General features: G+C 38.6%; 2 protein-coding genes across 3 annotated transcripts; both read left to right on the forward strand.

Moving 5' to 3' along the window:
- Nucleotides 1–123,124: 123,124 nt before the first annotated feature.
- On the forward strand, nt 123,125–242,802 carry foxp4 (forkhead box P4). The gene is made up of 18 exons (XM_043252382.1): nt 123,125–123,645; nt 161,899–162,076; nt 181,502–181,591; nt 195,290–195,412; nt 201,442–201,528; nt 207,410–207,563; nt 212,081–212,285; nt 212,839–212,934; nt 214,611–214,715; nt 219,968–220,055; nt 223,860–223,943; nt 226,501–226,702; nt 226,786–226,862; nt 227,124–227,225; nt 231,705–231,826; nt 233,202–233,268; nt 236,275–236,447; nt 237,188–242,802. The coding sequence occupies exons 2-18, from the start codon at nt 161,909–161,911 to the stop codon at nt 237,333–237,335; spliced, it is 2,091 nt and encodes a 696-aa protein (XP_043108317.1). The 5' UTR covers nt 123,125–123,645; nt 161,899–161,908; the 3' UTR covers nt 237,336–242,802.
- Nucleotides 242,803–246,948: 4,146 nt separating this feature from the next.
- On the forward strand, nt 246,949–269,929 carry mdfi (MyoD family inhibitor). Of its 2 annotated transcripts, none has more exons than XM_043251249.1 (5): nt 246,949–247,460; nt 248,074–248,214; nt 257,572–257,712; nt 267,991–268,257; nt 268,377–269,929. In XM_043251249.1, exons 2-5 carry the CDS (start codon nt 248,112–248,114, stop codon nt 268,628–268,630), a joined length of 765 nt encoding a protein of 254 aa, XP_043107184.1. In that variant the 5' UTR covers nt 246,949–247,460; nt 248,074–248,111; the 3' UTR covers nt 268,631–269,929. The 2 variants fall into 2 exon arrangements, with proteins under 2 accessions (XP_043107184.1, XP_043107185.1); XM_043251250.1 differs by having other exon boundaries at nt 257,575–257,712.
- Nucleotides 269,930–283,649: the final 13,720 nt, after the last annotated feature.

Consider the following 283,649-nt stretch of genomic DNA (forward strand, 5'->3'; position numbering starts at 1 on the left):
TAAAAATGTCCTGATTCTACAGTGACTTCGGAGATTTAATTTAAAAATGAATGGCCTTTTGTACTTAAACATATTTATTTAAATTAAAACAGGAGGCTTATTAAACTTGATAGATCTTTGTGAGAGAAATCTGACTTGTCCGCTTAATGGTTCAAAAGTAAAAGTTTACTTTTGTGTATAAAAACACATTAGCAAATTAAAATAATGAGTAAAAAGGCAATTTATTTATAACATAATCAAATGTGGTCATCTGTGTTTTCTTTTATAAAGATTTACTCTGGTAACCATGGCGTCTGCCAAAACACCATAGACACTAATGTGATTGTTACTATTAATACAACTGTGATAACTAGCTGTTAGGCACCACCGTCTTAAAAAAATGTTTGTATGATATGTAATATATGTTTGAAAAAGAATTAAACATTTGATTTCATTGTAAATCATAGATATTGATCATTTTAACTGTTAATGGACATCGCAACCATTTGTTTTCCAAACGTTCCCGGTTTTTTAGTATTTAGGTGATCTGATCTGTCCGGTGAGCTCTCTTAAACTTACATTGAAAAATAAATATGCTGCTTTTAGAGTCAGATGTGTTTAAAATGACAGTCATATGGGTCATTCTTGTGTCTGAAAACGGCTGTATGTGGCTCAAAAATATGCAAATGTAATATTTAAAAGAGTGGAACTACAGTATGTTTAATTTCAGGCTGATCATTTTATGAAGTCTAAATAATTACATGCACATTTAGTGTTGAAGGTTTCCTATAAAAGTCCTTTAGAGGTGAATCTTCTCAGAGCTGTTACTTTTCACCATCAGCGTGATGTTGAAGCCCTAAAGACCTGTCGCTAGCCGGTATCACTGTCACTGACACATTTAAAGGCAGTTTATGTAAAACTGAGAGGTAAACTGGCCTTTCTAGGGGTTGTTGGGCAGATCTTCTTCTGTGTGTGTGGCTTTGATTAGACACACACGGTGAGGCCCCTAATCTGCCATTCATCTGCGCAGGAATTTCTCAGTTTCGGAGGGGCCTCTGAGAAAACTCTCAACGCAAACAAACAAAATATCAGCTTACCCTGCCTCGCAATATCCCCTCTCCAATCTGGGGACGCTGAAGCAACACACTGTTTATTGTTTCAAAGTAAACTCCGCTGTTGCATTGCTGCCTTCCTAATTAGATTTTACCTGCCTTGTTTTTCTTTTTCCCCACCCTGGCTTTTTATTCTTTCCTCTTAAAAAGGTGATGTTTTTGTGGACCACTGTAAACCACAGGGTGTTTGGAGGAACGAGGTTTCTGAGACGAGAACTCTGATGGGAATGCGACAGGCATCTGAGAGTTGACTCTTTTATTGTTCTGGAGAAGATTTTTCAAATATGTTTACGATATTAAAAACTAAAGTGAGATAAAAGCCTCCGACGCTGGAGTTAGGGTAATGTCTGCCATGCTTCCTTGGGTTTCTCCTCCATACTTTTTCAAACATACTCCGCAGTACCTCCAGGGATAACCGGAGTGTTTCTTTGTGGTTTGATTTGCCCCAGTGTGGCCATGAGAATGCAGGCACTCCACAGTAAACCCCCAGGGTTGCCACCAGGCAGATCTGCGTCTTCTCACTCACCTGAGGGGCCTGTCACCCTTTCCTCAGGGTTGCGATGCACCTCTCTTCATAGACACTAGGGTGAGGTATATTATCAGGGGGAGCCTGTCTACTCCCTGAACGTAGGGCTCGCGCCTCGCTTGTGTGCGCAGAGCTCGCTTTGGAGTCTTTCGGCAATGACCGTCTGATGTCGATCGCCTTGGGAAATTTTAGTGTTGTCAGTCACTATGTATCCTTTCATCGACTTTCCCGAGCCCCGTTCTGTCATTTTTTTTTTTTTTTTACTCGCACCCGAATGTCGCGGAGTGCCACGAAAGTGTCATAAAAAGTAGATAAAATTAAAACTTTTACAAATTGAAACATAAACACGCATCTTCTAAAACTTTAAGAGGCCTTGAAGTGCCTTGGGATGAATTCTCCCAGGTACCTTGAACTCGTGAAGAGGTTTTTAAGTGCACATTTATACGCTTGTCTCCTTTGTTTACTATGTTTGCGCTTCTTTTAATTTTCTCTGTTTTGGAAAAAGTAGACGGCTTGTCACTAGGCTCACTGACCTCACCCCATCACCCGTGAAGTCCTCTTATGGTATTGTATATGCAAGCAATGGCACTTTGTTTTCTTTCATAGACTTCATGCCTTACATGGAGGCACACAGTGGCTCCAGCCAGCGTTGTGTATCACGGAGGCACTTTTGCATTGTGTATCGACTAGAATAAACTGTAGGAGGCACACCGGGGTCAGAGCTTCGCTATCAAATCCTTGGATATTTTGGATAGGATGTCAGCGCTCTTTCAAACACGACATGTCAGTGTTTAGAAATGAAAAGTACACCACAACAAAAGGGGGAAACCTAATACGCCATGCCTTGATGCACATTTATCGGCTCACTTCAAAGTGCACTTGTCATTCACTGTCTAAAACAGGGCAATTTCTCTCTCCATCTTTGTCAGACAGTTGTGCCCCCTTGAGCAAAAAAGTACAGACAATATATTGGAAAAAAAGAGGGCATAGAAAATAGAGGATTTTCTTTTACTCCCCCTCCTCCTTTAACTCCCCCCACTCTTGCCCCCTGATCTCTTCACGCACTCATGGGGAATGTTTGGAGGCCCTGTTCATATTTTGTTTGCACAATGCATTCCTGCAGGCTCTTTATTTATGTCAATCTCCCCTTTGATCAGGGTCCGCTTACCCACTCGGTTCCTGTGAGTGAAAGAACCCACCTGTGAGGCAGCAGCCAGGGCTCTGGATTCTTGGGAAAGTTTACCGTCAATTAATAATATGGCTAAATTATTTCTTCACATGGCAAACTACTTATGTAAGGTGATCCTGGCTGGTGGCTGATTCCCTGACATCTGGGTTGGATATTCTGCACAGATGGTTCTACCTGCTCCGGGAGTCTCTTTTCATTCTGTTTTCCCTCCGTCCTTTCTTTTTTTGCTTGCTTTCTTTTTTTTCTTTTTTTTCCGCGGGTGAAAGGTAGGCCACGGTTGAATGCTTGGGCAGAGTAATACAACCAGTAGGGAAGTAAATGGGGCTGTTTTTCTATTTTTTTATTGTTTAGTTTTAGCTTACACACAGATGAGACTGTAGTGCAGGGGCTTTCAAAGATTTTAATGCTTAAGATATGACTCATTTTGTTAAAAAAAATCTAAAAGTTCTTCCCGATTAATTCTTGATTAATTATATTTCTAAAGGATATATTGCTATTATTATTATTTTGCAGATACAGTTATTTGGAAACATTTACTTGAAGTATTAAGTTACTTTTATGTAATATTTATTTGGTTCACTGACGGTCCAAAAATGAATTTTTTGTTTTTTCAAATTTCCCCGGAAAGGCTCCAAAATTAAAGCCCCGGTGCATGTATTTGCAAAAGTCGCCAGGAAAGGACACAAAAGTTTAAATTTAATTCTGCTTTCGTTGTATTTTTATCTGGTTTTGACCTGTGTGTCAAGATCACTGTATTGAGTTCTGAAATTATAGGTAGGCCTACATTTAATGAATTACAAATCAAGCTGTCTTCCCCCCAGCACCAAGGCCGAGAGACCAATTTGATTGTCTTTTGTTTTTTAAATAACTTCAATATCTTAAGACTTTCTCATCCCAAGTTTTTTTTTCTTCAACTTGATTAACCTCTCTAATCAAGTAGTGTTTTTTTGGTCTATTGCTGGTTTAGCATGTAATTATCAGGGTTTTTAATATTTTTAACACACTTTCAATAGATCTGCTTGGCGTTAGACACTGCTGAGGGTCTGTCCTCCTATCAGTGTCTGCAGTGAGACAGGAGCTCCGGACACGTTCTCATACAGAAGCCCTTCCCTCGCATCCAGCCCTCAGCTATCCCAGAACCCCCTCAGGAGCGGTGGACTCACAAGTACCCCATATCCAAATAATTAATCCAAAGCAATTACTCACTGCCTTCATCCGTCTCTTAGCCTGCTAACAAAACATTTCTACGTATGTCCTCATCAGTTAACTTTAATTACGCCGACTACAATTTATCAGCCTCACATTAATGAAACATGCTGCACCAAGATACTCACAAAAATGTCCTATTTTCCCTCTTTTTTTCTGTAATGGAGGAAAAAATAATAATTAAGAAACCCAACAGTGAGGAGCCTCATGAGAGAGCCAGCAGGAATTGTGAGATATCACTTTTTTTCTCCTTTATTTTGTTCTAATCAGGGAACATAGTTAACGTCACCGACGTGTCTCCTTTATTCAGCACAAGTGAAAACAAGCACATGAGACTTTTTTTTTTTTTTTTTGCTAAATTTTGCAAAGATGTAAAGGACCTGTTTTGTAATGCAGTTTTTTTTTTTTACCTGGACGTTGAAGATAATGTAACATATGAATTTCTTTCATTTCTACAACAATATGAGTTTTGTTGCAAGTTTGCAAGTTTTGTTGCTGAATGCACTTGGAGAACTTGAAAAAGCAATGGTCTGTTAGGATATAAAATGAGATCTTTGATTCTTAAGGCAGCTGTAATGTGTAGAATATATAAAAGGTTTGAAGGTTATTTAGATATGAATTACAGAGAAAGGGATGGAGAGATTTGTGATATGTAAAAAAAAAAAAAATTACAGTATGCACTTATTTGCAAATCTAAAGACTAATCGGTACACAAGTATAACAATGAAGCCACTGCTTTTGATAAAATGCTTGAGTCAATATGAAATTCTTAGATTTAAATGTCCACTGCAGAATTCTGTAATATCTATATCTAAACTAAAAGTTATTTGCACTGTAAAAAAAATCTGTAAAATTGACAGTAAAAAAACAGCAGCTGTTTTACAGTTAAATAGCTTAATTTCAGTATGCCAACCTATTAAAGTATTGAAATCTATTTTGTACCTTTGAAATTCACTGATAACCACCAAATGCAAGTGGTGATGAGAAAGTCACGTGATGAAACAAAGCCCATCATGAGCAGGTTTTAAATATGAACTTATATAGAAGGTGCTCAGTGTCATTCACACAAAGGCTTAACACCATAATAGTGAGGCTCATTAAACTGCAATATGCAATAAACATTAATTTAACAACATTGCATCTAACATACAAGAAAAAAAACTAAGAAGAAACATGTCAGTTTATGGTTTACCCTTGTAAATTTGACAGGAATTTACCATTTAACAGGTTTTTACCATAGAATTTTCACAGTTTTTTTACAGTTAAAATCACAGCATTTTTTTACATTGTAGAACATTTTCTACAAGCCAAACTAAGATCACTGATAAAGATTTCATAGGATGCTTTAATCTGAAAAGTAGCATATCTGCTGCATCATTTTCTTTTTAAATATACTGGTTAAATAATGTTCGTAATGAAAAATGGTGCAATAGTACAAATAGAACAATTTATTTATTTAACATTTTTGGAAACGTAAAAACCATTTTAACCTCAAAAATGCAAATAGAAATAGGATGCCTATAACAAAATGAAAATTGAATGGAGTGTGCGTCCACAAGCTGTCGGGGCGATTGAAAAATAAACTGTAGATCTGATTTATACCATTATAGCACTTCTTATTATAAAATCCCAGCATCTCTAAGCCTTATTCAGATGCATCTCCTCCATTTTTCAGCCAGAGAGGAGCAGAACATGATCACAGAGTGGTAAGATTCCTGTACTGGGATGTTGCAGCCAACCGTTCTCGTTTAGAGGGTGGGGGGGGCTAGTGTTTGGAGGGGGCTCATCCTTGCTTCCTCGGCCAAGGGCAGCCTGGGAGCAATTTGGCAGTGTAAATTGTTGCCACACATGGGGCCGGTTGCTGGCAGGGTCAGAAGCCCTTGATGTCACACCCTGTCATTTCAAATTAAGTTATGCAAAGCGAGGCAGCCGCTTAATTTTCTTGTAAGTTGGACCATGGGGCCCCTTGGGCATAATGAGCAGGAAGTTATAATTGGACCGAGCTGTTGATTGCGATAATTGCTACTGTCTGCACGAGGTAGCCTGGCCTGCTCTGATCAGCTTGTTACCAAGGCATGACAGCATGCTGCAATTCTGCCTTGACCAAACGAAGAACACAGGAGGTGGGGAGGGGGAACAAGGAGTGAGAGGTCTGAGGGGGTAGAAGTACTGCTTTTGGAAGCATCTGTATTGTGTGAGTTTGGATGGGTGCACTGGCCAGATCTTTTTTTTCTGCAACAATGTTCTCCATCCTTCCCCTGCTGACCCTTTGACATCTGCCCACTTGTTGACCTTAATTCTGTGGTCTGTGAGAGTGAAACGCAATGAGGTCATTGGTCTTTGTTCTCTGCTGAAAGGTAGGAAAGGGCCATTAGTGTCCACAAATCCCCTGACTCACAGATCCTAAAAAACAGGAGGATTTTTGGACTGACGCGTTCTGAATGAGGTTCTTGTTTTAAGGGATACAGTACAGTAGCTCAAGTGTTATGTTTGTATTTATCTGTTTGTTTGTTTCCAAAGATGTTATAGTAAACACCCTGACAGTTCGTGTTGTTTACTGAAAAGTCTTAGCTAAGAATTTCTCATATTTGCTTCACTTCTCACAATCGGCGAAGAAGCAGTGATATTTACATATATGGTAAAGTTGTAGGATATAGTTTTTCGAAAGAAAGAAACAATTTAATCTAGCAATTATGCATTAAATAGATTTTCTATTTTAAGTAAATAACTGTATTTTTAACATTGTCCATAAACATATTAAGTAGACCAGTTGTTTTCAACATTAATAATAATGATAATAATACATGTTTCTTGATCACAAAATCAGCATATTAGAATGCTTTCTAAAGGGTCATGAGACACTGAAGACTGAAAATGTAACCTTTGCCATCAATAAATCACAATTGAGAAACAATAGGAATAGTTTTTGGTTGTAATAATATTATACAGTATTTTACAATATTTCACTACGTTCATCAATACTGTGATACTAGTTATCATAAAAAATTAAAAAAAATAAAGTAAAATAAATCAAATATTTTTGTGTATATCACTGAGCTATTAAGCAGCTAAGCTAATCTTCATAGGATATTCAATGGAGGAAGAACAACATAAGGTTCACTTCATGAATAAAAATGTTCATATTTAGGTGAACTACTTCTTTAATGCTTGCCTTGTCATGACAGGGAATATAACATCCTTCAGTCTCTCCTTCAGCATGGGTCTCACGGCTTGCACTACAACACCTCAGTGAATCAAACTCTCATTACTTTCCTTGGGTACTAAACAGCATTAGCCATTCTAGGTCATTAGACTTCAAAGGCAAGGGGTGGATTATTTACTAAACTTCTGAAATCACATGGCATGGCTGCCTTGTCGTTCCAGATGAGCCTCTAATGAGATAAACACTAATTCAATCTGAACAAAATAGCAGAATCTTAAATATTTACTGTTCCTGTCTGTGAACCATGATTAATCCTGAGAACAATATTAGAAGGCATGTATCTGAGTCAACGGCAAAAAGGATTTGCTTTCATTATTGTTTCGAATTATCACTCAGGTAAATTTTAACGGTTTCTTTGAAGCTTTAAACACAGAAATCTTAAGTGCGTTAAATTTGGATATTTTTCATTGTCGTTCTACTTCATGAGCAAGTTTATGTTTCATGACACGTATGCATTTATATACATTGTCTGGCATGATGTACACCACCGTAACATATAGTTCCTTATTTCTTTTCATCGGTTCACTGCGACCTGCCAAAACCCAATTTCAGAGGTCGCTGCGGGGCAGGATTTTAGGACACTGTCCCCCGTTCAGGAGGATGTTCATGTTTTCAGGTGTTTATTTTTTCGCTCGCTCGTCCCCTCTTTCACGCGTCAGGAATAAACACGTACCCGATGACCCATAGCAATTAGGCCTATTCAGTCTCATCTTCACAATCTCGAGTGGTGCCGTTCTTAAGAGGGAAGCTTCGGGGGCAAGGGCTTCCTCTGAAAGCCAAATGTTGCTTTTCATGGAAAGGGAATGATGATGAAGTAAAAAAAGAAAACAAGATGATTACCGCATATAGACATGTGCACTCTTGTCTTTTTGTTTAACTTTCCTCTGTAATGTGTTTAAGACTGTTCCACTCGTGGATCTGAACAAGCACATACTCTGAGTTCTAATTGCCAGCATTCGTCAGGTTTTCCCCTTCGAGATGCGACTGCGGAGCGGCTAACGATGCACAGCTACAAAGGGAGAGCAGCGGCGGGGTTAACATGTCTCAGTGCTCTCCCTGGAAGCTGGATTTTTGGGGTTTAGACACCCACTGAGAGAGAATAATGAGTATATGTTTCTAATCTGGGCCCCTAGGAGATTGCAGCTCCCTTGTCTTTTCACACTGGTGGAAATCGGCAGGCTTCTCTTCTGTTTTTTTTTCTTCACAGGCTAATTTAGAGCTGTCTTTGATGCTTTCTCTCCGGAGCTTCTGTTTCAAATATCCAAATGCAAGGATTAGTGAGCTTTTGTGCCGTAAACCCCAATTTATCCTGTTTTCTTTCCCATTTTTTGTGTTTTTTGCAGTCTTCCGACCCTAGAAACTGCAAACAATGACAGACCTCTGACGCGTTTATGATTCTGTGTATTTATTTATTTATTTGCAACGTTTGTCTGCATGTATATTCTAGCCATTTTCTGTGCTCACTCACACGGGACACACACGGTACAACTAGAGCAATTTAGGCGCCATATCTTGTTTTAAGATTCATTACCAGGAATAATGTGAAATAATAAGGACTGAAGCGTATTCTCTCGGTGATATTACAAATCCCTTTGTCAAGCAAAGCACTGTCACTTCTAAGTCTGGGTCTGATGAAAGAGAGGAATAAGGAGAAGACACATGCAGCATGCACCCGTCGTCTGCTAACTGAGCCGCCTTTGACGACTTTCAGGATCCTGCCACAGATCCTCGGATGAAGCCTTCAGTGGAGCTGGCAGCTTTTATGGCACTTTGCCCGTGCTTGCATCCCTCTGACGACTTGTTGCATTGTCACATATTATGTATTTAAATCCGCTTGTGTCGTTCTGTCACAACACAGCCTCGTTCTCAGTGTCTCTGAGGTGATTTTAATGCAACAGGTGATGAGACGCTCTCCATGACTTCAAGAGGACCAACTCAGATTAATATTAGCAATTATTTAGACATCATTTTTGCTAGAAACATGAAGGGTCAGGCGAGAAGAATAAAATCAAAGCAGTTTACTTAAATTTTTTAAATTATATTATATTTTTATTGGTATTATATTATGTTATATTATTTTATTGTATTTTAAATTGTGTTTTAATGCCATGATTTAAAGTCCTACCTTAATTCAAATTAATTATTTTTCATGTGCTTTGCTATCGTACTCTCTCTTATTGAAGACGACCTTTGACATTGGTTTGTTGTGTTCAGTTCCTTTAATGTTTGGGGCTTGAGGCAACCTTGCAACGCTGAATGGCTTTATTTGTTGTGATTCTCTTTGTAATGCTCCGATTGAAAAGTTGTGTGAGAAGTGTGTTTGGAGATGAAGGCTATCGTGCAAACAATGTCACAATTCTCCCCCTGATAACCTCTGCATCATGCAGCAACAGTAATGTAACTGGCAACTGTACAAAATAGACCGCCGTATATATGGCAAAATATCAAAAATTAACAGTTAGTCTCTCAAGAGTGCTGTTATTTAAACCTATTACTGTTGTATCACCTCAAATTATAATAGTGCTTATGATAGTTGATTTTGCCCGGAGCTCAGAGCTGTTTCTTTTTTTTTTTTTTTTTTGGTAAAGTGTAATTTGTCTGAAATGTGTATTACATGATTTTAACTGATATTTAGCACTAGGGATGTCAGTAGGCTGACAAACCACATTATGGCTAACAAAAAAAAAATTATGTTCTATTTTATCTAAATAACTGTTAAATAAAACGACATAAAAAAAAGACATTTATGTTTCAGAATATTCCTATTTCCTGCAAAAACAATAAGCTGCACAGCAGTTTCAGTCATTGAAGTTGTTTGTTAGTATTATTGAGAATATATATATATATATATATATATATATATATATATATATATATATATATATATATATATATATATATATATATATATATATAGAGCACCAAATCATAATATTCAAATGATTACCCAAGGATCATACGACAATGATTCTTAAAAATATTACAGATGCCAAAATAATGAATGGCTGCGAATTAAAAAATGGCTACAGTATAAAGAATAGATATTAACTATTTGCTAAGGATTGCACTCAGCAGTGTTAGTAAATAATTTGTCTTCTTTAAAATGAAAACCTTTATTTTACTTTTCTCCAACTGCACTCTTTACTGTTTGATATAAGTAAAACTTCTCCACAAGTTACACTTCATGTGTCATATACATGTACTTTCTGGATGACGTTCTCACTTTGGCTTTAGAATGTCATTGGTTGACAGTGCTCTGCTCTTCAGCCTGACTGATCAAGGCCATCTCTCTCTACGGCCTATGAGGAGATCTCCTGCACCTGGCAGACCATGTCACATGAGTACTATATGCTGACAGGTAAGGGAGATCAGGGCCGTTTTCTCTGTTCTTAGGCTGGCAGGTATAAGGAGCAGGTGACAGGTTACATGAAGAAAGGGGGACTTGTAGATCCATCATGACCTTACTGCTAACCAAGCCAACATAGGCCTCTTAGAGCGGGTGAAAAACATCCTACTCGCTCGCACTCCCTCCCCTGCTTACTCTTTTAACCAACAACTGTGTGCTTGTGTTTGCTGTTGCCTTGCTACCCGGATTAATTTTAGAGGCAGAAGGAAGGGGCAGGAGAAAAAAAAAATAACTGTCATGCAAGTCGACAGGCAGTGATTAAGGTTTTAACTGATCATCCTCTCCCTGACAGCTAACCAGCTATTATCTTAAAAGAATCAAACGAATGTTCAAAGCCCTCGCCGGGCATGGAACATGAAAGGAGACGTCAGCCTCTGGCAGCTGACAAGCCAGGAGGAGAGCCAAGGAGTGCACGAGGAAGAGTGAGAAACCAAGAGAGAGAAGGAAAGACAAAGGAGGGAAGAGAGATCTTTATTTTCATTCTACTACAGGGAGTTTTGATAAACTGATCCCTGAGCCCGAACAACACAACACAATGGCGTGTTTATATTGTGGGAAATGGCACAGATGAAAGCAGAGAGGGATGTGCGAAACTGCATATTTTTTAAAAAGCCAACTTCAGATCACGAGTCGACTAGTTGTTTTTAAGGAAGCTGTGAATAATTAGCTTGGTTTTAGTCAGAGGACCTTCAGTGGGCCACAAATAAAATAAGTGGAAAGAAGTGACGATAGTGCTAATACTAAAATAACGTATTCTAATCATTCTACCAAATTCGAAAGTTATTACTCTTTCATTCTGTTTTAAGAATGAGATTAATAAAAAATTATTGATTGTGAGCCGTATTGTGACATACCTCAGAGAGAAACAATATGTTGAATGAGGAACGTAGAGGGTGTGGCTTGTTTTTTCTACTGCAAATTGATTGGATGTAGTAAAGTAGAAACGAACACTGACAGTTGGAGGGGTGTGGCTAATGATGTCACACTCATGCCCAAGCCATTAAACTGATCATCATCAGAAAAGGCCTGTCATTTTAGAGGAGAGAGGAAGGCAAACACATTTTGTTTCGTGGATTGACTTGTACAGATTAACGTAACATTGACATTTGGTTCATTTGGTAAATATTTTTTTTGGTAAAGAATCAACCTCAAACAAGCGCAGTATGCGTTTTTTGACAACTTTGGATTTTTTTGTTATAATTAAACACATTAATATCCAGCTATTTAATGTGATATTACAAAACTGGCATACAAATGTGTGGACGAAAAACCAAAAAGTGTCACACTTAGTAGAGCTGAAACCTTTTTAAATTATTGTAACTATTTTTTCATGTGTGTTGTTAATATAGTTTAATATAGAGATTGTCTTGCTTCCTTAAAAGTAAAATATATTTTAATTGAATCCATTTATTAGTAGATTACTATTATTAATACTATTGCTTATGCTGCTTGTAACACTGGCTATGTAATTATTTCGATCGTTAACTGTTTTACTAATTCTGTATACCACCAACGCTCTTTCTCTGAGTCGCTATGCTCGACCCAAATGTTTATACTATAATTGAGATTAAAATTGGCTCCACTTTCCCAAACTTTTTTTTTTTTTTTTTTTTTGATGTGCTGCAATGACAATCATGCCACCAAACCTGGGGGAAATGAGCCCGGAGGGTATCCAGCGGTCCACTGATGCGTTTGAAGTGTTGAGAGGGGATTTAGAAAGAGACCAAGTCGCTATTTGTAGGAGCGAACAATCTAGAGAACATAAATATGGAAAATAGTTCATTATAAGTTGGTGAAAGGAGCCGTAGATTACGCCATGTCCTCGCTTTAAGTTTGTGTTCTTAGACCCACTTTTCTCCAACTTTTCTGAGAAAACTTTCTTGAAAGTGAAATAACGCAAACATGAGAAGAAAAAGAGGTATTATTGTTCACTGCTTTGATTTCGCAATAAGGCTCTTTGAATTTGGGAGCGAAGATGCTCACAAGGTTAGAACGTCAACTGAACTAACAAAGAAATCACCTGTGAAAGAACACACTCTCCGAAAGCCAGCTCCTTTTACAGTTCCTGTTCATCTGCTTGTATCTATCACAATGACCGCAGATTGAGCCAAATGTGGGTGTGTAAGGGTGAGTCATCATAACGGTCCTGTTCATGCTGATGGAGAGCAGTTCTGTCAGATTAGCACCAGGTTCAGCTCTTGTAGCCTGCGGGTGCGAAAGGATCAGCCTCAGCTGTGGCATTTACTGTTGTTCTCCGTTAACCACTATTGTGTAATGAGAGACTCTCAACTTGCTCTAATGACATTTTAGCCGACATATCCGGAGCTTAATGTCCTTCACTTTCCATGCGTCAACTTTGTTACCGTGCCAGGCACCAGATTGACACTTTGATATTTGCTCTGATGGAATCATTAGTAAATGGTCCGCTTGGGCCCATGAGCGCGTGTGTGCTTCAGCGTGGAATTTTTACGAATGCGAGAATCTAATTAGCTCAGAATTAGAAAAAAGCTGACAAACCTTTTTTCTTTTTTAATTTGAGATCAGATCAGATTATGTCAGATAAAAGTCGTGTCCTCATTGCTGGCTATTCAGAACTCCCAACTTAGAAAGGACGAGACCACCTGACAGATACGTAATGTGACCAACCACGGTTCATTTTGTGCCGTTTAGCAACAGAATTATATGAAAATATTTATACAAGGGGCTTTTTCATTCCATGGTCTCACAAATGTGACGATCGGCTCATCAGAGAAAACATGACGGTAGCTATATTTTTCATATATACAACGTGAAAATATATGAAGCATGATCTAATACAACATGATGTTCTCTAGGTTATTTGAAGAATGTCAACTGTGTTAAAGTACATTTTTTTAGTTATTTGAATTTAGATCCAGTCTATAAAAATGTGCACAAAAATCTTCTAAGTGTTAAATATTGATTACTTCAGCAATGTTTAGAAAATGTGCATATAATGTGCATATTTTACAAGATTAATTTAATTAACATGACTTTCTTGTTTCAGACAAATCCAATCTGATTTGTTTTCAATGTTTCTCGATGGGTGTATTTTGTTCAACAGTCCAAAAACAGTCAAATAAGGCTTGATTATCAGTAAATAAAGGCCTCATGTAGCTTTTTTAAAGAAAAATAACTTTATTTCGTTGTATATAATTAAGTTATAAATACTTTTTTCTCACATCCACACGGAAGACAGGCTTGGACTCAGAAACAATATTTTATACATTAACAAGTGGATAAGAAAATTGCCATTACTCTCAGACGTTACGCAAAAAGTCAGCCAGTCAGGTTATAAATGTTTTTTCTTAATGATTTGTGTGTGCGGCTGTGGATAGACTGTGGATGTGATGTCACAGATAACCTAAAGGTTTTGCATTATTAGTGTAAAAATGAATAGCCCGAAGGACTGCGGATATCTAGCCTATATATAGCCTTAAGAAATCATTTTCACCTCAACTTGCTCCTTCTATAGATGTTTTTGGCCATTACACTACTCGGACTGAGAAACATTAACACAGGGATGTTGGCATTTAATCCAGCACACATCCGTAAATCAGTGTGGGGACAGGAGCCGTGCTTTCTAATTGTCCTGTTAAGTGCTCCAGAGTGTGACATGTTAAACACCCGGTGTCCTTTACAACTGAGGATAACCTTGCAAGAGCTCGCTGTAGTAGCCGCAATTTTCATTGTCCAGTACCTGCACAGAAATTTTGCCTTTGTCCTATTTGTTCTTATAAGTATTAGATTGTGTCTCGCGTGTGTGCGTGTGTACCCTATTTTCCACTTTCTAATCTCATCGGAGCATGTTGTCCCTTGGTGTGCAGTTTTTAACACTTCTTGGGCGTCTAAAGAACTGTGGTTGTCCCCAGGTTAATGCTGACAGAACTGAGGGCTAATAATGGAGGCTAGTTCATCAGGCGCCTCTGAGCCTCTGAGCCGGAAAGCCAGTGACCCACTTACTCAACACACAGACCAGGTATTTTCAGCCTTATTTAGCCACAATTTGTACAATGTCAGTGTAATGCAATGTGATAAATAATAATAGTCGTTGCAACACATTTATCTCGTTTTTAAGACATCTGAGATAAACTTGAAATAAATAAAAATATACTGTATTGGCTGAAATAGTGAAAAAGGCAGTAGGTCGGGTTGGCTTGTAGGTCTGACTATAAAATCTATCATCTTCTACATTTGCATTTTAATTGCTCCACTGTTTGGACCAATTTTGATTTTGACATGTCTCAATGTAACTCGTGCATTTGAACAAACAGTGGCGTCTGATGTGTCGCACGTTGTCATTAATGGTAAACCCTTACAGCAACTCGGGAGATGTTGATTGTGTGATAATATTAATTGATGAAGCCTTTGTATTTGATCATCTGGTTTTACTAGCGGTAGCGCGTTTGATAGAAACCCAACAATAAACTTTTTTCTGTTCCGGTTCCGTTAAAAGTGCGTTCGGTGTGAATATATGTTCCATTACATTTTTGCCAGACACATACATTGCATTAAGGTAAACACTTTCTCAGGTTATGCATTTCGTGGAAATCAAAAGCATGTATTTGATGTTACAAGCTTTTTGAGATTGACACTTATTAACCTGTATTGTTGTGTGCATAATACATGCAGAAACAGGAAGATAGTATAATGTGCATTATATTATATTACAGTAACATCAGCGAACATATGTACTCACAGCTATAGAAATTTAATGTTTAATTATAGTTGTGATTATACACGTGCAGTCATACAAAATGCAGTGTGATCTGCAATTATTGCTATTGATCTTCGATCACTTCAAAATCACTTTTACTCATAGCACTGTCTAAAAATCTTTTAGCGCTTGCTGTCCAGACTTTTTAAAATGGGGCTTGAATTATTTTCAGTGCCTTGTGAACATCTCATGTGTGTTGAATTGAATAGAATAACTATGGAACGAATGTTAACTGATCGGATCAATTATTTAGCCTAATTTTAACACACAAACACATGTCGAGTAGTGTCTGTCACCCGATCTAAAGCAGATTTATGAAGCAGTTAAGCTTGTGCTTCTGTGCTTTGTCCTTGGCAGTGGAAACAATTGAGGCATGAAACATTAGTTATTCTCCGTGTATTTTAATCAGGGTGGTTTCAGATCCTGTGTCAAAGAGGGGCTGTGTAGCTCCAAGGCAGTTTGCCTCATCTCATGATGTGGTTTCGGTTGCTGTATGGTTCATGTGGCTATTTTTTAATTTATTTAGTTTCATTTGTCATGTCATACATGACGATTAATTAGTCAAATCCTATTTAAAAATAAACAAATCAATCTAAACACAACATATATCAAAATAGTAAGACAAACAAACAGCATAAATAAACAAACTGTAAACTGAATTACAGTAAAAATATTTAACTAGAACTATTCAGAAATATTCACAACATAGGTACCATTTCAGTCACAATAAATTGTACTCATATATATATATATATATATATATATATATATATATATATATATATATGTAAATATCATTTATTGTTGACATTCCCCCTCCAAAAAAAAAGCAACAACAAAAAATATCTTCATTAGGATAACACTGATTATGACAAACATTTATTTATTCTTTCATCCATGGCAATGCTTACAGTGATAGACCCAAAAGGGCAGCCCTCCCATGATGATTAGCTCAAAACCATTGCCACTAAGCCACCTACACAACTTCTATTATTACACAACATGTCAATGCATAACTCCAACCTGCACTAATCAGACAGCATTTGCAAATAAATGTACCCCCCCTTTACTTTCCTCGATGTAATCCCTCAATACCCCCAAAAAGAATAACACAACCTCATTTATCATTATTTGTTTCCCCCCATCGCTTCCCACAATTGATTGACAAGGGCACCGTCGGGGTAAGGGGTATGAATTACCTCACATTCAAGTTATGGATAGTAAATTATGGGTGGCTAATCCCCCATAGGGAAACTCAACCCTTCTATTCAACCCTATTATTCTGTAATGGATGTCTGATTTGAGAATAAGACACTCTGCCTGTCGGGCAAGAGTTGATATAGCGCCGGGCCTGCGGACAGGAAGGGGTCTCCGGCTATAACTCACTCGCAACTTGATCAACGGCATATAAATCTGCCGCTGGCTTCCTGCAAGATGCACTCGGGCCCCCTCCTCTTGCCGAGTTCTCCCTGAGGCTATGGAGAAAGGGTATACCGTGTCCCCCCGGACCCCCGGTTTCCTGACACTATCTGATGTATGGATACTGTATGGCCACTGTCACTCATTGGAATCCTGTAATCTTACATGGACTGCCTTAGGGCGGAGGGCTTTGTTGTCAAAAGACAGCAAGCTCCTTGGTCTTACCTTGGTTATTTTGAATATCTGTTGGACATGCTCATTTTGTAGATCGCTGTAAATGTTTGAATCTATATTTATCTATGGAGAGAGATTACCTGGTGCCATTTTTAACTATCCTCTTATTTTACGTTTTTTTTTTTTTTCCTGTTGCAGAAAGTGGAAGATTATTTTCGAGGAAGTAGGGCACAATGCCATGTTCAAGTTGAGATCACACATCATTATTTAATTAGCTAAAATTCTCGATCTTATGCACCTTAGCTCAAGCACACTACTTTACAGTTGGACATTGCAAGAGCACAAACCATTTAGATGAAGTGAACCTCTAGAAGATGATAGGTCGTTCTCTTCATTCGAAGGATAATTGGATACTTGCTTAGCTCAGGTTTGCCTGAGAGATCACTCTTAAAATGCTCAAGTGTAATAAATAAAGCTTCCTTTAAGGAGCAACTTTATTCTAGTCAGTGATGCTTACTTGAAAATCCAGTGCTGTGTATTGATGAAGGCCGTTTTAAAGATTATCCTCTTGACAAATGCTCTTTTGAATTTCTTAGCAACACAAGAACAGGCACACACATATAAGCCATATGACTAAGTCACAGAGGAATCATCTGGGAATATAACAGTAATATATCTGTAGCAAAGTTTTTGTTTGTTTTTTAATTTGTTAATATATTCAGTTGTTGGATTTTATTTTGGTTTTCCAATTTAAAGTTAATGTTTAAGGACACTAATTTAACCTTGTTATATATAATCTTTAGCAAATCTCACAAGGAATGTCCAGGCTTCATGCTGTACGTATGTATGTTGTGATGCCTAAATTTTCTTTTCTTTTTTTTAAATTGCGTCTTTTATTAATTATTTTAAATCATTTTAGGTAACACTTTATTTTAGGGTTTCTTTTTTTTTTTTACTATTGCTACAATATTATTGTACATGACCTTATTCTACATCCCTAATCCTACCCTATAACTAAACCTAACAACTATCTTACTAACTATTAATGAGCAGAAAATTAGGAATGTTTTAATTCATTACTAATTAGTTAGTCATAGTGAATAGCTAGCAAATATAATGTAGCGCTTCAATATTTAAACTGTTATTAATAAAAGTTGTGGGGGCAGCTTCAACAAATTTCTTTGTACCTGAATGTGAGAGCTGTGCGATCTCCAATGTGTGTGTGTATGTGTGTGTGTGTGTCTTGTCAGTAAGCAGCGCATTAATAGAAAAAGTGATATTGAAAGGTAAGGCTCTAATGTATACCAGCAGGTGTGTGTATCGTAGAAGTTAGACGATTTATGATGACGTTATGGTAGTGGTGTCCCAATTCTTAGGGAAATATTGTCACCCCTACCCCTTGATACTCTGTTTCAAGGTACGGGAGGAAGGGGTAGGCAGAGGGGAAAGGGGTATAAAATAGAACTGTGAGTCTGCTTTAATATTAGCTGAATTGTAGTATTCCTAGAGTTCTTTCTTTGTATTCCTAATAAATCGTATATTTACCGCCAGTCTCAGTTTTGTGTCTTCGGAAAAAGCATCGTGACCTAACTTGCCAATCTAAGTATGTTTACTCTATTTATAAACTCACTGATATATTAGCACTTCCCTCTGTACACTGATATATCACTGGAAGTTCTGGTGAATGGAATCAGGACGCCTTGGTGGGTAATTGACAGGCTGATTCACAGCACCAGTGTTCTGTCAGTTTCAAAGCCCTGGTCTTACCTGTGGATTAAGTCAGATCAAGCAATGATTGACATGGACTCAGATGGGGGTAAGAGAGGGGTGGGGATGTTCATGCACTGTATTTGGGGTTGCCGGTGAACTGCTGCCGTGAAACCATGGCTACGGTGCGCTGAGTGAACAGGCAGAGGCGAAGATAAAAGATTCGGCCTGTCTGTCTCTGTCATGTTTTACAAGGCAGCTCTTCCTATACTGTTATAAAGTATTGATTCGGATTTTTGCCAAAATTACTACATTTTGATAAAATGTCAAACCACCGTTGGCTCTAGTTAGGGACGCACCGTATTAAAATAGCAGAAATTGATAACTGATGAAAACTGATAAGCCCAATTATTTAAAGTAACACCTGTATGTTTTACAGCAAGTTGTGCAAGTGATTTTAGGCATCAGAGTAATGTATAGTATGAAATGTGTATCTTGTTCGGTTTAAGATTCGCTAAGGATTTCATTTAAAATTAACATTAAATCATTAGTGCTGTTAAAAATTGGTAATGAAAATCTAAAATCATAGACGTGCTTGCATAATTAATATCTAATATTTCCCTGAAGTGGGTTAGTATATTATTTAGACATGCTTTTCAGTTCTCACATCTTTGACCTGTCCGCGAAGTGCATTTCTAAACTAACTGAGACCGGTCTATGTAGGCTGATCTGAGATTAGTACTTGATGCCAATGCGCTTCCCCACAATGCTCTGCAAATGAAGGGTGTGCCTGGGTACTGATCATCTCCATTCATAATCAGCTCATGTGTTTCCCTAATGATGCATGCAGCAGCAATCTCTACAGTCTCTCAGTTCTTTAGTCAGCTCAATGCTACCTTGAGTCTGACATTTAAAGTCATGTGTGACTCAAGTTTCCAATTGGTTTCCTTCTGTTCCGCCCAGTAGGCCAGAGGACGTGCTTGCCTCCAAACACTGAAATTAATTGCTTTTCAGCAATGGGCATATCTCTTTTACCCGGCATTCAACACTGTAATCAATCAGCATTCAAAGTTAAACTGTGGTTAAACTTTTTTTCCCCCCTTTCTCTTTATTTTAAAGAGAAAGGTAAGGTTTTTAAGGTAAGTTTTTTTTATGTACCTTACTTAACGTTTTAAAGATAATTGTCCACTGGGTGGTGCTAAAACATAAGTTCAATATGTGAACCCCTGGCACAAGTTTATTACGTGTATTGCTGTGTTTTAATTCTGCTGTAGGTAAGCATTGTGAAGGTACGCTAAAAGTTGCTCTATCGTGTTGGAAAAATTCTCTACAATAAATCCTAAACCTATCTAGGAGTGTTAACAAATGCAAAGCTGTTATAAAAGTAATTTGTAGATGCAATTGTGCATCATAGTAAATTATAGTTACACAGGTATATGTATATGTATATGTATATGTATATCATATATATCCAGCTTCACATACATATATATATATGTGATATATATATATATATATATATATATATATATATATATATATATATATATATATATATATATATATATATATATATGAAGCTAGATATGTGCAATGCTAGCATTCAAAAGGATTACTTTTTAATTTTGAAGTCATAAAATTATATTCAATCAAGTATTTGTGCAAAATTACACTTCATTAATCAAAACTTTATACATTTGTGAGAAAAGAAATAAATTGTATCAGAGTGTTAATTTATTTTGAAAACTTATGCCATTTATTACCATTAGACCAGGTAGTATTTTTGCCAGATTTTATATATTATATATGTTAAAGTATTTTTAAATACGCTTTATTAATACCCGGTAGGTCACATAATATGTCATATGGTTTTAGTTTGTATCCATATTGTATCCGTCTATACTGTGTTACAGTATTTAATGTTGCTGCTTTTGGGTTAGAAAAGACAGCAGTTGCGATGGAGATGCAAATCTGAAAGAATTAGCTTTGTTTCATTTGAAAACTTCTAAAACCACAAGCTCCCATAATGCCTTTCACTTCTAGAACATTCCCTCAACATGTGTTCTCTATCCTGAGTCAGAGTAAAACATTTTCAGCCATATTAGCTTAAAATCACAGAGCAGTCGAGGTGTGCACTTGCAAACACAGAGATGTTTATTTTCTTAAATTAAAACGGGAATAGACGCTTAACCCAAATAGTTCCCAATCTTTCTGTCCTTGTCCTGTTGTATTGTTATTATTATTGTGGCCTTAATAGGGGCCAGATGGCTAATATTAGATGTAATCTGTTGAAATAGTTTTGTTTATGTAAATCTATTTTTCTAGGCAGTTGCTTCCAATTAGGATGTTTGAAAGTTTTAATTGAATTAAATTGCAGATTTCTATATGTAATGGAATGGTATAGAAAAACAGTGCAGGACTGGCCATGTGTGTGGTGATGTAGTTTGGTGTGTAATCTGACTCTGCTGCCTATGCTTTATTAGAGCATATACAGTCTGTCTGGCAGGTCAGCACAGATGTATTAATCTTGTATTGTATAGATAGCTGACAGATTCCCTGTTATTATAAGATACTGTACTTAGTGTACATAAAAGATAGAAAGAATTTGTTTTTAAGAAATATATTTAGCAGCTAAATAATTAGTAAAGTATGTTCAATAAATACACATAATTATAATTCATGAATAAAATAAAATGTGTGTGTGCGTGTGCGTGTGTGTGTGTTATATAAGTACTCACACACACACACACTCATATATATATATATACACATGTATAATATATATATAATCGGGAGGTACAGTCTTTACTGTATCTGAATGTTTAGTGTCTACTTGTAAATGAATAAATTATATGCAGTCACCTGCGTACAAATTATTATTATTTATACCTAGATTATATATATTATAATAATACTGTTTAGTGTCTACTAGCCCTCTTTCATATGGATTACATAAGCAGATAATATTCATTTTCAATTTGAATTCGTTCCATTTAAAAGTTTTGATTTCAATTTGTTGATCTAAAAGCAGACACTTAGCTTTGCTTTCATATGGATTACGTAAAGATAGCTAATATTAGTTTCCGATTTGAATTCATTTAAATTCGTTCATTAAAAGGTGGACACTTGATTCAATAATTAAAAGTAGAAATTAAGCTTTCAGATACAAGAAAGACTACCTCGCTTTCATATAGATTACACAATCACATAATATTTTTCGATTTTAATTTGTTCATTCAAAAGTATCTTTCAGAAACTGTAGGCTCCCTTGCTTTTATATAGATTGCAAAATCAAATAATCATTTTAAATTTTAATCAGTTCATTCAAAATGAGAGACTTTAATACTTTTATATACAGGAAAAGTACACTTGCTTTCATACGGATTACATAATCAGATATTGTTTATATATATATATATATATATGTTTTACATAAATATTGTAAAATATAATTTCATAGCCAATTAAGATGTAATCATTCTTTCGGTAAAAAAAAAAATCATATCAAAACAACAGAAGTTCAGTACAGTTTTCTTTCTTTTTTTATTGTGTACTTTTTTTCTGAGCAAAAAATAATAACTGTATTTTTTTTTACATGATTTACAAAAGAAACCCACTAAAATGTCAATTAGTGCGAGAACAGTTAATATAACAATATAGTTAACATTTAAATAGTAGTTTAAAAAGTCAGAAAAAGTTAATATATCTGTTACACTGAACAATGATGGAATGGACATGGAAGATGGACATTGCTTCACTCATATTTTGACATTTTATTTTCACTAAAGTTATCGGAAACATTTAAAGTAGATACTACTATACTAGTGTAATATGTAGTAGTGTTTACCACACTGTCCCCCAGAGGCACGCAATGACAGGTGCAACAGACCACCAGTCAAAGATCTGCTTGATCCAGGCTCTAACAACTTAAAGTTGCATGAGCATCAGCTTTCTATTTTAATCTAACGTTGCATAGATCAGTTTAGTTCAGAGTTAAAGAATTAAGTACATAAAACAACTCCACTGCTACTATCTACCATCTTCTTTCTCCTTTTTTTTTCACTAAACAGTCTGCACATTCTTTTCAGGGCAGCTCATACTGGGGTTGGCTTCTGGTCGTTTGCACAATAAAAGAATTGACAGTACACAGAGGGAAAACCAGGGGCCTTTGGCCTGAGGAGGGAAGAGGAGGAGCCTGTGGGTTGCTTTGACAGCAGCCAAGCGAATATTGAAAAGGAACTTTGTTGTTGGTAATGTTCATCCCTGTTTGTTTTGGACTTCACACGGAAAGCAAGAAATTCGCAGTGAGTTGCCAGGTTGCTGTCAAAGGGGAACGTGGTATCAGGTACTGGTTATAGCTCAGTGAGATTGTTTACAAAGGCAGCGACCTGTCAGATGTCCTGGAGAAATCGAGAGCACAGCATTCCATATGAAAAGAAAAACAATATAGGAAGGAATAACAAGTATCCCCATTGTGGGCATGGAAATGACTCGCATTGCATAAACACATGTGGAGATCTTTGTGAGAAGCTAAATGCTGTGCAGTAATTTGTTTTCTCACTCTGGTAACTTTAATATGGATGATTTAACGCTTAAATGCAATCAGTGTTAAAACGTTCCCAAAAATCCTCATGCAGTCATAACAAGTTTGGGGGCTGTTTATAGAGAGAGGCACAATGCGGAAGACAGATGTGGAAAACTTGCGCCCACCAGACAAGGGCCTCCTTCAGTTCTCTGCTGTGCTCTTTTTCAAGATGGAGGGCTTAAGTTACAGAACTAACTTCCTGGATTACATCAAACAGAGTCCTTCCCCTCCTCCCTGTGCCTAACCCTCCACTTCACTTCTCTTCTCTTCTCTCTTCTCTTCTCTTCTCTTCTCTTCTCTTCTCTTCTCTTCTCTTCTCTTCTTGTGTTGTCTTGTTTGTTCTCAGCTCATCTCTTTCCTTCACATTGGTTGTTTTCTATCCTCATCTATTCTCATCTCACCTATTCTACTGCATTCTTTTTTCTTCAGTTGTTTTTGTTTCTTCACTTCTCTACTTTGTCTCTATTGTCTTTGTTTTCTCTTGTTATCTCTTCTCATCACTTCTCTTCTTTGTTTATCTCGTCTTCTTTCTTCTCATCTTCTTTTATCTGTTAACTCTTCTTTGTGAGCATGTAAGAAATTCAGCTGCTGCACATTTAACTTCAATAACCCCCACAGCATACATGATCACCCCTATAGCAGATCTATACAGGTGGAGCTGTAGAAGGTGGAGGTTGTGCAACGAGCTCATTGGCTACAGATACAGAAGAGAACCAATTAGCTGTGATGTGATAATGATGTCATTATATCACATGGACTGCACCATCTAGGGTTTCATGCCAGAACCTTGTATTTATAATTAGACTGTTGACCCATGCTTTACACCTTAACCCACACGTAAACCTACCCAGACCACCAAACCTGTCCCTAATCTTACTCATATTGTACTTTTTCACACTTTTTATGTCATCTTGTTGCATCTGTACTTCTCATCTTGTCTGTTTTGTTCTCCTATTTTCAGTTTTCCCCTTGTTTCCTTCTCTTTTATTCAGCTCAACTCATCTCCTATTCTTTCCCGTCATCTCATCTATTATATAGTGATATTTCTCATATTGTCTCTTAGTCAACTTGTCACCTTTCGCTTCTCTCCCTTTCTCTCCGTTTCTCTGCGTTTCTGTGCCCCGCATGTGATTAGGGTTCACGGCAGCAGGCTGCATAGAACACCATGACCCCGGGAGAGTTCTGCGCGTGGAGGAGGGGCGAGAGGGTCACGGGATGAGACTGTGAAAGTCAAAGCTTCGCTATGATCCTCTCAAGCATGAAGAGAGCTGATCCCGGTCTTAGGGGAGAGAAGTGTATGCGATGGGTCGAGGGGCAACAAGGGGTCTTGCTCAGGAAGGGATGTGGCGCGTTATCGGACCAAAAATATGCAGCTGTATTTACCACCTCTGTTTGTTGTTCCTGTAGAAAGCTCCAGGATGGGAATTTTCTGTGTCACTGCCTCAAAGGATTTTGGCTGAGGCTTTGTTGATCCTGTGTTGTTGTAGAAAAGGGGAATAAGATTTAAGCATTAGCCATGTCAGGCAGGATTTAACACTCTGGTCCCCAGACCTCTCACCATTTAGGCAACTCTTCCCTAAGCGCTTAGCCCTCTCCGGCCTGCCCAGCGGCCCACCGGGTGGAGAGAGACATGGTTGGTTCTCTCTCTCTCTTGTGTTTCCGCTTTTCCGGCATCCATCCAATGGAAAAATAAGGTTCGAGCCACTTGATTTTGTGTCATGCTTCCTGGAGCATGCCAACTTTCAATTACAGCACCTCCAGTCCACCTTGCACTTTGGCCATGGCTATCTGACAGCTCCCCTGCTGTTGTTTGTGGCTGGTGTCCAACTGATTCCCAGCGCATTATGTTTCTCCGACCAACTGAGAGATAGTTGGTTGTTTTCCATTAGGCTATAAGTTATCACTATCTGATGGGGCACTTTAACCTTGACAGACTCCGGGCTGAATCGCTGTACGAGGGCTGAATTTGCCATCACCTCGACATGGGACTTCTTTGTCACAAGAGATTATTGGTGCTCCGTTTTACAGTAGCGTATTACTAATATAAATAGAGTAAACATTATTATATGTGTATTTTGTAAGAAGGTGCCTGAAAAAATCCAAAATTGGGGCTTAGTCTATATTAGTTCTTATATTAGTCTTGCAGAGAAGGTTAGGCTTTTATAGTCTCTCTCTTGAGGTTTTTCTTCTTTTTAAATTGAAAATGCAATGGATTTTTTTTACAATACGTATTGTTAAAACTGTTATATAAATGTTACATAGGAAGATGAAATTTGTATGTATAAAATATTGTCACATGAAGTAAAAACATACAATAGTAAAAACATACAAAATCCATGTTTTTGGATTTAATATTTGTATCGTGATATATTTTTTATAAAAGCAATAAGTATTCTGAAAAAGCCAAGGCTGAAGGGGTTGCTGGCACTCTTTTTTTAAACAATATGCATTGTGAAAAGTGCTCATTTTCTGTAACTGCCAGGAGCTTTTTTGAGGAAGGATAGCATTTAAATAATTGACTTAAAAGTACTACATCAATACATACATATTTTGTTTTAATATTTGTATTGTGTGGTATCAGTTTTATAAAAGCAAGGTATACATGAAAAAAAATGTGAAAAAAGTCAAAGCTGAAAGGGCTGCAGACACTATGCTTCGTGTTGTGCCCTTCACCTCGACTTATTCACAATACAGTCTCTTATACTTTCAGCTGCTTACATAGGTAACACATATGGCAGTATCACTCTTAATAAAGAGCAGTGTGTGTGTGTGTGTGTTTGTACAGAATAAAACAAACTCACCTCAAACCTTCATTTAAAACTCTTCATTCTACTTTGAGCTCCATTGTACAGTTTGCTTGTATTCTCTTAAAGCTTTTCAACATTGCAGTCCACCTGCAATCAACCAACTGTTAAAGATCCTTCTAGTCCAAGGTTATCAGCCATTTCTGATTGAAATTTCCCTTCAGTCACTCGGATAAAAAAATAAAAATACAAAACACACACACACACATGTTGTGTTTCCATGTTTTATGGGGACTTCTCATAAGCGTACAATACTGTACAAACTGTATGTGTTATTGTCCTACACCAACCCTACACCTAAACGTACCCCTTACAGGGAACTACAGCCATTTTTAGATTTTCACATAATTAAATTCTGTATGTTTTATAAGCTTGTTTCCTCATGGGGACCCAAATATTTTCTGGTATTCCTATCCTTGTGGGGGCATTTGGTCCCCATAACGTGATAAATACCAGGTGGACGCACACACACACACACATTGATTATTGTCCATGGTTTACAAAAGAGAACATGCTGCAGAACTTCCATACTTGAAATGTACGGAAGCATCCTTTTGTTTGTATTTAATAAAATGATGAAGAATCGAGTTTGTGGCATGTTCTGAAGTAGTTAAGTTGGGGGGTGGTGGTGTTTGAGGATGCAGTGGGGCGTTTCTGTGCTGTTCACTCCCTTGTTCTGCCTGGAATGCTCTGCACGGGCCCTTGCCTGGGTCACCTGCAAAGGATTAGGCTGGGGCTGGTGGACAGTTGTTGTTTGAGGAGCGTCTGGGCACATCAGGGGTACAGGAAAGGGGAGGAACGGAACGGAGGAGTGGCCCGGTGAGTTGCCTCGCCTCCAAATGCCCAGACCTTACCCCTGCAGGGTGCAGCACCTCGGGGGAGAGCAAACACATCAATCTCCACCAACTTCTGCTCCTAAATTCATGGGATTTTCTTTTTCTCCATGCAATGACATACAGTTGTTGACAGTGACCAAGTATGTCAAGCTCCAAAAAATAAATGAATGAATAACGAATATTTATGTATTTTTTTTATTCCTTTATTTCCTTTTTGAGCACCAAATCAGCATGTTAGAATAATTTCATTAAAGAGACGTGCCTAAGACCGTCATGGAAGAAACGGTTATTTATTTAAAGTTATTTTTGTTTTATTTGCACACAAACATTATAGCTTCATAAAATTACGGTTGAAGCAATGATGTCGCATGGAATATTTTAACAATGTTCTTTTAACTACATTTAAGGGTAAGAGGGTAAGAAAGCTCTCGGATTTCATCAAAATTTGTGTTCTGAAGATGGTGAGTAATTAATGAACTATCCCTTTAAATATACTGCGTAGGTAGATAAACAGGGCTGTTTTTGACAGACTTTGTTTTTTCGGGTGAAGTATTTCTAAAGGAAATTGTAAGGAATGTTGTCCTGGGACTGAGTGTTTAACTCATTAATCCAGATTAGAAAAAGAGAATAAAAGCGAGAGAAACAGAAGAAACAAAGAGCGCATCCCTGAGCACGATTGTCAGAAAGCTCTGGAGGTTATGTAGTATTGAATATGCTGCGGCTTCTGTACTCCATGCCAGTGAGAACAAGTCGAGGTGCACACAAAATGAGCGGAGAGCCGCATCACTACACCCGCCTCCGTCAATAATGACAAGACAGCATTCATTGATATTCTCATGGAAAAATAATGTGTTAATAAGGACCCTCTCAGAAGATTACCCAACCTCGCCCCTCTAATCAGCCTCTTTGTAAAGGTCCATAAATCACCAAACTAATAGCGCGGCGGATATTAATAACTCAAATTATGATTTATATCTTTGTTGTCGTCTATGAAAGGATCCCTCACCTCCTTACATTTTCAATCAATATCATCAAAATGCTAACGAGGGAATGGCTGTAATTACCTTCATGGGGGACAACACTAATTTAGTCCTCGCTCTTTTTTCTGAAATGCTATGGAGCAGACATGGATACTGCATACCTGTTGCACAAACAAAGCAGGCAACACGTTAGTCCACGAAAAAGACATTAGCCTTGATATTAGCTGTCAAATCAGGATCGTCCTACTTTTTGCTTCTGAGCACCATTGATGCAAATGAGATATCCGTCAGAAACGAACAGCCGCACTGTAAGTATAGCAGGAATCACAACAGATTACAATAGAAGGTGAATATTTAATTAACATTCTTCTGTTTCACTTTACAATATAATGTTTCATTTGTTAACAGTAGTTATTACACTGCTTTGTGGAGTACTCGATTCTGATTGGTCAGGCGATACATTTCAAGGTCTGTTATTCCCAGATAACAACCGGCAAAACTAATAACACAGGCTCATCCGGCTGTTCACTCGCCGGGAACATTTTTTCTTCGTGGAAAGCGTTTGGTTGGTTAATAAATTATTAAAACTCAATTCAGTATTACGAGTGCAATTATTTAATTAATTATGTCATCCTGGTAGCGCGGGCTCCCTCTCTCATTTCATACAAACGCAGCTCCTGCAACGATTGTTTTGTAGACTGTTATGGATTATATGATAACTAACAAACTGGTGAGATTTTGAAACCTCTTTGTCTTAAATCAAGAGGTTTTATCGGCATAATTCTTTTCTGAGGTGAAATGTATAAACGTGCTATGACTGCACCGTCTCCTTTAAATGTCCGTCTAGTTTGAACTTGTCGCTTCCTAGCAACGGCTTCTTCACTGAAGCTTTGCTTTCAAATATTTCAACTCAGATCAAGGTTTTGTCTAAGTATTTACTTTTGTGGCAAGAAGCCACAAATAAGCGCGATAATGTACATCCAACTAATGTACAAATAAAAACGTACATCATCCCTTACCTAATGCATTAGGTTAACAGCGAACAACAAATGCCTTTTTGTGACTGATTTTAGCATTGCATACAGTAGGTTAACTTTAACTTTTGCTTTGTAACCTGCATACATGTACAGTATCCAATTAAATATTCATATCACTATAGAGAGTGCCATGACACATAAACAATCCACAGTGGTTTTTGGTTCAGTTGTTTCTTTAAGAGATTATGAGCCTAGTCACATGCAGGTGGGAGTAATGCTTGCTTGTCTTTAAGGCATCGGTAAAACGGTTGATTTTTTTGATTGGTCACAATGTGAGACCGAGGTTTAGAGGCGATTCAGATCTCAGGCCAGAACTTTTTTTCTTTGGTCAACATGATGTCAGCCTCAAGCTTTTGTCAAAGTCTGATAAGTCCACTAACACAATGGGATCTTCTTTAAGGCTGCTTGAATGATAACCCATAGCAAAAAAAGGAAAGGAGAATAAAGGGAGTATGGCAGTTTAATGAAAACTTTCCCCGTGTTGGGATTTCAAGGCTTTTTCTGAGGTGACTGAGGTTATCAGTCTTGTTTTTAGCCGCATGAGCTGCCCAGCAAAGCAATCACACAAACAAATTAATTAGTCTCCCAACAATAGGGCCTTGATAAATTGAGCCACTTGCATCTCATAGACTGTCGTTCCATGTTCCCTTTTTTAATCTCAGTCTTTTCAACACAGACATGAGAGCGCTGTTTACATTTAGTCTTTGTAACGAGACATTGCACATCGGTTTGCAATAAACAGCTAATTATCATATCTCTAGCTACAGCTTAATTATATTTGCATAAAACTTCTTTGTCTTGCTGTCTCAACAGAGACTGCGTTACCTTGTCTTTTCATTGCTCAGTTATTATTTACATGCCCGAAATATGCTCAGATTTACACATCTTATTTTTTTCCCCCTCGTCGTCTTGCCCTTAGGTTACCCCTTAAAGAAAATGTGAAGGTCGGGGACTGTTTTTCTCTTATTTAAATTTTTCAGCCAACTACGCTGGTTTAAAGATTTGTGCAAAGTTGCTGTTTTCACTCATGCATGTTCGGTGATTCATTTTAATTATTCTTTTTTTTTTTTTTTTTCCTATTCAACAAGAAGTCACATAATTATCAGTGTCTTCGTTTTTTTAAACATCAGTGCTTTGCATGAGCACACGGCATAGGAAATTAGTAAAAGAAGGCATTAAAAATGACCAAAAATTAAAAAAATAAAAAGCATTCAGCTTCGGAAATGTATTTACAAATTATTTTCTCAGTGCTTTGGCTCAGGGCAAAAGGAGACTGTGTCTTCATTCAATTATCAACTTTATGCGGAGTGCAGTCATTAAAGCAAGCTCATTACAGGTACAACCCACACGATTTAACCCCGACTGACTGACTGTTCACATATGCTCAAAACAAAGAGCATGGAGAAGACGAGAGTTGGATTTAAAGTATCAGTGATGATTAATCTAAAATGCTTAATTTTGCTTAACTTAGCTTTTTCATGTGATTACCGTGTATTTAGAAAAGGGCCCATGAGTTAAGGAAGTAAATTAAATAAAAAAAATTATATTTACCCATTTCTTGGATGTTCTGATAATATCATAATCAGCAACAAAATAAGTATCTGTAATGGAATTGTCCATTAGTAAATATTTTTGAAAAATGAATCAGTTATGGTTTGCACCTTATGAATTTGATTTATTTTTTCTTTAGAAAGTCATACCATATTCCTGTAGTTGAATGTGAAATATTATTAGGTGTATTATCGAATTTCTCTTTGACTAAAAATAAAAATGTGGAAAATCTATTCTTTATTTTTTTTGTAAAGGAAAAAAATGGATGTTGCAAACTGGATTTTAACACATGCGTGTGACAATGCAAGATGCAAGAAGTATGTCCTTCACTTGGACGCACGTAACAACACAAAAACAATCTCGTTTTACCCATTGTCAGATGTCAGCGTTTCAGCTGGTTCTGGCTTTTTTCTTTCGTCTTCCGAATGCTCTGAATAAGGTTAAAAGAAGGTGGCTCAAGACTTCATATCAACCTTTCTTTTTTTGAAGGTACTTGTCAGCGCATTAAAGTAGATGGGTGCTAAAAGCAAAGGTGGAGAAATGTATTTATGAACGTAATTTCTCTGAGTTGCATGCTGTGTGAGAGTAATTACTGTAGCCTCTATAGGCAGAGTTAAGGGGATTGACTGTAATCACTGGTATAATGAGACTCGTGGCAGAACTCTCTCACACAATATAAGGTCAAACATGTCGTCGTAGGCAGCCTTTCATTTTCTTTTGGAACTGTCAATGCTTTAATAGTTCCCTGACTGACATTAACAGAAAAATGAGGGCCTTATTGCTCAAATCTATGATAACTTGAGAAGAATGTGTGAAAGTGAAGCACTGTTCGGGTGAGTGATTGGTGCGAGAAAGTCACACAGGCCTTCTGTCCACACGTGAAACTGGTCTTAGATCACAATGAAAAGACAAGCTTTCCTACTGGATTGCATTCAGCCACCATATTGAGATATTCATTCATTTTACTCAGATTTGCATACCGAAATTCCTCAAAGACATCATGTTACGATGATAAAATGTTTCCTTCGTGTAGAGTTTCTCTGCAGATTATGAAAAAGCTGAGACTTTGTTCTTGTTTTCCGAGAGAAGTCTGCAGGCTATAGAGAGAGCATTTGAAAGACGTGCTCTATATTTTAATGTATTTACAACCCTCATGATACCAGGTTTCAATAACCTTGCTGTAATGTCAGCTTAGATTGTTTGCTTCAAAGCAGCGACCTGCCGAGCAGAGGCAAACACAATAAACAGGCTTCTGTGCGTTATTCTAAGCACTCAGCAAGACCTGTTTCAGATTGGAAAACGTGGCTTAATAAAAGTTTCATGTGATTTGGCTCCTCGAGCCACGTAGCATGCTAAATCGCTTATCTTGGATAAGTTCAGCCCGGTCTGTTTTGATGGAATGTGAGCCGTTCAGAATTGCAATAAGAATGCTTTTTTAATTTCTTAATTTGAATTGAGGTGGCGAGCAAGATGCTATATTGCAATTAGATGTAATTACAATTAGTTATGTCAAATTGATTAATCCTGACATATATAGGTGATTTTCTGCTTGTTAATAGTTAGTAAGGTAGTTGTTAAGTTTAGTTTTTGGGTAGGATTATGAATGTAGAATAGGGTCATGTAGAATAAGGCATTAATATTTGCTTAATTAGCACTAACAAATAGCTAATATTCTAGTAATATGCTTAAAAGCAATTAATAGCAGTAGCAACCTTAAAATAAAGTGTTACCATATATAAACTACATACGCATTTCTATCAATTGTGAATTTTGCACAGTCCTGAACACAGGAAGCAAGATTTAGTCAAACTAAAGGTTTTAAGACATATTATTTAATGTAGTTTAACACAGTAGTTCTCTTCTCTAATAGTGCTCTAAACAATAAATGCTTCAAATGAGTGCTGTTTTTTGTGAAATGTGCCAAAATACACTGCTTTGTGTAAAACGTGACCTACGAACTTTGAATGATGATTAGATTTAATTTTGGCTCACAGCACTCCATCAGAGCTCTTCTCTTGTTTCCGAAAGCTTTTCTGTATCTGTTACAGCTCTGTTTCAACAAACAGTCTAACGTAGCACAACGGTAAACACACTTCTGGAGGTTGCTGAATCACTGTGCTGTGGCTTAAAATAAAATGAAGAGTAGCAAACAAAGGCCAAAGCTGTCACGAGACATAACATGTTTTGTGAGATCTACCAATCTGCGACTGGATTTGATGTTCTGCCAATGCTAATACAGAAGCGTTTTGCCTTAGCTGGGAAACAATGATGCTAAACTAAAAGAAGGTTTATCTTAGCCAGATTAAACTCTTTTTGACTGCTTAAAACCAGTTTTTCTTCAGTGTAACCAAACATGTTAACTTTATCCCCATTGTGGCTCGTGATGTTTAGAGTATAGAAACCAAAAACTGGAAAACTTAACAAAAGCATGTGATGAAGGAAACGACGAGCAAAAAAAAGAAAGACAGAATAGAAAAGCAGCCCAGATGGTTCAATTAATTTTATTCATCATTTCTGTCCATCCAAAAAAATCACAGAGGAGCAAATCCATTTGTCTTTACCACACAGAAACATGAAATTGGTCCCAGTGACCTATTTTTTGAGGTTTTCCTCATTCTCTCTGGTATGAAGCCTTTGGCTTCCACAATGTGCCTCTATTGTCTTTATGCAATGGACCTTTTTCGCTGCTCACCAGGTGAATGAAAACCAATCGACGGCTTCGTCGTTCCCTCACCGAAGTCATTGGGAAAAAAATATTACCTCATTCCGAGCGTCGAAGAATCCTCTTTTATGGAGACATAATGACTTAAAGTTTAATCTCTTCCGTGTTCACCTTTATGAAAAGAGCACAATGATCCATTTGAAGTAAGTTAAATTACACATTTAAATGGAGACGTGTAATATACTTAGTTAAAGTGGGTTTGACCACTGCACCAGTTAATCAGGGGCCGCCCCATTAAAATTGGACCGAAGCCCAGGTGTGACCATATTTTAGCGGTTGGAGGAATTTTCTGTTCTTAGTGTGTGTGTGTGTGTGTGTGTGTGTGAGAGAGAGAGAGAAAGAAAGTCCAATTTCCCTGTTTGTCCACACCCTTCTCTTTGAGCTGTGCATCGTAGAGTTTTGAGTGGAAAGAACATCAAAGCCGTTCAGGACTGGCACTTTCTTTTCCCTGCCTTTCAGAAGTCTTAAATCCTGCTAAAGCTCAAAGCCCGCTCTGTCCGGTCTCTGCGTGCTCGGAGCAGACAGGTTTCAGGTCTGACTTCAGGACAGGGGAGACAGAGCGCCTCGGGGCCTCTCCTCTTCATCGCTCCTTGCAAACATCTCAAAATGGCACCTAGTCAGGCATCAGAGGCCCGTGACATCCAGGATCTGGGTGACATGCAGCTCTGAAGGGCCACGTTGCTCTTTGATTCAGTGAGACACCGTTCACGATTCATCTCCAAGTGCCTCACCTCCCCCTCTGTCTTTTGTCTTATTGGAGAAAAAATATTAATTTGATACATTCTTCTCCACACAATTAGAGGATCATTGTGGAGTCTGACACTTCTGTGCAGTAATCCGGTTTTTAATTTAGGAGGGTTTTGGTTGCGTTACATTAGACAGACTCTGGTGAAGTTAGTTAATTATTGTTACTGCTGTAAGATGGAAATGAAATGTGCCGTATTGTCTCTAAAAGATGAGTAGCTTCATTGCATTCAATTACTTAAAATAAGGTTCAGTTTGCTAATGTTCAGTTAATGTAAGTACGATGTTGCTTATGAAATAATTATATAGGATGTAATTACTTTTTATATTACATACTGGGTTCAATCAAAGAGACATTTGTAGCCACATATATTGTTCTAATTACATGTTTAATTCTACTGCAGTAACTCATAAATATAGTTTTTTACCTAGTAATTTTGTCGCTGAAAGATAGATCAGAGGTCACTAAGCTTTGTTGTCACTAAGCATTTTTTTCTCTCAACTTTACTGAATAGGCTATGCATGGAATCTGCCGCACTTTTGCAGGTAGTCTGAATTCTGATTAAATCCAATTTGTGTTTATGCTTTTTTTGGCATATATTTTTCCCTGTTTAGCTTTATGTGAAATGCGTGGTTTGAAATCAGATTTAGAAATGGAGTTTTGGAATTCAGCCCCGAAATTGAATTTCAATCCGAATAAGTCTGATTTAAGGTTTAGGATTTTGTAGGTTGTTTCTTGAATCCAAGAATGCAAAAACAGAAGGAGGCTGATATTGACTAGCTACCATGAAAGCATGAGCAAGTGCTTGGCGCTCAACTGACCATTACAGCACATTATAAGTAGAGAAATACAACATAGCTTTATATAAATATTTAATTATTATTTTCAGGATTGCATAATTAATTCCATCATTATTTTCTTTTTCACTTTTTATATCATGTGTATTTGTGAAAATATTTAATAAATAAAAAAAAACATTTGTAAGATTTTTTTTTAAACATGCATGTCTCACTTTAAAACAAAATGATAAATATGTAGTATTAATTTAAGAACACAAGATTTAAGAACATTTAAGAACAAAAGATTGCATAAAAATCATATTAAGAAATAATGCATTGCACATTATAGCTTCTATGTATTCACCGGTTTCCTGGACTTCTGACACTGGAGAGCAAACTTTTTAGTGAGTGTTTTGCTTTCATCTGTCACCTCCTCTGCTCTGACATGATTTTGATTGGCAGTAGCAGCTGCGTCATCTTTTTTGATGGGCGTTTGAGTATCAACCAGGTGGTATTATATGCAATATTAGTACAAATTCACTCGTTTTTGGCCCATACATTCTCTATTTCTTAAAACATGTACTGTAGCATTGAGTGAATAAGCGAGTGGTTTTGGAGAAACAACACATACGCTGTCACCTCGTGAGTTCAGAACTAGAAGCAGAGGCAAACTTTTTTTGTTTTCCACGTTGTCCTTTCACAATGACTTTTATATCTCTAGGCATTACTATGGAAACAAATGTAGACGTATAGACTATTTCCTACACCGTCTGAACAAATGCATGCGATTCTTTTCATCTTACACAGTAAGTCTTTCATTGCCAGCCCCATTTTGCTACCTCTCTTCCATGAATTGAAAACTTACAGTAACCTCGTAACGTATAAAACAGTCTTGCAGTGCAGTGAATTTGACCATATCACCTTTTAGATACAGTGTCCATGAAGGAATGAACAGGTGTGGGACCCTGGAGGACAATAAAAACACTCAAGAGAGCAAAAACATGCTCAAGAGAGCAATCCGTCTAACGGAGCCCGGCTATAACTCACAAGCGCAAATGCTTTTTATCTGTTTTGCCCTCTCTCTGTCCTACGTCTCAGTCATTCTTAAGGATTAGACGCCGTGTCTCCTGCAGTCAGTCCCACCTTTGGTGAATAGCACTTAAGCACAGGGTTTTTTAAAGTCAAGGAGCATTTTATCATTTTTAACCTTACTTGAGCAGTGTCACAATCAAAGATGAGTAGCACAAATTTGGTGAATAGGAATGCTTACAAAATGTTCATTCAGATCACACAGTCGGTCAATCAAAAGAAGTAATAAAGGGGCCCATGGGGCCCCCCTGAATATATACATCACATCTGCACCTGCGGAGCAAGTCATGACCCTCTCTCTGAAAAGCTACACTGTAATGATCACATGCAGATAGCATGTAATATCCAGCATTGCGTTGTAAAAATGACCCTGAGGTCATAAATGTCATCAACTCCTTTCAATACTGTCATGATTGTGATGCCTTTTACAAAGAACCATACAAAGCGTCATTATAAGCAATTAACCTTTAGTTTGCTTTTTTGTAGATTGGGAGGCATAGTGAATACATCTATTTATGGGTCAATGGCGTCTGAATCTTTTAATCTATTGAAAAATGCATTGATATATTAACTCATCTATACTATGATGCAAGTCAAGCAATACAAAACAGGATATTGTATAGAGGATCTCTGAAAATAACTATGAATTTGTTTCAAGATCGGTCTAAAATATCAAATATGTTGAGTAGTAGTTTGAGTAGTAAGTAGTATGTATGCTGTGACTCTTCAAAATATTATAAAATAATATTTATGATTATAACTAATCAATAATTAATGATATTTGTAAAAAAATATTTCAACAAATATAAATCCTAATTAATTAGTATTAAAATATAAATATATATGAATTAATGAAAAACATTAAAAAGGCATTTCAATTATTATGATGCTATAGGTATTAGGAGACGTGTGAAGTTTTACATTTTAATTGTGAAAATTTGAAAGATCCAATTATTTTTCATTGATCCTCATACTTTTGTTTGAATGCCTGTGTAACACGTGAGACGTATTGAGACAAACTGCAGCAGAAGATCTATGAGCCCCTTGATAATGATGTCACCTCGAGCCACAGGCCGGCCTGAACGCATGAATGGGCTTCAAGCAGATTGAGTGTCTAATAGCTCTCGTGTCCGGATTATTACATATTTCCTCTTATTGGCAATCTGAAAGTCTTGATAATCTCGAGAGCATTTGAAAGCGAGGAAGTGTCGACGGCTGGGTTATTGCGTCAGGCCTTGAGCTCTGATGAAACGAACATTTTCGCATCTGGTTCATAATTTAATTTGCGCACAAGCTAAATAACAGAACAGTCGTAATCCGAATATGCAGGTTTTCTTGTTTAATTCAATATATGACTTCCGTATGCTGCGGCACATAGTCGTGCGTCATCTGCGCGTGCTTTGGCTCTGTATGTGCGCGCAAAACCATAGGTGTTTGTTTTGCTTCGTATGTGCTTGCGTGCGTGCGTGTGTGTACTACGCCGGGCCCCCGTCCCTTTGGGAGCGTCCCGGCGGCACAGAGCTCCTGACATCGCAGAGAGGCTTTCAATAGCCGCCTTTCAATCCTGATGCAATAATGATGCCGGGTTGCATTTCAGCAAAGTGGAAATTAGGGGACTCAAAGAGGAAAGGCAGCCACCAGTGAGGAGATCCTCACTCTCGCTCCCCCTCCTCCCCCCGGCGCAGGGGGGACGTGTGGGCCCTGAACGCAGCCTCTGTGAGTGGCAGGCCTGCTATCACCACCATCACACGCTGCTGCCTGTGTTAATGGAGAATGCCCCGGACTGCCAGTGTCTTTGTTTGCCGGGCCACAGCAATAAATATGCATGAGTTTGAGTGGTGTACGTGTGTGTTTAATGTGTGCGTGTGTGTGTATGTGTTGTGGGGGGTTCACTAATTACTAGATTCCTATCATGAATATGTATGGCCGCATCTTTTATTATGGGATTGGCTTAAACATATCACAGGCCGGAGAGAGGGCCTGCACAGCATGCGTAATTTAGGCCTTTTGGAGTGTTTGACTTTGATGGCAGTAAGATGCTTGACAGAAAGAGAAAGAGAGAGAGAGAGAGGGAGAGAGAGAGAGAGAGCTTAAAGGGATAGCTCATCCAAAAACGAAAATTCTGTCATCGTTTAAGCATCTTGTGTCATTCCAAACCTGTAGACTGTCTTTTCCCTGTGGAGCACAAAAGGGGATATTTTGAACAATGTGCAAGTGGCTTTTTTTAACCCTATAAAGCCTACCGTATCATCTTTTATACACTTTGTACAGAATGACTTCTGCCATCTGACCGATACGTTATGTTGTTTGTTAGCAAGTAAAATGCCTTTTAATATAACTCAAAAATGTCCCACTTCAGGTCACAATTAATATCTTTTTTTTAAAAGATGAAATCAATGGAAAATAAGGTAAAAAAACGACCACAAAAACTTTTATGTATGTGTGTGTGTGTGTGTGTGTGACCCTGGATCACAAAATCAGTCAAAAGGCAATAAATAAGCTTTCCATTGGTTTATGTTTTGTTAGGACAGGAGAATAATCGGCAGAGATACAACTTTTTGAATACCTGGAATCTGAAAAAAATCTAAATGTACTTTTAAAGTTGTCCAAATAAAGTTCTTAGCAATGTATATTACCCAGAAATTAAGTTTTGATATATTTACAGTAGGAAATTTACAAATAATGTTCATGGAATGTGATCTTTGCTTAATATCCTAATGATATTTGGCAAAGAAGAAAAATCAATCATTTTGACCCATACAATATATTTTTGGCTATTGCAATAAATATACCCCAGGGTCATATATATATATATATATATATATATATATATATATATATATATATATATATATATATATATCAATGAATCCAATTCATTTAGATTTGTTATAAAATTGTTCTTTTGCTTATTTTCAACTTATTTTAACCTTAAAAGTTGTTGCATTTGGAATTTTCCCTTCAAAAACAACGCATTCCTTCTTTTTTTTAACTACGTGAGTTTGAGTATATTGTGTTACCTATGTTTTTAACATGACAGATGCAGTTCACCTCTCGCTTTTGCGTTTGCCCCCAGAAAAATAAGAATACACCTGCGCAGCATGGACCTGAATCAAGGTCCAGCATTTTCTCAACAAATATCTGTGACAGATAGAAAGAAGGTCATCAATTCCTAACTACGCTCTCATCCATCTAGGTGTCGACGGATTCCAGATCTCTCATTTCCCCAGGAATAAAGCCCCCCGACCCCTCCCTCTGCCACTCGGCTCTCGCTCCAGTATGACGCTGCTCTGTCCGAGACTTTATCCATTAGATAGATAAATCTCTTTTTTTTTTCTGTCGTGCCAATGTCCATTTGCCGTGTCCCACACTCGAAAGTTATTACTAACCTCAGAACAAGAGCACCGTGCAATCTACCAAAAAGCTAGGGAGCTCCTTATCTGTCTGGTTTATGGCCACAGTGTAATAGATCAATCGAAGAAGTTAACTGGAAAGAAAGGAGCTGCTTTTGGCCTCGCGTAACCCCTATAATGCCAACAATGTCTCTGTCCGCAAAAGTCCATAAGACATCATGCTGCGATAAAGGTATGTGCGAGGGAGAGAGAGAGAGAGAGAGAGAGAGAGAGAGAGAGAGACTCTCACATTGTCATCTAATTTGAGGACCGTGAGGTATTGGAGAAATCAAATCTAAATTGAAAACCATGTTTCCAGCTGTCAAGCTGATGTAATTTTATACTCATCTGGTCATTTGCCTAGTCTTTTAAGAACAAAGTTACCTGTCTAATATTTGAATGAATTAATAAACTGTTTATATTTAAGAATGAATAAAAATTTATGCAAAAAAATAGTAATTATTATTTTTTTTTTTGTAAATTATTTGTTCAACCAGACATTAATATTTTCTCATTGTTGACCCTCATGTCAATCAAAAACCTATATTTTCTTTTTCTGCAAAACACACACACACACACACACACAAAGGTATTTTAAAGAATAATGGCACCCAAAACTTCAAGCGCCAAAAAGGATGAAGTTAATTTAGTGACATTATTTAGTGAACCTCAAAATTAGTTTTGAGATTTGTGTCACTGATTGTTGTGATTGTTATGAGTTAGTCAGTATCTTTATTAGACTTGACTAAAGAAAGGTGTAAATTTACATATTTTCATCATAACAAGTGAATGTGTGCTTAGACCTTTTTTTTTAAAGCAGTAAGCAGTAAACCATTCCTTATCTGCGGTGACTTATTGCTTTAATAAAATTCATATTTGAGTGCTTGAAATCATACAGTAACAACAGCTAAAAAACAAGGTCCCATCATAGTTCAGTCATAGTGTTCACATGTCTCTAGACCAGACAGAATGATTTTATCAACTGTTTTATCACTTATCAGAGCGCTGGGGATATGAGGTGTGGACCGTTAGCTGTTTAGCAGTTATTGTACCCTCTGTGAGTCAATTCTGTCCAGAATCTATTGAGTTTATCAAGACTATGACAGCTGGCTTACAGCTCAATTGTATCCTGTGTGAGTTTGTAAAGACCAAGCAGGCGGTGTCATTTCAGAATTACAAACGCAACTCAATAACACATATTGCTTCAGATGTACGGCAGCTTTTTTGGCTATTTCCAGCACATCTGTAATCACAGCTGTAGAAAGAGGATAGGACCCCGCTGGCATTAAGACCCAACGGCATTATCTGATATTTCAGTACTCAGGCTTTCATTATTGCTGTTATTACCGCTACTCTTATTGCAGTGATTTGCGGCACTTATCAGGAAAGAAACTAATTAGAACTTTAGCATTTCTATTGCGCTGGGCCATCGAGACAATTGTTGCATTTAAGTCGTAGCTGACTCAAATATGATATTATTCATATTTGAAATGTCACGGTTTTTAGTAAAGCCAGCTCTGCTAAATCCAAAGAACAGACACATAAACACTCGGCAGCATAACTTTACCATATTCAGAAGCATTAGCACAACTTTGTGCAAGACATAGACGGAAAAAAAAAAAACTTGGGGAAAATGAGCAGGCAATTATTTGCATAATATCATGTGTATCTAATGTTGGTTGTTGATACAGAATCGCCATTAAGATTAGTCCATTTTTCTAAAGGTTATTTTATTAGTGTTATTTTATATTTGTGTGAAAAACGATTTATTCACTGAACTTCTGCTGCTTGCTCAAATATCATCTTCCATTTCTCATATTTAATCTTTTACATTGAGCTAGAACTGCTAGAACTATTGCATAACTTGAAATTTCGGCTTTACAAAAAAATGAATGAGAAACATAACTAACTATGCAACCGTTTTTTCCTATTGATGTTAAAATCACTTTGTCTTCGTCCAAAGTGTCATAAGTTGATATAAGGGCATTTGTGTCTCCCAAAATCCACTGTAAAAAAAATATAAAAATGTGTCAGCCTAAAATAATTTGCCACCCCGCTGACTTACAATTTGTTTAGTGAACTAATATTCGTGTTGTCACTTAAATTAACATTAAGTAACTTATAATTTCAAGTTGACTATGCTAAAAAGTTAGCTTGATAACAAATATTTTTAATTTGGAAACAAAGCTTTGCCTGTAGAACCGATGCTTTCAATCAAACTGTTTGTTATGTGATCTGAGAAAATGTAAAAAAAAATAAAAATAAAAATTACAGTACAATTGTCTGGAGGTCAGTAATTATCAAAAGAAGGTTGAAATGTACCCTTTGGGAAGCTAATGGGGACGTTAAAAAAGGTATTGTGGTGTAGAAATAAGGTTGTGTAGAATAAGGCTTATGCTTATATGTGCTTAATTAGCACTAATAAATGGCTAATATTGTAGTAGTATGCATGCTAATAAGCAACTAACAGTTGTAACCGTAAAATAAAGTGTTACCAATAGTTTTTTTTTTAAAGAAAATGCTAGCAAATTTTACAAATAATTACAAAGAAACGAGTAACACATTAAATAAATGTGAATTTTAAGTAGAAAGACTGAATAATAAGCCATGTAAAATCTTGTTTTATTTACATCTTTGCAAAATAGCTCCTTTACAGTACTACCACATTCACTGTGCATTTGATTGTACTGAAAAAGTTGCACTGTTTTTAAATAATCTCTCTATAAATAATTTCAAAGAGCTCAGATTTTACATACAAGACGACTTACTATACAGTCAGCTATATGCGTTTGCTTTTCTGCCTAGAATACAGTAGACGTGAGCTGCAGCGAGATTAATGTCTGTATGAATCCCTCTTCCGTCTCTTGCACACAATGCAGAAATGGCCCCAATTTAACTTAACACTCATGTGATCTGACATGTATACAAAATACCCGGCATTAAGTATTTTTCTTGTATGTATTGTTTTTCCACATGGACAAATTCGATTACAACTGCAGCACTTCCAGCCATGGAAATGTTTTGCATGTGCACGGTAAAAAAAAAAAAAAATACCAGCCAAGGAATGAGGAGTGATTTGCTCTAAAAGGAGAGAACAAACATAAGAGAGACCTCCATCCTCAAAGACAGACACAGCAGGTGATAGAGTCCCATGTCGACTCTGACCTTGATAAAGAGGAAATAAACGCTGACGGCTGAGAAACAAACAGCAAAACCCTGCAAAGAAGACAACAGTGATGCGTAGCCACGATAGGGGCCGTCATTGTCAACACAATAGCACAGTGCCACCACGCATCTGTCAGTAGCTCTACCTGCTTTGCTTTTGCCCTGAATTCAGAGATAGGACTTACAACAAGAACCCGCTTGCCACGTCACTCCCATCCCTCCTCCTTCCTGTTCCCCTGACAGTTGTGCCTCCTGATCTGAAGGGAGGGAGAAAGGTATGGGATGGATTGTAAAAAGAAGGAGAATGTCAACTGTCAGTCTTCCTCTGATGTCAGAATCTGTTGAAACCATCAAATGAGAGTGAGAAAGAAGGAACACAGATAGAGACAAAACAATGAAAGAAAAGTCTCCATTCTGTCCGACAGAATGTCAGCTATTCAGGAAAAAGTCCCTGCAGCCTGTGCGTCAGTCCCTTAAAATGCAGCCTCGGTAGTCAGATCAGTTTGGTCTGTGAAGTCTCCATGCAGGCCATTTTCCTGAAATCTGTCGGGAGAAATAATTACTTTAATTCTAAACAATGTATCTTGTTGACCGTGCCTTAGGAAAACTTGTGGTCACGCACATAAAAAACGGAGAGGAACTTAATGAATCGTGTTAAAGGGATCGTTCACCAAAACATGATCATTTTTCATTATTTATTCACCCTTACGTCGTTCCAAACGCCTATGGCTTTCTTTCTTCTGCAGAACCCAAAAGGAGATATTGTGAAGAGCGTTTCATTGTTTTTTCTTCACGTTGCTGGGGTTCTCAGAAGCAGACGTCATCATAGTTTTATTTACAAATGTAGATTTTGCTAATTAGCTAGTTTTATGAAGCTACTAACTGTGAAAACACATCTGAAGTCGATCCATTATTTAATTCAGTAGGAACCGAAACTTTCAAGCTTCAAAAAGGAAATGAAGGTAGAGTAAAGATGTCTAGTGACACAATGATTACACAAACCTTAAGATGTTAAAAAGTGGAACATATCATGAGACTTTATTAAGTGATGTATGAGAACCAATGGTTTAATTCATGTTTAAGGTTTCTGCATTGATTTGATAGTCAGTAAACCTGTTAGACTGACTTAAAATTTACAAGTTGAGCTGTATGGATTAATTTTAACACTACCATTATGTCCTTATTAACAGCAATTTCTGAATGATCTTTTCCCTTGAAGTGTATATTACAGTAGCTGATGTGAGGAAACAGCTCCCTCTACCCTTTCTGCATGAGTCTATGTTCCCAAGACCAATTGAATGGAGCTAATAGGAAGGCCTCAAAGCTTTTCTGGGTCTTGATTCACATATATTTCTCATCGCTAAGCCTCACACAGAGATACTTGACTTGAACTCGTGTGGCTGCCTGGGTCAGGGCCGTTTTGTACCCTGCCAGCAGGTGGCCTCTTGCCTTAGGCGGTGTGACTGACCTTGGCACAGCAGGTTATTGAGCTTCCTGTCCCACCAGCTGAGTCATCCACCCTGGAGGGGTATCTATGATCTTATGGAGAGCACATCTTGTCACTTCTGACCTGCTCTGTGCCCTTACTGCATGTCTGACCTCTTGCACACTTTGCTTACATGTATGCTTTTGAAAGATATATGATCTGCTCTGGCTGCGCATGAATAGGAAATAAATCTTGAAGCACACTTGAGAAATATTCAATTACTGTTTCAGTACTTAATGAAGTGGCTTTTCATTTATATATAAAGCTCAGTTTCGTGGCCTTATTAAATATATTAACTAGAAAAATGGAACACCGTGAGGACTTTAAAGCAACCATTCACCCAAAATTAACATTTGGTTATGTTGTTAAAAAACGCTATTGTTTGATCCATACAACACAAAAGTAGACTAAATGTTTGCATCAGAATTAAATTTGGCATGCTGGCACCCAGACTGTTGGAACTTTGATATAAATCAGTGTTGTTGATTTGTTCACATCCATAAGTATTTTTTAAAATCTGAACATGACCAGTTTGGAAGTCAACATGTCTTCTTATAATTTGGACAATGAACAAATTTTGTGTCAAAAACAAATCTAGTTTTTGACACAAAATTTGTTCATTGTCCAAATTATAAGAAGACATGTTGACTTCCAAACTGGTCATGTTCAGATTTTAAAAAATACTTTGAAAGCCATATTTGTAGCAAACAGACAGGCCCTTTTTTTGGACTGATCTGTCACATAGCTTTAGATTTTTAAAATGATAAATATGACTTCTTTTTTTATGATGCTTTTATGGTGTTTTATTGTTTCTGGAGCTGGCCGCTGTGTACTGCCATGGGAAAGAGCTTCTTACAGCTTTGGAACAACAGTAAATTTTGAGTGAACTATTGCAGTTACCTGCATTAGGAGAATGATGGCATGTTCAGAAATATTAACAGTAAGACAAATTTACAAGAGATCAAGATGCTCAAAATGCTCTGACCCTGACATGGGTCCACACACTATCAGAAATAAAGGTACAAAAGATAGCACTGAGGCGGTACCTTTTCAAAAAGATACGCTTTTGTACCTTTTTTTGTTCCTAGTCATATCAGCCTAGAAAACCGCAACTTTTCCTTTTCCATCTGGCTTAGTACATGATGTAAGAGTGAAGTTTTAAATTGGAAAAATATAGAAAAATATGGTTTTAAGTGATATGCTTCTGGTCTAATCGGATGATTTAACTCTGGGGGAGTTGGAGAATGAGACTTTTTCCAAAAAAGTGGAGTGTTCCTTTAAGCTACCAAAATGGACGCTTTAGGTAAAGGTACTGGGGTACCTTTATTTCTGAGAGTGCAGGATGAGTGAGACTTCCTGCTAGTTTCCCTTCCACATTCTCTGATGCTTCTTCCTCAGACCTTCAGGTCTGACACTACACACTACACACTCCTTCCTCTGGAAAGGTCCCCGTTTCACTCCGGGAAGGGCTGAAGCACTAGTGTATAATAGCCACTCTGTTATTATTATCTGGAATATATCAACTTAATCACAGCTCCATTTTACTAGGCTTCCTCCCTCCACTCCGAAAAGTAAAGAGTCGGAAAGAAAATGAAAGGGGAAAAAGTAGTATATATCACAAGGCCGGGGGTTGTCCGAGTTAAAAGATAAACCTGTTAATTTTTCATGGACATCCACCCTAATCTGTGTCCGTAGTGCCTTTAGTGTCAGGAAGAGAGAATGATAGAAATTAATTAAAAAAGACTTGGAAGATTTCCCCACGTTGTTAAAAAAGTGGAAGTGTTAAATATTGCGCCTCAATATTAGGTCGTAATATCACTTCAAATTGTAGGCTGGACATAAGTGTTCATTTGACTTTGATTATCAATTTTCATATAGAAGATATACATTTTAATTTAATGGTTAAAATTGACTACTTACAGTGAATTTAAAGTTTTGCAATATGCAAAGAGAGTTAAAAGGTTTTTTTTTTTTACTTACATATACATAACATTAGAACTTAAAAAGTATCTATGCACGGCGACCTATATATCCTAAATTATGGAAACTGCGGATTAAAATATTATTTTAGCTCATTTTCAGTGTTTTTTTTTATTACTCTCATTTTTGTTTCTGTGTTTTAGGAGAAATCCTAAGTCAAAGTTAATACTTACTGAGAACACCATTACGTCTCCTTAGTTATGAAAGAGCAAATAAATCCCCTTTAGACCAAATCCTCTCTACACTTGTTTCCTAAAGATGCTAGTTACATAAAACGGTCTGTATAGTGCTGGCGCTGTCACATCTGAACCGTTATAGCCTTTCCCAGAGTGTTGTTTACACTCGGCCTTTAATCTTAAAGGTGAAGCACTAACATTTAACCGAGTGGAACCGAAAGTCGTTCGCCGCAGCCCCGCTACGGACACACACGTCTGTCAGAATAGGTTAATAATGAGGGTAATTGTGCGAATCTATTTACCCCATACATAACGCACCAACATGCTGTGCGCCGCATGCCCATGTAAGGTGAAAACATGGACCTTGTTTACACAGAATTTCTGAATCGCTGAGCCACCGAGGAGAGAAAGCAGATATGTGTTTTTTCTGACAGAGCTTGAGAATCGAGTTTAAGCAGTTCAGAGGCACAAAGCTTTAATTTAGAGCGATGTTAGGTGATATAATGTCGGGAAGGGGAGCAATTCTGGCTGCAATCCTATGGGCTATTTCCTGCTCGCTTTATATGCTTGTCATATTCGTTCTTATGTTAAATGTGTGATATAAAGTCCCAAAAAAATTGAGTTCTGTTCCTAAGGCACTCGTGCCTTGTGTGAATCCGAGTTTGTCGGCCTGAATAATAGTGACACTTGTTCATTAAAAGCACTTGCCTTTGCTTATTTGGGTTTGGTGTAAGTTACCATGGAAAAAATGTGAGACAGAAAACAATGTTTGGTCTGCAAACAACCTATAAACAGCTGCTCTCCCTTTTTAGGGATTGTTTAGTGGGACGAGACGAGAAAATAAACATTCTCAAGCAGCCCTTGGCTTTTTTCTCCCCCCCTCTTCCAAATAGACTGCAAGCTGCTACGTACTATCAGCGGAGATGTTGTAAATCGCTCTCGATCCTCACATGAAAGATCCTTTTTGGGACACTCTCGCGGAGCTCTTTCACCCCGAATGTCCTACCCTCTACCCCTTCCCTCCAAAAACACGAGATAACGTAGAGTTGACTTAATCCAAATATGTTGACAACAGGCACGCGCACGCGCGCACGGCAGCAGAATCTATCGCGAAGGAAATGTATCGCGTACACAAATATGATTTAGAGCAGGGGGGATGACAAATCGCAAGGGTCTCTGTCTGTTTATTTGAACCGGGAGCCATTACTTGAATCTATCAGCTTTATTTATACTGGTGGCAGGAAAGCGGCGGCCAAATTATTACAGCTGTACAAGAGGGCCATTGGCTGGAAGATGTGCATAAATATGCTTCGCATGGATAACAAACAGCGATTATTTTGTATTTGTTTTTGTTTCAGCTTTCTTCCCTGATGCTAGTGTTCTCGTAATGTGGGCCAGATGGAAAGCCAAGCTGTCACTACGCAAGCAGTGGGGAGCTCGTGCGCTCTATAAGAGTCCCTGGATGCCAGCAGGCTTCGGTGTCATTACTGAAGGGTTACCACTGCTTGTAAAAGGCTTGTTAACACAAAGCCCTGTTCAGATGTTAATTGGCTAATTGACTAATTAATTTTTCTATAAAGGCATGTGGAGGAAAAAAAGTGTGCACTAATTGAAACCGACTATTGGTTTAATTACGATGGGAATGAGGTGGGGCTCCGTGATATGGCAGAATGACAGCTAAGGTTGGACTCAAGCACATGATATAAAGCTATTCAGCTTTTAAACTGTGTTATATACATCACATTCCATTCATTCGTTTGGCTAGCACTTCTATCCAAAGTGAAGTGCAGTCGACTTTGCGGGGGCCTTGGCATTGTTTACAAATGCTTTTTTTTCATTTATATACAATAAGAACAAATTGATAATAATTGATTGTGTACTGTATTAGAAATTACTCTAGATTTTTTTACTAATTTTTTCAAATGTATTTAGTTTATGTATTTAGTGAGTAAACTTTCCCCTTGTTTAATGGTTATTTGCTGTCAGTTCTCAATCTACTGATCAATCATATTAAAAAAGACCAAATACTGCAATTGTTCATTTAATTTGATTGCGTTAAGCTATTTTTTTGTATATAATTTCCAGTATTTTTAACGCAATTGCTATTTACATATAGCTAGGGTACAATAATTCAGAAATATGCAGAATACTGCGCTATATTATACAATTATTATGACCTGCTTGCAACAAATATAACATCTGATATAACACAATACCTCAGTATAATACCTCTAAAATTAAAATGGTTAAATACGAAGCTTATCTTTTTTTTTAATTATTAAACGTTTAGAGCGTATATCGTTCCTGATACACCATGATATATATATATATATAAGTACCGTTTCAAAACCAATATGTCATTCTATTTTAGACGTAATGTAAACTACATCCCAAACGGCAACTTCCAGTCTGGCCAGAACAGAATTGATTTGTCATAAACGCACCTTTACTATACAATAGTGAATAAAACACTCTGTATGTGCACCGCCTTTGTGTTTACGAGTGTGAGAAGGCACGAGAGACCGACTGAAGGGTCTCTATTTAATTACCTATCTTTAACTCTGTTTGTAATCTCAGTTGATTTATTGAGCGGCTCAAAAAAATGAATTGAGGAGAGGTTGACAACACAGACGTCGATGTGTGGAGAGGTGTCTGCAAATTCAATTTGGTTCGCCAGCTCTCTAAAAGACAACCACAAATTAAATCCTCCATCTAGGAAGAGACTAATGAACGGAATTAACAATGATGCAACACTTTATATTGAGGCATATGGATTCACGGCATGTTTTCCGCGTGTCTATGTTCCTTGTGCCTGCGAGCGAAGAGAAGGGGGAAAAAGGCCATTTTTAATCAAGAAATCCATTCCACTTTTCTGCAAGCCCACCCTCCTCCCCTCCACCGGAGCCTTGGCTGTCTCCGTAAAAAGCCGGATGGGGGGAGAATCACCCAGAAGCAGTCAAACAAAAACATCTTGTTCTGCTCTAAATGGCATTGTATGCATTTTAATTGCAGTGAAATCTCCGCAGTACGTTCTCATCCGTAGACAATACAGGGCACGACTGGAGGCCGATTACTGTGGCTACGAGTGTAGGAGGATTCCAAGGTTATCTGTTATTGTTAGTTAATTGTAAAACTGATAATATCACTATAGGCTTGTCAGACGTAAGTGGGCATTTCACACAAATTAGCCCCATAATCGCAGATATTGGTGCTTCGCGTTACACAAGCGCCAAATCTTAAGCCACAAAGTTTAAGAGTTAATTATTGAATTGTGGTTTGGAACTTTGCGGAATTCAATTATTTGTTTTTAATTACTGAAATGCTATCCACCTAACGAATGCAAAGTGGACGCTTTTTAATTACGATAGTAGTAAACCTAGACCTCCGTCAAGCTGAAACAAGCTTTGCAAAAAATCGTTTTATGGTATTTTTATGATTCTCGCGTAAACTTGTGTTCCGTGTTGTTTCATTATCATGATTATTTGGGATGCGTAATATATTAGCTGTTATCTAATATTATTATTTTATATATTATACATTTATTGTTGTTAAATTAATATTTATTGCATATTTCAGTTTAATTATTCTGTCCATGATGGGCTTTAGTGTTTGTGTGAATGACACTGAGCACCTTCTATACAGGATCAAATTTAAAAGCAGCTTGTGATGAGCTTTGGTTCGTCAGTGAAGATTTCAGTACTTTAATAGGTTGATATGTTAATATATCAGTTAATGACATTTTGGTATTTAACTGTAAATCTTGCTTAAACCGTAAAACCTAAAAAGTTATTTTTATTTTATGCAACTACAGCTGCTTTTTTTTACCGTAAATTTGACAGATTTTTTGTTTTTACAGTGCAGTATACATCATGATGCTGTGATGTCTCAATTCACTTGTAGCATGTTGTATTTTTAGTTTTTTTATATTTTATTTTTCATTTTGCCAAATTATGAAGTATTTTAATAACGGCCATTTGTCAGTTAAGTCCTGTTCACACTAAGGATAATAACAATAATGAAAAAGACAAAGATGTGGCTAAATTTAGAAGAAAAGCAACATAACAATAATGATAAAAACATCACAGCCAATCAGAATCCAGTACAGTTATAATTACAGTACAGTTTAATTTATCTTTTCTTATTTAGTCTTTTATTGTTATTAAATAAAAGTTTAGAAAAAAAACTTTAGTTTTAAGATTCATACGTGGCATTTAGTTCCCATTTTCCAGCTCTGTAATCCTTCTACATGCTGAAATGTGCATTGTTATGCGTCTGTTATTTATCTGTACCGCTCAAGGAGAGGGATTGCTTATTTACGCTGAAGTTCTTTATCACCGTGTCTCCCCGGGGGAGCCTTGTGCCTCACTAACAGACAAAATGGGAGGCAAATTAAAACGCTGGCCCTATCTGATCTGACGCACTCATTTCCCTTAATAATCACATTAAAGATGGCCACTCGTCTCGCTGGGCGAAATTACACGCTAAATAGCGACATCACTCATCCAGAGTAAGGCTGAGGTGTCTTTAAAGAGGTAAATCCTCGTTTTTTTTCAGCTTCCACCCACCCTTGCCTATGCATGCCTCTTCAATTAGAGATATTTATGGTTGTGGTCAGGAATATAGGCTTCCTGCTGAATGCCTGTGTGTCTGTGATGAAACCGGGGGAACACTTGCGCTTTGTTGGCACAGTGACGCATGACAACAGCGTGGATTTACAGTTCTCCCTAAGGCTGTTTTAAGAGGTCATGATTCCTGTGTCCTTTCTCAACAAGGTCACCCCTTTTTTTTTTTACCATGCCCAGTTCCACTCTAAAATGTTCCCAAATATATAGTTGTAGTCCGCCAAGTGAGCTAGGGCCGACACCTCTGTGAGACACACACAGATATGGATTCTGCCTAATAATACCAACTAAAAGATAATGGCGACGTTATATTTTGAAATAGCGACTTCATTGTCTTGTAATTGCACCTTGTTATTTTACAGCATCTTTGCATGTCACAATTGCAGCTTTTTCCAACTTGACATTACGTTCTAAAATGCAATTTGCATCTCATAATTGCACTTCTGTTTTTTTAATTTTGACCATATCCCTTTTAAAAATGTTACTTTATTTCTCTGTTTTCTTGTTACAATGTGATTTGCAAAGTAAAGTTATATCTTGGAATTGCAGCTTTGTATGTGAAAAATTGACTTATTTCATAAAGTAAATGTCTTTATATCTCAGAATTGAGCATTTTAATTAATTAATTAATTTATTGACTATTTTCTTGCGACATTTAGCAACACAGATTTATACCTCAGCATTGCAATTTTATTTTATTGTGACTTTGTATGTCACAATTTGACTTCACATTTCACAACATTTGCAATATATCTCAGAATTGCAACAGTTATGTAATTATTATTATTTAATTATTTACTTAATTTATTATCTTTTTTTTCACAACATGTGACCACAGCACATCTCTCAATGGGGTCTCACAATTACAAATTTATTTTCTCATTATTGTGAATTTAAACCACACAAAAACTTTATTTTTTCTTAATAGTGGCTGCATTTCTTTCTCTGAACAGAAACGGGCGACCATGCTTAGCGCTCGCATAAAATATCAAAAGTTTTAGCTGGAATTTGCCTGCCCTATCATGACCTTAAGTGGGTACAACACGGTTTTGGGTTTCAGTGTGTGAAGTGGCCGTGCCCTCGGTTCGTGATGGCACACAGTGATGAGGTCATTGTCTTTGGACCCTGACCAGCTCTCTCGCTCTCTCTTTCTTGCTTTCGTTTCCTCTCCCAGAGAACAGGTCCTCTCAGTGGCTGCTCTGGGATTCCCCGTCCGCCTCCCACCCGTCTCCTTCTCAGACAGGGAGGGATTCAAAAAGTCACACTCTCAATGCTTTTCCACAAGCCAGAAACTCAAGGGTCGTGCTTCCTTTGGCCCATGTTTCTTTCCAGTTGTTTTAGTGCCCTCCCTCCCTCTTTTCTCTCCCTCTCTTCCCGGTAGGTCTTTCCTCATATGTTCCCTGAGCCAGCCTTTTTCTTTGGCCGCCATGACTCTTAAACTCTGGCGGCACGACCGAGAAGACATCCGAGAGGATGTGGCTTTGCGTGCAGAGAGGTGGCAGAACACACAGAACTCTCTCGGTGCGCTCCTAAACACAACCAATGTATGTGCCTGTGTGTGTTTGTCGCATTTGAAAATTATTCACAAAATAGATGACGCACTCCGTGCCATTTCAATTTCCCCTGTGAATATGGCCTGTAATTGCCGTTACCGCATATCAAAAACAATGAAGCGCTGAGAATCCACTGGCGAGAAAATCGGAGGACGCAGACACTATATTTTTCTGTTTAGCGTGAAAGCATGTCTCATTGCCGCTCTATTTTCAATCTCTGTGAAATTGATATCTTTAAAGGGTTTTCGAGAAAATAGTGCTAAGCGGAACATTAAAGCCTTGAGACACTCAGCCCATAAAGAATCGTAGGCTCAACAACAGAAAACAGAACAAATTGTGCTGAACTACAGGGAGATAATGTAATCCAATAATTATGTGTGACCCTACAAGTAACTTAACACATCAATTCACCTTCACAAACATTTCATAACTGCATTCAAATGTCACATAATGGCAAAAATACATGTGCAAATGGATGCTTTATTTATTATATATATATATATATATATATATATATATATATATATATATATATATATATATATATATATATATAATTACATTACTCTTTTCAACTTAGTTTAATATTTTTTATTTTAAGTAGTTTTAATTATTAGCATATGATTATTACAAATAATTATTTATTACAATTAATTATATTATTAAGTCATAATGGTATGAATATATAAATTAACATATTTATCATTTTTTTTACAGTGTAGATTATAGTTAAAGGTGGACCTTTATGTGTCCCTTTGCTAATAAATTATGTATTACCCATATTATATATTTGTTGTATTGTAATTAAATGTATTGATTATTCTTTAATATTCTTATACAAACTATTTAGGAGTTTTCAATAAAGGATTTGTTCATGAAATGTACTGCAGTGGTCGTGGTGTTTCTGCATGCAGAACGACGTTTCTTAGAAAACCTTGTTTGATGTTTGAAACATATCATGCATCGCTACTTCACATTTATCTCCACTTCAAAATCAAATCAACCTCAATCAGCATCTGTAAATCGTATTATGTATACATAATATCATCTTATGAATGCATGTAAATACACGTATGCATCAGTAAACATGCTTGCGCTTTTTAATACAGGCAGTGGTGCACGCCGTGGACCGAGGGTTCAGCAGCACCACGGGGTGAAAACCAATCAAGGGGTCTATTCCTGAAGGAACATTAATTCCTGCCCATATTTCCATCTTATTAGTGTCCAGTTATACCCAGGACTAATTGAACATTAAATATAAAGAAAGTTAATGAAAATGTCCTTTATCCCTGTTAAACTGTGCCTGAGACTGCATTTATTAAAGGGAATTAATCGGCACATACCCTCTGTGCAGAGAGAGGGAGACGTGTGCGTACAACGCTCTCCATAGCACTGAAAATTAGGATTTTTTTTGCGTCCGGGTAAATAACAAAGACCTCGTTGTTCCTTCATTCCCAGAATCCCTGCATTCCATACCAAATTTCTCATTTTCCTGTCTCTCTCCCTTTTGCACTCAGCTCGGTGGTTGAAGACGTCTTAGAGTAGACCTCAGCCATCACGGTTTCTCTAGTGAAATGTTCGGCACTGATCTCAAGGTCTATTATCAGAAGTGTGCAATTAACATTAGCACTTCGCTCAGATAGATACTATTGTTAGAAGCTCTATAGTGCAGGTGCCATTTCCAGCCATTGTTCTCCGCTCTCTAGGTGACATTTGATCATATTTATGTCAAAACACACTCCTGAATAGCGAATTACGAGCTGATGAAGAGCTGAACGTCCCGATCAGGAATATCTGACTTGAGTCGAGCACAAAGGTCGTTCCCAGACATTCCTGGTTCTCTTGCCCTTCTAAGGCCCCTGCTCGTGTCAAACCCCAGGGTTCTGATAACCGCAAAAAGGCCAGCGGCTGAACAATGGAGGGCCAATTTCATTTAGATGAAAGGGGGGAAAAAAAGCAGAGAATAAAACGATAATGTAACATTCTCAATCCCAGACCTCCAAAAGCGTCCCCTCTTCAGATTCTCTCATTAGCACTTCCCCATTGAATCGGCGTGAGCGGGGTTAAAAAGCCATTTAAGAGGCACCGAAAGAAACAAAGCCAGCCAAAAAAGACAATAAATAAGATTTCGTGTGCATATTTGTAATTTAACATCAAAAGACCCTCCAATATAGACCTCTGTAGCTGCTGTTCTTTAATGAACAGACCCCTCCCCCCCTTAATCACATTCAAATTGGTTAGTGTTCAGAAAATAGAAATATGTATTAGATAGCAATAAATTTTCATCATTGGCTAAGCCTGCTGCTTAATTGTCCTGTCCCAGGGCTTTGAAATTTCATTGTTCGTTAGGTGCTTAAGTCCCCCATCTCATTTTGTCTCTGTGACATTAGTGCTGAGGGCTCTAATACTCGAATAATTTGAATGGGGATTTGCATGATAGAGCGGGGGAGCATTAAAATATAGGGGGGAAAAATGAAAACGGGGGAAACGGCTCCTTTCACTTCAAAAGTCACTTTGTTCAAAGTCAAATCACAATATTTAAAGATGCGTTATCGTTTTTTTTCTCTCTCTCTCTCTCTTTTTCCCAGGGTTTGGACGTCAGAACTCATTAGTTGTCATGTTAGCGGTCACATCTTTGTTGTGTCGCCCTGGTATTATATCAGTTTCTCCAGTTCACTTCAAGGAGAAAGTGATTTGGAATTAGCAAGTTTGCGGCAATAGGAGTCTTGGGCTTGGGTTTTTTAGGGTGAGTCTGTTTGTGGGCGCTTTCTGAGCTTTGAGAGATGCTTTACAAAGTCTTTTGGTGTTTCTGCTATGTAAAAAATGCAGAGTGGGCTTTTGTACTGTACTGTTCTACTAACAACACTGCAAACACGTGCTGTGTTTATACTTTTTTTTGAGGTTATGGTAAACTTTAAATGATGTCAAATAATCTAATACAGTGGTTTTACTGTGAGTAAGGCCTGCAAGAAGGTGGTCTTCAGGAATATATTTATTATTATTGTTGCTTTTTTCATTCAGGTTTCAGGTTTAGATTAATAACAATAATTTTACTAACAGTCATACGATAATTATAACAGTCCAACCAATCCGAATTTTGTGATTTTGCTTTTCTTCACATCTGTCACTGTTATCTTGCTCACTGCAGTTTTAGGGCAAATTCTTTACATAAGCACTTATTATACAATGTTTATGCTTACTATTTAAGCATTATTCAATATAAATCGTAATTGAATCAAAAACCAGTTCTCTTTAGGTGTGCATTTACTGTAGCAGTGTTCTAATAGTGGGGAAAAAGGCACCAAGCCAACATTACAGTAAATAAAGTACCTAATACAAACCATCAGATCGGGTAGAAATTGTTCCTAAAAAAAAAAAAGAACAGCACTTTAAATGTGCATTTACATTTATTACTGTGTAGAGAGGTTTTTGAAAAGTGTTAGAGGCCATTTAGCATGAAAAATACAAGTAATTGTTTTCTCTTTTTTTTTTTTAAATAGGCCTTTGGTCCCCTAGCATTTTAATGAAAAGAGAGAGTCAACTGGAGCAGAAACAACAACAACAACAAAACATTGCTTTTTCCACTCCACTACACTGCTCTGCTTGAATTTGTTAGCTGACTGAGACACAGTGGCAGGCTGGTTGCTAAAGCCAACCATGGAAACGCTGTTAAAATCTTGCACTGGACACTGGAATCATAGACCATGCTGGTCCCGCGTAATATGGTTTCACCCTCATTTCCAGTGTCCGTAATTAGACACTTTGAAATCAGCGTTAATAAACAGACAGTGTAAAAAAAAAAAAAAAAAATATTAATACAATACCTTGAAGCCCCAGAAAGGGATCATTTGCATAATAACTAGGTTAAAAACTAATAATTAAGTCCAAAAAAAAAAAAAAAAAGGAATAGGAGGAGAATGTGCCTCACCTAAGACTAGGCACTCGCTCTCTCTCAAACCAGCCAAGCAGAGATGGCCGGGCTTTTGTTGCTGAGATTTACTAAATGAATTTATTATCTTAATGCCCTTCAACTGCAAATTAAACAGACGTCCTGGCCATTGTTTGAATGAGAAGTCATTCCTTGAGGCACTTTTCAGCCTGTCATTCAGCGGTAATGGAGGGGGAGAGAGGCTGAGAGCAGAGAGGTGGTTGTAGAGAGGTTGCTTTCCTGATCGTTTGACGCAGAGATGAAGATAAGCATTGCACAAACAAATATCTGCCTGAAAGAATATCTCGCGTATTCATTTCACTGAGAATCTGAACTATTTCAGCTGTCGCTTTTTAAAGACTTTTTCTTGAAGGAAGATGAAAACCGTTTCGTCTTACAACTGCTTGGACTTATAACTTAAGACACATTTTTTAAAACATCCTGCCACTTTTGTGAATGAAGACTAGCAATCTTTTGCTCCAAAATGACAAAAAGCACCACGAAACCGGTCCATATGACTTGTCCCATCTTCTGAAATGCCTCTACATCATTCTGTTCTACTGGATCTCTATTAATGAATCAGTTCGAGCTCTGAATGATCAGTTCACACATTGGTCTGATCAAATTCTTCGACGCAATGATATCTTAACAGTGAAATTTGCACAAAACAGATGGAAATAAAGAAACGAAATCAGCGCAACACAATAAAATTAGTCCTATGCTTTGTGATGTGGCGATTGAATTGTGTTGTGCACCAATGGGCCACCGTAGTTTCTTAAGTTCAACTGATTTAGTTACAGGATTTAATGACCTACCGAGGGTAAGGATAAGAATAACACTCATTTTACTGACTCTATACAGTACAGAGAATGGAGAAAGACAGAATTTCCCTTGTCTTTCTTTACACACCAAAAAAAAAGAAGCATTTATAACTGTTAAAAATAAGTTTTTATGTCTTGTCTGTGTTGATGTTGGTTTCCTCTGGATTTCTCCCACAATTCAAAGACATACAGGGCAGGTGAACTGGAGACTGTGAGTGAGTGTGAATATGAATATGTGTGTTTGTCATCTCTGCGATGGACCGCCCATCTGTCCAGGATACTTTCCTGCCTATGAACCAGGAAATTCTCCAGCCTCATCATGACCCTACATACGAAAAGCGCTTTGCAAAATAGATGGATGTACGCTACTTTGAGGGTTCCTACCTCTCTGCCACTATTTTTTCTTCACCAATGTGCCTTGTTTCATCCATGTGTCCAAACAAAATCATTCTAAATCTTGAGCTGAAAATATTTCAGCGGAAATGTATCTTCTATTATTCTGTTATTCAGTTTCATAGTAAATACTTTTTAATTTCAATATAATTCCTGCAGAAATGAATTGAATGCATTTTGCCTGAAAGCAATGAAAAATGATTCACAGTTTGTTTAGCATAGACTTCTGTTTCACTGAATGTCAGGTTTACAACTGAAAAAAACTTGGTATTGGTATCTTTGCGTAATTATATCCCATGCGTGTTCGCGGATGAATCTAATGTTTTGAGGTAGCTCTTAGTCACCGCACTGGTGGGAATCCTGTACTAGAATCACAGATTCTAAACTATGTCTTTAAAAAAAATATGACCCAAAAAATTATATTCAGTGGATTTTGTCATCTGATCAAGTTAGTAATAGGTCTGCCACGTTTTGATCTGACCAACTAAGGAAAAAAGCATTACAATAAATCACACTACTAATGCTGATTAAATCGAACTATTGGTTAGGTCATATCACATCAAAACCTGTTTATTATTAAGTAAATATGAATGAAATTACTTTTTTTTTTATTATTATTATTACTGTTAAAAACATTGGTATTGTGTGACTATGAGTGTAGAGTTTATTAGCGTTTAGAATAAAATTTCTGTACTTTTTAACCCAAAAAGTAAACTATGCTCCCTGATTTTTATATATATATAAATATTAAATATAGTTTATTTCATTCACATGTGTTTCATATAATTACAATCTGCCATCAAAACAATTTTTGGACATTCGATTATTCCAGGTGTTGTGAGAGTAGGCCTCCTGCAGCATCCTCAGATGAATGAGTCTATAGTCTGTACTTGTCGGGACAGCTTCTTTATGTTTACAGACATGAGGCAGTGCCATGCTTAAGTTGCTCAAAACCCAAAAAAAGTTACTGCAGCTTTAAATGTCGTTCAAGTTTAGTTCAATTGTCATACAAAGTGTGAGAGCTAGTAGAAAGCGGATCTCTTTATTATTAAAGTCCTCTTCAACAAAAACTTCCTTCTTTTCACTTTATCCTTCACAATCGCTGCCTTTTTTATATCTTTGCCAAATCACTTTGTCCTAAATGAAATGACTCATTTGTGTGAACGTGTTTGTCTCGTTTTGCCCTCTGCAGTTGTTGCGTGTCTCTACAGAACCGCCAGACAGCTCCTGAGTCTCTCTCCTTTTCCAAGAGCTGGCGTTTTTTTTTTTTTTTTTTTTGTCTTATTGGTTATTTTCAGGGCTATTATTTGCAGGCAGACTCCCTTATTAGTTAATTTCTTCATGGAATCCAAATGTCATATTCTGGCAAACATAACCAAGGCTCTTTTCCCTTTGAGTTCACTGTAGCTTTATTACTGGGGTCTGAGATAATGAGCCTGAACTGGGCGACCCTAGAGTGGACACTTCCTTATTTTCATCGTTTTTTTTTGTGTTTTTTTTAAAGAACGGGGGCATGCGGGGGCAGGGCAGGGCGATGCAAAACAACAATAACAACAACAACAACAGCAAGCGGTCATGTTCAGCTCAGCGTGCTCACTGAAGCTTCATGTGGTAGCTTTATTGGATAAACTGCACTCTATTAGACACCGTGAATAAGCTCCTAATTAAAAACAGTTTGGGAGACGGCAGTAATTGCATCTTGTTAAATCTGGCTTTTATTTCAAGCGCAAAGGAGGTGGGAAATATGGCGACATGATTTGAATGTGCACAAAGACGTGCAACTAAAGAACAACACTAATATCTGACCCAGGATAGGGCCTTGTATTCTTCCGCGGACTTTTTCTGTATATAATCCCAGGCTTTTTTTCTCCTTTAAATAAAACCGCTTAAGTAAGCTATCATACCTGGACTCATCTAAAGACGTCTTTTAAATAAATGTCCCTGTATGACAGAAGTTTGTCTTTTGTTTGAATAATAATGTGTTCTCATAATCTGTCTTTTTCAAGTCCGTACCTCCTCCTACTTATCTCACTTTATTCCAATTCATATTGAGATGCGTCATTCCACCCCCAATATCCGCCTTTTATTCCTTCTCATTATTTTGTCCATGGCTTCTCATTAATATGCATCAGGAATAATGTATCTAAATAATGCTGGAACATGGTGAAAGAATGGAACTGTAAAATGTCCAGAAATTTCTGGTAGATGGGAATTGTGATCTTGTCATTAAGAGTTAAACGAATGTCCAATCACAATTACCTCTCTAAATGTACGTACACTTTGAATGGAGATGGGATGGACAGGGTTAGGGCAATCTTTTTTTATGCATAAAAAAACATTTCAGTCTTCTTTTTTATAGTCATTGCTTAGCTTTTTTCTTTGTTCCTTTTTTCTTTTCTTTTCTTTTTCACTCTGGTTTGTGCTGAAGCTGAGTTTTTACCGAATTCAAGCAACCAAAAATAAATAATTAAAGAACGGCTTTCTCACTTGTTAAGTGAACGTAATAGTTAACCGCAGTGTACAAATAGGTCTATCTTCCTTTCCCCAAGCTGTCTGTTTAGATTAATGGGCTTCTTCAGTGCCGTGCCACACAGGGATTCCCATTTCCTTATTAGATTTGGGAAAATCAGGTATTAAAATTAATTTTTCCTATTTCATTTTCATTAAAAAACCCTGTTCCTTAATGTTTATGTAATTTAGGCGTAAACAAATCCTATAAAAGTGCGTATTGTCATACTGGATATTAAATGAGACTTAATGAGCAAACTGGGAACAGACATTTATCCCAGACTCCTCTTGAATATTCAATGGGATACATATATATGTATATGCTAATGGATGAGTTTAGACATATGTAGTGTGCTCTTAGCATACTAATAGGTCATGGAAGACATAGGGCATGAATCGTATCAAGTCAATCACAGATTTAAGGAGAAAGGGAAGAGGTCAAACACAGAGATATATGTGCATAGGTAATGATAGCGCTTTCATTTGTGATTTCATGCCGCTGTTTTATAGAAAATGGTTTGTTTTGGTGTTCTGCTGAAGCTTTGAAGATAATATGTGTAGATATTATGACATAATATCATTTACCTTATATTTTAACCAATTTGGCTGTTGCTTGTGTATATAATGTGTCAAATTGTGGTCCAGGAAATGTTTAATAGTAAATGGTAAGATTTAGACCAGCTAGCACAAATACATAAAATACATTTTGTACTTGTTTTTTAAATGATTATTTATTTATTTATTGTTGAAAAGTTACTATACGGTCTATAGTTTTAATATATACAAAGGTCGGCTTTTATCTGGTAGTAAAAAATATGGTAGCAACTTATTTTAAAAAGAAAATGCATCAAGATAATAATTTTGTCTCCAAAATGAGGGGTGTTCGGTTTAACAAATTTACTCGAACATAACGAATATGTATATATTTAATATGTATATTCATTATGTTGCAGACATTATGGCAAGATACGCTTTTGAATTAAGTCGTTTCACTTATTTTCTTACTATAAAAATGCCTTGAGTCCAAAAATCACTAAATCTACATATCTCCCTTTATCTCCTCCTTAAATGGCCAGACTTTTTACAGTGGCTCTGGATCAGTACTTTAAAAAAGTTTTTTTTTTTTTTTTTTTTTTTTTTTTTTTACATTTTTAATTGTGCTAACCCCTGTCATCAAAGCCGGACAAAGTTAATCCCTTTTAAGGCGAAAGAGAGCAAATGTTTTGAATTTTGAGCACCTTTGCAGTGGCTGTTTGATAGCACAGTGCTATGTTACGGTCAGTGTGTGTCCACATTTGGAGAGATTAATGGAGAATACTGTTCCTGTGACCTTTCCTCATAGAGATGGAGGTGAGGCGAGTCATTAATGCTTCTTATGTGGTAATTAACGAGCCCCCATCCCCCATCGCCCCCTATCCGGCTGTAGCACCCACCCCCACGTCAGAAAAGAGCGAGCAAAAGAAGAAAAAAAAAAATGACCGCGGAATGGAGGTGATCATTTAATTAGGCTTATGTGCATATCTGGTGATAGCCAAAGAGAGGTGTCAGATTTTAACTGCTGCACTAAATTACAAGCCCTACCACCTAGAGCTCACAACAATCGGACAAGATATGACATCAACATGTTAGTTACTCCACAAATAGTCCAAGCATGCTTTCTGTATGGAGATTAAGTGGCATCAGGAAATCTGGAGAAGGTCAAGGGTGTCCACAGCTTTGAAGGGATGCTAATCTCCAGGTATTTTCCCAAGCAGGTGATAAGCAATTATTTTCAACAATAAAAGGCTTGTTTTGGACATGCAGTTAGTGGTGAAGCAAGATAGATGTCAACTGCTGTTGTTTAACCTTAATAGTTCAGCCAGAAATGCCATTGTTCGCTCACACTTATGTCAGTCCAAAAAAGAGACATTTTTAATGACTATTTAACAAAGTGATTTTGTGAATAAAGATATGATTTTTAGGTCCATCCCTAAAATTTGTCATAAAGGTGTGAGCTGAAAAACGTAGTGTGATTGTACAAATTCATACAAATTAGCCACAAATTCACCAAAATGTAAACGAGTTATGATTGCGAGTCTTTTCCTTTGTTAGACCAAACATATGTCAACTGAAGCAAAACGTCTAATTTTTGCCTGAAATATGATTGAATGAATTCAATTTGTCAGGTTTGAGCCACTTCACAAAACCGGACTGAAAGATTCATGCACAGAATCGGACTGATCTCATTCTTGAACCCGCTGACCCGTTTCTGACCCTTGAGCTGAAAATCCTCTCGTCGCCATCATTTGCTCACCTTTCATTCTTCTGTTGAACACAAAAGAAGATATTTTGAAGAATGTTGCAAATGAAAAAGTACGGAAGCCAGACCGAAAAACCTCGAACCGCTCGTGCTGGAGTCAGTGGCGGGTCATGACCTCTGAAAGAGACACTTCAGCACAGTATTCAGTCCAAACAGAACAAGATGTTAGCTTGGTTGGCTTGTCCTTCCCGCATAGCTACCTCCGCTCTGATTACCCCTACGGCTCTGCCTCGTCTCCTTTCTTACGTGTTGATGATTGATGTGGCTCGTGCTTCGACCCAGCTTCATTAGTGCAAATGTCATCCCTGCCACCGCAACTAACACTTCTGCCTCTGCCATATTTTACCATTCCTCTTCTAATTGAGTTTAGAGTTAAAAATGTATGAGTGTATTAATTGTTTTGTGACATTGGAGGGGAGTTTGGGTGACAAAGAGGACCTTCCATGCAGAGTAGAGGCTCGACGATTCCAGTCCGTTCCAGTCACTCTGTAAGCCTGTTCCCCGGGGGAATAAAACAAGAGGGACATTTAAATGCCAATTTGGGTCTGACGGATGCTAAAATTTACATGCTCAGCTCTTTTAAAAATGCTTTGCAAAGTGGAAGAATTGCACCAGCTACATTTTAAATGTAATCAGTTGGTGGTTTTTCACTGTTAATTCATTTGAAATGAATGCACAGTGATTTTATATAGTGTTTCTGTTTTTCATGTATGTGATTATTAGCAGTGCCCGTTAAGGCAAAAATCAATACCGGCTGTATTTTTCACACTTAAGGTTGTTATTTAACATTTTAAAGAAGCATTACACTTTCGGATGTACTTTTTATTAATTTTTTTGATTGTAATTTTTTTTGTTGATAGGTTATATCATATGATTTTATCTAAAATTCTAAAAGGTATACAAAATCTATTTATTCTATAGGAATTTAACCCACGACCCACTGATGTAAATACTAAAACTGCATAATTATTTTTGCAGGTTAAATGAAATTTGTATTTATAATGTAATTTTATTATATTTTGGGTCATGTGTTTTGCCTTGATGGTGTTGAGTCAGTCTCTTTGATTGATTGCATTATTCTTTATAATTATTCACATTAAAATAATGTATACTCAGTTTAAACTAGACAGCAGGATAGCATATGTGTTACGTGTGTACAGCATGTGAGTGTTCTCTAATCTTGCGCTGATCTTTTTCTCTCTCTTCATGTTCCATCTCACTCCTCTTTTCCTCCATTCAATCCCCTTTCTTTTTCCTCCTCTCTTTTCCAGTCAATTTGAGCCAGCTGTGAAAACTATCCCGGTGGTGCAGGCGCTGTCTGGCAGGTTTGGTTGTGCAGTAGGTGATGGGCCGGCAGAACGGCGCAGACTTCTGAGACAGTGTGCCTAATGCTCTCCACATGTTATTGTCTGGAAAACGGCCCTTCGGTTAGTCATCCACGTGGAAAACGCCCCGTTAGCAAACAGCTGGGTCAAACTGGGCAGCCACACACCTCTCGAAATCATCATTCTACAGCCGTTGGAATATCCACTACAACAGCGTTTTTGTTTTTTGTTATTTACGTTGAATAGATTTACTTTTCCACGAGTCGTTGTTTTGTGAGGACTTACCTCGCAGAGGTCACAAGGTCAAGGTGTTCCCTTGACCCCAATATGGCTGCCATGCCAGGCTCATGCAGCCCTACTGTATACCAGGCCGTCCTTCTGAAGTGCAAGGGAAGCTGTTCTATTCCTGTCCTCCTCCTTCCAGAGACACAATGAACTGTTGAAAATGTAATTGCCTCCCTGATCTATCCACCACATGCCGTTCAAAAGCCCCTCACTCACTCCAATGGGCAGCCGCTCAGATGATCTCACCCCAGTGTACGCGGACAAAAGAGTGTTCTTATTAAAGAATGGCGCTGCGGAGAGATGACAAAGAGCGCGGAACATGGACAAGAGAATTTTTCTGACATACTCCAAGAATTTCGTACACTGTCACTGTCAGAGCCGGATAATAATTACTGAGCTCCAAAGGCATGGCTGCTATGAATCGAGGCGCTGGTAGACTGAGTGTTACGCAGAGAGACGAATGAATAAGAGAATAGCTGGTGGTCAAGCTGCTCCAGGGGATGAGGCTGACACAACAAGGGCCGGCGTTATTAGTGTTAATGAAACTCAAACATACTTCGAATTGGAATAAATCGCGTTTTCATGGCTGCAAAAGCAAATGAAAAATTGCCACAATATAGAAATAAAAACCTGGAAAAAATGCTTTTAATTATATTTAATTGACATTGGGTAATATATTTGCTAAATGCTGATATGTTAGCATGTGTCATTTTTAAAAACGATATATTTTGTGTATATTGTGATATTTAAATATTGTATATTGTATTTAACTATCGCAATTGTGAAATAAGTTTGCATTGATTGTATTTGATTTTATTTATTTGATTCAGTTACATCCAAGGCCAAATCAAGATCCTAAACAATATTTACCGGTCAATAAATCAATTAATAAGAGAGATGCTTTTATCCAAAGCAACTTACAATACAGAGTCCATTAATTTCCTTGGTAATTCAAACTCATGGCCTTGGCAGTTTACACTACTGAAATAGATGCGTTGCCTAAATGGATTGGTGTGTGTGATCATTTTTTTGTTTTTATTGTAAAAGAGGTTGTCTTGTAACTAGACAAAAAAAATAAAACTAGAAAACTTTGAAAAACTAAAATTGTAAAAATTAAAGAAAATTTAAATGTTAAATCAAGAACAAAACAGCTGAATTAAAAAAAAACCCTATGACAACCCTGACTTCTGAGGGCCTCCCAAGAGTTCTGTTTATTTGAACATTTTGTGAATTGTTTATGGCTAGTGCTTGTAATTTAGTTTGTAGGATGACACAGCTCATGCGGAAGCTTTGGCTGAAAAATCCGACAAGTTCCAATAAATATTCTCCCACGCGCATTTCTGGAACTGTGTGCGTAACTGCATTTACATAAATAGTTTATGCAACCTTCTTGGATAAACACATACTGAGTCATTTTGAGATTTGCGCGAATGTTCGGGGGGGTGTGGTGGTGGGGTTCTGTCTGAAACACAACTGAAAGGAAGAAAAAAAAAACTGGATGGCAGGAGATGAAATGAAAGTAGAAAATCGAGAAAATGAAAAGCGCACAAGAGAAAAAAAAAATGGACGAAAACAGTAATAAATGTCTTGTCTTCTGTAAGTGCAGCCGTGGTATTGCTATTTCTTTCCAGGCTGACTGGTGATGTCTGTGTTAAGACTTGGCAACAAGTGAATTAGCCTCCGGAAGGAATCAAACAAAAGCGAGGAAAATCAATACGGACAAAGTAGAAGTTTTTCATTACGTTCCACGGCTATTGAATCAATGCTGGGCTGTTATCACTTTATCGGTTTGGGGTCGTTGTACCGCAGTCATTAACATCCTCTAGCCATGCTAGACTCATCCGCAACCGCTAGCGACGTCTCATCTTTGCCTTGTGCTGCTTGTAAAGTGATGAAATATTGACCAGTTGCTCCAGGATCCAACTCTATTGATCTCAACTTATCCAGCTGTTTATATCTGAACTTAAGGTTTAACTTGCATTGATTTTTTCACCACCTTTGAGTTCTCAAGGTGCTGGCCTAGTGCTACCCGCTAATTGGCTTAAACAAGAGAGGATTGTAGTCTGCATCCAAGGCGGGAATACGCATGTCCTCTCAAGGTTTGAATAGTTGAAAAAATGGAGATGCAAAAAAATTTTTTTTACTTTTATCCAGGACTGATTATTTTACTCATCAGGGTAACACTTTATTTTAAGGTGTCATAAGAGTAATTTAAGGCGTAGAGAGTAATTACCTAATATTACCTAAATAGTATGTACTTATCATGTAACTAAGCTATGGAACAGTCTGTAATTACAGATTGTAATTATGTAGATGTAACAGGTAGCTATTGTTACACATATGTAACAGACCGAGTCTGCTATACAGTTGTTTATACTTAAGTACAATCTTGAGACACTTTATTTTAAGTAGCTTATGCTTGTGTGATATTCTGTCATTTTAATGTAATTAGAAAGGTATTACATGTATTTAAGCTGTACAATATTGGGATAAACTAAGGTGTACGGGTGTACAGTATAGATACACACAAAGCACACTTAAGTACACACTTTATTTTAAGTATCTTATGTCTTGAATTTATAATTATGTTGCATAAAGTCTGCAACGCATATGTGACAATATTTTTGTTAGATAAGTAGCTGTGCAACCGACTCGGTCTGTTGCAAACGTGTGACAGTATCAGGCTTTTACATCTACATAATTACAAACTGTTCCATAACTTAGTTACATGGTAAGTACATTTTGTTTTACGTAAGTACAACGGCTACTACTAAGTACTTACTAGGTAATTACTCTATATTATGGACACCTTAATCAGCTTCATCAGTTATTAGAACGCAACAACCTTTTTTCACCGACGCAGTGATTCGTGGATGGCAAGTGCTTTCGCGTTTCTTTCAGTCTTACGTTATACAGAGGTCAGAATGCACAAAACTTATTAGTAAATGCACATTTTGAAGATCCCTGACCTTTTTGTTTGCTTTCAAAACTGCTTTTCAAAAAAATCGCTTTTCATGCATTGAGATATTTTTGAATATTTGCCTTAATGGTGGTCTTCCCTTCATACTGTAATCTGACCCTGTCATCGCCTCAGTATGTTAGCGAGGTTTTGAAAAGATTACGGCAAGTGAGCGAACCCTTACACCGACGGTATTGACCGGCGTGAGTAAACTCAATGCGGTATCCGAGGAGATAAAATGCCAGTGCCTTTATTTGTTTTCTGTCAGGTGACAAGGTTAAAATGCAAGCGTAATACAGACGTGAAATCAATTCTGTAGTCTCTTTATCTGTCCGTCTGAGGCCATTAGGCACCGAGTGCACCTTGTCTCTGTGAAAGAATTACAATCACATAATTTATTTAATTTTACACCTTATTTTGCTTCGTTTTATTTATTTGTTACTCATTTATTTATTTTTACCAGTCAACCTTGGATGCCAATAAGTGCTTAACTGCAAAATGAATGTAGTTATGTGCTCCTTCCATGCATGTGCATTCAGTTCTTTATAACACGCTTCATTTCATAACTGTTTACTGCTGGTTATTGTACCAATTAAAAGCCGAGAGGCCTTGCCATATTTCCATTCGAAAATACAGTTTATACAGGTGATTAATTTTACAAAAAACTTCAGTATAAATATGCATTGACGTTTTTATGTATTATTGAAGTGTATAGACATTCAGATGTACATTGCATCAGGCCTCCGGTGGAGATGGAAAGGCCTTTTGTGCTCTCTGAGGACTAATTCAGACATCTTTTGGTTGGAAGAGCCATCCTGCCGTATTTCAGTTCTCCATGGGAAAGGTCTTGACTGACTGACTGCCCCCTTATGAATATGAATGTTAAAAAAACAGAGAGGGTTCTCATTTGATTTGAATGCAGACAAGGCACCACTTGCTACCCTTTGGCCTCTATTTAGAGTCACTATGCTTGTGTCAAGCCCTTAATATTCAATGACGGCACTCTAAGATCTAGTCATTGATGGTATAAAAAGCATATTGACATCAGTAATGTTTGACTAAAAACTTGCAGTCATGCAGTTTGTTTATGGATTGACCTGAGATATTTACATCAAGCTTTTTTAACTTTCTTTTGGGCTGTTTGTGATTCTCTTTGAGAGACTTGACAAACATCAACAGACACCAGATATATCATATCAGTCATTTCTCCTGTAAAGATTTGAATGGGTATCAGATCTGACTTTGGCTTGAGATATAGACCCTAGTAATCTCCCAAATATCCTCGAGAGCATCAGAAGAGATCTCAACTCTTATGTCAACTGTTCGGTTTTACTGACAAGTAAAATTTAAAGGTGCTGTGTGTAGGTTTTTGACTCTGTTAAAGCAGAAAAATACCGTAATGTTTGCAGATATTTAAGAAGCATGCAACGTTAACATATTTGAACGCCATAGTTAGGCATTCTCCTTCGAAAATATGCATTCCGGGCCAGAATGTTGGTTTCTGTTTTGGTTTATGAAATCCGTCTACTGCCAGATTACCCAGTTGGATTTCAGTATCCCGGGTTGCCAGTTGACGGAAAACACGGTGTATTTCATTTCTTTCATTGTCATGTAAGCTCATTGTTGCTGGTCTCGTCAATCTGGCAACCTGCGTGCGTCAGTTTTGAGGAGGAGGGGCAAGGGTGAACATGAAACACTCTCAAATATTTTTGAATTTGGACCGCAATGCCTAGTTCAATTACCACTAAAAGAACAAGATTTACAATAGCAAATAATGCATTTAACAAATTGAAAATTCTTTAATTTACCCACCCATGTGCTTTCGAGGGAATGTCTGATTTCTTCTTTTATTTTTTTATTATTTTTTTTTACACAGTTGTAAAACAGTTCCACCACACCAACTCTTAAATGTCAGAATGACCTCATTGCTGATCCAATAATATTGTTTTATTTATTTATTTAATAAATGTTTAATCAGAATGTCATAACTGATAGACTTCAGTTTTTTTTTTTTTCTACAGACATCTCCATCCATTCAGTCTGCATAAAGCCACCCATTTCTCACAATCAATTGCAAACTCGCATTCAGATCTGTTCTCATCCAATCAACAACCGATGAATAGAACAAAACTCTTCTTTTTTTCTCTTTCACTCAGATTGTAAAATATCATTCTACCGGGTTTAAAATAACAACTTTCAATATCATTTTGAAAAAAGTTGAAGGGAAAAAAAAGAAAGCGATTTCTTTATTTGAAAACTTCATTAAGCAAACTCTGAGTAACAAAAAACTCCTCTGAGAGCAACTTTAGCTCTAGCTGTAAAATGAGTGTGTGTTTTGCTAACAACTCTTATCAGTGTCTTTATTAAACATGTAGCCGTAGAAGTGACATGGAAGTGCCTCAGACAGCATAAACTCGCTGTGCCCCCAGAGAGCAGAGTTCAACCACACACTCAGAAACATTCCTCAACAACTGTGTGTGTGTGCGTGTGTGTATGTGTTTGTGTGTCAGGGAGGAGGTCTGTCTTTTCTCCCCGGCCTGTTTCCTCTGTCGGCCCTGTTGTGTCTGCTGATAAGGTTCTGGTCTCTCCGTGCCCACTCCTCACACAGATTGTATTTGTTCGCCGGAGTGTGTGTGTGCGTGCGTATTTGTGTGTGTGATCAGACAGGAGATTGAGAGAGAGTGAGTGAGTGAGGGCCAACACGCCAAAAATAAACACTCTGCAAATTGACTCCTCCCACTGTGTCACATTGGGAACGAAATCTTTCTTTCATTTCATACACACACACACACACACACACCCAAAAGCAATTATTCCCAAAAGAATAGAACACAGCAAAGGATTCTGGGTGAAGGGGGGGTTTAAAAAGTGTGTGTGTGTGTGTGTGTGTGTGTGTGTGTGTGTTTTCAAGATCATCATTCTGTCTAACTCTTCAGCCTCACTAATCTCTTTAAAGGCAGAAGCAGGTTTAATTGCCAATAGCTGTTGCATATTTAAAAGATTTAATTTAGGCTGTTTGCGAGGGAGCGGCGGGCAGCAGTGCAGGCCTTTGTTTTGCGACTTGAGTGTGTGTGTGTGTGTGTGTGTATTTGTCTGTGACATGTGGCAGCCCTACAGACGGCAGGTGAGGCCAGGCGTGCTTGAATGGTATAAGATAAGACCAGCTCCTTTTCTGCTCAGATGGTTGGTCATTATCACGCCACACCACCCATTAACAAACACGCATTTGCATCTCTACCATTCATTATTCCTCTCATCTTGCTTTCCGTGGCCAGATCCTGTCCGTCGCTTTCACCATGGACTCTTCTGGCCCTGCCTGTCACCTCTTTTCATTTCCCCTCGATTTCATACATCTCTCTCCTTTTCTCGCTTTCTTTCTAGGACCGTGAGGTTAAAGGCATACTAATGTACTAATAAGGCTAAAATAACATTCAAATCCGTACACACAGTTTTTGGAGCAAATTTTGTATTGTGACGTTTGAAAATATTATTGTTATTCCAAAAAAATGACAAAGCTTAATTATCAATAGGCGCTACACCAGTTTTCAATGATTCTTCAGAAATTATTTTAATATGCTGATTTGGTGCTTAAAAACATTTCTTCTTACTATCAATATTAAAAACAGTTGTGCTGCTTAATATTTATATAAAAAAAAACATGATGCAATTTCCCCAGGATACATTAATGAATATACATTTCAAAAGTGCAGCACTATAATTGAATGCATCCTTGTTGAATCAAAGTATACAGTGAAAAAATAAATGAATAAAATAAAATAAATTAGTGCTGTCAAATAATTAATCGTTAAACGTTTTTGTTTTCACATTCTATATGTATGTGTAATGTGTTTAGTTATTATTTCAATATAAATACACACACATAGAGTATATATATATATATATATATATATATATATATATATATATATATATATATATATATATATATATATATATATATATATATCTTTTATATTATATGTATTTACATATATTTATATTATTATATTTTATTTTATATAGAAATATATTTAATACATAAACACTGCATTTGTTTTGTTTGCATTTGTGTTTGTATTTATATATACATAATAAATGTACTCAGCACACACACATATATTAAATAAAAACCTTTATTTTGGATGCTATTAATCACGACGAATCATTTGACAGCACTAAAATCAATTCTAACATTTAATAATAACTACCCACTATGAATCATTAGTGAAGCATTAGTAAATACTCCATTCATCCTTTATTTAAATGTGCATTATTAAATATCATTATTTAGACACACGATGATAGTTGCTCAGTGTGTTAATAAATGCTTTATTAACACATCTTCCGGCTGTAATTCACGATTAAGTCAAGTAGTTATAAAACATTTAATAGATGCCAGCCGCCGTTTTTTCTGAGCTCATCTAAAGTGAGGACTGTTTATACTTTGTAAAGCATTTACAAAGGAGATGTAAAGACTCATTTATCTTTGTAATAGATGTGCTTATTATAAATCAAGAACAAGGCATTTATTATAAACTGCTTACTAATGACTATTAATGTCGGTACAATGGTTTATGAGCTGACTATTTAGTAATGCTTAACTAACAATTCATAGTGTGTTGTTATTTTAAAATGTTACTAAATAAATAAATAAAAAACGTGTCCAAACTTTTAAGTTCATTTCAATTGCATAAAAGTCTATATAGATCTATATAGATGTATTCATTTATTTGGTACTTCTATGTTGTTCTTTTATAGCTTGAGATTGACAATGACAGCAGGTAAAGGTGAGTAAATTATGAAGGACGTTTCATTTTAGGTGACCCTGTTTCCTTTTAATCTTCTCTATTGAGCGCTTTCTAAGGTTGTAGAACCCAGAACCTCACAAAAAGCGAAACAGGAAAAGAAAAAGCACGCTGCTGCATCTCTCCATCCCTCGCTTTTTCTGTTCCCCCGTGCTAAAGATTTATAAAGCCATCCATTCAAATCTGTCACTTTTATTATTTCAGCTCAGAGGAACGTCATCTCAAACATGCTCTTTAATGAGTCAAGGGGGAAAAGGTGATATGAATTATTAATCCTCAATCACCATACCTAAAATGAATTAAAAATGACCAAGTTTCTAAATAATTCCCTCATCGCAGAAATTCTGCTGTTTAATAGTCATACACAAAAATGAAATCTTAATTTGTTTTCCGTAATAAGAAGCCGGCTCTTGTTTAGATTCTCACGTCATGTTGAACACTAAGCTACTTGATTTCTTTCCGTCCACACTAAATGTCTGCACACTTTGAATGCTTCACATTTCACCGATTTTAGTCTTTTTTGATTGAAAGATGAATGAATGTGGTATAATTCCAGTCGGATCGACAGGTTTTAGACCGCTGCTAAAATAAAATAATTAATGAAAAAAGATAAACGTAAAATGCTTATATTATTTTCTTATATCGAAAGTTATCTGAATGATGATGTTTTCTTTCTTTTTTTTTTTTTGAAAGCACTTGGCTCAAAAATGAACTGGCATGACAGCTCTGAACATGATTAACCTCAGACAGCAAATCAATCAACTGAAGCATTGTGACCATTTGTGTTCAATGACCAGCTGACCTACGCTATGTGTGTCTGTTCATTTACAGCACAATACAGTTGACTGTGCCCAAACACGCACAAAGAGCATTTTTGTTCACGCGTGTGAGGTAAGCAGCGAGGAAGACATCCTTCATCTCAAACTCCTCCCAACACGCTCATATTTACTGCTTCAGAAGAGACTCAGTGTTCTGCACCCATATTTTTCGCAGCTCTTCATTCCAGGGTAAATTATTACACATATCGCAGGCCCTGCTAATGAATAAAACACACTTAAAAGATTTTTACTGCTTGTGACATCAATGCTGTGCAGCTCAGATGCAGTGTAACATTAATGTTAGAGAAAGTGCGTTGCGTAATGTTTTTCTTGGAAATGTACTAAGTGACACATCTTATGCAAGCGGAATTATTTAGGTTAAAGGCGCCATATTCCAAACATTTGTAGCATTTCTTTCCCCACGAAGTCTACTTATTATGTTAGTCAAGGTTTCCTGATCCAAAAGCAGTCGTAATTTATCTTTTTTTGGTTCTGTACCTTTAAGACTTGCATGATCTCTGTTTTGATTAGCCTCTGCATACCAGTGTAGTCTTTCTTTCTTTCTTTCTTTCTTTCTTTCTTTCTTTCCATATTCCAAACATATGTAGCATTGTTCCCTGAAGTCCATTCTAACGTTTTTCTTGGTCCAAAAACAGACACGATTTCTCATTTTTTGATTTTGGTGCTGTAACTTTAAGACTTCTGTATGCAAATGGTCTCTGTTTTGATTGGCTTCTGCACGTCCGTGAGGTTTTCCTTTCTTTCTTTTCACTTTATTATCCCACTCTCCGTCCGAGCATTTGATGTTTCTAAGCAGTGACATCAGCGGCTTATAAAAGATGGAAAAAACTGGATACGAAAACAAAAAAGACGAAAAGATGTTTACATGGAAAACAAACGAGGAGTCTATAAATAGGCGACACCGCGAGCGCATGGGCTGCATCGATCCGTCGAGGAAACGAGGAGAGAACAAGGGGTGCGATGACCTCACAAACAGAAGCACGTCTCCAACTCCCAAAAACAAATAAATTTGTACGAACAAACAATCTGCTCTCAGACGCATGGCTTTTACAGAGGGAGTTTTACCCGTGCAGATGAGAGGCCGGTTTGTTAGGAGAGCAGGTTTCATGTGGTGTTTCAGTTCGATTAGACAATGGAAAAGCGTGAAATCCGTTGAAACCCAAGTCCCACGTCTCGTTTGCGGTTTCAGATTTTGTCATAGAGTGGTCAGACTGGGGTTTATGGCTTATTGTAATATAGTCTTTTACAGAAGTTTCTGCCATAAACTTAGGCTAAATAGGAGTTTTAATAACAATGCAGGCTTGAAACACATTTTCCTATTCTCATTAAAGCTTCGTGTTTGTTTGTGGTGTTTACTGGTGCATTTTACGGGCTGTATTACTGTGTTCCTCTGTTAGACGTTTCTATCAGCCCCTGCCCTGTGAGCCTGTGGCGTGTAGGATGTTCAAGCAGTGCGTGTGAAGTTAGCTCAGATAGGATGCACTGTGCGCCATGCAGTTGAGCATTTATACTCAGCCATGCAGTGTATGGTTTCTAAAAGGTTATTTTGTCAGTAATAATCAGAGTGTGATAGCCCCATAATTAAAGCTGAGGCGGTTGAGTGCATGAAGCTTTCAACATTCTACAATCTGTTTTTCCGGTTATTTAAGTGCATCATCCTGGTATTTTTTAAATTTTCAGCGCAAATGCACTAGTTGCACTTTTTGATACTACAAAACGTCATAGAATAGTGGATAAGTATAATAAGGGATGCTTCCATAGAATGCCCAAGACGTGTCACTCATATAGTTTTGAATAGGGAAAGATGCAACACTTAATATGGACGCACTATTAAAGGATGCCATGCCTTCTGAACAAAAGAGCCCGTCGTTTATTGGTTAAATTCGTGTCAGTGCAGCTGCCGTTATAAGTGCCGGTTGCTATAAAAATAGCCTGCATTCTATATGCATGCAGTTTGTTATTCACTGCATTAAATGCTATTAAATGTGACCCTGGAGCACAAATCTTAAGTCGCTGGGGTATATTTATAGCGATAGCCAAAAATAATTGTATTGGTCAAAAGTATTGATTTTTCTTTTATGCCAAAAATCATTGGGATATTAGGTCAAGATCATATTCGATGACTATATTTTGTCAATTTTCATGCCATAAATAACTCATTTTTGACTAGTAATATGCATTACTGAGACCTTCATTTGAACAGCTTTAAGGAGATTTTGAATATTTCGATTTTTGTGCACCCTCAAATTCCAGATTTTCAAATAGTTGTATCTCCAGTCCTAACAATACATGCCGTGTATCAATGGAAAGCCTATTTATTCAGCTTTCAGATTGTGTATTATCATCTCTATCATCTGGTTTTGTAGTCCAGGGTAACAAATAGGATACTTTCAAAACGAAGTCGAAATTACGCCGACGGATGCCTCAACGGAAGTATATAACATCAAATAATAGAATTTTGACTTCCGGAGTCCAGCAGTTGCATTCTGTTGAAATCCCAATTTTTATTAAATTAATTTTCACATTCTTTAATGTAACAGTAATAAATTGTTTCTTGCATGCTTGTTTGTTTTAAATTGCAAAACACCATTCCTAGTTTTCCAATGCCTGGAAACAACAAGAGAGACAGCGAAAGAGTGGTTCAGGAGGAGGTTGGCTGGATGTTTCAGAGATTATTAGTTAGAATATCAGCATGTCAGATGTCAGCCGCTGTGATGTGGAGGGGTTTGCGTGTGTGTGCGTGTGTGTGTGTGTAAGCATCCTCACTGGGCTGTATTGATATTCAGATGCTTATCATGAGGGACTCCTACAGGGGTCTTTAATGTGGCGTTCTGATAAGTTGCGCAGTGAAGGCCACGAAGCATGTAAACGGCTGTCAGCGGATTCGCATCTCTGATCCGCCCTGTCAGAGCAGAATTGAGTTAGCACATAACGCAGGAGCTCATCCAGGTTATCTGATACAAGAAGATGTGTACACAAATGATGCTACGCTCACCGGGGCTCAGACACGCACGTCTCCACGCGCTGTGGATTTAAAGACGTGATTAAAGAGCGATTGTGAATCGGCCCATGAAAAGGATTGGAACGGAACTTCCCAAGAGGACATTTTCTAGAAGCTAGGTAAGCTTGTGTAGTGTCTTCCCACAGGTCTGCTGATCTTGACAGCGTGTGCATGGGTGATAAATGCTTATCAGTTCGTCTTTGTCCAGTATCTGTGCTAAATTTAATATAGATCATACCGATGCATATGAGCAGGGGTTCAATTGGGATTTTGCAAGTGGTGGAACCCAAGAGTCTATTCAGGGATTTTGAAACAGTGCTCAAGGGGTCGAAGTGGGGCACTAGGGGATGCATCGATTTCTTTCTTTTTCATTTTAAAATTGTTATATTTGATAAAATGCTGGGGGTTTTATTGACAATTATTAAAAGAATCCTAATTATAATGTTTAATACATTAATACGGTTATTTGTGTAATAACGTTTTAGTAACTGCTCAATATGAATCAAGCATTAGTAAACGGTAACATTAGTATCGATCCTTTATAAAGCATTGTCCCATTAATAGTCAATAGTAAGCAGTTTATAAATACAGCTGTAAATGCTTCGTTCTTGATTTATAGGCATATCTATTACAAAGGAGATTTAAAGAACAGAAACAACAGAAGAAATACAGAACTCAGAGATATTTATTTCAAGATGCAAAAAATTTTACTGTGCCCTTCATTTTTTATCAAGTGGACAGTCGTACAGTTGAATTTTTCGCATCGTGAAAAAATATCTGTGTTCTGTATCTCTGCGTTGTGTTTAACTTTTCTGTTTGGAAGATAAATGAGCCTTACGTTATTCTTTGTAAACGCTTTACAAAGTATAAACAGTCCTCACTTTAGATGAGTTTAGAAAAACAGATGGCTGGCATCTACTAAATGTTTTATAACTACTTGACTTAATTATGAATTACAACAGGAAGATGTGTTAATAAAGCATTTACTAACACACTGAGCATCATCATGTGTCTAAATATTGTGGCTAAATATTAAGGTTTATAAATGTACATTTAAATAGTTTATTAATAATTAGCTTATACTATATAAGTAATCTTATAAACCACTGACAACTCCTAAATAATTGTGTTGGAAATAACATAATTTATAAATGATAAATTCCTTGTTAATAAAGTATCAAAATAAAACGTTTAAACGCTACAAATATGATCAACAACAAAACATTTATAACGTCATTTATAAACTGCTTACTAATGATATAATGCTTTATAAAGCATGAATTGACTATTTACTAATGTGTAACTAACGATTAATAGTGTGCAGTTATTATTATTATAACAATACAAAGTTTGGGACCAGTAAGATTATTATTATTTTTTTTAATACTTTTTGACAGTGAAGACGTTTACAGAGGACGTTAATCTATTTCTGATCAACTTTATATTAATCAAAGAATCCTTAACAATTATCACAGTTTCTATAAAATCACCAAGCAGCACAACCGTTTTCAACATTCAACGTAATAATAAGAAATGTTAATTGAAAATATAGGCACATTTGAATGATTGTTATTTACGGCAATTATTTAATCTTGGAAACAATATCTTGAAGTTCTCATGCTATATAATTTGCTGCTACAGTACATCTGGATCTTTGTACATGAAAATGTTTAGTTGACTTTCCTATGGAGTCGTTGGCATCAAAAATGCATCATAAAAATCCCCCAGACTAGATATGAAATGTTTAAACAGTTTATACGTCCAATGGTAACACACACACACATACACATGCATCCACTCTCCTTTTCACATGGCTCTTCGAGTACAAAACAACCTCCAGGTAATACGTCCTTCTGTTGTAGGATACTTTGGCATAGTTCGTCTTCTCAGCAGTTAAATTGTTGCCTCCCTCCTTTGCCTAAATGCTTCATTCAAAAAGGGGCATGCCAGATATGTTGTTAATTCGGAGTAGACCTCAATCTATAAGTCTAAACGACTGTTTCTAAAAGGCAGTATCAACAGCTAAAATGTGCCAATCCAACTTTGCCGTTTGAGCTGTAAGACGCTCATGAAAACTCTATAAAGAGCTACCCAGAGTCTCAGCGGTTCGCTCCGAGGTGCCAAACCACACTGTTACGGACACCTTGCACATACCGTTCACTCTTGTAATCACTGACTGTCTGAGTCCTCTCGGCCAGTTCATTAAGGGAGTAAATATTTCCGTTTGGAATGGGGCAAGGAGCTGGAGAGCGTCCAGAGAGCTCTCAAAGCAAGACATGAACCCGCAACTAAAACAACTATTACAGGCCACTGCGCTGCCAAAGTCTACCCATTTATTTAGCCAACAGAAACCCTAAAAGTAGATATTGAACCATCAGCACACCAGGTATGCGGTGAAGCGAAGCTGTGGAAACACAAAGTCTTCAATGTGTGCATCAGACAATGGATAATTATAATAAAAATGAGCATTTTGTCAGATACGCAGGAAACGTGGCTGAAAACCGAGCCCGGATCAGAAGTAGCAGGCCCCCGTGAGGACAAACGAGTGCGAAAAAAAAGAGAAATAAAGAGCCTAAATGGAAGAATACGTTATTCAGTGGTGATTAAATAGTAGTTTTGTTCAGGCCCTGTCCAGATGTTGAGTCTATGTATTTTATTTTTACATTCTTGGCCTCTGGCCCGTATATATTTTGGATACGGCCCGGGAGTATATAATATCAGTGGAAAATGATGTGGTCTGGTACCTTTTAAATAACATTTCCGCCTTTTTGTGCTGCTTTCTTGTTTTTCTTTCCATGTTTTCTTTTATTTTGGAATCAGGTCGAAGAGGTGCTGTTTAGAAATGTGCTGAAAAGGGAGAGAGTTTGGAGCGCTAGGGGATTGGACCACATTCCCGCTCTCTCCGGACGCACCGGCCCCCCTTTTTATCCCTCTTCAGAAAATATATGAGATAAAGAAGAGGAAGTTAGGGGTCCTGGATGGAGGAGGTCAAACCGGTCAGGCTCAAACCCAACTGTAGAGCGCAGACTTTTACACCTCAGAGTCTAATTGACTAGTCTTGGCAAAGAGGGGATAACAGAGGAGGAAATTTGTGCCCCACTTCTTGTTTTTCCAATTTTCCTTTTTTTTGCTGATTTATTTCAGGACAAATTTGTGGGGAAGCCGGGTAAAATCAGCGCAAGAAAAGTTAATTGAGTCGTAACAGTGTGGTACACTCTTGGGACAAGGTATAAAACTCAAAGCCTGAGGTCTGGCCACAAACTCACACACATACACACGGCCCTTTGAGCCAAGGTGAAAGAACGAAGAGGTGAGGGAAGTGTGAGGTGGCCTGGTTTTAGGGTTTTCTTTACTGTGTTTGACCGTGACTGTACCATGCCCTCCGCAGCTCAACAAGCCTTGATGAATTTAGTGGCTGGTGAATGCCGTGCATGGGTTGAGGTGATGGGGAAGGAGTCGCATAATCGTCTCTAGAGAGTTGGATTTGGCCTTTAAAGGTGATCAAAATAAAAATAGAATATTGTAGAAACCATTCTATTAAAAAAAAAAAAAAAAAAAAAAATATATATATATATATATATATATATATATATATATATATATATATATATATATATATATATATATATATATATATATATATATATATGTTATTATTATCAGAAAAGTAATCATTATCATATTAATATTTTTATATTCATACTTCAATTACTTCAGGTATAATAATTTCAACATGCCAACATGTTTACTTTCTATTTCATAATTGCAGTTTTATTTATGTCATAAATGTAATTTACCAAAACATATTTTTTATGAAGCAGAAATAGGATTCTATAGTTTGTAGAAGAATGTATTTCTGTTTTCTAATATATTTTAAAATGTAATTTATTCTTGTGATTAAAAAGCTAAATCTTTAGCATCATGATTCTAGTCACACCTGAGTAGTTTTTTTTTTTTTTCTTTCTTTGTTGAATATAAAATAAACAAAAATAATGTTAAATAGTAAAATATTTCAAAATTTTACTCTTTTGGCTGTGTTTTGGAGCAAATAAATGCATGCTTTTGACTGGTAGTCTAAATATATTCTTCTACGAACTATATAAATATATCATACTTAATAAAATATATCATGTTATATATATATATATATATATATATATATATATATATATATATATATATATATATATATATATATATATATAGTAATTAATTCATTTTATTTTTATTCTTTTTTTTTTACAATTGTAAATTGACAAATTATAAATTGTCAACTTTAGTTGTTTTTTTTCATTTTACTTTTATTTCTTCAATTATATATTTGTATAAAAATGAAATGTTTTGTATTTTATAGTAGCAATCCCGTATTGACCAATTAGCAATCCATGCACCAAATGATCTGTTTTAAAATACACTTCATGTTAATTAATCTGTGAATGTCTCCTCTTGAGCCCCTTTAACCTTTTAATGTCACCTGCGTGCATTTATTTATATTGCACCTCTACAGATATATGTGTGCTCAATACCTGCTAATCATAAAGACCAAATGCCTCAAAAGTCCATATGCCTCAAAAAAAAAACTTTTTTATGTTTCACATCAGAGCAGAGTGAACAGGAAGAAAACAGATGTGCTAAAGGTCGAGAAACTTCGAGCAAACTATATGCAGTCGAAAGCTAGAGGGGAGAGGAGTTAGCAGCTGCCTGAAGCTGAGTTAGCGATAAACACCTGAAAAACAGCTCTCAACTTTCTTTTATTTGGAGCGCTAATGGAAGACTACTGCCAGGAGTGGGAGCTCCCCGGTGCATTGCGTCTGTTGAGAGAGTATCTGTGCCTGCCACTCCAATTAAAGCAATCTACAGCGCAAGAGAGGGGGGGAGCCAGAGGAGTAGCATCTGGATCCAAAGCTCTTTCCCAGCCAAGTCACAATTGTTTAGTCTGAAAGAGAAGAGTGTCGGGGGAAACGGCTGGGTGTGTGTGTGTGTGTTGGGGGTAAACGAGAGCGAAAAGAGAGAGACAGAGATAGAGAGAGGAAGACTGTATATGCACACGGGCACGGATGACTGCCGGTGGACACGTTTATAAAATCTGATGTCTCATTTCAGTGCCGCTGCGAGATGCGAATGTTTTTGGGTACGTAAATGCACGTGCTCTTAATGTCTCGCCAAATGTAACATCTGCTGGAAGGGCGGTGACGTACCCACTCTCTCGAGTCGCACACCAACAGACACATGCGATATATTACACTTGATTTAATCAGCACATGCAGCTAACAGCTACATCATGTCCACTCAACAAACAGCAAATGGTGTCTTCCAGACGAAGCACACAACTGAGCCGCTCAGCCAGTAACAAACAATAACCGTAAAATGTGTGATTTTGTCAGGAAATGTAATTATTTGCAATTGGTTTATAATGTCCATTTGACTACTGTTCAGATCTCTCATGCTCAGAAAGACCGCGTTCATTTTCAACAATACAGTAAAATCGATAATGTTGTGAAATATTGTTACAAGTTAGTATAAAATGCATTTCTTCAATTTAATTTGAACTTTCATAACTGATTTGCTCCTCAAGAAACACTCTTTATTGCTGTCATGCAGTTGCGCTGAAACCATGATCGTTATTTTAAGAATTATTTTCAGCATTTGTTTGAAATAGGAACTTTTGTAACAAAGTATCAATTTAACGCTAAATAAAAATGCGTGCTGTCAAACGATTAATCGCATCCAAAATAATGTTTTTTTCTTTACATAACATATGTTTGTGTAATGTGTAGATTTATTTATTATATATAAATACAAACACACGCATGTACATATGTAATAGAAATATGTTTACATATCAAATTTATTTTATATATTTATTTAAAATATCAAATATGGAATATATAAATGTATATACGTGTATACATGTTCAAGATATATATGTATGTTGGTGTCTTTATATATCCATAATACACAGCACACACACATATATTATGTATATAGCTTTTCTCATATTTTCTTATATAATTACAATTCTTATAATAATTATTTTACTGTGACCAAACTTGCACGTTTAGGGTTTAGCCAAAATATTTTCAAAGAGTTTTCTAAAGTGTCCTAATGGCTATTTAGCGTATTGCTACGAGATTGTTAAGCGGTTTAATTTTTAATTTGCGTGTTGCTATTATGCGGTTTTAGCATGCTTACTAACTTACAGATAACTCTACAGCTCTCTTCTGTCCCGTGGTTGTGTAATTCCTATCATAAAAGAAATTGGAGCGATGCGTTTTAATAAAAAAAAACCTGTCGGCTGCTTTTAGCCAGCCACGAATAATGATTTACTGCGTGTGATTGTTTTTTTGGCAGCTGTTAGGAGTACACTAGCATTACGATACCTAAGATAATTTCACTCTCAGGAGCGTCAAACATCTGTGTGGCCTTTTATTGATGGTGGGCGTCTGGGCCTGAGAGACTGAGAGTGTTTGTATGTGTCTGTCTGTATGTGTGTTTGGCCTTCAGGCTGCAGCAGGCGAGGCTTGTGGAACGCAGGGGTCAAGAGGACCCGACCTGCCCTTGAGGCCTGGAGTCTAGGTCAGAGAACAGCGCTACTTCCGTCCCAAACAGTCTGCTCATAAACACCTCGTTCTCTGACACAGGGCAAGCGTGTGACATGTTCACTGTCTTTGCCAGAGATTCTTTGTGAGAGTGAATGCGCGGGTCTGTGTGAGATTATTAGTGTGTGTTTTTGCAGTAGCGGGAGAGGGGGTCAAGATGGCCCGTATGTGTGTGTGCGAGAGAGTGTTAATTGCTGCGAGCCTTCCCATGGCCCTGCATTCAGCGGAGATAAATGCACGCTTTGTGGATGCACTGTGCAATCTCTGTGTGCGTGAAGGGGGTAAAAAATGAAAAGTAGAAGTTAGCAGGTATGAAAGATATAGTGGCACATGAAATGACCGCATGAGGAATTATGTGACCGCATTATACATTCAAGTGGTATGTGACTGCATTACTTCTACGGAAATACATGTTTGTGCAGAAAAACTGGGCTCGGAGAGACAAATCTGGCCCACTTTAAAAGATCGGCCGTCTGTTTTAACCTCACAATTCTGCTAAAAAATTCTGAGGAAAAAAAATTCTAAAAGCTCTTGATTTTTCCACATTTTTTTCATCAGAGCAATTTCATATTTACATACATACATATACATATATACAGTACCATGTAAAAGTCACGTAAAAGGTCAGTAGCATTTTCACCAACAAAAATGGTTGCTTTTGCTGTAGCGTGTCAGTAGAAAATATTAGTTTACATTTCTAAACATTCCTTTTGCTGTTACTGTAATATTAACCCTTAAAATCTTTAAAAACGTTTTGTAAAAATACCAATGGCCTAAAACTTTGGCAAAGTACTGTGTACGCGCTTTACTGTGTAAAGTCACATTTAAATTCCACGATCAAATTAAAACGAAAAGAAAGAATTTAAATTAATTACACTTCATTAATCAACAGCATAATTAACAACAAAACATATTTCAAAATTAATTAGCGTGAACGTTTAATAGAACATTTTAATTAAACGCTGCAGTTTTAAACAACGCAATTTGTTACATGTCAAAACAGCTATTTATTTTGGCATTAATTCAACTAATTTTGTTTTTGAAAAGTTTAAATAATGTCCATTTATTTATTGAATTAATTAATTTGACGTTTGCGCAAGGAACATTTTTGTTGAATCACTTCCTGTTGCAAGGGAGTGTCCTTCCTTAAGTCTTCCCGGTGTCATAATGGTTTCATCATAATAATTATCATCATCACAGTCGTGCTTTGTCATATATATTTCCTGCAGCCTCCACAGTGCGACCATCACAACTTGCAGTGTGTTCAGAAACCAGACAATTAAACTGAGTCCTTGGGATTAGACTTAATGGCTGTAGGTAGTGCTTCCTGTGTAAAGTGGATTATCCTGAAGGCAATAAATGAAAACCCCATTACAGAAATGGCACCCATGGCTGACACTGTGCTCGGCTGTCATCCAACTCTATGCCAGCCTAAATACACACCGGCCACTGTCCCAGGCCCTTATTAGACAGCGGAGAAAATGTTATATAATTCTCTGGTACTTCTCCCAAGTTCTTCAGACTGTAATTCAGATTCAGATTTCTCCATGGGTTCCGTAGGGGGTGAATTACTTTACTAGAGTGGTTCTCTTTGTTAAGCATTGACAATCCAGGCACAATATTAGTTTTATCCGGTTGGCAAGTGCCTGATACAACATTTCTAAAGAAAGCCTACTAAGAAATATAAACCGAGAGGAGAGGCGTCTGATTGGATAAAAGGTATTGCATGTTTATTGTACCCGAAAATGAAGATTCTGTCATCTACCCTCATTTTCTCCTTTGTGTTTCACGTAAGAAATTCAGACATGCATGAGGAGCACGCTAACACACGGACGCAAAACTCTCCTAATTTTTGATGCCTTTTTACATGCGTTAATACCAGTTGAAATACCTTCTACGTGTGAAAGAATTAGGTCGTCTCCGAGCAAGGTAGTCAAACGCTAAAAAAAGCGAACGCGAACATCTTTGTTAGTGTTAAAGGCTCCAGCATTTTCTATTCGGCCAAATTGGAGCTAGCCACAGGAGGTTAACATTATACAGTTAACCTTCTCACACTCAAAATGTATATGGTTAAACATGCATGCGTCTGCCCAGCGGCACAAAAAGAAGGAAAAAGATAGCAGGGTAACCGAAGCCTAAAAGGTAAAGAGACAGAGGTAATGGCTCCCTGATGAAATCTGATAAAAAGCAATTGAGCTGAAGCATGCGTGCTGCCTCGAGCCACACCTGAACTGTACGTGTGCACGTGTGTGAGTGCATGCATGTGTCGGAGGGGCTAATCAGCGCGCCACTGAACACCCTTAGAGACAGGTGGAGGGATGTGTGTGTGTGTGTGTGTGTGTACGCGGTGGCAGGCCGGCCCAATGGGGGGGCTTCCAGAGGTCTAGCTAACTAATGAAGCGCAGAAAATTAAACTGGCCTCTCCTCTCCTCCTCTGGGCGGCTGCGGAGACAAAGCACTCGACTAGAGTTTCACATTTGCTAGGGTCTCATCAAAGCTCACACTAAGGTATTTCCACCCCAGAGGGACGGTGCTCTAAATAAGAAATAATTACTCCTTTTCTTTTTTTTTTTTTCCAAAGCAGCCTTAGATTTAGAGCTATCTATAAAATTGTCAAGATTACGATTACAGCATCTTTAAATACCTTTTAAGAAGTGTTGTTTACCTAATTCCATTTAAGTCTAAAGCTCTGCATTAAAATAAAATTCCACTTAGGTGATTTTTTTTGGCATTTATACATTATAACCAATCATATCAGAATCATTGGAGCTAGAAAAAAATGATTTTTTTTTAAATGCTTTTGAATTGGCCAAAATGCTCAACGATACCTTTCCTGTGAAACATGGAGGCTTGATGTTTGTTCTTTAAATATTCAAATGTATAAAATGCAATATTTTAGTCACCATTCGGGGGTTCAGTTATTAATGCCATTAAAACTCATAAATTGTCTGAATCAGTCCAAAGTTTACTGGGTTTTTCATCTTTGAAACATCAATTAAACGTGAACAAAATAAACCGAAGCAATAATCTTGATTAAATGCTGAAGTAAATAATGCAGTTTGAGTGTTGAGGAAAGGTGGCGGGTAAGTTTGAGTGTGAGTTTGGCCGCGTATTTCATTTGAAAGTGCAGTGGATGAAAAGCGTTTCCTCTTCTTTTCCTCTCTGCTGTAGTTAGGAGGTCTGTTTTTGCTCAGTGGCTACACAAATAACAGAGCTGTCATTGGGAGTATCTCCCAGGTACACTTTATCATCCCCAGCTCTTGAGAAAGAGGTTTGACCTCTATTTGCAAAGGTAACTGAGAGTGTGTTTATTGCAGCTGTGTTTTTTCCAGGCGCAGGAAGCAAATACGGAGAGGTGATATGGTATGTGTGGTGAAATCAGCTGCACATAACATCCACATTATGTCAGGTATTTTATAAAGTCACACAGAACGGTCCTTTATTAGCAGAATGTCCTCCAAAGCCTTTGATTTACGAGCATTTTTTAAGTGAAAGCCAGGTATTTGCGAAAAAGTGTGAAAAATAGCAATTTTTTCTTAATAATGACAGTGTATTAGCCGGCCAAACGCTGTCAAACCTCAAGCCATTGTCGCCATTATGAGATCAGCAGCAACCACATTTAGCATCTATTGACCAACAACTGGGAATCTTTTTTTGTGCCCCTACATTGTGGCTTCACAATATATGTTGTCTTCATCACCTCTCTCCTTATTTTCTTCTTTTGTGCAGTTTGCGCGCATTAAGGTAGACATTGTCAGCCGCTACCGCTTTTTATAATTGCAGTCTGAGACCTATTGGGCTGAATAGATTGATTTTTTTTCCGTTTGTTGAACCGAGAAGCCTTGTGTATTTGCCGTGATTCAGCCCCTCCCTTCTTGCTTCTTACAAGCTAACTTTGTCGCCATCAAAGCAAAATACTGTAAAATGTAAAAGAAAAGAAGCAGGGGGAAGGGGGTGAAAAAGAACGTTGCCATTCTTCGGCATCTCTTTATGTTCTGCTTTAGCATAATGGTTTGTGTGTGATCTAAAAAAAGAAAGCAACACAAAGTGTAACATATTTGATTGGATGTGCAGCATTTATCCAGCATTAGCTCTTGTCCTTGGTCAGTGAATTGTGAATGTAAAGTTTATGGATGTTATTTGGAGTAAATCAAAGGATGCACGTCCTGCCTTTTTTAAGAGTTTTGTGCAATGCATTTCTGTGTAAATGCTTGTTTGGATAGTAGTCCTTTAGATATGTTTTTTTTTTTTTTTTTTTTTGTCGTTTTATATTTTGAAGGCAAACTCCATAATTGACTTAGACAGTAGATCCCTGGTTGTAAGGAATAATACAAACCTGTGAGCATCGCATTTCAGCCAGCAGAGTTCTCCTCTAAGAGTCGCCCACTTATGAGACTCTGCGCCATTCAGTATATCAATAATACTTTACAATCCGAACACCTGGAGGTATCTTGCCTTCTCTGAACCATAAAAGAAAAGACTGAAAGATGAAGACTTTGGCTTGGAAACCTGAGAAGAATCAAAGTAGTGGACCTGCTATGAAATTGGATAAAAAGTAATTGAATGGAAGCGTGCAACAAGAACAAAGAGACAACAACAGATCAGAGCAGAGGCATTGCTGCACAGGGTCGAGGTGGCTGGCGGCAAATCTGCAATTAAAACTATCTGCTATTGAACTTAAATGCTCTTCACAGTTACCTGTGGTTCTATACATTGGCATGAATGAGCAACTGCTTTCTCTTCAACCGCTGCTCAAGGGCAAGGCTTCCAAGCAAGGGGTCAAGGTATGACTAGTGAACATGGCCCAGGTTTGTCCATGCGAGTAAAATGATAATGGAAAGCTTTAAACAGGTATTAAGCCTTGTTTCTGATGAATGTGGTTTTGAGAGAGGTGGCACACTCCTCAAGAGATGCTGTATATGTTCATTTTTAGTCCTACTTTTTTTCTATTGACAAAAACGTCCTTTTAAAGTGAACTGTAAGCTTATTTAAAGGTTCCCGTTTTTGTTTTGGAGGTCTCCTACACCAGGTTTACATTCATCCAAGGTCAAAAAACACTAATTTTCTCATAATATACACAGCAGCATTACATCTTTTTTCACAGGTTCTGAAACGATTTTTTCAAGGTCTCTCAAAACCCCTCTTTTCCGAGAGCTTTCTCCACTCTTATTGGTCAGATGGTCCAGTCTGTTGTGATTACTCCACTGCTTAAAGCACATATTGGAAACAAAACGCTCATTACCATATCTAAATTTTAACTACTGAAGCTTCCTCATTAATTGAATACACTCTGATTCGAAAAGTAACAATGGTGCCTGCTGTACCTTATAAATTTGAGCCTGAGTCTAATATATATATATATATATATATATATATATATATATATATTGCAGACTGGGCCCCTTCTGTGAAGCCACAGTAACAGGCGGGAACAGCATCTTTTATGAACAAACTCTTCAAGGCCTCCGCTATGACTATAGTGTTTGAGGACAAGTCAGATTTTTTCATGGTCAGCCAATGAAGACCATAGGGTGGGCATTATGCACGTTTGTTGCACTTTATTGTAGGTTTGTGTAGGAAGTAAGGCTGAAATAACATGTTTCAGGCAGTTTACAATTATTTCTCTCTTTCGGAGACAGTTACTTGACATGTACTACATAGGTAATATAAAAAAGCATAATACAGGCATTTTGAATTCATTTAATTGTCATCTGATTTTAATTTACCAACATTATATATATATATATATATATATATATATATATATATATATCTCCACTCATCCCCTCTTTCTCTATTTTCTCAGTCTCAGGGCTGTGCACATTAGAGTACTTTTTAAAACCCATATAGTGTCAGCATGTGTGTCTCATGCACACCTCCACCCACGCCATGAATCCTGCTCCCTTTGTACCGGATCTGTATTGACACCTCGTTAATGATCTGATGGTGTGTAGATGGAGACGTTTTTAGATGTAGATGGTTTTTGGAGAACTGTTTTTGGCTTCTGCATGATAATGAACATCTCCTCCAAAGTTTGACAGAAACGAGTGCTTCTGGACCTTCTCATAACCTCGACAATAGTCTCTTGTGCGCTAGAGTGTTAAAGCAAAATCAATATACAGTACGTGTTTTCACTTGTGTCCTGGCATTTCCTGCCTGATTAATCCAATGTTGAATACTTCAAGGTGCAATATTATGTTGTGAATATTATATTTTAGAAAATAATACAATGTCTTTTTTAATGATTAAATTAAAAACTATTAAATTTCTCTGTATTCTCTTCTTGACGTCACAGCTTACAATGATTTAAATAAGTAAATGTATTATATCATATTATATTATGTAGTCTGATTTTATATTATATGATCTGATGCTCTGTAAGCGTATGTTTATTTATTCATTTGTAATTTCTGCTGGTTTTAGTCATTTTTAATAAGCGATTTCCTCAAAAAGTTTTGCGCTCCCACGAGCTAAGAAAACGAAAGTCATTTTAGAGGTGAAGTCTTTGCATTTTAATGAAAGATTGCCGAGACAAACCTTTTTCTTTTGGAATGACTACATGATAAATTGCTCGCAATGAAACCAGGAATGTGTGTTTACAAAGTAAACAGGGTCCATTAAGATGCGCTGACCTTAAGCGTACTAAGGCGGTGATAACAGGTCTCGTCCACGCCGGCCGGATTACACCTCGGCTGCGTTTCTTTCATCCAGGCCCTTCTGAGCACTGGTGTGACTTTCGCTAAGCTCTCGCCCCAACTTGCGATTGACAGAGAGACGGAGCGGTAGATTAGAGAAAGGTTCTGCTCCCGTCTGACAGATTTAAGACACAAAGGTACGTTGGGCCTGTGATTCCGGCTTTCCCTGCAGGAACTCTCTCCACACTCCATCAAACTCAAAGCTAGCTGCGTGCAGGTAACACGAGTTTGTGTGAGAGTTTGCAACAGCGTAAACCAAACAAAACATGAAACGCCGCTCCAGCTCCGTTTCATCTGTACAAGACTCCCGGGCTGTTTGGGAAGAAGAAAGGAAGTTATTTTTCTCCGCTTTTTTCGCGTGAAAGACTTTCCTTTGGCAGATTGGGTAGGAAAATGAAGAGATGATTGTTTTAGAGGAATGTTGTTGGTTCAATAGCAACATTAGTGTAGCCTGTTCAAACCGTGCGCTTGCAGATAAACGCACACTCCCTTTTAAAAGTTTGCACAACTTGGGCCTGATAAGCAAACATCCTTTTCAGTGTGTTCATTGGTGTGCCTCAATGAAAAGTATTTCCGCGTTGCAGCATTGTAAAACCTGGGAAAAAGTTAGAGCTGTTTGAGCACAAAAAAACGCAGGCCTGTTTCTCTCCCTGTACGAGCTTTCATCATTTGCTGCAGTTTTTCGGTAAATAAGACGAAGTCTTTGTAACCCCTCTTCCCCATTTATGATAAGACTTAAACAGAAGTGCGTTCCTACATTCGTACACACACACGTGTGCTCACACACTCAGATACTATTGTTACCGTGGCTATAATTGCTAAAAGACAATTGCAGCTGTCTGCAGGGCTTTGTTGTCAGTTGGGTGCCATGCCAACCGCAGCAGGAGTACTGTCTTCATGTTATCTGCCTTGATATAGGAATTAGCAAATTATACAGAGAATTCATTTCAATACATTTGGCCAAATGAACAGCTTACGTGAGCAGGCCCATAGTCTGCAGACTATTTTCTGTGCTGAGAATGGATTTAAATCTGGTAGAATGTTTCATGTTAATAGTACCACATTGTTATTGACAATTGAATCATCAGCATAATCAAGTTATATAAAATATTTATCCTAAACGGTTAGTTACCGCTTTTGGTTGGTCAGTATTCTAGCACTTCATTGTAACTCTGCAATATACTATCTATCAGTCACAGTATGATGTGAAACATTTCTCAATATGTTCTAGCCCCTGGAATCGCTTGGCGGTCTCCTATCCAAGTACTTACAAAAAACCAAACTTTGCTTAGCTTCTGAGACCTTATGAGATTTGGGATGTCACTGGTCACAAAAACCATCTTTCCGCAAGGATTCTGTTTCACTTGCCTTGCAAAATATTTACCATTTCATATATATATATATATATATATATATATATATATATATATATATATATATATATATATATATATATATATATATATATATATATATATATACATATATATATATGTGTATGAAAAAACATTTGGACATTCGTGACATTTACTCCAACTAAAATTGAGGCAAAATACTGACACATATGATCCTATGATGCTGAGTTTTGCCAGTTCATTAAGTCCTGCAGCTGCTTCAACAGTCACTGAACTAAGGAAATAGAGTGAAGGCTGATGAGCCGGTGATAAAGGCATACAAAATGAATTACTTTTTTTTATTGTTTATGTGAAAAGGTAAGCTGGTGTATACTCATTTATTCACTTCATGTTATTAAGACATCACTTTTGGGTGCTTTAATAATTGGAACTGTCCAAAAGAACCAGAATCTGACTTCCCTGTCAAAATGTTTAGTTATAGGTATAACGTTTAGCAAAAGTCTGAAAAGACTATTAAACCATGATAGACTACACAAAAAATGCAGCGTGTGTATTGTGTGTATTGCATGTTGTTTGGTTGATCTGAGGTGTGAAGATCAGACTTCTCCTGTTTTTACCCTGGGCTTTGTGTAGTGTTACTCATAGGGTGTCCATTTCTGGCCAGTGGCTATGAGAGCTGAGCTGTGGGTGTTGAGGTAATGTCAGCGTTGAGAAGAATTATCAATTTTTTTTTTTCATGCTGTTAGATGCCACACTATCTTCTTTTGTGAGGACAGTCGCCCAAGGCTTGTTTGTTGGGTCGCCATTTGAAATTCATACTTCGCTTCAGATGTGAGGGATCTTTAGGGCCTTGAGCGATGTTTTATCTCTGAGTGCGTGGAGAGTCTTCCGTCTTGTTCTCTTAGATGTGACTGAGCGTCCGCCCACTTGGTCTTATTTTTGTTTAAATTGTCAGTCAGCAATGTGTCATTTATCAGTGTTTGTGGAGAATGAAATCATCTGTGAAAGAGTGAAAGCCAGCATTTTGCCTTAATGATGCTCGTAGTTTATATCCATATGGTGCGTTTGTTGTTAACAGATTAGCATACTTTCTCTCAGTCATATATCACACATGCAGAGCGTTTATGGTTTACCACAGTTATTGATTTTACTCTGTTAAGGGTCTCATTTTTCTTCCTTCACATGAGGTTCGCATGTGTATCTCCAAGAGGTTTCATGTGGCTTTATTTTTGTTCTGTAAAAGTAATTTGCGTTGAATGTAAAATGATTTGAATATGCAGATGTGCCATTTTGACAAGCAAGCACTTTGATAAGGTTTGATTAATAATAATTAACATATTAACCTTACAGTAATTGTCTGCCACACTGAGAGACATTATTCACGTTTGAGTGTATATGGCATTTTAGCCTTGTTCATGCTGCTAGAAACTTTTTTCTTTACTGGTTTTTTCGTTATTTGGCACATTAGTTATGGTTGCCAAAGTAAAGGTTATACAGCATGTGTCCCTGGACAGCTATATGTTATACAGTATATGTCCCTGCACACAACTAGTCACAAATTTGCTGCATGCTCATATAATCAGAAGTAGTGTGATCTCTTTATTTCAAACAGTCTGTTTAAAAAAAAAAAAACTTTCAATAATTATTTTATGGCATATATATACAAGCTTTCAAATATTCCAAAATAGGTCGTTGCTGCAGCCATGATTCAGTTAATATCAAAAAATGTGCATGAACAAGAACAAATTTTTCCATGTTTTAACAAAATGTTCATCACAACTAAATGTGTTTATTAAATCTAATTAAACAATTAATTAAATCTAACTATAAGCTCCTCCTCTTTGGCTCAGTTCTTGGTTCACTGTAAATAGAATATCCATAAAAGAAATGATTCAGTCCGACGAATCGTTTGTCCATATTAGTTTCATACTATGTAACGCATACTTTTTTAACAGTTGAGAAATTATTTCTTATTCACAAGATGCAGCCTTTCTGAAAAATGCAAATCAATTTATTGAAAATAATGATTCATAACAATTTATTCACAAACCAGTCGTTAGTAAGGCCCTTAAAATTGAAGTCCCTTCAGCTCTGGCTTAACTGTTGTTTATGTATGTGTGTATAAAAGTGCGAATAACACAGGTACAAGATAAACATTTGTGCATGTGGGTTTGGAATTTATTTTGTATTTGCAGTCAAAAGAAGATTCCAGAATATTCACATTATGTGTATAGCATGTTATCACTCGTTTCTTTGAGTGACAGCTCTTGTATCTCTAAATGCATCTCACACACTACACGCCCTTCGTTATACACTTCCTCACTTTACACACATCGTCTTCACATCATTTCCTAAGAATATAACAGGCGGAATGCACTTATAAGGCATAATAATGAAACTGGCAGATCTAAACAGACCCAGTATATGTCTCTGTGCCCAGCAAAATAGAGACATCAACTCTGTCTAAAAATATGAGCACTCATATTAGTACCAATTAACTTGTGCACTGTGGTTTATGGTTCATAAATTCAGTAAACAGGGCTTTCAAAACATCTTTATTACACCACGATGCCAAAAACTAGCTCAGGCTGTCTCTGATGGAGATTAATTATTATATTTACGACGTCTACATGACAGTTTTACATCACAATCATCCACTGATGATGTCATCACACAGCAGATCATAGTGCAGCAGTCGGGTTCCGGAAGTAAAAACTCTGTTTATATTCTCCATAGGGATATTGATTTTTAACAAAGCTTATAAAGACCTACTGTGAGTGCTAAGGTTGTTAATCAATGGTATTGATGGCTTTTGTTGAAGCTTTCCATTTGCGCTGTATCAGATTATTTTTTAAATAATCATGCTTAACAACTGAATTGGTGAAACTATACTACATTAAGGTTCTGTATTGGCATCCGTGAAAACATCCATTGAATCTTTCCATTCCACAATAGGTTCTTTATAGCGAAGAAAAAATACTAAGAAATAACTGATCTCTAGGGGTTCTTTGGGGAAGCAATAAATGGTTCCTCTATATGGCATTGCTGAAAAAGCCCTGTTTTGAAACTTTATTTTTTTATCACAGAAGATTCCACCAATCAGTCACAGCGAGCCCATGGTGCCAGAAATCTTGCAGAAAACGCAGATTCCCATGAATCGCCCAAATTACGCAATCCAGTTGGTTTTACTATGCTGTCAGAATACTTTCATATTTTGCAATAAACTTTAAATGTGTAGTTTCTTTAGTTAAAATTAACACATTTTAATTAATAGTTTTATATGTCTCCGTTTAAAAAAAATGTTTTTCTTAATTCTTTACGAGATGGTAGTTCTTTCCCCGTTCGATTTTCAAATACTAGTTTTAAAAATATACCTGAGGTGGTCCCACAACTAAAAGCAGGTAAACAAAGATCAGTCAGTCACGTTTGAAAATTCAAAATGAAGTTTTCATTTCATGATTTGGTGGTAAAATGTGTGGAGGATGGGGTTCGGGACCCCCAAGAGCCCTGGCACAATTTGAGCACTCGCTGTTATTAATGGTGAAAATGTTTCACACTCATTATATCTCTGTTTTTTCTCTTTCCGTCTGTGATTGGTAAGGTGAAACGCAGGTCAGTGTGTTACTCATCAGACTGCAGGAAATGACCCACTTCCTCTGACTCCGGATCAGCAGGGTCTAGTACAGCTGAGTCAGATCACTCACCAGCTTCAGACCGGCCCGTTTTGTGCTGCTACTGTAGATCCTGACAGAAATATCAAATATAAAGTGAAATATGTAGTGATTTGGTAAACGTTTGTAGTCCCCACATTCACTGACAAGTAAACATCTCTCCTGTGTGCGGTTTTCTCCACCTCGGCAGCTCCGGAGGTCTAAAGGCCGGGCCGGAACATCTGTTTTACAAATACAGCTTCCCGAAAAAATGTAACATGCCTATTTGCAGATAAACAAATAACGCTGTCAGAGCGTCTGGAGGTTTCCTCCAAATGTGAAATGACCGTTTCCTAGATTCATCTGTCAGAACAGGAGCGTGTAACATGCTGAAGTGTGTACAGATACACAAAGGGTCGAGGCTGTGGCTGTCAGCTAGCCGTCAGCCCCGAGTGACGATTCCCCCTTCCATGTCAAGAGGAGGCCCTGGAGGGTGTGTTGCGCTCTCCGTGTACAAAATCATACGGCGACCCCCTTTCTCCCTCCCGCCGCATGAGACAGCTCGCCATGCCTGGCAGGCCTTCAAGGAGCCCCCTTTAAAGACTCCCAGAGGGAAAGGCCATCAAAACAATTTGGAGGAACCGCAAGCGCACTGTCATCCGCGAGACCCTCAGACAGAATATCTCAATGGAGTACTCACGGTCTTGAATAGAAAAGGGTGGGGTATTAATATTAAACAGGGGTCTCTAATAGAATCCTGACCAACAGCAGGACGGGGATGGGGGATTTGGGCCAAATATGCAAAACTAGGATGAATAGAGTATTTGCATACACATGTAAATGGTAAGAGGCAATGGAGCCACTTAACATGTGCTTGTTAGCTGTGTGTGTGCATGCAAGTAAGAGTGTGAGCGGCAGCCGGTTCGGGGCTGTCTTCGAACACCACAAATTAAGATGGTTATGAAACAGATTGGCTGCATTCTGGTTTGAAGCCATAAACTGTTGATAAACCAAGTTGTTCCTAAGATGACTGTCGCTTGTAAATTCGAATGAAACAATGATTTTTTTTATGCACCTACGTAAATGTCATTTCAAATTTAAAAATGTACCGAACTTTTTAGCGGCGGTGTATGTGTATGTATGTGAGACTGGAAAATGTTTTGTGCGTGTGCTTATTTCTTTATAAAGGAGGTGGGGGCAGAAAGTGAGAAAGACATGGAAGAATCAGTTTTCTATTGATGTCGAGTTACCAGGTGTGTATACGTGAAACCAACATCCACCGCCGACGCACAAAAGGCAACATTTTAATAGCTGGAGAATCAGAGTCGGCACATAAAATCAAGTTGATATTTAAACCACACAAAAGAGAAAGTCAACAGATGCCAAGTAGTGCATATTGTGTCTATACAGGTGTATTTACAGTCAGGTCACACACTTGTTTTGAGAGCAAAAGGGCTTGTGTTGAAAAAATAATATTAAAGTGAATAGCTCATTAAATCCTGTGTTACTTCATCCGAATCTGTATTTCTAAAGATATTTATTTACAGTAGATGCTATTATTTTATTGATACTGTTTGTTGCTTTTATCTTTTTTTAAGATTTATTTCTTTTCCCATTCTTTTTCTTAACGTGCCCCTAAAACGCTGCTGTAACCTAACGAGTTACTTTTCGCAAATATCTTTAAAAAAAAGTTTCTTTGGCAACGATCGTCTCATTTTGCAAGTTTTAGGTATTAACTTCTTATTATGCTTGAAGTAGTTCAGCTGAAACACGCATATTCAGACACGAACACACACTCAAATGCGAAGGCTTCTAAACACTACCAAGTATAATAACTCAGTTTGCCTTAAAGCAAAAGTTCCTTTTGTCTGTCTAAGCTCTTAGCATCTACCTGCCCACTTAGCTACAGATAGTCATATCATAAAGCCTTAAGCACAATCTCAGAGGACAGACCCTATTAATGCAATCCCACTTCTCTAGCCACAGGAAGTCTTATCCTGTATGTAGATAGGGGGATTTAAGCTCTCATTGCAGTGTTCTACATAATGCCGTTGCTCACTTGGGAAGTTGTGTTTTGCTCGATTTGACTTTAAGTAGTCCTCGCTCGTAGATAAGGAAACAGAGTGTGTTCTTAGACCAGACAACTTTTTTCAGTCAGTTGTGACGAGTTGTTGTCACCTTGCGTCTCTTTGGTGGGCAACCATAATATCACCAAAGATTTCCTCGAAATGAAAACATTTATTATTCTTTTGAAACACTGATAAATGTATATTTTTTTATATGAGAACAAATGAAAAATTCCCAAATGTTAAAACGTCTATCAACGGCGACATAGCACTTTCGATAGGTCGAGTGTTTCGCAATATGGTGTAGTTGTTATATCCGCTCTCGGCCCATTCGTATTCTCTCCCTAATTGATTCTGTGCCTCCTCAACCCCTCGATTACAAAGGGTTAACAGCAGTGCTTTTGTAATAGGTTGTGTTTGTGTATAATCTTGTTTTGTCACGGGTGTAAATAGGCAGTTTATTTAACAAGTCAAATGGGAGGAACAGCAGCGAGTGTTTTTTTCCTCTTTTTTTTTATTCCCCTTTGTCCCATTCTTCTCTCTAGTCAAACGTTTAAAGCAGAAAATAATAACGGCAATAATAAACAGGACTGGAGATAACGCTGGCGCAATCGTCTGAGACTTCCCAGCACTAGCGCGTGGCTTTGTAGTGCTTAGCCATGCGGCGAGAGAGGAGGAGAGAGGTGGGCGGCAGTTATTTTACATGATATTAAACACTTGAAAGCGCCTAGCCATCGAGAAGCACGGAAGTCGCCAAAGTTAAAGGAGCGCTGGAGAGAAAGAGAGAACACAGGGAGGACTAAAATTGTAAATATGCTAGGGTAAAGGGATGCTAAAGTTATCTGGCTAAGCGCTGTCAGGCCGCCCATTGTTCGGTGAGGTGATAAAAGGCAATTTCCCGCTTTTTCCTCGCCACCGCATGCGCGCCGCTTAATTTGAGGGCCATTTTCTGTGACAGTGTTGACAGTTTAAACATATCTCCCCCTTTTTTCTCCCGGGCTTTGTTGTCTTTTCCCCGCAAAGCTGCTTGTTGTATTCACGCTGCTGTTTATTAGTCTATAACCCTCTTGTATCGCATGTTCCTCTCAAGGCTGTAACAATGCTTGCCATGGGGCCTTTAATACCTGTCAGCTCCTGCCAATGGGAGCCCATTTTGTTTCATATTCAAATTCCCTGTTGGGAAGATTTGTTTTTCTCTTCTGCTTCCTTAATCTTCTTCCCCGCAACAGAGCTGCGCCTCAATTTGAGGTGACACAGAAAATATGGCTTATCATCGCACTGTGAAAGCGATCCCATTAGGTTGCTACAGCTTTCAAGTGAGCATGTAAATAGTGAGCGGGGATCAGGGGAGAGTAATTGACATAGATGCTCTCATTCAGAGCAGGGCTTCCCCTTGTAATGCCTTTTCGCTGGAGCAAATAAACTCCGCTCCCGCTGCTGTCAGTCGTGGCATGCGCTTTTCAATGGACTGGAGCTTTATGGCACGATTTTCATCCGGAGTGTCTCAAACGTGCATTTGCTGCTTCTAGTTACGACCGCCGTTGTTGTCCTGAGAGCAATGCTGTCAGTTAATTAGACAGCCGTGTTAATTTCTAATGATTAATTCCCACTTTATTTTCTACCAACCAGATAATGCTTGAACTGTGCCGTTGCTGAACCCACATTACAACAGCGAAGCGGTTTTATATTTTAGCTGAGGTTTTTCCTTTTTCTTTTGGACAGTCGTAATATTAGGCAGTTTGCCTGATAATATTTTCCGGAAATTTGTCTATGTGTGTTTATCTGTGTGTGTATATACATATATATACACAGATATACATATACACACACACACACACACGCAGAGTCCTATAGTCCTAAATTTTGTATACAGTACAGTTCAGCTGGTTTTAGTTCTGGTTATGAAAGTGTTTTGAAACGCTGCATTTATTTGATCAAAAATACAAGGCAAGGCGTGTATATTTATAGCACATTTCATACACCATGGTAATTCCAAGCGCTTTACATAAAAGTAAATTAAAAAATAAATATAATCTCAACAATTAGGAATAGAAAATAGAGTAAAAAGGGTGTTATTACAATTTAAAATAGCTTTTTAAAATAGCTTTTTTTTTAACAGATTTTAATCAAAAACTGGTCAGCATCTCATAAATAAAAGTTTTAGGCACACAACTTTCCTGATAATTGGGTGCATAGCACCATTTTGTGCTTATTTATCTAAAAACCTCAGCATTTTCAAATCCATCTCTCTCTAAATACCTAAACCTGTCCTCTTTCATACAGTCTTTTGACGTAATGTCCTCTCTACTGAAAAATACAACAAACCGCACCACAAAGAAGAGATGCCGGCACGCAGTGTGTTTGAAAGGTGTCCGGTTTCATTTCTTTGGTTAAGCCTCAAAGCAGATGAGCTGAGTGGCCTCATTTGAGTCCAACTAACTTATTATTATAATCTATTGGTGCTACTAAAAGAGAACAGAGACACCTGGATATATATCCTTCTTTCTATTATCTGCTCTAGCTCACTGCTTTATTTTGTTCTGAGGATTTTCGTCCTTTTTTTTAAAGATATATTTATTCGTCTTTTGTCAGTGATCTCCGGTAGAAAGCAGGTGTATTGTTCCTATAGCTCTTGAAATTGAGTTCATAATAAGTGAAGTTATAATAATAAGCTTTTTAAAGTACGATAGCATCTATCAGAACTGCGAGAGACAAAAAGCAGGCTTATGACGGCATACGTGCATAAAACTTCCCAGGAGTCAAATGAGATGTAACACGTCGGCTCAGAGGCAGCCATAAGAGATCAGTATTAACTGTTATACAACACTTTCTATCTCTCTCTCACTAATTATCTCTCTCAGGAGTGTTTGTTGTTGCACTCCAGGTGTCACATCTATTTTTGCTTTTTTCTTCTAACGAATGTTTACACAAGTAAATTAGCCAGTTGTTATTGCTAACTTAATAACGCTATACAAGTTCATCAGCGCGCCGCTGCAAACATCTCCGAATCTGGTGGGAATATTTAATCATCACCATGCAAAACTGCTACGGTACATTTAGGTGTAATTTTCATTCACGCGAAGGTAATTTGTTTCTATATTATAAATTAATTAACACTAACAATGATGGAGAACGCTTGTGAATGTGTAATTGAGAGCTCAATCCAGACACAGATTGATTATACTCGTCCCTCCTCCTGTTTGTGCGTTTGCCAGCATCTTTTCAACAGACAATCGCAAAAGACTGGAATCATTAAAAATGGTGTTTTTGATCCATTTGTCCTTTCTGAATACAACCACCGGCTCTCTGAGGGAATCATTAGCATTTCAGTCACCGTGCCATCCATTATCATTATGGGTTTTTAAAGGTGAAGTGTGTAAGTTCGTCGTCACTATATCCTCACCAATGAAACTGCACAAATATTGCTTGTTTTCAAACCAAAAACAATAGCAAAACCATCTGCCATTGGTTCAACAAACTGATAGCCCCATCTCAAACACTTGACCAACTAGTAAAACGTATGTTATGTTATATAATTTTACATTTAACCTGATCACATAAAAATGCCTTGGTCTACTTTTTGTGTTTTTAAGTACCGTACTGCACTTTTTCGCTGTGGTTTCAAAGAGAAATGTCCGCTGAGTTGCGCTAAAACACACTTTCAATACATGAACCCTGGCACATTTTATTAGGTTGATATAGATACGTATTGCAAAGGTTCAGAGTTCAAATATCCGGGGACTGTTGCTAAAAGTTAATGCTCCATCGTGTTGGAAATATGTCCTACACCAATCCAACTCTAAACCTACCTCACAGAGTTCAGAAATGCAAAACTGATATTGAACGTCATTTGTTGGTGCAGCCGTGCCATTTCAGCTACCTTTTATGCAAATTTGAATTGTTTTGTCAAACCTGTAGCAAGGAAGCGGAGGCTGAATCCCTATGCGGTAGTTTATTAAGGGCTGGCTAGGCGTTACAGAATCGTAGTTACACATGATTCGACCAGGAGCTTCTCGCCTCTCAAGTACGTCTCCGTACTCCGTGAGCTACTGAGCAAACGGCTATGAAAACCCATAGATAATGAAGCTATCTATATGTAATGCTAATATGTAATTTCAAAAGCATCAGTTTTCAAATATCCCAGCATATTAATATTGTCATAACATGATATTTTAGTTGCTTTGTTAATCGAAATTCTGTGTGAGAAGGAAAAGAGTCTCTAGTGTTCATTTCTTTTGGAAACTGCAGTGATATGGACTTATTTGCAAGCATTTCCTGTTTCGCTGAAAAGTGCACCCAGGTACGTTTATGCCATGAGACCAGGTAGATTATATATTATTGCAGAATTATTTTAATTGTCGAAAAACGTATTTTGAGTAACAAAACTGTTACACTCTTCCACTTTAACCGTGACTGAAAGCTCAGCGTGAACTTGTTCCTCTGCTGTACCTTTCACTTTAAAGTAGCCTTTAATGAATATCAATTGCTTTGCATTGTTCCAGCTGTTCAAGATGACAATCTCCTACAGTTTCATCACACTTGATCAGATTGATGACTTTAGCTTAATGCTTTGTGCCGTGTTTATATCTGTTTGTCGGTCTCTATGTGCATGCACGGGGTGTGATGTAATTCTTTGGCGAAATCAGTTTCCCTTAATGGTTGTGATAAAACAGAGCTAAAAAAGCCACTTGCACTTCTTAAATGCAAGAAAGGATCATTTCATCTAAACATCTATACAGAGAGAATTACATCGCATGCCATGATGCATTGAGAAAGTCTTTGGAATTGCTTATACATGTCTGAGTCAGTACAGGATATGCAGCGTGTGTGTGTGTGTGTGTGTGTGTGTGTGTGTGTGTGTGTGTGTGTGTGAGAGAGAATGAGAGTGTGTTCTCCCATAGAGATGCCGAATGTGTTCAGATGCTCACTGTGCTCATCGCTCGTGAATCATAAGCATTAAAGTGGTACGGATGAAATCTCCACCAGTCATCACATTACTGTTTACTGCAAATCACAGGAGACTCATAGGAATGTTTTGGTCGCTTCACCAGAGGAGAGCTGATTTGTTACACACATGTAAAAACTCTTCCACTTGTGCTTTAGCAAGTGAACTGCAAGGAAACAAGACAATGCATTGTTACAGGTAAAATCATAGCTCACCCAAAGATTTGTAAATGAGTTATTGAGGACAAATTTTTTTATAAACCAACGATTCAGATCGATCGATTCAATACAAAGATTTTGTTTATAAGAATGCAACATTCACAAACTAGGCATTGTGGTTTTTCTGCGCAGTCGCCTGCACAAAACTTCTCGGCATTTTTTGGTGTATGCACAAAAGAATGTACAAAGCTATGTAAATTAGCACGTCATAAAAACGAATGACATTTCATATTTAAGGAATGTTTAGTAGAAAAGGACCAGTTCCCATGTTTTTCCATCTCATTATTTTTTAGCCCACTTCACCTGTTGTTTTGTTTTATTAAATTTCGTTTTATTACTTTTGTTTTGTTTCTTTTTGTTTTGGTTTACTTTGTGCATTTTTTTGATTTTGTTTGTTTCATTTTGTTTAGATTTAGTTTTTTTTTGTGGTTTGTTCAGTTTGCTTTCTCTCTTGTTTTGTTTTGTCGGCGTGTTCTGATTAATAGCTGCTATCTCTTACTGAGCAGTGCTGCATTTTAACTCCGAGCGAAGCAGCAATAGCCTTCTGGCAGGAGTGTTAAGGCAAGCTCACACCAGTCAGTGGTGCTCCAGCAGCTGTTCAGATGAAACACAGATGTTGTGACATGTTTGCTGGTCCAGAATGATTTGTGTACGTGTACTGGTTCTCAGTGATTTTATCATATAGATTTTTTTTTGTACACTTCTATCATATATTATTATTATTAGTTTGTTTGTAGCTCTATCAGAAGCATCTTTGGCACGATTTGGATTGTGACATTGACATTTTCAATGTCCTTCAGTTTGTAATAACAAGCAAAAAATGCCTTTGCGGTAATACGTTTACAACTGATGTCTAAGGGGTGCGTCGTTTCGATCCCAGAATATTTTTCGTTTTTTCATTCATCCACGTTGGTATGTTTTTCTACGCCCTCCCGAACGGATGTAAAGGTGGTTTGAGCAAACACCCAAATTGTCTCAAATGAGCTATATATAAATAGCTGTAAGCTCCCAGCCCCCCAAGCCAACGTTAAATGAGGAAATTGGGATTAAACGGGCATCATTACCTTTGACACGCTGCAGGGTGGAGCCGAAGGAAACTCTCGCAGACCCTCGACAGAGCTTTGTAGTAAAAACTGCAAAACTGTTTTCAGATAAGGAGACAGAGGCTGGCGTGGCGTTGAATTCCCAGAGGTACATTCCCTCACGTCTGCACGGGTGTGAACTGAACCAGCCCCAACCCGAGCGGCCCTGCACGCCTGTCACTCACACCGGGCTCTGCTGCCCCATGTCCCGAGGGCAAAAAAAGATGCCTGATGCTTTTTCTTGCACAACTCTCCTGCGTCATGTCAAGGGCCTCCTCTGCACAGAAAGGCGCCGATGCACACATACGCACTCGTAAATCACGGTGAGACAAAGCCACGCAGACTTGCACCTCTCACGCAGAGGTGAGCGCTCTCGCGCGTCATGCAAAGCGGATCCGTTCTTGTGCTTCCCTGCGAAGCGGGCCTTAAAACAACACAGAACGGCACCGCAACCATTTTTGTGAAGGCAATTTGCACTTCCTTACAAACGGGTCGTCGTAATTGCCCAAAGCATTTGTTAGGATTTGTTGCAGTTGGTATTTACATGTATTTAGCTTATATCTGGCTTATATCTAATAACACGCAAAAATCTGCTTCACACGTTCAAGGTTTGATAATTCATCTGTGACTTGCAGAGATCTAAATAAGAGCTTTTATCTTAATAAGGCCGTTTAATGCAAGGCTGCACAAACAGGTTTAATAGTTTGCACTCGTTGCTTTGTATATGTGGATGTGCACGTACATGTATGAATGTGTTTACAAGTAAATGTGTGGGTGTGTGTGTTTCTATGTGTGCAGCGGAGGGCCTGTGTGTTGCAGCTTTCAGATAAATCACAGCTTTAGAGCAAACATTGTTCGGTGACAGGTCAAGGGAGTGGAGGCGAAAGGAATGTTTTCTGAACTAACCAACAAGGAAAACAACTTGTCCTCTTGTTAAACCTCTGACTAAGAGCACAAGTAGCTTTGCTAAAGGTGTTAAATGTTTACCCAGCTCTGTTCACTGTGGATGTGAGGTAGATGATGGCAGATAAACTCAGATAAAGACAGTCGCTCTGCTTTTTTGTTCGTAGGTGTGAACGACTTAGACAAGGCTTTCAGAGAGAAAATGCTTTTGGCAAGTTGCTATGTCGTTTCTTATCTACACAGTCAGACACGCAGTGTGAACCAATCAGCTGTTTGATCTTGCACATATATAGATGTTTCTTCAACTATAGGGGCTGAAGAAACCCTTTGGCCCACCAGGCTAGAAAAAAGCACTCTCTTTAGTTTGTCCACTAACATTGTTGAATGTTTTGTATATGTGTGTGTGTGTGTGTGTATATATATATATATATATATATATATATATATATATATATATATATATATATATATATATATATATATATATATATATATACACACCATTCAGATTAACATAATTAAAAAATATATATACAAATTTTAGTCTATTTTTGCAATATTACATATTATCATTCATTTTAATTTTTTCTTCCAAACTCTTCATTGACATTGCATTTGTCTCCTTAATAACTAACATATGTTGACACTTTCCAGATGATTATTACCATAAAATGCATTAAGATATGATAAATAGTTTTTGCTTTTTTTCACAGTTTTATCGTAAAATTCACTTTAAAAAAAGAAAAGAAATAACGAAATAAAAATCCCTGGGTCAGTGTGTTTAAAGACATGTCCATAAAGCGGTATGGGCATAACATTGTTGTTCAAACAGAGGATGCATGCACATCGTGTGGGTCGTTTGTTCATAAGATAACAGCAAGAAAAGCCACCACCTCAGTTCCTATGCTTAAACCGTTATCTTACATAACCTCAGGTGCTGCTTCTGTACATTATTGCTAAACGTCGGCCACGCGGTTTCATTGACTGCGTTAAAGGATGGTGCGGTTTTGTCTGGAGGGCTGTGCTCTGCCGGCGGAGCGCGTTCATGTCCTCCTCCTCCCACTCTCTCCACGGGTAAATTGAGCCTCACAATTATGCTTTATTAATCTGCATCCCTTAATTGAAAATTCCCCTGATGAGGAGCGATACTCCGGGGCTGTACCTGGAATACGCCACTCATTATCTGCCAAGGTGCCTTTGTGGCCTGACGGCACTTTCCACCACGTCCAGGCCCTGCATGCAAATCAGAGTACGGTTGGTGTCCCTGATGACTAGAAAGAGGCGAATGAGAGAGAAAGAAAAGAGTGAGGGGGAATTAGAGACCATTGTTGATGTGTTTAGTGTGATTCGATGTTTATGCGTGAGGAAGGGAAGAAACACCATACCCACTGCGTGTGTAGATATAAAAATATTCATATTATTTTTTTTTTTATGTTTTATTTTGCATAGGGCACCAAGTAGGTCAGGACTGTCATCCCTGTTTCTTGCACCTAAAATGAGCTTGTGGCAAGAATACAGCTAAATATGTTTTTTATTTTCAATAAAATAATATTGAAAATAATATTACACATATTATAATCACTGATAATGTCTATGAGGTCAAATTATATTATATAAAATATCGTGAACATTTTTATTTATATTATATATTATCAATGTGATTGTTACATATTCTATTCTTATTATAATGTAAATATACAACATGTAAAAATATTCATTGTACACAAATATACATCGTAAATATACAACTTTTAACATTGATGCCATACATTGTAAGCGAAGTGACTCAAATTTATTTTTAAAATTTGATCTTCTAGTTATACTTAAGCTTGCCTGTCATAGTAAATACATATTTACTTAACGATTAACTTGCTTATCTTAAATTGAAGGGCAGTAGATGACATACATAAAGAGAAAGATACATAAAAATGTTCACAAATTAAGGTACTTTACCATCTGCTAATTTTACCATCACATCTGCACTTCCAGGGCTTTCAGATTAACACTCAAAACATGTTAAATGAAAAGGTACATTGGCAGGAAATTAAATATGTGAATGGAAAATGATTGTTACATAAAATTAATTAGGAAGAAGAAGAAGAGCTAATAGGTGATTAAATATTAAGCAAACTGTTCGGAGAGGTTTCAGTTCAGACTTTAATCACCAAATCCCCTCGCTTCATTTTCCATGTTTTTGATAAATAATAAAGAAGTTCATCTTGGCCATTACAGCCTCCCTCCCTCCCAGATTACTCTTTCTTTCTGATGCAAACAGCTGAGAAATGTGGGTCAGTTTATCGTTTAAGGGGCAACGCATATTAAATTGTATTTACCGTGCCATGCGAGGAATAAAAAAAAAAAAAAAAAAAAAGAAAGAAGAAGAATCCTATTATGAGTTCTTTGAAAGTAATTACCTTAATTATAAGCTCTAATATAGTAAGACAGGGGGAAAAGGGAAGTGCGGGAGTCGTTTATGGACCAATTCTGGAACCGTTTGATTTAATGAGGCGGCAAAGGCACAGGGAGCACTATGTAGATGTCACACCGTCTCTTTTCCTCTCGTTCCCTGGAAGTCTTTAAAAGCCTGTCTTTTCCTTGAAACAATACGTTTTTTTTCTCTCTCTCTCTCTCCTCTGAGAAGTCTGGTGACGGTAGGTGGCCCTATTGTGTTCTCCTCACCTTATCAGTGCTTTCTCAAATCCTTCTCCAGAAAGACGTGGAGAAAGTGTTACATCACTCACCGATGTCATCACTCTTCAGTAACATCGCGTCTTATTGGTCGCCCGACTCTCCCCTCGACCCCGTCGTTAGCTGAGAGTCGCCTGCTTCTCCGTTTGTTATCTACAGTAACACACAAATGCAAAGGTGGAGATTTTGAAAATAAACCCTGGGCGCCACAACTTCCTCTCTGCCCTCTTTGCCCGCATGCAGGCACGTCTGATAACGGCTCCTTAAAAAGGGCTCCTGTTTCACACAGGGCTAATTGAGTATAACAGGTGAAAGTCTGATAACATTTTGTAACAGGCTTTGGCTTTTTTTTTTTTTTTTTTTTGCTCACCAAGAGGCTTTTTTCTTTGATACAAACAAACAGCTGATAAGGCCAGAGGTGCTACAAGCTCACTAAATATGTCATTTGAGTCCTCTTTTAGTGTTGTGGGAAACTAAAAGCAGCAAAATAGCTTAGCTTTATGTAGCGATGACATCTAACTATAATCTTTAACAAAATAGAATGCTCTAAAGGAAAAATGCTTGCTTGCTGTTTTGCTGTTTTGTTTCGGTATAATTAAATGAAAGTAATGTAGTAAGTGTGCTCTCTCTTATGCTTTTCATGGTAGGCCTATTCAGTTTAATGAATCAGTCCTTTTGAAAGGTTTACGTACATCAAGCGTTCACAGATTTGAGTTTGTCGCTTCATAAAGTTCAGATTGAACCGCTGATGGCAGATGGACTTCACATGCCTCCTGGTTTCCGTCTTAAATATCCTACATCGTGTTCTGAAGATGAACAAAGCTTTTACGGGTTTGGAACGAAATTTTCATTTTGGAGTAGAGTAAACTTTTCATGTTTCTTTTTTTTAGAATGCAGTAAACGAAAGTGCCTATAAATACAGTTTTAATGTTAGAAAATATTTCAGTTCAAATAAATACAATTCTTTTGAACTTCTTGTTCATTAAAGAATCCTGAAGGGGAAAAAAAAATGTCACTATTTCACATATTTTCACACATTAAAATAATTTTTTTTTAAAAATCAGGTGACAATGAAGCCAGAATTAATTTATGCTGAAAATTCCATCACAGGAATAAAGTACATTTTAAAACAGAAAGCAGTTATTTACATTTGAATAATGTAACACACTATTGATGATTTACTTGATTTTTAAGCAAATAAACGCAAACTTGATGAGCTTTTCTTCAACACACATGCACATACACGTATGTATATGTGTGTGTGTATATATATATATATATATATATATATATATATATATATATATATATATATATGAGATATCTATGAGTATGAGAAAGATGTGTTTTAGCTGCTCTCTTCATGTAGTAATGATCAGGCGAATATTTACCTGACGTTATGTCATAATTTGTGTGTGAGAGGCTTTGCGAAATAGACAGGAAATCACTACAGACTGGTCAGATCTGCATCAACCCACCTGTCCACCCTTCAAAACCAATATAGAACTTAGTGTGTCAAGACATAGCAGCAAAACAATAAAAATAATTGCTACCCTTGAGAAAAAAAAAGTGTGATGGAAAAGGCAAATGTTATTTTTGAAATACACATGATATGCGTCTTCGGTAAAGGGGGAAAAAAAAAACCACAAAGCGCACCCCTCAAATTATCAACAGCATTCACATTTCAATGATAGCGTAGATGAGTTTTTTTTTTTTTTTAAATGGACACACAATTATGCTCACTTGTCGTATATTAATACAGATTCTTGACATCTTCCATAGAGCCCGTGCTGTCAGCTCTTTGTCTGCTTTAATTGAAAATTAATGGTTAGTGTGTTGCCTTGGAAACCAAGGCAATGGCCGCCAGTGGCGTTCACAATTCAAGCAGACACCAGTGGCATTCGTTGTCCTGTCTGACCTTGGAAGTTTGAAAAAAGAAAAAGAAAAAAAAAATTAAAGAATGGCAAAAAAGACAGGGAGCAAGAATGTGTATCTATAAATATATATATATATATATATATATATATATATATATATATATATATAAATAAATTAGAGGTTGAATATTGTGTATTTTAGCAGGTAAAGAAATAAAACGTATTGTGCACATGGAGTTTGACGGAGAAAGAAAGGAACTAGAGGAAAAAGAATGATGGTGTCAAAATGGCAAAGAGAAGAGAATTGTGTTTGAGTGAGAAAGCATAAAGGCCCATCTCTTCATTCAATTCTGCCTATTACCTTTGTGATACTACAGTGATGATGTTGCCAGAGGTTATATTATAGCGTCATAATAGGCCAGCCTTCGAGGAGCAGCCAGTGGCCTCTGAATAGGCTAGTCAAGATTGTATCTGTCTGGCAGAAGAAAGAAATCGACTTTGACTTCTGAGGGCATTGGCGCACAGAGCAACAAAAGGTACTTTGGGGCAGCGAGGTATACATCGTATGGATTTTAGAGTGGTGCTTTGGCTACTAGGAGCGCTGGTTTTGGGGTTTAATGCTTACCTCCAACTCAGGCCTTTAGATTTAGGTATACATCCGTTACCTGTAATTCTGCAGAATGTAACCCAGTCCGTAAAGAGAAAGCCTTTCATCCAGCTTCCTAATTGACAGTAGCCGTTCTTCCTGAATTTATCTTTAGTGGCTTCCTTGTGGCTTCTTCCTTCAGCGTTCTATTGAACGGCTGCTACCAGTGGAGTTCTACCTCTCGGCTTTTGAATTTTCTGCATTTTTCGGACATGCCTTCTGAGAGTGGCCTTCTTGAATAGTGCAGGCACCTTTCGCTTCTCAGAACAGAAAAATCTCAAAAACTCTGCATGAGGGTCTGACAGACTTTCCCCCATCTGATCGTTCTGGAGAAGAACTAAATCCCCTCAGTTTTAAACCAGGCCTTCACCACATGCCAGTAAAAAGCTTTTAAAAGGCCCTAGGTATAAAGTGGTTTTGTACTTTTTTTTTGTGCTCAAGTTTATGATTCTGAATTTTGATTTGGATGAAGCAGCTGTAAAAAGAAAGTTTTTCGAACATCGGTGTCTTTTGTTATAGTGCTGTTGCCACCATTTTATAAAATCACATCATGATTTTCTGATTTTATTCCCGTAATTACCTTGTACAAAAATAATAATCTGTATTTTTTTTTGCTTTCACAGTTTGCATTTCACATGTTTTGAAGTCACGTTTGGTGTCATTTTTCACCTGTGCCCCAGTTAACTTCTGACCCAGGTCCTACCGAATGTAAAAACTGAGCGTGACACGACAGGGGGGAAAAAAAAAAAGAAAGCAAGGAAGAAAGAAAGAAACAAAATCATTACTGCTCAGTTTGGGAAATAATTCATATTTTTATTTTACTACAATGCATTAAATTGATCAAAAGTGACAGTTTTTATAATGTTAATACCTTTGTACTAAGATATCTGTTCCAAATAAATGCTATCTGTTTTCTTTTTATCAAAGAATCCCTAAAACTTCATTTTCGCTTCCACATAACTATTTAGCTGAACGGCGGTTTTCAACATTGATAATAAGAAAGGTTATTGTCGATATTAAAGGCTAATGTCGAGAGAGTTTAGAGAGCAAAAAAATAGCTGTCCACTTTTTTTTTTTAAGAAAAACTTAATATTTCTGTTTGTTTGTAAAAGGAAGTCAGTAAATTACCTATATAATTCTTCAGATAGAACCCCCGTATTCTCATTCTTAACAGACAGTAGCTGTTCCTTATACATTTATCTTGAGTGGCTTCCTCGTGGCTTCTTCCTTCACTATTCTACTGAATGGCGGCTACCAGTGGAGATCTACCACTCAGCTTTTGAATTTTCTGCATCCTTTTGACATGCCCTCTTTGTCTGAGTGCCCTACTTGAATAGTGCAGGCACCTTTCGCTTCTCAGAACAGGAAGCTGGACTCTAACTGACCACAAAAACTCTGCATGAGGGTCTGATAAGGCTCTTAGACTCTCCCCCATCTATCCATTCTGGAGAAGAACTGCATAAATCTCCTCAGCTGAAAACAGTAGACCTTAACCACATGCTTTTAAAAAAGTTTTTAAAAGCTTTTAAAAGTTACTAGGTGTAAAGTGGTTTTGTACATATTTGTGTGTTCAAGTTTTGAACATTGGTGGTCATAGTGCTGTTGCTACCATTTTATAAAAGCAATAAGCCACTTCAGTCTGTGTGTTATTGTAGTTTTCTGAGCCTATTTAATTACTTAAATAAGTTTTTTTTTTTTTTTAAAGGAATTTCCTGCAAGGGCATTTTTTGTTTTCACATTTTGAACATGTTGGGAAATTTTGAAGTCACTTTTGGTGTCATTTTCCCCCCGAGCCCTTAACTTCTGACCCTGGTCCCTCTGAACATACATTACTGTTCAAAAGTTTAGTAAAGAACTCATTTTTATTCCACAATGAGAGGTTAGTTAATAAAAGGTTAATAACTTTACAATATTACAAAATCTTTGTTCCAAAAAGAAATTTTTTTTTGCTTTTTTTTTTTTTTTACTTTCTATTCATCAAAGAATCCGTAAAACTGCATTATTGTTTCAGCAAAAATATTAACCTGCACAGCTGTTTTCAACATTGATAATAAGAAATGTTTCTTGAGCACCAAATTAGCATTTCTGAAGGATCATATGACACTGAAGGCTGCTGAAAATTCAGCTTTGCCATCACAGAAATAAATTACATTTTCAAATATAATGACAGTCATTTGTATTTTAATAAAATGACAGAACATAATTTTTTTTGCTATATTTTGATTAAAAAAAGCAGTCTTGGTGAGCATAAAAGAGACTTAAATCATCCATTTTTTAACCAAACAGCATGCTTTTAATTTGGCTATGAGGCTGTTTTTATTTGTGTGAATAAAATATCAAACCACCAACAAAATGATGCACGCTGTATCACATCTGGTTACCCCTTACCTGGTATACTGCTTCAGTGTAAAATGTTCAGACATCATTCATGCATCATGATAGTTTTCTCAGCACATAATTAAGCTCACTATAAGCCCCTCTGGACTTTTACATGAGCAATATTATTTCAGATCTGACCCTTATTTGGAGCTAAACATGGTTGGGTGAAATGCTCTAGTTTATTTTGATTTACAGGGTTATAATAATATTCCCCTGGCCTGTCTGATCCCAGAGTCCTTTTATGAATCTGCGCTCCAGCCCAGCGCTCTAGCATTGTGTTTGTTTATTTGTCCATGGGTCAGCTGGACTTGTTTCTGTACTGAAAGAGGCCTTGGGGGATTATGTCTTACAGAGCCGCGAGGGGGAAATTTTTCCGAGCCCCTGTTAAAGAGGGAAATGCGGAGACAATGGAGGAAGACAGAGCGATTGCTAAATAGAATCTGCACAACTGTGGGGATGATCCATGCTGCTATTCCTCAAGGGAGAGCGAGAGAAAGACAGAGAAAGCGAGAGGTCATGGAGATTCATTTTCCCTTTTGCCTTGAGGGAAGGCACAATAGCAGACTCACAACCCCTGAAGGCACGTTTGTTTGAGTGCGCCACAAATTCAATTTGCTCTTGTTGAGAACATGTCACATTTAAATGATCGGCATTAACGTTGTCAACAAGAAGTTGGCAGAACAAGGATCTGAATTGGCACATTGCCCCAAGACACCTGGCTGCTTAGAGTAAACGTAACCCATGTTATCATGTGGCAGCGCATTTTCTTTTTGTATGTTTATTTGTAAGAATTAAGCGTTCCTTAGTCGTTTTTAATAAGTACCATTTTAAAGAAAATGAGACCGAATCTGGTACCGTCTGTTAATCTGAGAACTCTCATTTTGTCACTGGATTTTTTTTTTGGTATTCTAAACATTGAATTAATTTAATGTTATTTTTTAAGCATTGTTTTTTTTTCTCCTTAAGTCACAGTCATTTTAAAGTGTAGCTTTTCAGAGACAATGCGACCGAATCTGCTAGCTGACTCATTTTGTTGTTTTGTAATTTCATGAAAACAAAACCTTGGAAAATGCGTTAAATGTTTTAAATTTAGCTAGTTTCATTACCTTTGAATTATTTATTTATTTTCTAAGAATGAAGCGTTGCTTTCTTCTCCTTGGTTTTTAGTCATTTTAATTTTAAATTAAAAATGTGCTAAATGTGCTATAATTAATCTTAGGACTCTCATTGTAAACCCCCACCCCCTTCCTTTCATTTATTAAATATGGTTCACTATTGTACAAATTTAACACACGAGTGACGAAATAAAAAAAGAAAAATAAGAAAAACAAAAAATCAAAAATCCAATTCTTTGGAGAGTTTGACCTGAGCATTCCCAGTTCTCAGCTTTTTTTTTTGCCATGCCTTTTCAGACATTTCTTCCCTGCATTTTGAAGTAGAGTGAAGGGCTTTTCAAGGCCTTAATATTTCAGTTGAGTGTGAATAATGAAAATCATCAAACAGATTGGAGGGAATAATTTCATAAATGGCAGAAGCATCCAGTGCGCCGGTGCCTGTCATTGTGCTCCAGAGCATTTAGTCACATTGAAAAACTCTCTCGAGGCCAATGAGGTCATGGATCATTCATTAATCCCCCATTCTCTGGCATTAGCGCAAAATTTTGAAGGTCTTCTTATACTGTATCGATGATGTTAGGTATGCGCACACATATGCACATTTTTTACGTGCACTTTATGCGAGACACGCAGTCATAGAGCAAGTCCTTGCCCATGCGTTCCCTCCCTCCTCGGTTCTATTTAAAGCTTCTAAACGCAACAGTTAATTCTCTCTCGTTTAGTAACCGCCAGAATGTCATAGCAGCGCAATAAATCCCAATAAACATTTATTGTGCACAAATAGCATCATCTAATATTGCTCTGTTTTTTTTGCACCCTTTAAGTGTGTTCAGACTCTGAGGGAGCGAACACACCTCAGTTTAGGCTGTCACCACGTTAAGCTCAAGTCGTGTACGCTTCTGTCAGCGGCTTGTCAAACTAAGTGCTTGTTGCAGTATTTAAGGACGAGTCTGCGATGTTGTTACAGCCCCTTTGCGTCCCAACATGCCCTGCTTCCCTGGATACACTCTGTTGTCAGTACACAGACAAGTGAGATGGCAGCGTTTGAGCTCATCTGCCGCTCCGGTTTGTAAGATCTGCAGGTTTTATAGCTGTGGGAGGAACACATATCATATCCACTGCCGTGAGCTTGTTTGCATCCCCTCTCTTCTTTTCTGCCGACACTGTGACAGCGAGCGACCTGCGGAGGCGACGGAGGTCACGGCGGTTTAATTGCCATTTCGTGCGCCCGCCCCTCCTCGATCCCTCTCTACGTTCTGCGTTAACGCACGCAATCCTTTGCAAGAAGAGGGAAGGAAAAAAACAGAACCGTCCGTGATGAGGCGTAGGCGGACGGTTGCCGGGGCCCCCTCTCGTCAGCCGGGCACCCAGCAACCGAACACAAACACAAGTTAAGAAGAGGCCAGCGTTCTCACACAAAACACATGGTACAGATCCCGGCCCCCAGACGCCAGAGCATCTGAATCTGCACACTGTAAAATAATAACACGTAATAAGCTTGATTTTCTTTTTATATGCATGTGTGGCTGAAAATTCCCATGCCTGAGATTTCTTTTTAATATCAACCATACCGTGCAAAAAAAGGATGAGTTTAAATTGCGCAAGTATGTGCGATATTTTAAAGGGGTAATTCATACAAGATGTAAAATTCTATCATTATTTACTCAACCATAAAAATGTGCTCCTTCCGTTAAAAAAATCAAAAAGGATAAATTGTGAAAATTGTTGTAGTTGCTCTTTTTTCTCACTATTAGCATGATTGGAGCTTTGATGTTTCTGAAATTATGTAAAATCTATTTAAAATCATCATCAGATCTTAAAACCAAATTTTAAGCTTTTGCAAGGCTTCAAAGTCGTAAGAGTTATTGTTCACTAGAAATCTTGACATCTCCCATTGATCTTCTTTCAACGTTCAAAATTAGCAATATCATGAGTGTGAATTCCTTTGAGTGTGATCTTTTAAATGCATCTGCTTCAAAAAGTTCACAAAAAGAATCATGAATCATTCGATTGCGTGTGAAACAAACCAAAAAAAATGTATCACTTATTCACTGAGAATTTCAACTTTCTACAATGAATCTCCAACACTGAATCCCGAAAACATTTTAACTGATTCACTGAATGAATCATTCTGATTTTTTTATTATATCAAATGACTCATTAAAAAGATTTGCCTCTATAAATGTTGTCCATGATTCGGACAGAAGAAAATCAAACAGTATCTAGTGTATGCACTTAAAATATTTACCCAGTAACTATAAGGCATGTAAGTTTTACTCATCCTTATGTATTTCCAGACATGCATGACCTTCTTTCTTCCGTAGAACATACAAGAAGATATTATGACAAATCTACAACAATAGACAATGGTAATCAAAATGATTTGGTTACCAACATTCCTCAGAATATAATATGTTGTGTATTGCAGGGAAAAACAAATAAAAACAATGACAGTATTTAAATTTTTAATCAGTTTTTACGGTGTCTGACTAGCCATGCCTCCTGTAGACTGCTCTATCTTACGAAACACATGTACATGTGTTTACTCACCATGCTACAGCGTCCAAAGCATGAATTATTCACACCTACGGTAGATGTAATGGACCCCGCTGAGCGGCTTACAGACTGAAGGTTAGCGTGGGAGCGGGGTTAAACACATATAAAGGGGCCAGCGATGGCTCTTCTAACTTAGCATCTACGCCACTTAATCAATCTATCAGCTAATCAATCAAATCCTTCTCTTTCACGTCCGTTTTCTTTCCCCTGCTGGTCACTAGCTGATGACTTACATGTCCTAGCTTCAATCAATTGGCTTTTCAATCAAATCAAATTGGTTTACATCAGTCTGATTGGCTCACATTAGTCAGCACAGATGTACGGGCTTTACATCAATCCACCAATCAATCTGCCGGTCTGCCGGCCGCTCAAACCAGTCCAGGGCCTTATATCAGTACATGCACAAAAGACACACGCATACATACACTCCCAGAGGACCGTCCTCATTTCTGTCTCTCTCGTGAGCTCCTTCAGATCCTGCCTCTAGAGGGGACTCTAAAGTGGACTTAGTTTTAAGAGCGGTATCTCACGTGTGTGTGTGTGTGTGTGTGTGTGTGTGTGAGTTTTTGTTCATGAGCGTCTCTGTGCGTATTTGAGCGGGTGTGTATGATACGAAGAAAGTCCTCGAGCTCGGAGAGGTGGGTTTGCTGAAGAAACATTAGATATTTAGCTAGAGATGTTGACAATATCGTAAACGAATAATGTCAGGTAAAATAAAGTTACAATTCAATCAGCCTGCATCATCAATATTTACATGCTGATATACTAAATAATTTAAAATAAAATAATATAAATAATTGTAACCTTTTTTTAACCAAACACTTGGGGTGGTTTTATGTTCATCTTCACTAAAGCTGCATTTATTTGATTAAAAAAAACAAACAGTAAACATAAACTATTGTGACTGTTCGAATATAGTTTGAAATTGTATTTTTTTTCAATAAAAAAGCCAGCACTCCAGACTTAAGTGTCATATGCTGATTTGGTGCCAAAGAAAAAAAATCAGTTTTTTTTTTATCAGTGTAGCTGCTTTTTTTGGGAATCAATGGTACATTTCTAGGATTCATGAATAGAAAACTCAAAACTTTACTTTTGATAAATTTAACATGTCCTTGCTGAATAAAAGCAAAAAAAAAAAATCTGGCAAACCCTTAACATTTTGAATGGTATTGTATATATTTTAAAAATATAACTTATATAACTTGAATGCCATATATATAACTTGAATGTTATCTCATTGTTTTAATTTCACAGGAATCTCTCTCCCTCTTTATTGAGACATCACACTAATGTATCTTGAATCTTGAAATGCGCTCTCTTTCGGGACCCAAAGCATTGAAAAAAGCGAAGCTCCAGATTTCTCAAAGTGTGTATGTGACGTGTTTATTAATTTATTTGTTAATGATATGTCAGAACCCTACATTAGCCCAATAAAAAAGGTCTTGAGGTTGTTCGATGGAGTTTAAAGCTGTAAAGGTAACATTACAAATCATGGCGCGCTTTCTAAGAGCGGCTGCCAAGGCGACGGCCTGTGCGCATATATAACCATCAAAGGCTGCGAGGCTTTCTGGCCCACACTCGGGCTCAGTGGGAATAAAGCTGTCTTCTACTGTGCACTGTGGGGCTGTAAAAAGTTTGGACGGGTAATAAGTGGCTCATTTTTAAATGAATATGCGTCAGTCAGAGGGAGCGGGTCGGCCAGATCCTAAGCTTTCATCCCAGTGCTCACGGTAATGACTCGTCATAAATGAGAAAAAGAGGGAGAGAGGGAGAGAGAGAGAGAGAGAGGGTACAGAGACGGGGAGACAGAGGAAGAAATGAAAGTAGTTGTGGGGAGAACATAATGCACGTTTCCGCATTTTGGATTTGGGGGGTTGGGGTTGTTAGTACTGGCACTGGTGATAAGTGAAAAGCCAGACAACCTCACGTCACACACACACACACACACACACACACTTACAGATGAAATCTGCTTTCATTCAGACATTTTAACTTGCGTGTGTGCGTGCGCATTGAAAGACATGGAACTCAAATGAACATACTTTTCACATGCTCTAGACCAAATAAAGTTAAAACATTCACCTTTGTCAGCGTCGGGGGGTTCACAGCAAACTCTGTCCATCCGGCAGAATTTCATAACCATCTTCAAGGACATTTCCTTCCTTCATATTCAGCCAAATGTGTCTTTATCTAATTCCCTGTCCGCAAGACGTATCCCCATCCACTCATTATGTAATTTGTCCTCTTATATTTCTCTTGTGTTTGATTTTGACAAATATGCGGATTATCTGAATATGGGATTTTTAAATATATGGCTAATGTTAACTTTCATGTCTGTCTTCTAATCTGCTGAATATTCATTATGGGACTCAAGGACAAGCAGAATTGCAGAGGTCATGAATTCTGTTGAGTAGGAAGAGATAGAGAGAGAGAGAGAGAGAGAGAGAGAGAGAGATAGATGGGGAGAAAAAGAGAAGAAAAAGGCGAAATAATTTACTTTTGATTAAAATTTAAACAAGGATTCCCTCTTGAATCACAGAAATCAAACTGGTGACCAGTCACACTGAAATGATTCTGAAAGTGTAAAGATTTTTTCAGAATACATACAGTCAGTCTGGTTAGTAGTGATCTTTTTATGAGCCGGAAACTTTAGTAAAAGGTGCTAGGAAATGCTCATTTATCATAATGGTAAAAACTACATTACACCATTTGGCTAGAGTATGTAACCACGGAAATGAATCAAAACAGTTGATAAAATATATCTTAAACAGTCACTCAAAATTCATAGTAATTTAAATAATTTAATGTGTTGTGTATTTTTATGTTTTATGTATGTATTTTATTAAATCGTATTTGCTTAATGCTTGTTTGTAATTTTGTTTTATTGGAATTGAAGTTGAAAAAACGTTTTTTATTCCAGAAATATATTTTTTATATAACAATATATTATATTGTTTATTGAATTCATGTGATGATATATATCAATATATAATATATATATATATATATATATATATATATATATATATATATATATATATATATTACATTTGTCCTAGTAATAGAGTGAAGGTTTAAAATATATGCTTAATCATAGAATTACATTTGATATATAATTAAATATTATCTCATTTGATGTAAATTTTTATTGTTTGTTTGTTTGTAATTTTGGATTACTAGACCTTGTAAAATAGCATTGTGTGAAATGTGAGAATCAACCTTCTGTTTATCTAAAATGAAGAATCAGTTATTTTTTTTTTTACATTTATATCATATTTATTTGTTTATGGTTTGCCTGTTTGAATTACTATTTAAAAATTAGTTGTTTTGGCTTATAAATAACGTATCAGTTTTAATCCAATCTTTTATTTATTCAGTGCTGTGGATATAAAAACGGCGCTATTCTTTTCTTCCCTCCTGTGAAAAATGATAAAATAAAGAATATGTCAACACTATCTATAGGTAAAAGCCAACAATAAATGCTCCTCTTGTGGTCCCTCATATCAGATCCAGATGTCTCTTTGACACCGGCACAGGGAGACAGAACTCTGATGTATTTTATATTGAAACCAAATCCAGCATTGAGAGTGGAAATGCCACGGCCTGCGCCGTCTAACAGCTCCTGAAAGAGGCGCGAACCTGAGCGGGCTGACAGTACCTATCCTAACCCAGCATCCTGCGTGCCGGGCCGCCCGCGTGACAGCTCTCCTCGCGCAGTGAAAAAGTCAGGGCTGATTCCTGTGGGATCTCTTCGCAAACAAAGGACAATGCCGCTGGATTTCCTCTGGGAACTGCAAGTTTGGCCGGAAGATTTGGGCATACTGCAGATTGATAATGTCAGTCGGTTGAGATATGGAGTGTCATTTTAGTGAATGCCGGATCAAAAAAAAGAAAAGGCGGGAGGGAGACAGCATGTCATTTGTTTGCTTTGATACAAGATCGCACCCGAGGAAGAGAGCAGAGGGTTTGTGTGTGTGTACAGACACACCGCCTCAACAAGAGACCTTTTGCCGCCTCCTTTTGTATGATCGGCAGCTCTCCTCATATGTACCGCCACTGGCCCCACCTCCAGTGAATGAAAACTTAGCAAACTCCTCTCCCCCTCCCACAATCCCGCAGGCCTCTGTTTCTCCCATCACCCCCTCATCCTCACTATTCTCAGGGGAGCCAGGTGACACTTCAGCCCACTCGCAGAGCCTCTGTGGCTGGGCTACAGCTGCGTCGAGCCGGGCCGAGTCGGTCAGCTCCTCCTAAGTGGCCTCAGGCTAGATTTGAACCCTTTTTTCTGTTTGAAAAACGCGGCACCTTAAAACAGCTCGTTAAACGGCGGCCTCATCCCGGTTCCTTTTTTCCTTCCCGACTGATCTGGGTTTTTTTTTTTTTTTTTTTGACAGCTTTATTCAAGATGAAGTTCCTCACATGACACGGGCCGTTAGGATCGGTTACCGCTCCCCGAAGACAGCTCGGCCATGTGGTTTATGTGAGGATGGATACAGTGTTGACAAAAAGACGAGTGCGAGGGGAAAGACCTGGGAGAGAGAGAGAGAGAGAGAGAGAGACACGGCAGCAGAGGAGTAAACAATACTGCGCTGCTTTATTTAACACCCTCTAACCGAAGCCAGCTGGGCCTGTAAACACGTTTATGACGATTTAATGAAAACATGCTGGTGTGTCTATGATCTTCCTCACCAATCAAACAGTGTAATTTGTATCGCGTACACTGCCACTGTCTTGTGGCACAAACAGTGGCTTGCAGCTGTCACCATAGTGTCTTATTCAGAGGTACAGTTTCAATACTGCTAAACGGCCCTTTTGACTTTTTCCTCCAATTTCTCCATGAGATCTCTAGGGCGGTTGGTTTTGTTTAAATTTTCTTTGCCATTATTTGTAAAAGTAATTATATATATATATATATATATATATATATATATATATATATATATATATATATATATATATAGCTTAATACCACACAACATAAATGAGGCACACTTATAATAAACTTACCACTCTGCATCCTCAGGCAATGGCCTGTAATTCACTTACGTCTGTAAGTGAGTTGGCCTGTGTGTTTGTGTGTGTGTGTGTTTGTGTGTGTGTGTGTGTGATACTGGGTTGTTCACTGCCTGCTGAAATGCAATTTAGGCTATTGACACATGTCATAAATTACCTTAAAGATTATGACACAAAACCTACATAAATAAACCCAAACCCATCTTCTACTTTACTTCTGGTTTTTATTTTATCCTCTGGTTGATTATTTTTTTTATTTAGGAGCAGACACTGAAAACTTCAGGTTCGATACATTAAAAGCACTTCCGGCATAAAGATGATACTACAAAAATGTATTTCAGCTTCAGGCACTTTATGGGAGTGAATAGGGCCTGTAATCTGAAAAAAATTAAAATACTCACTGTTGTAAACAATATGTAAACAAATAAATTAATAATATTAATAACAATGCATTTTCGGGTTATTTTAGAACTTAATTGCTCAATGTGAACAAATTGAGAGCTCACGTAATGCACACATTTTCCCAGGAAAAAAAAAAAAAAAAAAAAAAAAAAAGTTTCTGGTATGTCATGTGATTTTATAAAATAATAAGATTTCACATTTTAGCTTTTCGATTCTCAAAAGACTGACCCGATTCATTTCTGCTGTAAGCACCGCAACATAACCTTTTTTTTTGTACATAAATTTTTGTGGTGACCGACATTATGCCACAAATACTGTCAATTGAGCAGATATGCATCGAACCCAGAATATTCCATTAAAGTGCTCCGTTTACCGACTAAGCAAGTGTATCGCCGAAGTTCAATGCTAACTACTTTTTATCAGTTTTAACGCACCTCATAAGCCTCATCAAGTTCTCCAGTGCGTCTAAACCCTTTTTTTTGTTTTTAAGTCATTCTCTCTCTGAATACTGACATATTTCTCTTTAATTATGTGGGGGAAAATGTTGTAGAACAGCCAATTCGTGTAGCCAATTATGTTTAATTTAATTACCTGTCGACTTTGATAATTATTACCCCTGATTAACCACAAAGCCAGCTCTTAAATGTTAATCGAAAGTGCTAGATGAAAGTGCTGAGGAGTTTTTATTTTTTCATTCATAAAAGAGAATGTTATTAGATTACAGTGACTAAGATGCTCACCTTTGTCTTCGGCTGTAATATGTCTGAAGGGCTGCATGGCTCTTGTTCGCTCGCAGTGTCCTTGCTTCAGTCCAGCAATGCCGTCACGGACCACGAAGGCTTTTTTTCCCCAGCATCGTCCGTCTTGTTTACTGTCCCTAAGGACATTATGCCAGCGCAAACAAGTAAACAAACAAACAGACACATGCAGATAGCATCGCCAAATATCCCTCTGCCTCGCAGGGGTGAGAAACAGAGTCTGAAAATAACAAACAGATGAACGAGTAAACAAACAACATACAGTAAATAGAAGTGTTGTTTTCCAATGTCCCCGGGCTCCGCTGGTGTTCCTGTAGCAGAGAAGAGAGGAAATTGAGTCCACCGTGCGCAATATGTTTCTTTTTATGCGGTTTATTTTGTAAAAATGACCAAAATATGAAGCAAATTCTAAGCAGTTTTCTCTGTGTGTGTCTGGGTACGCATGGGTGGTTCTCAGGGATCGTAACGGCGTGGAACCCTGATACTTTTGGACTTGATCCTCGGCTTTGATGTCAGCTTTGGGACTGATGAGGTAACAAACATTCAGATCTTTAGCCGAGTGAGAATTCGCCCTCCTTGTGGTCATATGACGGCATGTCACAACAATACTAATCAAAATGGCTTACCGAGTCTGTGTGAACGGAAGTACGATTGTAACGGCCATGTTTTTTTTTTTCCCCATTAAAAATGTGAAAGTTCATCAGTTCATCATTATGGATTTTATGTAGAGATAAGACGCATCACAGATGTGTGTACACTGTAAATAAAGACTTTTTTTTTTACTAAATAATAAATAATATATTTCATAAATAAATACTGCACTTTAAAAATGTTATTTGCAAATTGTTTGTGACATTTAGCAATTTTAGCAACTTTTTTTTAGTGTATAGGCTTATAACGCTTAGTGAGAGGTCAAGGGAAATTGGTTAAAATGGGGGAATCTGTTACTTGCACATTCAGGTGTAATCTTGTTTGCATGTGTGTGCTTGTGTGAGGTGAACTGTAGGAGAGCCAGTCATCCTATGGGTTCTTCGTAATCCTTTTCGTGAGTGCCTCATTAGCCTGTGATGGCCAAACCGCAAGAGTGTTTAATCTTAACCCCGTGACGGCGAGCAAAGCGATTCTCTTCTTCTGTCCATCTTACCGCGGGCTCAAGGTATCTTCGTCACGCGCGTGAGGCAATGCGAGTTTTAGAATTGATTGTTTGTTTGTGTGCGCGCGTGCTAATAATGTTAAACCGATGGGGAACTTTGCAAACGTGCACACACAAGATCAAAACCGTCTAGCGTTCTTTTGTTCCTCAAAATATTCTAAAAGTGTATGGTTTATTTTTTTTTTTTCTCAGCCTCGTGATTAAAGACACAGTAGTAGCGGACAAATAACTTTTCAGTAAATCTAAAACAGTCTAAAAGTTGAGTCTTTTTTTTTTTTTTTTTTGGCCAGGACTCTGAAGTCCATATGGCAGGACGTAGAAGTGAAGTCAGCATTGTTTTATGAGCCTGCTGCTTTCATTTTAGGCCAGCATGGCTACATCTTGGGTTATTGATTTTTCTAATGAATATGTCTTGACTAATGGGGGTCGTATCCTATTGTCCGGTGGAGATGTGAATGATTGCCTTTTTTGATGGTTGAAGTAAAAGAGGATTTTTGCTGAGAGAAACTTTCCACTGACCATAAAATAAATCATATTTGAACATTTTTGATAAAATGACAGATTACCGATAAAGCGTCACCTTGACTATCCATTAAAAGTTGGAGTGATTTTCATAAATCAACAACTTTCTGACATGTGGTCATGAGCGTTGTTTTCAATAATAATATTAACACAACTGCACACCTATTATTTATACTTGAATTAGTTTATATATAACTAGTGTGTGTGTGTGTGTGTGTGTGTGTGTGTGTGTGTGCGTGTGTGTGTGTAACCCTGTACCACAAAACTAGTCTCAAGTCACATGGGTATATTTGTAGCAATAGCCAACAACACACTGCATGGGTCAAAATTGTCTATTTTTCTCAATGCCAAAAATCATTAGGATATTAGGTAAAAGTCTTGTTTAATAAAGATATTTTGTAAATGTCCAACCATAAATATATCAAAATGTAATTTTTCTGATCAGTATGCTTTGTTAAGGACTTAATTTGTGCAACTTTAAAAGGAGATTTTCTCAATATTAGATTTTTTGCTACCTAGGCTAAATATAGTCCTTTCCTAAGCGTATTTATTCAGCTTTCAGATGACTTTTAAAAAAATAATAACTTTCAAAAATATGGCCCTTTTTAGTATTAGTATTAGTGATTAGTATTGTAGCCCAGGGTCAACACACACGTACGTACAGTAACTGTACTGATATAATAGTAATATAGCAATATATTTGTGTAGCCTATGTACATATTATAAGTATATACTTGCACTATACCATGCTATCTCTCTAGATATCTATATTATCGGTATATAATATTTTGACAAGGATTATACACGTTTTAAACAATAATCAGGGCACTGCTGTAATAGTAAGCAGTAGAATGTTTAGAACAGTTTTCTAACAATTATTGGCCACAAATCAAAGTACGACTGAATGATGGCAAGCAGCGAGAACAAACTTGTTGTTTGCTGAGGAGTAGATGAGGAGCAGGTAACGGTTCCCGCGGTGAGCTCGTCCTTTGACTAACATCTGTTGCTCGTCAGTAACCACAATGGCCAAACTAAACCCGCGATGCGCGCGCAGGTGAAGAGATCAGCGCCCGCAGCGCGCGAGGTTTTGCGTCGTGCTTCGAGCAGCTGCGGCGCAGAAGATGTGCGCGCCCCCGTTCTAGACGCATTACGGTAGACCAAACTGTCCCCTAACACATCGCCAACACAAGACACAAGCGGAGTAATTCAACACTGATTTCTCTGCGAATGAGCGAGGAACAGACGAGATGCCAAAAACTCCAGCGAGAAGCATTATTGGGACTTTAGGAAAACTCGCCGTGTGACTAACTGAGAGAAACCGAGAAGACCCGAAGCGACGAGGAGGCGTAAAGAGCCGCGTGCTTGTTCTTCATGAACTTTGAGGAGCGCTGTGACCATGCAGCCTTTGAGCTAGTGCACGATTATTGTTTCCACTTATCACCCTTCTGAGTGACCAGTCTGAGAGAGGAAGCCAGTCAAAAAGGAAAGGAAGACTAATAAAGACAGTTGTCGTTGAAAGTAATGGTCTGAAGACATCACTCATAGAACAGGATTTTTTTTTCCTTTTGCGTTGCTCTGCTGAAGGTTTCTGGGATCACTGGGACATTCACGAGAGCTGGAGGGACACATCCACATGGTCCAGCCGTAGAGTGAAAGTAGAGTTCTTCACAATATCCTAACAGGTTCATATCCACTTTTTTTACTTCTTCTTTTTCTTTCTTCTTCCTATTCGTTCCTCGCGGGATTAAGCGTTTGTAATATTAAAATACATCCCAGATTTGAATTCATGCACGCGTTATCGCGCACACACTTATTCAGATCAATAGAAAGAGATAATAGTCAAGTGTGTTTTCGTAGACTTTTTTTTTTTTTTTTTGCAAACGGGATACTAAAGCTCTCGGTGTCACAATAGATTTGACGACGTAACTTTTTTTTTTTTTTTTTTTTTTTACCTCACACTTTTAAACCGGAGACGAAAGCGTGTTATTATTCTGTACGAGAGAATAATAGGCTGACTGAACGTGGATTACAGATATGCACGTTTTTATTTAATAAAATACGTAATTAATAACGTGGAAAAGTTTTAGTTAAAAATGAACCCCGATCGTGGAAGAAAAAAAAAAAAAAAAGACCGAAAACAAGTTTAGTGAACATGTGCAACTGACTTTGAAAATCACCTGCTTTGAAATCTGGTCAAAACGACAAACAATAATAAGTAAATCTAGAATAAATCTGTTTTACTTCGCATTTATTCATTTTTATTTTATGTATTTATATTTATATGCTTTCCAACCATACGCTGCTTTCACAGAAACGTAGATATTGCTTGGCCTTGGCGACAAAACTCCACAATTTAAATTAATAAACAACACTAAAGCATTCACATAAATTAAAGAGTTTAATTACGCTTATTTTACGTAAGTTGGCTTAATGTTTTTTTTTTTTTCTTTTCTATTATTATCCGTCAAGCTTATTGTTTTAACAGGCCTTCAGCAAATACTGCTTTCTTTTTAGGCAAATGACCCATAAATTCTCACTGGTAAGTTTTAATTTTTTAGTGTTAAGAAATAATTATTTATTATAGCGAAACGTGAAGAGAAGTGAAGCGAACGTGTAGAAGTTTATTCGGGGTGTTTGGTGTCCGATGTGCAACTGAAGCAATTAAATATTGCAAATGTTACGAAACAAATAAAATAAAGATTAGCTCGGCATGCATGATTATCCTATTTATAATCATTAATCCAAATGTCAATTACGGTTACAGCGAGGTGCAGTGACACCAGAAAGCTTCGTGTGGATGAAAAAATGCGATTTCAAACAGAGGTGAAAATACCGATTTTGAACTTTAAAAAGATAATGTAATTTTATTATTGTCCTACCGGTCAGTTTTCGCCTCGCCTGCAGGCTACGGGTTAACAGACAAAACCCTCACTAACTTATGTAATGCAAAACCTAACGTTATTATTTAGGTTAGTGATTCATTTTTACAGTGCTGCACGGATAAGATGAACTTTTGCTTCGTTGTTGTTGTTTCGTGATCAAATCAGCGCTCTCAAACGCTCGCAACAAGCAAAACTAGCACAAAACAAACCAGCAACAATTTAAAGATGCCAGTCCGAGACGTTAAAAGTGGATCTGCAGAAGGTGCTACAGATCAGGAGTTGTACCGAGTGCACTATAATCCAGCTCTCTTTCTGTTCTTGTTTTTTTTTTTTTTTTTTTGAGAATAAATCTTTACATAAGTACAAGAAAAATGCACATTCGCATCATAACCGGTGTCGTGTTATTAAGAAGCGATCGAGGGAGATTTGGACACAATTCATTTAAATCTAATAGAAAGTGCAGGTGAAGCTTTGCTCATTTCACTCTTGAGGTATACTGCACAATGCAACTATATTAAATCACAAGATAAACACATTATACAACAGTGAGGGAGAGTGCTAAATTATTTACTTTGTAGCAAAATATTTCTGACATTCGGTTAATTCAATCTTTTAATTATTTAATCTTCTTTTTTTTTATATCAGCAACAGCATTTAAACTTGCATGAATAGGCTTAGGAATTAATTGAATGAAAGTGTGCTTTCATGAAATAATATTTAGTTTCTATACATGTACATTAGGTACACATCTGTGTGTAAAGACTAATAATTTTTTGTTGTACTAAAACACTTTTTTTTTTGTATCCGAGCTGTACTTGTTTGTTTTCACGATGCCCGTTCTTTGATGTATATTGCCTCTTGTGATAAACAGATTCCCTGCTAATTGAAATGTGACATGTGTAAATGTAAATGAACATAAGCATAAAGTGATGAATACAATTTCCATTTGATCTGCTTGTGCGACAGATGAGTGAAGCGATTGAATGACGTTATGTGCTTAGAGTAAAAGTGATAATTCATGAAGTTGATAAAGAATACAGCGTTTCGTTCAGAGGGGGCATGAAAATGGCAGTAAAGTGGGTAATTTAGTTACTTGCATGGCCGTCAAGCAGCTGCAAGCGGCAACAACTACACCTCAGCTGATAGTTTTAGCACTCTATTTCTAACGGCGGACACCAGACTACTTTAGAGTTCTGGTTATAATTGATATATCACTCGTTCTGTGATAAGTGATTGTTTTATGCTGTTCTTCGTGTTTATACAGACTACTAACCTCACTTTCGGAGGTCTTTTAAATATGTTATTTTGATGAATGTGTGGATTGCATGGCAGTCTGGTATTCAGCCCACTGTGGGTATTTTTCTGGGTAGAGAAGGTCTGGAATGTGTTTGTTTTGGACGTTGATGTTGAGACTAACCTGATGCCAGGTGTACATTTAGGCATGTTGCTTTTTGATGCGTATTTTTGGAACGTTTGGTGATTGAAACTTTATTTGAACAACCGGTTTTCTGCTAATGCAAATATATGTCGGTGTGTGCTGTGCAAAAAGCATTTAGTGTGTGTGTGTGCTCTTTTCAAATTCAGATGAGCCTCAGTCAAGTGATTTAGAGGTAAATTTAAGTTTTTCAATATCACGGCTGGTTTTAACACAAAGCACTCTGGTTCTCGTGAAGCACTGTCCCTTAGACCCTCACGTGGCATTTCCACCATTAAACTCTTTTACCGTTCCAAAAATAATGTTAGTTTTCGCACAAGTGCATTTTTAACCAAAGCATTTTGAAGAGCAATACATATCCATCTCTAACTGATTAGGACTTTTTTTTTTTTTTTTTTTTTTTGTCAACCGTACTTTTGGACACCTCTGCTCTCGAAACATGTTTGTGTGAAATATGTCATGCCTACGTTCTCCCTTTCAAATTTCAGCTGACCCTACGTGAAAGGTCAGGCTGAAATTTTCACGCTCGTTTGCGTCTTTGAATGCACCAGCTCCGGCGCTGACCAGCGGCAACCACCACCAGCCGTAGATTAAACATGTGGTTTTAATTGAAGATGTTTTTTGGTGGAACGGGGCTGAGGCTGAGCATTTTTTTTTAGTGGATGTGAATAATAAATTATGCACGTTTTTAGACAGTGAGGGCTGCTTTTATTGCTAGTCGGAGAGTGGTGTCATTTTCTCCTCAAACTCTGAGCCTTGAAAGGGGGGGGGAAGGAGCTAACGGCACATACGAAAAAATTTACACTCAAGCAATTTCAACCAACTTCTGCATCTGTAAATTAAAACCCAAAAAGGCTCCAGAGTGAGGGATGTTTTCCAGATGACAATGTTGATCTGATTAGTTGATATCGAAAAGATCTGGCGTTAAAGGTTTCAGCTTTGAGAGAGACCAGACTGCAGCACGGAAGTGCCGTCTCGACGATCTGTCAGCCTCAGATGCTGCTAGATGTTGCTTTTTTTTATGGTGTATTTATTCCCAACGTGAATTTAAATCTCCACTTGAACTCCTAAGCACAGTTTCTCTTTACCGTGACCTCAGTGGCACATTTTTTTTTGCAGTTTTTTGGTTTTCGCACACAAGGTTTCCTGTGTGGGGAGGCTTCACGCCGGGTTTCGGGAGAGTGCCAGGCTGTTATGAGGTGATGACTGTCTTAAAGAATGACCCTAGCGTTTGCTTAGAGAGAGGAAGGGCCCATTTCCGATGAGCTGGGGAAATGTGGTAGAGGGAAAAGCGGGGTGTTCGCTGGACGGAAATGACAGTACTTGAGTCTGAGATGTTGATCACTACTTCTCTATATCCATTAGCGGAGCACCTCAGGAGAGATCATTGGCAGTTCGGGGGCCGCAGACATGGGTGGAAAGTAAAGTAGTACACTGCACGGTCGGTCACCAGTTGCAACTAGCTTTTCCTGAGCAAAATGATTCCAACAGTACCTGTTGGTTTGATAAAGAACATTGCGTATTGATTGTCGAAGCCTAGATCGTCTGAGTGAGGATGCAACCTGAAGTCATAAACTTGCTCCCTGTGGCCACCGAAGCTGCTTCTGCTAAGTTTGCGTTCCAGCTGACAGCTGTATTTGTGTTATGGATTTTCTCTCAGTCCGCCGTCTCCCCCCTCGAGCCTTCACCCCCTCCACGAAGGTCTTTATAACGCCATTCGCTGTATATTTTAAAAACCCCAGCGTAACGCTGACAAGCCATCATGTCCATCAGAGAACGGCGGAGAGCGGGCGCATCAGTAAAGCTCTTTGGGAGAGAAGGGAGCAAAGTTTCGGCACTGTCACAAAAGACGTGACGTGATGTCAGAGTGACAGCTGCGGCTTGTTTGAATGCGTCTTAGTAAAGTTTTCCAGAGGAGCCCAGTTCTATCGCTGATAAAATTCCACTCGCGACGCCAAACGCTAAGCTCTCAAAACAGCGATGGTGATTACTGAAAACTTCTGCCTAAACAGGAGAGGAGAAAACCTCTGATGTTTTATTCCTTTCCACATTGCCTGGCTTTGTTGGGCGGCAGTGGCGGGAGGAATTCTTGTCAGTGTTGCCGGCCGCGGTAAACCTTAGTCCGGGTTTAAAACTCTAATCCACCCCCAGCCGCCGAAGGTGCGAGCTGTTCGTTCCTGAGGGAGTTTCTGGCACTGCACTGTACGCTTGGATAAATCCCCCTCCCCACTGTGTGACCATATAAGTAATAACCATATAAATGCATCTAATTTTCATTCGCTAATCCGTAAAGTAGCAGCGGAATGGAGAAGTGTTGGTTTCTTTTATGGTATTAGTAATGGGTAACAAGGGGATGCCTACTTAAGTTATTTGCATTTGAAATGGACGAACGTGATACATCTTCTGACAGAATTATCTTTTAACCATGTGTAAAACAAAATCAGATTCGTCCTTCTGTTTTTGATTGACGCGTTCTGCCTCTCTTTCTTCTGCCCCTTTTGTAATTCCTACACAACTTTCTTACACACTTCGCATTTCATTTTGCATCGCAGAGAAATCGCATTTTCAAAACGTACAGCATGTTATAAATACCCCAATCCATGCGTTTCTTTATGAAGCGTAAGGGCTCGTCTCTTTTTTTTTTTTTTTTTTTTTTTTTTCCGCCTCTCCTCTGATGCTTTTGTGGTGAAGTGTCTTGTCTTGGTGGGGGGTGAAGAGCGCGAGAAGCGCAGCGCGACACACTCGCGTCGCAGGGAAAAAAAGCACGTTATCTAGCGCTAACCATCACACACCAAATAATGCAAGGGCTTTTACACATGGACACAGACTCAAAGACACCGTAAAAAATTCTTGAGGTAGGATTTGTAGAGAAACACTAAAAAAATACGTATAAGTATATTTATGCGGTCTAAAATAATAATAATAATTATTTTTACCAGTTTAATTGTTTATGTTCTAATCAGGCATACTGATATGTAAAAAGTGAATTTTCGTTACATTTTGTTCGAAAACCAGCTTTTGTTAAGATAACTGGGAAGAAAGAGCAAATATAGTATATTTTCATGTTTTCAGAAAAATAGAGTGAGAGGGGAAAAAAAAAGCGATTTCTGCTCTTAGTTTTAAAACGTGTGACGAGCGCTGCTAACCGTTGGTTAGAGTTGCCTTTTGCTCTCGGCTGTGGTCTGTGAGCATTGTTGACCAGGGGACATCTGCCACTATATTATCCCCAGCTGTTATCTGAATAATTGTATGGTAACCCCCCCCCTTCACACACACACAGACAGCCCCTCACTCTCCATTCATCGGAGCGCTAAAGGGAGAAGTCAGGGAGAGTATTTTCCTGCAGAGGGGTCGAGGAGAGAAGGAGGGGTGGATGGGTTAGGGGAGCCGGTCAGACTTCATACCGGTTGAGCTTTTCTTGCTGGTAGGTTGGGGGCATGATGGGGCTCTGTACCGGTATGATGTCTGCCCTCGCGGTCACTGCCAGTCGGCTGACATCTGTAATGGGATTCTACATCCGTACCCTTGCTTCCCTGGGAAATAACCCAGCCGCTAAACCTAGGATTACCACTCCTGTCCAGGACTTTTCCACAGGAGTGGATAAGTTTTGCGCTTTGTTTTCTCTCTCTCTCACACACTTTTTTTAATTCACTCTTTTTTTTTTTTTTTTCTTTGTGTGGCACTGGCTTTTTTGAAGCTCTGGTTCGTGTGAATAAACAAAGTGCTTTGGAAAATGTTTTTTTATATAAATATTAATTCTATTATAAATCTATTATACGATGCAGTTTTCATTCACAATTGAATAATGCATATGAATTCATTGCATGTGCTGTTGAAGGCTTTTTTTAATATTAACCTTTACAACTACGTTTATATTAAAACTTTGGTAGTTGTTTAGGAATATGTTTTAAAATTGCATTTATATAAATGCGTAAGTGTGAAATGAAAACGCAACCATTACGCATCTATCCTCACTTTTTTATAACGTTTTTAAAATGGCAGATTTAAAAAAAAAAAAAAAAAAAAAGAAGCGGATGTGTGTTTCTTGCACTTTTTCAGCACAGCTTTAATATACTTTGTACTTCAATGGGTGCTGGCGCCAACGACTGTCTATAGAGTGATATAATTTGAACCAAATTAACTGTAGCTAAATAAATAAGTCATTAGCAATTTTTCAGCTATTTTTCACTGATGTTCTCTTTGCAGCTATTTGATAGGCTTTATCCGGGCTTTCACACTTGCGCCCACCCACATACCGAAAAGGCAAACTCCTGCCCTGGTCTGTTTTCAAACCTCTGATCACCGGATGACACCGGGGCGACTTGAAGTGGTGTGACCTCTCGAACTTTCTTTCTTACCTCTCTCTTATTCCATATTCTTTAAATCTGTGTGTCGGAAGACATTTGTGCACAGACATCGTACCTTTTCAAATTAATTAGTCTCCTGGCATCCTTGAACTCGCGTTGAAAGGGGACTGAATGCTTTAATTAAAAAAGGAATGATGGCCAAATTCATGTTCCTTCACACACATGCGCTTTTTTTATGGGGAGGAATTGCATTGCTGTGATATTGGGATGGCATGGCGTTCTATGGTAATTTTTCACTTTCAATTTGAATTACCTTTCCTGACATGACCCGTGCCCGGACTTTATTAAAGGAATCTACATGATAAAAGTTGCAGATAACTCTAGATAGAAAGGTGTTGTGATTGTATGCTTAATTTTGAAACTAGCATACCTAATCTTTACTTCATTTCTTTTCAATCAAGCGATCATTTTTATCAGATAAATTGGCGAACAGATGAAAGGCCGAAGCCTCAGATGTAAACCTATTCCTTGCATTAAAACCTGATTAAATTTGGTTAAAGAGTTTGCGTGCAGCATTTTATCACATTCAAACCTTTCTTTTTTTTTTTTTTTTTGAATAGGTCGTGAGGAAGGACTTTTTTTTCCGCGTGTGTGATCTTTTGTTAAAAGTTGTTAGTTGTCATAATTGCCGTGCAGTTTCTAGAAAAAAAAAGAAAGATTTAATTTCCTGCAGGTAGAATAACAATTAGTGAAAAATGTTTTGAAAACTGCAGATAAAAAAAGGGCATTATGACCGCTGTCCACAGGTGAGCTATTCTCCTCTATCGAATCAACTGTCGCAACTCTTTTTAAAATTCGTTTTGCCCCACCCCCAGGTTTCTTTTGAAATTAGTTATGGATAAATCACAAATGCTGTATTTCTTCAAGGACTAACATAAATTTTGGATTTGCTTTAAAGGTATCTGGAATACCAGTTTGCAATAAAAATGTAAATCTGAAAAAGTTACCACACTCTCTAAAACCTGCTTATAGATAGATAGATTAGTATTTTTTTTACATCTACAGCCAGTTGGAGTCGAAGGAAAGAAGGAAACGTTTACAGTGGTGAGTTAGGCTGACGAGTCAGTTCCTTTATGAGGCTTTATGCTGGGCGTTTGTAAAAAGCTGGCCGGAGAGAAGTTTCCAGCACATCTCCTGGGTGCTATTAGGCTGAGACGTCTGCGAGTGCAAACCTCCACCGTCCCTCCCGGTAACGCTCCGCGGTTTAGAGCAATCACTTTCCGCACACCAGCTTGCCATGGCTAATTTCAAAAACACAGCCGTGGCTTGTCCCTCACACTCCCCTGCAAAAAAAAAAAGCTAAACTAAACCCCGCAGGCAGCATGTTTGATAATATGGATTTTGTTTCACTTTGGATTCTGATCTGAAAACTGGTTCGAACCTGTTCAATCGAGGATTTTTTTTTTTTTTTTTTTTTTTTTCACTGAAATGTTTTGACAATAGAGGTAAAGCGTTCACCCCGTTCAGTTACTTTAACTTTTCTCTTCAGCTTGTCCGAAAGGTTATTTTTATTTGAAACCGATAATGCTTTTCTTAAAATTTGACGGGTCTGATTTGCAAGGAGACTGTGAGGATTGGGGAAAAAAAAAAAAAAAAACAAGAAATGAGGTGGCTGCATTAGGAACCAAAGCGGTGCTTGATTGACTGGCGGTAAGCCGAACCCCTCAGTGGAGTAATCAGCATCCCCCAATCATTCAATAAACACCTAATCAGACTAATCGACCCATTCCCTGTAGGAAGCAAAGCTCGTGGTCTCACTCACACCTTGAGGGAGACAATGCGGATGAAGAGTAGTCTGGTCGCCGTCCGTTAGGGTCTCCACGTTTTTCGATAAATGCTCACTATATGTATGTAATTTTATTTAACTTTTTTTTTCTCTCAACTGGGGGTTTATTATCCACCGCTGTGGTCAGCAAGACTTATAGGTTTGCGTGTGGTCAGTCAAGCTCTGGAAACTCTGCACTTCATGTTATGGAAACCCCCCAAAATAAACGTCGAACGTGAGGAATTTGATAAATGCTCTGATTAGTTGGCCACCCTATTTCACAGATAAAGAATGAGCGTAATGCAAGAGGAGGAGGGGGAAATGAAAGAAAATATATGTGGCTGTTCCAGTAAAAAATAGAATTAGTGTCTCATCACCTGTTTTATCTCGGTATATTAATGTGTCGTCCTCAGCAGCTCATCCCAAGGTTGTCTGGCGAAATCGTTTTAGCGCCGTGTGTGTTGGCTGACTTTCAGAGCGACGCGCCTCTCTAGCCGAAGCCTCCTTCTTACCCGACTCTGACATGCACTGTCTTATCTTCTTGACAACTTTGTCCACAGAGACGTTCCAAAGATATTGATATTACAATGTATTTTATTGTAATGAAATATGTGTTAAGCTTTACTTTGTCAAATATGACTTATCGCCCCCCTTAGATCCTCTGTCTGAGGAATCTGGGATGCCGTACTGTTAGAGTTGCTCTGAAAAAACTGAAAGGCTCATAAAAAAGAGCTGCTTTTCGCTTGTCTGAAAAGCACATTTGTATCTTTGGCTTCTCCTCTTTCTTTAATTTGGCTAAAGGTTCACCTCCAGCCGAGACAGCAGTTCAGAAACACCTCAAATACACACACACACACACACACACACACACTCACTCGCTATATCACACACACACACACACACACTGTGCTGGATTATATGAGGAAATAATTCCATACAGCCATCCATCCTGTAAAAGTATTATTCTCTCGTTCTGTCCCCCAACACACACACACACACACACGCACACACACTCTTTCTCTTCCCCTTTTTCTTATATTCCTGCCTGGTAATGAGAATGTGTTAATGAGAGTGAGAGATCTTTCGGGTATAGCGTAATTTATCAGAAAGGCATAGTTTAAAAAAGGAAAAAAAAAATGAGAGAAGAGACAGCCCTTCAAAGAAATTCTATTCTTCTTATTTCTGAATGTTTGATGAGACATTGAAAAGTTTTCTAACGTCATGCGGCCCGAACAGTACAGAACAGTGCGCTGTCTAATCACGCTTCACAGAAAAATGACTTCCAACCAGATTTAATTAACTGATAAGAGGGGCTTCAAATTAATTTTTCAAGGATGTTAGATTTTGATTAAGAAACTCCTAAAAGAAATAGACGAATAATCAATTTTTTAATCAACTTACTCAAATGGTAACTGGTTAATATGGTAATTCTGGCAATTAGGCCAAATGTTGTAGAGCAGCATTTTCAATGCATCCCTGTAAAGAAATTATAATATCTTTACATCTAATTATCACGGTTATTTAATTTTTTGTGTGGCTACCTCTCAATTTCACTATTCAATTTCTTTTCTCTTTTACACCTCTTCCATTAGGTCTGTATTCAAATGAGAAGTTGGAGATAGTATTAAAATGAGACTTTGAAGAGCGCTGAATGGAGTCTTTCAGAAATCCATATTGGACAGATACTGGGTTGCGGGGGGGTGGGGGTGGGGCGCCGAAAGGGAAGTGTTAAATTTAATCGCAGCCGTTTACATTTAAAGCAAAAATGACTCTTGAGATTTCTTAAGCTTTTCGTCGCTTCTGTAGATTACATGAATTAACGGCGTGAACGTATTCATTCTGAATGGACGCCTGCCTGTGAAGGTACAAGAAAATGACTGCGTTAAAAGTTTGAAAGTTTTCCAGTGCGGCGAAACTGATGAGATCTTCACTTTTAATTGTGCTTGAGAAAAGTGAAAAGCTTACATAGCATTATTCGGTAATTAATTTTTTTTAAACAGGTAATTGATATATCTACTGCTTAATCAGCTGCCCGCTTAAAGCCACTCTCTGGGATTTATACATGCTTTGTGTAAATGTTAGGAAATAATAGGCTTGTTGCCATACACTTCCATTTATAAGTTGGGGCTGTTTAAAAATGTGCTTAAAATAAATTATTTACTTTTTTTTTTTTTTTAAGAATCCTAAAAAAAAAATCAGGACAGCTGTTATATATTGATACTCTTAAGAAATGTTTCATAATCGCCCAAATATGAAGGATGACTTGACACTAACATTAATGGCTGCTTAAAATTGATCTTATTCTGTAACAGAAATAAATTACATTTTAAATAGAAGGTAATTTTAAATTAATATTTCACAACATTACGGTTTTAGTTTATTTTGAATTTATTAATTAAGCCTTGGTGAACATCCCAGTGAACTTCCTTCTAAACATTAAAAAAAGATCTTTTGAATGCTACCGATGAATTTTTAGCGATTTGATCATTTTACTTTAGTGCCGAATTTTTCGCGTTTCCTAAAATGTCATTTACTATCGTTTTTGTTATCGCACTAGACGTATTCGTTTCATTCACCAAGTGTTACCCACGTGCCGCGAAACAAGAAAATATTGACAAAACATTCGAGTGCTGCCTTTTCACGACACAAGACCGGCTTCCGTTCCCTTTGAACTCGCTCGCACAAGTGGCTAAGTAGCTTCTCGAACGGGGCCCGGCTAGCAAAAACTCAATATTGAAGGTACATATTCAATTAGCAAAACTCATTAGCAAAACTTGGCGTTTGTTGTTGTTTTTTTTTCTCTTTCTCTCTGGCACAGAATTAATGGTTTTGATATGCTAATTAGTGAGTAATTTAATTTCAAAAGGCCTCAATTAACAGCGGCGTTGTGGACACGATGAAGTTAAGCAGCGTAATCTAATTTGCATTAGTAACGAGCAGGGAGTAATTAGGGGACTAATTAGACACTTCAGACAGCACTTGTGTTTACTTTCTTAATGAAGTGGAGGGCCTTTTTTTCCGTGGGAGCCAGAGTGTGCCAAGCATCAGAGGGGTGGCGGGAGCGGTTGGGGGCGGAGATTTGGCACTAAGAGACGAGTGGCATATGGCGCACTGATCGGCTCCAATTACAAACCCTGCTACCTGTCACGTTAGTGGGCTGGCGACGCGTGTCGTCAGCCGTGCCCGCTCTCGAGTGCCAGTGTGTGTCGGGATAGTCGCACGACATCACGGGCCGAATGGAACCTTCTGGTGGAATTTCACCGCTCTGTGCCCTGGCTCTGCATACTGTCTGATGAGGTCATAGCACAGGGACATGTCAGAGCCATTACGGGCCTCCGCACGCCTGGCCGGATTGGTTTAAAAATTTGTACCAGGGAAGAACCTTCTGCAGAAAATACCAGATGGCCCTTCGTTCATAGAAGACGGAAAGTTTTTTTTTTTTTTTTTTTGTCTTGAAAGAGATCCAGACTTCGGGACAGTAGCAGATGGAGAGGTATCGGGGGCGCAGACTGTTGATGCACGCTGTGACCTGGGCTGTAGTTTGTCTTGCTCTCAATAGTCTCATGTAGCCACTTTATCACATGAGTGACAGGATGGAAATGAAATGAAAAGGAGAGAACACGGCAGAGGAGGTCTCTCCGTCTCCCCTCGCTCTCCCATTTATCTGTCTTTCACTCACTTCCTCTCTCTCTGTTTAGCTTGCTGTCTGGTCATCTGTTTTCCCTACATCTCTTTTGGGGTCTAAGCAGACTCTCTGATAAAAGGATATTTGGCCATGGGCTTGGTACACAAGCCAGTGTTATTTTCTCAGCCGTTGCGTCAATAAGAAGCCCTGCTTCTCCAGGAGTATCCAGGCAGCTCGCAAACATTCCACCAGCTTTTCCAGGCTTTGTCCGGCAGGCGAGTATAAATTATAGCTTTGCTTTTGTTCAGCATTAGTTTTCTTAAAGTGACCACACATACGGGATGATTTATTTTTTTTTTTTTTTATTTTTATGTCTGACCAGGGCTTAACAGTAATTTTTTCCCATGCCAACATTTTCACTGGCCCAACCCTAAATAATTATTTTTAGATTTGTTCATATTTTTCACATTCCAAAAATATTTTTGGCAATTTATTTTTTTTTTTACATAATGTCTATTGACAGAAATATTATTAATTAAAAGGTAACTTTTGTGACTGTGCAAGAGTGAGTAGTATGTGAAGTATATATATTGTCCTTTTTAATTGAAAAAATAAATAAATAATAATAATAATAAAAAAAAAAAAAAAAAAAAAAAAAATATATATATATATATATATATATATATATATATATATATATATATATATATATATATATATATATATATATATATATATATATATATATATATAAAAGTGTTTAAGGTTTTAAAGCATAAGTGAGTGTTGAAGATTAATAGTGATTATTTAATGCAGTTTGGTCAACTGGCCTAAAACTCCTTCACACTGGCCCCAGACCAGCAGGTCATCCTTATTGTTAAGCCATGCTGACTGATGCGAGTGGCACCGAGGTCAAAAGGGAGGCCGTAGTAGATAAACAGTAGGAAGGCCTGGAGTCATCATCTGATGTGCTCATTTATTTGAATTTGTACTGGATCCCATTAAAATGTTGAGAAATGATGGTAAACAGTGTGGCTGTGAGTGTATTCACAGAAGTCTAATTGAGCGCTCGAGTCTGTGTGCTGTTAAAACGGGGGCCCCCTCAGGATGCCGGGGCCAAGCTCGATTTACGTACGAAACACTAACTGCGAGCAAAGCAGCCTGAAAATTTCCGAGTCTGCAAGCCGTCTGTGTCCTTAGCGGCGGACGGCATCAGGTTTCGGGCGGATTTGTTTTTGGATACAGTAGAGCTGTGAAGTTGGCCCGCCCATTAGGAAGGGTGGAGCTGTAGGTGAAAAAGAGGGCAATTTTGATTGACAGCTTTAAAGTGGGTGGGATTAAAGTGTTAGTTGTGAGGGTTTACTGTGTGCATATGTGCAAATTATTTTAATATTTTGGCCAAATCACCCCATCCACCCCAAACGCTGCTTTTAATTGCAAAACTATATTCCAGATTCACTCAACCTTTATATGGTTCCTGGAAGGGGACCAGGTTTTGATTTTTGCATTATGCTTTTGAAGTGGAGGTGAAATCTGAACCCTTCCTTGTTTTAACAAGGCGACTGACTCATTGGCTGCTGGTTCAGCAGTGGACCACGTAGAGCTTAGTTACTCTGTTTTTCGCCCAACTTTCTCGCTTTACGACCATCCGCCCCGTTGATGTGTCTAAACGCGTTGCTCTATTACTTCTGACAGGCATGAGGAGTTAATTAATGCCGCCGGCGGTGCGAGATCTCCTCGGGCTGGGACGGGACGGGACTATTTCTCAGATCCCATCCTCTGTGCTGACTACACACCGAAAACAATGATAATGCACTGTTACTACTGCTCCCATGAGCTCAAATATTGCCAGGATTACACACTTTCTTTTAATATTTATACGATCGGAAGCTATTTTTTTGTTCGCTAATAATAGCTCGCTTGTAATGGATGTTAGACCTTTTTTTTTCTCCAGGTGGGGCTCATCCCTATCACAACTCTGAAACAGAAGGCTACTGGCAAATTACCCTCGCAGAGGGGATCAAACCGGTTGTCCCAGACACTGAGATCACAAACAATGGAGGAACGGGAGGGGAAGAGAAAGGGGGCGACGACAAATACGCAGCTGCTTCAGCCACCCCAAATAGCATTGTTATTGGAGTTAGAGCGGCAGAAAAGAGGGGAAAAAAACAATAATGAAAAGAAAGGGTTATGTTTGTCAAGTCCACAAAACCACAGCAGCTGTAGCGGCAGAAACCCTTTCACTCAGAACCGTCCTGTCAGTCAAACGCAAACTTAAACGCGTTTTAATAACAGGTCCTAGCACCAACTTGTGGTTGGATTTAGTGTCCACCTTGTGAGACTCGTCCTCTCTCATCCAGAATGCCTTAGCCGTCGCGCTAACCTCCGCAGAGAAAAAATGAGATAGGGGGTCAGGTCTTTTGCAGAAATAAAGGGCGTCGTAAATGGGGTCTGACTCGAGGTTGGCAAGAGCAATCCGATTCATGTAAATGACATCCAGGGCCGTGAAGAAAAAGAGAAAGAGGGAGGGATTTCGTGTACTGTAGTTTCTTTGAATGACTAGCTGTTTTTAATAGAAATGCAAAAACGTACGTCTTGGTTAAAGATTTCTTCACGCATGAGAGACGTAAAGGAAAGCATGCAAGACGTGATGAATTAATGCTCTTGCTGGGATTATATGGTTTTTCTGAAACTTGGCGCGCTCTGTAATTCACACGCTCTCTGTACGAGCCACACACACACACACACACATCGTTTTTATGTAATGCTCTGATTTACTCACCTTTAGGTTGCCCTTTCCTGGTGATGGGTTTACAACCGCAACCGATGCCTGGAGCACAAAGAAAATGAATATTCATTAGCACCTGAGCATGAGCCTTAAGTGGCCACATTTGTATTGATTATTATGTGCAATTCACATGCTTTTTATTTTACCCAGTCGAGTTAAAGACCACACCGGTTAAGCGAACAAGGCCCTCTGATTGAGCCGTATATAGCGCCGTTGATATAGCGTCTGCCTCTCCCAGGTTCTGCAGGAGTGTCAGGTGAGGGGAAAAGGTGGGAATGATAGCGGCACTGCATCTCCCCCGTCTCGCTTTGCTCGAGATTTGGTGTAGATTTAGTACCGTGCATTAACCCCGGCACGGTTTATGGAGTCGCCTCACATGTCCAAGAACGTTTCATGAGAGGAATATTAATCTTGGGCGCCGTCGTACAAAGCCCTGCCAAGCCAAACTTTCTCTCTTTTTCTCTCGCTCCAGCCATCTTAAGACGGAACTGAAATTGCCTACCCGAGGTAAATAAATTACTTTCATCGATTGGCGTAGTTAGAAACTGACTTTATCACAGTTTCACTTGACAAGAGTCGGATCCCGGCCTGATAAAGCGCTTCAGTATTAGGGCTTGTAAAATCAGTGCTCTGTTTCTCGATGGCTATCGCACTATATTAAAACGGAGGAAAATGCAAAAGCGATGGCCTCCGCTATCTAAGGTGTTCAACTACATGCAGTCTGAGATATGCAAATAAGCGTCTGGCTTTCGCCGGCTGATCTGTTGAATATTTCTGTGGGAAGGATTGACAGGGCTGTGAATCTCGCTGTGAACCTGTGACATTATAATTTAGGTGTTGTGCTTAGCATGCTAAATCTTACAGTGACAGTGTTTTTAAATTGATATTTTAATTAATATCACTGTTGCAAATGCTTTGTTGGAAAGATTTTTTCACTTTTTCACCTCAGAATTAGCACTTTAAAACTTTCTGCTCCCCAAAAAAAGGAATGTCATTTGTGTCACAAGGCCATGAGATTTTGGTGTTGGCACCGTGCAGAACACCCTACCGCAACCGTATAGCACTTTGAATACCTTAGCAGTGTTATATCAACCCGTTAAAAACCTGCCACATCAGTACATGGTGGCAAACCTGGTATGGATAAACGGCACTCATGAAAATGTACAAATGTAGTTAGGGACTCGGACTTAAATCCAAAGTGGTTCACCCCAAGGCACGACATAAAGCAGATGAACACATGCTGTTTTAATAGAGCCACCGCTGACGTTACTTTGCACCAAGTGTCCGAGAAGGAGAAGGAAAAACACTGTGAAGAAAAGACATACCTATGACTAAATTAATGGTGCACAATCTCTTTCCACACATAATTCAGTTCCTCCATTGTCCGTCTTCCCATGTAACAAATGAAATCCTTTTTTTCCATTCTCATATTTAGCTAGGCTAAGTTTCATTTACAATTCGTAATAAACGTCTTATCAAATGGCAGGGGGTATTGCGTCAGCGCCGCTAACCTCAGTCTTAAGGTTAAATTCAAAGCCGTCTCTGATGTTCGCAGTTTGCGGAACAATAAATCCAGTACACACGCTCCCTTTTTTCAGTTTTCCCTTTTTCTTTTGTTTTTTTTTTTTTCTGTGTCTTTGTCCTTACGCAAGACCTGACAGGAAAACTGTGACAGAGGCCTTAGCGCACTATCTATTAATTAGCTCCCCTTTGAGGAGTCTCTCTCCACACACACACACACACACACAACGACCACAGCTGTCAGTTTCATTCTCTAATGTCCAACGTCTCTTTCTGTTGCTCCTCCACGACAGCAGAAATATACATTATTTCGGAAGAAGTCCCAAGTACATTCGGTGCAGGACAAAACAAGGAGCGTGTTTTTATTTACACTTATTTGGCCCTGTCCAGGCGTTGACGTGCTGTCAAACAACAAATGGTGTTTCATTATGAAAAAGATGCAGGAGATTCAGGAATTAATTAGAAAAGCAGCATCTTGAACTCCCAGGGATTTTCAGTTTGTTCATCAGTTATTTTAACAGTTAATTGCTTGTGTGGGAGGGTGTTAATTGGAATTCCTTTAGATGACGTGAACTTTGCTTCCCTTTTCTTCCTTTTAAAGCAAAGCGTAATACATTTAATTGACTTCTGCCTATTGAGAGAGCGGAAGAATTTAGCAGATTATGAATTATTTTGAGCAACGAGAACTTCAGTTTGTGCACACACAGAACAGAAATCGTTTGTAATAGAACATAATTATTAAGCTATAAAGCTTAATGTCTCTTATAGTAGGTCTGCTGTATCACCGCTGACATGATCTGATATCCTGCAGGAATACATTCAGCTATGTGCTGAATGATCGTAAGGCGGCTTGTACATGAAACAAGGTCAGCGGAGACCTCACCAAGCATGAAGCTGGCGTATCCGTCACACAGAAGTCCCTCAAGACATTTCTGATGTGAAATGTAGCGTTCCGCTGCGTGTCTTCTCTTCCTCTGTTGTGCAGACATGTGCAGCGGCCAGCTGCAGGCATTCCAGTGCAGCGGTCGCAGGATCTTTATAAGTGTTCCAACTTGTTGGCAAAGCTTAAAAATGACACTGTTCCTGGAAGACTGTCTGAAGACACAGTAAAGGAGAAGAATGAGACGTGAGAATTTGATACTCTGTGATGGATGATACGTAATGTGCTCTTGCACGCTCGCACTGTAAGGGAAGTTGTGTGATTTGGAAGCGTCTCCTTTCTCTGATTGGCTTAAGGGCAGTGATTTCCCCAAAGAGCACTTAAGAATGTTTCAAGTTGTGATGATTGTGATTTTGCTTTGCTGTAAAGGCGTAATCTCTAAACACACGTTTTTAAAACGCATTATAGAATTTGAAATGAAATATAATCACAACTTGGTCACATAACTTGTTTTATTGTTTTTACTTGTTCATTTGTATTTGTAATTAATATTACATTTAAAAGTAAACAACAATTTTTATAGATGAAAATAATTTAAATTTTAAATTATAATTATTATTTTTTAATGTAATTAATTTATTAATCATTACCCCCAAAAAAAGTGAAAAAGTCATGAGCTATTTTGACACATTTGTGTTAATTTTTTTTTTTTATCGACTTATATAATTTATATATAATTTCAAAAAGGAAATATCTTGCTTAGTGTTGATACTCAAACCTTATTGATGGAGCTGTGGAGCCACATAAAACAAAAAATGTTAGGAAACACCGTTTGTTTGCTAGACTGATGGTTACCAGGACACTAAGATGATAACAGTGGTCTGCCAGCTGGTACCATGTCGCCGTATGTGTGTTTGTGTGAGTATAAACAGAATACTACTGTGTATCTCAGTGAGTGTTCGCTCTTCTGTGACTGTCTACTGTGAGAAAGTGACATTTTGTAATCCACTTGGATCCCCGGAGGATATTGACTTCTTTTCACTCCCTGCCTAAATGCTGCTTGTTACCTTTGAAAGGAACAGGAGGAAGGAGAAATAGAAAAGAAAAGGTGCAGAACGGCTTCTTGTAGCCGTGTGCCCATCGTTGTACTACAGCCAGTGGCGATAAACTTTAAACAGGGGCTGCAGATCATCCTTTTGAATCCGGATCCCTGCTCTACACCGACTTCATATTTGGTTTCACACACTGTGGCAGATGAGATATTGTTGGGTGAGAGCGTATGAGCAGGTTTGGTTCCTATATGCTGCTGAGCATAAGCTTTCATCAAAATTCCCACAATTCTGATGGATGTCGATGTGCGGAGAAACAACTTCACACAGCTAAGGGTAACCGTACGGCGCAAAGTCCTTCGCTTTTCAGGTTTGTGTTCCATTCAGATTTTTTTTCCTGTTAAAAGAACACACACAAACTGGTGAATGAGCTCAGAGAGGTGAAGCCAGTAAGGTGGAAGTGGAACTGACGCACACACACACACACACACACACACACACACACACTTACACTATCCCTCCTGGCAGGCACTTCCAGTAACGATTGAGCTTAAAAGGAAGGGTCCTGGCAGGCAGGTATCGGGGCAGCCGGGAGGCAGACTAGCACATGGCTGAAGTGTGGCGGTGAATGGCTGCAAATGGCTGTTAAATGTTTATAGAGTTGCCAGCCGGCCGTGGACCGAGTTCCTCTTGCATGGCGAGTCACGACCCTTAAGATTAAGTAGTGGAAAAACTGCTTTGATTTGTGAGCTTGAGCTTTTGTGAACAGTAAGTTGACCCTGGTCGGTCCTATTTTAGCACTTTCTGACCTCTTCTTCCAAGTTATGTGGTTAGATCAGGTCTGCCTCATAAACTTCCTATTGGATTGTGCTTGTACAGTTGCATGGATTCAAATGCTGGTACTACATACGCACGTCTGCTCATTACGTATGCATGCCTCACTGTATATTATTGATGGGCTGGCATATCTTCAGGGAGTCTTTCTTGTGTAAAAACTCATAAAGACGTGTCTTATTTTCAGGCTTTTCTTGCCTGTGGTGTTCGTGTCAACACTCTGTAATGTAAAATGCAAAGATATAATAACTGGGATGTTCTTTGAAAGTATGTACAAGACAAACAAAGCTTGTGCTTAATTAGGATTAATTGATGAATAAATAAACACACAGAGCTTTTTTTTTTTTTTTTTCTTGCACTTTCGCAACTGTAGTTTTCTGATGCCTGGACATGTATTTAATATTAGAGTTAAGAAAATAATAATAATAATAATAATAATAATAATAAACTAAATGTTTTTGAGTAATATTGATGATACAAATAATAATAGTAATATTTCATATAATATTTTTCCAAAATTCTTAACAATAACAGCAACATACAGACAACATACACATTCTTAACGTAAAAAAGCAGAACAATTCTTTTTATTTTATAGAATTTTCTATGGACTGTTTTTTTTTCCCTTCACTTTATATAGTATATTTCGTCCAACTATTCCTTTGATCTCTGCCTGATTTGTTCAATTAGTTCAACTAAGAGATTCTCACGTTCTATCCTGGATTTGTGTCTAGCTCGATGATGGTCCCTAACCCTAACTAAATTCCACACATTTTTTACATTCTGATTTGCCCCATTTCTGGACTTTTCCCAGGGTTCTGTCTCCTGGCTGCACCACCATGTGACTGCCCATTGCAGACTGTAATTCTCTTTATTTCCCTTTCAACTACTTTGTTCAAAAGGTAACAATCGGTGTAGATGTTAATCCGTGAAAAGTCAGTCTCTGTAAGGGCCACGAGACGCCTTGAGACAGAGAGCGTCTCGAAGGCTACCTAAACTTTTGTTCCTCCCTTCCTCCTCTCACGGGAAAGAAGTGAACAAGCACAAAGGATTACAAGCCTTTTTTATTATTTTTTTTGTGGTGTAACATTCGGAAGCTATTTTTTTTTTTATTGAGCTTTTAGTGTGTATTTTCATGGAAGAAACCCAGTTTTGACATAAACTTTTGCACGCAGGTTTTGTGTCCAAATATATTGCCGGTACAAGATATGCGTTACACACGCGCACACACACACACACACTCATGCATACGTCTATGATCACATCGACCCATGATAATGTGGAATGCGTGTTCGCATGGCAAGTCATCACGCTAAATGTTAGTCAGTTCAAAGGTGAGAAGCTGCGCTCCATATCCCAACCATGTGCAGACTGGCTGGAACACGGTCTCCGGCTTCTCCTCCATCTGCCCGGCCGGTTTCATCTTACATGGGTAAATTACACTCAATCACTGTAATTGCATCCTACACAGCATGTGCCTTTGTGTCAAATTTTCGAGCAGACCCTTCTCTGCCTGCCTTGGGGAAGCAGTTGAAATGATGTCAACGTTCTGGGATATTTTATGTCTGTTTTGATTAAGCTGAACAAAATCCAAATGTTTTTCCTGGTTGTTTTCTACATTTAAGGGAAGGAAAAACTTAAGTGCAGCTGGTGAGTGTGTGTTTGTGTGTAATGGGGGGTTTAAGAAAGACCACGTGGGGAAGCTGGTAAATATTACTACGGTTTACTTTACTATTAAGTGGTGTGGACATTTTCAAAATCGGTGTGATAAACCTCTCATGATCTGCTTAGGAAATGTGTAAAGTCAGTCTGATTTAAAGACGTGTATAAATAAGTAAATAAAAAAATAAATCTATATATGAAAGAAAAATGTGAAATATAAATGCACAAAGACACACACATACATATACATATGCATACTTGTATTTAGAATTTATTTATAATGCATAGAAGTACCGTATTGTATATACACTTTACATATGGATAGCATGTTTTTAAAAAAATGATAAATACATTTACAAATTTTATATATAAATTATACACAAGTCTTGCGAACTGAAACCTGTAAATTGCATATTAATTTTTAAACCAGATTTTGAAAATATCATTGTGTGTGTGTGTGTGTGTGGTAACACATGTTTATTATTTATAATACATATTTTTAATGCATTTTTTTTATATAGACTAAATGAAAAGGGGAAAATGTAAAACATATTTGTAGTTAAATTAGATTTGGCATACTTGAATATTTCAGGACACATTGTACAGGACCGATACTTTACATAAGTCTCTGTCTTTTTTTTCCCTGTTATTGCTGGAGCACTGTTACGGCGCCTTATTTTTTCGTTGAAAGGCAAGTGGTGTGCGACTGATGAAAAATGAGTGGAGAGAGAGCAAGTTCCAGGATAGAAGAGAGCAAGAGTGAGACAGAACCGCGAGTTGTTAGAGTTTAAACAATCCTTTTTTGTGACCTGGTTCCTTATTACTCTTCTGGCACCTGCAGTATTTTTCAGTGTTTTGGAAATGTAAACAGACTCAAAATGCCTCCAGATGTTGCCAGCTGTGCTCACCACTACCGCAGTATACTGGGAAATGGAGATTGAAATTTGTGTGTGCGAGTTTGTTCATATGAGCGTGGAAGGACCGAAGGCTGAAAGCACTGTGGCTTTCCAATATCTGTCTTATCATTTGGTTTGTGCTTCTGTAAACTCATTGTACTTGTTTTGTTTGTAATTCCTCGCCATTGCGATCAAGACAGGGCGATGCGTCATCACTGCGTTTTTCAGGCCTGTGAATAGCCACATTGTGTGTTTTTCAATTCAACCCAAACCATTTTGGCTTAATCCAGTACAGCGAATTAGAATGCTCCTTTACAATACATATAAAATGTGAAAATACAATTAAATGTCGTTGCTGAGGAGAGAAATATGACGGAAAGCTTCCATAAAAGACACTGACCTTGCAAACCTCCCATTACAATGGAGACACCTAACTTCAAAGAGGTGCGGGGTGTTAAGGAAATGTTAATTGGTTGACACTGAGGGGGAATGGTGCTGTAAATCGCCTAACAATTTGATCCAATCACCAGCGATGAGTGGACCTTCGTGACACCGGTCCCAGCTGTACCTGTGAGCGCCGCAAATATCATTTTAATTTTATTTAGCCTAATTACGACGGCGAACAGATTCAACCTCCATTTCCATGCAAACAGACCCACATAATCACTTAACTAGGTTTTAATTGTGTGCTCTCGGTGCTTATTTGTATGTAACCGTTTTCTAATAAATACAACTGTAATTCATCCGACAAGCATGAAAGGATTATTTTAATTAGCGAAGCAGCTTTGCCCAAAACTGTGTCAGTATTTGGAACCAGGTTGAAGTAAAGTCAGTTTTGGAATCGTGCATTTATGCACCAGAGGTGTTCGGACCACCTTGCGCTGTCCTCTGGAAGTAATTAAAGCACTAAAGGCACATTTTTACATTCGGCCATTTCTAAATGGAGAATGTGGGAGATCCGCATGCATTCTAAGCAGACCGCTCTCAGTAGCCAGAATGTGTTTGATCACGACGAAAAGAACAAAGTGAGGAGTTTATCACCTCCCGCTGCTTTGGAAAGACGTGGTCCTATTATAGCAAATAAATAAGGATTTGTCTCTGCTGGAGCATTGATGAGGATTTTAATTCCCAAGAGCCTTTGAACATGTCCCTGCACTAAGAAATGTTTAGTCATGCCGGTCCATTTAGCCTTTTAATCTCTGCTGAAGTTCTGGGGGTTGAGTGATGTTTCCAGCTCAACAGGTTTTTGAGATCTGCTTTTAGAGGTCTCAGGGAAAAGAATTCCCCTTGTTTTTTTCCCCCCCGCTTTTTTGTAGTTGTACACGCATACACAATAAAAAGGCTTCACAGCTTGAAGGGTGACAGCTTTTGAGCCTATGCCATTTTTTAACCATCAAGGCCTTCATAGAATCCATATGGATTGTAGATGTTTGTGTTTTGTGTGCAGCATCTGGCGTGCCTTTTTTTGTCAGATTTGTTTTTTGGCTACGTAAAATGTGTAAAAACCACATTAGTGGATAACGTTTGGCTAAATTGGCTGATCTTCTCAAATCTATATCATGCAAAATCCTACACAAACAAAACATTATATTATTGTGATATCTTATTCAAGAACTTTTTGTTAAACAGTTGAGACTGTGCTAGATAACAGGCCATCCAAAGAAAACTTAAGATATTAGTAATAATAGCATATTGTCTTGATCAAGAACATGAATTAAAAAAACTGATTTTTCAGCATGAGTTATTGACATCATTATCTTAAAATTAGCTAACAGGCCTAAATGTTTTTTTTTTTTTTTTTTTTTTTTTTTTTTTTACAGAATTTTACTTTGCAGATAAGTCTAGCAGCTGTTAGTAGACATTTTCCTCACAGCGAACCATTGTTTCGAGTTTTAGCCTTTTCTTGCTTTTCTCTGCTTATGTGCAGATGGCGTATTAAAGCACAAGTCTGCCCAACAGGAATGGTCTCAGTACTCCAATTGTGTCCCACACGCCAGACACAATCCACAGCGAAACGGCTGATTACGAAACGACCCAATAATGCGTCCGTGACAGTGTGTGTAAAATCAGACGTCTACAAAAACTAAGAGCCGTACGTCACCCCGCTTCATCATCACACGGCCCTGATGCAATGAGTCGTCCTTTCGTCTTTGAGGCGAGCAGTCAAATTCAAGAAATGTGAGGAAATGACAAAAAAAAAAAAAAAAAAAAGATTCTTTTAAACATGCAGTCTTGAACTCGGGGAGAGAAAAAAAAGAATGCATGCTGGAATTTGGGTGATTGAAGAGCAAGTGAGAGAGAGAGAGAAACAGAGGTGCCTGGGACAAAAGCGGTATTGTATCTTTTAAATGACTTCTGAACTGAAAGCTTTAAAACTTCTCCAGAGGGCTAGGTCCATAAAACAGAGAAACAGGGGTTGGCAGGCCCGCACCTAGACGCTTCCAGGAAAAGGAGATGTAAAAATCAATTTGCCGTGAAAAAGGTAAACAATCGGAAATGACAAATATGCAGGTTTTTTCCATTCCTGTATTTTCGAAGGTATTAAAAAAACAGCGGAGAATGAGAAGTCGGAGAGAGAGAGAGAGAAGTCTCCGGTGAAAGATAGCAGATGGCGTTTGCCCGCTCCCCCCGACCCCCAACCAACCAACCCCCACCCTGTATCTTGATAATTCCAAGCTGTTTTTTTGTTGTTGTTTTTGAACCATTGAATCATATGAAGCCACTCAGACAGGTCTTGAAAGTTGACGATTTCTACCAGCAGAGAGGGTAGTATTGTTTATCCTACAGTTGAGACTTAATACATGGCGAATAACTGCGGCGATACGCGGGAATGTCGGCAACAGGTGGGCGCCATTGAGGAGGAAACGATTACAATTACTCAAAGAAGCGCCACAGATTGCGTTCAAATAAAACAGGCAAGGTCCCAGATGCTCTGGAATGTGTATTGTTGAAACAATGAGGAGAAATCAATGTGCTTTAATTGTCTTTTAAAAAGCATCGACTTTCTCTTTTTTTCTCTTTCAGACAACCCCCCCCTTCCACTCATACCTTTTAGCCCGAGTGTCTAGTTTGATGTTGGCTTTGTGCTGGCGCTCACCTCCTCCTGACTAAGGGCGTTAGCTCTGCCTGGCTGCCCCTGGGCTCGGGCTCGGGGGCTCTGAACCGGACTAGCAGCCTTTCTGAGTCAGTCATGCGAGCTCTCCAATTAAAGCCAAAGGAATGAATATGCCTCTTACACGTCCAGTCTATCCGCTGCTATCATTACAGAACCGCTTCTCTAAAGATGGCCTTTCAAGTGCGCTTGGTGTCAGAAGTAAGGAGATTGGAATGAGCCCTTTTAGTATGCACTTCATTAGAGTGTTATTGCCCGAGGTTTGATTGGAGATGGAAGCCTTTTTCCATTTAAAAAAAAAGAAAAAAGAAAAAAGACTCAAACTCCCACTACCCATCATTTTGGGTTGGTGTTTTGAGATTCAGATGAAATGCGTTGTAAATTCAGATGTTTGCATAGTCCGGGTTGACGCTGGCTAAATGGACTCTGCTGATAATATGGGCATTGAGAATTCCTTTGTTGTGAGACGATTCGTTTTTTTTTTTTTTTTTATGTGCATGTCATGATTTTTGTCTTAAGAAACATAATCCTCTTTTAATTTTTTCCCTCCACCTCCCTTGTTGAAAAGAAATAGAACTCTTAAAAACTCCCTCGGGAAACAAAAAAAAAAAACGGGAGGGAAAAAAGATTGGGGAAAAAAAAAAAAAATAACAAATACATTTTCCAGGTCCTAATTAGCCTGTTTTTTTTCTCCCTCTAGATATTCTCTATTTCTTCTTTCACTCTGCCTTTCTCTCTTTCCCGTTCCCTCAGCATTTACTCTCCCCACATAATTGAACTTGTCCAAGTATCCTTCTCTGGAGAAGGACAAAGAGGCTAGTCTTACGGTACGAGTAGAGAACAGGGAGAGAGATATAACGAGATAATGCCATAAAATCCATTTTTCTTTCTCTTAAATCACCCCAGCATGGCCTGTCAGCACCTGTAAGCGGAGACTTGTAAAGCGGAGAGGATGAAACTTGATCGTCAGGGCGATTACAGTAGCGTACCGTCTGCGTGTTGTTCATTAGAGTCGCTCTCACTTTCCGCCCGCCGCCCAAGCTGTTAATATCTGCTTGACTTTTAAATGCCACAACAAGCTGACTCACGATTATGATGGCCAGACTTGCTGTAGCCCGTGTTTTATTTTTCTTATAGCGAGGCAGATAAACAGTTAGCTCAAACTAGGCATTGCGCAAACACATCGCAGCATGCAAGCCATTAATTCATAATGAGATAATCATGTGGAGGGAAACATTCGGTAGCATAATATTTAGACAGACAAAACACAAACTTTACAAAAAGAAGCAGCCCAGGCCATATCTTCCATTCTTTCATGTTGTTTCCTTTTATAGTTATTTTTTAATGTACATAACGTTTGTGAGAGAAATTGAAGTCCTTTCGATAATTTAGACTTGCTTGTTTATTTGGTTTGTCTACTAACTGGCCTGGTGGTTCTCAACTAGTATTGTGTAGGAAATGCATGCATGTATATGTATATGTGTACACATATATGTATATATATATGTGTGTGTGTGTGTGTGTGTGTGTGTGTGTGTGTGTGTACATAGAGAGAGAGAGAGAGAGAGAACATTAATTTACATATTGTGATCAGATCATCACAAACTAGTTATTTATTTCAGCAGTTTATTTTATTTTGTGCAGATTTGGTTATCAATTTCAAAGAGTAAAATTTGAAGTCTGAAGTCTTTCAAATGACATATCAAATCTGCACCTAAATATTTTATTGTTTTATGTTCGATTGGACACAGTCTATGTCAACAGTAATGTTTAAATGTTTAAAAAAAAAAAAAAAGGGAAAAGTTTGAGATCCATTTATTTTCTTATCCAGGCTCACCAGTTGAGAGCCATTGCTTTAGACATCACACTTCAAACCCCAATCTTGTATGCATCAGAAACATTATAGTACAAGGCCAAATTTGTCTTATCAAATAAAAATTGCATCCAGAACCTGTTTTCCACTTAAGTTGCCAAATCTGAGGGTTTCCTACTCCTGAGTCTTTCTCCTTTTTTTCCCTCTTCAAATGAATCGAGGCTAAAAGGGATCTCCCTCTCCTCCCTCCCTCCCTCCTCTCTCTCTCTCTCTCTCTCTCTCTCTCTCTCTCTCTCTCTCTCTCTCTCTCTCTCCTATGCATTTTCTGGCTGAAGGGCTGTAATAATTTGGCACTTTGAATATTGAATACCCACAGTCCTTTTTGTGCTGTATTCGAGTGATTGGCATGGCACAATGTACTACCCTCGTGTTTAGGGTTTTGTGAGGACTTTAGCAGTAGTCACATTGTTTCCATATTTTTTATTTATGTGTAAAGGATATAAAATGTTTTAGATTATTAAAATTACATATTCAGCTTAAACTACAAAAAACGTGAAAACGTATATGCTTTTTCAAAACCCTATTTCAAAACTATTTATACTTGATCTTGACACTTAAATTTGACTTTAACCTAATGTAGTCAGGTTGACCGAGTCATATAAAATAACTTTTTCTGTCTTAAAACCACATTAGCACACATTTTAGGCTACCTGACAATATAGTGAATGATCTTTATTTTATTTGTCATGTGTTAGGAATCATCCATCCATCAATTTTAAATTGTAAATTTATGTTCTGAGTTTTTCGAGTAGAAAGTCTCATTGTGGATTTGTTCCAAACACATCTTAGTGAACTTTAAACTAGGCTAGGAACAACTTTAAACAACCTAGACGGAACTTTAAAACATGCATTCAAATACTTTAACCTTGAAATCTCCCCTCGCAAATGTGGCAGTACTCTTTTTTTCATCTTTTAAATGTTTGAGTGTTTGATAGTTTGAGGTCTATAGCAGAAACCACTCGGGAATTAATGTCATTCATATGCCCTGCGGAAATTACTTTTGAAATGCATATAATCTAAAACATGCAAATGAGGCTGACTTTATGCACCCTGTTTAATATGAATTATCATTTTCTGAATACCTATTATTACTGCGTACATTTCTCCAATTATATTGTTCTTTTTTTGTCACTTCTGCGCTCTCGCACACACACACACGCTCACCCCCAAAAGTGTGACACGAGAGAGAGAGAGCGAGAGAGAGAGAGAGAAAGAGTGCTCTGGCGTAGTGTGTATATTTCTTCTGGAATGTTCTTCCAGTATTTTAATGACGTGTAATAAGGCTGATAATGACACAAAGGCAGCTACTCTTGTACCGTAGAGAGGAACAGAAAATGAACAAGGTGAAAAGGCAACGTGTCACGTACTGATTTTAAAGTCATCCTCGCTCAAATTGAATTGAGACACGAGCTGCTGTTTTCATTGTGGAAAAAAACACTTCACGCAGGATATAAAGACAGTTAGCGAGAGCAAGCATAATTCATGAATATTGAATAAATGCAGTGAAAAATTAATGTAATATTAAAGTGAACTCTGCATGTTTAGTTTCTTCCCTGATTCTACACGCGTTCTGACACCTCATAACAATGACTACAGTTAAGCAATTAATGTTCTTGTCTATGAAACTGGTGTATGTGCCCTCTTTTTTTTGGTTGGGGGGCTGAGACATTAATTGAAGGCATCCATTTTCAAACGAATTACCTCTCTAATTTATTTATATTACATTATGAATTATTCTATTGATATTATTATGATTCAAATTAGTAATGCTTTTCCACTGTTCGTTCTAGTGATATCAATTTGCATTCAAGTCACTTTAACAAAGATTTTCCTTTCTGTGCTAAATAATAAAACAGACGTTTTTTAATGCAATCAGCACTGCTGAAGATGGAATTAATATTTTAGCTTTTACTCTTAGTGAGAACTTTATTAGGCAGTGCAGCTACTGGAGAATATAATATGGAAATTACTGGCAATTGAATGCTCTCGGTTACTAGTTATAAACAGTGGTGGTTTTCTTCCAGAAATCAAGGAACTGAAAGTGTGTGTGTGTGTGTTTGAATATCTTTAGTCATGGAACCATTTTGAAGATGGTGTTGAGTTATTGCTTATGAGATGCCTTGGACCAAGTTCAGAAGTACTAAAATTCAATTAATTTGAAAAATGGACATGCTATCATTTTTTCCACATGCCTCCTCCTAAAGTGTTGTTTTTTATTATAGAGTTATAAAATTTTATTTGATTATACCCACTCTGATCCAATCAATTAATTAACTCAGAAATCCAGAGTGCCAGTCATGAAAGCTGATGTGTAAAATTATATCATGTCCACTTTGAACTTAAGGCATCACTTTGCCCCACCACCTCATTTAAAACCTTGAGTTAGTTAGGTTTCCTCATTTTTGTCTGAAAAAAATCGGTTTAATAATTTATTATTTAAAGTTATTATTTTAATTAAACCTTTAATTGGATTTTAATATTGTGCGAATGGTTGATTGACGAACAGACCAACAGAAAAATAACATTGATACATTAAATTATTAATTTAGCATAAAAGTAATAATGAAAATAACGTAGTTATATATTTAAAAAAAAACATATTTAAGGCATTCTTACTTTGTTGAGTCGGAATGGAGCAAAAACATGAACTGGCTTCAGTCCATATTTTCCTGTTCCCACTGTCTTTTTTTAAAAATCAAGATCAGCTGACTCTCAAACTCTGCCCCGGTCTTCCCTCTCTCTTCCCTCGCACTCTGATCGGAGTTGCTGTTCATTAAAACTTTATCTTGCAAATGTTCATTGAAGCAGGTTTTCCATCTGGGTGCATTTAGGCAGTTGTTGGATTGCTATAAAGTTTCACCTGTGTTCCACCATGTTAAATACAATTTGGGCATTAGTTGCCTCATGCAGTCTTGAGACTGCCCTCGCCCCATCATCGGCCTCTTAAACCATTACAGGACATGAGAAATGGCTTTATTCATCTTGATGAGCACTGGATAATAACCACCAGCTATTATCTCTTAGTGGATGTATCTGTGTGCGTTCAATGGCAGACAAATGGCCTGTTTGTGAAATCCCAGCACCTATTCCAAATATTTGCCATGATCTCTGTGCATCTGATGGAGAGGAGGCCTCGTATAGAAATCTCCAGTCTCTTAACCGTCAAGGGCAGACTGGAAAATCACTTACTTTGGGCCAAAGGGAAAAAAGGCAGAGGGTGGTGGTGGTGGTGTCAGGGGGAGTAAATGTTTGCCCTGGTCACACACACACACACACACACACACACACACAGGAGCGATCTCATCAGTCGGGAATGCTGCGGTGTTTACCTATTGCAACGAAACCCACCTGATTGAAGCTAATCTTTATGGGCTCTGCAAACAGGACTTTGCCTCCTTTTGCATCAGGTGCACGTCACAGCAAGAACACCTCAGATCGCCATATGGTACATTAAATATCATATGAAGGCATATCTTGCCTCCCCCATGCACATTTTCTCCGATTGATTCTCCGATTTTTATTTGGCCTGGTTTTCTTTCCCCCGTGAGGATCTTTCTTACTTTTTTACTTTCATATCGGCATGTCCTTGATAATTGAATTGTCCTTTAAGTGCCTCAGATTTTTGTGACAGTCGGCGGGTAAGCAGTTCCTTAATTGTTGTCTGCCATAGTTTAGTTCGATGGGAAAAGGGAAAACCTCAGCTAAAAAAACCTGAGTTTGAAATTAGGACACCCGCTCTGAAACCCGTTGAAAATTATCAGAAGATCAAAGTTGTGTCATTAGCCCCGCGAATGCAGATCATTCTGTTCATTCCATTTTCTTTTTCCACGCTCTCATTTTCTCTGTGCCCCTTGTCTCAGCCTGTGCCGTGGGGAAATGATTTGGTTATTTTTGGACATTGGTGGTCCTAAGCTTTAGTAATAGGGGAGGGCGGGGGGTTCGGTTGTGATGGTAAAAGCTGTCGTGTCTGCAATAAACTGGCACCCATTCCAAATGTTTACCTTTGGTGCGCTTTAAATCATCATGGTGAAAAGGCACATGCATGCAGATATATTTCTTAGATGTTAATCCGTGTTTGAGTCGAGAAGTGCTCAGGTAAAGTCCACAGGCTGGAACTGTTCCATGTGATCACAAGAGGAGGCTGTTGAGTTCAAATGGATCTGTAGCTTATCTGCTGTACAAAAGCACTGTCTCTTCTCAAGATCTGGGATTTGAAAAGAAAACAAACACAAAAAACGTATAATCTTTACAGAGCAATTATGAGTTTACAAGGACTTTGTATATATCTGATTACCCGGTATTTAGAAGAAATGTGTTTTATCCAAGGAGACCTGCAATACACTAATTGCAGGGATCTAATTGGAGCAATTGAGGAAGCTGGGGTGAATTATTTTGCCCAAGGGACAGTTGATGTCATTTACCTGGGATTGGTTCCAGTTAACTCAGTTGAATCAGTCTAGAGCTTAGCATTAGGATAAAACAATAACTATTAAAATCAATCACATTTGGGTGTATTTGTCTTTGAGTAGGTGAACAGACAGTCATTGTGCTTCAGCTGAATGCACTGTAACATTGGGTAATTTTTTTGAATTCATATTTATTATTAAAAATGCACCAATTCCAAATTATTGGTACTTTTATAGTGCAATTTTTTTTCTTTATTCATTTTTTATTATTGTTTTTTAAATAGTACAATTTATTTTTTGTTTGTTTTTAATTGTTTTTATTCATTTTCAGTTAGTAATTTTAGTCCTTCACCTTATTTAGTTTAGTTGCTATGACAACATTAATCTATTTATTTACTTAATATCAATTAACAAATATTTTAATAATTTTACATTTAGTTTATAAGTGTAGTTAGGAGTGCAGTTTTTATTTTAGTGTACATTTTCTTTCGCATAGCATCGTATGAGTTTGAGTTGTAACATTTAGTTTGAGTTTTTGACCCTGTTTTGGTACCTACTGTCTACTTGGTACCTACTTTTTGTTTTTTTTTATGACCCAGTCAATTCGTAAGTAATAAAACAATAATAATAATAAAAAATAATCCAAGTAAAAAACGAACAAATAAATAAATGTCAACCATGTTTTTCTCATGGAATATCCTGTTTCACTTCAAAATGTCACGTTACGTCAGTATAATGGGTGGTGGATGCCATTTCATGATGAATTTAAAGGCCTGGGGTGAGTGAGTCTATAAGTGGGTGGCAACGTGAAGGGATTCTGTCATAATGCCAAGTGGAGCAGTGTGCCACTTCCACGGAGGGAAACCGCTCTGGAGTGGAGTGGAGAACGGCTTCGCTCATAAAAAGGGAGCTCATAAGTGCTCGGCTAAGCAGTCTTCAAACGAGGGTCTCTTCTTTACTGTCAGGATATTCCAGTGCACCGTGCCCCCCGGGAGGAGCGGGTAGTTGATCCCTTTGAAGTGGCCGATGCTGGGCCAAGGTTAAAACTGCTAAGAGACGCCCAGCAATTCAGGCTTTCTTTTATTATTCTATCAGGAACACTTATTTGTTTCGGACCCTTTCTTGTGGTGACTTACTTTAGATACCCTGCTCATTACATCTCTCTCACTCTCACGCTCTTTCTCAGCTCTGGGTCTTCCTGCTATCTGTCTTCATGGCAGACAGTGACAGACTTCCCCTGGGCCCAGCCTTTTAGTTGATGTAGTCATACCTGCCCCCTCCCTCTAACCACCACCACCACCACCACCAACCATACGTCTAAGGAAGACAAATCTGGAGGAAGAGCCACAAGCTGTGTGTTCTAACCGCTGGGACACACACATACCTGCCCTCTGCCCCGTGGGCTAGCAGTTGGAGTCGCTAACACAAATACACCCTATCCTTCCGTAGACCGCGTTCCTGAATATTTGCGTCCCGAGAGCAGTTCTTCCTGATCGGCCAAATAAACAAACACAATGAGTGTGCGTTAGCTTCAGAAAGTACTTTTTTTGTTCAGTCAGGCACAAATTTCCTATTTTATATTGTCAAAATGTACCTGCTTGTTTCTAAACCTATTGATCGAGCTACTTCAATACTATTTTATTTTATTTTATTTCCGGCAAATGCAACTTTAGAGCTCTATATTCAAGAGTTTAAACTACAGTAGCATGACAATATGTGCCAAAATGTAAACCAACTTTAGGTGCGCTTTCAACAATGGTATTCTATTTATATAATGCTCACTAGGTTTTGAAATAAAACAAGTATGTTACGTGTGCTCAGGTGGACTTATGTTGCTCAATCAGATTTAGTGACTAACAGGGGCGGCTCACTCGTGATGAAGCGATCGTTTCTCCGCGGGACTGTTGTTTCGGTAGCCTGAGGGAGAAGACGTGAGATCTGCTGGCACAACTGTGGCTGTCTCCACTAATCATGTTGGCTCCTTCTTTGTTTTATTAATAAGAGCATTCCTGCGAGCTGATGCAAGGCTCTAGAAACAGCCTTTGTGGGACTTATATAAATAGACCTGTATAAGGCTTAACATGATAAAGAGTTATTAATCTGGTAAGCTGCTGAAAAGAAAAAAACACTACTGAAAAGGATGTCTGTGTGTGCTAGCGTGTGCGTAACGTGCAGAAAGAGCTGTTCCACAGGTGCAAAGGAAGACAAAAAAAGCCAACAGCCCCACTGAAAAAATGTGAAACGGTTCCGCATATGCCTTGAAAAGTTCCTATATAAAGAAGAGGACAGGAAAGATGGAGTAAATGAATGAGTCAGTGATAAAAAAAAAAAAATGTGGGAAAGGACTGGGAGAATACAGCGGTATTCCATTTTTATAAATATTGTTGTCATCTTCTATTATGCCCGTTTTATTTTCTTTTTAGATCTGGGTAATGCTCTTTGTAGTTAAATGGAGCTCTGGTGTGTGCCGGAGAGCTGAAGTTGCAAATTTAAACCAGTCTGTCGACATTGCCAAGTGAGTTACGGCTTGAATCCTTGCATTATTTTAAACATTGCTCCTTGAACAGAACTTTTTAATGTGAAAGAAACTCTTTAGCCGGTTAAACGTTTGCCATATTTTCTTTCACTGAAACCCAAACAAGAGGGGAAAAAAGCAAAACATGTGTAAAATTAAATTTCAGGTATTCCCAGTCAATTATCCGTTATAGAGCTTTCAATGTTTTAGAGGCCAGTAATAAGCTTTTATGTGAAGGATTTGAAATATACTCATTTTCATCTGAAATAATAAAGACTGATTCTGTTAGCTGGCGCTGGCCGTCTACCATCTTCACTTTGGTGAAATGATCCGGGCTGGAAGTGCTGAATTCAGGGGGCATTAGTGGGGCTTGTGTTTTGGAGTCGGACCGGAACGCAGAGTCCAATCCACAGGCTGGGGTTGCAGATGTGCTGATCTGGGATCAGCCAGCTGGATCCGACAGCCTCAATCCTCTTCAAAGCTCTCGCCTCTCTGAATGCAGAGCGGGCCAAAGGCTGTAAAAGCTGGTACTCGGGTTCAGAGGTACATTCACTTCCACTTCAACGAATCAGCCACGGCTGAGCCTGTCATCATTTGAACATTTACAGATTCACTCTTCTGCAGAAGTGTAGCTTGAGTTTATTGAAAAGATAATGATAAAATAAAATAAAATAAAAAACTATATATATATATATATATATATATATATATATATATATATATATATATATATATATATATATATATATATGTATATATATATATATATATATATATGTATATGTATTTTTAATTTAGTAATGATATTTTAAGTAAAAATTCTGAAAAGCTTGATAAATATTTTTAACGACTTTTTAAAAAAAACTGCTATATGTATATTACATTATAAGTTTTTTTCTGGGATGAATTGGGTGGGAATCTCCAAAATGTAGTCATTTAAAAATACACACACACACACACACACACACACACACACACACACACATATATATATATATATATATATATATATTTATTTAAAGGGTTAAGATCTTCATGTTCGTACATATGAATTTAAAGTAAAAGAAAATATATTTTTACGTTTGACATCAGTTTTACCACAGGATTCAATTGAAGCTTAAAAAGAGTACATTTCTAAGAACTGTACTTGTTTTCAATTAGATTTTTTTCATCATATGCCACTGACTCATCTGCTTTTGTTGCATGAAAAAGCAAAAACAGCTGTCAAGTTCATTTATGCAGGAACACCTGATGCTTTGTCTACGGTTTACAGTGTTGACGTCTTCAGTAAATGGTGTTCCCTAAACAATAAAAAAGGGAGCTGGGAAAAGACAATCTACCTTTCACCTCTGACCCTGTCGGAGTACTGGAAGCTTTTAGTCCCTGCTAGGCCTGCTATTTTTTTAGAGGGTGTGAAGTGACGGCCCACCTGTACGAGATTTACCCAGGAGACCTCCGCCCCTTGGCCTACCTGGCTCAGACTGCGTCTTTTCAACCCTGCTCTCTCTGAATCCTCTGTTCCCGTGCCAGCCGCCGACTCCGACCCTGAGCACAGGAACAGCACTGCAGCTGCCTCGGGGGGGTAGATGGAGAGCGAGAACGAGAAAGGAGGATCTTTGCTTCGGGGAGAATGGGATTTAGTCATGAATGAGATAAACTGTGGCTTGTTTCGCCATCTCTCCATTTCCTGACCTTGTTTGTTTTTGTGTTAGTTCCTTTTTAATATGCATACGCACAAAAAAAAAATCACTAGAACTACAGAGCTTTCACTTTTTACTGCTATTATGCGCTTCTGGACCCGAATCAGAATTCACTGCTGTCTTACCTTAGCAACTCTCAGCAACCTCAGCAATATAAACAGCTTTTAACAGGCAGTCACAGAAGTTCCCATGATCCCTTGTTGCAGCCTCAGTACTTGCAGAAACAGGATAGAGAATGAATCACCACCCCTCCACCCTTTCTTGTAAGTGCCAAAGAAAATCTGCTGATATTAGTACATAAATGCATTGCGTTACCATGTTGCGAAGACGCTGGTCCTGGAATTTTTGTTTTATCTGTTGCAAGCTTTTTTTTTTTTTTTTTTGTTTTTGTCCCTGAAGCAAAGGCAAGTTTGGTCCCATTTCTCTTCCGTCCCAATTAAAAGGCAAACGTGCCTCTCTTTTTTTTTTACCTCTCCCTCCCCCAAAATGCACATTTTATCTCTTCGATCTAAAAAAACGCCCACCCTTTCTGTATCCCTCACTTCCCCTTAGAAGAAAAATGCATCTTCCTCTGTTTTCACAGGTCAAAGTTCAGCTAGAGGGGCTTCAGGGGCTAAACAAGATGCGGCAAGCCTCGACATTGGCGGCTTAGATGAGCTTGCCAAAAACAATTACAAGACGCTGCAAACTTCTGTCTCACAGTCGTAATCAAAGGTTCCCTGTGCAGATTTATTGGGCTGCTTTATTTACGACCTTCCATTATAGCGGCAATATACACCCATTACGGGATATGACAAGGCTTCATGCTTGCTTACACCCCGGGCTGGTTAATATGGCAGTGATGCACTCGCTCAGCAGCTGCTCGTTCCTTCAAGTCTCGCGTATCACAAAGAGCTTAGGACTCTTGCATATGATAAAAGAAGTTGAAGAGTTTTTTGGGAGGGTTTAATATTGTCCCCTGCATGGTCTGGGTAGATGTAAATTAACCGCACATGGTTTAGAGTTTCTCACAAGTCCACAGACAATAAAACTACCCACATTTTTGGTTTGCGTCCCCCATGATACAAGACATGCCTGTATCCTCTTCAGTCATGCGAGTTTCGCGTGACTGCCTGAGTTGACAGCTTTGGGTGAAGTATATAACTCTTCAACCAGGTGCATTTAAGTGATTCCTACTGTGAACTTATTGGACCCATAAAAGCACCCTTGAGTTTCCAAAACGTCCTGATGTAGATCTGGTCGTAGAAGCAGGTAAAAAGTCTTCTCTATCTGTGTGTTCAGCTGTTGTTGTGGCGAGCTTTACTGCACGGCACGTACTACATGTGTAGATAAAACCATTCCCACAATGCAATCGCAATGCTGGGCTTCATGTCATTGATTTTGTTTTGAAGTGAATATCTTACAGGTTTTCATAAGCACGTCAATGACAAAAAAGAAGGCAAGGTTAAATAAAGCGAGCAAAATGTAGTGAAAATCTAGTTCAAAAACACACACGGCAAGTTCTTAGAAACATACTCTGTGTGTTCCTGTTGGTATTATGTAGTTATGAGAAATGTTTGTGCTATTTTCAAAAAAGGTTTAAATTAGTTTCACGCGCACGAGAAACGTTTGAATAATTTTGAAATGTAATTTCCACACACACAAGACATATGATTTATTTATTTACACAAATCATTAATTTAATAAATATCTATTATGCAGTGTGATATTATACAGTCTGGTCTAACCTTGACAAACTATTCAATATATCACTACTTAATTTTCTTCTCATGAGTCTTGATCTTTTATTGGCTTTTTCTTCTTTATGAATAAACATATTAATAAATTATTATGTTAAGTCAGACATTAAAAAAACAGGAGAGGTGTATTTAAGCCGTTTTATGTGTGAGTTACACGCTTAATGTATTTTTAAATAAAAATGACAACACAATTGACACATTTGCTTTTTTTAGTTAAGGAGCACTCACTCCTTTTCTAAAAATGCTATACACGTCAATAAGTTATTTGTTCACTGAATCGTTCACTCATTCGAAGGCTTATTTCTTTCTTTTTGGACTCTCTTCACCTCTTAAAGACAGTAAATGCATTCCTGTTCTATTGGAAGTTGCTTGTGTTTTTGTACGGCTGATAATAAGGTGTATGAGAGGTTGGTGTTTCTTTTGAGTACAAGTTTTCTAATTGAAAGGGCTTCTTTGTTACGCTGGTGGATGCATCAACACTTTACTGTCAAAGACAAATGTCCTTCGATCAGAGCTGATGCGCTGTATTGTAACCTTTGGTAAAAGGGAAAAGCACTGCATTCTTTCACGGCACAATGCCATTTTGGTTTGACACAAGTATCTCTTCAGGCAGACCTTCGTTGCGCCTTCCTCCGCGTTTGTGTCCTTGGCTGCCATTGGCTGTTCCGAGGCTCAGGTGGTTCTTTAGGTATATCCAAATGGATGTATGGCGCAAAGCTTGTTTACTATGTTCTTATCAAGGTTAACACCTGTGTCACTGTATTTCTACTGCAGATAAAAAAAAATAAAAAAAAACATTACCTATGTAGGTTCTAACATTCTTTCTAAGACTTCCAACGATGCTTGATGGTCAATCAATATCTTTTTTAATTTTTTCTCCCCCAAGGTGCCACGTGATGATGGTAGAATCAGCAACTGAGACCATTCGAACCACACCCTCCAATCAAAATGGAGTCAGCAGTCTAAGCAGCCAATCAGACGGCGGAGGGAGAGAGGGCGGGTCCAACGGTGACGCCAATGGGGAGATCAGCCCGGTGGATTTACTGCACCTTCAACAGCAGCAGGTGTGTGTGTGTGTGTGTGTAAAAGACCCCAAGTCCTCTATCCAGACTTTCAGGAAGTGTGTTTAGCTGTTAGTTTTTTCTTGTGCAATTTCCATGTCTTGCGCAAACTATAAACAACCAACTATGCAAACCAAACTGTATAACAGTGGTTTCAACATCTCAAAAAAGTTTATTTGTGTGGTGTATAGAATTAAGGTTTGCCATTTTCCAGTCATTTAATTAGAACAGTATAAAACATGAAAGGCATATTTCACTCTGACATGGAAATTTTGAAAATATACATTTTACATTTTATAAAGTACTAGGCTACTTGCATGTAACTATGCATAATATTATTATTATAATAGTATGTAGCAGGATTTTTTTATGCATTTAATCATCTATTAATTGCAAACATCACATATTACATTTACAGGTTTGTAAAAAAAAAAAATTATTGCTGTCATTTTAGAATTACATTAATGCAGATATTTAAGGTGGTTATGCAGACTACACTCGAGGTGTATTCAAGTCATTCAGCAATAATCTGTTTAATGTACAGTAATAGATACAAATTACATAAAAATGTTTTGCAAAATGTATAAACATATTGAAAGTGAATGAGGATTGAGGCCGCTGAACATACACCATAAAAGTATCAGAAATGTAGTTTATATAAATTGTATACTTTAATACAAATCTTCTGAAACCATATGATACTATAAGAAACAGACCTATACAAGTGTGAAAGCACAAACAATTCATTCGTATGAGTCTGATCTTTTTAGTGAATCCGTTAATCCAATTCACAGTTCACAAAGATCAGAATCTCCACTGAATAAATTACCCATTTGTAACAGCCTGGGTGCTATTCAGAGTTATTACATAGCATTAGTGGACTTGAAATATTGGGCCTCCCTGATGATACGCAGAATTTCTCTATTTGTGTTCAGCGGAAGTAAGCTGTGCATGTTTGGAATGACATAAGAGTGAGTCAGTGATTACTTTCTTGTGCGAACTAATCTTTTAACCAAATCTAGTCCTCAGGCTTCATATTTCCATGCGGTCTTCCAGAATGCACTTGCCGATTGTATTACTCCTAATTCTAATTTCTGTAGATAATGCAGACTTGACTGAAATCCTCACACTTTGTTTAGTTCTAGCAGCAGTCTCAGTCTAGCCTGAGTCACAGTAATCCTCTAAGCGACTGTTTTATGCAGTGACACGTCAGCGTGCTGAGGCTTGTGCTGTTTTTGCTCTTTGGCCTATGCGTCAGTGTCTTCCATATCCAGTTTGTCAGTTGGAATTTCCTCACTTCCCGGACTTTCTTGGCTGAAATTCTTCTTTTTTCTGTCCACACTCTTCCCTAAATGCATTACAGATGCAGAGGGTAACAAGACCCCTCAACCTTGTTATCAGTGACACAGGCTGCACTGCACGCCTGCTAATACGGCCTAGTATGTCTTAATGTAACATTGATTACGAAGTATTACTAAAAGTGGGATCTGTTAAGCTAAATTATTTACCTCTCCCCATTGATTTGGTGTGTAAATCTAAAGGCCTCTGACACTGATGTTGTCTAATATTTGTCCTCATTAACCTTCTGATGCTGGTGATAAATGCTATTCACGTGTGCTGCTACTACATCCAAGCCACAGCAGGTAATTACCTTTGACCCTTACCAATAATTCTATATGACCTTTCTTTTTATATAGTCATTATGTTTGACTATATAGTGAAAGTGAAGCACTGAATACCTATGAAATATTTACCACTATCTTTTAAGACTTAAAAAAAAAAAAAAAAAAAATTATTATATTTTTTATAATATAATAAAATAATATAATAGATATTTATAATTATTTTATTTTATAATATTATTTTATTTATTTATATTTATACAAATAAATCATAATATGTAGCAATATATAGTAAAATATTATTAAATACAACTTTGAAATGCAATTTTTTTGTTTTAAATATTTTTTAAGGCTAAATAAATAAATTAAATTAAATAAATTTCCCACACAATTTCTATTTCATGCAATAAAAAGAAATTATTAAAAACTAAAACTAAATGTTATAAATCTTAATAAAAAGATTAGGGACTTGATTACATAGTTGAACCATATATTATCTAGTCATTGTAAATTAAGAAGTGAAAATTCTATCAAAACAGTAATAATCAGACAATTTATTTATTTTTTTTTGGCCGAAGTGAATTTTTTTTGTGCCTCCTTTAGTCTGAGAACTTGCGATCCTGGAGTTTCATAAGAATATAAAAATAGGTTCCTAGTAATTTGACCACTTGAGTTGCTTAAAAATTGACACAAGTAATCAATGAAGTTGTTTGTAGAGTAGAGAGCTCATGAGCAGAACAGGAAAAGAGAAGGAAAGAACTTGTAAAATAACAACTACTTTGCATAGTTTTTTCTGTCACTTGAAATAAGGGCTTGAAATTGTAGTGAAGGTAATGAATGTGAATGTTTGCACTCCTTGGCTGCATCCTCTGTGAGTGTGTGTGTGTGTGTGTGTGTGTGTGTGTGTGTGTGTGTGGAAACTCCCGCTGGGCGAGCATGGCTTCACCACACACAAGGAGGCCTTTCTTCCCAGCTCTGCAGTCTGGTGTTGGTGCACCTGTACATGGTCATGTGAGCCAAAGCCTTTAATTAGAGATAGAAATTGCCAGTTCCTTCTGCTCTAAACCATTTCCAATGTCAAACATCCAGCCGCCGTGGCCTCAATGCCACACTCTGTCTCTCTACTTCTCTTCCTTCCTCTCTGTCCCTCTTTATTTTCCTTTTCCACTTTTCTCTCTTGCATGCCCATACTTTTGGTCTTTGGTGGCAGCAGTAGCTCCTTGTAAAAGTAATGTCCAAAACATTTTACATCACGGTTTTCGTAATTCATATGTCTACAAGAAGCTGACAGCTTAACTATAACTCTATATGATAATTGTGCCATGTTGGCTTTTTTGAAGTCAGAAAAAAGCTTTTGTCTAGTTGTAAACTGCATTGACTAGAACAGTTAGAACAATATGCCACACAGAGACCTTCAGTGGTTCAAATGCCATAGTCGCTCTATTTAAGGATATTAAATGTGGTTACTTGCCTATAAATGCATGTGTACATGGCTGTGCCAGCATTTATGTGTAGGTGTATTTTATTTCTCCATGGCCTTGAGCCTTATGGAGTGAGGCTCTACACACCTGCTCATCTTCCAGTAGCAGTTTTATACATTTACTTCAGTGTTATTTGAGTTGCTCTACAGACCAAAATAAAACAAAAAAAAGTCTCCAGGCCATCTTTTTGATCTGCTGTCACTATTTAATGTGGCAAATTTTCTATTGCTCAAATGTTTTATTCATATTTCAGCCTCTATAGTCACTTTACAGCATCCAAATACAATGAATAGACTTTGACTTGTTTTTTTCAAACGATTGGTTTTTAGACTGAATGAAAATCACGACTTTTTTTATGCAGTTTGAGTGAATGACATTCCCTAACCTCTTTGTCCACTGATTTATCCCAAATGTTCTTCTCATTTCTTCACTCCTCCTCTTTTTTTTCTTCTTCAGACGAAATGTAAGTTTTGTGCCAGCAAGCGATGCAATGCGCCCTTTGATATGGGTGGCAACACTATAGAAATCTGCCTCCTTTATTCCATCTCAGATGGCCATTGTTCATAAGAATCTGATGAATGAATTAGTTCATCATCAAGTTCCCTCATTTGATTATAAATGAATGGAGAGTTTGGCCTTGAAGCCAAATGACTTTAATGAGGAAGGCTCTGAAAATGGCAAAGCAAGCAGTAAAGTGTTATCATGGCAGAGCCTCCTAAAAAGTCATTTATCAAGTTTTAATGTCTTGCTCTGCTATCCTCATCTCTTACAGTTTTTTTTATGGAGCAGGTCACTATAAAGCCCTGCAGAGATGGAGGAAGGGATTGAAAGAGATTATGGGTTGTTTCAGCAAGCCTTTCAGAAGCCCCTTTCACGGAAATGTTGTGTAGATTTTTCGATATGTCAAGCTTTAAGTGAAGTCGTACTCTTAAGTGTCATTATACAGGTATCGTGATGTACTACACAAGGTTGTTGCATTCTTTTAATATATTAAATGGAGGGTAAAATTAAAGTATTTATTTTATAATATTGAAGGGGTTGTGACTACTTCTGTATGCTCCAAAAATGGTTCATTTGAATATTATATGATTTGTGAAGAATCACAGCTTTAGGAACTGTGCTGTGCAATAAAGAAAAATTCACCTAATAACCTAAGTAAATGCACTTCTGCTTCACTGTTGATTCAGTTTATTGTCTAGTCTAGTGTAGTCTCTTCCTCCAAGCCCAAATCTTTCACCTGGAAGCAGCACAGTGCACCGATACTGGTTAAACACCCTGCCAAGAAGCGTTGGAGCAGAAAAACAGTCCCAGCTCCCTCCTTGCAGGCCCACGTTGTCAGAGCACAAAGCACTCTCTCCCTGGGCCCCTCGGGAGCCTGGGAGAAATCACAGGCATCTACAGACGTCAAAGACTCAACAGTCTTTACCAAACAAACAGAAGCCCAGCAGAGTGATGGAGAATGCAAGCAGAGGGAGGGTGAGATGGCGCAGGGGCGAAAGAGAGCACCGGGATGGGTTTGAGTCAGAGGAACGGAGGCAAGCATCTTGGGAGAGGAGGGGATGGTGGGTATGGACAGATATGAGGTAGTCGAGTCAGAGAATGTAAGAGAAAAGAGACGAGCGTTGGGGGAAAGTGGGGCTGAAGTGGTTGGAGAGAGGGAACCGAGGGAGGGAGGGGGGAAAGAAAGTGCAACACTGAGATGTGTCAAGAAAGGGCGCCTGGGCCCCCCTGAGGAATGTTCCTTGTCTGCTTCACAACCCCAAGACCAGCAAAACCCTTTGCTTTTTTGTAGAAAAAAAGCAAGACAGGAGAGGTAGAGGAAAAAAAATCAAGAGTGCACACTAGTGGAGTCCTTATAGAATTTCATCCTCTTGTTGCACAAAGCCAGGAATCCAACCAAGGGTTTTCTGTTTTTCAATCCCTCGAGTGTTCTTCACTTCAAATGGTCCCGCTCCGCAGCCCGTCTACAGCTACTGCAGCCTGGGCAGGGGGAAATGGCCTGACAGTCCCCTCTGCTGCTCTTCGTTTCTTTAATAGGGAGGTCTTATCTCTGTCTCGCTCTCTTTAGGGATACAGTAGACCTGTGGTTTCGCTTCAAAGAGACCATTTAGATAGAATGTGCCCCAAATGGTGCGTAGCAGGTTACAAACGTTGTTGGGTCCAGACCAGCTCTCCTGAAGCACCCTGTCACCCATCCTTATTGCTAGTATGCTGTTGAGTATCAGGAGAACCAATTTCCCTTGAAGTTTTTCAAGACCTTCGGCATGTATATCTTATCTTATGATCCAATTTGATTGCAAATTCAGTGCAAAATCATGTTTATGAAGTGAAACATTTTTCACACATGCCTTATGCTGTTCAAACCACTCAGTTCTAATGCCATGCTGATGAACTACACAGGCAAACACCACTGAAATTATAAATGTAATGTTTATACGTTATGACATTCGCATGAAGTTTTTGTTATTGTTGTAGGAAAGACTTTCTTTGTGAGTCTCTGGCCAACTTTTACACTAAATGCGGCCTGTCAGAATGATGGGCCGCTTGGAGACCTGATGCTCCGGATCTTCTTTCAGATCAGTTTTGACCACTTCTGAGTTTTGGGTTAAACTCTCAGGAGGATTGAGAAGATGAGCAACTGCTTCCCTAATTAGTGGAGAGTTGAGAAAGTGTAGTGCAGAATGGAGATGTGAAACTCACCAGAGAGAGAGAGAAAAAAAGCATACCAGACTCCTCCTTTAGGCACAGACAAACACTGACAGCTTAACATTGGTTATGGTTTGGAGCTGATGCATATGGAGACCACATCGTTGTAAAGCTCAGATGGTCTGCAGACAGGAGATAGCAGATGATTTCACTGTCTCTCTCACTTCCTCTTTCCATTCACTTTACTTTTAAGTCTTTGACTTTTTTGGAGAATGGATTTGTGTTGACAAGAAATGGATCACAATGGCCAACTGTTTTATATTTATTAAATGTATGTTTAGTTATGCGTATTTAGTTTACATAATGGGATTTATCAATGCATTTAAAATATTTTCTTATTTTATTTAATTGTATTTATTTTAATTTATGTACTGTCTGTGATTAAAATGAAAAATACAAACACAGATTAAATTCAAATGTAATGTGAAAATAAATTGTATATTTTCAACTATATATGTTGTATAAAATATTTAGTGTACTATTCTTATCATTATTATTATTATTATTATTATTATTAATAATAATAATAATAATAATAAATGTTTAAATTATATTTAATTAACTATAACATTTAGTAGTTTTATAATTAGATCATAACTGTTTCTATTTTTGTTTTCTTATGTCCTTGGTGTACATCATGAGGGACACTTGAAGATTTGTCTTCCTGTAGTTATTGTACCATAACCCACCCCACTTTTTTTATGTTATTACAACTCAGAATTACGTGTGACGTTTGCTTTACTCTTTGTTTTCTCTGGCACCGTCCACCATTAAGAGGCCATAATGGACTCTGCAAATTGGTTGTAATGGAAGCTTTAATTAAACTGTCCACAGCGCAGATGGAAAGAGCGGATAAAGGCATATAGATCTCAGATGTCTGGACAGATAGGCCATATTGAGTTGGCTATCCTGATGGCAGATCATAGGTACCTGTAAAGCAGTCTAGACGGTCTAATTGGGTTTCTGCGTGTGAAATGCTAAGCACATCGAAAAAGGAAGTTTGGACGGTTTGACAGTCAGGGTGTTTGGCCTCTCTCCCATCTCATTACCGTCAGGAACGGCCTTCTGTTCAGCACTCGGTGGACAGTAATGGCCATATCATGTCCTTCGTGTGAAATGAAGCTCATTTGACCAATTGGAGCCCATCGTGTCAGCGGTCTCAAGGCCTCGGGTCTGCTAGCACGAACTGAGCCGCTCTTTCTCATCTTTCCTTCAAACGGCTTAAGTCTAACGAACAAAAACGGAGGGAAAGGGGAGGGAGAGACTTAAATACAGGGATCATATCCCTTTTAGACAAGGATGCTAGGTGATGGGGGCCAGGCCAGAAGCCAGCTTAATAACATCCAGTAAATCGAACATTGTCAGCCCATTGAAAGGTGTCATCGCTTAAAAGCATTCCACACTTTTAATTGTGGCCTGTCTCATTGTATGGAGGTCAGTGAAAAAGAAAGGTCAAGCTGGGTCACGAAACGCTGGTGGTGACCGAAGTGCAAGGGTGAGGGGTTTTTGTGGGGAGTGTTAAGGGAGGGTAGTTGCCTAGCATCTGTGGAAAACCTCAATAGATGCCACAGCAATACAAAAAAGACCTCCGGCGTGCTGGTTTCCTGTAGTACTATTGAAAGGCTGGTATGGCTTTGAGCTTCTTACACGGTTAAGAAAGTATTTGAGAGGACCTTTCTTTATTTGTTTTGTTGTGTTCTCTCAAAGCTCACGGAATGAAGAATATATGCTCTTTGAAAAGTCGATTTTAGCTGGATAACATACCTTGATTTTCGTTCTGGTAAGTTATTGTTTTGTTAGTCGTTGTCTAGCATTGGTAACACACACACATTTCTATAAGTAGAGGTTTATAAGAAAGCGTAATGTATTTCACATGTGCTCAGAGATATTTCATATTCTTCTTCTAATGATTTTTTCACACATTGAGTCCTAATTCAGGAATGTGGGAATGTCATATTTATGGGACGATAATAAAACTAATTTATGGCTTTTCCAGAGAAACCTTTGAGAAGGCTAAAGAGGGCCGCCGTTAGTGCACATTTACATATGTGTGTGTGCTGGTATGCTTCTCTCTCTGTGCGTGGAGTCATTTTAAGCCAGCTGAAGTTACATTAGGAGCAGTTGTGGCATTGCACAGTCGCTTCTTCCTCCGTCTATCCAGTGCGTCTGTCTATCCAGAGCATCTCAGAAGGACTGCCAGCACAGCTGGGCTCAGATCAGTTCCAAACGTACAGCCAGACCACAGTAGCACTGTCAACCAACACGGATCACATTTACAATAATGACTCACAAGCTCATATGGGAATAATTGCGACAACAAGAAGATGTGAAATTTGATTTCTGGTGTTGGTTGGAAGAATCAAAGCAGTACATTTATTTATTAATTGATTAGTGTATTTATTTAATATTGTTGTATTTAATTGTAATTGATTTATTTTAATTAAAATTATTATTAGTATACATTTTGTTTATTTTTTTTAAGCAAAAATAAACATTGGACTAGTGAGTAATTTGTCTGATATTGGCAAAAAAAATGGCAAATCACCTACAGTTATTTGTTGTTTCCAAAAGTCTAAAAGCAAACTTTTCTCTTTATTTAAAAATAAAACAAAACACTGATGTTAAAATGTGTTTAAAACTATCACACTCTATAGTTTTAATTTTACACCGTCATTTTTTCACCTTCTCACAAGCCATTTAACCTTTTGTTTTTGGCAAACATGCTCAAACATAATAGATTTAGACCAACAAACACTCACTTCCTACTGTCTAAAGTGGTGCCACAAAACCACCTTTTATTCCGTGCCTGTAATTTCCATGGCCTGGGCAGTTCATAGACAATACTTGAAGCACATCAAGCATTGACCTTCTTCTAGTCACCATGGCGATTATGAAAGATTCTCAGCTGGATACTAATGTGTGGGCATTTGGAGGTATAACTCCCTCAGAGCTGATTGACAAACCACTGAGGAGGACAGAAAGGAAGGAAAAGGAAGGGGACAGGAAAAAAAGAGGGCAGGAGAATGGATTTAGTGATTCGGAGAGAGCTGTGAGAAGTGGGAGGGGGAGATTTAGGTAATAGTTGAAGTGGAGAGGAATTGAGGAAGGATGGAGAAAATCAGGGGCAGGAGGAGGAGGGCGGCAAGGAGGGAATTTCAGTTTGGAGGGTTAGTGAGGCAAGAGGGAGGGCTTCTTTTACCCTGAGTACACTTCCTACTGGACTCCACGTCAGGATACAGCAGCCATAATTGACGCTAATTGCCATGTGTTTTGCTGTCTCTGCTTTAATCAACAGATGAGGTGGAAAGAGAGTAAATTGTCAAGGACTGGTGCCACTCCTAACTTTTTTAAAGAAAAAGTTCATCTTAAAATTAAGATATTAAAAAAAGTCCAAAAGTTTATTTAAGTAGTTAAACTTTGGAGGTGTAAATAAATAAAATAATACCATAATATATTCAAGGACAAGATTTGATTAGTTAGTGTTAGATTAAATGTCAATAAAGACAAGGCTCAAGGTTTCAAGGATTTCTTTTCATCAAAAAATCCTGAGGGGAAATCCTGAAAAAAAAAAGAGAGAAAAATGTTCACTCTTTCCACAAAATGTTAAGTAGAACAATAGCCTAATTTTCAACATTAACAATAGTAAGAAATGTTTCTTGAGAACCAAATCAGCATATTAAAAATGATTTCTGAAGCATAATTTTACACTGAAGGCTGATCTAATGATTCTGCAAATTCAGCTTTACCTTCACAGAAATAAATTACATTTTACATATTCAAATAGAAAATCGTAATTTATAATTGTAATAATACTTTAAAACATTACTGTTTTTACTGTATTTTTGATCAAATAAAGGCAGCCCTGGTGAACATGCATCTGCGCAATGGGTTTTATGTTAGGAGTAGCCTGAAAATATTGCACATTTTCAAACCAAATATGACATTCATAATTTAAATATATAAATGGGCAGAATGGCTTTTTGGAACACTTGGTGAAAAATATTTTCTTTTATTTTATATAAAAAAAAAGCTGCTTGGATGCTCTTCAAAATACTTTATTTTTGGTTCTATGGAAAGAGAAAGTCATATGGTTTTGATACAGGTGAACTTTTCCTTTAACCATGGTGAATACAAGCGCACACACGTACTTACTAAGCCCAATTTCCTTGCCTTCAATGCCCACTTAGAACTCTGTATTGTGCTGTGTAATGCAGAGGCCTAACCTTACGCCATCCCAGAAGCCCCCGCTCTGTGCTCAGGATAAGAGACCCCTCCACTTTCCATCTCTGTCCTCCCAACGGCCCTCTCCAGGCTCCAAAAAATGGAGAACCCCCAGGGGAAACAAAAAGAAGACGAAGAAAAAAGCAAAAGAAATATGCACAGCGCCACTCTCAAAGTTGTTGCCCTGGTAACTGGTGAGGGCGAGGGACTGCAAACAATGAAGCCAGATCCCTTTTTAAGTGTTGCTAATTAGCTTGCCTCCGCTTGCTCTTTGTGTTTGCCATCTTAAAAAGAGACTAAAGTCAACAGGGAGAGGCGTCGGGGAAGAGAAGAGAGAGAATGTTGGTTTCTATTTTTCTTCTCCTTAATAGCCAAGGGTGGGGATAGAAGCGAGATGAAGGCCGCATTGTGCCGAGCGACGCAGATTGATGATATAGATTGATGCTACTGATGTAATTGAATATTGATGAAGAACATGTGAAACCTGCAGCTGGTTCGGTTTTGTTAAGGGTTTGCTAAAAGAAAGCATGTTTGCTTTATAGCATTCATGTTGGTGCATCGCTGTAGAAGATTTTGAGAAAGGACAATACAGTAGTTGCTTCCTTTTTGCCATCACTATTTGTGCTTAAAGACACGAGATGGGGCCTCATCTTGCTACGATTTATTTCCTCCTAACTTGTCTTCAAACCTCCTTACTCTTGTGTGAACACAAATCGTTCTTTCTAGTTATTTTCTGAAGATGGGTTTAGCCACTACCAGGTGTGAAATCAAAACCAAACTAAAAACGTAAGCTTTATTTTTCATAGTTATTCTCCAAGCAAGCGGTTTCGAGTGACCCTCTGTTTTAACAATATACCGCATGTGTCTTTTCTTCTAGCTTACTTGCTTTTGGCAACATCCCAAGCGCGTATTATTAATTTTTTCTTTATTAATAATAACAAAGAAATGCGTCCCATATGTCTGGTTTGGACGGGAAGCGCTGTTGCCAGTTAGTGCTATCCTCATCATGGTCAGTCTGTTTAGCATGTGTTTGTAGGAGGATTGTTTTGGACGGTGTCCCATTGGGCTAGGTCACTGAAGCTGTGACTCACATTGAACCCCAACACCTTCATATTGCCCCGATCCGTCCCTGCAGACCAGCTCCAAGATCTTGAAAAGCTCTCAAATACGACAAGACCTTGAAAGTCCATTTTTGCTTATTAGTTTTTGCAGTCCGCACAGCAGAGAGAGAGGTTGAAACCCTATCAAGTAGAACTTTGTTTGGCTGCCAGAAGGGCGGTGTTAAGAAAACCACAGCAAAACTGCCGTGCAATTGCCATCAATTAGCCGGCTGTGCGGCTGCCGAGGCTGGAGGATTTCGAGACGACCCGTATCCTGAACTCTCCGAGCTCCCTCTTTTTTTCTTTCTCCGAGCTGTCTCGGTGTTGAACTCTCACTAATGTTGTGGCCCTCAGCACTACAAAGTGAGCTCACGGTGCCAACAACGAGGTAATGATGCCCAGAGAGCCCAGCCATAGTGGATTACACTTCCTCTTTCACTCTTTCAGTATGGGACATGGGGATAAGTTACTGCCGAGAGAGACACCAGGTACATATGAGCTCATTTGAGCCTCTTTCACCATTCGCCTTCCCCTAATGAGTTCAACAGTCATGCAGACCTCGCAAACTTTCACAGTTTTCAAAAACAAAATCTCTCTGACATCCGAAACGCTGCTGCTGCTATCGTGTTGCAGCTCATATTTACTTTTTTTTTTTTTTTTTTTTTTTCTCCAGCAGGCTTTTTGTTTTAACATTTTTGGGGACTTAGAGGTGAGCAACGCACATCTGGAAAGCAGCAGAGGCAGCAAGTTTCAAACAGGTCCCCTTTGTGAAAAATAGGATGTGAAAAAAAACCAAAGCGGTCAGGGTTTTCAAACATTACAGCATATTTTGAAGTTTTTTCCTCCCTTAGTTTTATTTTTTTATTGCCTTGGCTCCAATTCACCCTTTCCTCATTTTAATGGCCGATGGGAGTCTGCTGTAGCCGTTTAAATTTTAAGGTTTCGCCGTAGCCTTTATATTGCGGAAACATTACATTAAATGGCAAAAAGGGACAGCGGCGGGTGTTTTTAGATGATTTCGCCATTGAATAATTCACTCGATCTTGCCATTTTCAAATGCGTGTTCTAATGGATTTGAACAAAAACAAATGTGACGAGTGACTGCGAACCGCAGGATGGAACAGGAAGTGGCAAATTAAATCCAGCTTGGGCCAAAAAGTAGCGAGGAGGGGGGGAGAGAAATATGGTCAGAAGTGCAGTTTATTTGTAACCCACCGTGAAATTGGACAGCTCTGCAGGCTACGACTGTAATGAGTCATGGGGACCAAGTTAAGATCTTCGAAACCTTGGCCCGGGCCTGTAAACCCGATCCCGTCGAACAACCCACACCTCATCCCGTAGCCCGGGGTGGACAGCTGCTAACAGGCCCAGTATGTCTGCCTGAAGCCGCTGTAGACGAAGCTCATTTGGTCACCAGCTGTGTTGGAGCGTTCCAGCATTAAAATAGAGCTAGTCTGGTTCTCCGGCAAACAATAATTCATCCTTTAGTAATTATTGGTGCGGATAGTCTCTCTGGAAAGTTAAGTTCATACTGGCCAGGCCAAGACTCCACAAGCGACGGTGCGTAACACTTTCAATCGTGTGGACAAACACATCTGCGGCTGTAGATTCCTCTGGCAGCTGACAGTGATGCATTTGATACATTACAAGCAACCGCTACCGAAAGCCACGCTTCACGTAAATATGCCATTCAGATACAAAGCAATCCCACAAGTTGTCACACTCGTGAGTAATAAAGCGCCTGCCGTCAGAAGTGGCGAAAGGAAAAGGAGCGGGCGCATTGTGCGCCTGTAGTTACTCAGAGTTTGAAGAGGTTGTACAAGCAGGTATGATTATTTTTGCCAAATCCCTCACATGAGTGACGTTTTGGATGCCAGCTTGCATTACATCTGTGAAACTTTGCTTTCATCTCGCCCCCCTCTTCTTCTTCTGTTTCTCTCTTCCAATGCAAGCAAACAGAAACAGCTCAAGTCTTCATTTTTAGACGCATTACAAGGAGAAAGCTGAACTTCCTAATTCCAGGAGGATCAAGCCAGAATCTCAAAAGAAGCAGCTTTTGGAATAGCTTTACTTTTCCTTTAAGGTTGAATGGCACCGGTTGGGGAAAAAAAGGGCGCCTTTGTCTTCGTCTCTCCGCTCCTGATTTGGAGGTGGCTATCATGCAGGGTGCATGCTGAACAAAAGCACCCGAGTGTAACAAGTCCTCCCGGTTTGTGCTGCTGAAAGAAGGTTAAGTTTGGTTCTTTTTTTTCTCCTCGGTGTGGTGCAGGATGTTTTTTGTAGCAATGTTCACATTCCAGTCCCACCTTAAACACCGTTGATGTTGAGTGAGGGGAAAATAAGCTTTGGCTAGTTATTTATGAACTGCCATTTTGTAAATTGGAAATATATTCTGTCTTCACACCCTTAAAATAGACTTTTTGTGGCATGTTTGGGTTTGTTTGCAGAACGTCTGACCACATCTGTCCGTGCGTGTGGTTGTAGCATGAGGTAGGTAACATTACTCAGAAGAGCACACCCTGTTGCTTTCCTAAACAGTGTGAACAAATTACAGAGTACATTTGAAAAGCTTTTTTTCTTCTTCTTCTTCTTCTTCTTCTTCTTCTTCTTCTTCTTCTTCTTCTTCTTCTTCATTTTAATAGAAAACTGACCTCACCTATTTACGTTAAGTCTAAAATTTCTCCACAAGGCACTGAGACACTCAAATTTGTTAGACAATATTTTGTAGATGTTTTTTTGTTTATAATAATGCATAGGAAGGGATAATCTCTTTGCTATCTCAGTTGATTCTCCTACATCACAATGAAATATAGATTTTTCAATATTAAAATTCTTCATCAGTTGTTTCCCTGATGATCTGAGGTAAACTTTTTTTTTTTTTTTTTTTTTAATTTTTGTGTAGAAGTTAGGACAAAAACATTGTCAAGTGGCAGTGTGTGACATAATCCCGCAAAGCAGCTTCGAGTGCGGGTAAATATGCCATTTGGCAGTAGAAGCCAGAGTGTAAGTGGAGCATGTTGACAGGGGTTTATTTAAGAATGAATTAAAAACGCAGTGCTGCGGCCCTGAGGGAGGCCACCACTGTTACTTTGTTGACCTCTTCTAAAAGGGTCCTCGCTAGCCAACTATAAATAACTGCACATCATATCTAGCTCTGATTGGAGGTCAGCACCGAGGTGGGGGTTTGATTGGCCGAGTGTGGCCAGCAGCAAGATCGGTTTCATAAAGTTGATGTGCACAGGCCAATAGGAAAGACAAATTACATCTATTAGAGATCTCAAATCTTTTGCCTAGAATGCAAGGAGATTAAACAGACAACAATTGAAACTTTTTTTTTTTTTCTTTTCAGAAAAAGACTGGTTAATGTCTCAGTAATCTCGCGGGTCTCATCAGTTTAAGAAAAGAGCAATGTCTTAAACTGCGTTCTGATTTCAGGTCTGTTAAATATCTAATTTCTTTTCTCCTTGACAGAATTAACATTGTATTCAAGTATTCGATATTTAATTATTTATATTTATATAAAAAGAAATTATTAATTTAAGAAAAAAGTGACATCTCGCACTTTAAGGTTTAGTCCGTTTTTTTTCATTAGATTTTTCTGAAACCTAATTGCTGTTCAGATTTATTTATATATGCTCTTATTTTGACAACATTTGTATTTCTCTTCTCTTTTCCTAGTTTCATTTCAATTTTATATATTTTTGTCTCCGTTAGTTTTTTTATAAAGGACTGTACTTTGTTCCTTACTTCCTCCCTTTTTCTACCCTCATCTGCATCAGTATCTCCCGAGTTTCTCTCAGCATACAGTGGCAGTCTCAGTCTGTCTTCAGCTCTGGATCCGCCAAGTCCAGTAACATGACTCCCTCTGACCCTTCGTGCCACCCTGAACCCCCCACCACTCCACCACCATCCACCCACCCACACCCATGGACGGCCCACCGTGGGCTCTGTTTTTCTACGGGGGCGGCTGCGGGGGGACGTTGCAGGCGTCAACAATGGTCCTCTGTCAGCGATGATGGATCATTCCAGCATATGGTGCCCACCTGTCCGCGGAGGAGCCGACTTCACTGTTTAGATTTACAGGAGAGAGAGAAAAAACGAGTGAGCGAGCGCCCCGCGTTCTGCCCTCTCCCTCATTCTCACTCCCACAAACATAGGCGGATTAGGGCTCCGATTCATCACCTCCCAGTCGTGTTTACTTAAGCAACCTGAGCGTAATGAATAGAAGCTGGGACATCCAGGAAAGAGGCGCGCAATCACCCCTGTTTGTGTGTTTTACCGCGTTGTTTTGGAACGTCCATCCTAGAGCGGCTCAAAAATTTCATCGGCCGTATTATTATTGGACACGGGCACGTCTGCTCGCGCGGACGCGACTGTCACAACTTTGCGAGAACGAGAGCGAGTTGTACTACGTGCGTATGCCAAAATGAATTCTTCCCTGTTATTTTCCCATAATGGACCCTCACCCGAGGGCCCCCTCCTTCCCACTCTCCTGCAAAAAGAAAAGAAACCCAGTTGTCAGCCATTTTTTCTGAAGCCCGTTAAAGAGGGGAGGGCGAGAGCCACGAGAAAAAGGAAAAGAAAGAGGGGGAAAAAAGAGGGAGCCCCCCTCCTGAATCTCCCTACACCCACCGCTCCGACCACCCTACACCCTCCAGCCCACCCCCCCACGACCCTGCTGAATTAAAAAATGCTCTGTTATTAAAGGCGATGTCAGGAGTGTTGATTTACGGGGGGGCCGATGACAAGTCAGAAGAACTCACACACTGTGCTGCTAAGGCCGCCAAGCTGGGCTCTGACCTCTTCACCCTCCCCTTCCCTCTCTCTCTCTCTCTCTCTCTCTCTCTTTCTCTCTCGCTCTCTCGCGCGCTCTCGCTCTCGCTCTGGCTCGTCCGACCGCCCGCCCTGCTCTGCAATAAAACCTGTCTAACTCAACAGCACAATGGAACTGTTGTTGGACCCGGCCATCCGCGGCCTCCCTCATATTTTCTTTAAAGGTGCAGCACTCACCAGCGAATGCCACAAGGCTTTGGGAGAGAGAGAGATAAGATGAAAGTAGGTGAGCGAGAAGAAAGAAGCAACTCATGTTCCCGTTTGAAATCTGGATGTGTTTTTCACTCCCTGCTTAGATGTATGGATGGAAGTTATAAAGCATTTTTTCCCCCTGTTTGTACTCCAAATCTTTTTTTAACCTCCACTGTTCGTGAAAGCAATAAAATTGGCAAGTCAGACTCAATAGATTCTCCAGCCACAGAACGGAGCCTCTCCCCTGTTGCTCAGAGAGACTTGCCGCCCCAGACGCTCTCATTCTGGGCCTGTTTAGTGCCGCCAGCCTCCGGTTCCGCTGCTGAGCTCAGTGCATCATGATTAAGACCAGCAGTACTGACCACTTGTTCATCACTAGGTATTTTGCCTTTCTTCCCAAAGGAATAGTTCGCTCAATTTTTTTTTTTGTTTTTGTCTCCCCAATTTCATCTTATTACTTTTGAGATAGCATAAAATGAGATTTTAGTATATCCAAGCAGCTTGTTTCCATGCAAAGAAAACAAGCTCCAAAAAGGCAAAAAATATATATTAAAAAAAAAGAATTAAAATGATTGTAAAATGGTCCATACAATTTGTGTACTACATTCCAAGTCTTGAAATATTTAAAATCCCAGTCTTTTCTTCACTTACTATATTATGTCTTTACAACTTCTTTTCAGTACTTTTTTTAAAGTGCAGAACAAACTCTGAGAAGTGATTTTATGATGGCAAAAATGAAAAAAAAGACAAAAAAACTGTTTCTGAAAGTACTTTATAATGGCAAAATTTTATAAAAGTAGTTAAATATACACTTTGTGTATTTATTCCGGATCCTCTAACACAAGGCAATGATAATTTACCAAACGGATAAATCTTTAGTTTTTTTAATGTTTTTCTTTATTTTTGTCATTATAAAACACTTTGATAAAAGTATGAAAAAGTTTTTTTTTTTTCCCATTGTATGGAACAGAGCTGCTCAGACATTATGCTTGGAGTCTTGTTTTGTCTTTCACAAGTCATAACATTACATAAGGGTGAGTAAATGATGCTAAAGTTCTTGGAGGAACTATTCTTTTACTATAATGTAAAGGTCCATGAAAGAAAGCATGAAGCAAATCAGAAGGGGTTTTAGCTTAATAGTTAAGGCTGTACTGGAAACACAAATTTAGGGGTGGTCCTATTTAGGGGTGACCTAGTCACTGCCAAATTACTGATATCACAATCTATCACTATTGCACCCCTGAGCAAGGCACTTAACCTCTGGTAGTTCCAGAAGGGGCTGTGCATTAAATGAGTGCACTGTAAATTGCTTTGGATTAAATGTGTGCACTAAACGGCTACCATTTAATCCAAATAATTGTGGCGTTTATGAAAATCAAAGAAGAGTTTAATAAAGTGGTAATCAGTGCAGCGGTTTTGTTCAATTGTTGATCATTGTTGCCAGACAACCATCTGGTCCAAGTTGTCTCTGGTTTTGTGTATGTGTGTGTGCGTGTCTGTAAGAAGTAATTCACACCACATGCCATCAGTAGAGTGTATATTCTCAAAGCTAGTCGTAGCTGGGAGGTGCTGCCGGTCACTTTAGCTTATCCAGCCCTCCACTGAGGTCATGTGTACAGATGGAGGGGGTTGGGAGGGGGTTCCTGCACAGCATGTGCGTGCGTTCACAAATGCATTTGTGTGTGTGCGTGTGCACAGCGCTCAATTGCGACCTCAGCAAAAGTAGCAAGTGCTCTTGATGCAGATGGTTTTCATCACACCGACCACTGCATGTTCTCTCTCTCTCTCTCTCTCATGTGCCGATAGTATTGGGGGCCTCTCGCCTTTTTTGGCCCCCTCTCTGTGTAAAACCCCACCCCCACCCCCACCCTCTACAATAAAAAAAGACAGAGGTGTATTTCTCTTAAATGGATTGGCACCATTTATTTAGAGGGTCCTGGACTGGGCTTTGTAATACACCCTCCCACACATTTAGCCAGTAAGTACTTCTGCAATTGATATAATGGCTATTAGCACTAACAGTCTATTACTGATATCAGATCAGTGCTAAGCGACCGTGTTTTAACGGGATAGTTCACCCTAAAATGAATATTCTGTCTTTATTTACTTGACTCATAAGACTTACTGTCTTCTGTAAAACTTTCCTCTCCAAAAGTAGCAGAAAGTGACCAGGCATTGAAAAAAATAACACTACATGTACAATTTTTTAAAGGTATATTGACACCAAATACCACTAATCACAATATCTATACACTAAAGTTCAAATCTTTGGGGTAATTGTTTTTAAAATGCTTACCGGGTGATTTTGATTAAAAAAAATATAATAATGTAAAACCAGTAGTGAATTATTATGATTATTATTATTATGTTTTTGAAACGTAATTTTCAGTTAAAAACTATTCACTTTTTTGTTTATTCTTCACACAAAGCTGTTGCATGACTTGAAAAGACTGAATATAATTTACATGAGTTGTATTAACTTTTATATTTATGGAGCATTTCTTGGTTAACTATCCCTTTAATGACAGTAAATGTTAAACCATAGATTTGTCTACAAAGTGGGATTAGAGCTTGGCAAACTATTAAAGCTGGCTGAAAATGTCTAAAACTTAAAAAGCTTTCAGTCTATGACTTTTTTTTTCTTTTTCGGTAAGCATATGCATCAGCGTATGACTCTAAGGATTTATGTTTGGTGTCAGGTCTCTTTTCTTTTTCTTTTTTTTTTTTAAAAAGGGCTTTTCACCCCCCTCCATCTTTTCATAAATCAATATTTACTATGTAACCTTCCTCTCTCTCTTCAGGGCCAGGAAGCAAATGTGCATCCTGATGGTGCTCTTCAAAAAGCTGTTTGCCCACTGATTTACTGTTGCCTGGTGTTTTTGTTTTGAGAGGTACATTTTGCCATTGGACCAAAGATCCTGTGCGGGTGCAGTCTAAAAAATACCACCTTCGTCTGTCCGTAGGGTAGCAAACCACATAGCAGGCAGCGCGGTGGACAGATGATCTGAGAGAGTGTGAAAGAAAAGAAAAAAGGGTGCGGTAGGGTTACAGAATTGTGTTTTCCCTCTCAGAGGAGAAAGCAAGGCCCCTTTCTGGCTCTGTACAGGAGGGGGCCCCCACACACTCAGGTTGGCAAACAGGTGGGGCCCACCGTGCAGTGCTAAGTGTATCTCTCCTGTGATTTTGAGGAAATGCAAGCCGACTGTAAAGGTGTGTGTGCGTGCGTGTGTGTGGTGCTCACCGCTGTGTTGTCTCTGTTTCTCGTGTCCACAGGCCCTCCAGGCAGCACGCCAGTTCATCCTCCAGCAGGCCACAGGACTCAACTCCCCCAGCAGCAACGAGGTCAAACAGAGCCCTGTGCAGGTACGAATGCCACACACATAACCACATGTAAGGGTTTAAAATCGTATAGATACAGGCTCATATCATTAACAAACAGATGTAAGCATATTAATACTGTAATTAGCCTAAATCATGCTTTTGGCCTTTTTCTTTTCTACTTGTTTAGTAGGGTGGGCAATATATATGAAATATAACGGTGACACTTTAGAATAAGCGACAATCATTCACAACTTCAGATTAGCTTGTTATTAATAGGATGATAGTAGTTGAATATATGGGATTATGGGATTTCAAATATGGTCATATACACTTTTTATGTGAATTAAAAATTCTTATAGAAGTATCAGACCAGTTTACCTTACATGTTTTTTTTTATTCTTTGTTTAGAAAGTTTCTCTGATAAATTCATTAAAAATTAGATTTAATTTGATTAAAACGTTCACTTACTCATTTACATTGGCACATGCAAATGAAAATTAGGTGTAAATATTTAGTTCATTCATGGACATCGAAAAAAAAAAAAGTTTTAGCTATACCACCAAGCAATTTTTGTCAGATCTTTGTCTATTAAAGTTCTTATTCAGGTTGTCTCCCATCCCCCTATCTGTGCTGTAAAGATAGTTGTGAATGTGGCTCTTTGTAGTGAAGACCTGAACAATGGCACATCTTGAACTTCATTTCTCATCGGGCAGAAGGTTAGCTTGAGTGCACGTTCCTGTAGCATCTGTTCGCACACAAACAGGGATCTTAAGAATAGAGTAGTGCGGATTGCTCAGTTACTTTCAATGCGATATCTGGCAAACCAACATACATGACATTGACAGTGTATTATTAAAGCACATATATATATATATATATATATATGTGTGTGTGTGTTAGTAATGCATGTGTGTTTGCGTGTAATGTTCATATCGCATGAAGGTTAGTTATGCTTTATCTTGGTGTTTCTTGCTGTCTGTAAGATATGCAGTCTTCAAGCCTGCCACGTCGAATTGGGCCAGCGGTAGTAACTGCCTTTAACACACTTGTCAAATGTGACAAGATGCACTCACATGTATGTACCAGTATAACGCTTTGCTATCACAGTCATGAAACATGCTTCTTCCTGTATAAACACTTTTGTGAGACTAATACAGACTGACATATAGGTACAGATTAGAGAGCACTTTTTTTTTTTAGCCGAGATGGAGATGGAGGAGAGAGGAAGGCAAACAAGGCAACCCCTAATATGAAGCAGGAAAAGTGGTGGATGGTGGAGAGTACAAGTGAATGAAAGAGAAAAAGGGGTGTGTGAGAGCTGCCCAGAGTTTTTCAAATCATCAATAATCCAGGAGGAATGCTAGCTGACAGTTTAAATGACCGTGTTGAGAGGTTTTCCCTTCAGGGTAATTAACATTATCAAGGAACAGCAGGTTACCTCGTTAGTGGCGCACTCATTTAATTAACAAACCACACTAATTAGATTGAACCCTGGGCTGAAGTTTGCTTCAGTGTGCTCGTTGAGCTAAAGAAAAGTCAAGAAGAGGAAAATCAAGGGAACATTTTTATCAGAGTCCTTTTTTCCCCAAGTTGCTTTTTTTTGTCGATGGACATTTTGATGATTGATGTGGCTTATTGAACAGGTTTTGCTCCTTTCCTGTTTAAATTGTGGTGTTTGGTTAAGCAAGCATCACGTTTACCATTGCTTAGACTAAGGGGACAGCTCACTTAAAGGGTTACTCTACCCCAAAATGAAAATTTGTCATTAATCATTTAAAAGCTTCAGTTGTTCTCGGAAACACAATTTATGATAATTTGGATGAAAACTGGGAGGCTTGTGACTGTGACATTGACTACCAAGTAATGAACACTGTCAAGATCCAGAAAGTATGCAAGACCTGGTCTGAATACTCCCATCTGTTATCAGTGTTTTTTTTGTAAAGAAAACAAAAATAATGACTTTATCCTACATGTATGTATGCTTTGATACGTGCATCCTTGCATTGTGGCTGACACAGAAGAGTGTACGTGTCCAGCCTATACTCTCTCAAATGATCCTAGTCATTATTTTTGTTTTCCTTCTGTGCAAAAAGCAGTCTCATAGCTTCATAACTTTACGGTTAAACCACTGATGGCAGATTCTGATGATGTGTTTAATACTTTTCTGTACCTTAACCGTGTTTGTTTGGCAGTAAATGGGACAGTCAGAAGCCTCTCGGTTTTTCATCATATAAAATATCATATATTGTGTTCCAAGGATGAAAAAAGCTTTTATGAGTTTGGAACGACATGGGGGGGTAAGTTATTAATGACAAAATTCTCATTTTGGGGTGGAGTTACCCTTTAAAAGGGAAATTTTGACAAAAACATTACTTAATTTCTTCTGTGGAAGATTAGTATAAAAAAAATGTCCCTTTAAAAAAAAAAAAAAAAAAAGTCACTAGACTTTCTTCAAAATATCATCTCTTGTGTTCAACAGATGAAAGAAAGTCATACAGGTTTGAAAACAACATTGTTTTCATTTTTGTATTATCTTTCCCTTTAAGTATTAATTAAACTTTAGTGCATAACTCGTCCCGTATTGTTTAGGCTACATATGGCTGATATCTCAAAACATGCAGTTTGTTTAGAAGACTTGAGATATTAGCTTAATTTCACTTTTTTTTTTTTTTTTTTTGAAGACAAGACTTGCACTGAAAAGGGCTCTAAACAAATCTAGGGATCAGAAGAGCCGATCACATTTTCTTTCTAAAAATGAGTTACAGAGCTTATAGACAACCGTGTTCTCGTGCTGGATGTTATATAGTGGTGATTACACACCATGATTTCATGTGAAATGATGAACTCTGTAGTCTGATCCACTGACCTCTGTCGACCCATGAACCTCAGCAGAGCTGCAGGTGAGGATTTTTGTTTTGGCTTCTAGGGAGAAGTGTTTCCCATCTCAGCACAAGACCACCCTGAATACTGATAACGGTGAGCCCTGAGATCCCGCTTTGTAGTGTCACTTCCTCATCCACTGCTCCAGGGCATCAACCCTCAACCCGACCCTTCCCTGCCACATTCTGAGTACATTCTGAGCTCCGTTGTAGAGTTTAAGGCACTGCAAACCAGCTCTTGTTTGTCTCGCTGCGGAGTGTTTCCATTACTCTTGACTCTGAAACAAGAAAAATGTCTGGTTGTATAGATTTACGAGTCATGTTGGAGTACTGACTTGTTTTTTTGTTGTTTTTTTTTTTGTAGTGACAAGTCATACCACTTATGCTTTTGCGAAAAGGCCTTCAGCTGTTCAACAGCTAGCCATCAAGTGACTCTTGCTGTTATATCTCCTGGTCTTATTTCAAATGTTTTTTTACAATTTCTAAAAGGCTTTAGGTTCAGTAGGGTGTTTAAAGCTGTTGTCCAATAGCAGGGAAAGCAGGGCATGGAAGTCTTTTAAACTAGTCAATGAACTTAGCCTGACAGAAAATGGCTGCCAGTTGGGTTAACTCCTTGCAAGGTCTTTCTAAAGATGTGAATGTGGTATGATGAACAAAGAAATCTTTTGGTGCCTGATAATTAGATTTTTCCTCTTCATGACTGACAAAGAAGGCAGAAGTTACATTAGAGGTTTTTCTGAATCTTCCAGAACCTTGGCTGTGACCAACAGGTTCTTCCCTAAAATGAATTATTTGGCTTTCTCTCATTCTAGCATAATATTCTTTTTTGTTTTGGAACTGACAGGGCTGAAAAATCATTGATTATAGGTATATCTATATCTACATCTCTGTCTATCTGTCTGTCTATCTGCCTGTGTATGTAGATAACACAAATTAAAATATAATAAATTAATATAATTGTTTTCTATTTTAATACATTACAATACATAGTAAAGTGTAATTTGTTCCTGTGATGAGAAGGCACTCAAGAAACATTTCCTATGGTGAATCTTTTGTGCTATGTAATATTTTAGTGGAAATAGTGCAGGGTTTTTTTTCCTGATTTTTTTTTTTTAAATTTATTAATTAATTTATTTTTTAATAGAAAGTTCAAAAGAACAAGATTAATTTGAAATCTTTTGCAGCATTTTGTAAATGTCTTTACTGTCATACCCTGATTACATGCCCCAATCTTTTGGTTATATTAATTCAGTTTGTTTATTTATTCATTTATTTTATTTTTAATTAGCAGCATAATAAAATCCACACTTTTTAAAGGCCCCATTACACTCTGGTAGTATTTTTATCTTTGTGTTTAAGGTGATGAAAAGGGCATAGAATTTATCATCATGGCTATATAGACCCATTTTACATACACACACGTGGCTCCAGTCCCATCTCTGTTGGTAATTGAAAAGAAAAAGTGTCCTCTTTTCATGTATTATTGAGGACCTCGTTTAATTAAAAAAAAAATGAAAAGACTCATTAGAGACATGCTAATTAGTTTCCTTCTCTTGAGCGTTGATAGAGAGGCTGCGTTGCCAGGGTAGCACTGGGTGAAGGGAGCACCGCATCCGAGATGATCCGATGGAGAGATGAGTGATTCCAGCTGGAACCTCCACCTCTCCACCTTTTACAGCATGAACTTTAAAGTGCCCTTCGACCCTCATGAAAATTTGCCTCTCGTGTTTGTTCTTCTTCGTGGTAAAAACACAATGCAGCACTTATCATGCAAATAGCCACTTAAAAGCAGGTTTTGATAAGAATACTTTGGCGTTTTTTGGAAACCGACACGTATATAGACATCTCAAATCAATGGGGAATGAGACCATGCGTACTGGATGGAGCCCTTTTTCTTGAACTTTTGTTTTTGAAAACTCTCTGTTTTGTCCATTAAGTGGAAATGCTTAGTTGGCACTTTTCCCCTCTTTTCAAAGAGGCTGTTTTGAAGAGAGAGAGGGTTAGAGAGGGTGACCCAGAATGCGAGAGGCCTGACAGATTGAAGACGGCGAGAGAGAGAGCGAGAGGAGAAACACCCAGGGCCGCGGTGGCCGTTTCAGAGTTTGGGTTTGAGCAGTGGAGTGTAAAAGTCCATTTTTTGATCTGAAACATGAGTGAAAAGTGTAATGAACGCGGTCGATAATGGGCTTTTATATTTCCGCACCCCAGTCATCTCTTCTGTTGTGTTCCACTGGAAATTTGTTGTCATTTTTATTCTGGGGCAGTGAGGCGTTAGATAGAGCCACAGATGTGTGTGTGCGAGGGACGTCCGCAAGAAAGCGAGGCACTAATGGAAGAGGGATGTGGAAGACGGAGTGGTGGGGGGATTTTCCACTTGAACTTGCCCGACTCGGGGCACTCGCGCAACGGCGGATTTTCATTTGTCCGAATGCTGTCCGAACGCTGTCAGAGAAAGCGGTCCCCAGATGCCAGCTCTGAACTGGGTGAAAATAAGCGAGTGACAGCCCTGAATTCTCTGCTTCTCTGGAGTCGCTCAGCCCTGCAGCCCCCGGTGGCTGGCTTTTATTACACACCACGCGCATAGCGACAAGCCATCGCAAACAAAACCACCCGCACCGCCTCCATGTACTGTATAAGAAGTGCGATATGATAAATACCTGTGGGAGGTAATGGGGCTAACTTGGGGGATGGGGGCGGCGATGGGGGGTTTTAGACAAATTAGCTTATGAAAAGGTGGCTGTGTGCTCCAGGACCCCTCTATATAGCCTGGAAGACATCATCACAGAGCCACCTGGTAACAGCGCCTGCAGCCTTTCAGCGGGCCTGTTATTAAAATGACAGGCCTCTTTAGCGTCGCGTCCCGTTCAATAGTGACCCTTCACTCTCCACATGCAGGCTAATATCTTCCAGGCTTTTTGAAGGTGGCGGTGGGACTGTTTAAATGCTCTCCCACCCGCCCCCTTATGCTAACCCCACCTAGCTTCCCTTATCGCTTCCACCTGAGAAATGTGACCTCTTGGCCCCTCCTGTCAGGATTAAGAGAAGAGAATTATTCTGGAGGAACAGTGGAGGCATTTTGTTCCTCCGTTCATGTGTTGATAAACACATTCTGCTTTAGCTTGATGGGTGAAGGGTAAATATATTAAAGATAAGTTAGCATGTAGCAGTTTAGCATCGTTGCAAAGTGTAGCGATATGGTAGAGATGAAAGGTGATCATAAAGGTTAAAAAGACAGAGGTAACAGTTTACATGTGTAACTGCATACAGCCACGTTCTCAAACACTGCTACCAGTTTGTTTTATATATGTATATATGTAAGTATATATGCGTGTATATATATGTGTATGTGTATAATTTTTTTATTATTATAATAATAAAAAATACTAACAACTGTAAGCATATAATATCTAAATATATAATTGTATACAAAATGTGTTGTTTCTACAGAAATCATCGCATTTCAGATTTTTTTTTAGCCTTTTTCTCGTGGTACAATCTTAGTAACTCCCTCCCAATATCTGGTATTCCCCGTCCCTTCCATTTTTGTTTGTGTACACCATTCCCCCACCCCTTCTCTTCCTGTTTGCCCCCTGTCTCGGACCCCTCTGAGCCTCCACAACCCCAGCCTTAACCTCCATCCTCCCTCCCCGGAGTCTCCCTCTCGCCTCTCGGCCCAGCGCTTGGTATTGGTTTGTGAGGCGATTAATGGCGCTGTAGTGTAAATGAGATGTGACGGCTTGTTTACCGGCTTGAGCCCTTGGGCTGTAGACTCACGAGCGCACCCGTGAATAAACTGATCATAATGGCCATCAGCACAGACTGCAGGTACCCTAGTGCAGTAGGAGAGAGAATTAGAGAGTGTGGGTTGCGGTTAGGCAGTCTACCAGTCTTCCATCGCTGAGGTGAGTAATTCTTTTTGACGGGGGTAAACAGCGCTAGAATGTTGTCCCGCATGTGCATGGATGCCCGCGTGTGATGTCTCCTCTAGTCGTCTCCTTGTCATTTTTTTTCAATTATCCCTCCCACTCCAAGGTCCCCGCGGTCTGCCGGTGAGCTTGAAGATGGATTGTTGAGATTGACTGACTGTGGTGTTTATATATTCATTATAACTTTATAAGCCTCCATCTTTCTCCATTACACATGTGCTCACGCACACTAAATGTTTATATTTGTCATGTTTTATAGCGCCACCTATTGTCAGATCCCCAGCTTTTGCAGAATCATGCATTTTGTGGCTCATGATTTATGAGTATCACATAGTTGTATTAGATATTTAGATATTTATTCTGATTTCCTTTTGTGTGTGTGTGTGTGTGTGTGTGTAAAAGTCTCTTTGTCCAGCATACATTCTAAATAAATCTTTAAAAACACTAATAATTAAGAGATCCTCAAATATCTCAAAATGAATATATCTTTTATACTGTGCATTATAATGTTGTGATGCCTAAATTCACTAGTAGAACTTTGTTTTTGTTTATTTTTTTTTAATTGGGCATAACACTTATTTAAATGTTGGTTTATTCCATTTGATACAATTTGAATATTGACGCATCTTATAATTTTGTGGAGCATTTAACAAGTCTAGGATGTCCAAGATGCTCTTTCTCATGCCATTGCATTTTTAGGAACCGTCCTGTGCCTTTGTGCGCTTCACTAAGACTTTACAAGTTAATCATCCTCGCATTTCTCACTCACCACAGAGGGCCAGTTGTTTCACTTAGTTGTTATATGACTTCTCATCTTAGCTTTGTAGAAGAACTAAACTCTTCCTGCGTGTTAACCAGGGTTTTAGATTTGGTGCACTCTTTACATAGTCATAGTGATTCTTTGGCCACCTTTCCACGCGAGCGTTGCTCTGTCGTAATTCATACTCCCAAGTCTGAGCCGAGTTCCCTTGCAGTCTTTAAAGTGCTAGACCTTTGTGCTCTTCTCTAAATTCTTCAACTTTAAGGGCCGTTTATCAGATTTTCCCCCTTTATATGGACGAGTATATTATTCCTCTCCAGCTATAAAAAGCCTTTCAAGAACTCAGCCAGTCCCAATTACGGCTTTATGGAGCTGATTTGCCACGTCTGTCCAAAGTTTAGTAACATGTTTTTATATGCTTTCACTTGAGGCTCTTTCACCCACTTTTTTGCTGCTCCTTTCTGTGTGTGCGCGTCTGTATGCACCGTGGCACTACATGTGATAATTACCCTGTAATATGGAATGGCAAAGAATCCTCTAGAGAATGGATATGCATTCATCATCATCCATTTATTTAAATACCATAATTTAGTGTACGGCTCATTACTGGGAGGTTGACCTTTCCCAAAATGAAGATCTCCTCTATACCTTTGTACTTGCTGCCTTTTTTAAACATCCTGAAAATGCTAATAGGGATAAATAAAAAAAAGGTGATGAAGCAAAAGGATGTAGCCCATCTATCTATCTATCTATCTATCTATCTATCTATCTATCTATCTATCTATCTATCTATCTATCTATCTATCTATCTATCTATCTATCTATCTATCTATCTATCTATCTATCTGTCTATCTATCTATCTATCTATCTATCTATCTATCTATCTATCTATCTATCTATCTATCTATCTATCTATCTGTCTATCTATCTATCTTTCTGTCTATCTATATATCTGTCTAATTACATACGCCATTTTATGTGAATATTTATTAATATATATTTTGTCATTTTCCAATTCTAATGTTTTTTTACTACTTCATTTTAAATCAGAGAGGCTATTAAAACATTTCTGTTTTAATGCTCTCATGCTCGTAAGATGTGAAGAAATGGTGAGAAAGAGGAAACTTAATGGGCAAATAAAAAGTGCATTTAAATTATTGCTATGTTTATGATGTTGTCTAATTAAATATTGACAGATGAATCATTACTAATGTCATCAATATTCAATATATCTCCCTCCCATTCATAATGCCAATCTTAAGCATTTTTTTCAAAAAGTTATTTGTTTATTCTAAGTGCAACGTGCATTATTTACCTCGCAAGATGTGCCACAACTCACAAATCTATTTTTAAAAGACAAATAATTTGAGTGGCCACTTCATTAGAGCAGAAACGGTTACAACTTATCGTGGAATACATTGAGACGTTCCATATATCCACGCTAATGGAATCAGATTGAATCCAGGAGCACAGGTGAAACAGCTCGGGGAGAAAAAAAATGCTTTTAAGTGCGGATGGTTTTAGTTTAATGAAAGTGAGTCATTTGGCAGACTGACAGTATATTGTGCTGAGGAGGATTTGGTATTGAAACACTCTCACTTGTTCCGGTTCAGACCCCGCATAAACCACACAATGTCGGGCTCTGGCCGTGGGTCTGTCTGTAAGGTCACGAGAGATTCACATCATCGTCCTTGTGTCTGTGTTTTAAAGAGTGAAGGCTGGTTGATAAGACTGATTGTAATTTATCAAGCACAGAAAAAAAGGAAAAGTCAGATTAAGGCTCATTGGAATGCATTCTCTGTCCTTACTACTTCCTTTATGACCCTCTGGGACGCATCGCTCTTCTTGCTGCTCAGCTTCCCTCTTCTCTCTCTCTCTCTCTCTCTCTCTCTCTCTCCCTCATTTCCCATCTCTTCTCTTTGTTAATCAGTTAAACTCGCTCTTCAAATAGCCCCTCTAATTACTGCTCCGCTCCCTGCGAACGGCCATCTCCCCCGCTGCTCTCTCTCTCTCTCTGTATTGAAGCTGACCCCTGTCAGTAGTGGGTAGCTCTACGTGGTGCATGCGGACAGCGCTGGTGAATCTTAATGGTGGTGTGAGGCACCAGAGGTGCCACTGAAGCTGGCTTATTAGCAGACAGTCTCAGAAGCTTGTGGAGATGGTTTTAGGGGGTGGTCATCAAATGCACACTATATATTATGCACTCTCTCAAAGATAGTTGTGTTCAGACGCCTTGCCACTTACAACTCAAAGCTGCGGGTGAGTGTGAAAAGAGGCTTTGCTTGTATAGATGGGCTCCATTTACCGTATTGTATGTTACCCTCTACCTGAGCAACCCTCAGCAGATGACCCTTGACATGCGTGCAACTGATTGGTGGAGGCTTGAAGGTTCGGCTGCCATATAATAGCATAAGCCCTGTTATTATATTCTTTTATTGCAAAACAAGCTGTCTGTTAGCCTTTCTGTTTATATCAGTGTCAATTTCTCAACTGGAATAGGACTCTTTAAGGATGCAATCTCCATGCCAGTTTTGCTAATCTTTGCCTTTTTTGAACCAGTTACCTGAACTATAAATGCAAAACTGTGTGTGTGCATTGCTTGCAGATTAATTTCTTGCTACTGTACATTATTGGTATATGTGAATATTACGATATATATAAAAAATAGAATAATACAAATAATGTGTATAAAATAAGTATACACATTACACATTATGTAAACAAACTTTTATTTTGGATGAGATTTGTTTGACAGTTCTATGTATTTTAAATATTTTATTATAAATATATAGATATGTTTAAGTCATTTTTGAAATATTTAGTATGAAATATAATGTCTTTTCATCTAAACTACATTCATTTAGTTCTTGAATAATGCATCTACGTAATCTTAAAGCCACTCCAATAATAGGCCAAGCCCTCTTCCAATGGTCAGAACATGATCTCTAGCCCTTTATTGGCAACACATCGCAACAAATCTCTCTTGTTATTCACTCTCATCACATGCAGACAGAATGCTTTTTGTCTCTGTTTTTCAAATATAGTAAATGAGTGTTCAGTCCTGATAATTCACAGCAAGGTGCTTGCTGCTCTGCTTCTACTCATCGAGCAAAATATCTCCCCTGCCTTTCTTTCCCGTTGCATGTTAATTTAAAGAGAGAAAGCAAAAAAAAAAAAAAAAATTGAAGGAAAAAATTAAATGCATTTAATAAATGCCTGACTTCAAATGGTTGGGGTTTCGGGCTCCTCTATTACTGGGTCTATTCAGCGGCAAATGAACGGGGGGAATCATTTATGGGCGAGAGACAAAGCCGAATGAAAATATAATTCCGCATTGTGCTGCGCTTTTGTTAGCGGCCGTCAAGTCCCTAATGGCGCGCTTTTGTTTTCCTGCACTGCTCTGAAACCGTAGTGTCGAATTGCACGCTCCGCTCACGGTGTGTAATGGCCCGCCTTTGTGATATTAGATTATAGGGGCAATTAATGGCGTCAAACCTTAACAACTCAGCATTCAGGCGGCTCGTCAATCCCACTGTCGCGCCGCAATAGAAGGTGTTATAACTCTGGTAATTATTACGCCTGCAACTTGAAAATGTCAATGAACGTGTGTATAAAATAGAATGTATGGGTTGTCACCGCGGGAGAATGGGATGCAGAGGAGCAATTAATTACAGGTTTTCATTTCGCTCTTTCCCAGTGACAAGCAACCGCGCGTGGCAAATTGGCGTGACGCCAAGCGCCCGCCACGCGAGCCCCCTCTTTTGCCCTATCTCACGTTTTGTCTCCCCCGTTGCGCACACAAACACACACAGACACACACACGGCACATCTCGCCCTCCCCGGTTGGCCGGCCTTCAGCAGTCTCTTGCCTCGGATGGCGCCCTCCCTTTGTTTTGGACGCCTCTTCCTCCCTAGATGCACAAACTCACTTTCAAACTGTAATTGTTGGGCCCTTGATGTTTTAACCCTTGGTGTAAGTCATCAAAGGCTTGTACCTGACTTTTGGCAGAGGGCCGAAATGCTCGCCCTCGATGGCATCAGATGCATGATCTCATCGGCTGAAATGTGTCGGTGCTTGTTAGCTTTAGCTGTAAGCGCTAGTCTAACATAGCCTCACCTGCGTCACGCCTATAATTAATCAAGGTGAGTGGCACGCCAGCCCATAAAATGCGTCTGTCTTGTGGCGCATAAGTCATAGAGGCTAAAAGAGTGCATAATTTTGCCTCTTTGTCTCTGTCATGGATTCTGGGAAGAGTTCCCCCCTCTTCATAGTGAAGGATACGGATGGCTCGTTTGATTGTGATAGGGACGTTTACAATAAAGTATCGGACAGTCACCGATAACCGCTCACGAGCGGCAGCTTTCATCCCTCTTTCCGGCGGGAAAAAGAGCCAGTGTTCGTATTTACCGCCAATCTTGTTTACAAAGTCAAATCAGCCCTTTACAGATTTAATTTGCGTCTGACAGCTCTCTCTCTTCGTCTTTCCTCTCCTTATCTCGCCCCCCTTCCTCCGCCCCTCCCCACGAGCCCTCGAGCTCCGAATAGATAAACTGCTGAAAATATGAGCGCTCAGGCGCTACATGAAAACAAATGAATGCAAATATCAGATCGGACTGGCAGTGGACTGGGAAGCCGTCACGGCGATGCCTGTCTTTTTGATTCCCTTTGAGTGGAAAATGTAGATAAATGTACGTATTATGCGGGATTGTAGTTTGCGCTCGTATGTCAGCTTCAAGCCAGCCGTTGCCTGTAAATAGCTTTATTTTTATTGAGCAGTTGCAGGGAGATGATCAGTTCTGGCCCTTGAGCAGTAAATAGGAAAATAAATGGAACGCCACAGAGCGGCTGTGTGTGCGTGTGTGTCTCAGTGGAAGATCGCTAGTTGCATTCGAGGAAGCAGCCGCAAATTGTACTGGTGGAAATTTGCTGGCCCGTTAAAAAGCTGCCCATAAGTTCACAGAGTGGCCGGTCCTACTGCATTAAAGGATATAATGGTACTAGTGGCCTGCCTTCTGGCTTTTTCAAACCATCTCTCTCTTAGAGACACGAACAGTAACAACAACCATGACCAATATTACTGAGTTTCTGGACAGCTGATGTACTGCCACTAGCCATACTGGGTCAGCATTGCATCTGTTGATCATGTTTGGATGTGTTTTATGCCTTTGACTTGTGTGAATGTACTTAAACAGTTGGGTTTTTTTTGCTTTTTATTTTTCAGTAAAGCCATTTGTGTAAATACATTAACTTCTGAATTGAAAAAAAAAAAATTACGTATAGACTGTTTTCATTTATCTTAATGTGCTTCCACTGAAAACATCATGGTAAGTGGAAAATATAAATATTAATATGAAATGTTTTGCTCAAAATTAATATGGGGTTTTCTGCAGTGGAGCCATTGAAAATGTCGGTAGGGCAAGTGTACTAATGGCCCTGACTGGGCTTGCAGAGGAAAAAAAAATATTATTGAACCTGGCTCTCTTTCCATTTCTCTCCTTTTCTGCATATTTGTCATAAGATAAGAATCACGCCTTCCATCTTTACGCCTCGTTCTTGTCTAGCAAATTGCGCTCTCAATTCCAGACTGTTGCAAGTTGTTTCCTGCCGATAGCTATCTTATCAGACTGTTTGTTATTTTTGCCAAAGATGTGATTCTCTAGATAACGAATCATAATATTATGTTTATTGAAGTACTTTCAGGCTGATAAAGACTACATACTCAAGGGAAGATTTGATCAACACGCTTTCTCGCTCTCTTTTGGAAAAACTGCCAGGGTTTTACAATGCAAGCAGTGTGGAGCTCTATTGTGTCAACAGAGCTGATGTTATGTGTACTCTCTTTGGCATGACAGGATAAAGAGTTAATTAAAGTGAAGTACAAAATTCCTTTATGATGCTAGAGAAACAGAAATGGCTTTGTATCATGTTCAAATGAGGGATACATGCTTATCGCTCACCATTTAGCACAGTGATCTTGTTTTTGGGCCCAGATCGTGCATCTTAACGGTTGATAAGCTTGTTTATTTTATCATATGAATGTTAATAATTTGCATTTAGCATTGTTTTGCTGAACAGACCCATTAGTTGAGTACAGACCCATTGTAACAGATTGTTATATTCAAACACGCACAACCGTACATGTGGTCACTTATTGGTTTGTCTGCTTTTATTAGGTGCCTGTATCCATGGCAATGATGACCCCACAGATGATAACTCCTCAGCAGATGCAGCAGATCCTCTCTCCACCTCAGCTCCAAGCTTTACTCCAACAGCAACAAGCCCTTATGCTGCAACAGGTAACACATATACAGACACACACGGGCGCCTCGCAAGTCACCGCACACAGAACCTAAAACAATATTTGTGAATGTCTGAGCTGCTCAGACATGACATGCCCACACAAACCACACAAAAAGTACATTTTTCCAAGCCAATTGGTACACGTTTTATTGGCTAATCAAAATATTACTGAACGCTATTCACTGCATCATGTACTTTAAAAACCTGTGCTGTGGGTCTGTGTTTTAGACCATATGCCGTAATTTCCCAGCAAAAGTGTGTGTGTGTGTGTGTGTGTGTGTGTGTGTGTGTGTGTGTGTGTGAGAGAGATATGAGAGCTTTTTCATGGAGTTTCGTGATATTGGACATTATTTGGTTTAATGAATGAATTATTAATTAACCATATTTCTTTGCATAATTGTTTAAGCATATTTATTTATTTTTGTAGTACAAAAAACTATGAAAGCCTGTTTCTGCTGGTAATTATCATAGAGTTAAAAATATCTGACTCTCACACCAGCTGAATTTATAATTTACAAATACAGTAAAACAAACTATTCTACAGTATTATTGCAATAAAAAAAAAGAAAAACTTTTCAGTTTAATTTGATTAAAATTCTATATATGAATGTAATGATATCTGATTTTTCACTACCCATAATGTCACACGAGCCTTCAGAAATCATCCTAATTCAGTGATTTGGTAAAGAAAATGCCTTAAACATTTTTTTTTTTAATTTTATCAATGTTAATAAACGAGCCTATTTTTAAGTAAAAAAAAAAAACAAAACAAACACAAACTTTTGCCCCCAAACTTTTGAATTGTAATCTATAATATGAAATTCATGAGAAATATTTGATGAAGAAAATTGTCACATCTACCTTTTTATTCAGAAATTGGCTTCCAAACAAAACTTAACGTTAACTGAAAAATATTAAGTTGGCGCCAAGGGGTGCAAACTAAACAAACAAGAATTGAAAACCTTTTCAAAACTGCATTTACTCAGACATAAAACTCTTTGTTCTTTACTTCCTTAAGAAAACTTCTTCCCTCCTGTCCGGACTGTTCAAGCCATACATGTTTTATAGAAGAATCCTGCCAAATTGACGGAAATCTCCGACTGACGTCCTTCATTTCAACAGCTGTTGCCAGCGTTTTTATAGAGTGCCGTTGGATGGCACAGTAAATGCACATTCACGTGTGATCCCCCTTAATAGGCCCCGAGTGTAGATGTCAGAGTGTGTAATGTAATCGCGTTTTGTGTAACTTTGATTGCATCCTCACAGGCATGCCCGGAATGATATCTTCCCGGCTTTGATGTTACTTGGCTCTGGCGTTTATAAGCGGCATTTACTAGCATACTAGTGTTAGCGACGCCTCCTTTGGCTGGTGTCGCTACACGTCCACTCGCCGGCGGTCAGGGAGCGCTTCTGTTAGAGCGAGGGCAATGTTTCTCACCCAGCTGCTGAGCCAGACTTTTCCATATCTCTTCCCGTCTCTCTCTTTTTGTTTATTAGTTGCGCTGGCTCTGCTATCTCGCTGAGATATCGCCTGGAGGCCAGAGGTGCGGCCCTTGAGCAGACACGAAGAAACAAACAAGCCCATTTCTCTCACGTCTCTCAAATATTTAACATCGTCCCAAAACCCCGCACACCCTCGACCTTTTCACACAACGCCGTTCGGGCAGAAATCAGGTCTTTGAAACCTCCCTGATTGAGAACGTATGATTACTTTTCACGGCTAAAAGACTGAAAAAGGCTTTCTGTTGCATAAATGATCTCGACAGAGAACAGAATTGATTTAGTAGTAGTAAGGAGGAGGAGGTTGCTTTAGGCGAGTATAAATTGCGCCGAGCTGATCTGACAAATTTATCAAGAGTCGCTCGCTCACAGAAATCAAAATTCAGCTGTTTGAGAAAGAAACTTAGCACTTTGTCCCCCTCCTCCCGCTTTATTTCTCTCTCTCTCTCTCTCTCTCTCTCTCTTTTTTTTTATTCTATATTTAACGAGGATATTGAAATTGAAATAGTCACCGTTCATGGGCCGTTTTACATCTCCAGTAAAAGCCAGTGGGTTTAATGGTTCGCAGTGGTGATGAACCACGTGAGAAGTGGCTTTTAATGCTCACTCTTTCGCGCACGGCAAATGGAGCAATCAGAGAGCCTGCCAACACACACGTACAGCAATCCGTCCCTGATCTCATCCCAGCGCGTGTGGGAGAATGAGTGGGCTTTGGCTTTTTCTGCATGTGAATACCCTTACAAATATGATTTTACATACAAAGACCGCAAGCGCAGGAAAACGAGAGCAAGTGCATGTTTATGTATGCGTGTGCACTTATGCATGTGTGAGTTAACCTTTACATCCCTCCAACCCTTAATTACAGCCCAGCTGATATATTTTTCCTTTTTTTTTTTATCCCCTCTCTGTGCTGTTAAGTAAAACCAAGGTCACAATAATGGGAATCTAAGGTGAATGCCTTTCAAGGCGCGCAGTTAACGTGAAAGGGGCCCACTGAATCAAATCATTAAAAAACCCTTAATTATTCTTTAATTATTCCCGCAACTATTCAGCTTCATATTGGCATGAATTAAAGGGGTAATGAGTGGGCGAGAGGCAACGGGGCCAGGCGGGCGGCAGTGAGGCGTGGAGGAGAGTTTAAACCGAGAGACGGGCGACATATTGCCAGCCAAACGCCTTTAGTGTGGTAAATGGAGTCTCGCTTCACACCTTACGGCTCGCTGACTTCCTCTGTTCGGAAGGGCCGTGGCTCAGCGTCGCAGACATCAGATAGCTCACCTTTAATATCCTGTAAAGCGGCACAGCGACAGGTAGCCAAATGGACGCAGTGGTGTGAGATGGCTTTTGTAGAGGGAATGCAGACTTTTAGTGTTGCTTGGGAGAACCGCTCGTCTGGTTAAAACTGCGGGAGATGAGTGAGTTCAAGGCTCGTTTAAGACCAGAGCTGTGTACACTCAGGTCATCTTGAGAAAAGTTTCTGAGAACAGGCAGCCAATCAAATAAAAGCTTTCTGTCTTTTGCACAGTCATTCTGGCATATGAACATTTGGGCTGTTCGTTTTGGTATGAAGTGAAGAGTGAAACCTTGAAACACCACTGAAGTTTGGATAAGGAGAAAATAAAAATCAATGTCATTTTGTTTCATTAAAATTAAAAGAATGCCATGGAAATGTTGCTTCATATGGTCTGTTTTAATCAGTTCTTGCATTTGTGTAAAGAACTCTTTTATTAATGAGTGAATTGTTTATTTGAATCAGTTTAATGAATTTAATGAATATAATGAGCAATGTAAATGATTCATTAATGAATCGGTCTAATTAAAAAACAAACAAAACAAAAACATCACAAATGACAGGAAAGATCACGGGAAAAATAAATGAAAAAACATCATGCATTTACTTGAATGCGCTGTTTAATTTAAAAAAAGATTCTTTTCAGCATTTCCATAAAAGTTGTATGTATTTCATATGACACCAGAGATGCATAATTCAAGTTTTATTCATTTTAGGTTAAACATTTTAGAATATTATGTTTAAAATTTTAAGAAATTTTAAAGTGAATGATTTTTTTTAAGTTTCCTGCATGGTAACATTAATTTATGAAAAAACAAATATTCCAGTTAGCCTTTTTTTATCAATTAGAGATAAAAAAAAAAAAAAAATCTGCATGAATTATAATATAACTATAATAAAAGCTGTGTGCAATGTATATTAAAAGTCCGCTGAATGTGTTTAGTGATGTAAATTGGTACGTAGCCCACTATTAAGTACCTCATTCCTTAAGTAAGCCTGCATTACATCTGTAAACAGTATGTGTGATAAGGAGTTAATGAGGGTATCATTATTCTACTTTTCTCCAGCAGCTGCAGCCAGCTTTCCCCCAGGCTCTCCTCCGCAGCCTCCGTTGTGTCCGAGGGCCTCCGTGCTCTGCTTCTTCGGTCAACATGCACTTCCATGTCAAATAGGTCATCCATGCAAAGCTGAGATTTTAATCTTAATAGGCTTTCCTGGGTAAATTAATAATCTGAAAGTAAAACAAACAGCGGTGGGTCTGCGGTGGCCGCTGCGGTTAGCCAGAGCTACGGTTGGAGATGTGTAATGACAGTATCAGAGCGTGCGAGCCGGTCCTACTTAGGACTTTGTAGAAGAGTAGCTAGTTGAAAGTAGCAGCTAGTTCAAATAGGCCAAAGTAAACATGGTGGCATAACAGGAAGTCTTTCTCGTGTAATATTTTTTTTGTTTTGTTTCAAATTCAGGAAATGAAAGACTGTTATTGTGAGTGTAATATTTAAAATATTTAGAGGTGAAAACTTCACGTGTATATACAGTTTACTCCTTGCTTTAGTGAACATTTTGTAACATTATTTCCAGGTGAGCATCAAAAAACTAGTTAGTTACAGTTAAAGTTGACTGTTATTCTGATCAAAATGAGTGTCTTTTCATATTCACCTCATTATGTGGTGACTAAGATATTTTGGCTGATTTTAGTTATTAAAACCATGGGAAGTAAAAAGTAACGATAATGTTTGTCTTAACAACTCTTCAGAATTAGCTATTGATATTTGTTAATGATTAATACCATCTCTACTCTTCTGCCCTTGCACACCTGTTTCTTGTTTTGGTCTAATAGCCTTCATTGTTCTAAAGAATGAAACGTACCCCTGACCGTACTGTGCACACTTAAAATCAATGACTCTCGCATGCTTCAATCTGTTCCCAAAGATTTTAATCAGAGCAAGGTGTGCCATTGCGAGGAGTTTCACAGTGATAAAGCACATACAGTCTATGTTTACTTGTGTAGAGGAGATAGAAACCCATTCAGCTGAGCTTTGAATCAGTAACCAGTGTGTAAACACCTTTCTTGTGCTTTATTAACTTAACACAAACCCCTCACGCAAGCAAACAGAATGAGAAAAAACACACAAAAGGTGCCTTTCCATTTGACAATGGCATGATTTTGTGTATAATAAACCGTACTGCACATAATTGAAGGAGAGCGCCAGGAGCATCCGTGTAGGAATCAGGCAGGTGTCTGTGTTTCATATCTCTCAGATGCTTAAGGCATAAATTGGCTTTTTGTGCTGATCTCTGGCTGGTTTCTACCACCTGTGTTCTAATCGTGACTGTTATTCGGCAGGTAAAGAAAACTGCTCTGAGATTAGACGCGAAGGGCAAATTTTACCAGCACCTTTTCCCAGACAGGTGTTGTGTGTTTTACTTCAGTCAATCATAAATAAGGAAGCCTGTCTCCATGCTGTCAGGTTTGCCACGCCAATGGAAGGGTGGACAGATGATTTATAGGACACATTCATACGCCACCTGCCAGGTGTTTAAGCTGCCTTTTAGAGGAATGCTGAAAAAAGATGAATATGCCTTATTATGGAGGCACTTTAGCCCTTAAGCAAGAAGCTGATCTTGTTTTATCCTGTTTTCATTTTTTTTTTTTTTTTTTTTTGATGCCTTTAGACATATGCGACTCCTTGCACTCGACTACCTCATCTTGGATGCCCAGTACGATGTGACTCGATTAATAGCACCACATGACAGTTTGGGGCAACTTATTTTGCCATGGTGTCTTTTTATAAAAGACGTTTAAACACCCCTTTATCAGGTTTATGTAGAGTACTAAAGAAAATAGAGTAAAAAGGTAAAATATATGTAACCTTCATACTAGATTCTGCAGTACAGTGGAATCTGGTCACTGTGAAAGTGTATCTTATTACTGTTTTATTGAAGTGCCCTTTTTCACATTGAAAAAATATTATTATATTCTTAAATAATAAAATACATTAACTTTTACCTTTACATTATAGAATAAAATGTTTATGTAATATGCAACACGATCACTTTATAGTATTATTGTTGTCAGGCAATATATCTTGAATTAAGAATATTTTTAAGCATACATTTTGCAATTTGACAGTAAGATTTATTCTTGATTAATATGGTTTTTATTTTATTTTTATCAAGTGCAGCTGTTACATTTCTGTTGCATTAAAACCCGTTTCTCTCTTTCCTCGCGTCTAGCTGCAGGAGTACTACAAGAAGCAACAGGAGCAGTTGCACCTTCAGCTCCTTACCCAGCAACAGCAAGCAGGGAAGCAGGCCAAAGAGGTGAGACACCCTTGCCCTCTCCCTCTGTAGTGCACTTCAATGTACTTCACCCTCATAGCACTTCGACGAGCATCCTCAAGATGGCTGACACATCATTTGTCACACAGCAGAGGCCAGTTCCTCTTGAAACCACAATAACTGTATTCTCATGATTGTGTGACTGATTTTGTGAGGCGCTGAACAGCACAGACCTTATAAAGGCTCTAATCATCGAGCATTACATAAAATCCGCAATAAGAAAATAGACGGATGCCTTCATGTTTTTTTTTCCCTAGTCTCTCAAGTGCTCAATTGCATTTTGTGTATTAAGCAATTCAAAAATGTGGATTAAGACGTTTGGGGAATATGGATTTTCATTTCTCTGCCATTGACCAAAGTCATGCTCCAAACCTTACCAAGGGCTTCTCCGCTAATACTTGTTAAGTATTAATTTACAAGTCGCCGCTTGCTAAGCCTAGTGGAAAATCCCTATTACAACCCACCATGGTAGAGCCGACGAGTTTCTTTAATTGTCAATTAATGCACTGGAGGAGGAGAAGGACCTGATCTGGGTAATGAAGGTGAGGGGGAATCATGTTGGATCACTGAGGATAAGACTGCAGCACAACAAAGGCTAGGGTGTAATCGCTTGCCTGCGCACTGCGGGAGAGGAGATCTGCACTAATCTGGCGGTCAAATGAAATCCAAACTTTTGTGGTTTGTGTGTCAGTGGCATAAGATATATCTGATACAACTTAATCAAGGAGTTTTCATGAGGGCTTAATGAACAGACTGCTTAGCACGGAGATTAGCACATAGCTGCTAACACAGTTACTGACACAGCAACATGCAAGTTACAGTAGCTTGTAAAATGAAACTAGGGGACAGAGTTTTGCGTAAAATGAAAGGAACATTTTTAAACCAGCCTAAAAAAGTTTTCTTTAAGCTGTTTTAGGTTAGTCTCCTAACCTTCACTGTTAGCACAATTACGAGAAAGATCTCAAAACACTGCAAACACTTCCTTTGTATTTTTGTCTTGTTTTCTAGTGTAAATATCTACAAATTATGGAATTAATATGCCTTGACAGATAACATTACTTAAAATATTATGTCTTGTTTTCTGAAAGAACAAAAAATCCAATGGAATTTGCTTGTTTTAAACAAAAACGAACAAAATCTAAATAAAATCCAAGACAAATATCTCAAGTAATTTTACTTGTGAAGTAAATGCATCATGATTCAGTAATTCTATACTATAAAACAAGAGTACAATACCAAGGAAGAAAATATTTTTTTACAGTTAAGCTTGTGACAAACTGGTTTAGCTTAACTAGTGTTAAAATGGTTTCCTGATCAGTCAGATGGGCTTACATATCTGAAAAGACAATCGAAAAAGCAGAGATTAGCACATATTACAGTTGCTAGCAAGATGCAGGGTACAGTAGCCTGTGTAGATAAAAAAAGGGTTGTAGGATTTAGATGAGCCCTGCAGGTTTAAGATGGTCTACATTGTCTTTTAGGTTTAACTAGTCTTCTGGCATTCCATCAGAAAAGTGCATCAAAAAACTAAAACAGACCCCAGCACTAAGTGTGTTTGGAGACTAGCTAGCTACCTTCAACTAGTGTAATGAGAGAACAATCTACCATCCAGTTTAGGCCTATATGAGCAGCAAATAGGCCTAAAATGATCATCTGAGCTGTATAGGATTGAGCGTGTTTCACAGTGTGTTCCTATTTGTGACTAAGAGGATCAGAAAACAAATGAGCTCTTGACTTCATAGCAGGTGAGAGAATCGGGCAAGCTGGGGTGGATGCTATAGGCCATGGAGGACAGGGATTAAGACCCGTTAGATATGCCCCAGACAACATCGTGACTGATATAGCAAATGCGTGGCAAATGCACGAGGTGCCAGAAACACACGTACGTACACAGAATGACACACATGCGCACAGTCTTCAAATGAATCCAGTATCTTGACATTTTCACAGATAGTCAAGGAACGTGACAGAGACCAAGGGAAAAAAAGAAAAGGGAAAAAGATTGAAAAGTGAGAGGGGAGGGGAAAGGTATAAAAAAGCATGACTAACCTTATTCAGGGCCTCAGGAGTTTTTCAGACATTTTCCCTTATTAAATATTGGAGCTAGGGAGATGGTGCGCTCTCCAAGTGGTAGGAGAGCAGGGAAATTAAATTGGGAGGGCAGTGGTCAGCTCCTCTTCCCCGCGGATCAGCTCACGTTTGTTCAGGGCCTCTTTAGTCAGACTAAAATATGGCCCTGTGCCGAGTATGCTAATGAGCTTGGACAACACGTCATAGTCATGTTGTGGAGGCTTAAGGTGTGCGTTAAGAAATCAGTCTGCTGCCCCACTGCACAGTTATATTAGGTTAGAAGTATGCTATAATACCACCTATAGTTCTTTATTACTACTTTGCTTACTCAAATAATAAAAAGCATTTAAATGTAATTTTATTTTACTTATTTTAAAATGTTTTTCCTTATTTTATCATTTTTATTTGATTTTGTTTATTAATAAAAATGTTCACATGCTTATATAATCTAGGTTACATTTTAGATATTAACACACAGTCCTTGTTGTGGAATGTTAACTGTTAAATGGATGCTATCCGCAGTGTCTACGCAAGGGAAAACGTATATACATGCACTATATTAGGCCATGTTGGAGGTTTCATCTTTGTGAGTGTGTGTTTACACGCGTGTTGTCCGCTGTATCTTGGCGTTTCCCTCGGGACGAGTGCACTGACAGCACTGGACTAAAAGTGAAGCAGTCAGGCGTGAGGAGAAGAAAGATAGCAACACAAGTATGTGTGGTGTTTCTCATCCCTCTAGCCTTCTTTTAAAGCCCTTCGTCCTCTGAAACCTCCCTTTTCTTTTTTTTCTGCCATGCTGTCGGTCCACATGGCACGGAAAAGTGCCCCCTGAAGTCTCGAAGCTAACCGCATCTCTGGCCATAATACCACTTCCTCGATTTTGTCGTCAGTAGATTTACTTTTGTCAATATTTTAGGCATTTGTCATTCTTATCATAAAGGAGTCATGGCAAGTGGTCTGTTCATATAATGAAATTGATCGAAATTGGATTCTCAAACTCTCAGGTTTTTGTAAAGCCGTTGAAGATGGAGAGATGACACGTTATGCTCTCCCTCAGTAAAAGACGCTTTAATTGCCGCCCATTTCACTGCCAGTCAGCACAAGCAGGTTGAGAGGTGAGATAGACAGAAAGAAGAAAGGGAGATATGGTGGCCACACACATTTTTGCATCATCAGTCCCGACTTTTGCTCTTTTTCTGTTTTTTATTGTTTCAACCTCTCTCTCTGTCTCTCTCTCTCAGTTTGACGGTTGAGCTGTGGAGTCACCCTGGAGTCAGCCTAATGAAGTAGCGCTGTCAGTCGGGCCTGGCGTGCCCAAACTCTGTTTGATGTGCTCATAAATCAAGCTGACAGGCCTGTTACTCCGCTAGCTTTAGCCACTCAACTGCATCTAATGTAAACAGCGTGCAGACACAATGTGTTAAAGAACTTGAACTGTGTCCCATGGGATCCAAACAGGGAGAGCAAGAGAAAAGAGAGAAGACGGGGATGAAGAGGAGGAGGAAGGGAAGAGAGATAGACATCCTGAATATTGGCGTTACCTCACTTCTTTCGGTTGTGTGTTAACCGAAGGTTCTCTGTTAGCTCTTTTATCGAATCTGTCATTCTCAAAAGTTAGGGAAGAGAACAGCTAGGCCCTCCACAGAAAGATGGGTATGGATTCAAGACAGAAAAAAGTTCAGAAAATTCTCTGATATTTTCCATTATTGTATGCGTGTTCTTTTTTTCATGCCCGTAAGTTTGTTTTTTGTAATGTTGTTACTAAATTTTAAATCAGTATGTGCATAATCATGACAAATCATTGTTTACACCTCAGAGTACTCAAACCCTAGTAATAGTAATATGTATCATAGATGGCTAGTGTGTTGCTGCAATGCTTAATATTCTAAACGGCCAAATAAATTGATTAAATATCTACATTTTGGTGATTCTTGGCAGCTACTGAAACAGTTAAGAGTTGATTCTCTTGTGCAAAGCGCTGTTTGAGTTGTTGCCGTTTTCAGATTGTTAATTTATGAAGATTTTGATTGTTAGGATGCTGCTTTTGAAGACAGTTGCTTATGTAGGGAACAAAGCAGCTCACTAGGTTTTGGAAAGAGCTTGTGTTTTCTTTCTTCTCTGTTGATGTTGACCCATGTGGCCTTTTCCCATGGGATCTTGTGCCCCAGGCGGGGGCCTCAAACACTTCTCTGACAGTGAGATTAAGAAACTACCTTTAATTATTTTTCTTTTTTTATTTTTTCTTCACTCCTTCAACATTTTTCTCTCTCCCCTCCACTTTTTTTCGCACCGTTATCTCAAAGGAGATAAGGCCCATCTCTCATTGAGGGAACATCAAAAAGCGTGTCGCTGGAAACAGTGGTTCGACTCAGGCCAGTTCAGGAAGGAGGACATTTATCACCACGACACCAACTGACCTTATCGGCACATGCCATGTATTCCATAGCACTCACCCTTCTTACCCTTACCCTCACACACACACACACAGCTCGCAAAATCTGTACCTCTCTGCTGTAGAAACAAGTGTGTACTAGTTGCTTGATTGTTTCGAAAAGAAAATGGTTATCATGCACACTTTGGCCAGAAAAACAAGTTTTGTTAAATGTATTAATATTTTTTCAAATGTAATTTATTCCTGTGACGGTAAAGCTCCAGTCCTCAGTGTCACATGATTCAAAACTACAGGCTTTATGTAAACTAGAAATCTTTTGTAAATGTCAGTCACTTTTGACAAATGTGATGCATCTTTTTCAAAAACTAAAAAATCAAACTATAACTAGAAGCGGTAGTGTTGTCCAAGCCCCACCTCCTTAAATTTCATTGGTTGAGTCAGTGTTGCCATGCAGTGGCACTCTAAGCATCATTAATTATACGCATCACCTTTAAGTCTTTGGGGTTTTTTTTCCACCTTGGCCCTTTTTTATGATCCTTCCCGCCTCTGGCTAAAGATCTGACGGGTTTTTCTTACTCATGTCATGTTTTTATACAAGTTTAGGGCTAGTCTTGGAATACAGTGTGCTTATGTCATAGCTGATAAAACGGTTTGCTCATTTTTCATCTTTTTGTTAAACGTCACCAGAAGTCGGCTGGAACAAAAATAAATCTCTTGATAGCTGAATGATGACTATCCATACACATTGAGATCTGTTTATGAAACAGTGAAAAAGGGTTCTGGAGTTATGCTTCTAGAGTTTCACAAAGCACATTTCATGCATAGTGAAAAAATACCAAGCCTTATCGTAAAAAGATAAACATCTGATGTCATATAATCTGGAACTGTTCTTAACATTGTGCACAGATGTTGTTAGTCACTGTTTATTGCCGTGTTAATTGCGCGCCAACCGCATACTAACAGATTGCTACACGCAGGAATGAACGAGCGTGTTTGTGAGCGTGTGTTTGGTGTCGGTTCTAGACCACATGGAACTGTCACTCCCAGATTAATGCGTTATCTCCTAATGCATGAGGCTTCACAATGCACTTCGACACTTTGAACCAAGTCTCTCAGCGTTTTGTTGTCTGCTTGTTTTCTACCACCACAGGAAGTGCTTTGGTGATTGGAGAGGAAAATATCTCTATTCCAGGATATGTCCTATCTAAACATGTCCTGGACGAGGTTGAAGGCTTATAAAAGCCAATGAATGTCTCGTCTTTCCCGCCCTCTCCATCCTGAAGCTCTCCAAGTCTCTTCCTCTCACTTTTCCCGTCCGTTTTTGTTGTTTAACATGCCTCTCTCTCTCTCTCTCTCTCTCTCTCTCTCTCTCTCTCTCTCTCCTCTCTTTCTCGTTCTCAGCAGCAGCAGTTGGGGAATAAACAGCTGGCTTTCCAGCAGCAGCTGATCCAGATGCAACAACTACAGCAGCAACACATTCTGAATCTACAAAGACAGGGCCTGGTGAACCTACAGCCGGGCCAAGGAGCAGTACCCATTCAGAGCCTGCAGCAAGGTACACATATCAAAAATGTATATTTTTGTTCAATCTGATTTTTTCTGAGTTTTTCTTAATATTACCATTTAATCTTACTATTGTAACTTAAATTTTTCTTCCATATTTAGTTATGAATTTAATTTATTCAACGTCATTTTAGTGCTTTTAGTTTCATTTTAGTTCATATATATATATATATATATATATATATAATTTCAGTGACAAAATTGTTTATCAACAATATAATATATGTATATGAATGTGGATTTTTGAGAACTTGTTCTTATTTTGTTAATACTGTAAAACAGTGGGAAGATGTAATTTTTAATTATATAAAAAATATCTGTGTGGTAAAGATGAAAACAAGTAGCTTCTTTAATTTTTTTTTACTTTCCAAATTGCATTTAGAAAACAAGTCAACGGCTAAATAACAACTTAACATGCCAAATTTGCAAAATGTATAATGAGTAATTTAGTAATGTATTTACTGTGAAAATTTGCTTACTGTTAAGGGATTTTGTTGAATTTACATTTTTATTGCAGATCCTGACTCACTTGAAGTAATGTAATCTTTAAAGGTGCAAAACACTTTCTTAGCTCCATTAGCTCATCAATATTGACCACAAACATCTGACTCTTTCTAGCCCCAGGGTGAGGTGCTGCAACCACAGGTCTCTGAACATGGTGGTCTGTCTCTTTCACACTCTCCTCTTGTCGTCAACAGCCAGAAAAACACCACAGAGTGTCTGATTCGCTACTTTAGTGATGCCTATTAAGGGAAAGTGGAGCTCTGGAGGAAATGCAGCGTGCTAAATAAATGCAGCATCTGTGTTCATACCCATAGCCCAGGACCAGATGGCGGTCTCAGGCTGAGGCCAAACCTGTGTCCGCCATCCGCTTATTCTTCCTTAGTCAGCCCCAACCGCACACACGTGCACACACATACACACACATACACACACGATCTCAGATTGCCTTGCTACTATACGCACAACGTTGAATGCTAATAAAGCTGGCTGTAAAATGAATCCCTTATTCGTCTTCCTCCAAAATTTGGCAATGAGCTATCATCTCAATCTATTAGAGCGGGATGGAGCCCCCCGGAGACTAACTACAGCCATGTCCATAGAGCCACATGTGAAGCTTGTTAACTTAATCAGCTCATAAAGAGATAAAAGCAAAGCTTGATTGTTGGTTTTGTGGAAGGCAGTCATTTGGATAATAGGTAAAATATGCCACAAAATTCACCGGGCTTTGTGCTGAAGCAGGGAGGGGGCTTATGTGTGTGTGCACCCATGAGTTTTACAAGCTCCAGACTCACTTATCCTGCAGAAGGAAATGGAGATTTTGGATCATTTTTAAATGTATTTTTCCATTTTTCCTTGTTTTGTCAAAAGGACCCTAGCTGTAATGGATCCTGACTGCAAACTGGCCACTATTCGCCGAAATTAGACACATCAACTTTTACAGGTTCCACAGCGGTCGTAACATTGCGAGAGCCTCAACAGGACAGAACAAACAGGGAACCGACTCCAGTTTCCATGCCGAAATCCCTGCCGCTCTTGCCGATAGGGCCTCCAAAATGATCCCAGTCTTTTATTAGAGTTCTTGACTCTCATTTTCACCCATTGCTCTTGACATCTCTGATTATTTCAGTCTTAAGAAAACATAGACTCGTCATCCGGAATCCTAAGTGGGCCTGCCACACACACACATGCACACGGCTGCTTTTAGAAAGCAGTCTTTTGGGAAAAAAAAGGGAGGGAGAGAGCAAGGAACAAGGCAGAGGAAGGTTCGCAGATTGATGAAAATAATTTTTCGCGACAGCTGTAAACTTTTGGCTTTGGCATCTTTCTGGCATAGACCCTCACCCCCACCCCCATTGCTTATTGCATTGTTTCAAGGGGTCTGAAGAACAATAAACTCTGGGCTCTTGGAATCCCTTCAACAAATCCTGCGACAGAGCAGAATCACGGAATTTCCCCACAATCCCTCTCTGAAAAGAAGTCCTCCATTATGACTGACCAGCCAACCATGCGCATTCTTCTGGCTAGTCATGCTTGGCTGTAGCTGCCACTGAAAAGGATTTGTTCTCTGATCCATGGGTGGCGCCAACCGCTGTTGTTGTTTTCGTGTTTGTTTGGTGTGCCCAGTCATTCCCGCAGAAAGGCTGGAGTTTCGACCCAAGCATTTGACAGACTGCTAGTCGGAATGACTTTTGTTTCTTTGTAAGATGTGCTTACGAGTTACAGTAAGTCATTTTAATTCCTGTCCAAAGGGCGCAACCAGATCTGACGGACTAGGCTTAATGCTTTGAGATCACCATGCCAAAGTTTCTCCAGGTCTTTTTTCAGAATTTGTGATGCATGTAGTAAGAAGAGGGGGCAGACATTAGAAACCAAAAGGGGAATGTGTAATGTTGCCTCGTAAGCAGCCTCATTGGATATTTGCTTATGAATATTAATCGAATTTAGATGATAATCAAAGTAAAATAAATGTTTCAAAATATTATCCAGAAGGCTGCATTAAGTTACAGATTACGAAATGTCAAGTAACGTTTATTTTTCTAGTAAATACCTTTTAATATGCCAAAAAAATTTGGACATTTTGCTACCTATAAAATATATTAAAATAGAACATTTATATTTTAGCTTGTCATAACATTTTACAGTGCTATGGAATTTTAAAATAGATAAATGCCATCTTGGTGAGAACAAGAAAATTTTAAGAAAATAAAACCTTATTAGCCTCAAACCTTTGAAAAGTAGTGCAAATAATTTAAGTTCTGCAGAAATCACACAGTTCTGCTTTAAATTTGAAGATGACTTAAGTTGCATCCAAAATAGTGTCTATTTCCAAGCAGGTTTCACTAACACCATTTTGCCATTGGTCAAACACCATTAGCCCCTCCCCAAACTCACACTCCTAGGTGAGACAGTATTGCCATGCTAGACTACTAAGACTAACAGTGAGATGTTTTGAAAACACCCCAATGTTTATACATGTCCGAGAAATCAACCTAAGAATTGTTTACTCATAGTCTCTGCACGTTAAGTAAAGTTTTAACGTCATGACACAGCTTCAATAAACCAACTACTAAATGCTAAATATTAAACAATTTCAGGAATACACACTTGTGTGGAAAGCTGAGGTTGCTTTTCTGTGAATGTGTGTGTGAGAAATAGAGAGCGTGTGGCCAACCACAGGGGGAAACGCCTCACCTGCCCCTGTGTGTGTGCAACTGTGTGTGTTTGGAAGAAAATGAGATACAAAAACACTTCACTGTAGGTAAACCGCTCCATCTCCACCCTGCGTCCTCCCTTCCACTTCCTATGTTCTGGCTGGTTTTTCACAAAAGTAGAAACTTGCAAAAATCACCTCCCTTTCCCTGTCCATGGCAACAGCGCCACGGCACCGGGCTGACTCGGTTATTTGCAGGGTTAAAATACATCCGTGGCCTTATGGTGCTCTGTCAGGTTGTCTGTGACTAGTGAACAACAGCCTGTAGCTGCAAGTGTGGCCATACATCATTTCCCTGGCCCCGGGCCTGCTGGGAAGAGAGGGAGGTGGGGGGATGAAGAGAGCCAGGCCAGGCGAGGAGTTTTGTTTTGGCGGGGTCCGGGACAAGAATGCTGGCGGACCAGACATAATATTTAGATTGCTATTAAGTCTTTGCCATGTGAGATAGCGTAGCAGGCTGTGGCTTTTCGGGAACAGTGTGCGCCAGACGAGCTTGGGCGGCCCCCCTTCTTCTCTGCTTTTTTTAACACCCTCAAATCTCCCTCCCAACCTAGACCCCCTCTGCCTTTCCAAGAGACAAAAAAACAATCCCGAATTCAGCAAGTTTAGGGGAAAATAAAACAAAAAAAATGCCAAGAGAGCATCTCGCCAAGATTAATTCACCCAGTGAGTTGCAGTGCCGGTCGGGACAGTGATAATTACAAATGGAGGTAGCCAGGGGGATTTGCAGAGATGTTGAAAGATAACAAAAACACGCTGAAATTAGCCATTTGCTTCCTCCGATTTGGATGAGTCCCTCCTTCTGCTGTCCTGTGAACCTAACAAGTCCCGCTGGCATGCCCCCTAGCTGTAGTGAAGTGTGGCGAGGTGTGTGCCTGGTGTTTTATGGCTTGCCACACTAATGTCAGTGCAATGCCAGGCTCTGGGATCTCTGGGGTGGGATGCGCTGCCAGCTGGCCACTGTTCAAGATGCGGTGAGATGGAGGGGGGGGGGCTTTGGAGGTGTGATGGAGAGAGATGCAAGTTTGGATGCTTTCCGAAGTAGGTTTCATCTTTCAACACCGGCTTAAAATCTTCAACACAACTAAGAAGAGGAAAACTAATAAACATGCTGAAATCTCTCCCTCTAGAGATGGTTTCATCACATGGCACCCGTTCTTGACTTTAAAGCACCTTTTTGTATTTGTGTTTGAATGGTCATGGCTTTTTTTCAGTTATACGTTATACCTTATGATAATGAATAATGATTTTTTACAGTTTGTAGTAATCTTTCACTTGCTTTCTATCCATCTTAGCCATGTGTCCCACTGACCTGCAGCAGTTGTGGAAGGACGTGGCCGGTGTTCAGAGCACAGAGGAGGCCATGAAACATGAGGGCCTCGATCTGACCACCAACAGCTCCAACACTACCTCATACTCGGCCTCCAAGGTCTCACCTCAGATCCCCCATCATCCTTTGCCAAATGGACAGAACTCTGTGCACACTCCAAAGAGAGACAGGTCAGTGGAAAATACACAAGCATACTTTATATTCCACCTGAATAAAAAAAAAAACACGATAAATCAAGAATATGAAAGTAACAAAAAACTATATATAATTGCAAAGTGAGAAATAAGTGCAGGCAAATCTGAACACTGGTTGCAACTACAAACACCTAATACGTAACAACTAACAGTATATTGAAAAACAAAGCATGTATTTTTGTTAATAGCATTCCATATGTCAATTGCTACATGACAGATTTCATAAACGGATATTTTTGTCACACTATTTCAAGCTTTCTGCTGTCAGTTGCTCTTTGATGTGCTGATGTAAAATGTCTGGATTCGTTTGATATTTGGTGCTCGTGTGTGTTGTTTAGAACATAGCATGCTGTCAGCATGACTGACGCCACTGTGCCAGTTTAGCATGAGTGTGTGTGTGTGGAGTGGGTGAAGGTGTACTGTGATAATTTGGTTGAGAGGTGAGCAGCCATGTGTGTGTTTGAGAGAGAAAGAGAGAGAGAGAAGTGGTCCTACTGTGGGGTACTCAAACCTTCTTTCCTTTCTTAAGAGCAAGACTCTTTGAGTGGATCTCGTCCTTCACCAAGGAGTCCAGTGATGACCATCTCACGCCTTATTCCAAAGGCGCTCCCCTGCAGAGCACCCAGTGAGTTACAAACACACTTATGTGTATGCACACTATGAGGAAATACCTTACCTTAGACTATTATTGTTGTTATATAAAATAATTTAGCAGACCTTCACAGGTCCAGGTCCTATATATATATATATATATATATATATATATATATATAAACACATTTCTGTTTTTGATCAGGTTTTTAATAACCTTCTGCAGTTCACTTAAATCGTGCTGCAGTGTGACGTTTATAGCAGTTCTGTAATTCTTTTATGTAATATGACCATTTTTCCACCGGTGGGGCCTCAAAAACTACAGCTAAATAAACCCACACACACCAGCAGCGCTAACACACACCCCACCCTGTCATGCTACATGGACATGGCTAAACAGAAAGAAAAGCGCGCCCTCCATCATGTTTTCTTCTAACACTGTTCTCCCTGACTTGGCCTAACACATTTACACACAAACACACACACACACGCAATTCAAAAGGGAAGAAAAACTGTGCGGTGAGGCTAATGCATGGCACATGTGGACAGTGTGGTTGCCAGTAGTTTGTAATGTCTAGCGCTCGAGCAGCTTCTGAATTGCGTGGGCCGTCCACTGCCAGCACATCTGATGAAGAGGAGGAGGGAGCGTGTGTGTGCTCCGCATCAGGAGGGCCTCATCTGCTAGCAAGCTGCTTTATATTAAGCAGTACTCTGATGTGGAATTGGGAAGAGTTCCCCAGACCTTCAACCACCACAAGCCGTCCCGTCCCCCCTTTAGCCCCCTGCCCATGCTTAGCAGCAGTCAGACACATGACGAAGGATTCTGTGGTCCCTGCCCTCACAAAAAAAAAAAAAAAAAACAAGCTACATGCTAGCTTGTGGCGGTTGGCCAGGCCTGAAATGAAAAATTGCTGGATGAGACTGCTGGCGGGGGTTCGAGGCTGATCCGTTATGGGTCTCTACAGAAGCCCGGGCCAGAGAGACCTGAACCAGACTCCTCAGCCACAGAACACACAGTGGCTGTATCTCAAACGAAACAAAACCGTAGCATTTATCCCCAGGCCCCACCAGTAGGCCCTGTCAGCACGTCAGCAGCCACCTTATCCATGCTCCCCCCGTTACGAGAAACATCTGAATATCGTCCATGTTCGTTCGTAATTAGATGGCGGCTTGTTGTTCCTGGCTGCATCTGAAGACATTCGAACCTGTGTCGTTGTACAAGATGCTAATACAATGATACGCACTTACTATTGGAAGCCTGTCATTCAAAATTATGGAAAAGCTGCCGTTTTTTTTTTGTTTTTTTTTTTACGTTTACCAGATCCTCTTGAGCTAGATTTGTTCGAAGCTTCCTGAAGGACTGGCTCAAAACGGCTTTCGGCTTTCCCAGACAGGGAATGTTTCCATTGCTTCATTGTTTTGTATTGGTTGCATGTGTGTGAGGATACCATGCCGACTGCTTGAAAAAAAATGTATATTGATATTGACCCCAGTGGGTTGTTTTGATTAAGAAAGCAGGTGTTTAGATGAATTCAAAGAAAAAATATATTTAACAGTATTAAGCAGTGCAACTGTTTTCAGCATTGATGAGAAGACTCTTTTTGAGCAACAAATCAGCTATTAAAATGATTTCTGAAGAATCATGCGACTCACGGTTAAGTGTGACATAATCATTTATAGTTTGACTAATCAAATCTTTATCTCCTTCAGCTCGACTCATGAGGAACACACAGCCTCTCACCCGCTCTATGGACACGGCGAATGCAAGTGGCCTGGCTGCGAAGCGCTGTGTGAGGACATGGGCCAGTTCATCAAGTGAGTGACGGCTGTCCATCAAATTTCCACTTCACAGGCATGTAATGTGCTACATACATGTCAAACCTCGTAACTCGCGTAAAAACCCCCGCTGGGCAGCAGAGCATTTATCATTACCTGCTGTGTCTCACAAAACAAGTCTGTGGCTGTTAACGTTTCCCTCCGTCAGTGTGCATTCATCCTTTTTTCGATGAGCTTGCAGATCACTTTAGTAAACTAAAGACCTCTTGCTCTGAAGTAAATGTGGAGATGAGAGGACAGGCAATAAGAAAGCCAGGCGATTGACAGCCGTGTTCAGGTGTTATGTTTGAACAGACCAGAGACGAATGAATTCAACAGGGAGGTGGGGGGTGCAAGGTTATTGCTGGAGAGAGCGTGAGACATTCACCAGTGCTGTGGGACTGTACTCCTGTATGAAAAAAGAGCTATCCCGCTTGATAGACAGGTATTTCACAGTCATAGAACAAAATTAGAGCAAACCAGAGTGCACTCTGTAGAGCTGATATATATATATATATATATATATATATATATATATATATATATATATATATATATATGAAGGATCGTATAACACTGATAACTGGAGTAATGCTAACTTCACAATATACACTTCACAGTTTTACTGTTTTGACTTTATTTTTGATCAAATAAATACCTTCGTGAACATAAACACCTTTTTAAATGTTTAAATGTTAGTCGATGTTTGTGTACAGTATGCAGCTCAATGTTTAAGATTTCACATCAATGTTTGTGTATTAATAGATTCCAGATTCTCTCAAAGTTCTTTCTTATACAAGTGTGCATTGTAAACTGTATTGTGTACTACCAGAAATTAACTGTATGGTTTTTACAAAACCTTTTCCCAAAGGTTCAGCATTATACTTTCGCACAGGAAGCTAGTTCACACATGTCCCACTTGTAACCATAGAGACAGATGTTCTGTTCCCTTCCTGTTGACCCGTCCTGTGCTGTAGAGAAAAAAAGTGAGTGTGTGTGTGTGTGTGTGTATTTGATCAGGTAGCTGCCCGCAACTCTTCAATGTTGTCAGAGGCCGATTAGCTCTCCGCTCCCATAATTCCTCCTCTCCATCCCTGAGCGCTCCACTGCTGGGTCAAGCAAATTGTTTTCACGCTTCGTTAGTGGTTTACTTAATTAGCTCATTTACAATTAGAAGCTTTTGTTTCTTGGATACAAGCAAAGACATCAAAAAGAAGCTCCCTCCCCTCCTCTATCTCCCTTTTCCCAATCTTCTTTCTTCTCGCCATCTCTTTTTCTTTGCGCGTGTGTTTGCCAGTTTGGGGTCTTTAGGGATGCTGGGGCGAGAGGAGATAAAGAGAGGAAGAGATCAGACAGGGAAGGCGATGTAAACAGTCCCATTGTCTCTGTGTGTTAAAATAATGAGACTTCACAGTGGAAAGTCCTGACATGTCCGCCTGTCACAGTGGTGCGAGCCAGACTGGTGCCGCTGCCGTTGCCCCAGTGGACTCGAGGCTTGCGACTCACGTTCTCTCTGTTGTTTATTTTCTCTCCCTCAAACTCCTCCTTTGATATCCGGCAGGTCAACTTCGTCTGTTACAGTAGCCGGGTGTTCTTGTCCGTTAATGAGTGGCGGTCACATCCCTGCGTGTTTATTTCCTTTGACGAGATGCTAGGCCCTCGCATCGTCTTTTGACTCCAGAGCTGTGCTTCCTCGAGGGGACCGCTGTATTGACAGGCCGGAAAGATGTGTATGTAAATTTCCTCCGGTCGTCCCTGGCGACGGGGGTGAAGAGCGCGTTCAGTGCACGCGGGCGGGAGCGGGAAGCACGAATGATGGTCGCTGACACGCACATCAAAGAGCCGGAGAGTCTGGGAAAGTTTTAAGAGTAAAGCTGTTGTTTGGTTGCACGGTGTCTCATTTCACATAGCCTCGGGGCAAGCAGAGAAGGGGGGGAGGACACGAGATAAGAAGGGAGGGGGTGACAGATATTGCCGTCAGTGCTGTGCACCGTGGCCTAGTCAGAACACTTTAGTCATCGCTAAAGACAGGAAAAGAGGAGTCTCTCTCTCACTCCCTCTCCTTCTATTCCTTTTGTCTATTCTATAGCCCCATCTGGCTGCCTGCCACTTATAGTAGGAAATGAGGCCCACATGGAATCAGTGCCCACTGAACGAACGCCCGCCATTCACACAGTTCTACAAATCCCTTGTCCCATCCATGTTCAGTTTGGGTAATTTAAAAATCCTAAAAATCGATAAGTGGACGTCCACACAGAATGTTTTGGGGGTTTTTTTTTTTATTGTTGGTCTATTTTCAAGATTAATTTGGGGTTTTTAAACTACAATTTTGAACTGTTCTTTTAAGGATTCAAAGGTACAGAAAATTATATTTATATTATATTATATTATATTGTTTACCCGGCCCCCAGCTTTTTCTGATTGGTCCGGTGTTTTGAAATTACACACGAGAAGCTGACCTGCATGTCAACAGTTGATCTTTTTGTATTTTTGCTTGGTTTCTTGTGATGCTCATGCATAGGACGCAGAAAAAGCAGCGAGATCTAGCTAATGTATATAGAGAAAAAAACTATTAAAAAGCAGTCCAGTTAAATACATAAAACATAACCCACTGAGAGTGTAGTACGCTCAGCTCTCTAACTCACTTTCATATTTTTTTAAATCCAGAATTCAGTGCAAGAAATGCTGCAAAAAGCCCTGCAGTTTCATCTGGACATAATAGGAACAGTTTTTATCCCCAGATGAAATCTCTTGTTTTCTCTTTCTCTCTTGCTAGAGTAGTGTGAGAATGCTAAAACACTCATTCGCTCTTAATCTTCATCCTGTCTCTCTCTCTTTCGTTCTATTTCACACACTCTCATCCTGAGCTCTTTAATGATGTTCAGTTTTCTCTGGCATGCCAGGGCGACATGTGTTAGAATACTCAAGCCCTTTGTCGGGGCTGGCTTGTGACTTTTTTTTCTGTGACCGTTGTAAATGCTCCTCAAATCCCTGTCGGGGTGCAGGGAGTAAACACTGCCTCATTGTCGGGTCTCTCGGAAAAACGCTGCTACTGTTTATTATGAGCCATAAAACTTGTGGTCTGTTCCTTTATTCAAAAATGAGAGAGGGAGACAGGGGGTGTAGAGGGGCAGAGGGAGAGTAAGATGAGATCATGTTTTTGTTATTATCATCATGTGCTTGCAGGGAAAAAATGTCTATCTGCGCCTGGATTAGTCGAGTGGGTGACATCATTGTTTTTGTTTAATTTCTCATGAGAGAGCGAATGCGCACCCCTCTTTTCCTTCAGTCGGACATTCAAAATGGTCGTGTCATGCGCCGGGTGTCACTGAGATAAAGCAGGCCGGGATCCTGAGGATGATTTGTGTATTGCGAAGGTTAAGATTCTGCCACTCACACTCACTTCCGTTTGCCGCTCTCCCATCGTGAAGAGAGCTAAACGCGACGGGCCGCCCACGCCAAAGAGGAGGGTGCTAAAAAATGCAGGAATTCCCTCATGAGAATGGATGAGATTGACTGCACCAGTATTAAAATGCCAGCTGATACAATGTACTTAGAATTATTTTAATGTTGCGGCTAATAACTGATAATTGGCTGAGTTTTAAAAAATAAACATTGACAGCTTTGGTGAATTTATTGTATTTAGGCACGCTTGCAACATGATTTAAATGAAATGGATAATACTGGCTAATACTGATAATATAATACGAAAAACTTTTGAATAAAATTTTTAATATAACTAGTATGCTACTGGCATATTGTGCATTCCCACGTTAGGTTTTTTAGTCTGGGACAAATACATAAAGTAATCCTTAAGAGGATTTTGCTTTATAATGCTAGCAAAAGGGAGCATTGCAGTTTTTCTACTCATATCTTCTATAATGCGCTCTTGCGACCCCTAACCTTGAAGTCATTAAACCTCACCAGGTGTGTTGTTAGAAGGTGGGAGGGGCCTATTCATCATCGCTCAAATGCTTTATGACATCATCGTTTGGATATATACAAATGTTTTTCGGATTAGAATTGGGTTTATATGTGCAGGGGTTGACTTGTGAGATCGCAAGCGTGGGAAAGTTATAAATAAAAAGTGAAGGACGAGGCAGATGGTGTGAAGGAAAGGTCCAAGATCACAGACCCTAGAGTGCATCTCAGTGTCCAATCTGACACCATCACTTTAAGTTCTTACTTTTCTTGTTCGATTTTTGCTTTCTCATTTGGTTTCTTAGCGCTGCATCATCTGTTTGTTTTGTCATGTTTTGGAGTGTTGTTTTGAATTGCTTCATAAAGAAAACATGACTTGAATAACTATGGGCAGAGCTCACCCATCTAAAGCAGCGCTTGATGAGTAAAACAAATGAAGTCATATCCAGGTGTTTTTTTTCCCCCTTTTTCAACTCCCACTCAGAGTTCATGGCCTACGGCACTTTCTGACAAAAAAACAAAGCCGTTTCCAAAATAATATCCCACTCCAGCTGCATTTCAACTGAATAACAGAGACATTAGAACGCTGGTTTAGACCTAATATAGAGAGACGCTCATGTCTAAAGTTATTTTCTTTTCTTTTCGATGAATGACAATAAATACAATAAAATGTATTTTCGTTTTTTTCGCTTTCGGCAAACAGCATGGTCACATTCGATCATATGACACAATCCTCAGCGGAAAACTCTCTTTCCACATCTTTCATGTCCTAATATTGTTTTTATTTTCTTGCAAGAGGAAATTGAGTTTATACGCCTAGTGAAAAGTGTGTTTTCGAGTGGAAATCCACTATTGTTAGGGGTTTCCTCTGAGAGGGCCGTTGTGATCCCAAGAGAATTCCATTAAATGTTTCTTCTCCAAAATGGAAAAATAAACAGTTATCTGTGCACGTATTTTGATGTGGTTATTTGTTTATGTGAAGTCATGGTTTGACGCCGCAACTGGATCTCTGATGCCTCAGTGACCTCTGTATTTGGGTTTAAGTGTGTGTGTCGTCAGGACATGACGCCCGGGCATGTACAGTAGTGTTGACACGTTAGCATACTCGGCACAAAGTGTGAGACAATCCCAAATGGCTGAGACACAGCCGTAGAGTGTGTGTGTGTGTGTGTGCACTGTATCAGGCAGGTCAGCGACACGGTTTGTGGCAGATGGTCCAAATATGCTTACAGATCTCCCTCTGGGAGTTTAGATAGGGTCGCGGATTGATCTAGTAGACTGTGTATCAGGATATGTCATCACATGTTTGCATTTCTCTCTCTCTCTCTCAGGCACCTGAACAGTGAACACGCCCTGGATGATCGCAGTACGGCCCAGTGCAGGGTGCAGATGCAGGTCGTTCAACAGCTGGAGATACAGGTGGGATGCGCGCACAAACGCAAAATCAACATTTCTCAAAAAGTCTTGCAAACGCAATATTCAAGCTACCTGAGTACCTCTTTTCCTGTGTTTTCATTTGCATCCATGCATTTGCGCAACCTGGTCTCATAAAAATAAATATGTACCTCTGTGCACTTTTTGTGCAACACCGTTTTTATGTACTTTACTGGACATTTAGGCACAGTTACAAAGAGTAATGTCCATTGAGTGCCACTACAACACAGGTTCGGTACATGAACCCTGGCACGTTTTTATTAAGTTGATATAGGTACGTATTGCAGTGTTTTCAATATGTTGCCTCAGTTAAGAATTCAAATATGTTGCTAATTAAATGGTGTTGGAAATATGCCATAAACCAAATCCAACCCTAAACCTACCTGATAGTGTTAACAAATAGAAAACTTTTGTTGCTACAACCATGCCATTTCAGTTACACCGTATTCGAACCAAGACTCCTCAGCTCTCAAGTATGTCTCTGTACTCCGTGAGCTACCGAACAAACCTACCGTCTATGAAAATAGATATGAAGCTGGAAGCTAACGTTCAAAAGCATCAGCTTATAAATCTCCCAGCATACTAATATTGTTTTGAAGTCATGATATTCTTCAAGTAAGTGTGCGAAAAATACACTTTGTTAATCTAAATTTGTGTGAAAAGGAAGTAAAGATTCATTACTTTTGGAAATTTGCAGCGATATGTACTTATTGGCATGGGTTTCATGTCTCGCTAAAAAGTGCGTTTATGCCATTAGACCAGGTAGCATTTGCCATATGCTTTATCAAAAGTACGTTTTACGTATTTTGCAGTTAGAGGAACAAGATTTGAATTTGTGTTTACCAATATGGCGCACTGATGCTGAGACTTGGTCTTCCAGAACTCTCACCCAGCTGGCATGATTTTCTGCCCATTACGTGTCACATGAGTTGATAGAGATCACTGGAGCTTGTAAAAGGAAGAGTGATGTAGAGTGTGGGTGCAAGAGAGGAGGCCAGAATATCTTCCTTTGATGGATCCCAATTAGAGAGTTTCCCAGCACCTCTCTCATCCCTCATGCTGCGGACTCTCGGCAAGCACCGCGGGCTGCCTGTCGCGCACATATACACAGTGTCATCTCTAATGAGAGAGCTGATAAGGAGAAGGGTGGACATGGAAAGTGCTAGAGACTTCCTTTGACCATGGACACCCTCCGTGCTCTGTGCTCTGCTTCACTATCCTGATGCTGGCCAAATCATTTTTCTAATCTGCTGAGTGGTTTTGTTATTTTCACTGTGGCGGCACTATTAATTAGAAAAATTGGCAATTATAATTATCAGTTATCATCCAGTTAGCGTTTAATTGTCCCTAAAAAAAAAAAAAGTAAATTCTTCTTTTTATGATTAAGTTAAATTATTATTAGCTGCATTCTAAAATAATAATTTACATTTAAAGAAATTAAAAATGTAAAGAAATGTACTTCGTCATAAATATGTTTTTGAAACAATAACAACACACAAATAAGATTTAACTGTTTATTCATCTTAAACAATAACACTACGTATTATTGGATGATTTAATTTCTTCTTTTCAGTGTAGACTTTATCAATAATAATAGCAATGTGTATGCAACAGTCCACAACATTTCTTTCTAAAATTAAATAAATTAAATTTTTAATCTATGAGAATGTACAAGCAAGTAATACAAGGTGCATTTCATTGAAATAATAAATTATTTATGACCTACAGTTGTGCTATGTTTAGCAGTGGACGATGTTTTATTGTCCGTGTGAGTAATTTGTTTGGACGCAGAGACTGTCAGAAGAGCGTCTAGTGGCAGTTAGGATTGGCAGACGCTGACAGGACATCGGTCGGTCACATTAGGTTGCATTAAAGAGACCGTTAGCTATGGGGGAGCTGCTCGCCCTTTTCAAATACGACAAACTAAAATGCAGGTCAAGTGACCTTACTTCGCCTGCAGCAGTGGAATTCCTCTACATTTGGAGCTGTAAATCAACATCCCTTAAAAAAAAAAAAAACATGTCTCTTGGACGGGCTTACATCGAGACGGGCACTTCAGACCCTCCAGCTTTACGTGGCAGAACAACTTCCCATCACGACTGCCAGTCAGACAGACCTGGTAATTGGTCAGCTTCCCTTTTCTTTCCACACCACCTCCCCTCCATGTTCTCCATCTCGTCTCATTCCCAAAAATAAACCCCTCACAACAAAGAGTGTTTCAAAAAACACTGCCCTGCCAGGCACGCGGGCAGCAAGCTCACTTCGTGGCCCGCAAAGCGCGTTTAAACACGTGTCCAGATCGATGCGGGGTGATGAGAAGTGACAAGAGAGTCAGTCCACGTCCAAGCGGATTTCCATTCACGTCTTCCTCCGTCGTGTCACCTACTCTACCCCCACCGCCCCAGTGCCAACCAAGACCGACCGGAACCACCCTTCGCCAACCTGCTGTCTCTCCCAGCATACCAGCTCACTTTTTCCACTGTTTTTATTACCAAGCTGACCAGCATGGAGCTCATTAAACACACATATCAGCTAATGGGTGAATAAACAGCCCAGATCTGTGGATGACTTCAGCAACACCGAGCCCAACACAACAAGAGTCTACACGTGCTGACATTGATTTCATATTGTGGGGCTTTTATTTTGTAGAATCACCCAGCAACCATACGTAATACCTTGGCAATCCTAAAAAAATGCCTCTTTCCTGCTTTTTTTAGATTATTTTTATTTTAATTTACAGCCACTTATGAGCAGTAAAATGCAACAGTCTGTTTTTCTAGCACTTTTAGTGGCACTGAAGTGTATGGTGCCAGTCTCGGAGTGTTCTGAGGCAGCGTGTCGCCCCCTGATTACGAGGGGCCGCCTGCCTCCACACTTCCTCTAAATGGCGGTTAGGAATGTCAAACGAGGACGAGTGTGGTTACAGGGCAAGTGTCTCTGAAAGAGATGCAGCAATCGAGGGAAAGAGGGAGAAGGATGGTGAGAGAGATGTTTTCTCCCGGAGGTATCAAGAGCTGTGAAACGGCATGTCAACATCCCTGTGAGCTGACTCAGTTAACAGGCAGAATGCAAAATTATCCTCACAAGAGAATATCTGGAGTCACTCCCTCCTCCTCTCTGCGATGCCCAAAAGAGCACTACACACACCATGACGACACTTAGTTTTTAATGTGCTGTATTGGCATGACAAATAATTGTGCACTTATGCTGCCAAAGCTTAAGCAGCTGCTTAGAGAGAAAATGGTGTGCCACAAAACTGAAAATGAGACAATATTTTGACACACAACATATATAAATATACTGAATGTGTATATATATATATATATATATATATATATATATATATATATATATGTGTGTATCTATGCATGTGTGTCCCATTAAAATATATATATTTATGTATTATTTATTTATTATACATTCAGTAAAATATTTACGTCTATTCATAGATATGAAATATATGAAAAAAAAATTTCTGAATATATACACACTTAGGTGTATACACTTATGCCAAAAGCTTTAACAAAATTTCTTTTTCTATAATGCATTTCATCATAATCTATATATATATATATATATATATATATATATATATATATACGTGTGTATATATATGATTTATTTTTATTATTGATACTGTAGCACAACAGAGTATCATGTTTTAGGAAGAAAAAAAATCTGTAGATAACATTTTTGTAGCTGTCAATGCACATTAAACTGGACACGTATATATTCAATTTATATAAGAAAACAGCTTTTTTCTAACATATGTGTTTGTGTGTTCCCTAGCTGGCCAAAGAGAGCGAGCGTCTGCAGGCCATGATGACCCACCTGCACATGCGTCCGTCAGAGCCAAAGCCTTTCAACCAACCTGTAAGTTCTTAACTTCCCTCTCATTCTTACTTCCTGTGATAACTTGTATTTTGCTAGTGTGTCTCTCTTTTTCATGTGAAGTAACCGTCTGGCACAGGTTATGATCAACGAATCAGTTGTGTGAGGCATTAAGAGCGCTCTCTGTTGGAGAACGGCGGAAGTGCTGTTCTCTGATCTGCCGTCGTCTTGAATTGTGTTCCTGGAGAGCAGCTACACTCTATATAGTCTCAATGCAGATTCAAACGTTCACCGGTTCGACTTATCCTTGCACTTTACAACAGTAATAAATCACTTATTCAAGCAAGCCATTAATCGCCTTTAACTCAAGTGTGATGATGGACTCTTACAGATCGAGTTCTCTTTGTAGCAGCTACAGCTGGTTTGCTTTCCTCCAATCCACTTTAGAAAAGTGTTTTTCTTCTTAAAGATGCTTTTATTTATGCCACAGCGTAAATGAACGTGAGTGTTTTGGACTAGACTTCCTAGATATTCCACACCGCTGCTTCATACGCAGCCATCACAATGCGTTTCCCCCTCAAGCCACCAGCTGCCTGTGCAATTATTAGGAATCTAATGAATATTTCATGCAGAGATTGATGAGGAGTCTTATTAAAATACGAAGATGTTGAAATTAATTGTCAATTAGAAGTGGAGTGTCTTAATTTGAGGGGATATAAATGAAGGCGGAGGGCGAAAGTAGGCCGCGTCTCCTGTTTGGAGACAAATTCCATGGCTCAGCCGCCATTAGGCGGTAATGGGAAACGGTGACCGGGCCAGGCCGAGCGACCTAGACGAGAACGAGGGAGAGAGAGAATGAAAAAAGGATAATTGTGAGTGTGATCAAGAGAAAGAATTAGCATTAAGTGGTAAGGGTGAGCATTAGGGCGGAGCTTAGCAGAAGCTCAAACCCGTGTGTGGCATTGACCGCTATTAAGATCGTTGGGTGTTTGGCACAGCAAACTGGCACGGCTCCAGCGTTAATTAAGTACCTGTTAAACCATTTTGCTCCCCTAATTACTGGAGATGGGCCAGGTTGGCTCCTGTGGCAATGAGAATGGAGAGAAAAGAGGGCTGGCGCTGTTTAATTCGCCATATTAGCGTCAACCCCGCTTCGCCCGCCCCCTCCTCGCTCTATCTCTCGCTGCTCACACGTGCACATGATGGTTTTAATTAGAACAAAACAAGCAACCCCGAAAAAGACTCCCTGAGCGATGGGGAAAGCTGTTTCCTAGCGCTCCGTGCCCGCCGAAGCTAATTGGGCAGAGCAGGGCCACAATGAGGGCGGGTAACCACAAGCGTTGTTTGTTGCCAGATTGTTTTTTTACCCCCTCCTACCATGTATCGCTTTGTTTTGCTGCTGTTGTGTGGCTTTAATTGCAGACAATGTGTCACAGAGGAGCCTCGTTTGTGCTCGCGCGTGTCTGAGAAATGCGATTTGTGGGGTGCTTTGTTTGAATTTCACCGGGTGAACGGGATCATCTTATAATGGAGTCACTGTGCCAACTGCTTTTGGCATGGATGTGCTGGCAACGATCGCAGGATGCGCTTCTCACAGCGGGAGACCAATGACAATTTGAAGATGATTATATTTCCTGGTTGGTAATTGCAATGTTAGAGATTACGTTACACCACGAAGATGATGCGAATTAGGATCAAGACTTAACGTGTGTCAAATAGAGAGAGAAGGACATTTGTGTTTTGCACAGTCATCGTTTTGTACTGTTTCTGCCGTTGTGTGTATGTTTGAAAAGCAAAAACAAGCAATTTAAAAGTTAACAACATTAATAATCATTTTATGTATCAAATGCAGTACAGTTTTTCTTCTTGCCAAACATAACTTTTCAAGTTTTAAAGCATTTATTCTATATTTATTGTATGAATAATCCATATAAAAACTTATAATTTTATGATGACAGTTGTTATTATTATATATTAATGTAAAAAAGCAACTTCAAGTAAACAATAATTATAATTTAAAATTTTGATTGCAAAACATTGTTCTTCCCAAACATAACTTTTTCCAGTTTTTGTGCGTTTATTTCTATATTTAACTGAATAATACATATACAAAAGCTTATCATTTGATTACTTTTGTTACAGATACTAAAAATACTATTATATATTATAAATGTTGTTATATATGCAAAATGATTTGTTCATATTAGATATAATTGTAAATATAAATTAATAATGTTGTTGTTATTATTATAACTAATTTCAGCATTATTCATTGCATAATAAACATTTACATTTTTGGAATGAATGTTGTGTATGTCATATATAATATGATATGAATTACCTTTCAAAAGTTTTTTTGAAAGTTTTTAACTGCATGAAATTCAGCTTTGCCAATTCAAAGAAATCAATTACACTTTGAAATATATAAAAATACACAGTTACATTAAATGTATTTTAAATAATAATAATAATTAAACAATAACATTTCACAATAAAAACTATATAAATGTAGCTTTGATAAGCACGAGCGCCATCTTTTGGAAAAATTCTAAACATTCTACACGTGAACTCATTTTAATTTTGTTTTCCTCCCATTTAGCTGAACCTGGCCTCTAGCGTGTCACTGTCAAAAAGAGAAAGTGAGGGATTTCCCGAGGGCTTGCCTCACCCCCCCACCTCTGCCGCAACTCCCATCACCCCCATGAGGCAGGGCCCCTCCGTCATCAGCTCCTCCAGCCTGCACGGAGTCGGCCCCATCCGTCGGCGCAACTCCGACAAGTTCTGCACCCCCATCGCTTCAGGTTAGCATCCCTCCACAGCTGATCTCCCTCTACATGTCACTTTTATACAACACTGAAATACGTGTGAAATAATCCCGTTACAGAACTTGCACAGAATTGTGAATTCTACAAAAACGCCGATGTCAGGCCTCCATTCACCTACGCCTCCCTCATACGACACGTAAGTCAGCCTTTATGATGTAGAGATCTGGACTGTGCACTTGAGCGGAGTTCAGAGGTGTGTGCTTGTAACTAAGGATTTATGCGCATCTCTTAGCTCAGTGTCAGTCATGCTAAAACATGCTGCACTATCCATAATGCACTGCCTGCCCGTCTGGAAACAGTCCATCAGCTAATGTCTTACTAATAACAGCCATTTGAAACACCTCTTGACACTTGCTCACTTTCTCTCTTCCGTTCTCTCTTGGCTTTATTCATCCAGGCCATTCTGGAAGCCCCTGACCGACAGCTGACTCTAAACGAGATCTATAACTGGTTTACACGAATGTTTGCCTATTTCAGGAGAAACACAGCAACATGGAAGGTAATGTCATATCAAATGGAATCAAAGTCAATACATTTTGCACCATAGACGTCTGTAATATTTGAGGCACTACTTTGTTAGTGTTCCTGTTCATCGCAGTGGCAGGTACTCGGCTACCGCAAGGAAACACCTGACGTTTTTTACACACATTACCATTGAAAGTTTTGGAAAATGAATACTTTTATTCAGCAAGGTTGCATTCAGTTGATCGTATGTGATGTAAAGACATTTAATAATATTGCAAAAAGATATGTTTAATAATAATATAATATATATCAATATATTATAATATATTATATAATATATTATATAATAATAATATCTATTTATCAAAGAATTTGGAAATGACAGTTTCCACAAACATATTTTGGAGCACGGCTGTTGTAAACCAACATGGCATTTTTAATCATTTATATCAACGAAATTAACACACTTTAGAATGATTTCTGTGGAATCATGTCACTCTGAAGACTGGAGTAATTACATTTTGTAAATATATTATAACAGAACTGTTTAAATAATATTTCACCATATTATCGTTTTTAGTGTATTTTTTAATGAAAAGGGATAACTTTTAAATTAATTTTAAAAACATGACCGATTGGCTAGTAATATAGAAATTTGCTTACCAGCTTAACCCTGACCCGTGGTTTTGCCCTACTACAGTCTACAGCAGTCATGCTCGTCTGAGGCAAATGGGATCCTTCTTTTAGAAGTCTCACATAGATAAAAACAGAGCAACAGACACAGCCCATTGTTCAACGTGACCCAAACAACAATAAATCTGCCCTTCGTGCCAAGGGGTACAACGGGTACAACAGAGATACAGCCTTCTTAGGAGTTCCAATAACAGTGAGGTTATTAATGACGCCTGGTACCACACAGACAGCCAAGTTACGACCTGGCCATTCCCAGATCTGTTTTTCTTCTGTTTTTTTGTGCCCTGATGTGCTCTCCTTATTGTTTTGATTGTGTTACGCGGCGTTGGGCTGCCTAATGGTGTTTGCTAGGTGGGAGCAGGAAGTTTAAGTCTGACTCATTCGAGATTTTCTTTTTTTTGCGCTCCCTGCTACAACTTTCACTCAAAAGTGGCAAAACTCCCCCATTTCAGTTATGCAAAAATCAGCCAAATGGCTGCCAGCTGTGTTTATGCCCATACCAAAACAGGCTGTGTTTTATCAGTCAGTGGACACGTAGCTTTGTAACTCTTATCAGACAGTTTAATTTGAACCGGTTGATTAGCATGCGCCCTGCTGGTTCGCAGCCGGTTTTGTATCAGCTCAGCATCTCCTGACCAGCTCCGACATGCCACACTCCACTGGATCCTGCCACAGCTGCTGTCATCCCTCCTCCCTCGTCCACCTGTTTCAGCTGCTTGAACCACAAGGCGCTCCGTTTCATGTCACCCGAGGTGGGCATAGCTGATACCACACATGCATATACGAGTTTTGCATGTGCATATAATGTTATAAAGATAACAAGCCAAACTATATTCATAAAGCATATTTAAAAAGAATTTACAAATATTTTAAATTCAAATCTAAAATTTCCTATTATTATTATTATTATTATATATTATTATTTGTTTAAATAATATTATATATTATTATAATAATATTATTATAATATATATTATAATATAATATTATTATTTAAATGAAACTGGTAAAGTATGTTTAGATATTTGAAAAAGTAAAAACTAAATTAATTAAAATGGTTGTTGCATGAAGTTTAGCTGCCAGTCATAATAGTACAATAATACATTTTAATTATTGTTATTTTTATCAGCGGCATAATCATAAGTTTTGCTGAAGCAAGTTTCACTTTTTATCTTACCTTTATGAAATGTAGCCTACAGTCCCCCTTCTCTCTCTCTCTCTCGCTCCACCTCTTTTTTTGTCCAAAGTAAAGAGCGGTCATTAAAGGCCCGAGCTACCCATGCAATCATCTCATTTAGCGGCCATCTCCCCATCACCCTGCTTAGCCATTAGTTCACCCCTCCGAAAGATGTGCTAATACATACCTCCCGTCCTCCCCCTGTGGACTAGGAACTTGGCAAGGTGCTGTCAGGCCGGACACCGCAAAGAGTAGTTCGCTTCCTGTCAGTCAGTCTCCTCATTAGCCATTCACGTGGCCTATAGCCTGGAGCCTGGGCTGAGGAGGTGCTGCCCCACATTCAGCCAACACTGGCCCAAGGCTCATTTGTGTGCCTGAGCCTCTGGAGGAGAGGAAGTAGGGAGAGAATCGGAGAAGGTGAAGTGAGAGAGGGACCAAAGGAGGCTGAGGGCATCGAGACAGAACAGCGGGCTAATAGTCTTGAACCGCAGCGGCACCCAGGAGCAGTTAGTGAGCTTAGCCAGTGAGAGTTGAGAGGAAGGAGGTGAAAGTGGCAGGAATATCTTTAACAACTCATTTCACTTTTATGAAATTTAACAATTAATGGATCCGTCTACTTTTCCTCCTCCACCGGAGCCAGATCTTTTTTTTTTTTTTTCTCCCCCCTCTTCCTATAGTACCTTTTCACACTCTCTCTCTTCTTTTTATTTTAATAACTGCACGTTCTCACTTGTCTTCCTCTCTTGCCAGTCATTTGGCCCGGTATTAAATATAGAAATGGAGATGCATGTTCTCCGGTGCTCTTAATGGCCATCTATATTTCATGAGAAGTTAGGTCCGGAGAGTAGGGGAAGTCATTGATCAGTTAGAGGGCGGCTTTTATTCACAAGATGGACACCAGCTGGGTCATTCTGCAAAACTGCTGCTATTTGTGTCCCTCATAGACTTAAGTGTAGCTACTGCTAACTTTTAGTTACTTCAACACATTTTCTTATCAGCAAATGGAAATTGATTTTTATAAAAAGCAAATGTGTGGCACTACAAAGTTCTTATAGCACATCAAGGCTTGCATCAAGTACAGCAGGTTTTTTTTTTTTTGTAAGTAATTAAAATCTTTAATGGCAAAGCTAATCAAAAAACATTTTTATTATTATCAGCGTTGAAAACAGTTGTGATGCTTCATAATTTTTGTGGAATTTTTGTAGCGATACATTTTTTTTCCCCAGGATTTTTTGGTGGAAAGTTCATGTTTTTATGTGAATTGGTAATGTTTTGTAACATCAGAAATGCATTTAATGTCACTTTTGATCAAGTTAGTGCATTGTTGCTGAATAAAAAGTGCATTCCCAATATTTATTAATACATGTTACTGGTTCTATGAATGATTCGGTGGTGCACAAAAAGTCTTTTTTTTTTTTTTTTTTTTTTTTTTTTAAATGTAATAACCTGAATATCCAGTTTCACTCTGAACTGTGTAACACTGTTTCAAGCTGTACATTACATTTACTGTCGACGTTCATTTCTAAGCTGAAATGGTGAGCATTGTGTCGTCTCTCTTCATGTGGACACCGTCACCAAAGGAACCGAGACCCATTTGACATCCGCATCAAGCATGCCATCTTTCTAATATAGCTGCCACCCCTCCAGTCACTCATTCACTCACTCACACACACACGCGCGCGCACACACACACATAGCCAGGCGGGCATTTTGTTTATGTCTGCAGAGGCTGACCCCCTTTAAATTGCTGCTAATGTTTTAACTGGGAGAATTAGTCTTTCATCACGGATGGGAATGCAAATAAAATCGGTGAGGTGGCAGGCTGAAATTGGGGTCATACTCATTTGCAAAACTAAGCATCATCGCTCCTGCACGGGGAAATTTATTCAAAGGAGGGAGGCCTCGCCTGATTATGGCACTTGTAATTATGGTTAGGAGTGATTCCGGCATCAGCAGTCCCTCCCTCATGGATTCAGGAAAAAAAAAGAGTGCGTCGGAAAAAATACACAGGATTTAATTATACACGAATTAAAATTGGTAATGAAATTGGGCATGAACAAACTACAAATAGCAGATGAAAAGGAAGGGGCCTCCCTTGGGGGTGTTATTCTAGATAGTGGCTGATTAGTGAAATTTAAAATAAAAAAGCAGGGGGTGGGTTTGCTGATGGTGGAGGGGGGATAGTGCGCATCGTTTCTTATTTTTTTGCGTTCAAAGATGGATTTTTTTTTTTTTTTTTTTTTTTAACTCCCCACTGTTATGATGGTGTGGCACCACATTGTCACTTCCCCTCAGTAGAATGTGCACTTAATTGGTTGTGTGTGTCTGTGAGATGGTGCGGGTGGGAGGGGGACGGGTTCGAGATGGAGAGATACGCTCAGTCGACACGTCCCTGTCTGAGCCGTACAATCTTTTGTGCTCATCATCACGTGCACTCTTTTAATTAGAAAGCAGGTATAAGATTTATGCCATTATTAAAGGCTGTTTATATCAGGCCGCGCTATAATTGCATTTCCAGCAATGACAGCAACGCGGTCGCGATTCTGCTTAAGATACCTAGAGCCTTGAGTAGTGGCTGGAACGGGAGACTGACTACTTCTTTTTGCTCTCTTGTCTTCTCTGTGTCCCGTCACCGCTACCCAGAATGCTGTGCGTCATAACCTGAGTCTGCACAAGTGCTTTGTGCGGGTCGAGAATGTCAAGGGTGCTGTTTGGACCGTGGACGAAGTGGAATACCAAAAGAGGAGACCACCAAAGATGACCGGGTATGTAGACTCAGACTGGTCGCCTTCAAAGTGATAGTTGGCCCAAAGATTCAAATTCTTGTTGTTCCAAATTATTCCATAATTCCATAATAAAACTGAATGGGGACTGGTGGGGTTTTTTTTTTCTAGCTCACAAAAAAAATAAATAAATAATAGATATCATAAAAATACTATATTCTAATACTATATCCGGAAATGATATAATACACTGGGGGGAAAGTCCCATTACATTTACAGTGAAAAGCTGGCTGACAATAACAAGATATTAAGTGACATATTGTTGATATACCTCTATACAGATATAAATACAAGTGGCCTGTCCGACTGCATTTTCATTAACTAACATAAAGATGAATAAATAGTTTTATAAATGCATTGTTCATTGTTTGCTCATGTTAATACATCAACTAATGTTAATGTGTTAATGCAATAAACATTAAGTAAACGCAAAATGTAACGCAAAACACCCTAATGTACATTACTGATAAAAATTGCATTACAAATAAAAATAAAAAATGTTTTTTTAACATAAAATATAACAATTCAGAGTTTATTTTTTATTTTGTTTCCAAACCAAAATGTAATTACTACTCACTTTTGCTCTTCACCTCTGTTGTAGCTCTTAAATCAAATATTTCTTAGTTCTCTCAAGAATGCTTTACAGACTAAAATAGGAGTCTGTCTGAAGTTATACTAGTGGTAATAACCCGTGAAACACTGGATTAAAACAGCATTTTTTAAGTGAAGACCCAAAAACAGCCTTTATTCCTGTAGCAAAAGCATAAGCTTGTAGGTCTGCTCTGTAAGTGGGGCTATAATCGTTATTGGCATGTATGATTACCCTAATGGGCTTCCCATCATTACCCTATTACTGACTCTCTAGTCAAAAGCACAAAGGTCTCTTTTGTGCCTCGCCTGCTTGTGTTTGGCGGTGCGTGCGTGTGTGTTTGTGAGCCTGTGTGTTTTTTCCCGTTTGTGTCTACACTGTTTAGGGTACATTGTGAGCAGATGCACAGCAGAAAAGCGTGCCTGCTTGCATTTGTACAAACAGATGTTACACGCCGTCTCAAGCTCTGCCAGAGAGACGACGGCAAATTACCCAGCCGACGGCCTGTGCACCAGATTTCAGCCCTGTAGCGCACAGACACAAAAGCAAACAAACAGTAGTGTGTGTGTGCGTGCAGTATATGCTGTGTCAGAATGCATGCGTTACTCTCCATTGTTTAACTTTTCTATTTATCTCTTGTAAATAGAATAGTGCCTCAGCATTTTTCACAGGTTCGGGAGCTTTTTTTAACACACGTTCCGGTCAGATGTGTTTTGCTGTAATCCACACATGTGCTTAATCACCCTCTCTCTTTCTTCTCCTCCTCAGAAGTCCCACTCTTGTGAAGAATATGATTTCTGGGCTGGGATTTGGCTCTTTGAATGCCAGCTATCAGGTGAGTGCGTGAGTGCCTCCGTTACATCACATAGACACCTTTGTTACAAGTTCAAGATGAAAAAACGGTGGAGGAAAGTAGACATTAAAATGTTGCTTTTGAGACTCATCACAAATAACTGTTTTTTTTTTATTATTCTAAAAATGTCGCTTAAAGTGGCTTAAGTCACTGGCATTTGTAGCAATAGCCAAAAATACTTTGTATGGGTCTTTTATGCCAAAAATCATTAGAATATTAACTTCATGTTCCATCAAGATATTTTGTAAATTTACTACCATAAATATTTTAAAACTAAATTTGGACCATTTTAAAGGTGGTTTTCTGAGTATATGGATTTTTTTATTTTAGCGTATTTAAGGGTCACAAATGTATTTATTTATACATATATTATTTATATTTATTTATATGGTTAAATATTTATTTTGTGATGAGCAAGCCATAGTGACTCGCATGTGAGTGAATCATTCTTTTAAGTTGATTCATAAGCGAGTTGATTTGTAAATGAATCTTTTAACTTTTCAGAGTCTGAACTAAATGATTCATTAGCAAATTGGTCTGAATTAGTATAATATCTTTAGTAATAATATCTTTAATGTCTTAAAGAAAATCCTATATGAATAAATGTGCCTATACATTTTAGTCTGGCATAGTGAGATTGAATCGTTCTTTTCAGTTTATTTAAATAGTTCATGACTGAATCTTTACGAATCAGTCAATTAGTTTTAAGCAACTGGAAAGATCCTAGAAAATGTATTCCTGAGAAAGTATGGGAATCCTGCACGGATCAGGCCAGATCAAGCACACAAGGGCGCTGATAATAATTTCCTCTTCTAATTAGCTACTTCTCCCAAACCTCCTCCGTTCTCCTCCCTCCATCGCACACGCGCTCCCAGCCAGCCATATGTGATTTATAGCATCAAATATTTGTCAATGAAGGTCACAGCATAAAATTAGTGTCTGTCCTAGAAAATCCATCTGAAACCCGCGGTGTCACCGCGACTCTCGTTCTGAGCTTTTCGGAGCCCGGCTCTGTTTTTCCGTGTTTGTGTGTGTGTTTTTCTCAAGAACGCTGTGTGATGAGACAGAGATGGATCTGGGAGGTTAGCCTTTGTGCTTGAGTCCTGGTCTGGGTGTGTGAGCGTGTGTGGCGCTCTGTCAGGTCTGCGCCCATCCATCTCTTCACAGGACAAGCAGTGTCAGCGCCTGACAAACAAACAGCCCAGCTAATCACGGGCCAACACACACACACACTTCCAGTGGCCTGGCCCAGTTTGTCCCGCTCTGACCCCGCAGGCCATCTCTATGGAAATGGAACTGCTCATCCTGAAAAGGCCGCACATAAACTAGCCTTTAACAAAAGAGCAGACACACAGTGGAGATCTCTGGTGCACACAACACCCTACCGGAGTGCGAGGGAACTGAGGCGCTCCTCTGTTTTCCATGTGCAATTCCTTGAGTGTGTTTTAGTCTGCATATGGTAGGCAGAATCTTGCCTGAAATTGACCTTTCAAAAGTGATTCAACCTGGCCATCTCATTAAACAGGCATTAACAATGTTTACTTATTAGATCTGTCTGTTTTTGCCAAAATCGTAGGTGGCTTCCAGTTAATTATAGATAAAGGGTAAAAAATAGCTTTTATTTGGATCACATCCTTTAAACCTTGTGTGACCCTGATCATCTTTCTCACCACCACCCAGTCTCCACAGAATCAGAATGGATTTCCTTCAAACTCTTTGGTTTGTCTTCTCTCTCTCGCTCTGTTGCTCTTTCTGTCTCTCTTTCTTTTTTTCGTTGGCATATTTTGGGCAGTCACTGCTGTTTGAATTGGCATGAGTACCACAAAAATTTCAGTTCGGAACCATTTTCCATTCCACCTTTCCTCATGCATTAAAATATCTGTATGCATAGTTATGTAGATTTGTACTTTATGTAGTAATGCTAATATGAATTTAACATTTACATTCTGACTTGGATCTTTAAGTATTTTTGTTTATGGTATTATATATATATGTATATATGTATATGTATATATGTATATGTATATGTACCTATAAAGAGTGGAAATATGGAAATATTGGATTTTCTTTTAAGAAACTGATTAAAATAACTTTAAAACTGCTCAAAGTAATTCTAAATATTAAGGAATGGTGTAATGAATGATACATTTATAATTATTATGAATAATGTTTTGTCATCTTTATATTGTTTTAATAAATTAAAATGAATTGTAATGTGTGTGTGTGTGTGTGTGTGTGTGTGTGTGTGTGTATATATATATATATATATATATATATATATATATATATATATATATATATATATATATATATATATATATATATATATGTATATATATATATGTATATGTAATTAATTATTATTACAAGAATAAGAACATGTAACAAAGACATCTTAAAAATAGTGTTACCAAACTAAAAATTGAGTGATATGCTTTCTCCACTTTTTTAAATAATTTTTTTCTTGTTATAATTTTTTGTTACGGTTTTACTTGTTTTTTCCCCATTTAAATAATATAAAAAGGTTTAAGAAAAAAATGTATAATAAATATTACCAAACAGTATAATTCTACTTTAATGTATTTCATATATGAATGAGTTTGGAGATGAGCACATGTGTAACAGTAGTGTGTGAGTTATCTCAGTGAACAGTCAGATCTATTGTATGGAAGTGAGGAGACCCCTAGTGGTGACACAAACTAACCTAAAGCCCCGCTGCTTCCAGTCTCCTAAAACACAGATTACATGTATCCAGTCAGCACATTTATCTTTTAGTAATTAGTATTTAAAATCGAAAAAAAAATGCACTACTCTCTGTGCAACAGTGGCACCAGAGGGCTTTGTGCTTGATTACACCTCGCAGTCAACTGTGATAATTTTTTCATTACAATGGTCTTTTCAGACAGCTGTAGTATCAACAGTGCCATATGATGTTAAAGCAGCATAGCCATCATCGCATCTCTCTTAACTTTCGATCTGTGTGTGCAGGCTGCGCTGGCGGAGAGCAGTCTCGGTCTTCTGAACAGCCCCACCCTGATGAGCAACAGCACAGGTGCGAGCCTCAACATGCTGCACGTCGGCCACGATGATGTCAGCAGCACCGTTGAGCAAGTCAACAGTAACGGCAGCTGCAGCCCTGGCCTTTCTCCACAGCAGTACGGGTAAGACTGGTCAACTCTCAGCTGACTGAATACCAGTGCCTTCGTATGTATTGTTTTTCGAATGATAATTCAATGCACTCCCATTCCAAAGTTTGAGATCTGTACTATTTTTTTAAAAATGTTTTTGCTCACCGGGAAACATCTATTTGATTCGAAAATACAAATAACAAATCATGTGAACGATATTACAATTCAAAATAACTGTTTTCTGTTGTAATATATGAAGCGAAAATGGATACATTTTGAAAAGCAAAACCTTTTTTAGTCATATGTTTATTAAGTTAGCTGTTTATTTTAGTTATTTTTCACCTAATCAAAATAAAACAACTGCATTTTATTGAGAATAATTTAACACACGCAACATTTTTTATTAAAAACCGTGTTTTCAGCAGCCTTTGCTCCATATCCTTCAGAAATCATATGCTGATGTGGTGCTAAAGAGACATGTTGTATTAATATTACTATCCGGGATTTTTGTGGAAACACCTTTTTTTCCGAAAATGCTTTGTTGAATAGAAAGTTCACATAGTTTGAAATAAAGTGCATTCATGGTGAATGATTGGAGCATTCACAGGAAACGTTATAAATTATATAACATGTAAATATATCATAAATATTTTTAATCCTTATTCAATTATACATTATTCAAATGAATGCACATTTAAAATAGTGTTTTGTGTATTTGAAAGCAATTTAACCGCATTTAAAAAATAGCTTTTTGCATGTCATTTCTGTTTCAGACACCAAGTCCATGTGAAGGAGGAGCCAGCTGAGATGGAGGAGGACAGCAGACCCGTTTCTCTTATGGCATCTGTCACTCAAAACCTGAGCATGCCCGGTGATGAGCGCGACATGGAGGAGGAGCTTCCCACAGAGGAGCTGGAGTAGGAGGAAGGCTTGATGGAGGCGGAGCTCACCGGCCCTGTCCCTCCCTCCCTCATACGCAAGGTGTTCAAGATCAAGTGAGATACAAAGATTAAAAAAATCGACTACAACTTCAAAAACCAAAACAGGGTTAGACCTCATCAGTTCACAATGCAAAAACACATTTCCCCCCCTTAATTTTTGTGTCCTCCGTCAGTACCCTCAAAAAGGCCCTTTGAGCAGCTGTGCATTGTCCTCCTGTATTCTGAAACGTGGTCTGATAGAAGTACGGACCACTGTATCTAAAGCTACTGAGGAAAACCTGACATCAGTATACAAGCTTAGTCATTCTCACAAGTCACTTAAGGTTTCTTTACTTTAAGTCTTTTTTATCTTTAATTTTTACGTTCTTTGGGCCTGAGAACACTGCTTTTCTATGGGATAAATACACAGCGGTGATTTACCTCAGAAAGATGTTTGAAAAAAGGAAAAAGATGACAAACACACAGAATGACTTCTGATTTCAACCGGATTTTTGTACTCGTTCAAGGGATGCTGCAAGACTCAGTAACTTTGCGGTCGCACAGATAAGTTCACCACTCACGACAAAGGCAAAGACTGAAAGAAAACCGCGCTGAAAGACTGGTGACGGCATCCTCGGCCACCCGACCAACCGTTTTTTTTGTTTTTTTCTCGTCTCCCTTACATGACTGGACTAGAGAAACGGGGGGGACGCGTCCTGTCTCGAGGCAGGGTTAGCCTCCGATCAGACGGCGGATGCTTGCGCTGTCCCTATCTTTATTCGATGGTATCTGCAAGAATCTGCCCAAACGCGTTTTTCCCCCCTCGCTCTTTGTCAGACTACACGTAGAAAATGTTGCTACCCCCAAAAAAGGCGTATTTCAGGAAAAGGAACTTTTTCGCTGTTGTTCTCCTGTGGTGCTGTTATGACAGCCAGACTTGACACGAGGCTTGTGGAGGACCGGCTCAGAGACTTTATTGACTGTATCGTTGATTATAATATGTGTGCAGTAGCTTTCGATTTGGTTTTACTTTCATAGTCGTTTATTTCTAAAGGATCAACATTTTTCATTGTGATGTAATTCAACTATTATGTCTTCTGTTAATGATTGTTTTTTTGTTTTTTTAATTCTCTCATCATTCCAAAAAAGGGGTTACATTTGGGAGAGAAGTTCCAAAATCTTTTATTCTACGAACTCCAAAAATGTGTCCTGGCATTTGGGTCACGAGTTTTGAGGATAGCACTTAGCATTAAGTGAAAACTTCCGAGACAGAACCACAGACAAAATATAACCAACAAAACCACTCAAACATTTCTATAGCAGAGAGAAGCTGAAACTAAAGAAACGGAGGTGGAATACGCATTGCAGGGCTCCCTGTAAGATCCTGGAGGAAAAAAACAACAAAAAAAAACTTTACAAGCACTCATATCTCTCTTATTTTTTCACAAATTTGCTTCATTCGTTCCTTTATTTTGAGATTTTAGATCTTATTTTCCCAGATTTGCGCCATTTACTTTGATCGTTTCAGAATTTTCTGTAATAGCCAATTGATATCAGCTGCGATACAAAATATTGCTTTAAAGTAAAAGATAACAAGGTCACGGAATACCTCAGACCACAGTGTTTGCCCCCTCACGCTGTTATTACAAAGGGGATCTGTACTGTGGCTAACCAACACGGTGACTCTCTCATTATCAGTTCAAAGTTCTATAGTTACTAGAGATATAAAAGTTATTTGCAATTCACTGTGTGAGTAGAAAGTGTCTGATTAGCATGTGAGATTTTGCTTTCGCTGAACTATAAAAAAAAAAAAATCGTTTCTCAGTAGTGCCATGCCAAATTCCAAGTTTTAATTTAATATATGTTCCTTTTTTTCAGTTTTTTCCCCATTTTGCTTTTGTTACAGGTAACCAAAGAGATATTTAGTAAACCAAAAACTATTTTTATTTATCATTTCTTCTTCCTAAAGAACTGGCCAAAAGAACACAAACGCGTCATTTGAATATTTAACTTTTCTTTTTTTTCTTTTTTTTTCCAGTTGAATCATTCGTTTTTTGACTTACACTACAGAGCATTCCAAAAACCAAAGTGTAAAATGCAAATGCTTTTTTTTCTCTCTCTCTCTCTCTCTCTCTTCAAAAAAGAGAAAACTGTTTTAATATACGTTAACCTAATGAGTTCTTAACACTACATATGTTTAAAGGCCAAAAAACAAACCGAAAAGGAAACAAAAAGCAAAAAAAGCAGTATTAACAAGCCTCTTGCGGTTCCTTAGTTAATGTACAAGCACTTAGGATCTGGGAAAGGAAGCTCTCTACCCCATCTTGTGCTCAGGCAATTGCAGTGTTGAGATGCAGTCTTCACCGTCTAAGATTGCAAAGGACTTTACATGCAAAAGGCACTTAAATAACAGTTGATGTACTTTGTGACACTAGAAGCCAGCAGCAATTACTCAGCATTATGGTTTACTTCAATTACCAGTATTTCACAATTAAATGCAGTTCAACGAATACCAAAAAAAGCAGGCAAGCACTCGCTTGTTATGCTTACCCTGCCTGTTGAACAGTATTATTTACCACACTAATAAGGGATGGCTGATAGGGACTCGCATCTTTTCAAACCTGAAAGGAATCATCTTAAGGACTGTTTCCACCTTTTCTTACGTTGGAGGATCCTTCTGTTCGCTTTTAAGCACGGTCTGACGTACCTGGTCTGTATGTTCATATTTCATACACACCTTCTAAACACCTTCAAAGAAATAAAACCAAAAATAATGCTACCTCCTTTTAAAAAAAAAAACAAAAAAAAAACGGTTCGCAAAATAGATAGGCCAATGAAAGTCACCAATAGTCATACGAAAGGTGTAACTCCCTTCTAGTTTTTCATGCATTCACGAAACACAGAAAAGAAAAAAAAATACGAATGAAACGCAAACACGCATTGTCGAAAAAACCAAAATACGTTTATCGTTGCGTAGCTGTGAACGGAGTTCGTCGATTCCTCTCGATTCCGAATTCGTTAGCATGAACGGAAATAAACGAACGAGACACAACAGGGGGGGGAAAAAGACGACTACCTCTCTATCCCCTCCTAAAAAAAAAAAAAAAAAAAAATGCTGAGTCCTGTTAAGTATGAAGCATTAAGTGGTCAACATATTTAAAAGGGTCTACTCCAAATCACATATTCTCCACTTTAAGTGATCTATTAGCATAGTGTCTATGTACAGGTCCTCTGTGCGGAGGCTTAATTGTGTGTTCTAATTCCGCATGCATAATGAGAGGCCAGGCCAATGAGAGCCATCGAGCTGGCCGGTCATTAGAGCGTACTCAATGGGCCAGTCAGTTGGGTGTCAGAAATGATGATAGGCAGAATGCATTAACGCAGGCCACTCTCGCGCGGACCCCGCTTCCCAATTAATGCAAAGTGTAGCTTCGTGACGGCGGTGGAAAAAATAGCGCGCGCACACACATAGACCATCCCTTAAGAGATCATCACGCTCTTGCTAAAACGGGCCTTTCTTTTTACCACGCGACGAAACCAAAATATCCAAAGAGAACCAACGAGCTTGTGCGACGAGAACCGAGGAACGCGAAGGAATTGAAAAACTCACGAATGAATTGCTGCATTCACTCAATGGACTACAATTGTGCTTTAAGGTACACGTGTAAACAAAGCTGTTTTGTAAGATGTGGACTGAAACGCATCAGTGGTGATCGCCATGACTCCTTTGTTACTTTTACACACGTTGTAATGATGTATTCTTGTATATTACCGCTCGGCTTAGCTCTCAAGGGCATTCCCTCCTTTTCGTGTTTCCTTTGCTCGTTTTCTTTCGGCTTTTATTTTTTTTTTCTGCACCTGTTTTTAGCTATTGTAAAGTTTTGAGCTCAGAATTCCTATACTGTATTGCTTATGCTAAAGTGTATGTATTTATCATATTATGTGCTGCAGGTATCATGGTTAAATTTTGTTTTCCTTTTCCTTTTTCTTTTTTTTTTTGGGGTTTTTGATTTTGTTTTCCCAGTTTTTCTGTCATAAAACGTCTGGGACGATGATTTTTTTAGTGTATTATCTCTCGAAAAAAGACAGATTAAGAGTTAGATATGTGGTTTAGGTAACACACCTGTTTGTATATTTATCTTAGCTAGGTCTATTTTGATACTTTTTGTCTCTGTAGTGCATTTATGCATTTTTAAGGAAAAAAGAGAGAAAACAAACTAAAAAGTTGAACTCATTGTGTAATGATACCTCAGAAGGACTTTTCTCATAAGACAGGACCAAAACTTCAGAAAAACAATGAAAGAGAAAAAAAAAACATTGAAGAAAAATGTGTAGCCCTCTCTTGCTTATAAGAAAGAGCAACTTTAAGGTGTTTTTTTTTAATTATTATTATTATTATTGGTCCTTTCAGGTGCCAATATGTGTACAGACTCCCTTTAAAGTCAAATCATTCCTTTATTTACCATGAGCACTCAAAGCTGTCTCTCATAAGGCAATAGCGCTCCAGATTTATATAGAAATTCTCCCAGAAAGCGTCCCTTCGGTTGTATAATGCCGATCGAGAGCGTCTTTCTGATTTTCTGGCTTCTCTGCACCCGTGTGGCTCTAAAACGCCATGCTTTCAGGCACTAAGTTTGATAAAAAGTCACACAGGCTATTTTTGACCACTGTTTGCCATTTGCTGTGAACTTGGTGTGGCTTTTCCACAGTAGCATACCAAATAAGATTGTGAAAAGGCTTTTAGAAATGCAGTTCAGCTTCAGTGACCACCAAAGGGATTGTGGCTAGATTTTTGTATTCCGAATCGATCGAGTCTGCCGCAACTGTAACCAAACAAATGCGTGACGAAGGTGAGCGCAGTGTTTAACGTCTTCTCCACATCCTCACGCCGCCTCAGAGCTCCATTGCCCAGTGATGAATAGCTTTGAGCTGCCGTTTTCTAAGTAAAGGACCCTTGCAGGGGAGCTTTTGCCTGATGGTATTAACTTCTTCGGCCAATCAAATGGAACTACCACTTCGACTCCTCTCATTGTATTTTTACGAATGTGTGTACATTTCCAGCAGTGACTTTTATGTACTTTAGTTTCATTTTAACTTGTTTGTTTACTACTTTCATTTTTATTATTTTTTTTTTTTTTATCTTTGTTTTGCTTTTTTCGGATGAGACTTGGGGGAAGAATAGGTGATGGCTTTTGAAATGGTATAGAAAATAAAAAAAAAGGCATCTAGCCATCCACCTTTGTCATTCTAACCCCCGGTGACCATGTTTATGCCAGTCACTGCCGTTTTTTCTTCATGCTGTATAAAAAAAAAAACACACATATATCTGTGTATTTGTAACCTGAATCTTCTTGTGTCTGTCCATGCAGACAATAAAAAACTGTACAGTAGGTCTAGTTGCATGTAATCTGTACTAATTATTGACAATGGCATTATAAAATGCAATAAAAATACTTATTACACTGTCATAGGCTTTGTATTGTAACTCATTTTTTGCGTTCAACACTTTAATTAGAATTAACAATGTATTTTCACTTAACTTTTTTTTTAAATCATTTTAAATTTTGGTCCGTTTTACTGTTTGTCTATAATGCATATCCCTAGCTATATCTGTTTACAGTATGTGTGAGGTTTTTATTGAAGTTTACATTCTTATATTGTTTCATTTATATATATATATATATATATATATATATATATATATATATATATATATATATATATATATATATATATATATATATATACAAAATGCAAAATGCATTTTCTATAAGTTATGTTATTTTTATATATATATACTATTAATGTGTTGCATACAGTAAAGTGAACTGACATTTTCATTTATGGAAAGTAATTTAGTAATAATAATAATGCCCGAACAGCAATGTTCCTTAATCTGCTAAAAGTATCTCAGGTAGATATTCTGTCAGCCAATTTTTAATTCTTATAATTCTAAGTATATATGTGTGTGTGTGTGTGTGTGTGTGTGTGTGTGAGGGAGAGAAAGAGGATTTGATGTAATATCATACTGTGAATGGTTAAAATATCTTTCAACAATTTCAACATACACCAGAGGATTAATATCTAATTCACTTTTAAACATTTGTGCATCTTTACGGGCATTTGGCAGGAGAGCCCTGCCTGTTCAAACACTATCAGTCTCCGTGGTGACGGCCTGTCAGAGCATGTGCTGTTTCTCTCATAGACGGGGCTCAAAAGTAGTACGCTGTGTGTGACGTGCAGAAAATGTGCTCTCTGTTAAGAGCGTGCAAGGGAGGAGGCTTCCCTTTAAACATGCAACATGCGTGTGACACTTTTAGAGTCTTTGGTGTAAAGCGGGCGATTGAACCAGAAAGCAGGGGCCTCAACTTCCAAGGAAATGGGGTGTCTACAAAGCACTTTCCATTTGCGACTTATTGAAGAAGAGGAACATCAGGGCCTTGATCCATTTGATGTTATTTTTTTGGGAGAGGGGACGTGATAGATGAGGCACGGGATATAAAAAAAAATATGACAGAAGTGTCGTTGTGTGAGCTCTGTGGTGCATTGAGTAATAGGGTAATGTTTATAATTATCTCTTTGCCTAATAGCATTCAGCTAATCGCTCAGTTATATAATTTACTGCTCGTATTTAAACTGAGAGCAAACCCCCTCCCGCGTACTTCAAAATTCTGTTGAGTAAGCTGTAGACTGACTGCCAGAGTATGAATAGAAAAGGCTTATATCAATGAAAAGCTTATTTATTCAGATTTCAGATGATGTATAGATTTCGGTTTCCAAAAAATAACCCTCATGATGGGTTTTGTGGTCCACGCTCATACACGCATACATACAGGTACATGCTGTTTCATTGTAGTTCTGCGGTCTCAGACTGACAGCGTGGTACACCAGGTTGATTCTGACCAGCAGTCTGACCCCTTACTGTGTAGACGTGTGTTGACACCCTTAGTCTGGCCATGTGGCGGCCTTGTTGTTGTGTTACAGGCTCTGTCCACCAGGAGGAGTAAATAAACCAGCCAAAAACTGAATGGGGCAGATTGAAAAAAAAAAAAAAAAAAAAAAAAAGAACAGGAAAATAACAGGACAGGCCCAGTCAGAGAGCTCTTTCAGTCTTCTGAGAAAATCTCTCACTGACATACAGACAGGGTGGAGGGTGTTATTCCAGCCCATTTAGACCGGATCAGGTTCTTGTCTTTTTTTTTTTTTTTTTTTTTTTTTTGCTATCCCTTCTCTTAGTATGAATTCTACCCTGAAAGCTTATCTTTAAAGCAGACAGGCCTTTGCTCTGTGGAGGTGTTGCCACAATATTAAGAGTAAAGATGGAAAATGTGGGTGCTTTCGGGAAAGCTAGGTTTTTATTTGATTAAAGTGTTTTGAAACTCTCTCTCTCTTTGAGTTTGACAGGCAGGAAACGTACTCTTACTGTCCAATTTAGTAAAAGTTTTGGGAAAATCTGTTGTCTTTCGTTGGAGCGGCATTAAATCCCAGTAAACTTTCTGACTTGCAAGACTGAATGACTCGAGAAAAGTCTGACTGATAGTGTTTGCACAGTGACTCTACTGCTGAGCGTCAAAATATGACATCAAGACCGCTTACTGTGTCCACCTACAGCAGACGAATGATACATCACACGCACACAAAAGCATTTAAGTGTATCCTGCGCCCTGCAACCATACATAATGAGTCTAATTAAGACTCTGACAGAATACCTCAGCCCGGACCACTGGCTTACAGAAGGCCCGGACAGAAGAACAAAAGCATCTTTGTGAGTGATTAGAAACACATTTTCATCCCTCTCTCCTACCCCATCCGTGCCAAAATGTTCAATTCTGCTACAAACAATCAGTGTCAAACGTTTAAAATAACATCCAAGAGAAAAACACTGTTGAACATGAGTAATTTGCGGCTGTTTGACTCAGTGTTTCTTGCAGTTATCTTGGAGAGGTAAATTTGCATAAATATGCTGCGGCTATCTTTTTTTTATTCTCTCAAACTGTTTATTTCACACTTAAAGCAACCATTTGTTTTCCTCACGTCGCACCTGTTTGGCTCCTACTCGTTTGTTTCTAACAGGAAAATGTTCGCGCCGTCAGCACTTGAACATATCAGACGTTCTACAAGAAGACAGTCGCTTACTCAGCTCTCGGTTTCTCCAGATTCCAGCACTCACTGATGTTGACCTAGATATGAAGTACAATGACCTATAATCATGGAGTGATGCATAGTCAAGCGCTTAAAGGGATAGTTCACCCAAAAATATCACCATTTACTCGCCCTCATCTTATTCTTTTGTAGAACACAAAAGAAGGTATATCAAATAATGTTACAACTGGTTTTGTCCATTTAATGGAAGTCAATGGTGTCTAAAACCACACCGAACCCCTCTTTTGAAAGTTATATGAGTTTGTAACGAGGATGGGTAACTATCCCTTTAAAGATGCTGCCGATTGGCCGGACTCCGTTAGACCTGTTACAGTAGTAGTGTTTTTTGTAGTGTGTGTCACTGTGGTTGTGGGTGAGGGTGTGGACATTACACCTTACTCAGTCATCAGTATTTTATTCGATTACATTATATCAGTTTGTATGACACATACACAAAGCTCAGGTTTGCACAATGATGGCGTGAACTAATGGTCATCTGATCCAATGGGCGGATATCAAAGTTTAGCATTCCCTTTACACGCGCAAAGCATTTGCAGGAAACTGCTAAAAAAGTGAAGTGAGGAGAGAAAGGTGATAGAACCGTAAGCATTCAGATCCGGCGCTGGCATAAATGAACATAAATTGGAATGGATTTCTTTCGGGTCCCAAAAACCTTTATTGGTACAAATGGCATGATTTTTAATGCTCAAACGTGTTCTCATAACATGACCTTTGAACCATGGACTACTTACTGAACCTTTAAAACTTTGTATATTTTCAGATTTTCTTTTTTTTTTGTTTGTACACACACACACACACACACACACACACACACACACACACACACACACAATGTTAAATGTTTAAGGCAGTTGTATAAAAATGTTATAAAATGTGGATGCTGTCAAAATTTAATAAATTTTCTGCATCAATTTCAGCTTTTACCCTGCATTTGCGCATAGTTTTTCAGTGAGGTCTCTTAAAGCATCTTGGAGACATTGTCACAGTTCTTCCGGCTTTGTCTCGGTTTGTTCTGTTTCTTCATGTCATGCCTTGTGCAATCAAAAATCTCCCCGGATTATTACAATTAACGGCAAAATGTAAAAGGAGATTTCCTACTGACACACTTAGATTTGAAATAACTGACTTAAAACCATTTTAGCTGCTGAAAACACTATCTTGGCGTGTTCTATCTTGGCTACCACTGTATAACATATAATATAATATCACGATGCACAATAACAGACTGACATGATGTTACATATTTATACATTTATAATAATATAAGAATGATATAAGACTGTACATTTACACACTTTCCCCGTATATTATATTATTGTGTTTTCTCTTGACGTGTTTTTGTTTTTACTGTGGTCGTGGAGAGCGTAATCAGTGTAATTGTAGAGTACAGGCATCTCTTGCCTGCAGGGAGTCAGAGTAATCAGCTCTCAATGTCATTTCCTGTCGAACAGTCTCGAGCTGAGTGCGCGACTGCTTCTGCTGCTTGAGTTCTGAGCGACAGTGCGCGAGCTCCAAACACTGGCGAGCCACCTCAACGGTTTTCATCACAACTGGAAATTAGGAGGATCCGAGAGAAAACAAAACAAACAAAAAAAACTTTTCATACCCGTTTACATCTTTTTATTTCTTGGCTTGCTTTTGTGTCGCGGGAAAAACAGTCTCTTTTTTCTACTTCACGATGTTTTCTGTCAAGTTTTTTTGGCTCTGAGAGACACTGAAGACGAAGATAACTCTTTTCATGTATTCAGCGCTGGAGTCAACTTTTGAGGTAAACTAACAAATGAGGAAAAACGAGTGTCAGCGTTCGTGCGAATAATAAAGCAACTCGAACACTTGAAGAGAGAGATACATGAAGAGGAAGAAAAGACTTTTCCCCGCTGAACGGGACACTTGAAAGTTTGTTTTGCGCGAGCGCTAGAAGATGCATCACTGAAACAACACCGGTACCGAGTGACCGTTGCAGGTAAGACGTTTCAAACGGCGTTGTTTTACTTTTCGGGTTTGTCTATAAAGTGAACCGTGCACACGTTCAACAGGTTTGAGTGAGTTTAAGCAGGAGCGTGCAGAGACTCGCCGGAGTCAAACCACAGCACGAAAACCAACAGAGTCACGGTGTTCTGTGTGCTGCACGTGATTCGTGCAAAACGATATTATTCATAGCTTTTAGTAGCTGTGAAACGACGTTATCGTGTCTTTAAGTGTATGCTTTTAGAAGCATTTAGCACATGCCATTTTAATGAACGAAACTTTTGAAATTGCGTGTTGGCCACAGGAATGCCATGGTCTGAGCATCAAAATGATTTCTTTATTTAGTTAATGACTTGAACGTTCGCACAAGTCTATTGTATCGAAGCACACCATATATTAATAGTTTCTGGCCATGTTCTGCTTCATTGTGCCATTTTAGTTTCTTCTTCTTCTGCCAAACATTATTTCCCAAGCCGCTGGTTGTTTTTAAAGTGCTTTGGCCCACTGACATGAGCCAAACAATAGGAGGGGAAAGCGATAGTGGGAACAAGGACAGCTGTGTATTCACTAGCTTTAGCCTGGTTTTCATCGGTGTGTTTCTTTTGCAGGGTAATTTCTAGTCACTTGGCACCTGACTCCAGAACAGATGTCCAAGGAGGACCGCAGCCACAGTGTCAGCCCACCCGAACCTCCAGATGGAGCCCAACTGGACACCCGGCCCATGGAAACTCTCACCGCGCCATGTGCAGGTACAACAAACACAGCCAGAAGATCTCTGGATGTAACTTTTTTTTTTTACGTATGTATCGGTGGATCAGAAATAGCCATGATAGGCACACTTCACAAATAAAGGCTATACTGAAAGGTAGGCAACGTAATTATAATGGCTGCTAAGATGCCTTTTTAAACTAAATTACAAGGCAGCATCCCATGTATCCTACGTGGAGAATACAATCCCAGAATGCATTGCTTTGAGGTCGTTAAAAAAATGACTCGGCGAAAGAAAGGTGGTTTATAAATATTATTGATTCAGTACAATAGTCAAAAACTCTATTTAAACCGATATAGTAAATGCAATATAACTGTATAAATAATGAAAGGCATTCAAAATTATGAGGCAGATGTCTGCTTCTCATCTGATCCTTTACTGTGGTCAGGGTCATACAGTGTAATGGTAACACTGTAATTAGAAGCAAATACGCTAAGATGATTATGATTTTCTGAAACACAGTTTTAGACCTTTTTAGACGTACAGTAATAGCTGTTTCAAAACCTTGTGAGCAACCTCTATAGGAAGCTGCTTTCCAAACATTTTCAAACTTCACCCAAAAATTTTTATTCTGTCATCATTTACTCACCCAAAATTGTTCCTCATTAATTCATTGTACATTCATTGTATGAATAAACAAAGATTTTTTCCGAAGAATATTGTGAAATATTGAATTATTAAAATAATAATAATATTGATAATAGTATTATTATCATAATTATTACAAACAATAATATATAAACACATTCTATAAAAATGTAATTTATATACATAATTTTTAATAAAATTCATTCCCCTGACTGCAAAGCCATTACTCCAGTCTTTTGTGCCACACAAAAATTCAAAAATAATTCTAATAGATGTATTATAATCTTTTTTGTATAATTTCTTATTATTATTCATATTGAATGCTGCTTAACATGTTCTGTGAGAAACTTTTTCAGGATTCTTTGATTAATAAAAGCAGGTCAAAAGAACTTAATTTGTTTAAAATAGTATATTTACAGTAGCACTTTACTATAGGGACCAATTTTCACCATCAACTAGTTGCTTATTAGCATGTCTTTTATTAACATATGGCTGTTTATCAGAACTGTACTTATAAAGCACATAATTTGCATGACCGTATTACATCCCTAATCCTTCCTGATGGCAAAACCTAACAACTACCTCACTAACTATTAATCATAAGCAGCGAATTAGAAGTGTACTGCGGCAAAAGTCATAGCTAGTGGTTTGTTAATAGCAAGAATTGGACTTTAAAATTAAGTGTGACTGACTTCATCCTCACTTTCGGTTTTTAATTTTTCAAATTTTTAATGAATTTTTAAAGTAATTTCTTCTTTTGGTTTAGCAGTGTATGCTATGAGTATACATGTCGTGTGTATATCATAAATATAATTCTTATACTTATAATCTTAATAATCTTTTCACTTGAAATTCCCTTCCATTTCGGGTTCTACTGTATGTAGGCAGCATGGCTGCCCACTAGATTTAGACCAGAGCTAATAGGAGTAGACACTATTGTTTTTGTGCTCAGCTAGTGGAAGTCTGCAAACAGGGTTCACAGTGCTAGTGAGGCGTTTAGTGGTTTGAAGAATATGTGCTTTGCTTAGCTTTGGGATCATGCTTTACCCGTGAATAGGGGTTCAGTGAGCTTCGGTTTGTCAGTAGGGCACTCAGGGTCTCTGAATTCCTGAAGAGGAGTGAGGCACTTGGAAATCCACCATACTGTCCTAGTAGCAAGGGGTCAAAGTTCCAGATTAGTCACGGTGATCTATACAAAGGGCGCTGCAGAATATGTGTGTACAACCGAGCTTGTCTGTCTTTGGTCTGGGAGCCTGTGAACATGTGTATTCATACACGCACGTGTGCAAACAACAAGTGGCTTTGAGCTCACCACCTCTGCAAACTGCCACAGTCCTCTCCACAGGAATCAGATCCGCAGGCGGAGTCCTCATAATTACTGTGGAAGAGGACAAGTCCTGGCCCAATCCTCCATTTGCATAACAGTGCTTCAAAAACCAGTGAGCGTGTTGATTCCTGTGCGATTGCCAGAGCCAAACGCACCATGGTAAGCCAGCCACAATCAAAATTAGGCCACCAGGCATATATGCGATCTACCCAATAAACGTTAATTAGATTTAGCTCTGAATTGTTTCTAAATATTTGAGGTTTGTGCCTCAACATGAAGCGTGTTGATTTGGGCTTGGAGGAATTCTCATTTCGGGGCATTTAAACATTAGCTTAAGGTGTTTGTTTTTGTCTAAATTTTTAAATGATCGCTTTTGCTTTTTTAAAAATTTTTATTAAACAGGATCTGGATTCAGTCTAAAGAACTTTATGAAAACACAAGCTTGCATGAGGCCGCCTGATTACGGATATGGCGCCTGTCCGAGGCTGAACACTGCCTTCATTGACTTGCCTTTAGTGCCATAGTTCAGTGTACAGGCCTGACTCACTGTGGGAGATGAAACATCCACACTAACTCCCTGCTCTCCGCAGTGCATGACTAAAGCTGTTTTCGCTAGAGACACTGAAGGATTTGCTATTTTTAAAATGTTGCCCTTTTTTTCATTAGGTTCAGCAAGAATTAAGGCTAAAGGCCTTTTTGTGTAATTTAAACCTTGACAAACTGCCAAGCATCTCTGATTCTGCTTGAATTGAGTTACGATTTGACGGCGATGACAGAGTTCTGTTTGTTTTTAAACTTTATGAATGTGTCCACAGACCCTGTAACAGTTTTTACATTATGTGCCAATATAGGAGAACTTCACATATATGGTACTGTAGATATGGGAGACTGCAAGAGGAAAACAAATTCTTTTGATATCTGTGCATCTTGTTTTCATAGGATAATTTTGCATTATTTTTTTACAAAGCTGTGGTTAACGGTGCAGAAAGCAGTTACTGTATGTGATGGGGGTGGAATGTTTGGTTTTTTTTATAAAGAAATGGTGCGATTTAGTTGTAGACAACAATTTTCATCAATGAATGGTGCAGTTCACTTGGGCATAGAACTACTATTCAAATCAGTTATTTCTAAATTGTTAATACACATTCTGTACAGATTGATGAACAGTTTTTTTTTTTACCATTTTTTTAAGTTCTCTTTCGTTATCTTTTGGCATGATCACATATACTTGTCACTTGTGAGTGAGCCGCAGTTTATGTGTGTGTAAATCCAGAAAAATACTTTTATTAAAATAACATTTTGAGAATGAAAAAAAAAATTCTTCTCCAAAAATATTTTTGTGCTTCTTGTTTGTTACAATTGGAAGTTCATTACCTCATCTGGGGGAATTTTTGGTCTATCTTTATAAATAATATAAGTTTTGAATTTCCATTTTTTAGGTGATAATTCTAGCTCAGTCCAGTAAAACACTAGTTTAAATTATATTGGCAAGTGACAGTAGTCACTAGTGGACCACTGAAGTATATTCTGACATACTTGAGCACTCTTCTTCAAATGGCTTGATATTCACGCTACATAATTATTTGCAAATGCTCAGCTGGCCTTTTAAGATGTATGTTTTGGCTCCTCCTGACATGTCTGGGGCAGATATCACTCGCCGGTCTCCTTTGTATAGGAAAGATTGAGGAGATTTCATCATGTTGGATCATTGTGAGGTCTGTCTTTGATGCCTAGCCTGATGGTTTTAGGTTGCTGTCGAGATTCTCGTGTGTGGGGGGTTGGGGGATTCCTGCAGTTTTCACTTCAGCCATTAATCTTACTATTAAAATGGCAAATAAGCAAGCGTTTTTCGAGAACATTTGGAGTTTTGGACAGAGAGGGTTCACATCAGATAGCAAGTGAGAAAGAGAGCGCGAGCACAGATCAATGCTGACCTATGAGGCAGATGTTGGCCACTCACCACTGTGTGTTTGAAACTTCCTGTTGCTGCTTAGGAGCCAGCAGAGGTGCGTGACTGTGCAAAAGTGAATGTTTTTACGTTAAAGAGAACCAGGAGACGTGGCATGTCACGCATGGAGATGCCAAGCTTTGAAACGGAGATACAGACCCCCCAGTTTCTTCGCACTGTTCTATCTCACAAAAACTTTTAAGCACAAGATATAGCACTGTTAAATCCTCCCTAAAGCCTGTTAAATACCAGACATTTTCTTTTTTTAATGAGCTTACAGTGTTTTTCCCCCTACTCTATTGTACTGGCTAAATAATCTGTGAATTTGGATAAATTCCAAAACAGTTCTTTGAAGCTTTCCCCCCCTAAGCGTGTGTTTTTACTCTTGGCCAGTTTACAAGCCCAGATTAGACTCTATTGTTTCAGAGCCAAGCTTAGTGAAGATGTTACCATAGTTATCAGCATGTCTCTTCAGAGGATCAACCACAGACGTTTGCTTAATTATTTTCTTTTTGCTCCCCTAATTACATCCCTGAGGGGTCATCGCTAAAAAAAAATTGTGTCAAAGTCATGATGGGCTCACAAATGTGTAACAGGGGAGGATGAATGTGGGCTTTAAATGAGGCGCTCTGCTTTAATCCATCTGAGATGCTCCACTAAGTGGCACCACCTGTTTCCTGTTGCACTAAATGCTATTGCAGTGCATTGAGTAAGATACAGATAAATGTGAATAAATATGCAACAGTGGGTTTATGTTTCTGGGAGCTGCGACTGGGATTAATTGACTCAAGGGCCTGGCAAAAATCAACCACATGGCTAAAATATAGTTTGCATGGTATACAGATCCAGATTGTTAAACAGCAAAATACAATAATGGAGAGAGAGAGAGAAAAGGAGAGAAACATATGAAACAGTTGGCACTGTTGAAAAAGTTTTACATATGATATTGTCACACGATTGTTGTAAGTATCACAAAAAGAGCCAAAGAACAATAATAGTAGTTATATTATTATTATTAATAATAGATTTTTTTTAAGTGTGGTAAAATTAAAATGAATACTGCAGTATTTTTGCAACAGTGCAATCAACAATCACCTCCAAGAAAAAAAATTATAGTTTAGTTTAGAGCCCTGAGTCTACACATTGCTGACCACTTGCACACAGATTTTAACTCCAGCTCACAAATGTTGATACTTACAAATATGAAAGCACAGCTTCCACTTTATCTATAGCAGCTCCTTTACATTTCACATTTTGCCTAATGATTTTAGAGAGACGTTTTAGATCGGAATCATTATGCAGACATGATACAATGCATTTGGAATCTGCCCTCGATGACCTGTTTTCGCCCCTTCTGTATTTGGATTTTAATATAAAAGTAGGTGTTTATCATCTTCTTTTCTCAAAGTGATCTTTCAAGTGCACCAATTGTGAATTTGAGGAACGTAGCCTGCAGCATAGTTTGATTCTGCAGTCTTCCAATTCCCAATGTATCCCTCTGTTCTCTGTGCCCCATGGCCAGCACATTGTTCCAGATGCCTGCAGAGCTACAGCGGACCTTGTCTGCCAAACCTGAAGCCGATGATAATATTAGCCTACAGCTGCATAAAATCGACCTAATTTTTGTGCCTTTTATTTCATCTGTACTTTTTCTTTTACCTCTCCCCCTTGTTTTTCCCTTCCTCGCGCTCCGCTAGCACGATATCACCCTCAGTGGATTTTAGAGAGTGATGGTTTTAATTAGTCAGGGTAATGACAAGTAATTAACTCCCAACACAAGTGGCCAGTGCACTGCTCCTTTAGGCCCGCCTCTGAGATCGCCTGATATTTAACAGTTTTTTTGTCATGTTACTCAATACAATTTTCTCCAGGCACACGCTGAATAGTGAAGAAGCAAGTTTTACACTTCAACTCTGCAAATTATCTCTAGATTAAAAGGGATAATATTTTCGATGCTGCACACGAGAAATTGTGTAATCTCTTGTATTCGATTAAAAGCTGAATTTACAGTCACTGCTGTTAGGGGAGGTCTCATCGAGTCAAAGGAGAACTTCTGGATATCAGAGTTGGAGAAAGTTCTAATTCGAGCATGTCTCTAGTCTAGTCTTCAGTTCAGCTATTCCACTGAGACGCATGGGGGTGTGAAATATCTCTAAGTCTCTTGTCAGTCTCTCTCTATTTCTCTTTTGTCTGTTTCTTCTGAAAGAGCATTAGTAAGGGTTGGTGAGGACAGAGCAACTCTGCCACAAAATAAAGAAAGGCTGGGGCTTGAGGGTTGAGAGTATTTCAAAGTGTCGCTGTAAAGCCACATGGCTGCTCAGTCTCTAATACCAGGCCTCATACCTGACTGCTCGAAGATTATAGAAAGTCTCAGTGTGCTCTCCCAGACCTCAGGAGTAAATAAGGCAAAACCACAGAAAGGAGAGAAAGAGATCGAGAAAAAGAGAGAAACAGAGGCACATGGAGAGATTCAGGCAGAGAGACTGACTCTGAATCAGACGTGCATGAGTGTCTTGGCCTGGTAACCGACGGGTGTGTATTCATCATTCTGTGCACTCGTAAGGTGAAGTATGTCATTTATTGGATTATATACTTATGTCCTAGTTTTAATATGCAGAGGAGATTATTTATAGGTCGATGTCCCTAAAAAGTGTAAATTCAGTGGTTGTTTGAGCATTCAAACTCATTGGCTCAACCAGTTTGGGTTGTGAATATCTATTTGAAATCTATTTGAAGTGATTATAGTGCTGCAGAAATTACACACTTCACCCTTAAAAGTACAGTTCATGCTAAAACAGGAGAAAAAGTGATTTGAAATGACTTTTCCTACCATCTTCCCCACTGATTTCTTTCATTCTGTAGAAAAAAAGAAGTTAAGTTAAAGCAATACTTAAATCACACAATCAAAAACATATGTCATTATCATAAACTACCTCTTTAAGAAAGAACGTGTGCCAGTGTACTACAGAATATCACTGTAAATTTTTACTGAGATTGTACCAATAGGATGCTTATGTACATTTTTCCAAGTAGTCTTTACCACAAGACACCTCATTCCTGTTGTCGTGGGAAAAGTACTATAAAATTGAGGTGGGCACCCCTCCACAACACACACACAACACCGAACATTACATGTAGCGCAATGCCTTTCATGTCATAAAGTCTTTATGACCATTACCCACATACTATATTTTTATTCCTATGTTCTTGTGTTGTTTACTGGGAAATGTATGAGCCCTGTTTACAAGTCAAGCAAAGTTTCCACACATTTTCTGCCTTTAGGGTCCACACACGTTGCATGTAGACGTAATGGCCTATATACACACTATAGTCCATCACATTTTGCTAATTTATTTATTTTTTTATGTTTTTGGCCAGCTCTAAAACAACTAGCGTGTCTAAAGCACTAGATCATTAACCTAGACTTCTGATTTCGAAAAGGCTTTTGCAAACGTGGCGTAATTGCTGAGATCATTAAGTGCAGGTTCTTGAAATTCCTCGCCACATAATACGGAAGGCTGAGCTGAAACTATGATGCCTGCACAGTAAATCTCCCCTGCCTGCTGTACGGCTTGATTATGATGAGGAATTAAAGCTCTGCCTTTGATAACTGCTGGGTTCTAGTTGCTAATGCTCAGTGATCCACAACAATGGGAGAACAGAAGGAGCTGACGCACGCTTCAGTGCCACAGTGGTATAAAAGCAGACTTCTGTTCAGCAGCGTTACTGAGGCAGGCTTCAGTGGTCTGTGTTTTAAAGCTAAAATGGTTCATAAACGTGATCCCTGTCTGTCCACAGCCCCAGCGCAGCTCTCACACTCACCCACATCAGCTTATAAACTCTCTGAACCCTGCAGGTTTCACTCTCTCACTTTTCTCTTTCTTTGTCTCTCTGTTGTTTTCCTTAATAATTGACACAGCTTTCTTTGATTCTGATTGGTCAGTCACTGAATTCCATTGTCTAATGTTTTGTATAATTACTGCTAAACTATAAACTTAGACTTTTGTTAGTACCCTGTATGTTATATATTAAATATGCTAACATGTTTTTTTTTTTTTATTTGTAAAATAAACTTTTTAAGCTCACACTCTCTGCCGTGGTTAGAGGTTGGTTTTTGCGACTTTTGCTGCAGTTATTGTGACTTTTTCTGCCCTGTCAGCAGCTGCTTCCAGATGTGGATTTACCAATTCCAGCTCCTTCGTTATACAGGCATACAGGATATACGGCCCAGGGGTCTGCACAGAGCCACAAGATGCTTTGAGACCTCAGCAGGCAAAGTGTCAAGGGATATTTGTGCTGCTAGCACGAAGTGTTGCAAACAAGCTGTACTTTCATTTGTCAGTGAGGTTGAGGAGGAGAGAATGTTGACGTTTCTGTGAGCTATGAGCTCAGGCCCTGACAATTTGTCTGTTGTTGGAGTTTTGGTTGAGGAAATGGGGGATGGAAGCCCCTCGTGAGTCGTCTTGGTTTGCCTGCTCGGAGGTGAAAGAGTTTAGTAGAGAAAATAAACAAAAGTGTACAGTTACAGTTCTGTCAGCAGCTACATCTCTCTGATACTGATAGGTCAAGATCCCTGTCACTCAAACTCAGCTCTCTCCCTTTTATTTCACTTTCTATATATATGGTAAAATAATTGGTCAGGATGCTTTTTATAATCAAGTTCGTATGGGATTAATCTGACCCTGGTTTGACATGTTTTTACACTCAAAAGCAGTGCAAGATGCTATGCAAAAAGATGTCAATTTTAATGCTGTATCTGCTTTGTCGGATGGCAATTTGTTGTCAATCTTGGTCCTGCTAAAGTAGTATCTTTAAAAAGTAATCCTCTTGTTGACAAAAAGTATGAGATTGGAAAAAATGAATAAAAATCCCTTAAAACAATTGCACAAAGGTAGAAACTGGAGTCTGCCAAAATTCAGCAAAGCAAACGAGGCAGAGAGTCACTAAAGGAAATAAACAGAGAGCAGTGGACTGATGTTTCACAGGAGATGCTGTGTGTTTATCAGACAGCGAGTAAAGCCCAGCTGGCTTCCATTTGGGTAGGTATGGGCCAGAGGCCAGGATGGAGCAGAGCTCAGTTGCACTCAGCTCAGCTAAACACAGCGCTTCTCCTCACTAAGACCCAGTCCTGACCCTCTTTGATGTCATGCTGCTCTAGCCTCCTCAGACAGCCCTGTATAATTACCAGGCCACATAATAAGACCACTTGGCTCCAGCTCTAACTTATAAAACACGCACACACAAACACATGCTACTGACCGCATGAATGCGCTTTCTCAGATACGTGAGCAGTGCGTGCATGCAAAGTGATGATATAGCAAAATAGCTGGTGTAAATATAAACACGTTTCTAAACTGAGCATCCACAGTGTACTGTTGTTGCATCAAGACACTTTAGAATGAATATGAAAGCAAAGCTCTGTGTAATTTTTCTTTTCTTTCTCTCTCCTCTGTGTTTGTGTTTTTTGGCCTCAGAAGGGAATAAAACCGGTGAGGAGACAGCACAGAATTCAAACACCCCACCCATGGAAAAGACAGGAGACGCGGAGAATGGCAACAACAACAACAGCTTGTCCCAACCGGACCTCACTAGCACTCCTGGCAAAAGCATAACATGTAAGCACGAAACAATTGGACCTACGGTACAGAGCAGATCCGTTTGTTTGTACTTGGTCTGTCTGTTCCATTTTTATAGAAGCAGGTAAAATGATGAGGAAATTGGGACTGATGACACTGGCCAGAGGGACAGGGATGTTAAGGTCACTGTTACAAAAGTGTCTGGTTCTTGATTGGGATTTAATCTTAAATTCTATATATTTCATTCTGTGTCAAGAGAGAGGAAAAATTTGGTGTTTATAAGCGCAAAAAACGTATGTGAAAATGTTCTTATATGTATACCAACTAAAGAGCTGGCATACAAATTTTGGGGTTCCAACATTGTTTATTAAAGTATAGAAAGAAAGAAAAGCCCACCTTTTGAGATATAAACATAATAAGGAAGTCTGATTTGTGAGAAAAAAGGTTACCTTTTTGTTCCATGGCAGAAGAAAACCCTCTGATATGTAAACTCAAACTAATTTGGAGGAAAAAAGAACAATTGTGGAGAAGAAAAATTTAAATTCAAAGTCTATACAAGCATTCTGACTATTTTTCTCAGAATTGCAAGTTTTGTGATTTTTCTCTTTTTTTTATAACTACAGAATTTAACTTAAAAAAAAATAACCATAATTTATGAAGTAGGCTGCATTTAGGAAAATCTTTTGTGTTTGTTTTATGTTTTATAGGTTTGTCATAAATTTGGGTTTGTCAGAGAAATATTTTTGAACTGCTGTATTTAAAGGACATTAGAGAGGATAGGAAATGATGTGGGGAATGGGATCAGGGTTTAAAGTTGCCCATTTATGAGAGTCTCGTCTCAATAGAGCTATGCAAACTACAGTGCCAGAGGTCTGTCTGATCGTGAGCAAAGAATTTTCTAGAGATGCAGTAGTGACGTATACCAGTGCTAGGGAGTCTGTGCTGTGTCTGTGACTGTGTAGGTATAGACTGGGTGTGTATTAGTCAGTAGGCAGTGACTAAGTCCTCTGACTAAGGGGTAGGTTGTTGATATGTCCTGTTACTGAGTCACACCAGCACCAGTCCCCTCGGGGACAGCTTACCCACCCATAACCTGAAATAACTACTTCCACATAATGAACACATTGACTAGTCATACACTCAGCTGTATTTTTTTTTTTTAATCTACGGCTCTGTGTATTAAACACATTTAGAAAACTGTAGAGCGAAAATATTGCTGAACCCAGACATAGATTCACTTTGGCAGAACAATGCCAGAGACTCTCATGTCAGCTGAAGTTGGTTAAAAGGCGCATGAAATGGCCCACACTTGCCTTATTTAACAACTGAGATTTGATATTTTTGGATATAACTGCTATTGTTGTGATGTTGCCTTGGTTACAGTGCCAGGTGAGTTATAGCACTGTGCTTTTGGCAGTCAACACCAGCTTTCTCACTACTCTCCAAAGCATATATTGATGATAAGTGTTTCACAGTCTTTCAGCTTGCTTTTCACATGGATCATGGACTTTGGGGTTGGTATGATGTCAGTTTATTTGAAGTATAAAAGGACTAAGTGGTATATATGAGCAATATCCTACGATTAGCAGTACACTATGGCTGTATATTGGCATGGCTGTGATTCGGCTGTAGGAATGTCTACATTTTCAAATAGATGTTATCTTTATTAACACACAATGTGACACCTATTATTTGGGTGTCCTCTATCACACACATTGTGGCAAATACCACTAGTGGAGTGACACAAATGGAGTTGTTTTATCAGTAGAATGTCACTAGAATGTATATCAGCCAATCAGATTCAAGGACCAGAAAGAACTGTTGTATAAATCAGTATGTACCATGATGAAATGGTAGGAATGTGGGACCATAGAGATTTTACTGTAGCGTGGTATATATGTATGTTAGAATGTGAGAGTGACCAAACATGAATGGTGCTAATGTACAAAGTAGGGCATGTTTGCAGGGCATGTTGAATTTCATTATTATTTATGTGTCATGCGATTGTACAGTGTCACATGATCCTAGCGAAATAATGTTTTGGATTTCATAAATATGTTTACTGTCACTTTCGATCAATTTAATGCATCTTGAACTTTAACAGTACTGTATAAAACAGTTAATAGCAAAGGTATGATCTGTATATTTTTGTTATTTGCACAACTGGCTAAATGCAGGCTTCTTTAAAAGAAGTCATCAAAGCTGTCTTAACCCCATCGCAGTGGGTAGTTTTACAGTTATTGCTAAGGAAAAAAAGCTGTCTGTAACTTCTTGTAAGTATTATTCCATGATGAATAAATAGATCCATGCAGGACCCCTGTGAGACAGCCGTGAGCGTGTTTGCACACTGTCACAGGTTCTGTGAAACTTACTGAGAATAAGTATGCTAAGGACAAGCTCTCACTGTGTGTGTGTGGTAGGTGAGGTCGTGCTCTGGTTGTCCAGTCTAAGCCCGTGCGCTGACACATTCCAGACACCTACTGCTGCTTATTTACAGGAATAATTGTGCTAGGGCAGCTACAGCTGAGCTCTGCAGCCATTTCCTCTCTCACCTGGAGACCATTACAGTACATCTGAGCGTATGACCAGCTCAACTTTATCTTGCAGGAAACCAATGCACCGACTAAAAACAAAATTGGTTGCGGTCGTTGCAAGTACTGTGACTGGAATTCTTGTGGAGACTCTGAGAGTGGAAAGGCTTGTAACAGGATCTCATTGTCTCTTCACAGTCTAGCAACAGTTAATTTAGAAAAATTATGTTCACAAAAGTTAAATGATCTTGAAGGCATGTGTTTAACAGGCATGTGGAAGGTGATCACGCTAACCTGGTGGACGATGACTGCTCATATGGCAATGATACTGAAAGCGCAGCTCGTGTTTACCCACTTCCACAAATCTGTCACACTTTAGTGGGTCATAATGTGTAGATTTGGTGTGACGGTATGACATTACCTGTCTAGAAGTTCCCAGTAATGAGCTGGCCAGGGTGCAGTGGAGACTCTCTACAGGCTGATTTGTGTAAACGCTTGGCCACAGCAGCAGTGTGTTTAAGACCCCGCAAAGACCCAGCGTTCCGCGTCAGTAAGAAGAAAACATAAAAAGGAGATTATGCATCCTGCATTTCTTGGCTCGTCCATTGCACATTTTTTTTTTAAAATGCCCATAAAAATGGCAGCATTACGATTGCATAACAGAAAGGACAAAATGTACAACTCCTCAAACTCAATTTTTTTTCTCTGCAAACATGTCTCCCTTGACGCGTGTGGTTTTATTTGCAGATGGACCCGTGAGATGTGCTCATTTGGGACTCGTAAAATGCTGAACACTATTGCATCATCTGGAGTGTGCAATACTTTATGGATCCATATGTGATTTGAGGCAGGCAGTCACATATTTATCTTTCGTTTTATGTGGTTTTTGCATATATATATATATATATATATATATATATATATATATATATATATATATATATATATATATATATATATATAATGTTTGTATGTATGTATCTTGATAGTGATGTAGAAAGTTTTATTTTGGGCAGAAACTTTTGTTGAAGTTTCAGCCAGGTCCAAATTCTCCAGTTTAGGACAGTGATGTCATGGATGTTGTATGCGGGTCTAGACTGAATGCTGACAGTGTGCAGAAAAGGCTGTTAAATTCTCTTTTTTTATTTTGGATCTGTGTGTAGTGTGAGTGAGAAGTGAAAAAGAGAGTGAGAACATGAGTTCAGGTTCAGGTCCTCTAGCAGAGTCTGTTTATTTAATTAAATTAGTTATTTAATTTAATTAGTGAAGATTGCTTTTACAAACCCATTTGCTGGTTGCCTTTTATTTTAAATGCTCACTCTCATTACTACTCTATGTTTTAGGGCATAAAAAGGTTAGTATTTGTAGATTTTCTTTCTGAGCTTAATATCAATCTTTACATTAATACTCTTAATTCAAGGTCTGGTTAATATACATAAAAAAAATAAATATGAGACGTCATAGTGTCTCAAGCATTCTCTCAATGATCTCGGGCCACTGGGTCATCCATCCTTATTTATATCATGTGGTGAATTTAAAGGCATGACTTTTCTCTGAAATCCAATTAGACTAATCTACCTATGACATCTGGCTTTAAACTCACCTTGTGTGATGCAATAACATAATAACTGTAATCAGTACTGGCAGTCTAGACTGTTGTGTTTGTTTGTGCATCAGTACACTTACTCTTATACTTTTATCAGCAGTAGCACTTCAGGATATTTATTTTATCAACATCAGTTCCATGACCGTACCGCTCTTCTGATTATCAGAACAACAGCTAGGAAAATGATGACTTGGGACATCCATATACCATATAAACAGGGAAAACGACTTCTGAGATGGCTCGATAAAAATTGAATTTGGTCAGAGAATAGTCTCATTGCATATCCCACCTCTCTCGGTCCCATTCTAGCCCTTTCAGTGAATTATTCAGCTTCAGCAGGGCTTAAAGCTCAGTTCCAGTGTCTCACTCATCACATCATCTATTATCAAATGTTCAGAGGGGCTGGCATCAGGGGAAATAAACGACTTAAAGGAAGAGAGGAAAATGCTGGCTTAAATTACAGCTTTAAAATTCCCTGATTAGAGTCTTCATCGCTGGAGATTGTCATTGAAATGAGCTCAGGCAGAACGGGATTAAAGACTATTCGGTCTCTCTTGTGAACCTACTGTATGCTGTATTTTTTGTTTGAGGCCACCCTGTAAAATCTGGCTCTGCCTCTCAAAGAGCCATATCATTTATCCCTTGCCACATTTAGATGTTTTTTTTATTTTCAGTTTTACCCACAACAGACGTCTTTGTTTAAAATGTAGGGGATTTCCTTCTCACTGTTGTGAAGATATGATGCTTTCATTTGCACATTGGTATTCTTTATTTATTTAAATTTTGCTCTTGAAGCTGTCGTGTGTTTGTGTTTTCATTTTGTATTAATGAAAATGTGCTGACTCACTGGCTTCTGTGGCCCTGCGGGTTTTAAACAGAAGGTAGTGTTACTCACGGCTGTTTGGGGCAGTGGGGGACTTTAAATGAGGTGTTACGGGAAGCCTGGGGCCCTGGGCAGGGAATTTAAGATGAGATAATGCAGCTGACGTCTGGGGGTCTCAGGGGCCCAGAGAGGCGCATGTTCAGATGATGTAGTGGGCCCTGAGTGGTTCTGCACACCTAGAATAACTTGACATCTCAAGGCTGAATCTTGCATTTTAGACAGAATGTGTGATGCTGAGAGCTGCTGATCCATGTGCTTCATGGATGATTTAGAAGAAAAATAAAATAATATATATATATATATATATATATATATATATATATATATATATATATATTTACAAGCAACCTGAAGATGATTCACTCCTGACATCAGATGATTTCAGACTGCAGTGTAATGCACCATTGAACTATTATATTAGCAACAGAAGACTATTTAAAGACAAGAGGTCTTCAATAAAGCCTCGTCTAAAGAGAATTGTTTCCTCCTGTAGTTTACTTCCTGTCATTTGTCATAATTTTCACATCCACGCATCCATTTTTTTAACGCTCTCATTCTGTCCACCTCTCCCTTTTTTCCTGGTGTTTTGTGGCTTTTGGCTGCATGGTACATAATAAAAGCTGATTCAATTGATCGTAGGCAGACAGCCAGTCTCTTTCAATATCGTATATATATGTATATGAATTTTGTTCTGGATTTGAAAACAGAAGACGTGTCAGAGTTTGCCCTCTGATTTTCAGCAGAGAAACTTCTGGCTTCTGTAGAAATTTCTGTCTTTCTGGCAGATGCCCAGGAGACCAACTGACGCTGCCTGTTTACTGCCCTAAACACAAATGCGCACAAACAAAGTAACATCCCCGAGTCAAATACCTCATCCAAAAACTGCAGCACAGGATAACACAAATATGCCCCAGTGCTATTGTGGATTCAATTTCTGACCACCAACTTTCCAAAAAAAAAGTGCCCAGTGGTCTTTAAATATGTTTACACCCTTTAACCGCGTGTGCACTTTTATTTAGGTCAAAAAAGTTTGAAATGCTGTGGGTGTAACACAAGCAGTGTACAATACAGTGCTGTTCTGAGAGCCACTAATGCATCTATTTAACCTTGAAATATGCACTTTGAAAGCAAGTTTGAGTGAGTCAAAGTGAAAACAATGTGTTTTTTGTGTGTTTCTTAAGAGTATATGTCAAGTTTTAATATTTCTTGAAAAGGTTTCATTTTTCTTTGGCTGGATTTTAAAAAACCATTGTGTTCTTGTCTAACAAGTTTTATTTTTCATGTTCTCGCTGAGCCACTCTGTGTAAAGCCACCTAGTCTTACCCTTACAAAAGAGTGGAGCTTTCATTTAATATAGTAGCCTTTATAGAGTGCCTGGCATTCCCGCTTAAATTTATTTATGCATTGTTGTAGGAGCACTTTTAGTGTCTATTTTCTTTGCAAACAATCCTACAGCGATATCCAGATATGTATTGAAGATTACTAAACAGAACTAAAAAGCAGCTGTACCCTTAGTTCTTCTTTTTTTTATCTTGTATCTTTATTTTATTTATATTTTCAAATGTGCACCTTCAGGCACTGCTTCTTAAGAAGAGAGATGCACATCTGAGATTCTGTGTTTAAAGACATCAGTGGTTACTAATGAACACATTATCTATTAATCAACAAAATGTTTTGAATTAATGTTACTTAAAGAATCTCTGATGCTCACCTAAGGCTGCAAGTATAGTAAAAAAAAAAAACAAATAAACAAACAAAACATACTCTAAAATTTGATCAGTTGACTGCATCCTTGCTAAAAGACAAGCAGTAATTTCTACAAAAACATTTGAATGATGTGGATTTTTTAGATGTTGAACCGCAGATTTGTTCTGAACCTCTCCAGGAGCTGCTGGTGATGTAGATGAAATATTTCAGGTCTACTGTCTTTGTCTCTGTGTGTGAAAGAATCACAAAGAATCACACTTCACAGCTTCAAATGTCAGATGTAAATCCATGGTGAACTGTAACTGCTTCTGAAGGGCTGATCCTCCAACAAGAGCTCTCAGACACATTAAAGCCTGGCAAACACCGGGGGTGGAAGTTCATTATAAACACCCCGCCATTCCTACACCAAACATATGGACTCAAGGGCGATGTTTACCTGCTTGAAAGAAGGAACTGCTTTCACTTCTAAAGAAAAGCTTGCCTTTTAGTCTTTTCATAGACTCTGGCATTTAATGCACTTCATGCGAAGTTATCTTTTTTCTTCTTTGTCTTTATTAGAAACCGAACATATGGAGTAATGTTTGAAATGGAAAAATATCCAATCAGAGTGAATTCGCTTGTGGTCTGACCTCGGCCAGGCTCCAACACCAGCACACTGTGGGCATGTGTCCGCTCAGCCATTATCTAATGTAGCTGATCGCCAGTTCTGTCCTCTAGACCTTCGAGCGTCAGACTCTGTGAATAGAACGAGGTGTGTTTGTATATGTTTTTCCTGGACTCTCTCAAGTCCACATGCCTCTGCATGGGCACCAGACGTCTTCCTATGAACTCCGGCTCTCTTAATATTCCTTCAGTCGTTTCTCATATGACCTGAAACCTGCGTTAAGGTCAAGAAAATGTTTAGCGCAGCAATAAGATGGGATTAAATACTATCATCATTCACAAAAAAATATAACAAAACATTTCACGTAAAAAGGTCCATTTAGACTTTCTCTGATTTGGGGGGTTTATTTCCTTTGGCTCTGAAGGTCTGCATTTCGCATAGTTTTTCTTTCTTCCAGAATAATTAGTCTTTTGCGGTGCTCAAGAGTAAAATATACGAAGTGCTGTAGACCGCTTGCCAAAGACAACTCCACGAGCAGTTTGTGGAGGAACACTAGAACATTTGTAGGCTGTAAACTCACAAGGAGACGGTGTCTGAACTTCAGATCGCCAAACGTTTGGCCTCATCCTCACACCCAGGGCAAGAAAGACTGACGTTTTTATCATAACGTTAGTTGTAACTTAACTGATATGCCTCTACTTTTGTTTTCATTGCCCTGCTCTGGCTGCTCTGCGTCGTATCGTTCTGCGCACTCTTTTGTTTTCGATGGCAGACTGCGTGGATTGTGGTCTGCTTTTCCAGCAGTTGTCCACCATACGGTGCCCAGATTCAAGAGCTTAATTGAGTATTTGTTTAATCAGTGCCTGTGCCCGAAACAAAGCATTTATTTTTAATTAGAGACGAAAAATGTTTCTGACTTTTACGAGACGTTCAAATTAGAGAGAGTGGCTGAAGTCAGAAATACCATTTGCACATAATGTATTTTCCAGAAAATATGTTGCACCTGATTGTGAAATCATGCAAGTCACATTGTATTATTTAAAATGCCAAGAATTATAAAATCATAAATTAAAGAAATATTTACAAACACTGTAAACCATTTAGTTCCCCTTTCTCTACAGCAAATCCTTTGAATTTATTGGCCTTTAGAACAAAACAAGAATTGTAATAAGTATAAAACAAACATAAATTGCAGTGGCATTCAGTACGAACAGCATTTATCATAAATGCCAAGTTTGAATTATTGGCACGTGGGAAATATGTTATACAAATAAACATCCGTTTATCTCTCATTAATTTAAATTCTATAGGTCACTTTGGAATATGTTACGGCATGTTTCAGAGGAAGAAAAGAAAATCTTGACATCCTATGTTCAAGACTCTTTACTGTAGAGCCTAATTACTGCATTTATTTTAAAGCCATCCTCTACTATAAAGTCAGTACTATATTAGGACCCCTAGACATCTGCGGTTTTATTTATTTTTCATTTTCAAGGCACACAGTAATGTGCTTGATTTGTGTATGTTGTCTTGTCATTTGCTCTCTGTGGGAAACCAAGCATAGCGGTGATCTCGTATTGTTTGTTTGTTCCTTTGTGTACTCTTCCTGCAACTCTGAAGCAATAATATGCAAATCCATTCTGGTCTCTTGATCTGGGTTTATTAATTCCTGTTTCTTTGTTTGTTTGCTTATCTGTTGGTTTTGGACTGTTTCTCTTTGGTCCTTTGAAGCTGGTTGGGGGGAAAGCTATCATACTGAAACGATACACAACCAAAAATGAAAGGAAACATTATGAGTAAACAAACAGTAGAAGAGACAGATGAACACGATAGAGTAACTAATACAGTGAATCTGAAATCATAAGCCGTGTCATTGTGTCTAGTCCTAGTCAACAGTCCCGACCAGCAAGCACCAAGCGGATATTGTAAACACATGCTCTTTTCCCGGCAGGACCCCTGTCTCTACTGAGTGCTGACGGCTCTTCCCAGAAACAAACTCTACTTTGGCATTTATCTCGGTCAGTTTTGCTCTTGTTTCCTCCTGTGGTTGACCTGTTGGAAACACTGGGACTGGGAGATAAATTGAATTTGCTGTTTTTTTGGTGATTTATAAAATTAAGCAACATGTGCTTTTTATATACTCATTAACTTTCCTAAAGCCTCGTTAGACTAGGTTTGCGATCTGACAAATGTTTTAATAGTATCTGATTTAAAGTAGCAAAACGTTAGATATATATTGTGTGTGTGTGTGTGTGTGTGTGTGTGGAATATATTTATTATATATATTATAATAATAAATGTAGTAAAATATAATCATTTAAATGTTTTAGAAATACTGTAAAGTGCAAGTTAAAATATTAAGTCTTAAAAAGTCAATTCTGTAAATATTGTAAATATTTATTTTAAATGAATTAATAATAATTTTAATTAATATTAATAATAATAATAATAAAAATGCATTATGGTTTCCACAAAAAATATTAGGTATAACTGCTGTTTTTTAACAAGGATAATTACTGTTGTTACTTTACTTGTTACTTATTTTTTCAATATACATGCAGTCATGGTGAGCATAAGAGCCTTTCAAAAGCGAAACAAAGCATTTAAATGTCAAAATGCTCAAATTATATACAGCGTATTGGTGAATTTCTATAAGATTTACAATGAAGACCTAATTACAAAAAATTGTTACACATTGCATCTCCCTTTCTGTACAGTGGGATCTTTAAGTAAAATTCTTGGGAATTACACAAGAATATGCCCGAGGCCCTTTTTTGGAAGTTGATTGGTCCACGTGAGGAAACGACTAATTCCGTTAGAAGAAACAAGATGCTAACTAACTTTACTAGCCACAAATACGCAGCAGCCGTTTTTCTTTTACACAACCTCAGGCTGCAAAAGCAGAATAATTACACAGCAGCAAAAAAAAAAGCTGATATAAAACCCAGCTATAACTTTGCTCACCTATTTGTTTGTTTTCACTCAGATCAACCTCAGGCACGGTCTACGCCCATACACCCCATGCTACCTAACTCGGCCGAATCAGCGGCGCTGCTCAGGAGAGACAGCAAGCCGCACAGCAACGGGGTCAGAAACGGAACCTTTTCGCGAGCCGCCTCGTCATCCTCCTCGTCTTCATCAACAGCCCATAAAAACCCCAAGAAACTGCAGTCGAACCCGTCCATCAACAGTCAGAGGAGCAAAGGAAGCTCCAAATCCAACAGCTCCCAGATCCCCACAGAGGCCCAGGATGGTGAGTCAGACCTCGCCGTACGTTAGCCACGCTTGCTTGTACACTCTTTGATGGATGCAGCTAAACATCCCTAGCCAGTGACGTTTGAGTTGTGACTGAGTATCTAATGCTGTGTGTAGATTGCTGTGTCCACTGCATCCTGGCCTGCCTGTTCTGCGAGTTTCTCACACTGTGCAACATCGTGCTGGACTGCGCCACATGCGGCTCCTGCGCTTCAGACGACTCGTGCTTCTGCTGCTGCTGCGCTTCGGAGGAATGCGGCGACTGCGACCTGCCCTGTGACATGGACTGCGGCATCATCGACGCGTGCTGCGAGTCTGCAGACTGTCTGGAGATCTGCATGGAGTGCTGCGGGCTGTGCTTCTCCTCCTGAGACTCTCGCAGGGGCCGCTGCCTCTTTCGCCGATTTAGGACCTGAGAAGAAACGAGCAAAGTGTGACGTCTGATGATCTGGAGTTGTGAGTTAGCTTTCTTTTGAACTGTCTTGCTAGGAGAAGGGTTGACGATCCTACGCTTGTGCAGTAGTCTTTATACATATGGCTGGTTTCTGCTTAAAATGTTTTGTAGAATTTGCATTGGCGTGATGCTGAATACAAATACATCCAAAAGACTTAAGAGGCCACCGAGAAAAGCCAAGAAATGCTTGAAAAAGTCAGAGTTTGTTAGTTATTTCAAATCGTGCCAAACATCTGATGAATGCACAGCTGTCCAGTGGTTGCACTGCAACTCAGATCTGTTGTCTCTTAAAAAGGAATACATATACAAAGATCCCACAGACAATCAAAACTACCCCTATTTTGTCATTTTAATCCCAAATATCACCTCTCCGCACGCACACTTACTGTAGTACACTGGTGTAGTCCTTTCAGGATTACAAAAGCCATAAACTGTGAGTGTGAAACTCATAGATGTATGCGAGTGGGAGAAAGACGTGTGTATTTAATATATGGTGCCGTATTACAGTTGTATCATAGATTGTATATAAAAACGTGAAAAGAATCCTGTCACTCTCTACATTCGGTCCTGTGATGTTCTTATTCTCACTCTTTCATTGATCAGTCAATCAGTCTTCTTGCGTACTGGAGTTTTATACTGTAAGCGGTTGTGAATTGCTCCTCATTTTTTTCAATGTGAAATATCTGTTTGGTAATTCCAATACCTTCCATTTAAATCAGTTGTGTGTGAATCTAAGTGTTAAATTTATGTATCTACCTATTGTATTTTTGTTTTAGTGTTTGCAGTATTTTTTCATCCTTTCTAAAAAAAAAAAAGGATTCCTTACTGTCTACATCTAGAGCAGCACATGATTTCAACACCCCATAATCCAAACCATAAAACTTACATAATCATCTCGCAGAATGATCGTGAAAAACAGTCTATTGATTTGAATTGTTTACATTTTAAGGACACATCTCTATTCTTGCTCGGAGGTAGACAGGATGTGTTTATAACTGGACAAGACTGTACAGCAATGGAATAAAAAACAGGATAAAAGAAATGTATTACTGTTATATTTGGTGTGTTTTTATAGTAACGGATCCCATTGTCTGGTATCAGAGTTCAAACCCCAAAATGTATCCAAGGCAAAGGTTTGCATTATTTAAATTTAGTTAAATCTTATTTTATTATTAATTAAAATGTTGAAATAAAGATGTACAACATTAAGCTGTCACCATATTTTTGAGTTTTAATTACAACACGTGTATCAGAAATACATAAAATGTGTCTGTAACAAAAAAGCTTTGGAATCCAAAAGTTTGCGAACCACTGATCTAAGGTCCTTTCATGCTGGAAAATACATTTGTTCTCTAAACAGCATTTTTTTTTTGCTCATAGCTGAATCGCGTCATCCACACTGGCATCTTGTTAGCATTTGTTACGCATTATCCTCATATTTTCGTCTTATTTAGCAATTAGCTATGTGAAGTTGTGTGTTAAAGACTGCTGCTTGGACCACATTTCTGTTGCCCAAGAAAGTTCAGAGAGGCTTGGGCAACAGAAAACAGTGCGGTTTAATAGGCTCTTAAAGGACTGCCAAAGATGTTGAAGAGGAATGTCTGTTCCAGGCAACAGTGCAGTGTGTGATAAGACTTTCTCTGTTACGTCTCTTGTTCACTTTGCATCTCTCTCTCTCTCTCTCTCACTCACTCACTCACTCTCTCTCTCTCTCTCTCTCTCTCTCTCTCTCTCTCTCTCTCTCTCTCTCTCTCTCTCTCTCTCTCTCTCTCTCTCTCTCACTCACTCTCTCACTCTCTCTCTCTCTCTCTCTCTCTCTCTCTCTCTCTCTCTCTCTCTCTCTCTCTCTCTCTCTCTCTCTCTCTCTCTCTCTGTGTTTTTGTCTCTCTTTTAAGTCTATGGTCTATAAATACGGTCATAGCCAGTTGTGGGTGGTAGATTCTATCCCTGGTTGAGTCTTAACCACACACATCTATAGATAGGGAGTTGACAGTTTTAACCTGGTGGTCAGAACAGTTCTGGTTAAATGTTTGCGTCAACAGAGGGTCCATTCAGGCGAGGGAAGAGGTTAAACACATTCTCCAACATCTGCATCTGTTTTTAAGACTCCAGTGTCTTTGTACACAATGCATCTGTGCAGTTTCTCGCTTTCTCACGAGCGTATTCATACTCAGACACAAATCCCGTCCAGATATTCTCGCAATTCCGCAATAGAGGACAAGTGGCTTTTGAATATTAACTGTGAAATTACAAAGAGCGCATTATAATGAAGGTGAAGAGGTCACCAGCTGTGATGAAAACCATAGATTAATAATCCTGACGTGAAAACGCCACTGGCCTCAAGCTCTGATAAAATTCTACTTTTCTTTCCTTCCAGAAGTCACAAAGAAGCCAAACAGAAGACATAGTATCTGTTTTATTAATGCAGGGGTCAACAGAGGGCAAAAGTGTCCGTATTTCGATTGTTTTTTCTGTTCACGCTGCTAGTTTGACTGCTCTAGGAGAATAAGAAAGTCATGATCAAGGGATAGCATTGAGTTTTTTTAAGAATTTTGAAAATTACATGCACAAAATTTGCAACTTAGACTTTGGTTATATATATATATATATATATATATATATATATATATGTATATATGTGTGTGTGTGTGTGTTGTAGTTGTATTAGTAGTAGTAGTAGTGCTAATCACAATTATTGTTATAATAATAACATGTTATTTTACTTAACAGTAAAATTACAAACTTTGGTCAGAAAACTACAGGGAGCCTGATAATATTAACATTATTATTATTATTATTAAACTACCAAATTTTGTCAGAAAACTGCAGGGAGCCTATAAAGCACCTGTTTTATTGACAGCAAATGCTTTATAAGCGTTTCTCATTACAAGTTTGCGAATAGGTCTGGCTGCTCTGAGACAACGAAAACACTGGATAGTGACCTCCTCTCTTGTAAATGAACACAGTGCTGTACTTCACTCTAAAGTACAAGTACAGGCTTCCAAATTTGTTTATTGCACTACGTTGTAACACCATTAGTTTTGTTTCGATTAATTATGCAGCCCTAGTGTTCAGAGGACACTGGAATGCTTACTTGCTTTCAAACAATGGCCTCCTTATTACTTGCACGGTTCATCCAAACCAAACTGGCTCAAACTGAGGAATGATTGGTTTTATTTAATGCATCCGGCCTCGCTAATCAAACCAACTGCAAATGTATGTCTAAGAGACTAAAATAAACATTTTTGGAGGGAGTGGGTATATTCAGAGTGAAATATAATATATTGGTCAGGTTCTTTTGGTTTTTCTTAATGAGGACGACTCTCAATGGACCACATCTCTCTGTTTGGATTTCACTAATACCAAAAGGTTGAGCACGGCCCGTGGTTTTATGATCATTTTGTGGGATATGTGCACATGTACAGTACATGAACAACCACAGTCACACATACCACCAACCCACCCACACACACACACACACACCCCGATCAGAGGGATCAGTGCTGAAGAGGCCTGGTGAGTCACCAGATATGTGGGACAAGAGCCAGCTGTTTTCTCTACAGTGCATCTTGTCCTCCCACAGTAAAAGAAATGGCTAACACACTCCACATTAAAAACTGTCTTCAAGGCATCATTGTAGCTCAAATGCACATAATGCACATAACCTGTAAAAAGCTTTGTTTGTCTTCAGAACACGTAAGTTACTTTTTTTATGGAAAGAAAACAAAAATAACTTTATTCAAAGATTTGGCACCATAGTGCAATTTTTTAGATCATCCAGTGGATGCACATTATGTACATTGTTTTGCACAAAAAGCATATTTTTCCATTGCATCTAACGCAGAACTAAGCGTAAATACGCAAGAATGTTTTTAATAATTTTCTCCACCTTGACAGTAGTAATTGTTTGTCAATGAGACAGTCACAAGCTTCTCGTTTAAAAAATCTTGAATCTTAAATTATAGAGGCGATACTCCTAGTGAAATGAGCCCTCACTCCTATCAAAGCGACAATGAGCAAAGTTTTGAAAGACAAAAACTTCAGCTTAGCTGAGTCAAGTGGTTCAAAGGGATCCTCCTGTAGTCACAAAAGGATGACTGAAAGGTCCCAAGCAGGGAAGATGTGCGGTCTAGGAGGATTTAACCTTTTCAAACCCCTGAGGAACATGACGATAAGGTGATGTCAGAGTCAGAGTGTGAGGAAGCAGTGCATCGCTCACAAACTGCACCCAGTGCGTAAGAACCAGAGATGTGTACCAGTGGTGAAAAGAGCCTTTGGCCCTCCTCCAAGGGTGGGGGCGCAGATATTGATGTCCAAAGAGCAATCTCCTTAATCTCTGGACAGCCAGTCTCAGAAACGCTTCACAGTCTTCTGGTGGCCTGAGGGGCAGAGCAAAGTCCTCAAACTGTGTCGAAAGAGGCACCAGGTTCAGCCAGAGGTGTCACTCCTGGGCCACCATAGTGGACATCACCTGACAGAGGGACTGCGTTGTGCCTTTTGTCGACCTTAGAGTGAAGTCACTCGCCGTGCACAGTTCCTGCATCAACCTTGTGTCAGAACTATCCATGTGCAGCTTTTTGAGTGCCTTGGCTTGGTGGACCTGCAGGATAGCCATGGCGTGCAGGGCGGAGGCGGCCTGGCCCGCAGCAATGTAAGCTTTGGCAGCGAGAGCTGATGAAATGAAATGCACTGCAATCGCACGCTCCACCTGAGGAACGTCCACGTACACCCTGGCCGCCCCACCATCGAGGGTAGTGAGGAGTGAAGAGCCCAAACGTGAATGGACGGTGTATGGGACTTTCCATGTTCTGACGAGATCTTCATGCACCTCTGGGGAAAAAAGGCTCTGGGAGTCATGTCCGGAGCCCAGATACCAATCATCCAGCCTCGAAAGCTCAGGAGAAGACAGCGATGTTATGAGGAATCAGAAGTCCAGAGGGACTAGCCAGGTGAAAAATTTCTGACCGTCATCCTCAGGTCTCCCTTTCCGCTAGCCAGAGCAGCCACAAAGACTTTACGACCCAATACACCGTACATCTTACATATGTATGTTGGAGTGGCCTGGCATTCAAATCTCACTTGCAAATTTTCATTGGCCTTTTTTCTCAGAGGTCAATGGCGTAACGTCATACCGACTGACTGAAAGGGAACAGAAGCTTCTTTTATTGCATGTCATGTATGCACACTTAACAAGCATGCAAATGATAATTAAAGCATCCAATGTGAAAATAAGCATGAGCGTGCTATGCATATTGTCAACCAAAACAGAAGCAGTCAGAAAATCACTGCTCCATGTGCAGGATACATCACAGAAATGTGCTCAGAATAACTTTGCACACAATGGAGCTTATTACAAGAAATTCATACAAGAAGAAAATGATTTAAAATAAGACTCCAATGTGTATTTTATTGTGGCTCCTTTAAATCGGCGCAGTCTGGCAGACGTTGATGGATTTGGTTCGGTCTGGATTTGTTTAACTTGCACAATGAAGCTTGAACATAACATGAAGGACTGAAATGGGTCCTTATGGAATCACTTCTGAGCTTGTGTTCAATTTACTTCCAATAACAGGTAAATTGGCTTATGATGAGACTTTTAAGTGGATGTCTGGACGTTGGGAAAGTGAAATCACTTCCTATTAAACAAAGTTCTATTGTTGTCTATGGATGACACTGAAATGTGGACCTCATTGTGGATCTTTACCATTGTGCTCAATAACTTAGTACATTATTTGTAAGAAAATAATTCAGATTTTCTTTCATTCTCATTCATAGCTCACGTCTGAAGAAAGAACAAGAGCGTTCGGCAGTGTGATGAAGCAATATGAATTTGCAAGAACTAGTTGCCTTTTGCAACATTGCTCCTTTCACGACTCAGTCGCTCTCACTTTTTGGTCTCTGAAGTGCTGTGGTATACGGCACAGCAGTCCTCCGCTGCTCTGATGCTTTCATCAGAAACACATGTTGAGCACAATGCTTCCCTTTAGTCCTGGCAAAACAATGAGGCTTCACCGTCAGCAGAAACACAAGATCTCCTGACCGTCTTTGTGTGGTCAGTCCAACACATTTTTGGCACGGCGTAAACACTTAAATGTAATCAGAGATGGTAGGAATTATGCTTGAAATGATTGCTCAAACCAATCTTTCTGAAACTCCCGTGATGCCTGATGATGTTCGACTTTTTTTTTTTTTTGATATGTAATCATCATATATCTTTATAGATGCATGACAGAGAGATTAATCAACCTATCCAAATAACTATGATGGGAGACGGATTGCAGAATAATGAATCAGTTGATGAACACCCAGATATACTCGTCCTCTTTTAATTGAAGTTTGGTAGTTGGACAATGGGGCTACGTGACTGCACAATAAGAGCAGGGGGATAACGGTGCTTTGAAGATGAAGGGGGAAGATTATTTCCGGTGGACTGGAGCAACCCAACACTGCAAAGTTAAATTAAAGGCAGAATTTGCACAACAGATGAGGGGGGAGCAGCTCGAAGCACAGTCAGACAAACGGAGTGGAGGGGACCGGCTGGGTTTAATGACCTCTCCTCTGTGTTGATTCAGCTCTCGCATCAGCCCCATGCAATTAACAGCCATATCCATCCCTTCGGCTTTTTATTTAATCAAAAACCAGAGAGAGAGAGAGAGAGAGAAGGGGAAAAAAAATTAAGAAGCGGGGAAAAAATTAAAAGATGGATGAGATTACTGTAAGTGGCTTTAATAATGAACCTGCCATACATATAGTGAATATTAGAGATAATGCAACAATGAGAGGAGTGTTAGTAACGCCGCTCATGAGCTTATATATCTTATAGCGCTCACTTTTTTAGACGTTTAAAATAAACACCTTTAAAATAGCTCTCTGAAGAAGAATTTGTTTTCTGAATTAAAATATACTTTTAAAAAATATAGATTTTTTAAATATTTATAACAAAATGTATTTTTAATATTTGTGCTTACAATTTCAATGATGCTGTTTGCTGATGTACATTTAGACATTAATATGAACACCTTTAAATAAGTAGTTATAAAATGTTAAATAAAATTAATATTTTTAATATTAGTCCCACACATAAACAAAAATAGCCTTCTAAACAGGAGTAAAATAAAAACTCAAAAGTATATATAATAGGTATAAATACAATGTAGTATTTTATTATTATTATTGTGATAGTTTTCAATTTATTTTTTTCACATATGATGATTTCTGTCAATTTGATAACCAACCAGTATTTTTGCTGATGATTTATTGTATTAATATATATATGTTTTATATAATATGCATATAGTATATATATATATATATATATATATATATATATATATATATATATATATATATATATCTCCTAAGAAAATACATTTTATTTTACATGATGAACAGTTTATGCTTATTTTAATCTTTTTTTTCTATTCGCATGAATGTTTTTTTTTTTTTTTGCCATTTTGCTTTACATGAAGAAAGTCACTTCAGTGGGGCTGTCATTTTGGGATCACGTGATCAGCTGAATGTCATTCTGTATCAGTAACCCCTCTGATACTGTACAGATTCTTTCACAGAATAAATGAATAATGGCTTACTGAGAGTACAACATTTCTTCAGCAGCAAATACATGCAAATACATCAGTAACTCAAAACAGTTGCATCATCCACAGCTCTAGGTGTCAGTATAATCTGACTAGTGCAAAAAAAAAATGATTGCCTCTTAAATACAGCCTAATCTTCCTTCACGGTACTGCAATAAGAGCACTGTAATACCTGAAGGTGTTGAGGATGCTTTTATAGAGTGATGACATGGATAAAATCCATTAGAAAGTCCTTCTCGCTGCATTTTATAAACGAATTTGATTTATTTGAAGCAATAACATTTTTATTAGGACTTATGCTAGAATTTTTACATCCACAAAGAACTTGAGCCATTAAATATGAAGTCTGGTGTATATCTACGGTATTTCTTAATGCGAGGTTATGAAAAAGCAGACAGTGGTGTAAAAACAGACAGAACAGCAGGGCGGCGACTTTGATCTTGGTAGGTGGGTGTTCTGAGGTACGTCTGCTGTGCAAAACTTCCGCTCTGCGTGCTGTTCCAGTTTGTCTGTTGAAGGCTGTGCGACAAAAAAAACAGTAAAATATGCACCCTGCTGTTTTATGGCCATAATGTTACACAACCTTTGGTCCACAGCCAAAAAAAACTGCATCAGCAAATGGTGCATGAGCAGCTTAGTGTCTCAGGTGCACTGCCTTCTCAGCTGGACAGACATATTGTGCATATTTATGTGCATATATAAATACAAACACATACATGAATATATGGTGGCTGTTCTTCATCGATTGCACATTCCACCAGTAAGCTCAGAGTGTGCAGGTTTAATTAACAGAGTAATAGCACAGTTTTGCTTAAAATGTTGCAATGCATCAGAGGACAAATTGTTGGTGCACGTCTTGCTGGGGCATCTGTGACCCAGACAGCAAGCCTTTGTGATGTATCAAGAGCCACGGTATCCAGGGTAATGTCAGCATACCACTAAGAAGGATGAACCACATCCAACAGGAGTAACTGTGGAGACAAAAGGAAGCTGTCTGAAAGGGATGACCGGGTACTAACCCGGATTTTATACAAAAAACATAAATCCGCAGCTGCCCAACTCACTGCAGAATTAAATGTGCACCTCAACTCTGCTGTTTCAACCAAAACTGTCCGTCGGGTCAGGTCAGTATACATGGCGGGGATGCTATAGCCAAAACTTGATGACTCGGAGGGGATGAGTGATGGTTTAGGCTGCAATATCATGGCATTTTCTAAGCCCAATACTTGTGATAGATGAGCGCGTCACTGCCAGTGACTACTGAACCATTCTAGAGAAATGGTTCAAACATTGTATCCTGAAGTCGGTGCCGCGTATCAGGATGATAATGCTCCAATACACACAGCAAGACTGGTGACAGAGTGGTTTAATGAACATGTCCCATGGCCTGCACAGTCAACAGATCTAAATATTATTGAGCCACTTTGGGGAGGAGCGAGTCAGAAAACGTTTTCCTCCACCAGCATCACGTAGTGACCTGGCCACTATTCTGCAAGAAGAATGGCTCAGAATCACTCTGGTCACTGTGCAGGACTTGAATCTGTCATTCCCAGGATGAACTGATGCTGTATTGGCTACAAAAGGAGGCCCTACACCATACTTACTAATGAATTATTGTGGTTTAAAACCAGGCCTTCCTGCTTTCATTGTCCAACACCTGTATATATATATATATATATATATATATATATATATATATATATATATATATATATTAGGGTTGCCACAATACACAGATGTCACAGTTAGATATGCACCTCAGTATGGGGGTCACGGTTCAACACTAGTCCAGTAAATTAAATAAATATGGAAAAGTTTCATACTTGTTTAAAATTGAAATAAAATTGTCTTTTGTTTAAAGACAAAGCCTATCCGAAAGTGGCATCAGCAAGAAAAACGCAAAACTGCTTTTTACTGGAAAAGAACCAGTAGTTCGTCACTTTTCTGAAATGTCATACAGTATCATCAACTCAAAAGTATGCTTTGTGAGTGTCTAAGTCCAAAAGAACACAGCATATTATGTATCAGAGCTAAATGTCAAAGGGGTGCTTAGCAGAGCATGGCAAAACAGGCCCCTGTTTAACCCACAGTGACTCAGTGCAGCTTACGCAAACAAGGAGCACAGACCGTGGCTTGTAGGACGTCGCAGCCCTTCATGGAGGCTTGCCACAAGTAAACATTTTTCAGGGCTAACTGGCTCTCCGATTTCACCTTGAACTTCAGCTCATCTTAAACACTTGGAGATTTTTGTCTTCTCTAATATTTACACATGCTTGATTTGAAATATTTCACTGTGCCGAACGATCGCCGAGCTCCAAAACAGCAAGCTAAATGTACCACGTGAGTCAAATTAGCATCTATTTGGCTAGTTTGACGCACAGGCCGGTACGTTGACCGGAGTGCTGGATATTGATTCTGGAAGCGTGAGAAAGAGTTCATTTCTTTCGGTCTTGAAGTCCCTAAACGCTCTCAAAATAAGCATGTATTTGCACAGCTTGTCCAAGATGTGTCACAGACCAACAGCATCTGCAGACCCAGTGTCTTGAGGCCGAGGCAGGGGAGCCAGTGCTCAGCGGGCCTGGAGCAGGTGCGTCTGCAGTGGGACGAAAGCACAACAGGACCCGAGAATCAAGGAGGCCCCTGGGACTCTACAGAAACAGGCTCCACATTCTTCTTTTAAAATGGCTCAAGAATTTTTTTTTTAAATAACCTTAAATTATAAACTGATAGCTCACTCTTATTTTATTTTGTTATTAAAATGTAATTAAAAAAGATAAAATTGTAACACTTTCATTTAAGGTGTCCACGTTACATCCTAAACATTGTGATTGGCCTAAATGTTGTTAATTAATATTACTCAGTGCTTAAATATGTAATTACATTGTAACAAAACACCTTAAAATAAAGTGTAACAGAAGAAATTAAAATCTTTTAAAATAACCTAAACAGTAGTTGTATTTATCTGAACAAAAACAGAATGTTTCATTAAAAATTTTGTATAATATATATAATGTGAAAATATTGGGAGTGTAACAGTACACAGTCACGACGGATTGGTATATACCTCAGTTTTGATGTTTGGCAAAAATGGGAAAAATTAGACATAAAATTGCTTTTTTGTTCAGAGGTTTCTTTAAATAATTGTAATTATAATTAATATCTTCCTAGGGATAAAAATCTACCTCAGCGCATGCTCTAAACAATAGGGAGCATTATTATTAAAGTAAAATATGAGTTAAAGTAAACAAAATAAAATATAACGAATGTGCAGTCTAATATTTGCAAAATAAGGCACAAGATGTTCCTTCGTGTTTATTTTGCCTTAAAACTACTAGTAAAGAGAAAGCAGTGATCACGCTTACTCGTGTTGCCAAATAATAGCACCATTTCCTACCATCTTCTCAGAAGACACAAGTCCACAAAAAATGCTGTAGGCTTATATTTTAGGTCCGAGACTGCTATGTGCCCGTCTCTTTTACTCAGCCTGCCTGATGTGATTTTTCAGTGGACTATTACCCAAAAGTCATGAGGCATTAGTTCAGCGAAGTGAGGCTGACCACAAGGCCTTCCTTTGAAGAAAACTATGAAGAAGGTAGGTTTGAGGGTTGAAGTGATTTTCAGGGTCTCTCTTAAAAAAGAAATCTCTATTTTATCCCTTGCCCCCTACGAAATACTGCTCCCTCCTTTCAGATTTAGACGGCCCATGGGAGACCTGATGCATTTGGGTGATAACACATCTATTTCCAGGGAGAACGTAGCATTCGATTGTGAATCCCACCCACCTGCTGACACTCCGTTGTTTTTCTACAGGCTATAAATGTGAATAAATTATATGTTAAATATTAAGAGAATTCAACTGCGTATTTGCTTTTTCTTCTATCTGTTTGACATATACTTCTGACATGTTAATATTTAAATATGTTCTAGTCTAAGGAACTACTTGCAGCGTAATTTCATACTGAATTCCACCCAGTGTCAGTCAAAGGGGATGTTGAATGGTAATATCAAATCTTTGGAGCACTTTGTTCATTTGAAAGCATGATGTCTCAATGGAAGATTTAGTGGGAAAATCAAATAGCTAATGGTAATATAGCACAGAGCATGAGACTGTGGGTAACAGTGGCCTAAATATTGCTCTTTCTTGGAACAAATGTAATAAAATCAGACCTTAATTTTATTAGGCATCTTAAATTTTAGAGTAGATGTTTGTGGAAAATGCTGATTGCTGGCATCTGTCCATCTGTCTCTGTGCATATAAATGAATGACAGCTGGAAAGTGGATGACAGGGCTTGAAAGACGGAAAAATATCAGTAGGTCTGCTCAAGTTTACAAAAGACAAATAAACACAAGTTTATTTCTCTTACCCTCACGTGTGTCATGTTTCTCCGTTTGGCACAATGCTGCCAGCTTGAAAGTGCAGAATTGGCGAATGTCTCGGAAATTGGGTGCTGAACAGTATTACTAAAAACTTTTGACATTCAACATCTTGTAAAACAAGAAAAACTTCTGGAGATCATCGTCAGGGTCTTAGCCCATATTCTCATAGAAAATATCAAATGAAGCAAACAATGGACCGTGTTTACATTCGCATGCTTCCGTGATTGTAAATCCAAGCTGAAAATGAACCACAACTCAGTTCGGCAAAAGAAAATGTAACAGCCGCGGTGAAACATAAACAAACTGTATGACATGACAATGTAAATGCAAACAGCAGAGTGAAAAATTTATCAATTTAACACTACAATCCTGGTTAATTTAATGATCAACTCTTAAAAGCTACCATCCCTCGAGGAAGTTCACATATTCTGTCTGTAAACTGATCCTGTAAGTTTTCTTGCTTACAGCAAACTGTATTTCGGTAAACCGCGCACACATGCATTCATAGGGCCATATGAGGACTAAACACTTTCAGGCTCAGGATTTTCGGCTGCGCTATCAAATGTCGAAAGTATACCATTAAAAAAGATATTGATGTTCAATAATTACATTTTACATAGCCTAATAGGCAACGTAAATGCTGGCAACTTTTATATAACCATGGCCATAGTAATAAACTCTAAAGTCAACTCCACATGATGTAATTATGTCATCTTTAACCTAAAATGTTTAACCTGCTTTGGTGTTCCCTTTTAAAAATTGCTTTACAAATCTCTCAAGTCTCACCTCTAACCCTAAACCTATGCTATGTTATCACCAAATCTTGGATTTAATCCTTTTGTCAACGTCTCTTTTTGATTCGTTATTTTGTTGTTGTTTTTTTGCAACTGGCTGATCTCATGTACCATCTCAGCTCATGTACCACAGTGCATAATGAAAAATCAAACATACGTTAATTGTGTTTATAAATTCACCAATATTTGGCAGTAATGCAGCATGCAACAAAAAAAAAAATTTGAGGGGTTGGGGGTGGAGTTATTATACCCTTTGTGATGTTCAGGGAAAAAGAAAATCCTCTCAGAACACAACATTGGGGGTAAAATCAATCATTAAAAAAATGCAAAATACATTCATAGTTTATATATATATACATATATACAGAAGATGGGCACCATCCCCCATTCTGAAAACTCTGGCAAAGTCTTCAAGGTTGTCCAAAGGAGGAATGAGTAATGACTGCCATTGTCCAACTTCACATTAGAAATGACTCTATGGTATTCAGCACTATCTGGGGCAGGGCGAAGAACATGTCCAATCTGTCCCTTTGTCAGGTGGGAATTAGGCTTTTCTCACCTCATAGAGAAGAGCTCCAGAGAGCTGGAGGAGAGAGATAATTCACATACCTCCCCACCAGAAGCCCTGACCCATGATTGTCTCTCATACGGAGAGTTCGAATGGATCAGAAAATCATCCTTAATAAAATATATACTTTTTTTTTTTTGAAGCCTACACGTCCCTAAAAGATCATTTGCTCTTTGCATTTCAAATGGCCGGTATGATTTAGCTGTTTGTGTGTTGCGTCACTGATGCTGATAGCAAATTAGTCGGAGCGCAGTTGACCAGAGGTTTTAAATTGGCCGGCGAGGGCATATCCCTACCTTTTAATGAGGTCTGTATTGTTGCGGATGTCAAGCCTCTTGAAAGGTAAGCCACTTTGTGCCAAACCTCACCCCTCCCCAGGCCCGCTCTCGTTGGTTCAGGCTGAATGGCTCTGTGATGTGCTGTGCTCCAGTGTAGTACAGAAGAATTACTTTGTCTTATCTTCCAGTGGACAGGGGTGACCTTGTGGAGAAATGAGAGAGGCAATTAATACGGCAATCACTTGTGCCGCTCAGAGAGTGCCTCGCCGAGTCCTCTCTGTTAACCTTTTGAGGGAACAGGTAAAAACACAGGAAAAACAGGGTTGACGAATGCTCACCTTCACACTAGTTGGTGAGATCTCTGGGGGTGTGGTAGAGTTTCCGGCGTGCAGTGATGGTGATGGTGCTGTTGCCAGAGGAGAGCAAAAGGGCATGTTTTGCTAAATCGGGGTAATGATATGCCTTTTTTTAGCAGTGCAAAAATAAATTAACTGGAGCAAAACGTCATAAAGTTGACTTTTTCTAAGAGAATGCATATTCAATTAAATGCATTTTTTTCTTTTAAACATAAATGTAACTAACTAGGGTGTTTCTCTTAAAGCTGCGGTTAATCATTATGGTTAAAAATTATCCAAATGACAATATTCAAATGACAATATCAGGTGAAAATTCCTATTTGGGTCATGTATTCCCAGATATAGGCTAGAATCTGTGATTCTTAAGTACAGTAAATGTCCACACCGGTGTGGTAACTGACAGCCACACACACTCCTCAAAATGTTGCACACAATCCAATGCAAGGATGATAATTACGCAAACTGCAATTCAACTGCAATTCCATGTTTTTAAACAGAGATGCAGATAAAGAGGCACAACTTACAGACTGCAGCTTTAAACACAATAAAAAAAAGTATTAGTCAATTACATAGTTTTAAATATTTTGTATTACTAGTATTAATGTTTTTTTTTACAGCAAAAAAGTAATGGCATATGTAGAAGCTGTTGTGCCAACAGGGAATACTCAATACCATCATGCGGTCATGGGAAAGTTGTAATTTTCCAGTTGCCAGATATACCCAATGCTGATTTAAATTACCATGATCCATGTAATCTGTCATGTTCTCCATCTTTAATGCTGTTCAATCTCTGTTCCACTGTACTCCCAAAAACAAACACACACTCTCATTCAACAGTCCCTAAGCGATGCTACACAACACTAATCTCTGCATGCAGACAAAACAGATCAGGTATGCATCGACAGACACTGAGATTATTCCCTGTGCACACAGAGTCAGTCGATTCGCTTCAAATGAGTCACAATCA

Source organism: Puntigrus tetrazona, chromosome 11 (assembly GCF_018831695.1).
Source record: "Puntigrus tetrazona isolate hp1 chromosome 11, ASM1883169v1, whole genome shotgun sequence".
Lineage (NCBI taxonomy): Eukaryota > Metazoa > Chordata > Actinopteri > Cypriniformes > Cyprinidae > Puntigrus > Puntigrus tetrazona.

What these genes read in the sequence shown, in the direction of transcription:
- foxp4 (XM_043252382.1), top strand. Translation starts at nt 161,909, where the DNA reads ATGATGGTAGAATCAGCAACTGAGACCATTCGAACCACACCCTCCAAT. An exon ending in GCTCCCCTGCAGAGCACCCA is followed by an intron (nt 212,935 to 214,610) that starts GTGAGTTACAAA and finishes TATCTCCTTCAG; the next exon opens with CTCGACTCATGAGGAACACA. An exon ending in CTTTGAATGCCAGCTATCAG is followed by an intron (nt 233,269 to 236,274) that starts GTGAGTGCGTGA and finishes CTGTGTGTGCAG; the next exon opens with GCTGCGCTGGCGGAGAGCAG.
- mdfi (XM_043251249.1), top strand. Translation starts at nt 248,112, where the DNA reads ATGTCCAAGGAGGACCGCAGCCACAGTGTCAGCCCACCCGAACCTCCA. An exon ending in TCCTGGCAAAAGCATAACAT is followed by an intron (nt 257,713 to 267,990) that starts GTAAGCACGAAA and finishes GTTTTCACTCAG; the next exon opens with ATCAACCTCAGGCACGGTCT. An exon ending in CCCCACAGAGGCCCAGGATG is followed by an intron (nt 268,258 to 268,376) that starts GTGAGTCAGACC and finishes TGCTGTGTGTAG; the next exon opens with ATTGCTGTGTCCACTGCATC.